General features: G+C 46.9%; 5 protein-coding genes across 18 annotated transcripts; 2 read left to right on the plus strand and 3 right to left on the minus strand.

Annotated features, from left to right (window-relative positions):
* Positions 1 to 14,440: 14,440 nt before the first annotated feature.
* On the minus strand, positions 14,441 to 44,873 carry SLF2 (SMC5-SMC6 complex localization factor 2). Of its 5 annotated transcripts, none has more exons than XM_055800456.1 (20): positions 44,609 to 44,873; positions 39,674 to 39,717; positions 38,517 to 39,220; positions 37,465 to 37,522; positions 35,089 to 36,236; positions 32,186 to 32,268; positions 31,158 to 31,271; positions 30,718 to 30,885; positions 28,837 to 28,939; positions 27,254 to 27,329; positions 26,189 to 26,330; positions 25,629 to 25,737; positions 24,425 to 24,601; positions 23,761 to 23,858; positions 22,986 to 23,073; positions 22,363 to 22,485; positions 21,484 to 21,561; positions 19,724 to 19,807; positions 18,432 to 18,500; positions 14,441 to 17,228 (listed from the first exon to the last, which is right to left on the minus strand). In XM_055800456.1, exons 1-20 carry the CDS (start codon positions 44,716 to 44,718, stop codon positions 17,193 to 17,195), a joined length of 3,612 nt encoding a protein of 1,203 aa, XP_055656431.1. In that variant the 5' UTR covers positions 44,719 to 44,873; the 3' UTR covers positions 14,441 to 17,192. The 5 variants fall into 5 exon arrangements, with proteins under 5 accessions (XP_055656431.1, XP_055656409.1, XP_055656420.1 ...); XM_055800434.1 differs by having other exon boundaries at positions 19,715 to 19,807; XM_055800445.1 differs by having other exon boundaries at positions 19,724 to 19,810.
* Positions 44,874 to 76,182: 31,309 nt separating this feature from the next.
* Positions 76,183 to 90,361, minus strand: C1H10orf95 (chromosome 1 C10orf95 homolog). Of its 3 annotated transcripts, none has more exons than XM_027788919.2 (2): positions 89,238 to 90,361; positions 76,183 to 77,793 (listed from the first exon to the last, which is right to left on the minus strand). In XM_027788919.2, exon 2 carries the CDS (start codon positions 77,728 to 77,730, stop codon positions 77,053 to 77,055), a length of 678 nt encoding a protein of 225 aa, XP_027644720.2. In that variant the 5' UTR covers positions 77,731 to 77,793; positions 89,238 to 90,361; the 3' UTR covers positions 76,183 to 77,052. The 3 variants fall into 3 exon arrangements, with proteins under 3 accessions (XP_027644720.2, XP_055656515.1, XP_055656520.1); XM_055800540.1 differs by lacking the exon at positions 89,238 to 90,361 and adding an exon at positions 86,335 to 86,465; XM_055800545.1 differs by lacking the exon at positions 89,238 to 90,361 and adding an exon at positions 82,565 to 82,634.
* A 39-nt stretch (positions 90,362 to 90,400) lies between these two features.
* On the plus strand, positions 90,401 to 104,088 carry MFSD13A (major facilitator superfamily domain containing 13A). Of its 4 annotated transcripts, XM_055800553.1 has the most exons (10): positions 90,411 to 90,481; positions 95,051 to 95,171; positions 96,300 to 96,568; positions 97,037 to 97,116; positions 97,900 to 98,349; positions 99,263 to 99,380; positions 100,361 to 100,457; positions 101,199 to 101,370; positions 101,906 to 102,099; positions 102,320 to 104,088. In XM_055800553.1, exons 3-10 carry the CDS (start codon positions 96,404 to 96,406, stop codon positions 102,571 to 102,573), a joined length of 1,530 nt encoding a protein of 509 aa, XP_055656528.1. In that variant the 5' UTR covers positions 90,411 to 90,481; positions 95,051 to 95,171; positions 96,300 to 96,403; the 3' UTR covers positions 102,574 to 104,088. The 4 variants fall into 4 exon arrangements, with proteins under 4 accessions (XP_055656532.1, XP_055656528.1, XP_055656546.1 ...); XM_055800557.1 differs by lacking the exon at positions 95,051 to 95,171 and having other exon boundaries at positions 90,401 to 90,481; XM_055800571.1 differs by lacking the exon at positions 97,900 to 98,349.
* A 662-nt stretch (positions 104,089 to 104,750) lies between these two features.
* ACTR1A (actin related protein 1A) lies at positions 104,751 to 122,018 on the minus strand. 2 transcript variants are annotated; one of them, XM_005238969.3, is made up of 11 exons: positions 121,870 to 122,018; positions 116,067 to 116,131; positions 115,115 to 115,190; positions 114,283 to 114,408; positions 113,366 to 113,490; positions 112,829 to 113,045; positions 109,632 to 109,724; positions 108,722 to 108,896; positions 107,810 to 107,871; positions 107,396 to 107,436; positions 104,751 to 107,007 (listed from the first exon to the last, which is right to left on the minus strand). In XM_005238969.3, exons 1-11 carry the CDS (start codon positions 121,915 to 121,917, stop codon positions 106,905 to 106,907), a joined length of 1,131 nt encoding a protein of 376 aa, XP_005239026.1. In that variant the 5' UTR covers positions 121,918 to 122,018; the 3' UTR covers positions 104,751 to 106,904. The 2 variants fall into 2 exon arrangements, with proteins under 2 accessions (XP_005239026.1, XP_027644668.1); XM_027788867.2 differs by lacking the exon at positions 115,115 to 115,190 and having other exon boundaries at positions 121,870 to 121,929.
* Positions 122,019 to 124,249: 2,231 nt separating this feature from the next.
* On the plus strand, positions 124,250 to 219,684 carry SUFU (SUFU negative regulator of hedgehog signaling). 4 transcript variants are annotated; one of them, XM_055810776.1, is made up of 13 exons: positions 124,437 to 124,562; positions 126,598 to 126,730; positions 131,594 to 131,728; positions 155,050 to 155,186; positions 178,449 to 178,591; positions 181,660 to 181,745; positions 183,798 to 183,870; positions 188,512 to 188,668; positions 190,179 to 190,290; positions 200,885 to 201,019; positions 202,774 to 202,912; positions 215,906 to 215,974; positions 219,192 to 219,684. In XM_055810776.1, the coding sequence occupies exons 2-13, from the start codon at positions 126,663 to 126,665 to the stop codon at positions 219,279 to 219,281; spliced, it is 1,344 nt and encodes a 447-aa protein (XP_055666751.1). In that variant the 5' UTR covers positions 124,437 to 124,562; positions 126,598 to 126,662; the 3' UTR covers positions 219,282 to 219,684. The 4 variants fall into 4 exon arrangements, with proteins under 4 accessions (XP_055666640.1, XP_055666689.1, XP_055666751.1 ...); XM_055810841.1 differs by having other exon boundaries at positions 124,446 to 124,562; positions 126,601 to 126,730; XM_055810665.1 differs by lacking the exon at positions 126,598 to 126,730 and having other exon boundaries at positions 124,250 to 124,562.
* Positions 219,685 to 237,893: the final 18,209 nt, after the last annotated feature.

Consider the following 237,893-nt stretch of genomic DNA (forward strand, 5'->3'; position numbering starts at 1 on the left):
CATCGCTCCAGCCATCCCACCAGGGACCGGGGCTCAGGCCGGGGGTCCCAGCCTGCGCCCACCGCGGAGGGAGGCAAAGCAGCCTGCACCCGTGGTGGGAGGCCAGCTAGCACAAGAAATGCCATCACTGTTATTAATAATTTCCCTGCCTCCGGGGGAATCTGCACTCCTCGTCCATTTTGGGCAGTCTCTTTGTCTTTGGAGACTGTTTTTCTTGGCACCTGAACAGCCCTTTCATGGCTCCCCCTCCCACTCTCGATTTTAAAGGCCAGGCACAAGCCACTGGCCCACCTGGGCACTGACGGGGAGGGCAGAGAGAGCCCCAAATCCCGGTCCTGCCCGGCTGCACAGCAGGTCCCTTCTACCTTGGATCGGCAGGGAGATGCGGCGCAAAGCCCTGTGCAGAGAAGCCCCCAGGACAAGCCGGTCCCCCTCTGCCTGGGGGCATCCGCCAGCCCCACAGCCATGCACCCCACGGAGATGAATCCCAAGATTCAGGGCTCAGATAAGTCACGTCCCGTGCCGCCCCCCCCCCCAGTTTCCCGAAAGGAAGGAGGGGGGAGGCAGGGATTGCACTGCACCACCTGCATTGGTTTAGCACCTCGTCCCAGCCAACTGAAACACCCGCTGCCCCCAGGTAATGCTCAACCTCCCCAAACACTAACCCCAGCTGCCCCCATCCCCCCGACCTGCTGGGGAGGGGAGGGGCTGTATCTAGCCCTCCTCCAGGAGCTGGTGCCCCAGCTGGCTGTAATGCCCACCACTGTCTTTCCTCACACCCTGGCCATGTCCCCCAGCCCCGCCTCACCCCACACCTGTCCCCCAAAAAGCCACCTGCACTGTCACTGGGTCCTGCATAGCCCCACCTCCGCTCCAGCTTGTCACCCCCAAATCGTCACCTACATCAGACCCCCCCGAATCCCCCTCAGTCCTGCCCCCAAGGCATCACCCCCAGCACTTCGACCCCAGCAGGTCAGACCCCTGCCCCTCCTTCGCTGGACCCTGCCTGCGCGCCCAGCACCCCAGGCCCTGCTGTGCACGCAGCACCCGCACCCAGCACCCCCAATCCTGCCTGCGGACTCAGCACCCGGATCCAGCACCACAGATCCTGCCTGCAGACGCAGCCCCAGCCAAGGGACTCAGCGCCCGCACCCAGCACCACAGTCTCGCCTGCGGACCCGCACTGAGACCCAGCACCCCAAACCCAGCACCCGCGGCTCCGGCCTGCGGACTCGGCATCCAGCCCCGCCTGGCAGCGCCCGGACCCAGCAACCGGATCCAGCTCTGGATCCTGCCTGTGGACACGGCGCCCAGCCCCGGCCCTGCCTGCGGACCCGGCCCGGCGGCTGTCCCCGCTCGCGTCCCCCGGGCACTTGCCTGGTGCGGTGCGGTGCGGCTCGGCGGCGCGGCACGGTCCGGTCCGGCGCAGCCCGGCTGTGCGCAGCCCCGCCGTGCCGTGCCGTGCCGTGCCGTGCCGAGCCGCGCCGCCCGCGCCGCCCCGCCCCCTGCCGGCCGCACAGCCGCACCGCACCGGCCCGGCCCGCAGCCGCCCGGCCGCCGGCGTGGGGCCCCGGGGTGGGGTTGGGGGGGTTGGGGGGGGTGGGTGGGGGTGGGGGGGGGGGGGTGGGGGTGGGGGGGCAGGGGCGGCGCGGGGGGGGAAGCGAGTGGGTCACCCCAGGCCAGCAAACGCCGGGGGGCAGGTGGCAGCGTTTCCCGCAGCAGAGCCACGACAGGCAGAGACACCCCCACCCCCCATTCCCCCCCAGGGACGGGCGGCACCGACACGTGGGGTGGGCTGGGGGGTTCGCGTTCACGCGTGAGCCTGCGCTTAAGCCCTTGGTTTGGGCTTGTAGCTGTGAGGAAGCTTTACCGAATGCAGATAAGCATTGTTCTGCGCTGCCAACACAGCACACGCCGTGTCATCACACTGCTACCACCAAGCCCCCTCGATCCCCAAGCCCGCCCCTCGCACCCCACTTCGCACACCTGAGCGAGGCACCGTACCCCATCCTGTCCCCCCTGCCAGCCCGTGCCTCCCCATGCACTCTGCATTTCCCCGTGGTGGCAGCTTGTTTGGGAACAGGGGCAGGTAATGGCTCCTCCAGGGCCCTGTGTGGAGCCTTTTTGTCCTGGGTGGCTTCTGTGGCTCCTCCCTACAGGCAGGAGCTGCCAGGTTCAGGCCTGTGTTTGCTTTGCTTTTGCAAGTTTTCAGCACCTGGCCAGCCCTGGCTCCTCACCAGGCGGTGGCAAGCCTCCCGAAAGCAAAACCCTGAGCGCTGGATGCAATCAGCAGGTTGGATCTAGGGTAATTGGAAATCAGCTGGAGTGAGAGGGGAAGAGATGCTGTACCTGCGCACGCCGAATTCCAGCTCCTGAAGCTGGCAGGGTGGCCTGGGGCTGCCAGCCCGTGGTTACAAAGCCACACTGCGCTCAGTCCCAGCACCAGCACCCGGGGTGCTGGCTCATCCCCTCCACTCCATCCTGACCCCCACGAGGGGTGAGGTCTCTGGGAAGCGGACAAGGGCCACCCTGACCGCACACCCCGCAGAGCCGGAGCCAGACCTGCGGCAGGGCTCGGTGCTGAGCAGGTCACACTGAAGTTGCTGGGCATTGTCTGGGGATGAGGGTCAGCCCCGGCTAAGCTTTCACCACCACTTGGACCTTTTAGGATCAGTAAGGGTGGCAGGGTGCTCCCATGGGGAGCCTGGCAAACATGCCGCTCTCAAGGCCTCTGACTGCCTGGGTCCTGTCTCCTAAAAACACCGTCTGTTGGAGGGGGAGCAGCAGAGGCTTGAATCCCCCCAGTCCTCATGCACTGAGGGGTCTCAGCTAAGGGGGGACCCATCTGGGTGCTCCTGTGGATGGGGTGGCTCCTGTCACCCTCGTGCACACTCACCAAGCACCCACCATTGCCTGGCACAAGATGTCAGGACCCATTCCCTGTCCCCATTCCCAAGCTCCCCAGGAGAGCAGAGCAGATACACTACCCACCTCCTGCCTTCACCTGCTGTATGCTCCAGAGGCTAATTACCATTTCCTCCTGTCCTTGGGCAAAATCCCAGCATCTCCTCCACGCCTCGCCGCACCTCGCCTCTCCACCCACCCTGCGGAAGCAGGATGCCCACGCACCGGGAGCCAGGCTCACCTGCAGCCCTGACCAGCCGGACCCAGAGCGCTGCGTGGGCAGCAGGACAGGCTGAAGCAGCAGGCACTGCCTGCGAGGCAGGGATGCTTTTGGCCAGCCTGTCTTACCCAGGGATGGGGGGTTTGGGTGCTGTGAGGTGGCTAGTCCGCCACATCCACTTTGAACCCCATCCCCTACCTCAGCAGCAGCCAGCACAGCTGGAAGCTGCGGGGCCAGTTATGGGGAGAACTGGTCCTCGAGCGCTGGGGAAGGGGTTTCCAGGGCTGAGACAGAGCTGCCCCAGGCTCCCTCCCTCTCCAGGGCACTGTGCACGTCCCATACTCCCTGCCTGCATGGGCACCACAGGCAGGCATCCTCCCACGTGGCTGCAAGCTGAAGCCAGCACAAATTGGAGCTGCATTAGCTCCTGGCCTCGCAGTGGGGTAATTAGTGAAGAGCAAGCAGAACCTGGCGCACTCGGCACTGCGTATTTACAGGCCCGAGCTTGCAAGGCTTTAATTAATTAACACAAGTCATCAGCAGCTGGAAACAGATCTATTTTCAGAGCCTTCGCCTGCTCTGCTGCCCCCGTGAGATTATCCGAAGGAATTTAGAGCCCCACAAGGTTGAAGGCCAGGGCCTTGCTCTTACTGGCATGGCCTTCCCAGGAGCCAGGGCAGGACGCAGACAGGAGCAGCCCCAGCCCCCTCCTGTGCCCGTGTCCCCCTGCCCCGCAGAGCTGTGCTGCTGCGAGGGGAGGTCTTGCTTGTGCCCCAACTTCAGCCCAGGGCCAGCAAGGCACTGGAAGGGAAATTTTCCGTCTGAGCAGCCCTGCAGCTCCTGTCCCAGCCCACGGGATGGCCAAGAGCAGGGGGCCCTTCAGGTTGTGCCACTGCACCTTGGGAAACTACCATGCAAGATTTTATCCCTAACACTCTCTTCCCCCTTGATCCAAACAGCCCTTAGGAAAAGGAGATGCTTTAGTGTGCTGATCACCAGCCCAGAATCTGGTTACTGTTTAATTTCTTCTTGTTGTCGCTTAAACACTGTGTCCCATGGAAAGAGGAGTGGGCAGAGCAGGTCTAGCCCATGTCACAGCCTTGTCCACGCCAGGGTCAGCTGCCCTTTGCCGGTGTTGGCAGCTGCCCATCACAGCAAAGACCCACCACTCCAGCACACAGCAAAGCCAGGTGGATGCCCACGCTGCCCACACTCAGCCAGCTTGTTTGGGTTCACCCATCTCTGCCAGGTAACCCTATGCACAGCAGCAGGTAGAAATGCCCGCAGCCAGCCCCTTTCACCCCTCCGATGCCCAAGGAGCAAGGGCAAAGCTGCAGCAGCCTCGTGTTTCACTTGGCACCGCACCCCTGTCCCAGCTGGCATCCCAGCTGATGTGAGGAATTATAACAGGGCCACAACGCCGTGAAATATTGATGGGATTAGCACGGATCAGCTCTCCAAGCACACATGCTGCACTCACCCCGAGGCTGGGAGCTGGTGACCTGCATGCACTCAGGTTGCAGCTCAGCGCCCAGGGCAGCAGCACTGCCAGGTACTCCCTGCCAGTCCCCCAGCCAAAGGCATCGCTCCAGCCACCGCCAGCCTGCAGCCTTCCTGCAGGGATGTGAGGGACCCAGCTGCAGCACAAGACATGCATAAAGTCGCTTAGTGCACGACACTGCTGTGCCTCAGGCTCTGTTGGGCATAAAGCGTTGTCTGATTTGGTTGTAGCTCAGCCACCCTGAGCCCCAAGGGACCCCCACCCTGCCTGCAGCCCTGAAACGTGCCAGCCCCCAGGCTCCATCGCCTCCAGTTCCCTTGCCCCCTCTCAAGTTCATCCTGCATGGCCAGGACCATAGGGGATGCCCTGTGCATGGGGGTGTCCCAGGTGACTGGCAGGAGACCCCTGCCCTCCCTGCTGCTGTGTGTTCCTGCTCCCACCGCTGGAAACCAGGTTTGACTGGGAAGAGGGTTTCATTATGGATCACAGCAGCATAAATACAAACAGCTTAGCAGGATCAAGTAACAGGCAGCATTAAATTGGAAATACGCTGACAGGGGTGCACACCATGCCAGAGGGTGTCACAAAGCCCTCAGTTCTGGGGTGGCAGCACTGACAGGGTGTTGGTGCCTATCAAACCCATGGGGCTGACCAGGGTCTGCAGCCTTCCCGGGGCAGGTCTGGCTCCTCCCTGGCAGTGCCTGCAGCCTGCCTTTCCCTCGCCTCAAGCCAGAAAAGCAATGAACCCCCAGTCTCTGGGATTTGGTTTGCCAGCCTCTGCTGTTTGAGGGGCAGCAGGCAGCCCACCATTTCAAGCTGCTCTCCGGACCGGTTTGAAAGCCAGCTGGGAGTTACAAAATCACGGCACTCCAGCAGCTGGGGATTTATGAAACCTGCAAAAGAGTCGCGAATCTCATGCTAAAGCCGTGCCAGCCCACACCATGCCAAGGGGGGTTATCATGTCAAAACCACCAGCGGAAAACCAGGTACCTTTCCCTTTCGACATGAGAAAGCAACAACGAGCAAACCAGCCTTTCCCTGGGCTGCGGGGCTGGCCAGGAGCAAACCAGCCTTTCCCTCCATCCCTCAGCTATGCTGTGACACGGCACTGCTGCTTTGCCTGTCTCCGTGGAAGAGAAGCCCAGTGGGGAGCACTCCGGCCCCACACCATGGGGTCAGTCTCACTCCTCCAGCATCTGCCACCTTAGCGGTCCCCTCTGCCCACCCCAGGACCAGCCTGCCCAGACTCCCGGCTGGCAGCGCTGCGTGAAGCAGAGGAGCAGAAAAGACCCACCGGTGATGCCTGGAGCCTGGCAGTGGCACTCAGGGCTTCCCAGCAGCTGAGTGCATGCTCACCAGGCTTGGCTTTGTTTCTTGAGAGCATCATGGACTCGTCAAGCCAAGTGTGATGCTCTGCAGATTAGCCCCAGGGAAAAAAAATATTCCAGCGGGCAGAGAGCATGAAAGGCTCGGGAGCCTCTTCCCTTCAAGTCATTGAGTAAACTTTGCAAACCACTGTTTCTTCGGGCTGAGAGCCAGCAGGGAAAATTACAATTGCAGAAGAATTTGTCTGAGAAAGTTATAACGAGCTGGAAAAAGGCAGGGGCAGGCCGTGAGGCAGCTGGACAGCCAGCCTATGCTGCAGCCGCTCCAGCCTCCGTTTCGGGCAGGGATGGGACTTTTCTCCCCAGCTCAGTACAGCAGCGGAGCTGCTGCCCTGACTTCCCACAAGATCAGATGTTGGATTTCTCCCCTGTAAGTGTTTGGCGGTGGAAATTGGGATGTTTTGCCCAAGGCCATTTGTTGATGAAGGCTGCCAGGTGCTGGCAGCCCCAGCCGCAGAGCCAAGTGTGGTGCCAGGGTGGATTTTCTCAGGGGAGAAGCAGCTGAGTCACAGCAGCCTCTGATCTGTTCCCACAAGCCCGGCTGCGAGAGACACGCGGGAGTTCACGGAGGACAGGCACTCGCACGGGGAGCCGGCGGGGTTTGGTTTGCTCGTCTGAAAACCTCTCAGAGCCAGTGGAACGCATCTCCCTGGCTTGGGATCTGTCGGCAGCGCACCTGTGGGGAAGGGCTGGCGAGACTGCAGGAGGGCGGGCTCCTGACCTGCCTTTCAACTGGGCAGGTCTGCTTCAGGATGCTCCTGCAGCACGGGGGGCAAATGCCGGCAGCCACTGGGAATCCCATGGGAAGGCAAGAGTGGCGTTTTGGGGCTTGACACCGAGTCTTGTCCTGGCTCTGGGGCAGAAGCAGGACCAAGGAGGCTGTAGGTGGGGAAGGGGCAGAGCCACAGCTCCAGCCCCAGGAGAAGTGGCTGGCTCAGCTGGACACCAGCAGCCCCTCTGCTCGTCATCCCAGCTGCTCCCAGCAAAAGCGGGCAGGGTCCAGCCTGGCCAGGGAGCACAGTGGTTTCTCTCTCTGTTCCTGTGGCTGGGGCACAGCCCTCTGTGTTTTCCCCTGCACGGCAGATTGGGTCCCGGCTGCACACTGCCGAGAGCAGCAACACGCGTCCCTAGGGCTGCACGGGGGCTGGCACAACACTGGTGGCTTTTAAGAGGTGCTGTTGTGGGGAGGTAACCCGCACCCCGAAGAACTAAAGCCAGGAGGGTGTCATGGCTCCCAGCATCCACCCTCTGGGCCAAGCTTCAGCCAGAATCCATGTTCTCATGGCTTCGCCTTTCGGCCATCTAAGCCCCCACGCTCAAGCGACCTCTCCCCAGCCCTGCCTGCTCCAGCCCAAAGCTCGGCTGACCCGTGGGCAGCCTGCTTCTCCTTCCCAGGCACCAAACCCCAGTGCTGCGATCGCTGCCATCAAAGAAGAAATAACCCGAGCAGCACAGTAAATAACACCCCCACCCCCCCAGGCAGAGCACTGGCAAGCAGAGCCGGGGGCATCCATCACTCACAGTTTTTCTTCAGCTCTGACACTTTGATAGGGGCGAGGGGGTGGGGGAAGGAGAGGAGCTTCCAAAATTTATGAGCTTGGATTTAAAAATACATCTCTTAGAAGCAGTGCAAAACCTGGAGATGGCGAAGGCAAGTGGCTTAAAAGCTGCCTTCGGGAATGAATGCAAAAGCTGTGCCTGCCTTGGAAAGAGGGATTTGGGAGACCTGCGTGGCTGATGTTGCAAACCATGTCCCTGTTGGGATCATTTTGCAAGTCACAGCTCTCCGTGCTGTGCATTACAAGTGAAATGAAAGGCAGGGGTAACAAATGACGGGTTAAAATCCCTCCAGCCCTATGGTAATGTCAACCTTAACGCAGATGGGATTTGGACTGTCACCTTGAATGTCCCAGAGTTTCTCCGCTACATCCCTGACCTCCTGCTGCTCCACACATAGCCAGCCTCGCAGCCCTGTTTGGAAATGGATCCCCTTATGTAAAGAAAAGAGCTTGTAGCTGTAAATTTAGCTGAAAACATCGCTACCAGAGGGAATCACATATCAAATAATAAAGCCAAACACATGTCAGTAAGAACAACCACGCTATCTGAGTCCTTGGTCTTTACAGATGGACTGTCCCCCAGCAGGGTGCTGCAGAATGAGCAGCTGAAAAATGTTACCCGGTCATTAAAAACATCTAAAAGTAATTTAGCCTGAGTGACAATGATGCTCAAAGCAAGTTATTTGTCTGCAGAGATAAAATGAGCTATTTCAAGCTTGCCTTTTGTTGTTGTATTCTTTTAAAGTTGGAAAGGACTGAAAAAAGCTGAGCTGACAGCCTTGCCAACAGAGCCCTGGCACTGCAGCAGCAGCACGGGGAGCATCACCGCGAGCTGCCCTGATGTCCCCTGCCATCACACTCCCACCTCCCCTGGAAGGATGCTCAGAATGGACCAGGAAGACAGTCCCCGGGGCCACCACCACCACATCTCTGCTGAGTTACAGTGCCATTTAGGATGATGGTTTTGCCATGGAAACATCTCCCTCCTAACAACAGATCCATCAGCACATGTCCCAGAAGCAGCCCGGCATTCATTATGTGGTAATTTTTGATTCTCTGTGACAGAGGCCAGAGTCTTATCCTTCCTTCCCATGCTTTTTGCTTTTTTTTTTTTTTTTAATCAGACTTCTGGGTTAACCCATCAAAAGCATGGCCTGAGCCCAAGGTTCCTCTAACATCTCCTCATAAGTAGATTTTTGATGGGCTCTTTAGATACACAGAGCATTTCAAATGGCCAATGTTAAATATTTCAGGTGAAACATAACTCTTCTAAGTGTAGCCAGCCTTGCTCTGAAGCTCCAAGTCAGTGAAATTTCTCTGCAGCCTTCAAGAAATAATCTGCTTTTTGCTGGTACCTTCTCCCTGCACTGTTCGACTGAGTTAATGTATTCCAGAACTTGGGTTTTTGTTGATTTTTTTTTTTTTTTATTCTTGCTTCCCCTACGCAATCAGATTTTGGGAAGCTGCAGTGAGATGCCTTACAAGCAGCTTTTGTCCTTAGGTGTTTTCTGAGCAGACTGCATCCATCACATCCTGGTGCTTTAGCACATCTCTGTACAAATGGTACATTTGAGAGTCAGCTGAATTCCTTTGATTCATGTTCCTACATATCCATATAGCTAATTTACCTTTATTAAGGGGGGGTGTGTGTGGAAGAAAGAAAGAGAGAAAAAAGAAGAGGGAGCTATTAAGGGCAGTGTCAAGGCCAGCCGGTGGCTGCCGGAGGGCTGGGTTAATGAGCTGCGGGCGCTGCGTCCGAGCATCCAGGCTGGCTGGAGCCAGGAGCTGCTGTCCCAGCAGGGCTGACTCAGTCCTTCCTCGGGCAGGGCAGAAACAGGCTGCACCATCCTGCACCCCTCTTCAGGGTAGTCCCTACGCTTTGGAGTCTGTGTTTAACCCCACTCACTCCAGCCTCCTCTGCTGGCGTTTTCCTGGGGGAGTCCTATGAGCGTTGGGCTTGGGCCAGCACCCCTTATCCAGCCCCAGCCACATCCCTGCACTTCGGGGAGAAGGTGAAACAGGAATGTGGATAAATCGATCTGCCCTCACAACTCAGGCGAAGGCCACCCTGTTTGCCTCCCACAGCCGGACAAGCATGCTGCCTCCCCCTCCGCCTCGCCAGCAATGTCACCCAGCTGCGCCCTTGCAAGGACACTTCCAAGGTGAGGGAGCCGAGATTTGCAAGACACCCATCACGATCATTTATTCTTGTCGTTTCTGACCCTCAGGGTAAGAACATCAGAGGACTGCAGGCACAAAACCACAAGCTTTGTAGGTCGTATCAGCATGTAAAGTACCATTAGGAACCACAGCACACAGCGTGAATAATACTCCTTTTATTCCACTGTATACCTCAACACCCTTTAAATAATTGCAAATGGTTATTTATGGATGGGGTTTGTATGAGACACCTGCTCAGGAACATGGGGCTAAACCAGAGCTGGAGCAGTAAGTTTGCTCTCTCCCCTACCTGCCAGCCAGAGCAACCACAGCACTATCTGATAGGCTTAGTGATAGCCCAAGGGAACCCGGGCAAAACAAGAGCAGGGAGATCACTGTAAATTTTCCTTGCACAGATTTACGCTTTATCCATCAAACAAGAACCACAAGACACATGTCCTTCCATGCCACCCTCCTCTCTGTGAAGATCAGCAGGGCAGGAAAAACTTTGAAGGATTCCAAGCCTGGGAAGGGACCTTCAAGAACAGATCACATCATTTCTGAAAGGCCGTGAACAGCCAGCCCCGATGGCTTTCCTTAAATCCTTTCAGCAAATAATGACCTCGATTGCCAAAACCGATCTGATAATGCAAAGGCAGCGAGAGATGAGAGATGCGCGGTGAGTCATCGCCTCCCAAGCATGTTGCTTTCCCTTTTGCCTTTGCAGTGACAGGAGCCGCGCTCCCAGCTGGAGCAGGGCGAGGTTGCCCCCAAGAGGCAAATCTGACACAGCAACCAGAGGGAAAATGCTGAATTCTGTTCTGCCAGTACCACAAAGGATTTTTTTTTTTTTATATCTCCTCATATGCTCTTATTTTTATTTCTCCCTAGCTGAAAGCATCTGTGGATGGGGTGGGAGAGGAAGGAGGTCAGCTTTGGCATGTGGTTGGTTGGGTGTTACTGTGTTTTGCTGGAGCTCCTGAACCACACAACTTGTTTTCCTAGTCTCACTTGCAGTGTCATTAGGAAGATCAAAAAAAGTCAGTGGGTTTTCTTCAGCCATATGAGACATCTGATCCCATACACCTTTCTAGGCTCCTTCAGAGCAAGGGCCAGAAGCACCTTCGGCAGCAACTTCTGTCTCGGGAGGAGGAGGAGAGACGCAATTGTGGATGCGACAGACAGTTTGGAAACCATAAGACAACGTGACATGAAATTCACATTTTTCATGAATTCACATAAATTCGCATAAAGCATACAGGCAAGCCCACCACAGTGGACCAAAATCCTGGCGTCTTGCAGAGGGTACACGGGCAGGACAGACGCCCGAGATATCTCCCCACCACACGCTCCACCCTCCAGGGATCAGCAGCCTGAAGCTTTCTCAGCCAGGGATGGCTGCCTTGATTTCATAGACCCTGATGGATTTTCTGCCGTGAAACACTCTTTGAACCTCTAAGGTTTTAGCATCCACAACCTCCTGAGGCAAGCAAATCCCCAGCTCCTGTCTCCTTTTGTTTGCTTTGAGCGTTCCTGCTAATAAAAGAACTACAAAATCCGAAGCGAAATTACTGAGTGCCAAGAATAACTTCTATTTACCCGTTTTTAGGCCATCTGATTGGCGAGCTCTCCACCCTGCTTTCCAACGTTACAACTATTTCTGAGCAGGAGAGATGTGGCCGACTTAGGGCCAATGCAATTTGTTCCTGTCCTATACACACACATGCAGATTCCCTCCCAAAAGGCTAAACCTGTGATACAGCCTAGAATTTAATGTTCCTGGAGCTGCTTTTTAAGAGCACACAGTTTAAATACCCCACCTGAGATGTACCCAGGGTACTCACTGCTCCTGCGCTGGGCTCCTCGTGGGTCTCCCTGCCCCACTCAGCCAGAGAACATCCCCGCGTCCCCAGCATCGAGCCCCTGCTGCAGCATCCCAGCTTACCGTCAGCTCCAAACTGGACGCGTCATCTCCAAAATGACTGTTGCGCTGGCTCCTGCCAGACTCTTAATTACGAGGAAGGCTGACACAGTTTCTCAGCAAACGGTGTTTGCATACTGCGGGGAAAAACAGAATGAGGGCAAGAGAAAAAATGGGCTAATAAGAGAAAAATCAACTGGAGGGAAAACCACGTTGTGCTGTGCAAACCTTATCATAACAATGCTGGAGCCCGAAATACTAAAAAAAAAAAAATAGGTTAGTACACAGGGGAGGCAGGCAGCAGAGCTGATATGCAGTACAGCATCTCGGCATCCTCACCTGCCAGGCCTCTCCCACAGCTCGGGTTAGGGTGAAGGGGACAGTTCAGTTTCCAGCATGCAGATCAATACTTCCGAGAGGCTGAACGATGTGTCTGAAGAGCTCACAACTGCCCTGCATGATTTATGCTGCCTTTATAAAAGCCTGCAGCGTGAATAAAGCATGAGCCTTAATGCCTAGCCATCCCCTCCCCACTACCGAACCTGGCAGCTTTAAGCTATTGTTTCAGCCACAGCCTGGTGGCCAGCCCGGAAAAGTGACCCCCGCTCCTGTCAGAGTCCCGACAGCCAGGACTTTCAACTCCAAGCAGGTTTTCGACAGAAGAGAGCCCGAGACCCAGAGGCAAAGCCATGGAGCCTGCAAGCCAAGCCCCCACTCACATTGCCCAGGTGAAGGACTCACCCGGCAGCACAAAAGCAGCAAAAATCTGTTTACCCTTTCTGCTTTTCTCCGTGAGAAGGAAGGAGCAGCTCTTGCCCAGCTTCAGGCAGCTGCAGCAGTGAATGCAAACCCAAAGGGAAGCACCAGGAGAAGGATGTGTGAAAGCGGCCCTGTATCCTGTGGCCAGGAGCCCTCCCCGACACACCATACGGGCCAAACCTGCCTTGAAAAGCTTTAGGTCTCCCCCCAGGCTGACGGCAAAGACGCCTTGATGACAATGAAGGGAACAATTCCAGTCTTTCATCTAGTTTCCATACCGTCCCTTATGACCTCCCTATAGGGAAGTGGGAGGCAGCTGGGAAGCCGAAGAAGATGAAACAGCAGCAACAGTTCACCAAGCAGAGACAAGGGAAGCATTCAAAAAAGTACAACATACCCAAATGCCACTTAAAAGTCACCTGAAAATCCATCTTAACCAGCAGTCTGCAAATATGGGGACCAGCTTTTGGCATTCAGACCAAAATACCAAGATAGGAAGTTGTGAATGTTTTTCTTCCCTCCTCAGCCAGCCCTACTTTTGATACTTACCAGCTAAAATATTCTTTCAGTTTCATTACTGCAAAGGCAAGGAAGCACTGGCTGAAAAAAGCAGCAGACAAAACCAAACGCACCTCCGCAAGGAGAAGCCCTTCGAGGAATTTACTTTCTCTAGGATTCTCCCCATGGCAGCCCACACCATGCCCCAGCACTGGAAGCCCCTTTCAAGGTTGGGTAAGAAGAGGCCCCACCTGTAAAGCTGGCAAAACATGCACAAGGCAAAACATCAAAGTATTTCACAGCCCGGGGGCACGAAGATGGGAAAATGGCAATCTGAATGTCATTAAGAGCATTCTGATAACTTCAACTCCAAGGAATGAGCTAAATCCACTAATGATTGCCTGACCTCTCCCAGCAGCTCCTTCGGAGCTCTCAGGGAGGATCCCACAGCAGCTGCCTACACTTCTGCAAACTCATCAGGCCTCTTCTCTGCCCCACATCAGCCAGACCCGAGAGCCTTTTTTTTTTTTTCAGGATGCAGAAAAAAGCACCAATACACTAGTGCCAAGGGCTGCCCTCTGGCACAGTGGGCTGTTTCCCCACTGGGCAACCATGGGCAAGAAGTTTCTCAAAGCTCATAAGCCCAAGGCACGAGCCTCCAGTAGAACCAGGAGGGTCACCCCCAGCAGCACCCTTCCTGACTTGTCCCTTCCAGTGGAACACAAAGCCACACAAATTCTAGAAGCCAATGGAAGGAAAAACAAAAAAAAAAAAGCAAAAACCCCAGCTAGGGATATTATGTTATACATAGAGTTTTCCTGGGAAAGAAGAAACTCAAACATACAGGACCAGCACTAATACTGTAGCTTCAAGTATTCCTGCTAGTGACTGGGTCAGCAGAAGAATCTTGTTTATTACCCAAGTACCCTTGGCTGAATCCCCAGGAGAGCGCCGTCTCTCTCACAGCCCACGTGCCCCGTGTCCACCCTGGGCTATGCCACCTCCGAGCCCCGAGCTGGCTGCTGGGCCGTGCTAAGCGCTGGCACTTTTGATGGAGGCAGACCTGGCTTGCCTGTGGTCATGAAATTTAACACTGCAGTAGCCATCCCTCATCGAAACAAGGTCTTCGTACACACTGTAAAAATCCTATCTCTTAAAATCCGATCACACAGCAATCTCACCAGCTGCTCCACCAATGATAACAGCACACTTCAGGTATTTGTTCCAGTCATCTGCCTTTCCCAAAGACATCCTCAACTCAACTATCAGCTTTGGGGACTTCAGAGAGTTCCTGCAGCCGCTGCATCAGTGAAGCGTACGTGTCCTGCCGACCTTCAGCCAGACCTACCTGCAAGTCATTAATCACTTCTGAAATTCCCATCCATTACCAAGTTCCACAACAGGAACAGTGAGAATATGAGAGACTGAATAGTTTCACTGGCAGATTTCAAGAAGCTGCTTTTTTTTTTTTTTTAAGCCATACAGAGGCCTGTCAGAAAATAAATAATTTAAAAAAAGGGCAAAGAGCCAATGTATATTTTATAGTCAGCCTTTAATATTTTGTCTGTGATTACTGCAATAAAGTGCACCTAATTTCACATGAAATGAGATAACGTGGCTCTTAATATAGCCAACATAATATCAAAAGATAAACCTCAGTGCAAAATGCTTATCTGAAGACAACTAAAGCAGTTAAGACATTTACTGTGCAAACAGCCTTTTCCAATGCGTGTAACTTCTGGCTGGGGGCCAGTAAATGAGTCTGCAAAACACAACAGCAGGTTTGCTATTTCTTTTCCAGGAGTCCTGAAGCAGTGCTCAGCTCAGCAGTCCCGTGTAAAGACTGCAGCAATGCTTTGGGATCATCTCTGTAAGGATACCGATGAGCTCCAACTCAATCCATGTCTAGACTTAAGCAACTGGGGAATTATTACTCAAGTTATAAAATAGATGGAAGAAGAGTCCACACAAAGCAGGAAGGGAACAGAGGGAAAACGCCAGAATGTATACACAGGCATTAAGCATGAAACACAGGACTGGCTGAGCTAAGAATGATTTCAAGACTTCCTCCATTTATAGTAAGCTAATCAGCTGTGAACCTAAGAATTACAACATGTGCTGTAAGACCAAAATAGGACCTGCAGCCATTTTTTCGTGAAACAGAGCTGAGGCATGCCCATTTTGTCCAGGGACATTTAATTAGAAAAGCATATCTGGTTTTATTTTTTCATTATTCTATTAAATAAAAGTTAATATCAAAGTGGTTATTCCATCTGGAAAAAAACCTCAGCAGTTTCAGTGTGCTTTTAACTGCAGTACAAAAGCTGTTCATCTAACCCCCTCCCCTTCTTGAAAATATACAGGACAGCAACTTCAACTTTACAAGGCAAGAAAATATATACACATTACATTACAGTAAAGTCCTGCTATTTTTTTAAACTTTATACAACATTAGTGAGAAAAAATATAAACATTCATAAAATTACATACAATTCATTCAACAGAGTAAGTAACCGCTACCAGAGGGAAGGTTGACATACTATCAAAGACAGACAGAGCCAAGGATGGCATTGCCATACCTGTATAACACTAATTTTTTTTAGGGTAAAGCAGTGCTTTTGCCGAACAAAGATACACTTTGAGGTAGATTCTTCCAAATTTTAAATAACACATTGAGATTTTAAAAAAGGGATTCTCTCTCCCTCCCACTCCCGAACAATGCCACAAGCATAACTTTTGTTTGAACAAGGATAAGCTGTTTATTCTGTGAAGGGCACAGAGATGCTGCAGTTTTAAGCTAACTCTCTAACACTTGAAATGAAAGACAAAACATTTAGTATGAATTGGCAAATACCTTCCTTATAAAATGTGTCCATTTCATAGCAGTTCCTTTATATGCAATAAAGGTACTTAAACGTGAAGGTTCTGGTTTTGGGTTTTTTTCAGCTTTATTTTACATTCTCATTTTGGAAAGCTGTAAGGAATTTATACAAAGGAAGACAGAGTAATCTACAAAAATTAAAAGGACACAGTATTATAAAACGCACATGTTGATATTATTAAAAATCTTGCTTGTTATGGGAACCCCAGTTGGTGCTTCTAGTCGATACCTTAATTTTCTCTTAATATATAGACAAATCCTACAGACAAACCACAGTGTAAGATTTAAATGATGGCATTTGCACAGAAAGCACAAAAGGAGATCACATCTTCCTTTGATTATTTCACAAACAGCTCTTGGAGGTTTGTGCATATATTGTACAAGCAGTAAGACTTCACACAAAGGAATTCAGACCTCATATGGCTTTCACAGTTTTTATATAGGTGGCCCAAATGCTAATCTTCTCAAATCTTCACTGAACTGAGATTTTAACATTAGTATTTTCTCCATTTAGAGAAAATGCTGAAGCTAGATAACAAATATAGATAAGTTTGCCTCTTCAGGAGCAGTACAACAATACTACTGGTATAACAAGAGCTCATTTATAACTTGGGTCTTACAGAAACACTTCCTAGTCACCTTCACTGCATAAATAAATTGGTGCCTTAAGATGAGGAATAAGTTAAAATGAATGCATCACTAATAAATTCCATTTTTTAATTTGATAAAACCACAGAGCAAAAAGGGATCCACTTAACCTGTTAGGCCACAATTGCTCTTAACCTTTTTTCCCACTGTCAAGTAAACATGACAGCCATCACTTGTTCCCATGCAACTGCTGTATTTTGTATTTTTTAGAGATATTGGATTATCATACCAATTCTGCTTTGCAGATTACCATGTGCAGGCAATTCTGTTATTCAGCCCAGTTCTGAACCACTTCCTCACCTGCTTGCAATGTGGGAGGTCTAACACTATTTCTGAACTCACATTCCATGTCACGGGGCAGTTCTTTCCCAGACATCCTAAAACAATGCTTGCAGGTGTGTGCTGGCAACAGAACAAATACTTTAGGTTTGCAAATATGTCTTGTGATTAACAATGGAAACGAGAAAACTTCCCTCAGCTTTCAATATGATAAAATATTTCTAGCCAATTCAGACAGGGCTATAGAAATGGTTGGTTTGGTTTTTTTTCCAGTTTACCCACTTCAGTTTTTCAGAAGTAGTGTATTTGTAACAAAAGCAATGTTAAATAAAGTAGATTCTTGTGTTTCTAGTAATTGCCTGAATCAAGCTCAAGTTCTAACTCAGCTGACTGATTTCTTCCGTTCCGACCAAGGTGAAGCTCCATTCATTCTTTTTCAGAATTTTTGCTGTTACTTTCCCTGAACTAGGCAAGATTTTATGAATCTGGCTCCCAGAAGTCATGCAGTTTTCCCTAAAGAATAAAAACAAAACAGTAAACAAGTCAGAAAACCCATGACAGAAGAGCAGGCAAATACTTAGCTTTAGATTGCCACAATGTGTTGCAAGATGCAAGATGCTAGAATTTTATATGGAAACACTTGCCAGTTGCTCTACACATGAATCAACCCCAAATATCTCTGAAAAAACAACTCTGAAAGAGCTGCATCATTACCAGCTTTCATCAGCTGCTGAGTGGCTTCTGCAGCCACGTGTTACTAATCCCACCCCCCCCACCCCCCCCCTGAAACATCACACACACTACAAACTGTGTCTTTTTTGCATGTTGCTGGGAGCAATTAATAGTCTTCATAGGCAAATGACTGATTATGCAGTTTTTAACTGAAATCAATAGTAAGCATATATGTATAATTTAAGTTTTATGCAAGTCATGTTCTACATCACTGGAAAGCTCAGCTTTTCCAAGACAGGTAGCTTTATATTCCAAGACATGACTCAAACAGTTGGTCTAATCACATTACAAAAGAAACCCTACAACCTTAGACTGGAAGAAACAGCTCTGAACTCTGGATATTATCCACCTATTCACCTATTCCACCAGCAGAAATTATCCATCTATTCCACCATGGCCAGCTAGTTATCACAAAGGCAAGTATTAATGAGAGACTAACCCCGACATTATTTACTACTGCATACTTTTACAGAACATGAAAGGCTTTTCTTAATCGTTGCATGAAATTCGACACATTCAAAGGGGGAGCAGTTATCAAGAGCCATTAAACATATGTTGATAAAGCCTTGGACTTAAACAGTCTAAAAGTCACACACTACCAGACCACAGCAGGAAGCCCATCACTGTGTTCCTGCCCCAGTATCCTTTTCGAAGCATCTGCTAATAACTATAACCAGAGACAGGCCTTGTGACTTGATGCAGTACTAGCATTTTAGTGTAAATTTAGTGTAAATTTAGTAAAATGCGAGCCATTTACAAAAGCAGCACTTTTAAGGATAAATATGAAATCGTGGTTTTATTTAATCCAGCAAAGCAAAAATTTTCATTAAAATTTATTCTAATACATCTAAGTGTATTCCACAGCCGTGCTGTTTATGAAGAAAAAAAATATTTTTAAAAGAATATGCTATTTTCAAATGCTAAAAAAATGAGTTAAATGCACACTGCAATATGAAAAGAGGAAAAAAGGTTTCATTACAGTACCTGAGTAGGCCAAGTGGTTTGTATCATATCTTGCCATTTGCCATATATCCTAGCAACTAAGTCTTTTACCTGCAAATTCAGATTGATTAGTTTAGCCATTTATGTTAAAAAGCCAAAAATCATACCCCCTATCTCCCCAAGCCCATACACCCCCTGATAACCCAACACCCAAGGTTTACTGGGACAGAACAATTTTACAAACTGTCACAAAGTATCACCACCTCAACTCCAACCAGCTCGCTGTAATTTGGGACTCTGAATTCAAAGTCATGTACTCCACACAAACAAATTAGAGGCACATGACTCCCCATGTTAAGTGCCTGGAATCAGCACACAAGCCTCTGGCCTTCAAACACCCACCTCATCCTTCGGGTGAGTTAGGTTTGTTAGACAAGTCTGATTGTACCTAGAAAAGGTTCCTGCAACTGCAATCAGAAAAGCCAAATATGCAGCACTGTCTGCTTCTGAAATGAATTTCTTATACATCAAACTGCTTTCATAACCAATCATAAGCAGGTGTTTAATCCAAGCCATTCAGAACTGAGATTTGCTTCACGTGCTGTGTTAAACCCCAGCATAGTGGCGTCCTCTGGAAGTCACTGTACTGTAACACAAATGAAGCGACGGGGAAAAACATACAATTTTCCCCACTCAGTGCATGGGCAATAGAAACAAAAGTGAAAGTGACTCAAGATACAAAAATCCAAGGCAAGAGTAACTGACTTGTTAAAAGGATCCATGGTCTACTAATCTGGCTGATCCAAAAAGAAAAGTCTTCTGGAGAAGTAAGGATGCACATGACCGTAACTTTGATTTAAAGCTGAAGCAGCAAGGCTTTTCAAAGTTGAGGTTGGTCACTTTACCACTGGTCTAATTTGGCTTGCTACAACAGCATGCAAAGCATGAAAATCACAAAATTAGGACTATGGTTAGTAAGCCCCACACCGCAACGCAAATGAAACGCAATTATCCAAGCTTGATGCTATATCACATATACTGTTGGCTTAAATCGACATTTTTAACCAACTCATTAATTTGAAAATAAAACAGACACACATGCAAGATCACATTTTACAGTTGTTAAAGAGTCCTGTTGTTTGCAAACAGAGTATTTTCAGTGCATTAAAATGAGCATATATTTATGTACATGCAAAGACATAGTGCAGTGAAACAAAACAAAAAAACAAACCCATGAGGAACTCTTAGTTCCAGGGCTGGGATGAGGAACAACACACATCAAAAACACTAAACACCACCCCAAAACAAACAAAACCTCAACTTACATGTCTTACCTTAGTTCGATAAAACAGCCTTGCATCTTCCCTAATATCACATTTTATGTGCTTATCTAAGGCACCACAAAGCTTCAGTAAGTGCTGCTAAATAAAGACAAAAGCGTACACCTATTTAAATCGTCGATGTCAAAACTAAAAGCTTCCTTCAAACATTATTTCAACTTTAAAATTATATGCTTCAGTTTGAATTTTTCTCAGAAACATACAGTAAGGAAGGGGGAAATGAAAGAAAACAAGATCACAAGATCCCCTATCAGTTGCTGGTACGCAGCTGGTAAACCAGGTCTAAAAGCTTTAAAAAATAGTTTTAAAGTATAGCAGAGCTATACATCACAAATTTCAAAGTTCCTTGTGGCTAATTTGTAAATCCTTTCGGTCCATGAAGTAGCAAGTGCAGTGCCGTTCAGTTCTTTCATCAGCAAAAAAAAGTTTGAAGTTACAATAGCTAAAAATAATCTTTTCAGTAATGATGTCTCAGGTAATTTTCTTTCGTAGGAATTGGCTGAGTGGGTAAAACATATCCAAGATTAGGCACTGATTTTTTATTTCTCTCTAAATTTCTGATTGCTTTTGCAACTTCACAATCTCTTGATAATGACTCCCAAGATCTTTCATATTCTGTCAATTTCTTCATAAAATTCCTGTTTTCAATCCCTCACTGAACAGCTGCAAAGAGGCTCCACTCTTCAGAACAGGTGAGGCATGCTGAAATTCTACTTACAAACATTTGCTGGTGTCTCAAGACCATGACAATTTAACCCATTTAACTGGAAGAGGATCAAAAGTGGAATAGTTCAAAGTCTAGCCTGCATAATATTCAGCCACACCCCTCTTGCCACTTGATGGCTAACAGGTCAGTGAATAATAGACTCTTTCTTCATTAAGAAACACAGGGACATTAAAAAACGTACATAGAAAAGATCAAGTTCTCCACCAATATTCAGGAAGGCAGTTGTAAAAATCAAATCTCAAAAGATCATCACAATGGAGTTATTTTCTTTGCTATTCTGTTTCATAGTATGCTCTATGATTGTCTTTTTGCATTGAGTAGGAAACCGAGACACTTATGCCACAAAATGTAACCAAGCATTACTGTTTTAACTCTCTCAGACAGTTCACATGACAGATTTCTTAAAAGCCAAGAGTGGAATCCACAGGGTAGAAGGTGTATATAAACACCTTGCAGCAAGCAACTCACAGCAAATGACCACAGATACCTGCGTGGGATTACTGAAAAGCTAAGCTAAGCAGAAGGTACTACTTAACAGATGTTCACATCACATGGCACAGAGGACAGAAGAAAGGCCATCCAAGCTTTCATTTGCTGCACAGCTGCGCTCCAGCACAGAAAACTGTGATGTGTTTGAACATACTTTACTGGATATTTTCAAAGTAGTTTTCTTCTAGACTGAAAAATTTCAACTCCAGAAGTTCACAGGTTCATTGGATTTCTTAGAATTTCTGTGTTGAGTTAATCTGCAGTTACTTTCTGAGAAAGATTAACAAAATAAATGCTTGTTGATCCATAGCCTCATGTTTTGAGGTCGTTTCATTTGCAGAAATGCAGGAGGTTTCTTTCTCTGCAGGAAATACAGAGAAAGCTCTTCTGCATTTACTCCACCGCAGAACAAAGTTTCCCCCAGTGCTACTATCCACTGGTGACCTTCTATCACATGATAGCTCTTACCAAAATAGACCAAGTGCGCATGATAAATAGTCTTTTAAAACCCAAAGATCTACCCACTGAAGTTACTTACCCTTTGATTAGAATTTACAACATCAAAGAAACTAGCTTCACTGACTAGATGAAGGAGGATGTAGATTAGGTAGTATGCCTGGAGAGAAATCAAAAGAACTTTAGTAGTCAAAGCACAATCATAACACTTCATACACAGATACAATACTATCTTTGCTTTCTAGAATGATACCTCCAATAGCCAGATCACTGGACAAGGATGTCTACCCATCTGCCTAAACAACTAATTTGAAACAGTACATTCATATATTAGAGACATTTTGAAACTTTTAAGTTACTCAAGTAACCTACGAAGCCTTATGTATTTTAATTACTGAAAATTAAATTTGGTAGTTTGCTTTATTTTCCTATCATCTACATCCAGATCAAAGTACTTGCTAGGAGGCTCCATGACAGACTCAAATAACCACCAAACCAATATTCAATTTTTAGATGGATGGAAATACTAAATCTTTCTAATACTTTTCTATGAGAAAAGATTCATAAAAGATTCATAAATGTCTTTCTGAAGCCTGCAGGTGAAGGTCTGGCTCAGCATCAGTTTCCATTGATTACATCAGAAGTGAGGGAGGATGGTCCTCTGATTACAGAAGACAGGAACTCAAGACATCCACGTGACTTGACCATTCAGAAAATCTATTTCCCTGTTCGTAAAACAGCCTAATACAGCTTCCTCTGTCACATGCTGCTTCTTTCCTTCCTCCATGACTACAATTAAAATTAAACATGAGTAATATTTTAATTATACAGATGCACAGCGAAATATGTACAGTTCCATGTACAGAACCCTCCCCAGTTAACAGAAATTAAAAGAAATATTCTCAAAATGTTAGGAGATGCATAAAAATACAAATGCAAAAGAGCACTATGAGCTATATACCTCCTGTTCTAGTTCCGTATGAAGGTGGTCTTCACTGGCATTCTGCTGCTCCAGTCCTTCTCTCATCTTCTTTAGTAAATTAGAAGGTTTCATGTACACCAGAAACTGATGCAGAAGAGACATCTATAGATACAAACATTAATAAATTGGTCTGGTTTACTGGCAACTGAAAATTGGAAGCTGAGTGCCATTACAATATTATTTGCCCACTAAGACAAGAATATAAAAAGGGATTTTTAATTGAACTGCAAGTTTTCATGCTTTGGGTAATTTTTGACTATTCACAAACTGAAGTCTTTGTACATTGCCTCAGGAAAAGATCAGCCCTATGAAAACAGAGTGACTCTACGTGAACACAAAAGGAAGATTGAAAAAAGAAGCGTAGACCTCTTTCCAGTGTCAAAAATGAATGGTTAGACACAAAAACAATACTGTACTTACAAGCTGCAGAACGTGCAGGTTACACATGTGCAAATATACTTCAAACACTAATCTAAACCAAAACCTACCAACTGGTCATTTTGCAAGGTTCTCAAAAATAGGCTTACAGTATTAAAACAAACAATAATACTTAAGTTTTCTAAACTTTCAAATTATACACACACAACACATACGTGCAGTACCTGCTTGTCACTGTCATCAGGTATTTCTATGTGCTTTTTATGAAGAAGCTTTGAAATGATCACTAGGCTAAGACGTCTTCTTACTTCCCTGAAAAACAATTAAAAAAATTTCTTTCCCAGAGAATTTCTTAAATCCAGTTTCTATAAAGTATATGAGGTATTCATGGCTTCCCTAGACATAAACTTGCCTGCAACTATTAAACTGGATTTTCTGAATGTAGGTGGTATTAAACTAGTAAAGAGGCTAGTAAAATGTAAGTACCCTTATTTCATTGCAGCTTTTCTTCTGTACAAGTATACACTGCTACAGGCTTGCCTCCCACCCTGAAATTGAGGACCCAATACACTCTCCTCACTCAAATACATAACAATTTAGCCATTTCAAAGACACAGAACTTGCAACAGACTGACACTTTAAAAAGCAGCCATGAATCGCCCAAAGAAAATTTAGGGTTTGGTCATTCAGACAAGAATTCAGAGTACATGATGGGTGTCAGAAACTGAAGTCATTAAGTCTTTACTATAGGGTACCAGGAAGTCCGCAGCCCAGAAAGCCACACATAAAATGTAAAACAATCCTTTTACGCAGCACAGGTGATCAAGTAGCTATATATACACACACCAAGATCTGCATATACATCTGTAACATATAAGAACCCACACACACCCTTTTTTTTTTTTTTAAGGCATGTAATATATATTGCATTTATCAGACCCGAGCTTATACAAATAAATCAGCTGTTAATGATGCTACATATTTCTGATGTTGTATTACCGTCCACACACTATCCAGCTAGGCACCAGCTGAACTAGCCATAGGAGATTATGGTGATGACTGGAGAGTTCACTCACTGCCAGGCACAGCTCAGGCATCTTTAAAAGAACAACAATTGTGATGCTGAAGAACAGATATGGTGGGCATTTGTTTTATTTGCAAAGAAGTACACATCTACTCTCTAGAAACATACACAGCATAAATGTTAAAAGAAACTGATCTAATAAGAAACGATGTGCATAAAGATATTTCTGCATTCCACCAGTAGTTAAGTCTGCTAAATACCATTTTACAGTAGAATAGTTGAGATCAGATTGCTTTTAATGACATTTTATCAGTTTAGTGCAATCATTTCTTCATATTTTCAGAGCGCCATATTAAACATACAGCTATTTTAGTAAATATAAGGTTAAGTTCAATACCACAGTCCCCTTGCAGAAGAGGACAGGAAAGCATAATGTCACTCAACAAAACCCTCTCAGTATACCCAACCCACCTCCTAAATCTCACACAAATCCAAAAGCTCTCAATTTGTTCATATTAGATTTTCAACCAGTATTTTTCTGATACATCAAGAAAAAATTAAAACTTCAAAACAGAACTTTCTTGAAAAGTCAGTTGCAGTTTCATGAACCTAGTACATGGAAATTAATTAGGAAGTTACCTTTGTATCCCAGTCTTTTATACTTATCAGAAGCTTTATGAAAAGGCACTGAAAATCTATCAAAGGAATTCGCTTTAACTGTTTCTCCAAGCTTATTTTAAATAGCAAGAGAAGCAGCAGCAATATTTCTTGATCAGTATATCCACCTTGAATTACTGTTGTACAGAAACCTAGAAACTTCAAAAGAAATAAAAAGCATTAAAACCTGAAATTCGTTTAGCTTGAAGTGTGATGAGAACTTGTTTTCCACCCTCACATCAAAATGTACCTCAAATGATATATAGTTCTTGCAACACTTGTAATGTTTCCCCACCTCCCAGTAGCTGTGCTTTTTTTTTTCTTTTTTTTTTTTTTAATATATATGTATAAATGAGAACATAAATGAATCAAAGGATGTGTATTCTGCCCCTAGTGGAGATGCTCTGAATGCTTACTTGTGAACTAAGTGATTTTATAGTTTAAAATCTCTGAAGAAACGATGCTAGGATGATTCAAGTACTTCTAGAAGGAACTGGGAAATCAGTTATAGTCAGTATTTTTCCCATACAGCCTTTATTCACAGAGAACTAGCCTGTGAAGTGTGATCAGCACCCATTCACCCTATGGTCTCACGGGACACAGTGCATGCATCTTAACAGCTCACTTCACAGAACAGTCACAGCTGCACCTGCCCTCCTTGAGCTCCCACCTCATTCACCCAGTGCGGCACAGGGACCGACTGCACATCGAGAGCTGCACTAACACACTGAGGCAGAAAAAAAACCAACCACCCAACATCAACTGCCCTTCCCCTTCCCACTGCTAGTCACAGCTAGAAAAGGGAGGCAGCAGAACTGCGCAGCTGTGAGTGAAGCCAATGGAAGTCAGGAAACTAAAGTTTGCGACAAGCCTGCAATAACCTTTGCTGAATGTGAAGCTGAAACCCCCAGGATAGCACCTACTCACAAAACATGCCCAGGACTACATTCAGACAGCAGGGTTTTTGCAAAAAAAACAAAAAAACAAACCCCCCCCCCCCCAACAAACAAAAAACCAGCCAACAAAAAAACCCAAAACACAAACAAAAAAACCATCAACCCCCCCAATACAATCAAAGCCAAGCAAAAAAACCCCAAACCTCCATAACCAAACCCCCAACAAACCAAACCAAAGCATGCACCCCCCCAGATAAAAACCTCTCCCACACTAACTGGAGTTTTCTCACCTTAATGACATTAATTAAATTGTTTTCTGGTAGACTGGAGAAGGCTGGACCAGCAGAGGTTAGGTCTCCTCTTGGCTGTTGTTTACCCACTGTTTCTTGCATCTGACTTCTAATAGAAGAGACACTAATCTAAGCAATAAATCATCAATTTAAAAGCCCATAAAAGCTTATTTGCACCAAACTGAAGGAAAAAAAAACCCCTGCATGTTTCACAGTGCCTTCAAATCAAAACAGTCCTCAGCTGCAGAGCACACATATCTATCTCAACTTGTAAGCAAAATTACTTCTAATTCTGCCCAGCTGTTTAGGCAAGAATTCTTGTAAACCTGCATTAGGAAGGTGCAGGACAAAGGACAATGCTCTGGTTTGCTGAATCCCTACCTGGCAGGCATTGTTTGAAGTTCTGGCTTGCTTACTCAATTATACTGAGCTGAGAATTTAAAGAGTATGGCTTGATGGAAGGCAGGGAAAATAAAGAAGAACCTTCTGATTCTATATTCTGAACACAGGGCTTGCTTTCACAGGATCTAAGCAATAAATATCAAAATAAAAACACTTACAAAATATCACGCTCGTTAAAGTTGGGCTGAAGATGCTGCAATGGAAAGAGAGATCGAAACGCAACACCCATATTGACAAAAACTGTTGACACATCAGCTAACGAAGGAATCCATGGTTTAGACTGTTCATCACTGATGGAAGCTACAAGTAAAAGACATGGAATGGATTAGTTTTAAATTTAGTTTTTAGCATTAGTTCCTTTTAAGGGTAATAAATAAGCTCTGCACTCTGCGTCAGTTCTACCACCTTGAACTGTTCATTCAGAACCAAGCCTAATGCCAGCAAAGCACAAAATAAAGGAGGCTACATTCCCTCTCATAACAGCTCACAGTCTGGTTTCAAACGAGATTCAAAATATGGCATACAATTTGGATAGACTTGAGCAAGTACTTCAAGAGAACTACATTACTTTAATGATGCTAACTGGCAGGCTTAAATGAATTACTGACTTCGGATGGATCTGAATCAAGTGATGACATGGAGAATGAAGGAACTCATACTGGAGAAGTACTGGAGAGTATAGATGAAGGAAGGCAAAATACATAAGGCATGAGCAGGACTGTGGATTGAAGCAGATCCTTGGAAGTGTTTTTGTGCAGGTCTATGAGTCTTTTTGCTTTTGCCATTTATCTGGAAAGCAAACCATGCAGTGCTACACACTGGGTATGATGAGGTGAAAAACATCTTGTAGTCCTTAAGCTATGAAATTAATGTCTGTGTCTTCCAAAGTGAAAGATGCAAAGGACAGTAAACTTTTGAGCAGACTGGGCTCCTCTTCAGGTCAATTCTGTTTGTGAAATAACATAAGTGAATTTAAAAGGCTCTGTACAGATGCACTGCTTTGCAAATACATGCCAGGACCATATCCTGTGGTAGAGCTTGCACACACTCAGTGAAGACCAAGTCCTATTATTTGTGCATTACGTAACTGAAGAGCCTAAATTCATGCCAGAATAACAGAACAGAGCCAAAGCCTTTTACTTCTTCCCCAATACCCTTCTATACCTAACAGAAGGGAAATGCCTTCATTCAAGTGGTCAGTTTTCCATCCTTCAAATACTTACCATTTTTTAGTGTTATCTCCATCAGTCTGTCTAAAATCTGGGTGGAAACACAATAGTCAGGATGAACAGACATCATCTGTGGAGAGACAAGAAACTACATGTCAAAACACCAAGTTGCATGATGGCATCAATTTTCTTTTAATTAAAAAAAAGAAACCAACTCTGGTAAAATAAAGTAAGAAACAGTAACAGAAAAGAAACCAACTGCAAAGCCTCTAAAGCAAGATACACCAAGGAGAACAGAGTATTGTGAATATTGATCATTTCAAGCAGTGCACAGATACTATGAATACTTTAAAATCAATTATTTGCAATATCATAATGCTGTAACCCCATGTTGAGCCTGTTGGTTCATAAGAGGGTACCAAGGGTTAACAGAATGGAAATATCATATATCCCTTTGGAACTCGTTTGCATCTGTGACCAAATTAAACTCCTTGATGAGGAGCGGGTGCAAAAGAGTTAACGGCAACCTTTTCTGGTGATGGGCAAGTTGAACATATGCAATACTAAACCAAAACAATGAATTCTTAGTTTTTCACAGAACATGACTATGAAGCGCAATTCAGGTTTCTTCTAGCACTTCGCTAACCCAGCAAAAATCTCCTTTTCTCCCTCAAGTGCTGGAGAGTTTCCTGCTCTGTAAGTGAGCTGAACTGGCTCACACTTCCCTCCTTACTAGAGGAACACCAGGGCTCACAGAGCGGTTGGTGGGAGGCAATGCTTTACTGCCTGGAGGCAAGAACACGGAGGAGCAAAATATTTCCCTTTTGGCAAAAGCAGAAAGCCAGTCCACAGGCCCAGGCTGCAATTTCACAGGCGGACCAGCTTTCTTTTTTCTTTCAGGCATAGTTAGAATGAGGCAAATAGTAATGGAGTGGAGACTGGAGAGGGGCATTTTTTTGTAAGAGAACAATGTAAACTTCCTGGGGATTTATTTAATTCCTGGGGATAATATAAAATTTTGAAATTAAAAAAACCCAACTTTTAAACAAAGAGTCTGAGGGCAAACCAAAGCAATCTAGAAAGCAGGCAGCCACCATATTGTCTTTGAGAATGACTCCAGACTTTTCTTGAGCCACAATGTGTATCGACCTTTTCAAAATTAACATTATGTGATACATATGTAATACAGCTACCTCTAACGATTTAGAAGGCAATATATGCAGAAATGGTATTTTTGCACTTTTGCATACTGCAGTGTGTACTTTTTTTTTAAAAGGGTGGAAGGAAATAAAATAAACATTTGCTTGTGATTTGGCTCACACTTACAACCTGCAGTCTCTTCTCACCTAGCATGTACCACGCCTTTTTCAAATGCAGTAACATGTATCAAGATGGACAGGGACTGGCAGCTTTGCAGTCAAAGTGTGGATAAAAAGCTATCCCTAGTGTCTCACTCCCAGTGACAATCAAAGTATTTCAGACTGGAGAACAGAAAGAATTTTTTTTTCTTTATTTAGAAGTTGTTAATCTAATGCAACGGATTCACAAAGTTATTCTGTATATTCCTGCCACAACTGCCTTCCAGGAAGAGTATTATACTTGGATGGCGTATAACTGCATGAATAGTATAGTCTTACCTGGAAAAGCCACTTTAGAATTGGTATGGGACACAAGATACAACTGTAAGCAGAACTTAGAAAACCACTAATAGCTAAAGAAAGCTGCTGTGTTACACCAGAACTGTAAGACAAAGATGGGGTGGGGAAAGAGGAGAAAAATTAATTAGTGGTTGAACCAGCACCTTCACAAAAGCCTAAGAACTTCCCCATTCCTCAAACCATCATCAACAGCAACCAAAGATCTGAACATCCAAAAGAGATGTTATTGTTATGCTTTTACATGTATGAAATACTACAGAAATTAACCCTTTTTTATTTACAACAACTATCTTTTTCTCCAGACCGCCATACTACATAATTTGGAAACATCCATATTATTAGAGAAAACCAGCTTCAAACAAACACTGATTTACACCACTATGCCTGTCTACACAGATAGGATGTTATGCTCAGTGAGATCAGTGAATAAGATTTTTAACTGTCCAATAAATTTACCAACACTTTTAGAAAAACAGAGAAAAATTTTGAAATTTTTGAAATAACCTTTTAAACAAAGAATCCGGGGGCAAACTAAAGCAATTAAAATGAAACAATTTAATCTCATTGTGCAAATTTGTGGGGTGCAAAACGTAGCTGTTGGAAGAACAGAAAATATGTCATTTTTATTACCGATTTATTTTAGCTTTAGTCTTCTTTAGAAAATCAGGTATGTTATAAACAGCTGAATTACTGTTACCTGGTTTCCCACATACCCCTTTAGTCTCCTCTATTCCCAGTATCTGCTAAAACAGGTAGCTCTGCTGAGAGATGTGTCCTAACTTCTCCATATACCCTCTGTCTGAGTAAGGAGCTAGGAAGACATCCACAAGCTAACTGGGCAGCCAGTACATGCCAGCTGTGCCAACTGGGCAGAATGCATAAGCAATTAAATCGTAATTGCCTTATGCAAGAGATAATTAATTTAATTCTCATTCCTCCAGTCACTGATTTACAAGATACTTTTGAAGCTTATAACCTTGTGATCTTCATAACATGTTAACAGAGTGGCCTGAAACCAAAGGACATATCACAAACACCACTTCCTCAAGAGATAAGGAGCCATCCTCCTCACCTTCACACACACAATAGCACATACACATGTATACAAAATCCTTTAAGATTAAATGAATTCTCTCAGTTTCATTGATGCAAGTTTGCAGTAAAATGCCAACTGAAATAACCAAAATTTTTCAGGATTTTCACTTGTGGTATTAGGCAAGAATTTGCCCAGTTATTTGTAGTCTGACGGCCTCATAAATATGCAATACAAATCCCTATGAGTTACAGAACAGTTGTTTATATACACACAGACACACTGTTAGCTCAGTGACTGAATCTAACAGATGTCAGAAATCCGGACTTTCCACAATCCTCATTAGGTGGAGCCCTAAGTCCCAGGCCAATTCAGGACTGAAACACGCAACAGTCTTTCAGCAGACATAATGCAACATTAGTAGGTCACAAATCATTCACCACAAGGTCCTCTTTCTGTCTTGGAATAGTTAAGCTTTTGTTTCTTCTTTCTCCTAACATTTCACTTCTGCATTTAGCTTCCACAAAGTGGTCAGATTACCAATAACAGGCCAACATAGTAGAAATATGGAAGAGGCCAGAACACCTTTTTTTTCCCCCTTATGTCTCATTTAAGATGTTTTTCAAGAATTACAGAGGAGGAAAGAAGGAAGATTCAATTAAGAATTCATCGTTCTCTAAAGCTAACCTGGCATGAAGAATTCCAGTCTTGCCTACTTAGTAAGACAGAGATCATCTGTATGCAAAGATACTATTTGATCTTAAAAACTGCTAACATTGTAGAAAATCATACAAGTAAACACAACAGAGCAAAGAGGATATTCTTACTTAAGAAGGAGCCTTTCTATAGGATTTTGAGGGATGAAGTGAAAATTCCTCAAGTCAAGGTTATGCTGATTGAAGATTTTCCCAGAGGTTGAAAAATCAAATATATCTTCTCCAGGGGGGTAGTCAGGTATGGCATGAGCTACTACTGAAAATCTCTTTATAATCGCCCTGTAAAATTCAAAATTGCTTTTGTTAATTTAACACTGAGAGGCTATTTGTTGGTTGAGACAGTTATTTTCAGATGATGAACACATCAGCCTGAAGTGAAAGCTGAATTGTTAGAATACAGTAATATTGGAGAAAATCCACTCAACCCCAAAAGACAATAAAAATGGTTCACAGTAAGCATATTAACAACAATGGATGGAAAGAGAGAGATTAGGAAAAAAGACTAAAAAAAGTTAAGAACGAGATTTAATTGGGTTTGGAGTTGGAAGGACCTGTGTTCTTCTGAGAGATCTTCATCTCCACTGGCATCCTCATGTTCTCCATCCAAAGAATCAGCTTCCTTTCCTTGCATGTCTTCCTGTAACCATCTTTCTAGTTCATCTACCCTGAAATAACAGTAGTGGCAGAACATATCATCACCATTTAGTATTTACAACAGAAGACAACAAAATTTCAGCGTGGAATATGACGCCAGGAGTCAGTAGCCAATTAGCAAGGCAAAAGCATGAGAGATGTTGTGCTGGTGCAAAAAACCAAACATCTTGCAATTCCAAGAAACAAAGTGGATTCCATGAATTTCCAACAGCACAATCAATCACTCGTTCGTCAGCAACAAACACACTCCACCAACTTCTGACATATTTTTTTGTAATTGCACAAAACTTTCAATCTTATGTTTGATTTTTTAAAAACTTTGTTTTAGATTTCATACTAGTATTTTATTTGTTAAATGGTAGTAGTTATAAGAGTTGTTCACTACTCCATAGTCAGTCAGCCCATAGTTACTAGGGTCAAATGCTTTAAAACACTTAAATGACACAAACATACCCACCGCCACCACTTGTCACTTTCTGCCCAAAAGATCCCTCGCAAGAACACTCATTAGTTCTGTTCACTGAACTGTGTGTAAGTACTCAGATACCAACAGGCTACACAAACTTTGGAAACCAAAACTGAGCTACAAATGCCTTTGAAGAAACTAGCACAGTCAGCCCACATAATGGTACTGTTTCATGCTGGACCAGCAGCTGCTAGCTGGCTCAGTGACCTATAACGAAGGCATGAGTGAATTTAGTCTGGCTTTTGAGGGGCAGACAGATGTATCACAAATCGCCCATTACCACTTGGAAGGAGTTTGTCATTCAGCTTTTACAGTTAAGCTGCACTTGTAGGTCCTGTCAGATGTATGTTGGTGGCATGAGCAGGCAAAGCACAGCTTGCTGCTACCCAAACTCCATCAGTAAACTTAAGCTTCTGCAACTCCATCCCAAATCTTTCAAAGCAGCTTTTAGAAACAAACCTTTTTGATTCTTCTTTCTCCTTCAAGAGATGTTCCAAGCTGTTCACATATGACACCTGGCTAACAACAGAAGGCTTGGAAAGCTGTAAATGAAATAGTATGAAATTTTAAAAAATACCACAAGCTATCAATTTGTTCAGTATTAGACAATGAATATAATCAAAATACAAACTTCAAATTTTAATGATGTTTTACCCAAAGTTAAAAACTCAAAGGAGATCCTGAAAAACAGGGCAATTAACAGTTTAGGTTTCTCAGTCCTTTGACAATTTTGTATAACGGTCAACAATCTCTTGGTGATTAATTTAGAAATAACTGCTTCACGATGGATCTGAACAGCAAAGCAAGTCTCTGCTTCTCTCCCTGGGGCTGACCTCCAGCTAACCTTCACAAAGAGCATTAGCATTAGAATTATTCTACCTCACAGCTTTTTATTACCATCCAAGGGATTCTCGTGCATGAGACAAGAAATTCCAAGAATGATTTAGTACTTCTTTGTTACTTTCAGGAGTCCCTAGAGGGCAAAGCACCACTATTTGCTAAATCACCTCCAAAATCATCAGACAAAACAAAGCTTCCAAAAAAAATCCTAATATAAACCCAAATTAAGAAGCTAATAAATAGAATTAAAACCCAAACAACTCACAAAGAAAGTCTTATCTGCTAGAAAATTAGTTTATTTTTCAGTAGCCAGCATTTTATTCAGCTACAAGCAGACAACACAGGTTTGAAATCATTTATGGCCATGATTCAGTTCTTTAGACAAGCAGTGCCCTTCTGACACGCCTTCTTAAACTGCAAACCTCTTACAAGTGACAAAGCTTCCTCCTATGACCTCCTTTGTTTTAAGAGAACACAATTCAGTAAGAGCATACCCTCTCACTGGGCATTTTCTATCACCCAAAGGTAAGAGAAGTTAGTTTAAGAATTTAGTATTCACCTGCTAATAAAACACCCAGTTAATACAGCATTAGTTTTTGGTAATCAGATGTAGCTTTCAAATGTAACAATCAGCACATCTTTGTCTGGGAAATCCTGTGGGAAAGCTGAAGACCTCTTACCTTAATTTGTATCTGTTTTATATCTCTAAAATGACTGTTGAACAACTGAGGAATCAAGACTTTATAGCAATGTGCACGTACACGTATGTACTTTCTTACAAGACAGGAGAAGAATGCTAGCATATGCAAAACACAGTCATGGAAATTTTGGTTCAGTTCTTAACTGTTTTATTTGGCCATTGATTATGCAGAAACAAGACAGGCCAAATGTTCTGGTCACACACATGTTCCACAAACATTTGATCTAGGCTGCATCTGTTTGCCAGTTTTAACCATTAATTACATAGACATGTTGGTTAAGATTGTGGAACACGTATGTAACCACAGAAGTCTGATCTATAACGTGTCTGCATAATGAATCATAAGGACAGATAAAATAATTATGGCTGTTCAACATCTGCCTACGGAGACAGTAACTCAGTCAACAAATGAACCGTTTCAGGGATTTTTAAATAGAGGAGAGGAGGATGAGAGTATTTATATGGGTATTCTCCTATTTGTTTTCTGCTGTAGAAAACAGCAGTGGGCTGACCCCAGCCAACAGCTAAGCACCACACAGCTTGTTCATTCCCCACCCAGTGGTGGGGGGGAGTGAATAAGAAGAGCAAAAGCAAGAAACCTCATGGGTCAAGATAAAGAGAGTGTAATAAGCTAAGAAAGAGGCAGTAAGGGGGAAAAGAAAAAAAGCGATGCAAAGGCAATCACTCAGAACCTCCCACAAGTAGAAGGATGCCCAGACAGACGCCAAGTAATGGCTACATGCCAGACTCACTCCCCCTGCTTGGTCATGACACTATGTTGCATGGAATATACACCCCTTTGGTTATCTACAGCTGTTCAAGCTCTGTTCCCCCAGCTTTTGTTCACTCTGGCCTACTCGCTGCAGGGGCAGAACAGGAAGAGAAAGCCTTGACACTGTGCAAGTACTGCTCCCAATGGCCAGCAGACTACTCTCTTATCGACACTGCTATTGTCCAAAACACACACCACCATACAGCTGTTATGAAGAAACCAAACCCCAACCCAGCCAGACTCAGCACAACAATCTTTTTATTCAAATGCAGGCATTTCCAACCTTTGTCAGGAATGCCACATTAGTCCTTACTGCAGGACTTTCCTAAATAAACACTATATCACAATAAAACTTCAAAATTACTATACTTATTTGACAAGCTCTCGTTGAACAAATAGGCTAACTTAAAAACACACATCAATTCATCACAATATTCTGTAAACTGGGATTTAAACACTTCATCTATCCTTCGTGAACAGAAGCAATTCAGTTTTTTGAAATCCTTTCTAAAATACTTTCAATTTCCATGAAATTCAGCATCAAAGAAAACATCACAGATCGAGAACTTGTACAGATTTCGGACAATCACAGACTGTGACAAGGATATATGACTGGTCTAACATACAGATGTCTCAACATCTAGGTTAATTTCCTCTAGTTACCCTCAACTCAAAAATATTACCTGATCAGGAAAATGAAAACATTAGACCCCACACATCTTTTAAATGTAACCTCCTGCCTTTTTCTTTAGGGGAGGGCAGAGGAGGGCAAAACCGGAATTCCTAAAAGCCACTGAAGAGCCTGTGGCTAATGCAAGCCAGCTGCACAAACCATCTTTCAAACACTCCAAGGACAAGCACAGTAAGCAGCACACCCTTTCTCTGACTACCTTGCACTGTACAGCATAGGACTCTTCAGATGAGTATCCAGTTTTGCATGCAAGTAACTCTTCAGTTTTCATGCATTATAAATAATTTTTTAAATCATATAAAAAATACAACATAACAAAGCTGATGCAATACTTTTTTTGGGTTTTTTTAGCCACTTACATGAAGATTCAGTAATGGATTCACGGTGTCCTGAGAAGAGCTGTCAACACAAAATTCTTCCGTTCCTGTCTGTGGCTTGGGACTTGAAGAGAGAATTTGTTGCAGTGACACGAATGCTACTTCTTCATCATCATCTACATCAGCTAGACTGCATTCCAAACTGTCATCTTCACTATCAAAGCTGATTATTGATCTTGCATTCAGCTTGGACTTGTTTGTACAGGTGCTTCGAGCCTTTACCTCTCCTGACAGTCGTGAGGACATATGGCCGCTGTCCATACACCCTTCTTTAAAAGGCAACAAATGCGGAACACTTTCACCAGTCTCTTCTGAGAGTACAAGCTTCCTAGAGCCTTCCACTAAACAAGAATCAGAAGCATCTTCTGAAGTCGTGTATTTTGTTTTCAAAAAACTTTTTCTGGACTGAATATTGTAAGCTTTATTACATGCATGTCTTTCTGGTATTTTCCCATCTTGCTCTTTCTTAGCATCCAATACCTGAGAGAAGCTAGCATTCTGGAGATGAGATTTCACACCTTTTGTTTGTGTTAAGTGGTGGAGAGAAGGCAACACAGTACTTATTTCCTGAGAAAAAGGAAGGGACTTTTCCAAGAAACAGTATGAGTTAGCCACCTGCAATTGATTCTCTTTGGTATCCACAACAGAAGTCTCGTTATTTTTACCAGGAGTGCGTACAGAATATGAAGATGACAAGCCTACAGCGGAGCAATTATTTTTCTCATTTTCATCACTTGAATTGAGGTATTCCTCTGGAAAAGTAGAGTCACGTCTAGGTAGAGCAGCAGCCTCCTTTATTTGCAGAACATCACCACAAGTAGACTTTAAAATACTTTTTACAAAGTCAGACTTCTTATTTTTGCATTTTGCAGATGATCTACTAAAAGTAGGGTCATTCAAACCTGATACTTTAGATTGATTTGAGCTGTGTGTATCCATACTTATGGTAGCATGTCTTTTTTTCCCAGGAAAGTCTATTTGTTTGGATTGCCCAAAACACATCTTAGATCTAAGGCAGTGTGAAGGAATAGATTGCCTCTTCTGCCTACCAGCGGCCATCTCAGATGATGTTCTCAGTGCATTTGAAGACCCCTGATGTTTTGAAACCTGCTTTGGCTGAGAGGTGTCATCTATGAAGTGTTTAAGAAAAAAGCACACCACTGTTGTCATGTTTAAAGAAACCCTAACTTTTATATTTAAGTCAACTATGACAGAAATTTTTATCAGAAACTACAATACTTCCATTCTGCTTGAACAAAGTGAACCACAACTAAGATTTAGCTGATACTGCGCTGTTATCGTTGTAACTAACTTAGAAATTAAATCCTTTGCTTTAAAGCAGCTCAGTAGCCACCATAAAACACTTTTCCTATACACTAGAATTAACCAGTCTTTGGAAACAGACAATAGCCCAGTTGAGGTATGGGACTGGAAGAAAATTTCTGTAATTACCAATTATGGTTATAAATAATGAAAGCATGAAAAGTATTTTGAAAATACTGCAGTAATTTTAAGAGTGGTCATAAAAAAAAACATCTGGAATAGAAAGAAATCCATTTTCAGTCTATGGTTCTACGGTACCAGTCTGCCCTCCTCACCATGTTTTTCTGCTTCCTGCCTTCAGCTGGCATCAGCACCTGGACACTTCATGGCAAACTACTTCATGGAGCTGATGTTGCTGAGAACTTCCCAACTCAATTTTCAGCCAGATCAGCTCCAAAAAGCACTGGCCAAGTCCCACTGCTAGCACAAGCGGAAAGTGAAGCACAGTGGCAGAGAGTCTGACAGGTTTACACAGCCAGGGACCCACAACATGGGAATACTCTCCTTGGTTTGGGTCATCCCTCTTTTTTTTTTTTTTTTTTTTAATCATCCCACTGACCTAGCTCAAGCTTCTAGTCGTGTTATATTCAGTTCTACCTACTGCAGAACAAAATTATGTGGTTAAAAAGGACAAAAACCCAAAGAATGGCAGCTAAACTTTAGCATTCAGTTCAACAAGAAAGTTCTTTTTGGATTAAGCTGAAAGGCAAAATTTCTTAACCACCACAGTGAATGTGGATGTTCCAAAATGCAAGGGAAACCATAAAAATAATCAGGGATTAAGAACTTAAGACAAAGAAACATAATGACATCTAATTAAGTTACAATCTGTAACAATTTTCATTAAAATCCCAAATTACTTTTAAACCTCTTCAAGCTTGCCATATATTAGAAATAACCTTCACTATACAGCAGTAATATTTTTTTGAGAGAAAACAGGAAAACATAACTTTAAGAAAAAAAGCCACTGAAAAGAGACAATAAGTGATGAAACTGATTGTTTAATTAATTCCATATTATAAGTACTGCTTCTACCTGAGGCAGTCTCCCTTGGACAAGAATGTGGTACTTTTCTTAAAGGACGTTCATTTCCCTAAAAATAAAGACGGAGAAAATAAAAAAGTTAATCACATACTTTTTAAAACCAGGTTGTTGATATCTTGAGCAAAGTGCTGAATCCAGACCTAGTTACATACACACACAGAAATATGGTAATATACTTAAATTTCAAGACAAACTTAACACACAGCTGCAAAGATCTCAACAAAAAGACTCTCCGCAATCTGAATTTTACATCTTTTCTTCAGATTAGCTTCCTGTTGTAAATCTCTCCACTTTTAGGGCCATTAGCCACTTGTGCCCCTGGGCTATATGGCAACATAGTCCAGCTGACTTTCCTCAAACAAGTCATTAGGAATTTAAAGTAACAAAATGACAGAAGATACAGACAAGCAAATAGAGGAACAGGTGCTAAGGAGAAAAGGAAACACAAGCTAAACAATCTTTTTTGTTCCATTCATTGCACATTATGGAGGCAAACATAATGATCATCGTTGCAAGTAACCAGCAACCTTTTAAATGGTTTTCTTGGTTGTACAAAAGTGAATGTAATTCAACCTGTAATGAAATACTACATACTTACTAGGACCACTCCCACCTCTATCTAAATACTGTGGCTTAAATGCGTAAATCTGAACTTCTACTAACTGCAACTTCTAACCAGCAGAAATTTGCCAGGTTGTTCCCTACACCACATTGTAAGAAAACACAAGGTCATAAGACATTTAAGATAAAAATATTCTTTTCTACACAATTTAAAGCTCCATCGCATTTCCACGCTTGCATCTATCTCAGAATATCTCCCCTGCTTTTAAACCAGGATTTCTCATTTATTGTAAAATAGTTAAGAACCAGATTACCCAAGCATGATCTAAAATTTACAAAGGAATAGCAAAAGAGGATACATTTTTGTTACACCTGAAAAAGCCAGCACCAAGAATTTCATCCTACATTGAAACAGAAAAAAAACCAAAACACATGTGCAACAGGTCATTGATTTCCACCTTTAATGACCCTTTTAAACACACCTGATGTGATACACTTGTTCCTGAGAATGGCTTTACAGGGTGTGGCTTAGATTGTTTCATTATATGTTTCTTCCGCTTCCTTTCTCTGTGGAGAGTTTCCAGTGACAACCTACATTCAGAGTCAGTTGGAGTGCAGGACAATTTCATGGGAAGACCTGGGTTTTGGCAGGGAGATACGTTGTTCACGGTGCCATTATTTCTAGCACAGGCTTTTAGAGTATCAGCTTCTGAAACCCATTTGTCAGAGTCTGAACTACTGTCTTCTAGATCCATACAGTCAGTTTTCTGTTCCCAACTATTTCCACAAGACAATGGTACTCTTGTTACACCCAGACACTTCTTATTTCTTCCTTCTTCAGACTTGATAGTTTTATCCTTTTTGGCTAAGAAACAGTTGTGAGACCCTGCAGTAATAAGGAGTCTTTGAATCACAACTTTTGGGTATAATGAATCCAGTGCTTTGCATGCTCTGTCATTCTCTAAAATGTTTACGCTGTCCTTTTCCTCCTTTACTCTCCGAAAGGCATCTATCACAGAACCTGTGTTTGGTGTTTGGTCTGGCATCTTTTTTCTTCTGACCTTCTTTGAAGAAGATATTTTCTTTTCAAAACGTTCAGTGCATAAAACTGACAGTCCAATTCCTGCATCTTTTACATTTCCTCTGTCTGGTGAACACAGCACAATACTGTCTTTATGGCCAAGGTCTAAGAGAGAAAAATAAAGACCAATTATTCACAACCACAATACTGGACACATGGACACACCCTTAATAGACTGTATTACTTGATATCTTCTCTCTCTCACACACACACTCCAAAATTAATTTACTTAATCATTTAGTTTTGCTAGTGCCATGGCATTTATTTCATATAAAAGAATTGTACAATCTATGCTACAGCTTCAGTGGTTATAAAAATATAGCTTAAGCATGAGACAGTAATTTTAAATATTAATTACATCACTATTTAAATAAATTAATTTTAATATAAAGTTATTTCAGTTAGATTCTTATAAAAAAAATTAAATGTGTGCATTTTGACATATTTAGTAAGCTATACTCATTATGCTGCTGCTCCAATTTGGAAAGAGATTGGACTATACTTCTGCACACTTATATAATTAAAATTAATTTAAATATCTTCATTTAAAATATTTACCTTGGTTTAAAACTGGTTTGAAGAACTCTGCAGTGGTCTGCTTTCTGAAGGGAAAACATAACTTTATCTTTTCAAATGAACAATACCTAAATGCCCATACAGTAAATATTCATAAAATGCTGTAATTTATTTCTACATATTTTGTTTTAACGTCAGCAGCTCTTATTTCTGATCGCTCACCGATAGATCAAAGAAAGCACTATCATCCTCATTGCCTTCCAGCTTTCACTCTGCTTGGCTAGTGAAGCCAACCAACCTGTCAAGTTTCTTCACTCAAACTGTTTCCCTTATCATCCTAGTAAAGTCTTAACCATCCTTCTAGCTTAAACTATGCTTTTTTAAATGGGACTGACCTCACCTGTATTCAGTATCCTAGATGAGACCTTAACAGTACCTTACGTGATACTGTCAATAACCTCCCCATCTCCACTATCAACACTTGGAGCTGGTAACTCCTACTGTAAATTTTTTTCCCCCCAAAGTGTTACAGTGGTAAGCAGCTAGCCTTATCATTATCAATACCACAGTGACCAAACTCTCTTCAATGGATTATTAATTGCAGTCAGGTCTAACCACAAAGTTCCACCTGCAAGTTGTAAGGTTCAACTAATCCTGTAACTTTCTTGTTGTTCTCCAGAACTCTTTGTGTACTTCTGCTGCTTTTTTTCACACATTTGGTGCCAGGATGGGATGGTGTCATGGTTTAATCCCAGCCAGCAACTATATACCACACACCCACTCACTCACTCCCCTGCTCCCCTCCAGTGGGATGGGGATGCAAATCGGGGGTGGGGGTAAAACTTGAGGGCTCAGATAAGAACAATGTAATAATTTAATAATAACAACAACAATAATAATAATGCAAAGGAGAGGGAAGAGGAGAGAATAAAATCCAAAGGGAAGGAAAAAAAAAACCAAACCAGTACATAATACAATTGCTTACCACCCGCTGACCAATGCCAGGGCAGTCCCTGAGCAGCGATCGGCAGGCCCTGGCCAACTCTCCCCAGTTTATATACTCAGCATGATGTCCTATGATATGGAATATCTCTTTGGTTAGTTTGGGTCAGCTGTCCTGGCTACGTCCCCTCCCAGTTTCTTATGCCACTCCAGTTTTTTCACTGGCAGGAGCTGAGAGATTGAAAAGTCCTTAACTTAGTATAAACATTACTTAGCAACAACTAAAAACATCAGTGTGTTATCAACATTATTCCCCTACTAAATCCAAAATACAGCACTGCATCAGCTACTAAGAAAAAAATTAACTCTATCCCAGCCAAAACTAGGACAGATGCAAATCCTGATCTGCACTATTACCAGACTTCTCAGTAGGAACTTGTACCAGCACTGCCCCTTAACAAAACAGACATCAGTGGCTTCCCTCCGTGCACACACTATGGGCATCTTCTGGCTTCCAACAGAAACAGCAGTCTACAACCATCTTATTTTAACACATACAAAGCTAATTAACAGCTTTAAATAAGAGGTATCTTCTCTGGCAATAATAATTGGGACATAAAAATACCAAGGCATTTCTCTGAGAAAATGCCACTTCTAAAAATGGGCAGATTGTCCGAGTAATATACAACTTGGACATTAAAATACACCAAGAACTATGAACTTGTTATCTTCACCTTCTCCCACATGGCAAGTATGTGGCTTCGAGGCTGTATTTATGCCTGTTTTGGAAGTGCCTCTTCAAGTTCCAACAAGATATTGGAGTGAGAAAGCAGTAATACAGATTTGTTTACAACCTTCTTCTGTCTTCTGTAATCTTTCTGTGCCTTCCAGTGCAAAGCTGTATCATTACTGTCTGCGTAACGGCGATTACAAAGGCAAAACTTACTTATCCCAGTTTCTAAGCCAACATATTCAAGCATCCATACAAGACTGTACTTTCACAGACTCAATAACTATTTCTGAAGTTCAGACCAGAAGAACCCACTGTTCACTTGCTCAAACTAAACTTGGATTTAATTTTGAATGTTTCCATTAGCTTGTTACTTTCACTTTCACATTTTCTGACATGGCTTCTGCATTTTTAGCATCTACACATATAAAAAGCTGTTTATAATGCAGTGACATTTCTTTAATCCGGTTACCGACAAGTAATAATGTATGAGAATACTGTAACTCAGTGAAAAGCCAACTGCGTAAAACTGTCTTTCGGGCTAACAAACAGGGCAGAAAAATTACTTGTCAAGGACTACTTGCCTCCAACCTGTCCCAGCTTAGTTTGACATAGGCCAAAATACATCCATTCTTCCCACACGCAGAAGCAACAGGGTCCCCAAATTTCAGTTCAACAGAAGAATCAAAAGGCTAAATTGTAAGTTTATCTGTTGATGGTTTAGTCTTTCTGCCCTAGACTACCTCTCACTCTTGACACCCTGACCTCACCTTCTCACAGCAAGGCGCTCTCTGCCTTGCATTCCTTCATGCTTGCTTGTGACTGCTCTCCCAGCTGCAAAATCATCCCATACCCACAGCTTTCTGCACCGCCTATCTTTTCAAAACCCTTCTATTTTCCTCACTAAGCAACTGTACTTCTTCCTTCCAGGTTGAAGTCCCATCTGCAAACCAACCACTGTTGGCAGTCCAAATCTCATCTTCAGCTACCTCTCAGATTCCCATCTGCACTTGAATCTTGAAGGCAAACCAAAACCAAAGTCTTCTGCTCATGTTCTTCTTTCTTTCCACAGCCTTTCCACAGATTTCAAATGGCTGCTTATCTCCCTCCCACACCCACTATCTCATTGTTTTATCTTGTTGCTGTTTTATTCTAAATGCGAGAGCTTTGTAATGAAATTATTGTTTGTTCCATAATTACACAAAGCCTTGCACATAACTGAAAGAACGGAGGCACTGCTGCTAAAAAAGAAAAAAAAAAGCCCTTTTTTTTTTCCTCCCTGGAATAAAAGTTTAACTTCAATGGAGAGTGATTTGTCTTACACTATTTATTTTGAAGTGCTTAGCCATTAACATTTTCTACTTCACAGTTGTAATTCTGCTTTTTGGAAGTGCAAGGGATAGGAACTGTCCAACTAAAACAAAAGAATAATTTCTCAAGTGCTGTATCGTATCTCGGACAAGTAAGTGTACTAGAATTTTCAAACAAAAACAAGGGGGGGGGGGGGGGAAAGAAAGCATACCATACAGTACAAGGAGGAACATGAGAAAGTAGTGGGCCTTTCAACCTGCTTATCATACATATTAAAGTACAAAACTCCCATGTGATTGTCCTATGTGAACAGGATCACAACTGTTCACAAATGAATCAAAGGAGAATTTCCACTATTGTTTTAGTAAGAGGTCAAATAATCATCCCTAAAAGAATGAAGAACTGATGAAGCAACAATAATTACTGGTTTTCACTCTTTTTACACAAAATGTATCTTTGTTGACAAAATATACATTCAGCAAAACATATTTATCACCACTAAAAATTATTCCACCATTTTTTGTGAAATCTCATCTTAACTCAGACACCAGGAAGACCGCTCAAAAATCAAAAAAGGCTAAACCCAGAAATACATAATCTCACTTGACAAAAGAAAAATAGCTACACATCCAGGAGATGCACCTAACAGATCTTCCAGTTCTTTCAAAATTAAGGGCACAACCTGCAACGGAAGAAGGGAGGAAATTCTTTACTTGTTTGAGAAAGAGAAACCCCTGAGTACTTTTTAAAAGTGACTAGTGTTTAGTCATACCAGTTGTTATCTCTGACTGGATAAAAACTATACTTTTAAAAATCTATGATGGAAACACTTGTAATAGCTCAAAGAAAGCAAAGCCACGCAACCTAGGAGTAAACTACAAAACGTTACTGCATCTTTGACAAAATGAAGCATCTTGAAAAGCACTGTAAAAATTCAAAACAAACAACCAAACCCAGAACAGAAAGTCACACCTAAAACCTCACTAGGTCTTTTAGATGTCTGCAGCAAAACCAAAACACAAAATAGTTTCACTTTGGGCAAGAAGCAACACAGAAGAGGAACTGAAATTCCACCTTCTTCCTTTCTTTCAAATATCAGTGCTATCAAAAAAGAAGATCCCCTGAAACGAACAAAGTAAGGTGCTGATAATGGCATAAGAAAATTACGACTTGCTTCATACTGCAAGAAACAAAACTTACTTAACTCAGCAGCCCCTACAAAACCTCATTGAGTCTCTGGCAGAATTCAGATTTCTAGTTACTAGACAGGTTCACCATATCTAAACTCTGTCACCTACTGCCACTGCCTCATTGGAGGCTTTGCTCTCCAGCACCGTTAGGAGCACAGTTCACAGCTGGAACAGGCCTGAAAGCTGAACCAGTGACAACTGAAGTTCTCTCTTTAGAGCTGAGCTGCTGAAGCCCGCCTAACTCTACAGGTAGACTTGCTAACAATCAGCGAGACATAAGATGGGAGGACATGTGGGTACACATGGGAAAACTCATGAATCTGAATGTTCTGCTGAGGGTGCCAGTCAGTACTTAGCTAGACACTTTCTTCAGTTCTTTATATGCCATCAGATTGCCTGGCTATCGCGCCCCTTTCGCCTGAGCCAGCCAACTACCATCAGCGTAGGAAAGCAACGGCCAGCGCCTCAGGGCTGGGACCCCCAGGGGCGCCAGTGCAGGTGCAGCTGGCACCCCGCCGTGCTCCCTGATGCTCTCACACCCCCATCTGCCCGCCGTGCCCAGGGCCGAGAGGCCAGAGCTGGGAACAGCACCGTGAGGCCCCCGCAGCCACCGGCCACCCGCAGAGCGGCCCCCCGACCCGGGCGCGGCGCGGGGCAAGCCACGGCGGGAGCGCCCCTCTGCCCCGGGAGACACAGTGCATGCCGGGAGGCGAGGGGCGCCCCGCCGGCCAGCGACGGGACCTGGCAGCGGCCGCAGCCACCTCCCCCGCCCACGTCCGCCCCTCAGCCGCTCCCCGCCGGTACCTGAAGCCCCGGGCTGCTTCTGTAGCTGCGGCCGCCGGCGTAAAATGGCGTCGGGACCTAGTGACGGGCGGGCTCGGCAACGGCACGCCCACGCCGAGCGGCCGGGTCATGACGTGAGTTGCTCGGTTGACCCTGGGCGGCGGCGGAGAACGGAGAGACCGACCGCTGCCGGCACCATAGGACAGGCCGCTGGCCGGAGCGACCCCCGTCCCAGGGGCAGTGGGCAGGAGGCGGTGGAGATAGATTTTATTCTGCTCGGTCACTGATTGGCTGAGCGCCTGAAGGAGTAGCGCTTCCCGTTGGTTCACTGCGGCCAGGGGCGGGACGGGGAGACGGAGCGCGGTTGCGATTGGCTGCGGAGCGAAGAGGCTGCCGGGGCGTCCTCCCGCGCCGGAGGAGGAAGGGCTGTTTGGCGCCTCGCTCCCGCGCCACCCACCCCATTCCCGCTGGCTGAATGGCGCGCGCGGAGCGGGCCCCACCCCGGCTCGAGCGCGAGGCGCCGCCCAGTTCCGGCCCCTGGCAGCCGCGGGGTGCCCAGCGCGCGCGGCTGGCAGCCTCCCCGCGGGGCGGCAGGTCCTGCGAGGGAAGGGCCGGGGGCAGCCGCGGAGCTGCAGCCCACGGGCATTGTGCTGCGTCTGTGAGAAGGTCCGGGCTGCACATCCACCCCCGTGGGTGCTTGACAGAGTTGTGGCTGTTGGGGAAGCTAAAAAGCTGGGAAGGGAGTAACTTTTTATGAATTCACCCACGTTGCCACCAAAACGGCATGCAGGTCTGTGCCCTCCCAGCCACAGCCTGCTGTATGAGCTTTGCTCTATACCTTACTCTACACCCCACCTCACCCTTAAAAATGCATCCTTTGTGTGACTGCCCTATGTGCTCCACACTTTAAATATTTATATATTTAAAAACCTGGACTAGACAACCTGAAGAACCAGATTTGCAAGCTTAAGAGAACCTCAGTATCTGTAATGTTTGTGAAAATTTACATAATTAGCCTCCAGCAGTACCAAATCATCTCCACAGTTGTTGCTGTAACAGTTAAAGGCAGGCACAGGGCAGCTGAAGCTAGTTCTTGCCCTCAGTCTGCAAAAATAAGATAACCTCCAGGGCACTGTTGGGTTATCGGGACAGTTTGTGCTGAAATCTGTTTGGCTGGGTTTTGGTGGGGATTTTGTTTGAGGTTTTGTTCCGCACTTTGCCCAAGAGTGGAATAACCAAGGCCATTCTTTTCCTAATGTTTTTCTTCAATCCAGAAACAGCAGGAGATGGTTCAGTCTAATCAAAGGGAGTGACCCATGTGATGGTCTCTTTCAGTACCCTACCAGTAAGCTGGTTCAGGGAAAGTCCGCAGAACAGAAGTAACAGTAATGCAAAACTGAAAGCACAAGTCAAAATAAGAAACTGATTTTTGAGCATCTGAAGTGTCCCAGCATGCCACATACTCTACTCCATCCACACCCTTTCAGCCTGCCCCATCCCTCAGTCTGTTTTTTAAAAGCCTTCATCCACGTAATTTATGTCTTAAACCCAACCTCAAAAAACACCAAAACATTGGCTGCTACCACATCACGTACCTTTGCCTCCTTCGTGCTTTAACCCATCCTACACACATTCTGTCTTCATCTCCAAGCTCTCTGCCTCCAGGACCATCTATAACTATCGAGTTTGTAAGAAACCTACCAGGAAGGCATCCCACTGTTTGACAACACACTTCAAGACCCACCATACACAACAGTAAATCAATCCACATTTATGCTTCCTGTAACATCCTTGAGCAGCAAATGAAGAGCAGTTGGACTTGCTGTCATATAGATTTTCTTGAAAAGACAATAGTGTATTTGAATTGCTGCCTAATAAATCATTAAAGCAAAGTTTCATACCCAGTGTTAGCCAGGATTTCCAGAAATATTTTATGTCACATTGAAGAGGCAGATGAAATGAAAGAAATATAAACATTTGCTTTACCTTTCAGGTTAATACTTTAATCCTGCAAAACTGCAGTAGACCTCGAGGCATTTTTACAGTTACATTATCTGCAGACATAAACAGTTACAAAATACAAGGCTGTCAGGTACAGAATGCATTAGTAAGTTTGCAGAAAATGCAGACACCAAGCAGCTTCAAGAGAAAGTCCAGGTCCAGCGTTGGTGATGGCAAGGTGAAGCTGTTTATCATAAGGAGCAGACAGCAAGGATACAAGTAATGACTTGGCTTATAATAACCTGCTTATGGCAACTAAGTAATGACTTGGCTTATAATAACCTGCTTATGGCAACTAAGTAATGACTTGGCTTATAATAACCTGCTTATGGCAACTAAGTAATGACTTGGCTTATAATAACCTGCTTATGGCAAGTGTCTGAAACACAGTCACTGCAGAAGGTATGGAACTGCAGCACTGAGCACGGCAGGGCAAGTAAAGAAAAGGTGCAACAGCTGTAATGGTATCAGCTTGTTTGTTTAGCTGGGGTTTTTTCGCCCAAGCAGGAGAGCTGTGTATACACACATTCTGTTTAAAATAATACATGCCCTACAGCAGGCCCTAATTTCAAATAAATAGGCAACAGCAGTCATTAGGCACAGAAGTATAGCTTTCAGTAAGTAATTATAATAAACTAGTTTTTAAACTTATTTTAGAGTAACTCTTATCACCATAGATATTAATTATTACCAAGAGGGAAACTTACTTTCCCTAACAATTTGGGAGTACTTCACTGCTTACAATTCCCTTGCTACAAATTAAGCGAAAGTTAGAAGACACTTCAGAGAAGTTGGAAAATCATTTGCCTCCTGCCCAATCCCGTGCTATTGACTTTCATTTCTGTTAATCCTTCCCATCATGCAGTCTGAGCACCCACAACTAACCAGAAACTTTGAAAAAGTGCAAATGATAGTTTTACAAGTAGACCTGGAAGTATAGTTGGAGTATTGTGCAAGTCATTCTTTGCTATTTATTTCATCTGTTCCTTAAGTGCCTTCCGGAATGACTCATACTTTTATTTTCAAGCAAAAGCAGGAAGTATCCCAAAGAGGCAAGGCTGTAAGTATCCACAGGGAAACGAGTTGCCCGCAGCGCAGCTACATCATGATGAAGAACTATGATTTGGCCACAGCCCACCAACATCTGAACCTTAGTCACACCCATGTGATCTTTATTAAAATATTTTAATGTAGATGTTCTAAATACAGTTAAATGTCCTGAATCTGAAAGGGCAAATATGCTTTTGTCAAAGAAACAGAGGTGGCAAAATCAAAGCACTATTTCTGGTATGTGAAGAAATTGCCTTTAGGTTTTGAAAGCATAGCTGGACTTTAGGATTGTCCAATTTTCATTTGAATACATTAGTACTTTCAGACTTTCTTCTAGAAAACCACCCATCACCACGTAATTACCATACTTTAACACTAGAAGCTATTTCTGAAGTCTTCAAATGGTAGCTGAAATCGTACTGTAAAAAAAACCACATCAGATTCCTGAACAGTTTTTGTTTGCTTTCAATTTCAGGAGCCACAGAGATAGTTAACACCTCAGATTTACCTGTAGAAAAGGAGAACGGTTGTTCCTTCCCCCAGTAGATCCCTCACCCAATGGATTCTGTGGAGACATCTGCTCCCCTGGCAGAAGAAACCTTTTTAGCCACACATTCCAGCTTCCATCCCTCCTAAAAACTGCTGCCACCACCACCTGTGTTAGGCTCTTCCGCATTGGCCACTCTGGTGGCTCCTTTGCCACACGCATGGCCGATGCACAGCGAGCCAGCAGATCACTTGTTGGAGAAGTATGTTTAGGTATACGGGCCATCAGACATTCACAGCCATGAGGCCACCCTCAGCAGTCAGAACAGACTATAATTTCTGTTCACCCATAACTCAAACTTCCTCTTCAAACAAGCTGTGAAAAGAATAGTTTTCCAGGGGGTGATTTGCAGCCCTGATCTGAACGAAGGGGGAAGCTCTGTGTTGCCAGGTCTAGTAGCGTATGACGTGCAGGGCATTGCACATGGATGGCCATTTTAAGCCACGAACCTGCATCCATTCTATAACATGACTGTTTCAAAGCTCCATATGAAATACTTACCCTAACCACAATCTTTGAAATGCTGGGGACCTCATTAACGTGTGTGTTCATTTCCACCTTGTTTTAATATGCCTGACCTCACCAAAGGGACAAAGTGTAAGTCATTAAAAATCATTGACCTTGTGCTACCTCAAGGGAATCAGAGTGAAAAAGAGGAGACAGTTACCTGAGGTGGCAAAGGACCATGAAACTCTCCTAGAACATTAAGTACAAGAACAGAACAAGCAGTGAGGCTGCAAAGGGAAGATTTCTCTAAGGAACCACAGGGAAGTGACAGGTAAGGGCAAAGACAGGTATTGTCATAAGTCCTCTTCCCTTGGAGTTGTAAATTGCCTTCTCCCTGACCCGGGATCAAATTTGTGGAGAAACAGGTCAACCAATATTTATTACAGTATGTTTTATTAAACTGTTATAGTAGACTTCTTAATAACAGGCAACTATCCAGGCAGATGCACATGCAATCCTGTAATCTTTGTCAGCATATAGCCACCACCCCCTTCTTAGATGTGGCCTGAATTATATGACCTGTTGTTGATTGTGTGTGTGCTGGTGGCCTGGTGTAGTATGACCTGGGATCCAGTAAAACCTCTTGGCTCTGGAGCTGACCTGATCCAGGGATACTTCTCACACTGCCTCTCAGCATGTATTTTTCCTCTCTTCAGCCTCCTGTTTCCTGGTAACTATTTCTCCATCAGTACACATCTAGATGTACCTACAGAGTCTGTTCAAACTCAGGCAGGGGTTTTGAGACTCACGTGCTCCAGGTGCACTGTAGGCTGTGTCCTGCCAGGGACAGCACAGGCAGCTCTCTCCCACCAACCACTATGAACACAGTTGGTCACGGTTTGCAGCACAAATTCCCAAATCCGTCTCCAAACTTGGATCTTCCAGAACACTGCTTACCCACAAAGCTCAGGCTGCCACCACTCCAGACATGCATTTCCTTTATTTCAGTAGCAGGAATCACTACATTGTCTGTTGGCAATACAATGATGCGCTTTGTGGGGAGCTCAACTCTCCTGCACCTCAAACGCAAAGATTCTCATCCATCATTGTCCATTATAGACATTTAAGTAATTCCATATACATTATATGATGTATTTTTCTGCTTGCAGTTATCTTCTACCACACCTTTTCCCCCCATCATTTTCATTCTGCAGGCATTAATCTTGCTTTCAAGCTATATATCTAATGCTTAGCTACTAGCAGTTCATGCCACATATTCCAGTGCTACATTCAGACACTATCATGTACTACTACAGGTGGTTTTGGACAGTGTTATGTCTGACAGCTGCAGATACTTGCACATTAATCTGTTACTCAGGTGCTTATTAGTCATGCTTTCACATTTCCCCTTATTTCAACTAAACAGCTATAATTATGAGGTTTCCTATCCTTCACAGCATTGCTTTGGTTTACCCATACAATAGCAGAGGGAGGCACTGGAAGCAAAGACAAGCTCTGTCTCAGCATCCAATTATATATCACTTTATGTGGCACATATGAGGAAAGATAGGAAGTAATAGAAAACAGGTGACAGACTTGAAGGCATATATGGCAAGGAATGACTAAAGACGGGAAACATTTAGAAAATTCTCATTGTTTTTCCTGGGAGAACGCAGAGAAAAGTTGTGAAGCTGGTGGAAGAGGTAAAACTCACACTCATGTAGAAGTGTTCTAATACAGGCAGCCATTACTCTTTGCACTGCAAATGTAAAGGGGACTGTTGAGTGCTATGCAGTTGGTTTTTATTTTGTTTGGTTGGGTTTTGTTTGGTTTTTGGTTTTTCTTTAAGTAGAAAAACTCTTATTCATGAAAACAGAATGTTTTCTTTAGGCTTAGGCTGACTTCCTTGACTGACGCGTATACCTGAGCATATAGCTAGAAGCATAGTTGCAGCTCACATGAACATGTCTGAGCTACGTACCTCCAGACCCAGCTTCCTGGCTGTGCCTGCCTCAGCTGCTCTTTGTTCCCTTCACCACCAATTTGCTGTGTGGTTTCAGCACAACCGCAAATTATAGTACAGTTCAGATACAGACATTCTCTGGCATTTTCAGTTTCCTTTTCTTCCATCCTTCTGGAGAACCTCGCCTCACTAATTCCCAGATGTTATCAAATCAGATGCTCAGCAAGATCCCTACTAAGCGTTCCAGGAAAAAATGTATACCTCCTTTACCAAGCAAACACTGATATCCTGACATGCAACTCACAGAGCAGAAGACTGCACTTTCATTTAGGTGAACCTCTGGAGAGAATATTTATGGTACCAGTTTCAACTACAGTAATAGTTTCATCAATGCAGAGCTTTTGTATCTCAAGATTGTGAGCTATTTCCTCTTCTTTCAGAGCCTACTTCACCCAAGGAACTGGCTTTTGGGCAAGGCCTCAAGGACAAGAGTCCGAGCACTGTTAGCCTGATGGAGACGTGTTAGAACTTGTAGGGCATAAGCCCTGGGAACAAAGGAACGAGTTAACAGCAGACTCTTGAGCCATAGCGGTTGAGATGACAACCAGACGGACAAAGAGGGATATACAGCAGGACAAAGAGGGACTTACAGCAAAATAAGGGAACGATAGTGCTGATGAGGAACTTTGTTAATCACTAAAGTGAAGTAAGAAAAAAACCCCTAATCTTAGAATAGAGATTGTTGCTAAGAAAAGATAGACTAATCGGTACCTATTGTTTAAATGATGATCCTTAGAAGATAACCAATCTTAAGCATGTAGTTCACTTAAGATTTAACCAATCAGTGTGTAACATGTAAAGGTAGAAACTTCTATAAAGGTAAAAGAATCACTAATAAATCGACATCTTGCTTGCATCAAGCTACATCCCGTCTCTTCATTCGCCGCAAATGGCATCTCTAGCCAGGACCTCAACTAGCACACTAGTTCTGTTTTTTGACTGGACAAAAAGCTGGCGGCATTGACACATCAGTGCAAAGGGACACATTGTGCAGAAAGTATCATCTGCCACGGCTCTGCATACCTTCATTCTACTACATTAATATACATTTACTAGTCACTACATAGTTTGCTTACACCTTTAACACACAGTAATAGTTTTCCTGACATGCGTACCCATTCCCACAATCATTTTCATGGAAAACTTCAATCTAGGTCAGTTAAGTTCCACCTGTTCTACTTCTCCTATACCCTACCATTTAATTATCCCAGCCTTTCAAAGTTGTGAGTGCCAAGACTCTCCAACTTCATAGGCAAGGCCTGTATAACCACATACACAAAATTCCTTTGTCATGACCACTAGAAAGAGCCTGGTTTACAGCTTAAGTAAATTAAAAATGGAAATAGCCTTCACCCATGGCTTCTTCAGCAGACATCTATTATATTAATATTTACCAAAGCCAATTCCTGTCCTTGCTGATCCCTTTCTATGGAGGCTGTCTCCTGGAGAAGAGCAGTGCTATATTCTTGGCAAACATCCTATTAATCACTGGTATTGTTTCTGCAAAGATTAATCAGTCTTGACACAAAGGTCAAACAAAACAAAAATAAGCATGAGGCAACCCACTCCTAGCAGTCAGCGAAAAGGGTTTGCCTTTGGCAATGTAGCAAAGTTTCTCTGGCTTTTTCTCCACAACTTGAACACATTGCTTTCAGCATAACATGCTACAGAAATTTTAGTTGGTAACTTCAGTTAGCTAACCAAGTTGCCAGACCTCTCTCCTCTTTCACTTACACATTATGCTGTGACCAAACTCTTAGAAAAAATATCTCTTTTGCAAAGATTGAAGGAATCCCTGCATCAGCTTCCCATATCTTTCTTTGCCAATTAAGAGATCTAATGAAATTGGGGGCTGCTCAACCTTCAAAATAATTAATTGGGAAATGCCTGCTGGGACAGGAGAATAAGAGTCACAGCCTCTATCAGAAGTAAGCAGAGACAGGACATTTGACGTCCAGCCAAATGAGCAAGCACTGTTAGATTTCAAAACCAAGCCAGTAAAACCCCTTACACTGCCTTACTACTATTATTAAGTTCCACACCTGTGAGTGAACAGGTGGAGGCTGATATATAAAAAGTGGCCAGTACTAGCAAATCTTTTTTAAAGGACTTTTTCTTTAGTAACCAGCTAAGTCTGTAGGACCAGCCATTTCACCTAGAAGCTGGAAACCACAGTTGTCACTTTAGTGAGGAAAAAGCCTAGTGGATGACATCATCATGGCTTGGTGAGAGGAACAGGTATTGAGTAAAGAAGAAAAGAGTTAGAAGAAAAGAGTTAGAAAAATAGGTCAAGCCAAAAAATTAACCAGATGGGCTGTTGAGATCTGTGCTGGTAACAAGGAAGTGTTGTGGGGTTGTTTTATTTCTGTTGCTGGTATCACAAATATGCCTGGAATACCAGCTGGCTTTCAAAAAACAAACATAATTACTCTAGTAGAATGATTCATTAAGGAAACTTAGCAAACTGTTGGCAAAGCCAACATCAATTTAGCACTACAGCTTGCATTTGTGTTAATCCAAAGTCCCTCCGTTTTATGACAAATGCCAGGGTGGCAGAAAGCTTTGTGGGCAACCTGTGAAGGGACTGCTTCCTCCTACACCAGTTCTAACAGTCATGTCACCTACAAAACGCTACAGATCACAATACACCACCACCATCTACCTGTTCCAGGAAGGCTGGTGTTCACATAGAAATGCAAAGACTTGTAGGACCAATACTAGTGTGGATTATGAAGGAAGGCACCAGCAAAACCTAGGGCTAGAAGGAGTAAGGGCTAGAAGAACAGCTTGCATTGACAACCAAGAACGTTATCAACAGTGATCAGACCAAAATATTGACAGATGAGATTGTTACATCATGAAGCCTGTGCTCTGATAAGGCCACAGCAGAAACAACTCACCAGGAGACCTGTGCTCAGATAACAGGAGGATGGTGACAAGGTTGTGTCACCTTGTATACACTATTGCTTTCTGCTGTCCTAACAGGAAGGCAAACTGGCCAGAAGGATACTCAAAATAAGACAAAGACAATGGGCAGCCACCTTGTCTAAGACTTACAGAGAAAGAAGAAAGATCCTTAGGGAAAAAAATTAACTGGAATAACATTCTGACTTGAGGGAATAAAAGATCTTCCAAAAATTGGTTCAAACCAGTTCAAACTATATTTAGCATGATCAAGAGGAACCCAAAAGACAGAGCAAAGATTTGACACCTAACATCTCATCCTTAGTGTTACACAAGTGATCCTTGGGAGCTTTGACAAGTCTTGGAACCCATGGGTGTAAAAATGTGAGTGAAATATATGATGAGTGAGCAAAATAAGTGGGTTTTTTTTAAAACTAAACTTCTCCTTTCCTAAAGATTTACATTAAATCTCATTACATAAATTTTTCAGGATTTTTTTACAGGCATAGGACAGTGAGTGCAGCATACACCTCATCTTCCTGGAGTCTTGTACATTTTTCTACACCCTCCCAGTCTAGCACTCCAGCGAGCTCCCTCACACTGGCCCATATCAGATAGCTGAGATGAGTCATAAGCTTTTTCTTGTTTCTAAAGCCAAATCACTGCTAGAAATGCACAAAACTGGGCAGCATACCGGGTTATCTAGAACAATTTCCACCTAAGAAATACCAGATATTGGTATAGCACACCACTAATTGCTATCCTCTGAATTCCCTCGAGTGATTCACAGCTTTCCTAAAGAACAAAGTGCAAACCTGTGTACAGCACTCCCATGGCAGCCCCACATAGAACAAAAATATCTATCCCCTTATCTGCAGGATAATCCTGCTCATACAGGAGGAGGGATTTTTTTTTTCCTCCCCCCTCACATATAGTTGCAATTTGCTATAACCTGCAGATAACTTCTGGCAGAGCTGTGGCTGAACAGTCTTTCTCCAGGTGAGAGTCTTGCAGCTTATTACTTTAACCCACTGCAATCCTTTGCACCATCCCTTATTGCTTTCCTGAGACTGCTTCTCAAGATAACTTTTTAACTCCAGTTCTGTTCTCCAGTGCTCACCATCTCTCCCAAATTCACAACAGTTTAGCAAACATACTCCACAAAGTAAGTATACCTTTTTTGCCATTATATGGACTCTGAATGAAAACATGGAATGCCCTTGGACACCAGACAGGATCCTGTAAAACTTTAGCCAATAAATCCTTCTCTTCTAGAAACAAGCCCTTAGTAACTCACCTAAGTACAAGTGAGCACAATATAGATACAGATGGGCAGGAACCAGTGCAATTAAGCAAAAACCGCTCATGTCAGTTTTGCAGTCTGCATGAGAAGACATACAGGTACCTAAACATACATGGTACCTGCTCACATAGGCAGATATACCTCGCCAAATTCTGTTCTGCAGGGCTATGTTCTTAGGGATTTCTAAGCTTGGTAGTTTGAAAGTGGTTTCAGTGTATTTATGGTAGTTGGAGTCATACTTTATAGCAATTATGTGTAAATACACTCCTAGTGACCAAGTCACAGAGTAATCGGGCAGCTAAATGCAATGCAGCATTCAAAGAAGTCTGTCTGCTTTTTGCAAGTGTTAGATACCTGCAGGCACAGCAAAAACTAAAGCCAAACAGTGGAAGAGTATATGCATACTTAAGTCTCAGGTGACACCTATCAGAGACAGGATTTGGAAGAAATATGGAGGCAGCTGCCTCCATACAAACACTTAGCAAACAGAATATATGCCCAGAACTGCTTCTAGCACTTTCTGCTAGAAATGCTGTGTTCAGTAGGCAGCAAAATAAAAAATACCCCAAAACTCTGATACAAGCCAAGTATGCCTGGAGTAGCTGAAGTAACGAAGCCTCACTTCCTTTATCATTGTAATTGTTGTCCCTAGTTCCTTCCAAACTCTTATGTTTCACCCTCCCGTTGGGCAGGATGCAGCATGTGCTTGAGTCAAGTGTGTGCTGATGAGCAACTGCAGACGTGTGGTTGCAACTGAACATACACATATCCACCAGGGAATTAGAGATCACTGTGACAGGAGGGCTTAGACTGACAAGGCATACCAACTTTAAGGTTTAAAAGAACATTACTGTATTATCATTCATTGACAACACTCCCCATGCCAGTAATTCTCATGCTAGTGAACATCACTACATGTTAGTTCTTAAATGCAGAATCATAGAATGGGTTGGAAGGGACCCTTGAAGATCACCTAGTCCAAGCCCCAGTGATGATCCACATGATTAGCATATATTCAGATCAGTCAGTCCTTTATCCCAAGTTAGCTGCAAGCATGCAGTACCGTGGAGCTGACACTGCAGTCAGTACTGGCAGCTAGGACCTGTGATGGGCTGTCATAGGTGTTTCCAGGCCCCAGAGCTCTTCAACGAGGACAGTCAAAACTGAAGCAGGCACCCTCCTTCTCGCCCAGGGCAAACTGGAGATCTTACCCATCCAAACCTGTTGAATTTCTAGCTAGTGGCCAGCCCTTGGTCTCTGCCTCGGGACAGAGTGGCACAAGGCTCCCAGAAAAGGGAGGTTACTCTGGCACATGCTCTTGTCACACCCCTACGGGGGTTTATTCCCCTCTCCCATTTGCTAAGCAGCTTCTTCCTTTCTTAAGGCAAAAGCAATCTTTTCCCAGCTCTCAAGGTTCCATTTTGTCAATAATCAATGATGAATAAGTTGCTCGTGGTTCTCTCTGCTTTCAACCCATGACTGTATTTTCAAAGCCTTTGCTGTTATCTCACGCTTAAAGCAGGAATCATAACAAATAGCACCTAGTCCCAAGCTCTGCTTCACACAGGCAGTTCTCATAGCAAGCTAACTAGCCTAACAAGCCAACACCAGGGCCTTGCACCACCTTCTGTCTGGGTTGAAAACAAAGCAATATTGAAGTTTTAGTGTGTTTCTCTTATGACTGCAGCAGCAGTTGGGCAGCTGGCTGCAGTTCTGCCTCCTGGTGCTCCAGGACTTCAGGAGAATTGCCAATGGTCTTGCAAGAAGTCATTTCTCCACAAGGACCTTTAGGTATGTTATCTCAGGAAATTAAAAACAAAAATCAATTTTTCTTGGAACAATTCTTCACCTGCTTCTCTTTACTATTCAATTCCTACATTTAGTATCCCCAGCTTGGCTAGAGAGAGATAATTGGTGTGGTGTCATATATTCACATACACACACATCACAACCCCTTCATGTTTTCATCACTCTGGGCACTACTGAAACAGGCTGCCTCTACTACAGCATCCTACTTCCAACCAAACCTGGTTCTGTCTAGTTTCAGAGTTACACTTGAGACCCACCCTGGGACACCCATAGGTCTTTTTCTCGGTAGCTTATCTGCCACTTGATGAACTGTTGACTCTCATCTACACAAACAGTCTGTACTGATCCACAGGTCAAACCCTGAGCTAAGACAAACCGGTGCAGTTTCAAAATAAACCTTGGGAAGTATGAGTGACCTAAACCCCACGATGTCATTTTAATCCTTAGAAGCTCCATTTCTAAGTATTTTCAACAGGCTAGCTGAGTTTGATTATCTGAATATCATCTCTGCTAATTAAATGGTTTGGAGCTCAGCCTTTAACTTTATATTTTGTGAAAGCCCCAGTTTATAGTTAACTTTATTAATACTTTCATTATCTTCTTTACATAGAAGTCAGAGGCTCTTTACAACCTTTTTCATATAATAGTCTTGAAATTGAGGATTTTTAAAATATAAAAGCATGATGCAGCATAAACTCACCTAGAAAACATTTCCTATGTTAGTACTATGAGATGGTAGAGTTGAGCATGAAACATTTACAGCTTCATTAAATGGGCCACAAAAATGGAAGAAAAGGTTATAACCTAGCAGGTATTCTTATACTTCCCTCAGCTGGGCCAAAAGAATTCCCTTTAATTCCTTCTTAGGCAAGAGTTTAACTTGTAAAGATAAGACTCTAATCAACTCAATCAGTTTCATCCATGTTCCCTATCAGACAGGGCTGTACAAGACAGGTCACTGCTCTCTGCTCCAGGCTGCCACTGCCTCAGCTCTCCCACCCTAACACTGTGCGCACACCTTCACCCACTTCCCTCAGAGTAGCTTTTCCTGGCTTATTAAACTGAGTTTTTGCTAGCCCAGATTGTTTTGACTGAAATGAGTACGGGTACAGAAACAAAGATCTTTCTGCATTTTCCCACCAATAGCTCCAGCTCATATGTGCTTTAATGTAACTGAGTTTCCGTAAGTTAATTCACCTTTGCCTCCGTTGGGTGCATCCTGGCAGAAATATTTATCTCAAAGTGTTTGTGTATGTTCCCTCTTCCTATCAGCAAAGCCCTTCAAAAGGAACAGGGTACACATTTGCAGCGCGCGCTTGCTCTTCCCTTATTTCTGCCCTCCAGCCAGCAGCTACGGCCCTTTAAAAGCAAAGAAGGAAAACCATTTTCTTGTAGGCAAGGAAGGCATTTTTCACTCTCATACACTCAAGAAAACTTAAATGCTTCATTATTATTGATAACTGTTTTGCGGTTCTTACATCGCAGTGCAGACAAGGCTGATTGTGTTAGGCACTGGCCAAACAGAGCAACCTTCTGCTTTTCTTTTGAGGACTGGAAAAGCATCCCTCAGCAAAGGGCTTTGGTGCAATAGCATCCCACCTGGAACACTTCTAGCCTCCTCCTCGCTGTGCTGGGCTCAGCACCACACCACCAGACATCCATACAGCCCTGTGGCAAGCAGACTGCAAATGGAAAATAACTCAGAGGCAACAAGAAGCAAGTTTATATATTTCACCAGAACCAGTTCTCTGCCCTGCTGCATACACATGGGTGTGAGAGGGAGGGTATGAACCAGCATGTGATTTTCTTTTCCCCCAGCAGGAACCAAACCCCAGCCTTCTGCCAAACAAAGACAAAGTGAAGATATTTAATTACCATACCCCACATTCTGAAACAAAAAGAAAGCAGGTACTATTCTAGAGAGCATTTTAATTTACTGCTGATATCTATAACAGGAACAAAAGTTTAGGATCAGAAACCAGACAGAATGAAATGAGAAATAACAGGAAAAAAGCGCCAGTGGTTAACTAGTACAACAAATTATCAGGGGAAATGTTGGTTTTCTCATTTCCTGATGTCTTCAGATCTGTCTTTTTTGCAAAAGTATGTACTTTAGCATGAATCAGTGGGCTAATGTCAAGAGAAACAAAGAAATTGCATGGCCTGTGAAAGATGGGAGGTCAGTCTATGGGGTCTAATAGTCTCTGCCTGTTCTGCAGAGCCGAACTCCAAAATAAGAAATAAAGAGTTTCTTTTGCATTCACGTGCACACACGTCCTGTGCCTGCAGAGCACCCGCTGGCAGCTGGTATTTAGTCCCACGTGGGGTGTTCCACTGCTGACTGCCACATCCACACACAGCAGCCTGCTGCATGTTCAAAGCCACATGTCGGCCCATTTCACATCCAGCTCCCAACCCCTGTTTTTCTTATTCCAGGACATAAGGCAAGTTCAGGTACTCTACCCTCCTGCTCCACACAAGCAATCATCCCAGACAAAACAGGTCCTGGGTGTCCTACATACCCCATTATCCCTTTTACTACAAAACTTTTTTGTAGTTTCCTTTTAGCTTGACAGTTAGATTAGACAAAGAACCCACAAGCACTTAGCACTTTTTGGGTCCCACTTCAACCACCACACAAAACCAAGAATGTTTTCTTTGGCAGAAAAACACTAACTCTACCTCTTATTTCTTACTGATATTAGTAAAAAACTCTTAAAAAGCAAATCCTGACCAGCAATACCCACCCCCACCCCCATTATTATCCCATCACTCCGCTGGTGGGGTGAGGTAGCCAACAGGCAGCAGGTACAGGCAACTTGGGAAAGGTCTGAACAGCCTTTTGACAAATGTGGTTTTTTCCAAACTCCAGCATGCCTAACATTTGCCTACAGCCCTACACAGCCAGTACCTTGGGTACTCCATTCCAGCGGTTAAGCCTCAGTCATATGCTGCTAATTACTGTTAACAGCCTCTTTTGGATCACAGTGACCTTTCAAGTTGTCTTAGCAAAATATTCTCATTACAAACATTATTAGAACTCCATCCACTTCAAATATTGCTCCATCTACTTCAAATATTGCACACAAATTTGGGCAATTTATTGATCTATCTGTGTTTGATTTAAATAGATTTATCAGAGTTTTCACCTAGCAAAATTAAATGCCTTCTGCCTGAAAGGGTAATCATGTCTCAGTACCGCTCCCATTAAGTTACATCAGTCCATCTCCCAGGTAACTTAGCTTTGAGGGATGTGCACAGATTCCCTCCTGCCCACCAACACCAGTATTGCCAAGTCAATACAATCACCATGTCACAGGAAAGCAGCAAAGTACCTCTATAAAGCCACATCACTATTCATCTACCAGGCAGTAAGAAAACACCAGTCTTAAACACTTGCTCCCACCTGACACAGCTACACTCTCCCAGCACAGTCAACTCAACGATGACACCTGCAGTGACACACCAACACTTGTTTGCACAGGGTTCAGGGTGCTTGCCCTTATACTTCCCCCATTGCTCTACTTTTCATGAAGGCTCTGTAACAAGCAAAAAGGATGGGTTTATTCTCATCAGAAGAGTGGTGCAAGTCGAACACTGCTAAGAGAAAGCTATTAAGCTCAGAAAAGCCTTTGCAAACACAACACCCAAGATTTATTTTCAGGCGACAGGAAAATTATGCTAACCCTAAGGGTTCAATGCACAAGTGGATTCCAAAGCAACTGGCCTGTTTTTCCATTACAGATCACTGAAGTGTAGATCAGAGATGCAAGTCCTTAACCTGGACAGAAACTGAAAGCTTCAGTTTTCAAAGAGCCAGTAAGTATGATTATCCAGTCTGATATAAGAGCAAGCAAACCTGATTTAGCATTCCTTGTGCACTCAATGAGCCTGTGCTGACGGTACAATGAAATTGAAAATATTCATTTTCTGCTGTTCATGCCATATGATAATAGTACCCTGGCCAGGACACTCAAAAGGAAACAAGAAACAAACCCTTTAACAGCCCTGGCTTAAAGGAGGGAAGACTGAGATGCTTTCAGTACTTATTACACAGTGAGGGCAAAAGCAGGTATTAAGGGGAGCATTTTCATCCTCTGCTTTCATCAGTGCAGAGCTGAAAAATGACCCAGAGACAGTGTCCACCCAGCTAAAAGCAACCTTCTCACATACCTTGAGGTGCATTAATGAAAACACCAGGATTTCCATGGTCTGCTCCTGGCTCAGGACAGCCGTTGATGGGAGCACAGGGCTCCACTGAAGATGGGATGAGGCTGTATGGTCTCAAACTTGCCAACATGGGCTTTCATGCGGGATCTGGAGATGACTTCTCACAGGGTGCTCAAGCTGCAGCCAATCTTTCATGTTGCATAGAAGACACCCAGGATGCCAGCACAGGTCCACCTACAAGAGTATGGGCACACTGAAAGGTTTAGAGCAAAATGCAGAAGAATTGCACCAAGGTGGAAGCTCCCAGAAGGTCTCAGTATAGCAAATAACCATGCAAGAGCTTGTATATGGGGTGAAGGGGGCCACAGCTGACCCAAAGCAGCAGGGACCTCCTGCAGGGGAACAGAAAGGCCAGAAATGGGTTAAAAAAGTGGACATAAGTCATGTAAACATTGCTCCAAAATTACTTAAGGTAGATGACTCTGAGTAAGTGCACCTTAATTTCCCACCTTTCCAGTGCTGCCAGGTTCTCTAGAAATCCATGTTAGGAAGAAACCCAGTGGATCACCCAGACCTGAGGCAGGATCAGCCATGCTTTCACCATCCCCGGCCACTGCTTCTTTACAATAATCAACCCAAGGAGCCCACTGCTTCTGCCAAGGACACAGCTTTCTGGGGAAGCAGGGGCTTCCAAGGGCTAAGAGAACTGGGCAAGCTCAGCACACACCCCTTAGCATCAAGCCCACACGCAACTTGCTTCCTTTCACCTTGTAAGTTTGCCTAGGCAGCAGCAGAGCTTGGGAGAAATCCAATTAAAATGAAGAAAAATCACCACCTCGGCCACGTAGTGGGTAATTGCCATTTCCTCAGAGTTATTCACTCCTCTCTCTGGTCACAGAGTCTGGTAGAAAGTTCATCCGTGTTCCCAGACCAGGCTGTGGACAGCTCTGGGTGCAATAGTGTGAGCGTGCAGCCCTCTAGTGCCCACTTCCAGCCACGTTACTAACACCAGTGGCCACGTCCCTGCAGAGCCACCACAGCTTTCTGCCTCTCTGCCATAAGGAGAGCCTGTCGCTCCTCAGGCCGCTCTTGATGGGCAGCAGGTCAGTGGCTTTGCACCCTGAGGCCCACGGCACGTTTTGGTTTGGGGTTTTTAATTCTAACTTTTTGGTTTTCAGCTTGCACCCATCACGTGCAGGGTCTGCCCAGGAGCTCTCGTCTTCTGCACCTTCAGCTGTTCCAGCTCCATCCAGCCACAAATCTTCTCCTAGCATGCAGGGCTGAATGCCCTTCAACACAAATGCAGGTGTAACATCTTCATCAACCCACAATTTTTTCCAATTCCTCTAACTCAGTCATCAGTGCTGAACATTTCCCCTTCACTTGGTGCATCAGCTCTGGCTTGGGATGTAAAGAAGCCCAGGCTTTCTCAGGGTCTCTGCTCCAGCTTTCCTACTGCTGCGCTTCAGCACCCTGCACGTAATCCAGCTGATCCTGCCCTCTCTGGCAGATATAATCACACTAGCCCCAAAGGGGCCCAAAACTGGATTAGCAGCCAGGGTGGCATCAGTGCTGCACTCCGCGGCTATTACCACCCCTGCTTAGAGTCCCAGCTGGGGTTTAGGGGTCTTTTCCCCTTCCATCCCCACTTACCTCCACTTTCCGCTCCTAGCAACTTTCCAAAGACCCCAGAGCACCACTCTGGGAGACACCCATCATCCCCCAGAGCCACACCAGAAATCCAGCAGCAAGTTGTTAAGCTTGCCTGTCATGACCTTTATTTGCTGAGCACAGGTGCCTGCAGTTTGCCCTCCCCATCTCCCACTAATGATGCCCAGACCCCTCCCCAAATGCTCTCCAGGTGCTCAATGAATCCAGTGTCACTTTCCCCTTCTGCTGCAGCCCTGGGGGCACAGCACACAGGTCTCAGCACTGGGCAGCTTGGTTTAAAGCCACATCCATGGGGAGAGTGGTTGCTCCAGCTGTTGCAGCTGGAAGGTAACGCAGCTCTTTGCAGATGCAGCAACCTTTCCTCATCTGTCATTTATTGCAGATGGAAGTAACCTTTTGTCATGTGTGATGCTGAGGGTTCAATTTAGCTGCCTGAGCATCTGCTTAGCATCAGAGGGTACCTGAGGCAGCTCAGGGGGCTGGCAGAGACATCAGAGAACCCCGGCAGACCCATGTCCTTCTGGAGGCCAGGTGGAGCACTCCAGGCCATCTCCAAGGGCTCTGCGCCCCTGTGCTCAGGCAGCTATAGCAGCCTGGTCCTGGCTATAGCAAACCTATATCCAGACCGATCCTTTTGTACTCCCATGCCTACAGAAAAGCATTTGTTTCCAAGTGTCACCTCTTCCCTGCTAGCCAGGACATCTGCCTGGCAAATTGCACGTTGGGCCCCCTCCCGGGGCTGGCCTGTGGCGAGTAAAGTGCTACTACTGCCAGCTACGATGTGTTTAGCCATATTTATTGAGCTGGGGAAGAAACAAGGTGCCCAGTCCCAAGACACAGACCCCTCCATGCAGAGCCAGCCCCCGCACCCATTCCCAGGGCATTGGGGCAGCTGAACTGGGTCTGCTTCCTAGTCAGGTGCTTTCCTGGCAGCTTTCGCTTGCCTGGAAATCTTAAAAAGGCCCAAGTTTGGTGTTTTGTCCTTCCCCACACAGATGATTCACTGCACTTTCCTCTGTAAACAGTGGGTGGATCCCAGCTGGATTTCCGGGAACAACACAGCACCGATTCCTGGCTTGGGGAGCCACACCTCCGCACCTCCTTCTCCACATCCTCACAACCTGTCCTGCTGCAAAGCATGAGTGCAGGAGCAAACCTGTGGTCCATGCACACCTGCACAACGCTTATGGGATGTAGAGAGAAAAGAAAGCTCCAGCATGCCCCAGGCGAGGCCACTGGATGCAGGCAAGCTGCTGTGCATCGTGCACCCCTCGCTGCCCACTCAGTCCCTGCAGGCTCCCTTCCCCACCCCGGCAGGAGACCAGCCCGCCTGGGGAGCCCAGCATCACAGCAGACTCATCATATCTGCCTCATGCTGTCCATGAAATGCTTGATGCTAGCTAAAAGCTAGCCATCTCCTGCCTCCTCCTGTGCCCTAGTTACAAGATGAGGGCACTGTCTGCAAAGAGAAGTGCTGGCTAAGCCCAAAATCTTTATTTTCCTTCCAAGGGACTAATTGCAAGGCTAGCTGAAAGGAATTACTTAGAGATGAGCTGACATTTCCCTTGGCGTTCCATATTGCGCATCTGTGGGCATGGAGCAGTGCAGGATCTGGCATGATGCCCGCCCTACACCAGGCAAAAACTTCCCATTACATGTAACATGGTCCGTAACCCAAAATCCCTCTGCAAAGCTCCATCCCCTCTCAGATGAGACCTGGGTCAGGCAGGAGCATCCTTGTCAGGAGAGCTAGGAGGGTCTGGGGCCACCCACCCGATATCCCAGCATGGGTGCAGTCAGTGGGGAGGTCCCCCTCAGCACCATGCCCAGCCCCAGCCCCAGGCGATGCCCCAGGCAGTGGCAGCCCCAGGCCACGCGCCGGGATGGCGCACAGAGCTCCAGCACTGTGCAGTGGGTCCCAGATCTGGACATGGGCACTGATCTCACCCTGAGATGCCTGAGCCCAACCCTGGGCTGGCACCCACCCCGGGACCCATCCTGCTCAGCCACGCACAGCGCCTGACCCTGACAAAGCTCTTTTCAAGCAGGAATATGGTTTTGCCCATCCAGGGGGGATTTAAACCTTGGGGAAAAGTCAGCTCTGGGTGCAGCGTGCAGGGAGAAGCTGCCCCAGACACTTCTGAGGGGACATAAATGCTGAGCCCTTAGGCATCCTTTTGTGGCACTTGCATTCCTGGGGAAGCTGTTTCCACCCTGTGACCTTCGAGGTGGCTCTTCTACCCCTGCCAGCCCTCCACCAGTAGGAAACTCCAGCCCTGCCACCTTTCCTCCAAGCCCTCCACCACCCCTGCTGAAAACATCAGCTTCTGGGGGTGCTGGGGCAGCATTTGGAGCACTCTCAGCCCTGTACCTTCCTCTTAATCCATTCCTCTGCTAGCCTAAATCCCCAGAGCAGCATTCACTGGGCTGGGGCCACCACCTGCAGACTGTCACCCCAAATCCTGCCCTGTTTGCTAATGCAAAGCTTGGAGGAGCATCACCTGCCTGCCTTGGGGGATGCTGAGAGGCAGCACCCCACTTCGCCATTTCTGGTAAAAGGCTCGGTTTTCCTGCAGCCCTGCTCGCCTTTGCTCTCACTTCTGCTTCACCAGCACAGCTTTCCCTGCTGGGAAGCCTTCCGATGGAAACCCGCCGGAGCTGGCGGCAGATGCTGCCCGGCCACTGGCCGAGTGTGGCTGGGCCAGGGGGGCTCCGTTCTGGGGGGAAAGGATGCGGCTGTTCCTGTAAGCCTCCCGTGATGCCCCGTGCAGAAGTAGCAGGAGGGGGCTCGACTGGAACTTACCCAGATAAAAATGCCTTCAGAGGAGTGACTCAGCCCTGCGGTTTTCCTCCCTTCCCCACCAGAGATTTGGCTCCCAAAGAGCTTCAGGGCTGCTGGCAGGCATCGGCTGTGCCGGCAGCAGGACAAGGTGTCACCCCTGCATCCCTGCACCCCCTGCTCTTCAGCCCTGCTCCATCTCCTGGGCTCCTTCAGCCCCAACCATCCGTTTTGCTTCCTCTACAAAGCTACATGGGGATGGGGAGGGCTGCTGGCATCCATGGACCGGGGCTGGAGGGGAAACAGGAACCTTGAGGGGAAAAACAACCCGAGAAACTCCCTTCCCACCCCAGCCACGCTTCCTCTGGGGCCATCAGTGCAGAGGGGACTGGTTGTGCTGCTGGAGCACAATGAGTGGGGAGCTGTGTGGGGTACATGCTGCCTTCAGCATCTCTTTGGGGGCAGAAGGAGTTGCTCCAGAGGAGTAAATGCCATCTCTGGTGGTTGTGCCAGCCAAACTTCTATGCATATCCCCCCTTCATTTCCATTTCTCCCCTGTCCTGGTAATTTATGAAATCTCACCCAATTTCTATCCACGTGGCCAGAGGGCAGAAAGTCTCAAAGGATGTGAAAACCTGTCATGGGATAAAAATAGCCAGGCAGGTGGAGGGGGAGCCCGAGCTCAGAGAGACACAGCCTGAGTGAAACCCTGGCTGCATACAGAAAGCTCTGCAGGGGAGAGAACAAGTCCCCACAGCAGGAAAATACCTACTGCTGGCCATGCCTTTGCAACGGGAGGTTCACTGATGGCTGTAACCAGGGCTGAGCTCCTCCACAGCCGCGCAAACACCCGGAGCAGGGCCTGGTGGGCAGCAGTTCTTGGCACAGGCATCCTCGGGGCTGTGGAGTCTTGAGTGCATCTGCAAACGCTGCAGAAACAGCCCATCCTGCAGGACCCCTCAGTGTGATAGGGGCTGCGGGCAGGTGCCTCTGGGCTCTCTGTGCATGAGTGTGGATGGCATCCCGAATGGAGGGGACAAGAGCAGGCTGAGCACCAACCGAACTGCCTGTCCTGCTTCCCTGGCTCTGAGCTCCCTCCCCGCAACCGAGTTTCAAGGGATCTGGCTCCACAGATGAGCCCAGGCTGCTCGGCTCTTTCAGTGAGGGCATCTCTGGCCTCATGCGGTCACGGTTTCACAGAAGGAAAAGCACCTGCTGAGCCCAAACAGCCCCAAACACCACATCTTTCATCCCAAGGGCAAAGCTGAAAGATGTGTCTTCCCCTGTGTATTGCATTTCTCAGTGGAGGAACAGGGGCTCACAGGCAGTTTGCTGGCTTAGAGGAGAGAGAAAAGGACAGAAGCACAAGAGCCAGGCACTGAATCACACAGAGCCTGATGTTTAGAGGGCTGGGTCTGGAGATGGGCTGAGCCTCAGCTAAGGCTCAAGTTGTGATTAGCTCTCTGTTAGACACCTGTGAGTCTACACTGGAGAGTAGCTTTGCCTGGAGAGGGGCAGCTGGTGCTGGCTGGGCACAAGCCTGGATCTGGGCTCTCCTCCGGGCTTCTCTAGAGTCTGCTAAAGAGCTGAGCAACCACTGCCACGTTGCAGCCACCCCAGCCAGAGCCTCCCTGCTGTGCACAGCCTGGGGCTGCATCCCAGAGCAGCCTCCCAGGAAGGGATCCATCTCAGCCAGTGCTGGAGCTGGGGAAGCTCTTGTCCCGCGCCAGCCCCAGAGGCTGTGGCTGGCCGCTGGGACAGTCCCACAGGCTGCAGCCATGTCACTGGTGGCCTTTCAAGGTGTCATCCCCGGGGAACTTGACAGCTGCATCAGCTTTTGTCCAAAACCCCACAGTACTGCAGGGCTCAGGCACTCGGAAAACACGTCAGCTCTTCCCTTAAGGCCAGAGCAGTAACACTGTGAGGTGTTTAATTGCTGGTTAATTTCTGAGCCCTAAAATGCACCTTGGTCCTGCCGGCTAGCTTTTCCTGCAGTCACAGGAGCTCAAAGGTGTTTGGGTTTAACTGGATTTCTTTGGTTGGGCAGGAAAACCCAGCTGCCATCTCTTCCTCTGCCCCCTCCCCAGAGCTGGAAGGTCGATTTTCTTCCCCCAGGGTGAAACCCCAGCCCTGTGGTGGGCTGTCCCCCCACGGGACCCCCCCAGGGGAAACCCCCGTGCCTGCCCAGCGAGGCTGCAGGAAGCTCCAGCTTCCCCCGATAAACACTGAGCTGCCGCGCTTCCGCAGGGAGCTGAGCCAGGCTGCTCCCGGCTCACACCCGCTGCCCTCAGCTGAGGGGAAACAGGGGGAATCTGGAGAAATGGCAACTGGGGAAGGTGTCGAGTCTCGGCTGCTCTAGTCACAGGGAAGAGATGGGTCCCATGCGCTGCAAGGTGAGCCCCAGGATCTGCTTCTGCTCACCCACCTCTGCCCAGGAGACCCACAAAAACTGGGATCTGGGTGGTCACCCCAACTCCGAGCACACTCCTCCTCCTCTTCCTCCCCCTCTTCTTCTTCCCACAGCCTGCACAGTAGGAGCTGGTAAAGCTGCATACCCTCTTCCTCCCAGCCATGCAGGGTCAGAGCTGCCCTGCTGCCTTGCTTGCAGCCCATCCCCCTGGTGTCAGGCCTGCAGTGGCCCCCTTGTTTGCCCCTCTTGTGTCTCTCTTGTGCCTGCTTCTCCTGTTCCTCAGCAGTTTTCCAAGTCAGGAGCACACCGGCCGGACCCCTCTCGGCGGGCAGAGGCGTGCAGAGCCCTGCCAGCCTAGCTGTGCAGCGTGCCAAAGGGGGTGGCACAAAGCAGTGGCTAGGGCCAGCTGTGGTACTAGGAAGAGTGAAAACCCTTTTGGAGGCAAGCCTCATCCCAGGGAAGGCATCAGGAGCAGCAGTTGGAGGGATGTCTGAGGTCATTAAAGTGCACTCAAACCCAGCAAGGAGGAGTAACGAGGGGTTTGGCCAGACCTTATCCCTGATGGGGACATCAGTGACACAGCCCCGATGCTGCAGCACTGCTCTGGGGCAGGCTGAGCAGCCAGCTGGGCAGCTGCTAGTGAGGAAAGAGCCAGGAGAACCCCAGCAACTGGGGCGATGGCTCTGGGGAGGGAGTGGTGGGTGATCATAAGCAGTGTCATGCCCAGGTGGGATCTGCTGCGGGTGGGAGGGCGGCCCAGCCTTGAGAAATAGGAGATATTTCAGCTCACTGATTCACATGCCAAAGTTCCCGTCTGGTCCTGCCGCGATGGAGATGTGGGGCAGAGAGCAGCAGCCACGCAGAGCTGGAGCATGCAGCCAAGCACACGTGTGGCCACCCAAAAATACACCCCGAAGCCCCGAACTGGTGATGCCAGCTGGTTTAGGGGCTTGTGTGGATAAATCTGCAGGTCCAGCTTGGCCACCTCCACAGAGCAGCCTTCCAGGTGCTTCCTGCCCCAGAAGCACACAGCAGCCCCCAAGAGACAAAACCACGCTGTAAATGTTACCTAAACCTGCGGGGCAGCTCTCGAGCCCAGGCAAGGGTGGTGCAGGCAGACAGACATGCCAAGGCATCTCACCATCCCACTATCTATTTATTTGCCAATTTATTTATTGATTTGTTCGCTGTGGTGCAGGAAGAGCAGCAGCACTTGCCCTGCTACCAGCTCAGTGACACAGCCTGCACCGGGGCCCCAGACTCTCATTTCTAAACCACCAGCGGAGGGGAACCCCAGGGGACCTGACATCATTTCTGAGCAAAAACAATGGTCAGGCATTCAGTGGCACTGGGGGAAAAGGATGGGAACAGAGTGCTGGTGAATGGGACCTTAAGGGATGTGCTTACCCCACCAGAGCCGGTGGTACCTGCAGGGGCTAACTGCCCAGCCATAATGTCCCAGAGGGCATCATCTGTCGATGTCCCAGGGGAGGACAACCAGCCCCCTGTGGTGCCGATGGGCACGCTGCTGAGTGAGCGCTGGCCGGCAATGCTGCCAGGCCCACAGGCAGCACCTGCTGCTGGCGAGGCTCTGCAGGCTGAGGACAGACAGAACTCACCACGGGTGTCAGCCGCGTGGAGGTGGCCCCAACCCTGGTGCTGGCACCACTTGCAGAGGCACCGCGTTAAAGGAGGAGGTGGATGGGCTTTGGCAGGGTGAGTTCAGGATGCATCTGAGTCCTGGGGGGGGTGTCTCTCCCAAAGAGGGAGACTGAGCCAGTCGGCCGGTCACCCTCCAGCCTGTGCCAGGGAGGGAGCGCTCAGGCACACCCTCTGCTCGGCTGGGGAGGAAAATGCCCCCAACCCAGAAGGGTCACAGGGTGCTGGCAGCCCAGCACGGGACATGCTGCAGTTTCCTGGGAAAGCAGCCCCCTCTCCAGCATCCACCCCTTCCTGGGCTGCTGAGGCTGCTGGGGGCCTCAGCTCTGGCACGGGATACAGGGATGCCGGTCGCTCCCTCCCACAGCTTCCCCTTTTCTCAGAAAGCCTGGAAACCAAAGGTGAAAGAAGTGGGTGGAAACTCTGCACACTGCCGTCCAGGAAGAGAAGTGAGTAAGTCGGCTGCAATATTTAACAGTGCCTGCGGCCCCAGGACTCGCAGACTCGCCTCAACGGGAGCCGGAGCTGCTGGGTGAGTGCCGGGGTCACGCTGCCGCTGCGGGAGGGTCTGTGCCGGAGCAGGGGGTCGGTGTGGCTGCGTGTGGGGTGATCCCTTTGCTGCTGCTCTCCCCGAGGAGCCACAGCCCGGGCGCTGCGGAGGGTGGCTCTCAGCGGGGACACGCTGACGTCTCATGGCGATGGCAATGCACTCACTCCTGGCTGCGGGAAGTGGGAAAGGAGATGCCAGACCCCACGCGTGGGGCATGAGCACCTTCACTTCTATCCCTGGCTTTTTTGGCAATTTGCAAAATTGGACTCATTTTGCTAGTATTTTAAAGGGTGGGAGGCACCTAACTGTTCCTGCAGACTTCCTGGGAAGACAAAGTGAAACCCCCTGGATTAACACCCTGGCCACCATGCCAGCGTGGTGCGGGTGGCTGCGCAGCACCCACACGACTCTGCTGCTTGGCCCCAGACATGTCCTGGCTAATCCGTAACTCCTGGGCTAATTAGCTAATAACACCTAAAGGAGGGCATTGCTGCTTTTTTTGACATGTAAAGCAATAAATGGGTAACTGCCGAGCAGCGGCGGTACCTGGTGGTCCTGGCCAGGCAGCCACATCCCCTCCTGCAGCAGCTGCTTGTGCTTTGCCTCCCCCAGGAGTGAAGGATGGGGCTGCACTGCTGTGGTGCTGCTGTCTGGGTGGTGGGGTTGGCCGTACATTAGCATCTCCAAAACGACTTGCCTTGCCGTGGGGAAGTGTGCTCCTGCAGCCATCTCTGCTGTCCTCCCAGGGACAGGCCAGGCTGCTCAGCACGGGTATTTTGTTTTTGCTGATAGTATTTCCCCTACGCATTGCAGAGAAAGGAAATGGAGTTTGCAGGGAAGGCAAAGTGTGCCTCACACAGCCTCATGGAGAGGTGGGTGCTGGATACGCAGGGCTAGGGGGATGCCTCCCTGGGGTGGCTCTCACAGCAGCTCGAGGAGCCCATGGGTGCCTCCATGGGTCCCCTCCAGGGCCTGGCTGCCCCCAGCTCCCAGCTGGCTGCTTGCTGCTGTGAGGCCTTGGAGCCTCTTGCCCCAGGAGCAGAGGCTGTGAGGGGCTGCAGGTTAACTCACTGCAACACAGAAAACCCCACAGCAGCAGCAGCAGCAGCAGCAGCAGTGTCCTACTAGGCACCCACATGCCTGGGGTATTTCTCAACTCACCAGCATTTTCGGGCTGAGATCAGGAGCCTTGAGGAGCTTTCAACTTTTTGGCTTCTGTGCTGGAGCCCATCTTTTCCCTGGTACCCACTCCTGGGCACATCTGTCAGCTTCAACAAGCTGTCACCTGGCTGCTGGGATCAACACCAGGTTCCACATCCTGAGCTCTCCCAGAGGCAGGACAAGCCCAGGACAGCCAGCATCAGAAGAGGTTGTACCAGAACCAGCATGGGGATCCCGTATGTCCCAAGCCAGGCAGAGAGGAGGATTTAAGTAGTGCAGGGTGCCATGGGATCCTGCTCCAGAGTCAGGGAAGGCAAAAGGCAGTGGGGTTACAAACACCCCACCTGCACAGCAGGCAGCTGGGCTGATGCAATCCTCCCTGGGGCTGAGCTCAGGGCTGTATCCTGACAGGTCCTCGGGAAAACACAGGATCAAGCCAGGGCAGGGCACCTCCACACCAACAAAATACCCAGCACCCAGATGGCTCCCACATCTCCATTCCTCCCTGCCCTCCCTGGCATTACCCAGCACCCTGCTCCAGTGAAGACCAGGGGCCAGGGATACCCCCAAAGACACAGGGCCAAATCCAGCCCTAGCCCAGCCTGGTGCAGGAACGTGGGGCAAAGCTGGAGATGGGAATGCCAAGGAGCAAAGACAGAGCCCAGAGGTGGAGATGTGCCCAGCACACACAGCGCATAGGAACCTGCACGAGCATCCTGAAAACATCATGGAAACACCCACTCTCACAAGAAGGGATGGGTCTAGACGCAGGAGGTTGGGTAGAGCCATCCCTTTGCCCACTGTGCAGGAGCAGGAGCCCAGCACCGCTGGAGGGGGGTCACAGCCTCCTGCACCCCATGGCTGCCTGCAGTGCCATGCCCCAGGGAGAGCCCACGTCACTCCCTGCTCTCAGGGCCCCTGGATCCCAGGGGTGCTGTGGATGCCATGTCATGGGGACGTTGCTTGCAGGAACAGCCAGGAGTGAAAGAAGAGTTGGAGCTTGTCCAAGTTTGCATTTTGAGCCCTCCTTTCCCAGCCTGGCCCCCGTGGGCTTCCCATCACACCCAGGTCAAATTGCCCCCCATGCATGGGCGATGGGGCTGCCCCAGTCCCAGCCCCCATAAGACCCATGCCAGGCAACTGCTGAGCTGTCTCATGCAGCCCCCACACTCATGTCACTTCCCTGGGGCCACGGAGTGAGGGAAGGGGATGACCCCGGAGCACCATCAGGGAGGGTTTGTCAGGGTTGACCCCCATCCTGCTCACCTGCCTATTTGCTTGAAACCCTTCCCCTTTCTTTGCAAACCACGGAGGAAGATGGGGAGGAAGGCTTTTCCCTCACCTCCACCTTTCAGTTCCTGAAAGCATCGGTTGCTCAGTGGCCAAGGGCTGAAGGTGGGTAGCTGGCACTTTGAACAGCAGTGATCCTTCAAGTCTTTTGGGGTAAATGCCTTGGAGAAGAGTTGTACAGCTTAAAGAATGAAGCACAAAGGATTTCCATGTGTTTAAATAGCTGTAGCATCTCTGGCAGGCTGCCTTCCTGCCCTGCTCCCTGCCACAGGAGCCTGCCTGCAGAGTGGGGGGAGGAGGAGGAGGGGGAGATCACCCCACTTTTCTGAGCTCACGGGGCTCAGAGCCATTGAAACCTCTCTGCCACTCGCTAATGGTCTGAAAAACAGCATGGTGCACAGCCAGGTCCCTGAGCCACTTCTTTGACCCCGACCACCTGCTGCAGGGTGGGATGACCCTGGTGTAAGGCTCTGCTTTACCCCGTCTCCCTCTGCTTCTGCTCCTCCAGGTAGCCCCTGCAGCACCGCTGCATGTGCTACCCAGGCTGTGCTGGCGCTGGGACCTGCAGCCTGGGACCCTATGGCTTTTGCAACAAGACTTGGCTCCTTCGGGGCATTCATCAGGATGGTGAGTTCACACTGCCCTAGCTGAACTTGGATTCCCCACAGATGGATTAAAATAGAGCTCCAGGCCAGCTGTTGAGCAATCATGGAGTTAGCTCCCCGCCGACAGTTGCTCGGTGCTTCCCCCATTGAAATCTTTGCCCATGCTCCAAAGTGGTGTGTGTCATTTCCCGTCTCTTCTGCTGATCCTTCAGACCCAAGGGCTCCCCTCCTGCACTGCCAGCATACGGGCAAAGGGCTAAGCCATCCTGAGCCACTGTCACCACAACTGTGGTGACACCTGTGTGTTACACCTCTGTCAGACTATTGCCAAGCCAAGAAAAAGCCTCTCCCTGCCTTTCAGCTACCTGCTCAGTTCATGGGTTTGAACTCCTGCTGAGGACTGAGGCTGCCCAAATCTGCTGGCAGCAATCTCCACAGCGGCTCACAGGGGTCCCCATGTGTCCCCCCGAGTCTGCCCCTCTACGCACATGAGCTTTGCAGCCCAAACCAGAGCGCAGGGGCAGTGGGCAGCAAAGGGCACATGTAGTTGTGGGATGCATCAGCATGCGCCACCTTGGCCCATACCAAGACCAGTCCCTCCCTGGATCTGCTCTCTGAGCTGCCTGCAAAAGGCCTTGCACTGCTTCATTTTAAGCTGCAGGATTACCCTCTGTCCCTTCCCAGTCCCAAATGGGCAAGGTCCCCTGCACCTCATGGTCCACCTGCAGTACCACCTGCTGCACAAACCATTTCCATCCATCAACTGTTGCCTCCCAGTTCAAGGGGTTCCCACGAGCACTGGTTTCAGTATGAATGGAAGAGAGGGCCAGTGCCCAGGAGTGCCCCACCACCCCAGCATGACTGCACCCCTTTCTCAGATCCACATGCAGAGGAAGAGCAGTTTAGAGTGAGGGATGTGTTACCACTTGCACACAGAGCGAATATGTAGGTGGGATTCCCAACACACCTCTGAATACCAGCCCCAACTGGAAGAAATGGTATTTCCCTTACAGCTCCAGCAGGTTTGCAGAGCTCAGGGCTGACCTGAAGCTTTGCAGTGGCTCTGAACAACAGGGTGATACGTGGAAGCAGTGGAAAAAAATAGCAGCTGACTTGAGCAGTTTCCAAGGAAAGCTGTGGCTGCGTGTGCTGCTTCTGGGATGAGAGCAAGAGGTGCCAGAGTCCTCTCCTTGCAGGAGCTCCCAGTTGCAAAAAATCTGTGTCAGCTCAGTGCCTGCACTGTGTCAGTGACATGATGAGCTCTGTGCTATTTTTCCCCCCTTGCAGATGGAGCTGGAGCTGGCTGGGGCCAGGGGAAGCTGACTCGCACTGGCTGCTTGGCTCTGAGAACTGAATTCCATAGGCGTTAAAGCCTCCAAAAATGCCCTATGGATTCAGTTCTGCAGCTGGGCAGCAAATGAGCCTCAAATCTTCAGGAAGAGAGTGCAACTGTTAGCTGTTCCTGCAAGAACTGTAAAAATCTTTGCTCCTGCACAGGCACCAGAGTAGGAATGGAGGTGAGTTACAGCCACCATGGGAAACCCTGTGTTCAGAGCCCTGCTTGAGGCAATCGTTGATTGTGGCAGGCTTTCCCTCAAGGGAACAAAAAAGCCCACTACAAAATGTTTTCTTCGGTCTGAAAGTGAAATGGCACTTGAGAAAATAAATATGTTTCTGCCTCCTGATGTACTGCATGCGATTGTAAGCCTCCGCTAAAAATACTTTGTCAGAACAACAGCCTGGGTGTGCCCAGCAATCTCCTATTCAGAGTCTGGGCAGCAAAACCAAACAAAACTTTGGAAAAGATAAACAGGACAGGATGAGTAAAGTTAAGGGTTATGCCCGCTCTCTCCCCGCAGATGTCCCCAGCAGAGACAGGAATTTGGAGAAAGTTTTTGTGGATGCAACAGGCTGTCCTTCCACCCATCTATTGTTTACCTCTAGGAGACCTTGGCTGCCTACCCTGAGTTTTGGGAACATTTTCCACTATAACATGGTACAAAGCTGCCACCAGGAATTTATGGGCTGGAGGAGTGGCATTTAGGATAAATTATTATGTAAGTCCTAATAATTTATGTAGCGTCCAATCATCACCGTAGGGCAAACCCCATGCTTCCCCTCACCTTGCCTAGAAGAGCTGGTTTGCACCTGCTCCAGGATCTCACCTAAAGCAGCCCCTTCCCATGGCAGGTGGCACCCAGCTCTGACAGCCCAGCTGCGCCCTGCGCCAGCTGTAGGGGATGGGGAAGAAACTCCTTCCAGCGCCCCATCAGAGCACTGCACTGTCCGCATAAGGGTCCAGTGCATGAACCTCAGGTTCACTGCGTAAGCCACTGCCTATAGGAGCAGCTGCTGCTGCTGGGAGGACAGGGAGTGCAAATGCCAGTGCTGCAGCAAGGCTGCCACAGGCCAGGACAGCAAACTTCTAACTGCACATTCTACCTGGGCAGGATGCCCTGCTTAGATAAGGAAGAACAATAATAATGATAAAAAAAGATGGGAATCCCTGCATTTTTCCTGTACTGGGTAACCAAAGGCATATCTCATTAGCCACTGGTTGTTAATGAAGGCCTTTTCTGCTCCATACAGTACATCCCACAACCACAACTTGCAACACAGCCAAGGAGCATCAGCTTGTTCTGAGGCTTCTGCAGCAGTTTTTCTGGTTCAGTCCTCCCGCAGCTTTATTTGGCAACAGAGTTAACCCATTTCCAAGAAGCTGATTGTGGAAGGGGAAATCCAGATAGTTGCTGAGACACTCCGGCAATTGCTTAAACAAACAAAAATTATTGCATTAATTAAAAAAACAAATCCACTTGCTTTGACTTTATAGCAATCCAGAACCACCAAGAGCCTCCAAGTTCACCTTCACAGGCCCTCTCCATTGCTAGGCAGGTTGGGAACACAGAGTTCCCTCCTGCATTAGGCGGCCTTTCTCCCATGTGGCATAGCAGGGGGGGCTATGGGGGAACAGAGCAGGTCCCCTCTTTCTCTTGGATGCTCAAAGTCCTTGTTCACCTGCAAAAAGGAAGCCATCAGGCAACAAACTGGAACAAGACAAGGTACTGCCAAGCAGAATAACCCACCACAGCTGGGCAAGAACCATGTCAGAAGTCATACCTAACTTTGCAAAAAGGTGACAGATCAGATTTCAGCAGGAGACACTGCTGTCAGGTAACTAAAAAATAGGAATACAAGCATTTGCATGTGTTTTTTTTGTTTATTTATAATAATTTAAAAGAAAGAAGTTTGCAAGCAGGTCAGACCCAGCCCCTCACAACCCTCCAGGTTTCCAGCACAACTCTGAAGTCCACCCTTCCAAAAGGCCAAGCTGTGGCAGTACTGTGCTTCACACACTTCCAGTAACTTTGCCAGAGAGCCAGCACCTCCAACCAGAGCTGAGTCAGACCCAGAACAGGGCTTCAAGCAGCAATTTCAACAAGGACATGTGGCCAGAAGGACTGAACACCAGGTTACCCAGCATAGGAGGATGGGGACACCAGGATCTTCTGACAGCACACAGGGAAGTCCTGTGTACAGGCATCACACAGTGATCAAGCACAACGATATGGTCATAAACAACAGTGACAAGATATGCAGCCAATTGCTCTTCACAGTGCTCAAGAACCCCTCTCTCCTCTGGGACCTGTACTGCCCCCAGCCTGGAGGAAATCCCATTTTAGTCTCCTTAACTGAGTGCCAGGAAGGGAGCCAGCTTCCAGGACCTTCCCTTGGACTGGGTAGGTAGAGGCCCATCTTCTCTAATCAAGGGTGGCTGCCTGGAAATCCCCGCACCAGACCATGACCACTCAACCAAACCAGTGGAAATCAAATGTTCATTTCAAAACCAGAACCAAAGAGCTGATCCGACAGACAGACAAGTGCCATGTGGTTTCTTCACAGGATGTGCATTGTGCATCAAATAGGGTAAAGCTGCTGTAAACTTGTGGAGGATGGTGATCAGTTAGAAGCTAACAGGAATGGTGGCATCGCTTGCTTATGCTGCTTTCCAGCTGCACCAAGAGCAGCTGCCAACAGGCTCCCACAAGGGCTCTGGACCATCTGTCCAGTGGGTAACTAACTATATCAATATCTCAGTTTCTTCTTCTTCTTCTTACAGTTCTGGTCCTCACTGCTATTATCATCTGCCTCGCTGGCACTGGGGGTCAGAGCTGGCTGGATGACTTTTTCCACTACATATTCCTGCTCTCCTACCTTGGGGTCTCCCTTAACCAAGAACTCCCCTTTCCGGTAGGTTATGGAGACGCTGGTCCGTGGGTAGGTGCCATAAACCCTCCGGAGATCATCCTTTACAAATTTTGGGAGGTCTTTCCTTGGTCCAAACACCTTTCTGAGCTTCCCCCACTGTAGCTCCCCTCTCATCATGAAGCCTTCTGGCCATATGTCTCGATATTGATCTGACCTCTGGTAGGCAACATAGGGATTATAGTTGGCATAGGGATTGTAGAAAGGAATGGGGACCATGGGAGGTGAGTGCCAGGTGTAGTACGGACGGAAGTAGGGATTAGAGGCACTGTAGAGATGATGATACTCCACCTGACCTCCCACATAGTCAGGGTAGCTGTTCTGGTCCACCACAAAGGTGATGGGTCGGCTGTAGAAGTTGTGCATGTGGATGGGAGGGAATATCACGGAGCTGGTCACATCGTCAGCTCTTCCAGTCTGCAGCAGTGGGTAGGTGCAGGCAGAAGGTGGGATCATGGCTGGGTAATACTCCCGTGGCACAAAGCCAGACTGGTACATGGTACAGGAGCTGGGGTTTCACATAAAGGACGTTTCTCCAGAGTGGTTGATGAGTCTCAAAAGCTATGAGGGCAAGAGGGAAAGATAGAAGATTTACATGGGTTATACACATTCCAGAGCCAGGTTGAATAAGGAAATAGGCCTAGCACTGTAAGCTAACTACCAACAAATTAACAGAACATGTTCCTGCCCCAGGAACAGGCCACAAACACAGCTACATTGCCAGTAACTGCCTTTTAGCTGCTCAGCAGGACTCCTCATTTAACCCACCCAGACCTCAGAGTTAGGATGGAAACAATATGGCATAAAAACACCACTGAGGACAGAAGAGGTGGCCTCATATCCTCATGACACATCTTTGTACTGCTGAGAGGCAGCAAGACAGATTGCAGAAAGCCAGAGACCCTTGAGCAGGCATAAAAACGGGGAAGGCAAGCACAAGTGAAAAAAGCCCAGAAATAAAGCAAGCAGGCAAAGAAAGAGGACATAGCCCAGCTCTGCTGCAATTATTTCAGTGCCATTCTGTCCAGACAAGGAGATAAAAACAATCTTCAACTGTCCTTGACTCTCCCCATGCTCCTAAAGCCCTGCTTCTACTCTGAGAAGCAAGCAAGACTTGTGCCTACTGTTCTAGAGCAAGATCCAGGCACATCTACATTTCCTCTGATGAGTTCTTGTGTAAAGGAATCTCATTTTGGTCTCAGTAGTTACCATTCATATTTAAGCATGCATTTACCTTGAGCAACTTTGACCTACAGCTGAATTTGTTGCTAGCCTGCCCTCACCAGATGATCCAAGCATACTCTAGGGCATTAAGCTATGTCCTACCATGACTCATTATCCTCTCCTCAAGGGCAGGAAAGGAAGCCGTACATAGCATGAGTTTTTTTTAAAAAGAGTTTACTACCAGAGACAGGAAAAGATCATGCACAGAAAAGTAAAGGCAGCAAGTTTTTTGCATTTGGTTCCCGCCCCCAGCTTCAGATCCCGTAGGCTCTTTTTGCTCCAGCCTTAAATACAGAGCTGCCTCTCACACAAGTGTTGATCAAGAAGATTAAATTCTTCCCTCAGTTCAGTGCTTTCCTCCAGCTTAACAGGAAATTTGGCAGTCTCCAAAAAAACTTGCCTGTCACAAGCAATGCTGGGTACTACACAATGAAGGTTTTTATTTTTTTCAGCCAGCACAAGTTGTTCCTGTCCCTTGAGGTTTGTAATCTGCACTAGGTCAAGCCTGCTTTTGCCATGGGTGCAGAGCTAGAAGTCTACCCCCTGCACAGGTGAACAGCACTAGATTCAGACAAGACCAGGCAGTACCCTTAACCAAGATTTGCAGCATAGGAGCCAAACCGCATCATAACCATCACCTCCACAAACAGGAGGAAAAAGAAAGGGTGAAGGGGGGGGAAAAGTTCACAACCTACTTCACTTAAGGCCATTACAAAAAAGGCTTGAACAGCTTCAAGCAAAATAAAGCAAGCAAGCTTGAATAGGTTTGGCCGAGGTCCCCCCAGCTCCCTAGCAGGTGGGGAGGAGGAGAGCAGGCACTGTGCCATTTCCTGCATTTAGCCCAGGTTCCAACGTACAGCATAGCTCTCAGGCACTCACCAGGCAAGGTCAGGGCTGAGTGCCTCTCTGTGCCCAAGAGCTCCTGAACATTTCTTCCCAAGTTTGCCTGACCACTAAAGAGATTTAGAGCTGAGCCCCCTGCAGCAAGGGGCACCACTGCATCCTGTTTAAGCATAATTCATTAGACCTTTATTGAAAGGACACAAAAAGCTAGTTCCCAAACACCCTGCCTGCCTAACTTGCTCAGAACCACCACAAAAATCCAGAGGGGTATTATATATCAATGGCAGCATGAGGTGGATAAATTGAATAGACAGACTAGTTTTTAAGAAGAGGCTAAGTGCCTGTTTTAATCCACTTCAACCCCACATCCCTATTGAGATCCACAGGATCATTTCCATGGATCCTTTGTGTTTCAGAGTAAGTGGTCTCCACAGAGAACATGCAGCTGTTGCATCCATTGAGTGGAACAAAGCAAACCCAGCTTTTACCTCTGCTGCTGCATCAGTGTGCTGCTTCATGCCAGTTTAGGACAGCTCTGGAGAAGCTGTTATCTAGTTGATGACCTGCCCTCACGCAAAAGCTACAGATGGCCAGCCCATCTACCATTTGCTGTAGCACCTTGTGCTTCAGCTGGCAGCATCAGTGCTCCCAACTCTTCCCTGTAGTCACAGAAGGGGCAATAGGCTGTCTCAATCACTCAGGTTTTAGCACTGAGGCAGCCTGAGCAGAGCTATTAATTGCTTTGATTTTGCACTGGAGAAAGATAAGGGGAACAAGCTGGTGGCTCAGCCAGGCACGATGGCCCAGAAGAGGAAGCAAACTGAAGAGATAGCAGGGAGGAGGGATGAGGGACAGAGGGATGGGACGAGATGCGGATTAAGCAGGGCCGGGCCAGGCCAACACTGTCACACACAACGACAGAAGTGAAGACATTCCCCTGGAAACAGATCACCCAGGAGGAGAGTGTTGACAGCTGACACAGCGTAGACAATACTTCAGAGACCGGGAGGAAGCTGGCAGTCCGGCAGGGTGAGCCTTGGCTTGGTGGCTGGGCTCCAACTGGCTTTGCCTTTCCCAGGCTCTGCTGCACAGCTGCCTGGTGCTGCCCTGTCCCCACCAGCTCCCCAGCACAGAGCTCTCCCCCTGTGCCTGAGCACCAGAGCTCTCAGGATTGCCCTGACACTGGCTTACCTTCTCAAGCACAAGGGGCTGAATCCCAGTTCCTGGCTTGCAGGGCACTATGCCGCTCTGAATCATTAGGTGTGTTGCAACAAGGTTTTGCTATGCAGGAGGCACAAGGCTTCTGCCCTGCCCCTCCAGAGCTGCAGCCTTGTGTGTGCTCCCAGGGACTGACAACATGGTTCACACCAGAATTACACCAGTGCTTGTTGTTCATATCGACCTTCAGGCTGCTTCGGCTTCCAGAGGCAGGCGTTGGGAGACCACAGCTGGACCAAAGCCTTGCTGGACTCTGTAGAGCCAAGCTAGAGTGTGACAAATGCAAGTCTACAGCAGGAAAGGGTTTTGACAGCATCGGTACCAGCTTGCCTGATCCTTGCCTTATCAAGCTTACTGGGAAGTGAGAACAGGCAGTGCTTCAGGGAAAACTGGGTTTGCCAGGAGGGTGATCTTCTGTTAGGCCATCTGATGGCTGGAAAGCATCAAAAGCCAGATGCTTAAGAAAACCAACCCCCAGCCATCAACATTACCTAGTGATACCCCTTGAGGAAAGGGTCCAACCCTATCTCTTCTCCCTTTCCTCTTCATCAGCGCCTACTTCTTGTCTCTCCAGTGCCAGCAGCCAGAGGCTGCCCTGGCTTTGGAGGTAAACATCCAACAGCCTCCATCTCTCTCTCCACGAGCAGCTGTCAGACTAGAAGCAGAGAGGGGATCCTGGCTGACCTGTCTCTTCAGGCTACCACCCACTTTCTTCCCTTGCTCCAGTTTCAAGCTCTACTATGTCACGTGGGAAAAATCACCTCATCTGTTGCTTGGCACCTGGATGTCCTGAACAGAAAAGGGCAAAACAGTCCTTAAAGCTTGAGCTGAGCTCTCCTAAATGCCTCCCCGGTCCTGAGATCCACTGACAGTCATCAATATACACCAGCTTGTTGGTGGCACAGACTGAAAGAGTGGGTGTGTGGGCACCATTGCTGTGCCTGAGAGCCAAGCCACCCTAGCCAGGGCACTGGTTGCTCCCAGCTGGCAACTACAGCTCCAAGCAGCCAACCCAGTAAGAAAGGCCACAGCAAGAAACAAGCCAGCCTCTCCCTTCAAGCCTTTCCAGCAGTTTTGACCTTGCTGAAAAAGGGTTAAAAAAAAAAAAAAGAAAAAAGCTCCGAAGAAGGTCACAGCCAGCTGAAATGAGACAGTCATCTCTGCTTGGTGAGAACATGATACCTCAGACTCTTCCGAGGCTTGCCAGAGCCTACTCCAGCAATTCCCTCGCCTACTGCCCAGCCATCTGGCAGGGCTTCTCTCCTCACACATCTTGGTGCAGGTCAAGGAGACTGACACCACAGCTCCAAAAATACTTGATACAGCACCAGCTGACCCAGACAGAGTTGCTATGGAGCAATCAAGCAATGTTTGCAACACAAAACCAGAGAGTACACTTGACAGCTCAAGTATAAAAGAGATCCTGTTTCACTGCTATTATGCAGTTACTACAGGTGATGAATCCACCACTAGTTAATACAGAAATGCCCAAGGCTGGTAGGGCTTTTCTAGCATCTAAAGCAGCAGAAATCACCTTGCCAGCATTACAGAATAACATGGTTTTGCTGCACATGTCTCAGATACGTGGAGCTTTACTGTCACACAGGCTAGCTTAGCATTTGGGGAGCTTTCTGTTCAACTACTCATGGAGCACAAAAAACACTGTGAGCTGCAGAAAACAGAGCAAAGTGTGAATATTCAAGTCTATGCCAGACTGCACATACTCTACGAGAGATTTTAAAACAAGCCTGACTGTAGCATGGGCACAGACCAACATACAAGATGTACCACAGTATCCAACATGCAGAAGTCGTGCAAGTATTTCTGATATGTCTGGACAGGTAGCCAGACATACCTATCTCTGTTTCACAAAGACCAACAGTTCCAGCATACTGAAAGCCAACACAACTGCAGAGACATTGAACCCACAGGAGAGAACATGGTTGAGACTTTGAGTAAAATAGATGGCCAAGACTATTCTGGCCTCATGCCATTGCCCTATGATCAGCTCCCAAACAAAGAGAATGGGGAGATCCTGTTAAGTTACCTTTTCCTCTCCACTGTTCCAGCACCCAAACTCTCAGACTCTTCTTTCTGGCTTTCTTCCTGCCCTGTTCTTCTCCCCACCCCACAAAAACCACAGGTCTGTTGCCATTGCTCTGTAGCAACTCCCAGACAGACGGGGATGAATACTGCAAAAGCAGTATTTTCCCCTAAACAAGGGGATGAAGAAGTCATGAGTTATTTCCAGTTAGCCTCCCCATTTTGAACAGATACTGCAAAACTGTTGCCATCTGACAAGGCCTTGGCAAGGTCCTCCCTTGGAAAAAACCGAAACTTCAAGGACTGTTCTGGAAGAGAGAGGTTAAAACGGAACATACTCATCAAGCTAAGGTTTGTCTTTCACAGTTCTGTTGTCAGAGTCCCACATGCTTATGCTTCTTGGGGAGGTGGGAGAGCTGTACAACACAATAGCTTTGATCCTCTGCCACCAGTACTGATCCTTAGGACAGTGGCACTTGGCTGACTTCCTTAAGGGGATGCTTTCTCTCAGCCAGATGAGCCTGGCAACAACACAGGAATTCAAGGAAAGTGCAATAGCTCATTACAATCTGGATCCTTTCAGGCCTTAATTTTTATCTAGGGGAGCAGATTCTTAATCATGGAAGCACTTTTGGATTTTTCACCCACCTCTACACCCCCAAGATAATACAGCACCATGAATTTTTGCTGTACTCTCCAAGAAGAGAGCAAACCCACACTGTCCTAGCAAAGCACTCCAAGGAGTGTTAAATACTTCCACAAGAGGTTACTACATTATGCCTAGTACAAGGTGCCACAAGGCAGTAGCCAAATCTCAGCAAGACAGACCAGGACTGCAGAGAATGGGTCCAGCCTCCCATTTGCTGGGCAAAGCCCACTACAACCTCAGGGGAAGCCTGACTTCTTGGAAGAGACAAGCTCTCATGGCATCTAAAAAAAAAAAAAAAAAAGGAGAAAGTGCTGTGTGGTGGGCTGAGGTGAAATGGGGCCATTTCTGCCCCACTGCTGCTCACCCACTGCACCCCTGTGACTCCTCCAGCAGCACAGAGCACAGTGTGATTGAGGGCAGCACCCTACCAGCTCCCACAGCAGGCCAGCTCAGGAGGAGCATTTCTGCTTCAGTCTTGAGCCCCGAGTGTCACCATGGTCACCGATTTCTGTATGCAATTAGTTTTCTGTAAAGCCACAGTGCATGGAGCGCCATTACCTGCTTCCTACAGGCAGAGCTGGCACTGCATACTGGGAGCTGGACAGCTATTACATACCAGTGTCTCCTTACACTGATCCTCTATTAGGTCCCTCTAGACTGAAAGTTTGGTGAGGCAGAGTATGCAGCCTCTGCTTCTCAGAAAGGGGCGAGGCTATTTGCCATGCTCCCTTGTGCTGTCTAGCAGTATAAAGGAAGATAACCCATACTGAAAGCTCCTTGAAAATAGCCATGAGAAAGAAAAGATCTTTGCAGAGAAGAGTACTTTGAATGAAAGCTTAATGGCTCTCCATAGAGCGGTAAAGCTACAAGGTGGAAAGGGTTTGAGAGAGAGATTAGTAGGAACAGGAAAACTCCACCAACCCAGATAGTTTTGTATGTTTTTAGTAAAAGGTAAATACAAAAGCAATTTTGATGGAATCAAAGAAAGCAGCAGCACAGGGCAGCAGACAGATGGAGATGGCTGTGGGCCACCCTACTTGCCCCTGGGGTGCAGAGCTGGACAGAAGCAGCAGCTAAGTGGTGACACCCTCACTTTGGCAGCAGGACAAGTTTCTAGACTGGGCCAGTTCCTTCACCCACTAATCTCTGAAGCTGTCTAACAAAAAATTTAGCTCTGTGAGCAGAGTTGAGGAGCCTGGAGCAGCCCTGAGTGGCAGGGCACCTGTATGTAGGCTTTGCAGAATGCAAAAAATGCTGGTCTAGAAGGCTCTTCAGCCAGGAAGAAGATTGTTTGTATCACTCAATGTGCCAGAGGAGCAACTGGCACTGGAGGAAGGCCAGCAAGCAGCCTCCTCTCCTTCCCACACCACTCATCCAGTCTGAGGAGCTCCCCCAGTTCTTCCTCCCACACCACAGAAGGGACCTTTCCATCAGCAGCTACTTCACTATCCAAATTCTTACAGCTGCTTAAGCCAAGTGAAAAGATACCATGAGCACAGCTGATATCAGAGTTCCTTTTGGGATGGCCAGCCTAGAGGACCTCAGACACACCAACTCCCTCCCCATGGGAAGAACAAGCTGCCACCTTGATGAGAGAACATTCATACAAAACGTACCACACTTGATGCTCCCCTCCAAGAGGTGGGCTCAGAATTACTCCTGGGTCTTGCACCATGAACAACCCCTTCGGCTCAGCCAAGAGGAAGGATTTAGTTTAAGCCAGAAGACTCCAGTCCTCATCCTTCTCCCTCTGAACTCTGCTGTTACTAGTGCATCATGAAGAAAAGAGCTCCAGCTGGCACTGGTAACTGCAGAAGTAGCAGTTAATGCTTATTACAGTCAGTCACCCCTTATATAGGCCCTCTGAAGAGGGAGTATATCTGTTTCAGCTATTCAAAGCAGCATTCCCAGAAAGCGCTGAAATCTAGCATGGGTCTGGCATTTATTTCTGAAGTCTGTGCAAAGCCCAGACTCTGTATGAGGTCAAAACACCAGGAAAAGCCCTAGCCATTGCAAAGCAAGTCTTTACTTGACTCTGATGATCTAAAAACCACCCCCTTGCATAATTGTTCAAATAGTGGTCAAAATACAACTCAGTGCTGACAGAGAGGTTTGGAGCAGCCACTCCTATTCTCACTGCAGCTGCTGGATAACACTGCAAGTCTAAAACAGCTGCATTGCCAAGAATAAAACATGGTGAGTATTACCGCAGGGACACTGCATCAGCAGGAAAGTCTTTGGAAGCCACCCCTGCCTCTTGCCAAGGTAATTCTGACACTGTCACCCCTTCAGCCTCTCCCTGTCTGCTGCACCACAGTCTAGATTTTGGACACGCTCCAAGCTTTCTCCTTCCTCGATATGCCCCCCTTTCAGCATGGCCTAACTTCTGCTGTATTAAAGCTCCCACCATCAGTGTTTTCTTCCTAGCAACCGCTGTAGGCACCCTTCACATCAGAACCTCACCAGAGGTTCAAATCTGTGCCCCACGTCTCAGGATCCCAGTCAGCCCTTTTTCCTCATACAAACAGCCACCACCTTTTTCCTCACACAAACCCTTTTCCAGACATAGCTCTACACCCAGGCGCTACTTTTTTCAATAATCAAGCATATTTTAATCTGCACTTCATAGCATTTAGAGTCCCAAGGATCCCCCTCCGTGTTTAAACACAGCCTGCACAACCAGACCCACTCCTACTCTCACTTAACAGTTCATCTGATATCCATCACCACTATCCACACACACTCTTTAAAGAAATCTCAGTATCAGTTAGCTCAAGCTTCCAAATAGGAGATCCCAGACCAGCCCCCAGCTGTCACTTCCCCCACCCAGCTGTTCCCCTTCAGATTGCAGTCTTGAGACAACTGACTCAGACTAACTTATCAATCAATCACACCAATAGGTCAACTGAATGATCAATAACCTCATTAACACACCACTAGTATCTCATCGTTATTTGTATCATTTTGTGCACGACTATGAAGCTACTAATCAAGTCTTATGAACCACACAAAACTGCTACTGAGTTACAGGTGTGTCACCTTTCCCTCCCATACCACTTAATACTAGGGTGCAAGCTCATCCCTCTTTGCTCTGCCCTCCCACACCAAGTCTTTCCAACACAGACCTGATGGAGAGTCCAGCAGGTTGTCTACAGAGCATCTTTCCAGCATCCCAGTGGATCCGGGTCCTCAGGCTTCACTACCATCAGTGGATGTCTGCACTCCTGCAGTCAGCTGCTCCCACTTTCATTCTTTTGTCTCATTTCCTATCTTACTCTTTCATTTCAAGATGCACTTTTTTTTTGCCATGCTCATGCCTCCCTTCCTCCAGTCTCCTCCCAAATAGACAACCCAACCCTAATTACTTCTTCCCTATTGGTCTCAGTTTTGCTACATCCATAACCAAGTCTGGTGTTTCTGATACCATTACCTAGGCAATCTCCGCCTTACCTGTTACTACTGCTATGGTGTGGATAGCCTTGCAAGGTTCTACCCTGCAAGAGCTGCTTCAGACACCCTATAGTTATCTGTTTCCTCCTGGTTATGCATTGCTTACTTCACACACTCCAAGACAAAACATTCTACCTTAGCCTTGATTCCTCTGCCCAGCTCTAGTTACATACAGGCACTTTCTTATCTTGCACAAGTTTGCACATGGCAGAACAACACGTTTTGCACACTGTTTTTGTGCTTTCACAGCATCCCACTCTCTTCAACTGCTTGAATAGAAGTCTTTGCCCTTGAAGTGCTCTTGGGAGAGTCTCCTGGTGTTCTGCAAAGGCCTTAGCTGGTTACATAGCCTGGTTCTCCAGAGAGACTTCATGCCTACAGTGGGTTTGCTCTGTTGACACACACTAGCATCCAACGCCACAGCAAACATTTGCATTTTAACTACTTACGTTTAAAATACACTTGTGTCCCATTCCGGTGCATCCTGCAACAAGGATGCATGTTTAGAAGTGAGGAAGGCATAACTTCTTATGCACTTCCCATGGGATAAACACCCCAAACACTGTGACAGGGTGGGAAAGAGATTATCCCAACTTTGGGGTTATATTATATATCATTCCTTTAGCGTAAAAGGAATGTTTTCTGATATAACAGCAATACACATTATTTCTAGCTTAAGTTCAACCATCTGAGCTAGAATTACCCATGGAAATACCGCTCTTGTTGCATCCCTCACGGCAAACAGCTGCAGCATCTGCTGATCTATAACTCTGTAATAAGTTAAAAAAAATAGAACTACCTTCTGTTATGGTCTTTAGACAATACAGAACATAGCTCACAAATAACGCTATTGATTTTTCTTTTTAAATGGGACTCAAAAGGCAATCTTGTATTTCCAAGAACACAATCACTCAGAGAAGCCTTTCTATGCCATTTTTTTCTGAACTAAAAGTTTAAAACCTATCATCACACAACAATAACAATTTACATTAGTATCTCTCACAAACAGGTGATTCTAGGAAAAAGTTACAGGCTAGAGCTGACATGAATCAGCATGCTATACGTGGACTCACATCTATTACATAAGACAGCAGATATGCCAGGGTGAAGAAGACACCACCTCCAGAGGGATTTAAGTACTGGTGTTTTCAAAAAGCCAAGCAGAGTGCAAAATACCTCAGTTGTACATTGCTACTACAAACATTTAAGCTAGCACTAGTATTGCTTTGCTACTGTAGCTAGTAAAACATTACAGCATAACCAGTCTTTAGGCATAAGTGCAGAAAACAGACATTTGTTTGGTGTGCATGTACTCACATCACAGGGAAAGCCAATGAAGATGATGCCTTCACTTAACTGAGGAGTAAGGAGGAACAGGATACACAACATGATCTTAAGAAGGTAACATGCTTTCTACAGTTTCTTTTCACTGATGTATCTTGGTGACATCAGCAGAGCTAGGAGATGCACTAAGATACCAAATTACACCTTGCAGAGGCTTTCCTGTAGTAGCCAGGGCTGCAGTTACCTGTCTGAACATGCCCTTGTAGTCAAGAAAAACAACAGGCAGCTCATTCTTTCAGCAATTACATTGCATGTTCAAACAGGGAACTTTAAGTCCAACTGCCTACAGACAAGAATACTAAAGCTAGTAAAAGGTCCATGTCTTAGCTAGTCAGATTGCCTTATAGAGAAAAAATAGAACTTGAACGTAAAGACTTAGGCATCACAAGGATGAAAGGCACAGGTAAAAGAACAGCTAAAGTCAGCATGTGAAGCCAGCCCAGAAAAACCTCAAAAACACTCACCAAAACTTCAGGCTGTTTCTCAAAGCAGCAAAATGCTGTTTTTAACACTTAAAGAAAACCTGTAAACTTTAAAATAGCCCACCACAGAGTACTTCAGAAACAAACCCTACTGCTTCTTTGTTTTAGTCCCATAAACTCCTTGCTCATACTCAGCTACCAACAGCAAAGCTAGTATTTGTAGCTTATTCAGTAGGTTGTACTTAAGAAGCCATACAAATGGCTCCCATCAGCATTACCTTATTGTAAACACCTGCACTGTTACGAGCCTTTACAGATACAAATCCCCACCCAGTTTTAAAAAGGGTGACAGGATCTGCAAGGTCAGTTCATCATTGCTCAGCACAGCTGCTGCAGCAGAGCACACTCCTTAGGGATGCTTAGTGCTTTGCTCTGCTGCAGGTAATTTCAATCGCTGATGTTAAATACCTACAAATCACTCTTTAATTATAAAACCTGTTCTATGGACTTATAAAAATGACCAATGTAGGAAGCCATTAGTAAGTCTAATACACAAAAACATGAGGAGGTAGTACTGATACCAAAAAATGAGAGACAAAACTCTCTAGTACCCAGTTAAGAGTGTTAGAATGCAGCCATTTTTTATTTTCAGTGCTGGATGCACAGGGGATAAGTTCTGTCCACTGTGCACATCAGCTTTGTTCACTGTTTATCTTTATGTGGCAAATCTATACATATTAATGACATTTCTGAGAAACTATTAGCATATGCATTACAGTTCCATGAACTACTTATCGTATCTACACTCTTACTATGCATGTGTGGCCTAACGGGTCGGAGGTCCTCTGGTGGTTATTTGGGACATCTTCATCTTCTTTATCCTCTTCTCCTTTTCATGACCTTCTTCTGGCTCTGGTTCAGCACTCTGGGCTCATGTCTTGGTTTCAGACAGGTTCTGTTCTACTTAGTAGCTAAACTATACAGTGCAGTATTCTACTAGTAGCTGAACTATGTAATACGGTGTTGTACAGCTAGGCCATGTCATGGATACATAGCTGCAACATTTACAGTTAAGCACACTGGTAAAATTCCTCCGGTATCAGTAGGGTGGAATGATCCTTTTCTGAACATAAGAACTGGCTTTTGCCTCAGTTTTCCCTGATGAAGTTAGTGAATACTTGGATGAGAACAACTGTCGTGGTAAGAGGTGGAAGGCGATAAATATGCTGAAAACAGGAGTTATTTCTTTGAAAGGTCCAAAGAGAGCGCTTAAAGGACAACAACAGTCTCTATTTTTGAACTATATGGGATGCAACGTAAACAAATCCTGGGAGAAAAGTGTAAGTAGCTGATGACTATGGCCTGGGAGACAAGCATGGCATTTGATGGATTAGGGGGAAGACTAACCTGCCCCCTGTGTTACCACATTCATCGTTTTGCTTCCTTAGTCATTTTGCAGCTTGGCACAACGCTCTTTTGAGGCTCCCTCAGAGCAGTTCGAGGTGTTTAAGGTGAAAAGGCGCCACAAGCCCAGCGCCCAGCTACCTCCCCCGGCGGGCACCTCGGGCTTCCCAGCGCCGCTCTCCTCCGGCCCCGCGATGCCGGTGAGCGGGCTGTCAGGCCCCACAGCAGTCTGTCCACTGCCGGGCACCTTCGCTGCCCGCCTTGGCGTGGGTGGTGAGGGTCCGGCCTGGCCCGGCCGACCGGCTGCCCCGGGCCCGCCAACGTTCCTATGGCGACGGGCGCCCCGCGAGCCGGGTAGATCATAGAGCAGCCAGCCCACTCCGACTAGAAGGGTCGCAGCGAGCCCGCCCCTGCCGCGCCACCTGGCAGGCGGGGCGGGGCTAATGCAAACGAGGCGGCGGAGGGCACCGGGGCGGTGTTCAGTGCCTTCCCCGCGAGGTGACCTCACGCGAGATGGCGGCCGGGAGGGGGCGGCTTCGCTTGCCAGGACGCAAGATGGCCGCGGGGCGGGGGCGGGAGGCCGCTAGGTGCGCGTGCGCAGACCTGCCGTTCGGCGGCGGAGCGGGGAGGGCAGCGCCGGTAACGGACGCAGGTAGGAGGCGCTGAGGGGACGGGTGCGGTGCCGTGCCGTGCCTCTGCCGCCCCGGTGCTGGCTAGGGTTTGTCTCCCTGCCTGCAGCAGGGCCGCCCGGGCGGGATGGGGGAGCCCCTCCCTCAGCGCAGCGGGGCCGTCCGGGTGGGGTGGGGATCCACCCCCGCGGCGTGGGCCGCCCGTGCGGGGTTCCCCCCCTCCGGCACTGGTAGAGCTCTGGCGTGTGCCTCCCCCCGGCACTCCGGACGGGCCCGCGCGGGCCCGGGGGGTGCCATTCGTCCCTCCCTCCCTGCTGTCCCTGCCCGTGAGCCGTGGCCTCTGCCATTCGTCCCTCCCTCCCTGCTGTCCCTGCCCGTGAGTCGTGGCCTCTGCTTCTCTCGCCCTCTCTGGAGCGGGTCGGGGTCTGGCGCCGGGACCCTGAGAGGGGGCCCTGGTACTGCCCCACCCTGCCTGGAGGTGTGGAGCGGAGCTGTGGTCGCCATGTCCCTGTCACACCTTCCTGTCACCTCACAGCACAACCCCAAGCAGGCTCTCCACCGCCACGGAGCCGGAGCGGGAGCCCGCCGCGCAAGGGTGGCAGTGCCCCTGCCTGGCTGCCCCTTCCTCTGCCGGGGCTGTTAGGCTTCCCCTTAACACGGAGGGACCCTGCGGACGGCGGTGGCACCTCTGCTTGGGCTTGTCCTCTCAGTGCCCGGGGAAGTGGCGTCCCCAGCTCTGGCCTCGCTTGGCAGGCATGGCCGGGCGCCCTGCGTGCCCTCCCGCACACGGGACGCCAGGTGCTCTGGCTGTGACCTGGCGCTGTGTTCTTCAAGCTGAAACGCCACAGAGCTCTCTGGTGGCCTTGGGAGCTGGGCTTCCTTCAGCCCTTCGGTTAGCAGTGTGTGGGCTTGTGGCTGAAGCAGGGGTGCTGGGGAAAGGTTTGTAGGTGAAACGTCTCCCTGGTGAGAAGATGGAGAGGTGTAGCGAAACTCCCAGTTGCTGTACTTTGGCAGAGTAGTAAGTGCTTCTCACCGGGTGCTTCCTATTAAGGCTTAAGAAGAACGGGTAGTATCTGTGTAGTAATCCCACCTTCTAGCTTCTGTGGTTCCACTCTTGCTGGTTGTTTTCAATAAGGGTTTCATATATACTTCCAAATCTATAATTTGAGGCCAGAATTACCTGGCAATGGTTCCCATACCAGGGCTGTGAAGTCCACTACAGGATTAGAGTTTATATTGACAGTAGCATCGTGGAGAACCAATTTTTTAATACAGCTAACATACATTCCTTACACTGTAAAACGATGAATTGTTTAGAAAAGGGGTGTCACGTGCTGTTAAGTTAAATGCCTTACCAAGTTCCAAGACTATGAGATCTACCTCATTACCTCTATTAACGAACCTTGTAATCTCATTAGGGAATGAGATCTGATTTAACAAGATTGCTCAGCTGGAACACAGCTCCACAGAAACTACCAGCTGGTTCAAGATATTAATTGCTGTATATGTGGCAGTTCTGTTTATGTGTGTGAACTCTGCAGGAGTGACGGAAGCACCTGATTGCCTGTAATAAGAAGGGTGTTACCAAACCTCTTATAATACTGGGACATCTGTGATGGTTGGATTGGTAAACAATACCGGGAAACGCCCTCATGGCCTCCTCGAAGTGGTATGTTTCCTTGCCTGATCCAGGTGGTATCGGGTTTTCAAAGGCTTCATTGCTTTACTGTTCAGATACCAGGCTCCTGGGAGTCTGCTGTTGGAGAGTTTGTTAATGTTTCACGTGGGACGGTGTGTGGTGTTCCCTCGAGACTCTCCGTTAGCAAGTGGATTATCTGAGGAAACATGGCATTAGGATTTCAGTAGTATGGTGGAAAAACTGAGTCTTGGAGAGATATTCACCTCTAAGAGAGCGCACAGGATCCAATTTTGGTCAGAGGAGCCTAAATTTTGTGGATTATGTGTCTAGGTAGGAGCTTTCCTGTGTTAGGAATAGGATTTTGAGACTTTGTTTTGTTTAAGGGGAGACTTTTCGCTTTGGTTCGGTGAAATAGCTCTGTGGGGGGATTCCACTTTTTACTGAACAGAGTCCTGCCAGAATCTTAAGTAGCTCCGTGGGGTCAGGACCCTCTGAGGTGTCTGTGCTTTGGAGGCCTCCTGGGATACCGTGTGTGGGGTGGGAAGGAGTGTGCAGAACCTGGTTTGTGCCCACAAAACAGACTTGTCACTGACAGGTAAGTGTGGCCAGAGAAGACATCCATGACTTTCTGCTGGCTGAGAATGTCACTTACAGGGTCTGGGAGAAATTGACGTGCCCAGCATCAAGTGCTGTGCTGTGCTGGGTCATGGGGCATCAGCTCTTTCATGGGTGCAGCTCCAGCCCAGCTTCCCTGTGAAGGAGGCTGGACTGCCAGCAGCCCAGTCCTGTCTGGCCATGACAAATGTGTAGAAATAGTCCCCTCTTGGGTGGTTGATCCAGCTGATGGATTTATTGTGTTGCAGATGCAGAGACACAGTGCTGGTATATCTGTCTGGCCCTCTGCTTTAGCTAGTAAGCCACTGAAAATCCATAACATGTAGCAGAGGCAGTGTAGTCACAACTGGAGCAAACTTAGATGTATCCCGAAGTATTACTTGGGATATTCCAGCTTGCATTACCCACATAGTGGAGAATGGACGGGAGAGTCATCCAGTTACTGCAGTCATGTCTGCAGATGACTGTTTCAGGTTCCTGGATGGCAGCTTCTGCATATAGGAATCATCTGGCCCTGCTTAAAAGACTGGCTCAGGCCAAGACTCACATATATGGCTCTGCTGCCAACTCAGTACAACTGACCTCAGCCTTGTTGTAAGGCCAGAGGGTTGCTGAATTGCCATGGGACACAATGACTGGTGAATCCAGCTGTGAGCTGGCTAGGAAGTTAGAGCAGATGTGCGAGCCCCAAACTGTGGTGTGTTTCCAGGCACTATACGCCAGCACTCTCAAACAAAAGCAGTGCTTTCCTGGTAGCCAGTATTCAAATGTCCTTCTCAAAAAGATACGATCTGCAAACGTCACTGTCAGAAGCCAGATGTCATATGCGGAGGTGGAAGTTTCTCAAATAAAGGCTAGTTGCTTTCTAATTTATGAGCTTGTTGCTTTATGACTGTGCGTTAGAAGTTCAGCATGAATGAATGATAGCTATTCCCTCCTGCAGCTCATTTTCCCATTACTACTTAAAGCCTAATGTTGACAAGTTCTGACATACTCCATGAGTAATTCTCCATCCCAAGGAAAAGGTTATGAAAATACCAGTGTGGCAAGCTTAAATAACGGCAGAGCTTTGGATGTAGAAGCAAAATCTACTTTTTATGGACAGCTATGATTTTTTTTTTCTTTTCATCTGCGCATTTGCAGATGGGGAGGGGAGAGAAAATACATATAAAATGACCTAACAATTATCCCAGCAAAGTGAAATCACTTAGAAACGTCAGCTGGCTGGAAGGGTTGCACATCTGTGAGGGAGTGACAAGGGAGAAGGAGGAAGTGGAACTGCACCTTCTTTAAACAGCGCTTCGGCATATAAATGATGAGGTGTCTCTGGAAACTTCAGCTGTGGTTTGTGCAACGTGTGCTGAGTGAAGCATCGTTTGGATGGGTACAGTGTAAAGTGCAGCGCTAAGGACCAAGCCCTGAGCAGGCTTTGCTTTCAAATAGGCTTTGGTTAGCAAAGTCAACTCCCAGGTTAAGAGTTGCCCTAGCAGGGCACCTCGCTTGTGTCCCCCTTCACGTGCCTTTCCTCTCTGCGTGAAGAGTCCCCGCTGTTTAGTCTTTCCTTAGCAGGCAGCTGCCCCAGTCCCTTGCTCAGGTTAGTTGCCCTTCTTTGGTCTACCTCATTTCTGTGTCTTGGGAAGTTTGTAGCGAGGTTAGGTGTGCACGCAGTGGTCAAGGTCTGGATACGCTGAGGTTTCATGTGGTGCAAAATGGTGCTGTCTGCTTGTTCTCCATCCCATGCACGAGGGTGCCCAGCACTCTGGTGGCTTCGTCTGACCTTGATCCAGTCCTCTGTAGAAGGCTCTTGGTGAGAGACAGAGGACTCATCCGTGGGTCAGTTGGCTTAGCTCTCCCTTCTTCCTAACCTTTATCTTTATACATCACAAATTCTTGATTCCTTTTCAATTCATGACCATACAACATGCAATTTCCCTTTGAGGCTTGTCTGTCTTCAATTACACCTATGGAAGTTCATTGTCTGGCTGAATTCCTCTCTGAGCAGTGTCTTCCTTTTATTTGGCTGTGGGGTTTGGCATGGTGCGGATGCAGAATGCTTAGCTCCACGAGGGCTCTGCAGTTGGATCCAGTTGAGGTCTAGTGCTTTGGCTGGGAGTGGAGCCGATGTGCAGTTTCAATCCAGTGATGTAATTGATTGGAACAAATGCTGTTCCAGCTCTTTTACAAGGAATTCCTTGGGCTAGGCAGAGCAGACAGTTATTTTTGTTTTTCTAATCTTGCCTAGAAGTGGTCAGACTCACGGCTTCTGGGAAATGCTGAATGGGACTGGTGTTTCATCAGGTTTCGTACCCAGTTGATTATTCTCCCCCTTGATCTTCAGCTTGGACTTGGTGTAGCTGATGTTGCAAGCCGGAGGAGGCTGGCTTGGTGCGTAGTTTCCCGTTTCTGCTGTGCTCATTCTTATCCTGCCTGGTGAAGTCCCCACGATGCATCTGAGTCGGGTGAGTGCGGAACCCTGGAGGACTGAAATGGGAGTGACTTCCCACCCTTTATCTTGCTTTTGAGTGTTAAGATAGCGACCTTGTTGTCACCCGTCATGCATATGCTGTGAACAAGCTTTCTTATGATGGCACGGGCTGGAGAAGCTGACTTACACTGACTTACACTGACTTAACATCTCACCAGATACTTGAGTGCCTCTGAAGAGGTGCCTTGTGTTTTGCCTTTGTAGCAACTTGTGTGTGAGAGGGGGCCCAGCCTGAAAGGCACTATAGAGTGCATCATGGAGGGATGGTGGTCCTGCCTCCTGGCTGTGATCTCCAGTCAGTGCTGTTGTGAGGAGTCCTCCCCTCACACATCAGCCCCTTGTGAACATACAGCAACTTGTTCTGCTAACAGGCTGATGTTTCTGCTTGTTTTCTTTCCATACGTATTGCTGTCCAGACCAAAGCATCTTTATTTCAGAGACTTGATCCTAAAATTCAAGCTGCACCAAGACGAGCTGAAGAGCTGCTGAGTTGCCCTTATCGCACGATGGCAGCATGTCTATTGCATGCCATCATGTTCTGGTCATGACTCTTTCATGCCACAAAGCAGCAACACTGCTTGCCATAAATAACTCCTGTCTGAGCCCCAGGTGTGCTCAGCTGTGACTGCCTGGGGAAAGCAGTATGCACGTGTGGGATTACATCACTGCTGTTGTCATTCTTATTTGCCTAAAAATTTACACTGCTACCTAAAAATGTCAGTGACTAGGTGTGTTTTCTGAAGGCTACTTTGTTTACAGCTGTCTAGCTGGATTCCTCTTGTGACCTTGCCTTTAAAGAGCTGTAAGGAGCTAATTCGCTGCTTGCTGGATAACAAAGACCATTACAGGGTAAAGGACAGGGCAACCTGCTCACCAGGGTCTCCTGTACCCTGGGAGCTGCAGCCTGGCCTCGGCTTAATGAAACACCTTTAGTGCAGCAGACAGCCTTTCTCTTAAATCCCCTCCAATCCACTTTTGAACAGCTCCTCAAAGCAATGCGAATTCTGATCTCTGCAGGCGAAGATTTACCAATTAATTTGATTCAACTTTAGTTCATTCAAGAAACTGAACCTGGTTTCATTTTGTTTTTTCTCTTCTGCAGGAGCAACAATGGATTGGCCCCAACAAAGATGTAGCAGGTGTTGGGAGAAGACATCCCATCTGACATGGAGGTGATCAAGAGAGCTGAACACCGACTGCACCAACATGGGGTTGCGGCTGTTGGCTTGTCTTTTTCATTGGCCCACTGCAGTGATCTACGGGTCCCTGTCGCTGTTTGTTTCCATTTTGCACAACGTGTTCCTCCTGTACTACGTGGACACCTTTGTCTCTGTTTACAAGATTGATAAACTGTCCTTTTGGATAGGAGAGGTTAGTCTTTTCCATAGGCCTTTGCCCTCTTGAGTAAGTAATTGTGAAACCAAGACTGCTCCTTGCCAGAAGTGTGAAGAGTGTTAGTTTTAACAGCAGCATTCCCCTTTGGAGAGGGAGCAAGGGGGGAGCCTTCTGAGTGTTAACTTGGGCTTTTCAGTTTTGCCTGCTTGTATAAAGATAGAACAAAGTAGGAGAGAAGCCCCAGAGACTTTGTTCTTAAGACTGCCTTTCCTCTGGGGGTGTTGGGGTGTTTCACAAGCAGGGAAAACCACTGGCCTTGTTGTGTTAATATGACAGTTGCTCCAGACAGAGGAGTCCTAGAACAGTGGTGGGACAGGGAAGGTGTGCTGGGGTGGTTCCTGCTGGTTCACCATGTCAGCTCAACACTGCTTGCTTCAGTAACAGAACCGTGTCCTTGTGGGACTTGTCCTGTGATTTGTTTCACTGTCCCGCTTTCTTTCCCAGACAGTGTTTCTGATCTGGAACAGCCTCAATGACCCTCTGTTTGGCTGGCTGAGTGACCGAGTGTTCCTTAGCGCACAGCAGTAAGTTAAATTCCACTTCCAGTAGAGGCTGGGAAGTTGTTTAGTCTCGGGGGGAGAGGTTCTGAAATTGGCAGCTTTAAAATGATAGTGTGAGAATGGTTTCTGGGGCACGGAACTATTAAATACCTCTCTTTGAAGTTCAGTGCTCTTTGCACGTTATTTCAGTACCTGGCTATGTAAAGGAAGTCACACATCTATCCGGTTGACATGACCCTAATCCTTAACATCATGAATGGTACAGAACCTAAAATATGGGTGTCTGAAATCTCAAGACCCTGCTGTATGAGCAAGCCTCTTCGTGGGGTGTTGGAGAGTGTCTGTACATCATTTGGGAGACACAGGGGGGGAAAAGACAATTTTTTCTATGTGGAATGCCTCAGACCAGTTGTTCCCAAACTCCTTGGGTCATGGATGACTGTTGGCCATTAGCATTTCTCATGTATTTATGTCAGGCTTTTAATGGAAATCACGGTGTGGCTTCCTGCAACTAGTGAAAACTTCAAGTACTCATTGAAATAATTTGTATTGTGCGAAGCACAGGCAGTGCAGCACTATCAGGAAGAGACTTGCTCTGGAGAGCAAAAAATCCCTTCATGTTTTTTGGCCTTCTTAAACACATAGTTACAGTGTAGTCACATATTAGCTGAGAAGATACCCGATGTGGGTGCTTGTTGCATGAGCAAAAGCTGCGTTTATGTGTACGCCACTTAAAAGACTTCCTTGAGAGGGAGAATACATGCAGGGTTTTGTCCAGGTGTCTGAAGTTTTTGTCTTCTGTTGCAGGCCAGGAGCAGAGATTTCCTCCCCCAAAGTAGTTCTGAAGAGGCTCAGAGTGCTAAGCCACAATGGCCCCCTCTTTGCCATCTCTTTCCTGGCTTTCTGGGTTGCCTGGGCTCATCCCGGTTTGCAGTTCCTTCTTTGCCTTTGCATGTACGACAGCTTTCTCACCATGGTTGACCTCCATCACAACGCCTTGCTCGCAGACCTGGCTGTTTCAGCAAAAGACAGGACTAGCCTCAACTTCTACTGCTCCCTCTTCAGTGCCATAGGCTCCCTCTCTGTCTTCATGTCCTACGCAGTGTGGAACAAAGAGGACTTCTTTTCCTTTCGCATATTTTGCATCGTGCTGGCCCTCTGCTCCATCACTGGTTTTACCCTGTCCACACAGCTGCTCCGCCAGCGGTTTGAGGCTGATGGGAAAGTGAAATGGGATGAGGAATCAACCCTAAAAGAGTAAGTGTCACCAATTCTGCACCAGGGCCAAACGCCTGGCATAGATCTGTAGAGTTCTGTTATGCACCGCGGCAAACTAAATGTGTGGGAAGATCCAGGACGAGGCAGACTTTTGCTAATCATCTGTGGTTCTTGTCTGTTGATACACTTTTCAGAATCACCTCTGTCACACTGGCTTCTAAGGCCCTCTGAGAATAGGACAAAACTGTATTGTGACACCCCTGGCCCAAACTGGAGGCAGAGCCTTGACCTGCTGTGTGGCCATCCAGTGTTTGGAACATGAAATGAGTTAATATCTAGAGCACCCAGTGAGGTCTGTGAGTGGCAAAATGTCAGAAACAGCTTATGAAAGCATTCCTGCTTGAGCATGAGACCACCTTGCTGCCCATTTCCTATGGAGCTGGACAAACGAATGTCTCTTACCCTTTTGCTGGCTTTAGCTACCTGATAGTGGTTGGGCTGTTGGTAGGCCACGATGCAGCTGGTTTTCCCCGTTCAGCTCTCTTGCTTTTCCTTGGGCTGCCTCACTTGTCTCTTGTTATGAGCTGCCAGCATTGTGCTGTAGTAACACAGCAGATCCTCATGAGATCTGCCAGGTGAGCTAACCACGGGATCTGAAAGGGGAGCGTATGCGTAGTGAAATGGCTAATAAGAGGAGAATGCTTTTATGGACAGAAATCCAAATTTTGGATTCAGAAGACAGACGTTCTTTGGAAGACCTGTTGCCTGTTCTTCTTGCTAGCAATAAGCAAATGTTGTAGATTCTGCTGGTTTGACTTGGCCCAGGGAGGGGGAAGGTTGGGATGGGAGCTGAGGGGAGACAGCTCTACATCTATACAGGGAGAGCTGGGGGCTCTCTGCTGCTTGGTGTGAGGGATTTACGGTTGCTTTTTTTCCCCTCCTCTCTGTTTAGGCTGTGCATTGAGAAACTCTCTGTCCCCCAGGAGAAGAGGATCACCCTAGCAGAGTATCTCCAGCAGCTCTCCCGTCACCGCAACTTCCTCTGGTTTGTCTGCATGAACCTCATCCAGGTAGGCACAGCAGTGATGTGATTCAGGGGGTGAGCACTGGCTCTGGCTGTTCTGGCGATTCAGCAGTATGTGAGTTCCCCAGGAAGGGCAGAGGTGCGTCCAGCACCCATTTCCTTCTTGGAGCCTCCTGCACATGCTGGCTGATTCAGCAGCTGGTAGCCACTCTCCCTGCTTGTGACTCAAGGATACTTCCTAAGCTGTGGGGTGCTCCTTCCTCTGTCTGCAGCGTAGGCTGGATTACGGGGGCTGGCTGAGCCCTGTGCAGCCCATCTGGGGTGCAGAAGCGCAAGGCCTGACCTCATGGTGGGAGCGAGTTCAGGAGTGCAGTTTGCTGGCGTGGCTGTCAGCACAGGCTCCTCCGTTCTGCTTTCCTGAGGCTCACATCACTGTTCTCACTGTCCAGCTGGATCCACCTCCCAGCTAGCTTTTGCCATTTCTGTTCTTCATCCTTTTCAGTGATTACTACCAAATGCCGGCAACCTGCCCAGCATTGTGCGCTGCAGTCACAACTCTCATCTCTCTGGGGATCCCTCAGTTCCCCTCAGGCAGGCTTTTGATGCTCATCTGCATCTTTGCGTTCAGGGCTTTTTGTTTGCCTTATCCGTGTCCTCAGACAGCTGCCTTCTCCCTCCTGCTGTGCCACTGCCTCCTCCAAGGCTTTGTGGTCACTGCTGTCACCTCCTTGCCCTGCCTGCGCCAGCAGCACGGTGTGCTGAGCAGGTGCCTGGGCAGCTGGGAAGCAGTACTGACTCCAGGCACGCAGTGGGCATAGCTGGTGGTGTTGCAGCTTTGCAGTCTCAGCCTACAGTGTTGTGATCTCCGCAGCCAAGCTCTTGCTCTGCTGAAGTACCCCAGGCCCACCCTGCATGGTCCCCTGGCACAGGGCTCTTAGGATAACAGAGCCCAGAGGGCTGTTAGCTTTTTCTGTTCTCTCTTACTGCTGTTCTGCTGACCAGCTCATCTGCATGCTGCCTTCACAGGTTTTTCACTGCCACTTTAACAGCAACTTCTTCCCTCTGTTCCTGGAGCACCTGCTGTCAGACCAGATATCTGTCTCGACTGGATCCTTCCTGCTTGGTGAGTGTCAGGTGGGACTGGAGGGAGCAGCTGGGTTAGGACCTGGCCTGAGTCTTGATTCACTTTTCCCAGACTCTGTCTGGTGAGAGGTGTGCTCACATGTTGGTCTCTGGGCTGTAAGATTCATACATGCACACGCCCCACATGCTTCCCTGGGACCTCCAAGTCATCCTTCCTGGGCGCAGCAGTAACCTGGAGCCTTTTCTAGTGAAGGCAAGACCAGTGTGCTGGACTCTGGCCTAGACTCCATGGAGGTATTGCTCTGAGCATTAGTGGCTGCCAGATAGTGTCCCCAGGATGCAGCAGAGACTGCAGCCCTGAATTTAATCCCTTTCCCTCTGTGACCATTTCTGGGCTGCCACAGATTTGTGGGCAGTGGTCCTAGAATTACCCTGGGAGGGTTCTATGTGGCCAGGTCTGGTCACACTGTCCTGTCCCTCTTATTTCTCCTCCAGGGCTGAGTTGCAGTCCTTGCGTGACAATGGCAAAGTCTTTTGTTCCTTCCTGCCCACGAGGCTGACAGAAGGTGGCCTCCCTCTGTAGGAAGAGTGTGTGCTGTGCCACAAAGCCACTGAGTAAATCTGCTGCAGCCTTCTGTATGTGCACGGGGGCTATTCTGTACTGTGTCCCCAACAGCCCTGCTGGCAATAGCCAGCCTTGTTTTCTCTCTCAGTATTGGTCCTGGGTGCATGGTGGATACTGAAAGTCCCTCAAGCTGTTTGTGCCTCTGTTGCTTCTCAGGCGTTTCCTACATTGCCCCTCATCTCAACAACCTCTACTTCCTGTCCCTCTGCCGCCGCTGTGGGGTTTATGCTGTGGTGCGAGGACTCTTCTTCCTGAAGCTGGCTCTCAGTGTTGTCATGCTCCTGGCAGGACCTGATCAGGTGTATCTGCTCTGCATCTTCATTGCCAGGTAGGCAGGCAGGCAGGCAGCACTTGCTTCCCCTGCCACCTGGGAAGGGAAATGACTTGTCTCTGTTTTACGAAGGAGTGGCAGGCAGGGAACAGTAGCTAGGGTCACACAGAAGCCATGTGGCTTCCAGCTCTCATAGCATCCAAGCATGGGATGGATCGCTGCCAAATCGGCTGGCTGTGCTCAGGAGGACAGAGACCCAAGGGCTGGCAGCAGCCTGCAGCAGCCTTTCCCAGCTGCTGAGCCAAGCTCGTCTCCTCAGCAGCCTGCCTGAGGTGATAGCCCCCAGTGTGTGCTGCAGCTGCCCGTTAGCCACTGGGCCAGCATGTCCTGTACTCAGGCCTGTCTGTGTGGCAGGTCAAGGCATTGCTTGTGTACCACAAAGCTTATTGCTAGCAGTGTTCCCCTCCTGTAACCAGGGCTTCTGAAATTCTTATTTTAAATGTGAGGGAACCGTTCTCGATGTTCTCTGATCTCCCACCTACTCCTGTCATTTCTTGATGTCCCTCTTTGTACTTTGCCTGTTGTTCTGCAGCAACCGGGTGTTCACGGAGGGGACCTGTAAGTTGCTCAACCTGGTAGTCACTGACTTGGTGGATGAGGATCTAGTCCTGAACCGTAGGAAGCAGGCAGCCTCAGCGCTGCTCTTTGGGATGGTGGCTCTGGTCACCAAGCCGGGCCAGACCTTTGCCCCTCTGATTGGCACCTGGCTGCTCTGTGCGTACACAGGTAAGGATGCTCCTGGGGAAAGCAGTGGGGCAGGAGAGGGCAGACTTGTGAGTTCAGTGTCCTCCACCACGTCCTGTGCCCTGGGTGGGTGCAGAGGGCTCTTGCAGTTGCTAAGCTGTGCCTGGTCTCTGCATCTCCAAGGCCAGTCACTCAGAGAGAATGGATGAGGGAGGGTTCATCCCCACTGTCCCCAGTCTCACAAACTCTTCTCTGACACCAGGCTATGACATCTTCCAGCGCAACCCCTTGAGCAACGTGGTGAGTGCCCAGCCGAAGCTAGAGTCTGCCGCAGCCTTGGAGCCAACTCTTCGACAGGGCTGCTTTTACCTCCTCGTCTTCGTACCCATCACATGTGCGCTGCTGCAGCTCCTCAGCTGGTCTCAGTTCAGCTTGCACGGGAAGCGTCTCCAGAGGGTGAAGGCTCAGCGCCAAAGCCTGATGCAAGGCCAAGCACCAGAGGTCAAAACGATCTAGGGGGGTGCCTGAGTCCCCGGGGTGTTGCTGGTTCCAGGCTGGTGCAGGACTGCAGGCTAAGCACCAGGGATGGCGGGCTGAGAAAGCCCGATGTTTACAGATCAACTGTGAAATGCTGTAATGCCAATGTTTACTCATTCCAGGAGGTGGTTGCTGGGGAAGGCAGAGAAGTTCAGCATGTGAGGGTCTGGGGATAGATTGCTTGGCCACAGGAGCAAGAACGTTTTATCCTGGCCTGTCGCAGGGAGCAGAGGGCTCCTCACCCCAGCAGGGAGGTGCTGGGTTGCAGTGTGTGGTAGAGACATGTCGGCCTCTGCCTGGGCAGGAGGAGACCGCACAGGGAGTTCCTCCTAGCTGGAGCCCTGCAGCTTTGGGGAGTGGAGTCGGGGGGGGCTCCTGAGGGACCAAGTGACCGAGGCAGCGATTGCAGGACAGCAGGAGCAGGGGTGAGGACCCTGAAGGCCTTTCCCAGTAGCTGGCACAACCCCTCCCACATACAGTGCTGTGGTTCTTGGACCAAATCTGCTTTTAGGCATTTCTTGTTCCCAGGGTCTTCTGGCCATGCTGGTTTTATGCTGAGGCTCCCTCCTTCGTGGCCTTACAGAGGGACTGGGTAGTTGCTGGGCTGGGAAAAGGCAATGGCCTTGAACTGGGCTCAGAGCCTTGAGCTGGAACATCTCATCTGCACCCTGTCACCCGTGTTTAAGCCTCCTCTCCCCTACACAGCCCCTTCCAGTCAGCACTGTCACGCTGCTGTGCTGGCTGGGGCTACGGGGCTGAGGTCAGGGAACCAATCCTGAACCAAGCTGATGGAAGTGCCTCCCTGCCCAGGGCCGTGGCAGGTGACCAAGTGAGGCAGCCTGGTGCCTTCCCCTCTTGCAAGGGGAGAGCACAGCCTGGAGGAGGCACCAGGTTTTGCTTTTGTGCCTTCCGTTCCTCTTCTGAGCCTGTCTGAAAGGGTGGGTAGTCACAGCGTTGAGATTTTTACCTTTGTGGGGAAAGGCAGGCACCTCAGCTCCTCTGCTTGAAAGGGTGCCCGAGTTTGATCACCTCATCTGGCTGCTGAGCCATGGACCGAAGGAAGAGAGCGGGTGGTTTGATCTCTGCGGTTTTGGCTGGGAGCTGTCAGGGCAGATAGTCACCAAAGGTATCCCTGAGGTGAGGGAGTGCCTTCCCCCTTCCTGCAGCGCATTTGGGGTCAGGCAGGAGAGATGTGCCAAAGCAGAGCTCTGCCCCTGTGCGTGCCCACAGGAGGGGGCGTGCAGGCAGCCTCTGAGAGCTGTTGCATGTTTAGGGATGTGCTGTTCTTTGTTAGTGCCAGGTTCCCTCTGGGGTCTCGGCCCACAAACCTGCCATCTTGCCTCAGGACGCGGCTGCCTTCTGTCTTGAACCAAGACATTCCTGCCGTGAGGCTTCTGTAGCTCTTCATGGTTCAATCATAAGTTATTTGTGTGACTTCTAACAAAGTTTGAGAATGATTCTTCATTTCATAAATTAAAGATGATCTTTTCTATATTGCTGGGTGATTTTTTTTCAATATATTTTTTTTGCTAGCTGGTGGATCTTAACTGGCTAGGTTCACGTGGTCCTGGAGGGGCGCAACTGTGGCTGTAGAGGGGAAAAGGGGACTGCTCCCCTCCACCAAAACTGTGCTGGGGCTTGGCCCTGTTTCTGTAGGGGCAGAGGGGATGAGCAGGCTGGTGTGCCACCGGCCTTTTTGGGGAGACAAAGCCAGTTCCCCTACTGCTTTGGAAGGCCCTGGGGGCTGGCCTGTCTCGTTCCTTCCCCAGCTGCTGCTGGGGGCAGTCACAGGCCTGTGCCGCCTTCCTGTGCCTCCCTGCCCACCTTGGCAGCAAAGCTTGCTGTGTTAGTTCTCCGTCAGCGCCTGGGCGGGCACCAGCTTGTCTCATGATGACAGTGGCGTTGCTCCCATCACCCTTGCTCAGCCAGGGCTGCCCTCCACCTGTCTGCAGCGACAAAGGGAGGTAACAGTTGCTGAGAGTAGCTTTGGACACCACCGGTGCAGACCACGGCTGCAGCCCAGGAATGCAATCCTAGACCACAGATGGTGTCTCCTTGCAGACTGGCCAGCAACGATTCTGCGCAGGCAAGAGAAGAACACAAGTTATCTCCTTAAAATTGCAAATATGGGAAGATGAGGCCAGGAGACTTGAGGGTTGTATATGAATGACTTTATTTAAGTATGCTGGGCACCACCAGGCAACATGGTTTGGACAGTGTGCAAGGGAACAGTCAGGCAGATCAAACAAATGCTAGATTGGTGACGGCACCTTTCTGTCCGGTCACTGCAGGTTACAAAATGGAGCACTGCTGCTTCTGCAAGGCCAGCAGAGGGGCTGCGGGGGGAGGGAGGAGCACTGGCACTGCCTGGGGCATGTGGTAACTGAACTGAGGGGTTTTGCTGCTTCCCCTCTGCATACTGCAGCACACCAGCAAGAATGCAACCGATTTTCCAGCAGAAGGCTGAGCATTGTTGGCTCTTCTCTACCTGACAGGTTCTTGCTTCAAAAACAGTCTGCTCTGAGTGGGGTAGGTGAAGAACCACGTGGCCTCAGCTGGGAAGAAACCGCTACCACACCTGCCAACAGCCTCTCCAAGCCCAGTGGTGAGCCCTGAGATCATGGTTCCCACAGGTACAACACGCTGCTTACATTCATCTCAGCTGGGGCAATGCAGCAGCCCTCCAGCTCTCACCCCACCTCTGCGCTTGAGAGTGACCCCGCGGTGATGCATGGCAACGAACAGGGGGAGGGGAACGGAGGAACTGCCACCGAGCAACTCCAGCTCCACTGCTACTGCCAGGTACGGCAGAAAATTAACAAGGGGAAAAAAACCCAAGAGAGCACCAAATAATGCGTAAGAAAAACTTCAAGGGGAAACGGTGGCATGCCCCAACACAAGCAGGTCTGTAGGCCTGCCCGTGGCTGTAAAAGCAGTAGAGCTTTTACGAGGCAAGAGCTTTACACCATGGCAAAGGAGCCGCCAGGGGAGCGGAAAGGCATATGCTGTACAGTAGAACACAGCCATTGCAACAGCTTCCTGCTCGCAAACCTGCTGCTCACACCAACGTCCTGGTAGTTTATCGTCCTCTCATTTAGCATATTCATCGAGAACAGCCATACTCCCTAAAGAGCAGTTACTGGGTGGTGTCGCAGGGCTGGCTGGCTATTCGGCTAAGCATGTGTGCTGTATGCAGTGTCAACATCAAACAATAGACAGCTGGCATTCAAAGAAGACCCAAAGCGTAATTCCCAGGTGCTGTGGTCAGTATTTGAGATATCTTCAGACATTTCAATAAATAAAACAATTCTTACATTACAATGCACCTTTCCAATTATTATTTTGCCCCAGAATGGATAAAGTACACAAGAGTTATGCCTGGCTGCAAACACATGCTCCCTTTGCCCTGACGTGGCAGGAAGGAGGGAAACAGCCTGGACTCTTTACAGAGAAAGAACATGAGAACTCAGCACTGTAAATCTTGGCAGGTTGAAGGGGAACACACAAGTGCCTTCACCCCCATTCCAGGGCACTTGCTTCCAGAGGAGAAAAGGTATTTAAAACAAGGTACGAGAGAGTAACCGTCTAGTACAACGACAGCTGATTAGATTTGCTTTGTTCTACTCCATGCAATACAAACTAAGTCCTATCACCAACTTCTCCAGCTGTGGTGCAGACCCACACATCAGGCTAAGAAGTTACGCACACATACGCACACTCACACACCAAAACCAGTGGGGGCAAATGGGCTTAACTGTTGAGAATGTGCTTTCTCTTAATAAAAAATGTATTAAAAACAACTTCCAAAACCTACTGATGGTGAAGACACTGCTGAGGAAGAAAGTAGCTATGGGGCCTCAGCTATGTTTCCAGATGATCCAGGCATCGCAGCTGGGCTGACGAAAGCCTGCACGAGCAGTCTGCAGTGGTTGGTTCCCTTCTGGCTTGCTAGGCAGTTTCTATAAGCTGTTCCCTTTGTTTTTGCTTGCTTGTTTGTTTTACAGTGACAAACGTGATTGCGATACAGAAATTAAGGGACTGAAATGAAAAAGGAATGAGCCATTTTGGAGAAATTCAGATTGGTATGTTCTCCTTTCCATTAAAAAAAAACCACAACAAAAATAAAATAAAAAAATAAGAAGTTAGTAGTACTAATACAACCCTCCTGCTGCTGTTGTCTTTGCTCAGTGACATCGGGGCATGCTGGCGCACACACACACACACACAGGCAGCTCTCAGACACTCGGACTCAGAAAAGCGAGTTTAGAACTGAAGTGAGTCTTCAAGGAGACTGAGGACAGGTCCCAGGGCTAGAAGGTCTTTCGGTGGATGGCACGAGCTCCGTCTTCTTCATATTCCTTTTTCGAAACCCACATTTTCTTAAAGGTGTCCAGTGAGGCCAGGATAGAGCCACTGGGGAGAGACAGGCACGTTATGGGTTAAAGGAAAATCCGGGGGCACTCTCATTATATCCCTGCAGGGGAGAGCTGTTTCTGTTGCTAGACACTTCCCCAGGTCAGAAAGGTGCTGAGGCTCCCAGTTATCCACAACAGAAACACTCTAGACAGTCACTTCCTCTCCTCTTAGCCTGGAAGGTGCTGGCATTACAGAGCCTGGCGCCAGCCGCCCCCTCCCAAACGACCCTCTGATTCCTGCTCCAGTAACATGCTGAGCATCAAGCAGCTGAACAGCGAAACCCTCCTGATGCGCTGGACCAGAAGGGACAACAGTGTGAGGGCTAACAGGCTGTGACTCCCCGGCCCTCATCCCACAGCGAGACGTGTCAGTGTGCAGTACGTACCCAATCCATGTGGAATACAATCTCTCCTGAGGAGCCGATATCTGGGAGAAAGACAGAATCAGTCAGTACCTTCCCAAGCTCCACTCTGCTCCTCCTGGCACGCTGCTCCCATTTCACTACAGCTAACAGCAGCAAACACGGGTGTGATCTCTCCTACCAAAAAGGCACCCAACAGCCTCTGCCAAAACAGCCGCTGTGGTCCAGGGTCCTGGACAGGGGTCAAGTGTCAGAGGAGGCACCTTCTCAGTGATGAAACCAAACAGGTTTTCATCACAACAGCAAATACTGCTGGGCTGTCTCAGGTAAGTAATTTCTGGTTTGAAGCAAATGGCAGCTGCACTCTCAGCATGGTTCTTTAAAGGCCACAGAACAACACACGTAGTACATGATAAACACAGAAGAGATTGCTCCTACCCTTATTTTGACGTCCTTCGGAGCTAGTTTCTTCACTTCACTCAACAGCCTGTCACCAAAGCCTACACAAGACAGAAAATGTGTAGTGTGAGCCCTCAGCAAAATCCCAAGTTCCATCTACTAACTATGTGGACATGTCCCATGCAATCCTATTCAAATATCCCACTCCAGATCTCACAGAGAGACCAGTTTGGACAGACACAGAACACAGTCAGCGAGGCAACGGGATTTTGTCTCACTTGGAGACCTCAGACACTGGCACAACAGGCTCTATCCCTCCAGCAGCAACTTGAGACGAGCAAACAAGATTTCCAGCTAGGACCACTTCCTTCCCTGGGCATTCCTCCTGTGCCCAGCCCATTTGTACAGGGGAGCTGGGTTTGAACAGGAAGACAAGGATCTATCTGGAGATGTCCACCTGTGGGTAACAGGGTGACAGGTTCTGGCAGAGGATGTCTTTAAGCTGATGGGGACCAACAGAGCCCTGAGGGGATGGGTAGAAAGCTTTTTGCATATACATAGCTGATGCTTCATGCAGTACCACAGCTGCTGGACTCGCATCACCTAAGGTCTCTGGTGTGCAAGAGCCTTTTAGTACCACCCTGAACTACAGCAGCAGGAATGAATGCAGCGATTCAGTCCTGACACAGAGAGAGTGATAGGAAGAAAACATCAAAGCCCTTCAAGCCCAGAAAGTGATGTACAAGGGCCCAGGCGTCTTGCATATCTAGAAGGGTATGACCAGGACACAGAAAATGAGACAGTAACCTGCCCTGAGAGAGCAGAGTTCCCACAGCCCTCACCCCACAGGACAAGTTTGAGCGCGATCTAGGTTATCTTTCCGGTTTCCACACAAGAAGGAAACAAGACACCATGTATGTCACAGCCCACCAAAAGAGGAGAGGCATGAACCTTTGAAAAGCGTGGAGCCTCCAGACAGCACGATGTTGGAGAACAGCGTTCGCCTCAGGTCCATGTCTGATTTTTGAATGGCAAAAACAAGCACCTCGTGGAGTCCTTCACATTCCTCCCCTATCAGGTCTGGCCGGAACAGCAGCTCCGGGGCTCGAAAACGGGCAGGGCCAATCTGCAAGGGAAGAAGTTAGTACAGAGGGGAAGGGAGCTAAGTGTGGCTCTGTTCACTGCCTGCAGTTTGGGCCTTTCTTAGGTGAAACTTTCAGAGTAACAAAGTTTCCTGGACATTCACGCTGCATCACTAGCTCCCAAGTGAATGCCAGTCTGGCATACTGCTGCTGGAAAAGGCTCTATTTCCCTTTGCAGATTAAAGAGATTGAAGCTTGCTCAGCCCCATACAGCAGGCAGAAAAGGGAGCAGCAGATCCATCCCTGGCGCTGGAACCAAGACCTGTATTTCCCTTCCTTCAACCATTCCATAAGGGGCTCAGTCTTTGAGGAGCAGTCCAAACTCACTCTTCAAAGCAATTGTTTCGGCCCCTCTAGGCAGGACAAAAGCCACATACAAAACCACTGCTGAATTTAGTGAGCTGATAACTACCCACACTCGTACCTGATCTCCATAAAGATTTGCTAGATCAGAGCCTGCACTCAAACAGCTCGGAGCCCCCATGGTCATGCTGCATCCTTACCCAGGATTCTAGTAGTAGTTGTGAGGTTCCTAACAATCTTTTCTTCCCCTAAAAATTCTAGTGCCCAGTCAACAGCCTGGAATGAGTTCTGCTCTTTTAAAGTTATTCCCTCTCACCTACCACCACATTACATTTCCCGTCTTTAGACGGAAAGCTATTCTGGAAAGAAACCCTGTGCTTCACTTCAGGCATCCTCTGAGGGTGGTCCTTACAAACCTCAATAGTGCTTCCATCTGGCAGGTAGTACTGAGCCTTCTCGGTCTCCAGAGTCTCATCCTTCTGGGGGTTTATTGACAGGTAGCAGGCACGCTGCAGAGGAAACAGTCAGGGAGAAGAAGATGAAAAGGGTAAACATTAAATTGCCTCCAATAAAATACTTTTCTTACCAACAATCAAAATCCATGTATCCCTTTGGGGAGACCAATTTCAACAGTACTTTTTGCTGGAGAAAAAACCTTTTGGGTTTGCATCAGGTAAAATACCTATTCATGCTACAGCTCCGTGTGATGATTAGAGACATCACGGATGCTTACACCCCCTCTAGCTGCTGCTCACCTCTTGCTTCCAGCTCTTTCTCACTGCTTAGAAGTTACCTCCCTCTAGCACACATGGGGTAACTATCCTGCGAGCACTTCCCAACTACCTAGGGCAAAGTAAAACAAGCACCTGAAACACCTTTTGTGACATTAACCCTGTATACAGGTGGGTTCAGGTAACTCACAATGGATTAGGAGTGCAAAGAAAGTCCACCATTGCATTTCAACAGGGTAAACAACAGCTAATAGCTAACAGCAAAAATTTCTTAATACGATTAAGCTGCTCATTTCCTATTGCCCACCTACATTTAAACTTACAGGCAACAAAATACTCTGACTCTTCAAACTGCTCCAGCACCCCATATTTTTGATTCCACAGTAAGCTTTGTTATTCCAAATGGTCATAATTTGAGGATTAAAAAAAAGTTATCTAAACAGAATCACAGAAACATTCAGGTTTGAAGGGGCCTCTTGAGATCCTCTAGTCCAACCCCCTGCTCAGGCAGGGTCAGCTAGAGCAGGCTGCCCAACACCATGCCCAGCCATGTCTGGAGTATCTCCACAGATGGAGAATCTACAAACCTCTCTGGGCAACCTGAGGGTATTTGACCATCCTCACAGTAAACCAAAACACAGAGAACAATGATTCCACTGAAGTAGGTATTAAGGGTTCCCCTTTTAAGGCAATTTCTCCTCTAGACTTTTCAACATCTCCAAATTTCTTCCCCAGTTTTTTTCCTCTTAAAAAAAACCAAAGCCCAACTCAATTCAGACAGACTCCAATAGATCATAAGCAGCTTTTGCGACTGAGAAACTCCCACGTACAGGATCTCAGCTTTGTGCTTGCCACAGTGCCTTCAGGCTGCTAATCCAAACTTTTCCAGAGGCAAGAAAGCTGCAAACGTTAAGAAGCCACACTCAACCCCTCAGATTTGCAAATCAAGTGACAAATGGCACCAACATCACAGAAACCTCACTGCTATTCCAAGCACATATATCCTAGAAATCTGCAACACTTTCTGCAGCTAAAATTAATCTTAAAGCAAAAGGTATAGGTCGGAGAGCAAACATCAGGTTCTTTCCTCCCTTCTTCAGCAATCTCACTGGTGAGGACAGTCAGTATGCAAAGTAGGACTTGGCTCACTTTCCCCTGCTCTTTGTTCCCTAAGTGTATAGTCCAGAGAAGAGACTGTACTGGTGCAAGGTGTTGTGTTTAATAGTCAGCACAACATCTTTTAATAGTTTCACCACCCAAAATGCAAAGGGAGCCTTGGCCATTTATGAGGCATACAAGACTCTTTTCCGTTCTGTAAGGCCACTGCAATTGCACTGCAACTGACGCTTGGTACAGAACAGGCTGCTTCTGAAACAGAGTTCTCCAGCAAGCCTCCGATCGCTAGATCTTCTGGTCTACAGGTGCTGCAGTATTTTTACAAATCAGCTTTTTCTGTCATTCAGCAATCAGTACTTGTAGAACAGAGTAGCTAAAACCTACAGTCCTGTGAAGTCTCCTGCTCTGGGTAACAGGTAGAAGCCATTCAGCTGTACCGCGACATGAAGTACAAGCCCTGCTCCCTCAGCCCAGCCATGCTGACCTACAGCCATGCAGAGCAAGCGCATGATTTCCACTATGGTTCTTTGCCGGTAGGTCACAGGCTCAAGAATAGCTTAACACTCTGAAGCCCTAGCACGGGCTGCTGACTCAGCCCAGTGCTACCTGTGGCAACCACAGCTTGTGATGGGGCCCGCAGCATGGCAGCAACTGCCAGGCATCAGCCACAGCAACCACAGCCAGCACTGCCCTGAGAACTGACACCATGTACTGAAGGTACAGATGTGCAGGCAACCGCAAGTGTCACACAGCCTTGCTGAAATCAAGATCGCAACTCATCCATGTGTGCATCATGCTGTGAGCAGTCACCAGCTCCGAGCTACCCTCCGTCCCACCTCTGTCCTCCTCCCTTGGCCCACAACAGAAGCCAAGGTAACTGCTTTGCGAGTGACCTTAATCACACCTTTCCCAACTGGTGCATACCTCTAAGGTCATTAAACACTGCAGACTCTACGAAGAGGGGAACCTTTTGTAAACGTGAATGCTGTGAGTGAATTCTTTCACAAGGGTAAGGGGGAGCAACTTGCAATATCCCACTTGTGTTCCCTACCTGCCACAGACTTCAGAGACCCTTACCCTGATGGGTAAACAAACACTAGTGAAAGGTATGAGACTCTTGAGAAACTGCAGCACAGATAAACAAAACAGATTCTGAACCATCAGCCTGTCTTCATCTCCACGTTAACAGCCTCTCAATAGGGATTAGACGCAACCCTGACTATATGTCTCCCAGAATACAGGATGACTGAGGTTGCAAGGGACCCCTGGAGGTCATCTTGTCCACCCCCTTATTCAAGCAATGTCACCTACAGCAGGTTGCTCAGGACCATGTCCAGATGGCTTTTAAGTATCACCAAAGATGGAGACTCCACAACTCTCTGGACAACTTGTGCCAGTGCTTGGTTGCCCTCACAGCAGAAAAGTTATGTTCAGACAGAACCTCTGTTTGTGCATCTTATCCTGTCACTGGAAATGAGCCTTGCTCTGTTTTCTTTGCACCCTCCCTTCAGAAATTTCTACACATTGATGAAATCCTTCCCAAACTTCTTCTCGCAGCTCAACAGTCCCAGCTCTCTCAGCCTTTCCTCCTATGAGACATGCTCCAGTCCTTTCATTATCTTAATGGCCCCAACATCCCTTGGGTAGATAAAGGAATGAGGTGTGGAGCTAGGTGGGCCAGCACTTCCTACTAGATTTCAAAAGCCACAACCTCCCTTGGGCAGAAATCCCTTCTTGGACAAACACAGAAACAGACAATAAATCACCTCCTTGATGGTCTTGACAATCTCAAACTCAGAGGTTGTGTGGAAGTCATAGCCTTCCTTTCGGAGATAGAGGCGCAGGAAGCGTGAAACATCACGGCCAGCAACGTCAATCCGCATGATGGAGTGAGGCATGGCAAAGCCTTCATAGATGGGAACCGCATGGGTAACACCATCCCCGGAGTCCAGCACCACTCCTGTAGTCCTCCCAGTTGCGTAGCTAGCAAAGGGGCAAACAATCAAGTCAGAACAGGCAATTCAAAGTGACCACAAGCATGCAGCACATCCAGCGTCAACTCAGGGAGCAGAGATTTCACATGAACAGGGGCTAAAAAAACCCAAAAAACCCTAGCTCTCATCATAGTTCAGCAAATTCCCATAAACTCTTTATTACAAAAATTAAAATTGAGTTTCAGTTCTTGCTTGAAAAGGGGGTAAGTCTGACACCAGTGTGGTCTTCCACAGGGTTTTTTTGGTTTGTGAAAAATGGTTTTCACGGCAGCATTTCACAAGCACAGATCAAAGATGAATGGCACTTACAGGCTAAGCACAGCTTGCATGGAGATGAATAGTGCTGGCACATTGAAGGTCTCAAAAAACACCTCAGCAGCACGCTCTCTGTTCTTGCGTGGGTTTAGGGGTGCTTCTGTCAGCAGCACAGGATGCTGGTAAAGAAAAGAAGAAGCTGTGCTGCAATAACCAGGAGGCAGCTAGACATGCGTTCGTGAAATTTTCTGTTTATTTTTTCAGTTTAGGAACCACTGGTGCAAGAGGACAAGTAGGAGGGAGTAATTTCAGCTACTGAGCTGTATTAGACTGTGAATAACCTGTATTAAGTTGGAAAACCAGGAAGGTTCTGGTCTAGTTATGAAGTGTTAGGAAATCTACTATGTGAGCAACCCTACCCCATGAAGGATGAACAAGATGACTCTCTACCAAAAGTCAGCCAGATTAGCCAAAATACACAGACCCTAAGAAAGGGTGAAGGCCTACAGTTTTGGCATGAGCGGGCAGAAATATTCCTGCTCCACTTATATAACTTATTGCTCTCAGTCATTTAATAATTTTTGGTCAGCTCTTTCCAGACCATGGAATTGTGGTTTTCTCCTTCCTCAGTTCAAATCATGGGACTGCTGAGTGGATATGCCTGTTGCCCAAGCAGAACAGGAAAAGTTAGCAGCACTTGGCCTAGAGCAGAATCATTAAGACAGTGTGAATAACAAATGCTGAAAGTCAGATTTTTAATCAGGCCAGAACATCAGATCTGGGGAAGAATTCTGCTTAGACACTTCTTGTGCAGTTATCTCCTGGGATGTGAAAGATCCTAATTTAACAACAGACAGATTTAGAAGGAAAAGCAAAGGAAAAGTCCCAAATCTTTCCTGGAGTTCCCAGGCCCCCGGTGTTAATACACACACTGAATGACACCTGTGCCATTCCGTAATGCAGTATCTCACCTCCTCCGAGAATGTCTGAAGCTGGTCTTTTGAATACACATACTGCCAAATGCGCTCCATGTCATTCCAGTCCTTCACTATGCCATGCTCCATTGGGTATCGGATCGTGAGGAGACCTCTGTGCTCCTGAGCAAATAGAAAGGGCAACAAAGCATACCTGTCAGAGACTCAATCAATCACATTTCCGAATACTATGATTTAATGTCAAACTCACTTACTTTGGATTCCACTAAAAGACAACTTATCTCTAACATATAGGGCAAACCCCGAACATTAATCACAAACATCTATTCACAAGATGAAACAAGGCCTTTTTATACCAAGTAGGAAAGTCTGGCGTTTGCAGAGCACATTCCATCCTAATGCTTTTCAAGCCAACATACAGACACCTATCAAAATGGTACTTTGTTCTACCAGCTCAGTCATGATATAAAGCATAACGGGGTGGTATTGGGCAATGTAGTTCAGAGGGCTCACAAGAAATGTGAGACCATAGGACGCATGCTGACAAAAGCAGGACTGTGGAAAGCCAGGTTCTTGCCCACACCAGGGAGATAAAAGGCAACCAAGCAGGGTCCGTTTCTAAAGTTCCCAGTCAAAGAGATGGGGATGTAACCATACAGACCTAGAAGTAGCCTAGAAAAAAAAAGAAGATATAGGAGGACTTGGGGAAAATGGTCTGCAGTAAGTTAGGAGTGACAATCCATTCTGCTCTTCAGATCTGTATGCAGATACCAAGGAGCCACAGCCCTTTTAAGCACAAGCGCTACAACCCCTCCTTACAGCAGCATGCAGAGATATATGGAGAAACGCAGTATATAGGTTTTCTTACCTCTGCCTTTGGACCTATGAAAATGTCCCCTTCTAAAGCACCAGCCATAACACGAACATGCTTTGGTCTCCCCACACTAGAACAGAGGCAAGAGTATAAATGCTTCTAGAGGAGAGCACTCAGCCACACAGAAGGATTAATTACTTTGTGTTCCCCTCTGTCCTAACCAGTACTTTCTAAAGCAATAGGGGAGCCTGGGGGCACTACCAGGTGCAGACAGATCCAGATTTGGTCCAAGATAATCTCAGAATCAGCAGTGAAGGGAACAGATCGTAGACAGAATTGGCAGGATATAAGCCAGCTGAGTCTGGCCATACTTTCCCTGATGATTCAGGACTTCTTTGTTCCAACAGTGCCTGGGGTGGATGTGGCTAGACTGAGCAATGGTCTGAGCAGATAGATCCACATAGTGTTGCCTGACCTCAGATTAGACACTTGCAGTCCCATGCCCACCTCACCATACAGAGCACATTGCTCAGAACACAAATATACTCATTAAAAACCCAACCCACTGAAAATAAAAGCCAGTGACCGTGCAGAGTTCCTGATCCAGCAGTCCCCTTTCCAGTAAAACTCTCAGAAAACTTCCAAGGAAGTTTAGCAGGAATCAAGACATCAGGCCACATTTCAAAGAAATATAGAGGTCTTCACACCTCTCCTCCCAGCTTTGTCTTTTTCCTGGTCCTTTTCCTCATGCCTCACGACTAAAGCATCTTACAGCTTTGGCTGGGTGTTAAGCGTGACAAAGTGATGTCATCTTTTATGATGCGTCCCCCCAGAAAATCTCATAGTACTTAATAGCAGAGATCTCCTCTCCCTGATGCTTCTGTGCAGCAGGCAAAAAAAGAATAACTCATTTCTTCAATTACAAAACTGAACGATTCTTCCCATTTATGTATCAAAGAACTGGTACACAGTACTAAGGACTTACCAAGACCAGCAGAATACTTACTAGTTTGGAAAGCAGTATTTCGGTATTTGATCGCCTGCAAAACCCGCTTTAATCACACCCGAGCCCTGTGGAAGCAACAGATAAATAAATGAGCTTATCATTCATTCAGTCATCTTTGCAAGTTTTAAAGGAGTAGCAAAGTACATCGGCAGTGCCGAATCCTCTCCTTTTTACTAGGAATAAAGCTCCCCATGGACCGATGCTCCAGGCAGGGTTGGGGATGGGAAGGTGCCAGCAGGCCAGCTTGGTCACTAGAGGGGAGTAACTGGCACCCTCCCTGGCAGCAACACATTACACATGGCACAAGCACAGAGGGGCACCCGGAGGGTCCTTGTGCTGCTCTGGGTACACACCCAAGTGCCACTCTATACAGGCAGTTATCTTTATACCCTGTGCTATTGCTAGGGGTGCAGGAGGCTAAATCTAAGCTCTGCAGTTTTCTATCAATCTCAAATACCCTCTGGGTTGAAGAAAGCACTCCAGAAAGCCAAGCAAGAGCATGTGAACCCTGCCAGCTTCAGGGGCCACTGCTAAAAGAGGGAGGATGAAAGCTGTAGGCCTCTCAGAAGAAGATTTGGAAAGGATGGAGCAAGGTGGGTAAAGTCAGAGAAAGGAGTAGGCAAGGACTGTGTGAAACAGGTTGGAGCAGACACTAGGGAAAAGAACGTCAGGTGATGGATAAACTAATGCTAAGGAGGCATGTCACAGAAATGTGGTCAGAAAAGACACTGGAAACAAACCCAGACTGGTGTCTGGAAAGAACAAAGGTGCCAGTCAGACTGCAGGGGGAAAGGCTGGAGGCAGGAAGAGCGGCTGACAGGATAGGGCTTGTTTAGAAGGGACAAGGAAGAAGAGATTAGGTATGGCAGTCAGAGAGGCACAAATCCAAAAAGCCTTCTGCAACATTCTAAACAGCACAAGCAGCAAACACAGAGTGGGTAGAACCAGCCACAGGGAGGCCCTGGCAGGGAGTCAGTGCTGGGCATCTGGCCCCGCAGCTCCTGTTCCTGTCGGTATCATCCAGAAGTATCCTGGGAACCCCATCATCAACTCGGATCCATGCTGACTCCTTCCCCTCCTCCATTTCATCTCCCTGCATAAGGGAATGACATCTTGAAACAATGAGCAGCTTGCAGAAACACCCAAGTTTTGCTAAGGAGCAGATTTTCATAGAAGCTCCCCAGATAAGCTGTTTCACTGGTAATCCTAGACTATCATGGGAGCAAGCTCTTCTGCAGAAAGAGGTGCAGTTCTGCTTTACTCCATACTGGGAGCAAAGCATGTGAGTTTGCAACGAAACCTGTGACCTGTGAAGCGCCTGTTCACACTCAAGAGCTCTGCAGCAGGACTGCTGTTTCTGAGGCCAAAAAGACATTTTGGCTGCCCAGAGCATTTTAAAATGAGCAGTGACACAACTCCTCCACCACTTTTCCCTCCCTGCCACCTCTGCGTAGGTCAGCATCACCACTTTCACTCAGAGGCTGAGGCCAAATGAGTTGCTCGAGACTCTGCCAGACAGACAAGCTCTGGCTACAGTGGTTTCTGGTACTGCCGTCCCAGCTGCCTGCCCCGTTCCAGTGCCGGAGGTTACCAGCCAGAGCAGGCTCAGCAGAAAAGAATGTGGGGTGGCTCCAGCCTCTCCAGTTCAGAGTCTAGTGCCTTATTCCCAAACTACTTTCATCAGCAGTTTCAGCTAAGGTGCTGGGCTTTGCACAGAGCGTGTGTGATCTGCCATGAGGGCTGGGGCACTCCTGCCTTAAAACTGCCAGTCAGATTTGCCAGGATGCATCTGTAAGACATGATTATCAGGAACACCCTGCAAACCAGACCTAGTTAGTTATAAAATGTATAGAAAGTAGATTACTTGAATCCTTGTCTCCTGACAAAACACCTGCAGCCGGGCTGGCTCAAGGAGTACACCAGAGCTGGCACTGGGGCAGGACTACTCCCTCTGGGCAAGAGGGACTCGGCTCCAGTTGCATCCCAAGGTCTGCACTAACAGGTACCAGTGTGACAAAGTGGCCTGTGAAGTGTTAAAAAGACCTCCCTTTAGACAGACTCTCTTCTGGCTATTCACTTCAAAGCCAAGGAAGGAATAAAACTAAACTATTGTTGATTTTCCTTATTATAGCTTATAAACAACTCTGTACCTGTGAAATAATACCATCTTTGTAGCAAAGGAGCTGAATCAAACACAGTAACATAAAACTACATCAGAATATTGTGCTTATTTAATATTTTATTCAAGATAATGACTGATCTTGCCTCTAGCACAGTCTGCTGCTGGCAAGTGGTTTCAGGAGAACAATGATGTTCTTATTTTAACACAGAGATCGAAACTGTCTTATGCCAGGCCAAAAATTACCCAGTGTATCCTAGTGAGACTCCCAGCAAGTTATGCATTTTAAGATTTACATACTGAAGTTCAAAGTTAACCGAACGTGTCGGTAGTTCAGAACTCCTAGCTGAAGTCAAAGACAAATGACTGTTTTGAATGTGCTGGTAGGATGGGACTTCAACACAGTTGTGCTTCCAAGTGCCTGGGAATAAAGCAAGCACAGCTGTTTGCTATCTCCGCAGTACAAAGACCTGACAGCACTTTCTGACCTATTCAATTATTCTTAAAAACATTTTACTTCTTTGAAGTTATGTGTGCACTGAGTAAATCTATTTATTACAGACCAGTATGAGATTCCTATACAATGAGGGGAAAAGGTTTAAATTTTGAAATAACTCTGGGTGATTCAGAAGATTTAGAGTAAAGACCTGTTTTTTCATCTTTGTTTCAAATAAGGAACAAACCATGCATCCTCACTTCTGCTAACAAGCTCTTATTAAAAAAAATTTAGATGTTAACGTCCTTCCACCAGTAAATATCCTGGCTGGGCTTTCACGATGTTTTATTTGGTTTGTTTCTTTAATCTGAGCAAAAGAATAAAAGAAGAAAGAAAAACCATGTCAAATGTCAAGGTCAAGGAAGATTGTCATGGAAAATTCTTGTGAGTACCTTGAAGTAACCGAACATGCCTCTTCTGCTAGCTCTGCAGCTAGTCGGTTATTGAATCATTCATCTTGATGCATTTAGGACTCAAATTTAAATGGAAATCACCAACAGTCCATCTGCCATGTAGTACTTTTTATGGGGAGTGCACATTTTGTATTGTTGTAAAACTATTTTATTAGATATACATTTTATAAGACCAAGAACAAACCAAAGACAGAACAGTCCTTACTGACAGCTCAGCTGTTTAAAATGCCATCACTTAAGACTACAAAGCCAAATTTTCTCCTATTTTATGTAAACAGCGACAATTCAATGGATTAGGCCACAGCTGAACCATTCTGTCTATTTACATGTACATTGTGTTCATCAGGGCTTCCAGAGCATTTATTTCAGGGAGAGCTTTCTGGAGTGCAAGATGGGAACACAACTCTTGAAAATTACTTATTAGACAATGAAGAGTATTAAGGGTGTGCTGAGGTACAGCTCCAACCTCTCACCATGTATTACAACATTCCCCTTACAGAAAACATGCAGCTGAGCATACGGTTTGGTAAGAGGAAAAAAACCCTCCTTGTTGAGTTTTTAGCAATATATTTTAATGCCCTTTTGGAAGGCTCCAAGAATCCAGAGCAGGGCAGGGAGGTACTGGGACTGGGCACAGGGGCGGTATGTCTGGCTTGTTCACTAGATCAGTATCTCATTTCCCCTCCCCACCATCCCATACATAAGCACACATGAGAGTAAGACAGGATAGCATACAGCCTTGAAAAGGTGTCTGCAGCACTCTGAGGAAATGCAGGAATGAGGCAGCAGGAACAGCAGTACCTGCTCTGTGCAGCTCCACTTCCCATCCTGCATGAACTCAGAAGAGTACCAAAAATGCAGTGTCACCGACAAGGCTCTTCGGCTGCCAGCATTAAAGGCAGATGTCACAACAACTGCTTCATTCTGCTTCTTGTTCAGGCAGGGGATGGGGTGGGGGGGGCTAATTTATCAGAGAGGCAAGAAGAAGAATTAGCTTTTATGAAGGCCAGCTGATAAAACGAGAAAAGAGACAGTCAGTTGCTGGCACAGGAGCCCTTCCTCAGGTCTGAAGCAGCGATGGTAATCATTATGCTAAATAATGACAGGATATGCTGAAATTAGATATAGGCTGCTATTACATGACTACAACACAACAAAGTCATCCTCAGAGTGCCTGGAAATAACTTTAATGGTTAGCTGATCATGTGATGCCACAACAGGGGCAGTGCTACTCCAGTCATTTGTAAGAACAATCAACGTAACTTATTCTTTAACGTCTCAAATAAAGAAGATAACATGTTTTTCTCCACATAGTCAATTCAAATATCCGTTAGATATTTTCCTTCAGTGTCTAACTTAAGTCTCTCTGCTGTGATTCCAGGGGAAGAAACAAAACCAAAACTGTATCAGAGAGCTCAGGCTGCAAAGAATAAACTGGGATCAATAACAAAGAAGAGGTCAGAAGAATAATTGGCTTGGTCTCAGAAGACTGACCATCATTCAGCTTATGGGAGAAGAAAAAAAAAAAAGTAATACATTGAAAAGTGCTAGGCTAGCACGTCCGTATGTCACATGGCAAAAAGATTCAGCAGAAATTAAGATTATGGAGAAAGAAGGCAGTGCAACACTGACCCTTCGAAACAACAAATTCTGAATTGCTGGCAATGTAAGTCAGAAGGGAGGAGCATGAATCTGTGACTCAACACTGAAGGAGGTTCCCTCCAAGATATACTCCCCACCCCTTGCTGGATGGTCCTCTCTCTCGGGAGGCCAGCATGGACAGACCTAATCAGAACTGGATCCAGAAGTACCTCACCAAGGCATGCAATCGCTCTCACTCATCTCAGACTGAGGCATTACCCACGCAGGTTGAAGGTCTGCTTGGAGCCAATGAGAAGCATTATCAGCTATGAGCTGCCATCTGCAACACCACACCCCACTGTCAAATTACGCTGATGCAACCCACGTTGGGAGCATTCCCTTCAGGAGCTCGGCCTCCTGCAGGCTTCGGCACCGGAGTCCATGCCTTGGGTGCCGGCACTCCCTCGCTGTGACTGCTGGGCTGGATGCGCCGGGTACAGGTGGCTGGTACTGGGGGTGACTGTCCCCCTTTCACTGGGCCCGTGACCGGGGGTGTTGGCCTCAGGGAACCATCTCCAGCATGGTCCAGCTGAGAAGCGCAGACCCCCTCGGAGCATGCCGGGAGCCTGGCCAAAGCCTGCCCCAGAGCATGCTGGGAGTCTGGCCAAAGCCAGGCCCAGCAGCCCCCATTGTCCCCCAGGCACAAAGAGGGACAAGGCGGGGCCGCGAGGCGGGGGCGCAGCCCCACCTGACGGACAGATCTAGCCGCCAATCAGCACAGGTACACCCCGCGAGACCGGGGCGGGAGGCGCCCCTCTCCGGCAGGTAACGGCGGGTTGCCCCCACTGACTGACAGCCGCCCCAGCCAATGGGGTCGCCCCGCCCCTCCCAGCCAACAGGCATCTCGGCGGTGGCGGGGGCCGCTCCCCACCAGCGAGGGGCAGCAGCCCTCCGGCGGATGACAGGCAGACACCGCAGCCAATCGCGGCGCGCCGATCCGCGGCAGCCCCGCCCCAGCGGCTGCCCGCGAGGACGCAGCGTACGGCGCTGTACGAGGGCCCGAGGCGGCGGCCCGGCCGGCGAGGGGGGGGGGGCGGCGGGCGGGGCGCGGCCGTCCCCGATGACAAAGGGATTGCGGCCCGCGAACCCTTCCCGCCCTCCCAGCTCCAGGGACGCGCGGCCGCCCGCACTCACGTTGTCTATCACGACGGGCTGGTTCGCTATCACGTCGTAGGACTCCATGGCGAGGACCCGCCGCAGCCACCCGTCAGGGAGCAACAGCCCAGCCCTCGGCGGCGCATGCGCAGAACGGCGGCGCGCAGCGGCATGGGTGATGTATTCCTCTGCCTGCAGTGCCTGCTGGGAAGTGTAGTGCGGGCCCCGCGCGGCGCTTGCCGGGAAGGCGCGCCGGGAGCGGGGCATGCCGGGAGGCGTAGTGCGGAAAAGGCCCGGCTGCGGGAGCACCTCCGGCCTGTAAACGGCCTCTTCAGCGTGAAACCCCGGTGCCGTGGTGGGTGTTGTGTTCCAGAGCCTGTGCGCTTCCACCAAAACCCGCTAGATTTCGATTTGCTGGTTTCCTGTTTAATAGACTTCCACCCCCCACCCCCAATTCTTCTGATAGGGAAAGAGAAGAGATGATCACAACACCTTCTTCAGAGGGAATCTATCACTAATGAAAGTGTTGTACTGTCCCATCGTTTCATGGGATCATCTCTACAGAGCACCAGTCATGCCGCATCTGTTCTGTCTGAGTATTGCCTTGTTTTTCTGCGTTTTTTGAGGTGTGGCAAAGAGAAAAGAAGTTTCTGTACAAAGAACACGCACATAGTAGGCATTCTAACATAAAACAGCACACTCTGTGTTGTTTTCTGTTTGCTACATGTTCTAAAAGCGCTTTGGATGATCGATGACTGAAAAAGATGTTAAAATGATATGGTTGCTTGAAACTGAGCAACAGTACTGGGTCTTGAAATTAGTTAAAATGAACGTCAGTGCCAGTAAGCATACACAAAGACTGATTCAGAGCTCACCTGTCTTGTCTTACATCTTTCATGCAGACACTGGGACTTCTCTTCTGCAGTTTCTACCTTTAGCCCAAGCAGGTAGTCTCATCTCAGGTATTTATCTTTAATGTTTTTCACCATTCACCTAGTGTAAAAAAGGGGGGTTTTGTATAACAGGATGGATGGGTTTCAATTATTTCAAGACCTGTATTGTATCATCTCAGTAAATGTCAGGAGAGACTCATTATGTGTGTATTCAGCCAATACAACATTTCATATGTGACTGTTATATTTACCTTCTCAGTGGACTGTAACTGATTTCTTGGGCAGATGTCACAAAAAGTATGTCACAATAATGGCAGGAGTGAAATATTGTTCGTTGTGGGAAGCAATGATTCATGAGAATACTGACTGCTCACCTCCTTTCTCAGTAGAGAGTCATTTGTCTGCTTGTCAGCTTCTTGACTATATGCGATCTAAAAGGTACATTGTGAATATTGGTTTTAGAATAAACTCTCAGCTATTTAAATGAGAAATGCAACAAGCAGGAGTACTTACCCTGTCCTTTCAGCACTTTATAGATTTTTTCCACTCTGCTGATTAAAAAGCAGGACACTGCTCTAGCAAAAACCTGTAGTACTGTTGAGCACATGCTGGCCCACACATGCATACAAAGCTTCACATGACCACAGATGTAGTTGCAACTCAGAAATGATCCAGATCTTCAGTGTGCTTAGTACACAAGCTAAGATCCTTGACCAGACAGCCCTTGAACTTCCACCTACTTGCATGGCTTCACAGCTGCCTCTGAGGTACCCACAGATATGGGAAGGTGCATAAAGGCACAGCAAAGACTGGAGAAGGTACAAAGATAGCAGGAGCAAGAGCTGTAAGAGCCGTAGTCAAGGGTTGTAAGACTATTAGCTGGCCATGTCTTGGAGCACAGCTATGGTCCCACAGAACCACGGGGTTACGAACCGAGGTGAGTGCCCAGCCTCACGCCCAGCTGGCCCGGGCCCTGCTGCGCAGACAGCCCAAGTCAGACAGAAGCAGCTCCCGATCCGCTGCAATTCACAGTCCCACTTCTTCAGGTAACGGTGCATGGGCTGGAGCGCCGAGGCAGGGGGCGTCTGCGGCCGGGGAGCTGCCCCGGGCCGGGCCCTGCCCCGCTGTAAGCCCCCTGGCCGAGCCGGGGCCAGGGCAGGCGCCCACCAGGCCTCGGCCCCTGGCCTCCCGCCAGCCGGGCCCCCTGCCCGCCTGCTGCCCCTCACCCTGCCCCACGGCGACCCGTCTTCTTCCCTCAGGCCCACCCAGGTGCCGGTACCCTCCTGCCCCCCCAGGCCCCCCCTCACGCCCGCGGGACCCCCTGCACCCCGCGCTCCCCTCCGCTCCTCGCTGGGACCCGCCCTCGCCCTTCGCCCCGCTTAACGCGGGGCCCCGCCGCTGCCGCTAGAGGGCGCGCTCGCGGCGTGGCGTGGAGGGGGGGAAGAGGCGCGGCCGGCCTCCTCGCCGCGCGTCGCCATTGGTGGAACTTCCGTGTCACTCAGCGTCGCCAAGGCAGCGGGGCCCGCCCCCTCCTCCCGCAACGCAGCGCCGCGCCGCTTGGGCCGGGCCGGGCCGGGCGCGCGTCGGGCCGGGAGCGGAGCGGGCCGTGCAGCGCTGGGACCAGCCGCCTCCGCCGCGCCGTCCCCGGGACATGGAGGGCGTGCGGCCTGGCGGGGCTCCCCCCGCTGGCGGGCCGGGTTCAGGCTCGGGGTCCGGCTCTGGCTCCGGCTCTTTCCCGTCGCTCTTCCCGCCGGGGCTGCACGGTATCTACGGCGAGTGCCGCCGCCTCTACCCCGACCAGCCCAACCCGCTCCAGGTCACCGCCATCCTCAAGTACTGGTGAGGCGGTCGGGGCTGCGGCCTGGAGAGGGGCGGGGGCCCTGTGAGGGGCTGGGGGGGGGGAGCAGTGGGGCCGAGGGCCCTGTGAGGGGCTGAGGGGGGAGCAGTGGGGCCGAGGGCCCTGTGAGGGGCTGAGGGGGGAGCAGTGGGGCCGAGGGCCCTGTGAGGGGCTGGGGGGGGCGGAGCAGTGGGGCCGAGGGCCCTGTGAGGGGCTGGGGGGGGGGGAGCAGTGGGGCCGAGGGCCCTGTGAGGGGCTGGGGGGGGGGAGCAGTGGGGCCGAGGGCCCTGTGAGGGGCTGGGGGGGGGGGAGCAGTGGGGCCGAGGGCCCTGTGAGGGGCTGGGGGGGGGAGCAGTGGGGCCGAGGGCCCTGTGAGGGGCTGGGAGCAGTGGGGCCGAGGGCCCTGTGAGGGGCTGGGGCGGGAGCATTGAGGCTGGGCGGAAGCACTAGGATCAGGGCCTTGTGTGGGGCACTGGGGAGCAGGGGCCTTGTGTGGGGCCGAGAGGGCTTTGGGGGAGCAGTAGAGCGAGGGAGGCCTAGTGGTATTGGGAGGGGCTTGTGGGGGGGACAGTGGGGCTTGTGGAGGGTTGCAGCGAGGCGAGAGGAACTGGGGGTTGCATGCTGAGTTTGTGATGAGATGCAGGAGGTTTGGGGATGTGTGGTGGGTCAGGGAGAGGAGGCACTGGGAATTCAATTGAGTGTCTGGGAGGTGTATTTGGGGGGGTTCCTGGGAAGGATATGCTGCCAATAGGAGGAAGGGTCTAGGGAGGGATGCAGGAGGATGTGTTGGAGTTTCTGGGATGATTTGGAGCTTTCCTGAGTGAGGGATGACTGATGCAGGCCTTGGCTGGGGCAGGCCATGGGAAAAAGGAGTGTGTGTTACTCCGTGGAGGGTTCCCACAGAAGGTAGGGGGCTGGAGCTTCTCCTCCTGGACAGGAGGCACGAGCCCTGTCTTCTGGCCTGGAGCTTGGGGTTCGAGTATCACCAGTACCGACCAGAGTGAACCTGCGTTCTAGCCTCCATCCTTAACGATGCGTGTTGTGTGTATACCCATAAAACCCATGGGGCAGAGCCAGCTTCTTTTGCCCTTGCGTAGCCATTTGTTATCACAGACTGCAAATCTGCTGCTTTACCATCTCTGCTGACACAGTGTCTGACACCAGTAACAGCAGTTGTTTATGTGGGAGAGTGGCATGAAGGAAGTACTGGGATGTTTAGCAATCGAGATAAATGTCTATCATCTAGCCCTGTGCAAAGTTGAGTTCCTTTTGCTTTTCACTGCCGCTTTGCTGCTCAGACCCATCTTCTGGGCCTAAGGAACATGATCAGGTCATGCCTGAGTGTTTACTGTACCTGTTATTGACCAGTCCCTACTCCAGCATTTGGAAGAAGTTTAACAAACGCTCAATTTCTTTACAGAGTTCATTTTAACCTGTATGTCTCTATCTGATTGAGTCCCGAGCAATAGCAAAATAACATCCTTCCTGTGTTCTGCTCTGACAATCAAACTGTTGCTGTTGTCTTCCAAAGAAGTGTTGTTTTTTTACATGTTTGTAGCAAGAAATATGCCTGCTAACCCTTATTACTTAAAGTTGTTTTATACTTAAACTGATAGAGTGAGCTGAGCTAAGATGTTGCAAATCTGAGACCTCAAAATACAAATAACTTCTTAATCATCTGTGTGGGTCAGTATTGCAGTACTTTGGCGGTGGTCTGATCAGTCTGGTTTTACACCTGTTTCTAATTTTAGAATTTCCAGTCACCTTGATTTGGGAGTTAGCACATCTTTTCCATCAGCAACTTAAAACAGTACACACTAGGATGATGTGTGTGGGATGGAGGGAAATTTAGGTCTATAATGAAGAATGGCAGAGACCTTTGTTCGGGAAGAAATCTTGCTGCTTCTTCGCTTAAGAGCTGATGATGACTTGACTGCAATTGAGCTCAATCACTAGAAAAACTACTATTGGCAGTGATGGCTGGTTGCAAGTAAGAAGTAATGTGAAGGTGTGTTTATCCTGACATTTTCCACTTAGCAGTTCTTCTGACTGTCAGCTCAGCCAGCAGCGAGAGCTGAGAGCTTCACTCGTAGAAATTGGAGATGAGCTTCTTACTGCTGTCCTGTGCAGGAAATTCTTGTGCAAGGTGGACCCTACGTGGACACTACAGGTACTTTCTCTCCCTTTGTTAAGTGAAACTTGGAGCTTGGTTTTGTCAAGTCTGGTAGAATGAATTCTGCCACCGCTCACTCTCTGCTAGTCTGTCCTCCTCTGCCTGAGCTGCCAGCTAGTAGTTGGTTCAGATTAGAAGAGGAAATCGCTGAACAAAGTTCCCTGCCTTAGGAGAAATATTGTAACACTAATCAGCTTTTGATTATATGTATCAGTTTCTCTATGGTTGACAGCAATTTTTTTTTGGTCCGGAAGCTGAAGTTGTATTCTTTGGCTTGCACGACAGAGCAGATCCTTAATTTGTGATGTTGGAGAATCTGCAGAACCAGATACCTGTTAAATGAGGGGGTTTAGCTATGTGGATTATTTAATAGAACTAGTCTTTTTTTAAAATGCTATTTGCATATATTGGGAGGGAGTTTGTGATAGCAATCGGAACTTCTTGGAAGAGTTCCTGGCTGTATTTATAAAGGCCATGTGCTGAGAAGGAGTTCTTGCTGTTGGTATCCAGTATCTGCTTTTATTTTTAAAACATGGTTGAATATCTCTAAGTAAAATATCTTGATGTGTAGAATTGCTGGTGAAAAAACAAATTTGTCCTTTCCTTGGTGACAGGCTTTGAAATAGGCAGTATTCAGGCTGGACTGTTGGTTTTTCATCACCTGTCTTGAATTTGGGCCATGTACTCAAAAACCAGTGCACTGACCTGTGGTCTGCAGCTGCTTGGGAATCACAGACTACTACTGAAGGGCTGTCAAAAGGTAGCAGTGAAAAGCAGTCCTGTTGTCAGCTGCTGGGAAGTGAGTACAAACAGTCCAGTAAGGACTTTTCAGGGTGAATGGATTGGGAATTTTCCAATTTTTTTCCCCCACTGTGCAGCTGTTTCCTCTCTGCCCTCTTTGGGTTTCTCCTTCCTTAGAAACTTCAGAGTACTCTTAACATCAGTGAAAAGAAGGATCTTGGTGGAGATGCAAATACCCGGTTTCCCCCGAGGCTGCCCTTCTTGCTCCTGAATGAGCTCCATGAATAGAGAATGTAACAAATTTGTACTGTACCTCTGGCTTTGAAGTTGGGCTCTTCCTAATAAAATCCTCCAACGCTTCCAGCTCTTTGTGTGAATGCATGTACTGATATGTAGATTGCGATACAAGGTCGAACCCTGCAACTGTAGCTGTGGGCGGGAGGATGTACCTCAGCAGGCATTAGCGGTGCTCCACCAGCAGCGAAACCTGCCACCGAAACTGGATAAAACATCTGTGCTGACTAGCCTTTGCTGAGCATTATTGTCATGGGTATGTTATTAGCTGTGCTCCAGGTAGCTGGTTTAAAGCTAGTGCTGGATGCTCCTGCAATTGCAGCGATTTTGAGATAGGTATGTGGCTTGGATGTGTATTTTTCAAAATTTAATTAGTCACTGCTGCAGGCTTTTTGTCTGACTCTCTTCGAAGCCTACCAAATTTCTCAGGGAGTAAAGACTGTCTGAGTTGTCATGCAGCGTGTAAACCAGTGGGTTTAAACTCTGGCTGGGTCTGCTCTGAGCAGGACAGAGCTTGGCTCCCCAGAGCTGGCTGGTGCCACATTGCAGCTGCCTTCTGGGTAGCACAGTGCCCTGGGTCCCTGGGGAGGCTTGGCCTTTGGAGGGATGTGTGGGGTTGCTGGCAGGAGTGAGGGAGAGGTATCTGGCTCACGTGGTGCGGTCTAGGCAGGACTTGCTCACTGCATGCATCAAGCCTGATGAATATGTTTGAGTAGCCCTGGAGAACAGCATACTCACAGAGTCAGTCCCTGTCCTGAACAAGGGCAATATAAGGGTTTGTCTTGTGTGTTGTCAGTGTCAAAGTGCCTGTGTCAGCAGTGTGAATTGTTTGACATCTAAGGTGTTACTAAACCCAGTCTGGAAGCAGGTTTTGTGTGAGATGCTTGTTGCTTAGCAGGTAGAGGTGTTTTCCCTTCGTTGCAAATCCTACACATCTGCTCTGACCACTTGCTTATCTCCCACACTGGTTTGCTGGTCCACGTATTGACCTCCCTTGCTCCGGAGTTTTCCCAGACAGGTAATAATTGTGTGGCTGCTGCTGTTCACTGCTGCTGATCAGGGGTGAGGGAATTGCTTCCACCTGGCTGCTTCCATCACTGATTTGGGAGTTACTGCCATGGGAATCCTGAGCACTGGCTGGGATGTTGGTGCCACACTCTGAACACAGCCACCTGAATGGGTTTCTGTTGCTGAGATCTCAGCCTTCAGTGTGACCTGGTGCCAGTGCGAGGGAACAGGTGGAGATGGGGTATGTCAGAGGGGGAACTTTTTTTTTCCTGAGTGCTTCAAGCTATTGCTAGACTTTGAGAAGGGGTTTTCCCAGGCTGCCACTGAGGACCAGACTGTTCCATGCCAGGGCCTAACATGTGTTCCCTGTGCTTGCTCGCCAGTTTGCCTTTTATGCCATAAAGATGCTGCTTGTCATACAAGAAGGCTGCATAATTCTGACCAGCCCTCTCCAGTGGACCTCTGTGCTGTTACTGGGGGTGGGATGCTTGCTGCCTCTGTCCTGCCCTGGTATCCTGGACTACATCCTTGACTGTTCCGCTGGGAAGCTGGAGCTACCTAGAGCCACTGTGGTGGTCTTACGTGACTTAAGAGGAGGGAAGCTGTCTTAGGGAAAGTCACTGAGATAACCCAGCTCTGCGGTGGTTTTTTTTTTTTTCTTCCCTGCAGCAGTAGGAGAGAAACAGCACAGTACAGTTGTGGAGAGAGTCCACAGAGCTTTTAATACAACAAGCTGATACGTTACTTTGTACAGACTTGATATGGTTGGGCAGCAGGAGGTGAGCAGAGGATTTCAAATAGTGTATCACTGTCACTAGAAATCTGCATCAGTGCATGTAGGTGCTTTCTGGAGACAAAAGGAGACCTGTTCTCATGGCCCTTCTTGGCACCATCTCCCCTGCAGGTGATAAACTCAGGTAGTCCCCATGTGCATTAACTCTCCTCAGAGCTCACCCTGTGGAAAGGACTATTTTACAAGTGTCGACTTGACTGGGTTCTGGCTGGCCTCTTGCCAGGCCGATGAGCTGCCAGCTAGGGCTGGATCCATCTGTCCAGCCATGGTGACTGCTTCTCTGGAGAGTCTCTTGTGGAGGAGGTGTTCAGGTGCTGTAGCTCTGTAGTGAGGCCGGTGCAGAATTGCAAAGTGACTTTTCAGCACCTCTGTTCTGCAATGCTACCTACCCCAGCTCTGAAAAACCCTGTCGTCTTAAGGGTCTCTCCTAAACGAACTTCAAGAAAATGTGATCTAGGGGTAATTGTGCTAGCTCAGGGTTAAACCTCTTATGCACAGATTGCCTGTTTTCTGAAGCCGGTGGGTGTAACTCTGACTTTACTACCAGCAGCCTGGTTACACTCATACCTTAGAATCAAAATGCTTGTGAGCATTTTTTGCTCTGTACTGCTAGATGGGACTCTGAGAAGGGTGCTGGCCTTCAGTGGGATAATTGCAATTAAGCTCTGGTGTTTGATCATCCCAGAACTTCCTTGGTAACACAAAGTATGGATCTCCACATCTGAAGCACAAACACTTCCAGGAGGCATGGAGCAGTGGTATTGGAGGGTGCCACAAGAGTCTGATGAGCAGGCTAGATGCTGAGAAAGTATTTCTTGCCAAGCCTGCCAGTGTTTGATGTAAGAGCAGTGGTACTTTAACCAAGGAACAAAACTGAGGTGCTCAAATGCTTTTTGTGCAGCAGTTGTGGCAAGTGTAATGATGATACACAAACCCTCCGGGCTAGTCAGACTCCGACTCTAACATCTTCCTCTGGGCAACCTGCAGATGTTAGAGTCAGGGTCTGAACAGACAATGCAGATGTAGGGAATTGGTGTGTAATAAGTGGTGTGAGTGAACAGGGTTATCTTAGTTTGGATTTTCTTGTTTGGAGCAGTTGAGAGTATTTTACTTGAAAAAGTCAGTTGGCGGCAGGAAGCAGTTAAACTGCTCACTCAAGTTAAGCTATTCTGTAAATGCTTGTGGTAGGTGTTCTATGATTGACAGGGCTAACAGTGAGCAATGACCTGCCTTTGTGTGGGCAGACAGGATGGCGAGCAGCAGAAGTGTGCTGTGCTCTGATGGCACACCAGCTTCGTTTCCTTGTGCCTTGTAATGGGAAGGGTGGCTGCACGTTTTTGTGATTGCTGCTTAACATAGGCTGGCTGTGCTGCATTGGCTTACAAGTAATATTCCTTTAAGGAACTTGTTCTAATGTTGAAGCAGAGGGTGCAATGATGCTTTTTACTCATTCTAGATTAATGTAGGTAGTGTATTTTACAAGTTCTGGTACTAATTTTTCTGAATCAATGTTTTTCTCCTCCACTGTTTTAACTGTCATGTCTATGTTCAGAAGTATAGATTACTCTCCTTAAAACTTAGTCATCTCAAATTCTGCTTTGAGGAACAGCATTGGTGTTTTATTTTGATTGAGGTATGTGACTCTGGACTGAATTAAGAGCTTACAGTGCAGATATAGCTATTGCTCTTTTACTGGTACAATTTTCCAATTTTCTTTGTGTTTTGTGGAAGGTTTAATGTGCTTTTCCAGAGGTTTTTATGCTTTAACGTTAAAAACATGATAGTATGTTGCACACATGCGTTTTGCCTTACAGTGCTTGAAGCTTTCTGGACTTAACCCAACCTTTCTCATAATTTTTTTAAAATTTGTTTTTTTAGAAGTAACTTGAACATGGTAATCTAATTTTTGTCACTAGCTATGTTTTAAAACAGGTCTTTGTACAGGCCCTTGTAACACCTGTGGAGACATCCCATTTGTCTTGAATAAACTAACTTGGCTAATAATTTTTCTGTTTGTGATGCAGGTTGGGAGGACCCGACCCTCTAGACTATGTTAGCATGTACAGAAACCTGGGAAACCCAGCGCTTAATGTTCCTGAGCACTGGCACTACGTCAGCTTTGGGTTAAGCGACTTGTATGGAGACAACAGAGTACATGAGTAAGTGTCATTTAAGTTCTGTTGCTGTGTTGTGTTTTGTGTTGCATTTTGGGGGAGCATGGGTAAAACCCTGTCCTGCTGTTCATATTATTTGAACAGCTGGTTTTCTGCTGAGAATACCATAGCTCTGGTCTCACAAGGGGTGATGTATGCCTGTTCTTGGATGTGGAAGAATTACTATGTTCCCCTCTGCAAGCTTTGAATGCAATATATTTCCGTGTCAGTGTTGAGTGGTTTTCTCCTTTTTTTTAGTTTCTTTTAACTGGTTAGGATTATTTTTTTTAACTGAATATCTTGTGTTTTTCACTCTTGGTAGTCTGTTATGGTCATACACTTAAATCCTGACCCCTCCCTGTGCATGTTAAATGCCTTCCTCTGGAAAACTGCTATAAGGGCATTTTTCCTATTGCTGGCACAGCAGTGTAACTGTCAGCAGACTACCACCCCGGTGACTGCTGTATAAAGTGCCAGTTTGTGTAACAGAAGGATAAAATTCTAATTATTTTACTGTCTTTTCTCCAGTAATTAAATTATTATCTTAGCTTCTTGGTATAGATGGTCTTTAGCAGGCATTTTGTATTAGATTAGGTAAGCAGCATCAGCATCTAACATGTCTAGCACATGTGCTAACAACAAATTCCAGTCATTATTTGCTGGGGCAGAGGAAAGGTAAGGCAAGTGGAAGAAATGAAGTTGAAGGCTTCCTTTCCTCGCTTCCACAAGAGACCCTACCATGGATATGCTGGTCTTTGCGGTGGTGCCTTTGTTCTCAGATCATGGTGTTTAATCTCTGCCACTGAAAATCGGAGGTTGCCAAGATTAAGTGATGTGTGTTTGCCCACCTTGTTTTGATGGGATTAATTTTGGAGGGAGTAAGTTCTGTGCTGACTTCCTTTCTGTGGTGACTTGCCAGTATGAGGTTTTCCCATGGTGAGAGTCTTCTATTTGCTCACACTCTCTCCTGATGGTTTCCAGTGAGAGCAGGGAGTAGACGTGAGGTTCTCAGCTGAAGACATGAAGGGTGATGTGTTTTTATGAATGAAGAAGCAAATTATGCAAGGAGACAGCCTCCTTGGCCCTGGCACATGCTCTGCCTTCTCACTCCTAAAAACCTGTCTGCTAGACCAAAAACTTGTTGTTCTCCACCCCTAAGCTTTCCACTACAGGAGTGAAAGTATCGCACAGGTGGAATGTCACAACTTGAAATAACTTTCTGGTTTGAGACCTCCTAACTCTTCATGTTGTCATATGATTTGGTCTGGAAATTTGGATTGAGATAATGGAATATGCCTTTTGCTGGTTGCAGGGCACAGGAATTAAACCCCCATCTCTAGCTCTAGGCTGCAGGCAATTTCCAAGGCCTATTGAGTGAAGCAGGACCAAAGCCTGCACCATGCTCTGGGAGGTCTGAAGTCCCTGAGTGCCCTGTGTGTGTATGTGAGCAGGGAAGGAGGCCTAGAGAGCCGGTGTGTCTTGGCTGGCCCTGGCACCGTGCTGCTGGAGGCTGCTGCGGCTGGACACTGCAAGCAAATAGTGAGCCCTTGCTGCTGTGCTGCTTTGGGGATGTTTGCTGGAACCTCCTGAGCACAGGCCTGCTCAGAACCATCAAAATGACCTCCATGCCCTCGGTATACATGTGTGTTTTCCTTCTCTCTGTATGGCTGGAACAGTGTTCCTAGCTCCATGGTGGGGTGCCTCTTTGTCAGTCACCCTGAGATGTTCAGCTGTCTGCAGTCCGTCACCTTTATTTTGGCCTCATTCTTGGAGCTACAAAACTTAATGCTACACGTGCTGTCGAGAAGGCTGGCTCTGTCTTTGTGGCAAAAAGTCTTAATATACAATTACACATGTGGTAAAGCTGTCAAAACCTTAAACATTGAGCCCAAAGTTATCACCTGGCAGGTGAGCACTGGACACAGGCAGAAAGAAGATTTCAAAGGTGCTGAGCACTCACCAGTAATTCTTGCTCCCAACAGCAGTTGCTGTTTGCTAACTACTCTTGAAACATGACTGCCTTGTGAATGACACATCACTAGACCAGCACTGGCTGCATGCTGCAGGAATGTAATGGTTTTCCTGTGTGCTCAGGAGCCCCTTGTTTTCTGGGAGGGAATTTAATAAAGCTTTTGTTTAAGAAAATGGGTATTGGTCTCTTTGCTTGAAGGACTTTGGGATTCTGCTGTCCCAGGTAAAGCATGTTGTGGGATGGCTGGCAGGAGCACGGGGTGATAGGGGAATTATTTAAATCTTTGGAAGATTTCCTTTAAAGCTGGTGTGGCACTGAAATCTGCTAAACTGCCCTGGCTTCTGGAGATTAGGAGTGAGTTTGTGAAGTTTTTGGTTTCCCAACTCTTTCTGCAATGAGTGCAGAGCTGGATCTGCTTATGACAGTCAGCAAGGTTCCTACAGTAGGAATGTGCTTCCATAACCTTGCTGTCCTTCATCCTTTAGAAGGGGAAGGATAGTACACTGCCAAAGGTCTTTTTAATCTCCCAGCTTGACTTCGGGTAATGTATAACTTATTTCTTGTGGACCTCTTCTAGTAATACAGTACAATCTAGACCGGTTGTAATGCAGTATTAAAAGAAAAACATTTTTTGATATATTTTTTTGAGTGAAATAATGCTGAACTGGAGGCCCCTGTATTTTTATTTATAATAGAATAGCAAACAGATGTAGCAAGTAATGTGAAAATGTTGACTTTAATTTATATTTTTTAATAAGAACCTGAAAAGTCTGAAGTGGAGCTCTCCCTGTGCCTCCTTGTTGACAGATTTATTTTCGGTTAAAGCAGCACTATTTCCTGCTCTGCTTAAATATCAGCTATACTCTGCTTACAGAACTGGTCTGGCTTTAAGAGTCCACAGAATAAGATGGAAGAAATCTAAGAATTTCAAGCAGGGAAACCTTTTTCACTTAAAACCACTCAGTGTTTCATGGTATAATGGCAACCATGACACCAGCTGTGCTGGGCTGATCGCTCTTAAAAAATCCTAAATCATGACGTCATGACAGCGTTAGGGAACCGCAGGCCTTTCAGTGGGATTTCATGCCAAGCTGCTTGCATGGAAATAAGTCTTTGCAGTCGAGCATGTTGCACAACTTAAGTAGCAGCAGAAACTTTTCCGAGACATTTTTACAAGTTATGCTCCATTTTTAATTTTATCTACTTTAAAATCAAAACCAATGTGTAACTTCTTGAATCTATTCAGCAGGGTTAGAGTAGAGCCTTTTTTTGGACTGTTCTGGCTTTCTGAAGAGATTCTGCACTGCAGTGACGAGTGGATGTGTAGCATACTGGCAGGGAGCATCTGGCTGGTGCAGTTGCGGGAGAGGAAACAGGTCCTGCACCCTTCTTCAGCCTTTGCTGGCAGCTACTTCCCCACAGCAATGTCGGCAGCAAGGAACATGTCCCTGTGCATCTGCACAAGGTGTAGTGCCTTAGCTGGCAACTGCAGATTCGTGCTCTGCTGCCAGACCATCAGCAGGGCCAAGGCACAGGCACCTGATCCTTCCCGCAGTGTCCAGACATGCTGGTGACTTCTACCTGCGTGGGGAACGGATGCCTGAGGAAGGCAGCATCAGCAAGTGTAGCTGGGCTTGGGCTCCATCAGCGGCAATGCCAGCTTCAGCTACTGCAGTACCACGGCGTGCTCCAGCCTTGGACTCTGCTGGCACAGGGAGCTGCAGGGCTGTCCAGGGAGCTGTAGGAAGCAATGTGTGTTTTCACCAGACTGATTTCCGTCTCCAGTTCACTGTAAGGCCAAGGCTGAATCTCCAGTTAACTGTTCCTGTAGAGTTTTCACCCTTTTTGTTAACAGTTTAAAAAGTGCATGGAAAATGAGGACCATGATGTGATAGAATTTCTGAAACCCTTGAATGGTCTTATTTGTATTAAAATCACAAGGCTGTAATTCAGAGACACAATAGAAAGCAAAGCTTAAATTATGGGTAGGTTAAAAGATAAGATTTTTATTTGTGGCCTTCCCACATCCTGAAAAGAAACAAGCTAACTGTGTTTTGATATTTAGCTTTTTATGTAAATTCCAATAATTGGGTTTCCTGATCTACACAAACTTCATATTGACAAGGGTGGTGGGTTTTGTGGTGTGTTGGGTTTTTTGTTTTTTTTTCCCTTCCTCTGGCAGCTAGCCAGGAGGCAAAGCCAGCACGCCATTTGCATAAAACCGAAGAGATTACAGCTGCCTTCATCTCTAATACAGATGCAGGGTACCACCCGTGGAGACAACAGGTTCCAACTTGCTGCGGTCCTTTTGATTTGTGCTACTTACCATTTGGATCAGGAGGGAGCAGTGCATGCCGGGATAACGTGTTGTCTCTGTGGGTGGTGCCTCCCTATTAAAGGTGAGGGTAAGCGTGAGGCTTTCAAGATCTCCAGTCCAGCTTGTGTTCTGCTTGCTTGTATAGATCCTCTGAATGACCTTAACTTGTAAAAGGGCAAGGATGCTTGTTAGAGCTGGGAGGAAGAAAAAGGAGCGCAAAACTAGATCAGGTAACAAACACAGGGCTTGCAGAGGGGTGGATGTTTTCTGGAAGGCTTTTTCCAAGTATGAAAGGAGTTTGAAAAGAGTATTTAGAAAATAGGCTCAAAGTTGGAACCAGTGTTCTCTTTCTTTTGAGTGCGTGCTGGCTTCTCCTTTGAGCCTGCATGAATGTAGGATGGAGTGGTGCTGACAGCTGTCACTTCAGTGGCCTCTTAGTTTTGTAGCCTTTCATAAATCTGAAAGTTCACTGCCCTCGGCTTGCCAGCCTTTAGCCTTAAATTTTGGTATTTAATGGGTCCCTAAGTGCTTTATAAACCACATGCTTAAAGCACCGCTGAAATATTACACCCAACTCCAAGGTGACGTTGAATGCTTTTAAAATGGTGGAGACTGACTCTGCCCCTCTTTGTTTTCATGAAAATGCAATAAAATAAGGGGCCTTTGGGAAGATAGTAAATTAGAGAGGGGTGATGGTTGTTGTGGATGCATATTTCAGGTAAGATTTTGTAGAGTTCAGCATGTCTGCCTTGGAGAGATGAAAGATCAAATCAATTCAGTTTGGGAGTTTAGCCTGGAATTCAAGGAAAATTATTTAAAACCCAAGGTTTTCTTCCACCTTTCATGGTATCCAGTTTCTTTCAAGTGTGCTGTTGAGGCATACTTCAGACACAGAGGAACCTGGGAATTTTCTTAAATGCAAACCCTGCCTTCCTCATCCTAATTTTGCTTCACTAGGCTATTAGCTCTGAAGTTAAAGGACACCTGCTGTGTCAGGGCTGGCTGTGTGGTAGCTACTTCAGACATGGAAGAGGGAAGTGAGGCTGAAATTTGGGGACATATCTTCAAACTGAGGATCAGGAAATAGTGGATCTGTTCCTGGGTCAGACTTCTGTGAGGTGTGACTTTGATGGGTTGGTTGTAGGGAGCAGCCATGAGAACAGTGAAATTCTGGGGATTTACGGTCACCCTGAGGAGCTTGTTCCAGGTATCCATAACTTCCTTCGTGTTGCCATGTTTCATCTGTGGGAACTGAACTTTAGCCAGTGCATTGAAGAAATGTTGCTGGTGGCAAAACATCTGCCCCAGCTAAAGGGAGTGACACGGAAGAGGACATCGGTAAGCATCGGTTTGGGAAGGAGGTACAAGAGCTAGACCTTGGAGGAGGGAGAGTCCAAGATGGACACCATACTCTGAACTTCTTTTTCTTCCTAGGTCTCTTGTTTGTCTATCAAAGATTGACCTCAAATGCAATGCTTATTCCTCCAGTTGGTGTTTTTTCTGAGGGAGAGGGGAGAAGCATATTCGTGGCAGAGTGGGAAGGGAGAGGCCACAGAAGTAGGGAGTTATGTGACAAAAGGTATGTCCTTTTAATCATAGCTTATTTGAGTATCCATCAGAGTTGAAATAAGTAGTTTAGCTGCAGGGGGGCAATAAGATCTGGTTTTTAATGGATTTGTCTTGTGGTTGGATTTTTTTTTTCATGTCTCTAAAGATAGGAATTAAGCTGAGCTTTCCCCAAAACGAGGGTACTTTTAACGAGTCTCACCAGTGTGGATTCTCTGATGTCTAGAAATAAGTTGTGCTTTTAGTGAAACTTGCTTACTGGGGAGTGCCTGTAGATCCTTCTCTTCTGTCTGGCTGTTTGTTTCTGCCTGCTTTGTAGAAATGTGGCGTTTTGGGATGTCATGGTTTAATTTCAGCTGGTACCACACAGCTGCTTGCTCACTCCCCCTCAACACCCAGAGGGATGGGGAGGAGAATTGGGAAGGAATGTAAAACTTGAGGGTTGAGATAAGAACAATTTAATAATTTAAATAAAATAAACCTAATAATAGTTAGAATAAAAAGGAGAAGAGGAGATGAACAAAATCCAAAGGGAAGAGAGAAAAGAAAACAAGTGATGTACAACACAATTGCTTGCCACCCGCTGACCAATGCTCAGCCAGTCCCTGAGCAGTGATCAGCAAGCCCTAGCAAACCTCCCCCTCTGGGTTTATATACTGAGCGTTCTGAGCACGATGTGTATGGAATACCTCTATGGCTAGTTCAGGTCAGCTGTCCTAGCTGTATCCCCTCCCAATTTCTTGTGCCCCTCCAGCCTTCTTGCTGGCAGGGCCTGAGAAACTAAAAAGTCCTTGACTTGGTATAAACATTACCTAGCAACAACTAAAAACGTCAGTGTGTTATCAACATCCTTCTCACACCAAATCTAAAACACAACCCTGCACTAGCTACTAAGAAGAAAATTAACCTTATCCCAGCTGAAACCAGGACAGGGGACAACTTTCTTTGAAGTACTTGATTGAATTTGACCAATGAGTTCAGAAATTGTGGGGACGTTTTAAAAAAGCACATGCACAAGTGTGATCTGATCATGTAAGGTTTGATTCTCTTATTTCCCAGGTGAAAAACCAGTTAAATCAAGTGTCATGCCTATTTACATGCTCTGTTGATGGTGTCCCTCCAACGACTCATGCAGTGCACCAGAACTAAGACTTGTGTTTCTCTGCTGGGGGCAGACCTCCCTTGAAGCTATGGTCACCATGGGGAAATCTTTTTTCCCCCTCCTCCCAGGCAGAGTGCACTTGGCTTCCAAATGTCATTTGTTGGAGGTAGTTAGCATCGTTAACAATGTGAAAGATGTAGGCCACCTACAGAGAGAAGTCCACTTCGTGCTGTGGTCTGTCTTTGTTTGAATGCGGAGGTTGTGGGACAAGAGCATGCTTGAACTGTGCTAGATTTGGAAATTTTTTTAAGCATTGAAGGAAATTTTTCAATGTTAAAGCACGGTAGTTGAATTTACAAGAAGGACTGTTTTCAATAAGAAAAAAAGGGAAAAGATTGGAAGTGGGTTTATAACTGAGTGTTACCGAAGACAAGCCCTGCTTCTTGTTTAGTAGTGCATCTGCACTTGCATCCCGGTAAGATGAGCCTCTTGCTGCCATGCAGGGGAAGGGGCATAGTGTTCAAACTGGATGATTTTTTTTTGTCAGCAGGACTCATGACCTTGGCTTATGGGAGGAGAGCTGGCCTGAGACAGGGCTTCCTTACTGTCATCTCCCAGCTGGGTTAGTGCTGAATGATGTGGGAGAGCTTGGAGGCTCTGCTCTCCCAGCGAGTTCAGCCTGCTGGGAAGAGGAGTGACTGGGGATCAAAGCTGGGTCTTCTAGTGAAAGATTGTTTTACGTGATAAAGGTCTGTTTAGGGATGTTCTAAAAAGCAAAAATTAAAAGATAATTTTTTTTTTCCAGTGGGACATGAAGGTAAAAGCATTTTTTGTGCTGTGTGGCCATTCTGGCTGTGAGATCAAAGGAGGCTTGTCTTTTTTTTTTTTATCCCTTTGCTGCCTGGAATAATGATAGTAACAAAATGAATGTTTGAAGAGATGCATCTGAATGCTGTTATTCATACCTAATCCCCTTTTTTTTGTTAACACAGATTCAGCATTGGGCGCAAGCCTTCCTGACTAGTACTAGTGTCACCGAAATCTGGGAATACAACTCCTTAACAGTCTTCATACCTGAATAACCAGAACCAGAAAAAAATAATGCCTTAAAGGTATTCACGCAGGGATCTTGCCCTGAGCCCCAAACAGTCCATGGTCGAGACTCTCCCTGAGAAATTCCTTGGTGCTGGCTGGAGACTGGTTGATCATGGAGTCAATGAGGCTCAGAGGCAAGGTCCCAGCTGGGTCACCAGAAACAGTCACTGAAATCTGGGAATAAAGCTCTGTAATGCCAGTGTAGTATTAAGAAGCAGGTGTTATTTATTGTGGTGCTGGCTGCGTGGGGGATCGCTCCACCTAATGTGGATAGCATGCTTCTCTCAGGTAGCTCTTTTTATGCAGTACATGTATACATATTAAAAAAATGTCCCAGAAAATACATACATATTAATGAGATTACCCAATACTAATTATAATATTCTCCCTCCCACTCACACATGCCCAGTTGTCCAGAGCCGGGGTCTTCAGTGGTCTTGAGAGTCTGCAAACTCATGCACTCCTCTATTCAGCTGACTAGAGTTCTCCTTTGTAGTCCCCATATATGGTCTTAAACTAGGTCATCTCAGTCTCTTACTCTTTTTTTTGGCCTGGAATTGCTGGCCTTGGGCCAGTTTTCCTTCATCCTCCAGGGGTACCTCTTTGTTAGAACCTGAATTTATTGCTTACAAGCATACAAAGATTAGTTTCAAACAATCAAGGTACCTTAACACTAACTGTTCAATCCTAGGTTGCATGACTACTTCTAAGTTCTTAAGATTAAACCTTAACTCTTCTGTAACCTTCCCCCTCTTTGAGATTTATTAATTTTCTTATAAGTCTCATTTATTTAAGTCGTATTTTTCAGAGTGATTTTTTTCTGCAAGTTTCACCTAAATTGCCTAATTCTGATCTACAAAATGTGGACCCTGATCAGAGTATATACCTATTGGTACCTTGAACCTTGGTATTATTTCTGTGAGTGATACCTTAATTACTCCTCTTTGTTAGTGTGACAGGGGAAAACTTCCGGTCATCCCGAGAAGGTATCAATCAATACCAAGGTACACCTATACCCTTTTTGTCCTGGTAGTTCAGGAAAATCAACTTGTCAGTAGCCTCCAGGTGAATTTCTCGCTTAGTGGTCCCTGGAGGTGGTCTTTTCCTGTTCACAGGATTCTTTTTAAACAAATGGGACACTTTGCTATTACAAACTTTACTATTCCAGTCATTCCTACACAATAAATTTTGAAGACTAGAGATCATGGCCTCGCTACCCCAATGTGTTTCTTCATGTCTCTTTTCTACAATCCCGGTCATTAGTTGTGACGGAACAATAACTTGTTTTTTGGGGATTATTAACTAGCCCTCTAGCCCTCTCTGTTTATGGTTGCTTTTAACAGCGATGCCAATTGTTGATCTGCCTCACTATTATTTGGCTTCAAAATTGGCAGCTGTACCTGTTTTACTGGCACTGATGCAAGGATGCTTTGTTCAGCCACCTCCTCCGCAGTTTTATCAGCCAATTGATTACCCACGTTTCCTGCAGTTTGTCTAAATTGATGTGCTTTGCAATGCATTATTAAGAATTTCTTCCATGTATTTAATAGGTGATCCTTGGGCCAACAACAGTCCTCTTTCCTTCCAGATAGCCCCATGTGCATGGACTATCCCAAATGCATATTTGGTGATGTATTGATGGGTAGAGCCTCAGCCTTTACCACCTGTGCAGTGGGAACCACTGCCTATCTGGCCATCCATCTTCCGTCTCATACAAAGCTACTACTATCGGTAAACAATTCCAAATCAGGATCAGTTAATGGTTCATCCCTCACATCCTGTCTGCTTTAAATCATGATATAGGGATTCAGAATTCTTTGCTTCTGAATTTAAAAACATTGGTGGGTTAACTGTTGTGATGGTTTTAAGTTCCACATCATCCTGCTCCAACAAGGTAACTTGATATTTGAGCATGCAGCTTGGAGACAACACTAGAGTAGGCTGTGTTTCTACAATTGGCAACCACAAATTACCGAATTTATTTGAAAAGTTGAGCTATTGATATTTTTCTCTTGTAAGCTGGAAACTCCATGGCAATTACCTAACTGTCATCTCAATTTTGAATGAAGTCCCAGTAGGCAGTGACACCAGGCTAACAAAGGAGGACTGCAAATCTTTGGTGGTCTCCCATTCAGATGATATTCCCTTCCTTGGACAAAGGGGCAGCCAGGGCTCCTGAGTGCTACTCTGCCTCCAGGGATGGTAAACAAGGAATGGATAGTCTGGTAGAAGGCATTTTTTGATCACTTGACAAAGCTGGGTAGGTGGAATACCACCTGACAAAGGGCTGAGGTTTAAAGGAAGATTTTGCAAGGGCTCTTAAAAACAAGAAGAAAAAGAAAAAAAAAAAAGGCCAGAAAACTTTTTTTGCAGGATGTAAACAGGGCGGGCAGAGGCGAAGGGGGATTCTGCCATTCTTGGGGAGCTCTGATTTAAGCCTAGAGGATAGAGACAAGGGAAGAGTGCACAGATGGCTCATTGTTTTGTTTAGCTTAGCATTCTTGCACTGCCGAAGTGAAGGACAATTGTTTTAAAATCTCTTTTGCAAAGAGTGCTGTTTGCTTTTCAGCTGTCCCTTGTCCCTGAGATGCAAACTGTAAACCAGAGGGGCTAGTCTTTTAACACCCAATTGTTTTGGAGGGTCAGTGCTCTGTCCAAGGGGCCCGGGACAGTTGCTGGGCTGGGAAGCATCACTCCTGTAAGGGAATGGGGGAAAGAGTGTGCAGCTGGGGAGAAGGCAAGAACAAAAAGGTGCACATGGAGGGGCTGATGCATAGCAGTGTCTGACTTGGGGAACTTTACTAAAGCTATGAAATGTGGCATAAAAGTGGTACATACCTTACCTGCTATGATATCTGATGTACAGTATAGTTTTCTCACAGCATTTCTTATTAATTATTTTTTTTTGGTAACAAATCATTAGTATAGAGAAATACTGCCATTTCTATACTGTTATTCTTTCTACCACTCCAGTTGCACTGGCATAACTCCTTCCCCTCCTCCCCTGTGAATTGTTGTGGCCTTTCTGGAGCAGGGGCCTTTTTTGGCATGGTTGACAAAAATAAACCATAAAGGCAGCTGTTGTTACGAATAAGGCTCAACAGGGGAATTTTACCAGTAGAACTACAGCAATATAATTATACTGGTAGGCTAGTTACAGTAAATTTCCTCATGAAGACAAGCCTTAAGTTGACATTTCCTAGCTAAGTTGAATCCATATGTATAACTTTATTACGCAAAAATAATATGTCTCTGGGCCTTGAATTCTTTTTTACCCAGAAGAGTAACATTAAGCAGAAAAGCAAAGAATTTAGTGTTCAGAGGTAGATGGGGATTTCTGTAGCAGAGTGGCTGTGATGAGCTGTATGCTGAACTCTGTGTTTTACTGGGTAGATTATTCCTCCTAAAGTGATCAGGAATGAGAGGAGCGTGTTTGTGCTTACTGTACTAAAAAGTAAGCAGTACTGAAATATGCTGTAAGTTGACAGGTCTCTCCCAACTTCTGTTTGTAAGAGAAGCTGAGCCATTTTGCAGTTTCCATAACTGAAGTGGTTGGTGGAGAGACAAAACTATTTTGCCACCATTAAAATCTTTAGGGGCAAGCCTGGACCCACTGAAATAAAGGAGGGGAATGATGCTGTCTTTCTTCCTTTGTTTGATTTAAAGAGGCCAAGATTTATTTTATCCTTTCGGATTTTGTCTTAAATGGATGGAGGCAGTGTAACATTGACAAGCCAGGTGTTTATTTCTATAGATCAAAAATATCAGCCTATGATTCCTACCTCTGAAAGTTTCCAATGCTTCAAAGGAATGATAGTCCTGTAGGAGAAGCTTAGCACTTAAAGGCAGATTTAAAATAAATATATGTAGTAGACTTTTCATCGCAGCTGTCTCATGTTTCCCTTTTGGGAGTCTTTCACCAGCAGTTTGGTGCTTTTTTCTTTTCCCTGGAATTACAGCTTGAACTCCAAGGGCTTTTCCCTGCCTGTTTAATTGCTTAAGATCTCTTAAGGTGCTCATCTGTAAGTTTTTGAGTGTACCCTTTGCAATGAAATGAGACTATGTAACAGCTTAGCAAGTAAGGAAGTGTTGTCTTTATTTCCACATCTAAGGAAGTGAAAGATCAGGGATTGAATCCCAGATCCAGCAAACATATTTGACTGCCTAAACCCTGCTTGAAATCCATTGAAGGTCAGGCTTCTAAAAGCTCCAAAAATACCTTATATGCCTCAAGCTCATTTATTGTACAGCTGAGAACTTAATTGTATGAGCATCCTAAAAATGTGCTTGAGGGTGTGCTTTACTTTAGTTGTTTCTTGCATGATTTTTTTGTAACATATGTTCTTTAGCCAGCAGGGAAGTAATGGAAGACACGTTTATGTTCTATGTAACATAATGGAGCCCTGATCCTTGCCTGAAACTTCAGGCAATGCTGAAAAAACTAACTGTAGCTGTCACTTAGCTTCTAGCTCTGGGTTTTTCTCTTTTTCTTTCCACCCTCTCATACTGCTTTTGAAAGCTGCTTTTGTTATGCGAATAGGTTCCTCCCAGCAGCTGCAGAACTTTCCACAGTCAGAGCTAGGCAGGAGCCAGCAGACACTGCAAGAAAAGTCGATGCCCTTTTCCCAGCACAGCAATACTGTCCTTCCTAGCCATGCTTTCTTGAACTGGCCCTTTGGTTATGTTCTTTTGCCTGATGAGGTTGCAGCTGAGCCCTTGGGTGAAGTTTTGGAGCTGTATTACCATTCCCTGCAGGCTATGCAAAGATCAGTGTATCAGAGCCAAGGATTCAGTCCCAATATGAAATGGGATCTGTGTGCAGATGAAAGGTGGTCTTCCCTAGTGCACTGTATAGCGCAGTGACAGTGTGCTTTGTTTGCGGAATCACCTCCAGCTCTGGTCAAATGAGAGCACTGATCTGCTGGACCTTGTAGAAGTGAAGGATGAGTAGCTCTAAAGTGCAGCATGAATAGACAGCTTCAGTAAAATGTTAAAGTACAGATCTTGGCAAGTTCTCTTTTTCACTATTCCCTGCCCCTTGTTCTGTGAATGCAACAGTAAATCCTTATTGTACACCTGGCTGTTCTTTCCAGAGCCTTTCAGTGGGCATTAAGATGATGCAACTCTGCTGCAACTTCCCGAGCAATTGCAGTGAGACTGTCTGCACTTTCCCTGTGGTGCCAAGAAGCGCAGCCCTGCTTGCAGTGCTCACTGTGCTTGCAGCGTGCTGCAGGTGGTCATTGAGAACCTGTCCTCAGAGACCCATCAGCTGGGTTGGGATGGGTTCTGCTGGCTGTGAGGTGGGAGGCCTGGGTGGCTCTGTGGAGAAACGTGTGAGCCCTCAAGCTGAAAATCATGGCCAGTTCTCTAGTCACTTGATTTCATGTAGGTTTTTTAATACGTGTTTTGGGAATCATGAAGATGGAATGGTTTGTTCTTGTCGGTTTAGTTATGACTAATGAGAGATCAAACCATCACCTACTGGTATTGCTACATCCATACACCATAAAACAGAGAAAATAAAAAGTAAACTGCCCTTGCGTGGACAGTTTTTGCTGGAGTAGAGAGTGACACATCCCATGCAACCTTCTGTTTCATGTTTTGTTGTTTTAGTCATTTCCCATGTTCAGTTATTTGTCCATGCTGTGCAGAATGTGGAGTTAATTTCCCAGCTTTTGTGACATCGATAGATGGAGTATATAAGCATTTCCTATATGATGAGTGTGCCACATTACTCTTTGAAGCAGGGAAATATCATTATTTTACATCTAAGAAGTAAATTCCTAAGTAACTTCTTGAGGAGGATGGGAAGTTTGTAACAGACGAGATTCAAACTTAGGTCACCCTGATGCTGTTTTAGGACTTCAGAAGTGTTGTGCAGTTTCTTGACTCAGTGTTAATGATGAAGCAGATAGATCCCTTTGGCATCAACAGGGCCGTTACAGCCTTTTGCCCTTATTCTACGTGTATTATCCATACATGTATGACTGTATCTTGGTGCTCTCCAGAATGAGACAGCAATGCTTCCAAGCCTCTAACGCTCAAAGTAATTAACCTCCAGCAGCTAAATGGGATCCTATCCTTCTTCCAGATGCTACTACTTTCATGGCATGGACAACTGAACCTCCAAGAAGCAACTCCTAAACTGCCTTAACTTGCAGCCCAGCACATTAAAATGACCTGAAAACTGATGGTGGTTTACTTTAGCATGCTAGGCTGGAGAGAGCATAGCTCAGGAGCTGTTTCCCATGGGGCTGGGCAGGAGCGGAGTATAGTAACTACTTCTGTCTAAATGAGTTTAACTCATGTTTGTGAATTACCAGCTGTGGGTCCTGCCAACTTGGGTTTGGACACAGAGTACCTGTAGTATAAGTTCATACCTGCGTTCTTGGCTGTGATGCTTCATAGGATCACTTGGGCTGAAAGGGACCTCTGAAAGTTTCTGGTTGATGCCTACTCAGAGGGCCAACTTCCACAGCCTCGCTGGATCCTGTTCCAGGGCTTGATGACTGTCATGTGAAAAAGATTTCCAGATACCCATAACTAGAATCTACTTTTGTCATTTTGCTGTGCATCTCTGAGAAATGCCTGGCTCTGTCCTCCCTTTGCTCTACCAATAGGTAGTTGAGTAATAAGATCCCCCCCTCCTTTTAGCCTTCTTTTGGTAAGGCTGAACAAACGCAGTGCCCAGCCTTTCCTTGTGTGTTGTAGGTGACTGTGGTGTGGACACATTTTAGTCGTGCTGAGGTGCCAAGTGCTTCTCACATGCCTGACTGATTTAGGTGTGTAAAAAGTGGCCAGTCTGTCAGGTCTACAAAATGCACAAAACAATTCCCATGCTGTTTGTGTCTAAAGCTGCTGGAAACCCTTGCTGTGTTATCAGTAGTTCAAGTGACTCTCTGTCATGAGACAGTTGTGTCTGCAGAGTTAGGAGTACGGTTGACTTGATTCTGTAGTCTGAAGTTTTAGAGGAAAAATCATTTATCCGTTGAATCAACATCCATTATTTACAGAAACAACTTTTAAAAAACAAAACCTAAACTATGAATCTCCAGACTTCAGGGGCAAGATTGTCACCAGCTGAGTTCTGAAGAAGCTGAATAGTAAAATGTGTGCAATTCAGGTTGTGTATGTGTGAGCGAAACTTAAATTGGAGTCTCCTCTTCCCCTTCTGCCCCATAACAGCAGTTCACTCGCTGAATGGTAGCTTAATGAAGCACAGTTGCATTTTCATACTGGCCAGCACAAATAGATTCACAATTTTTACTCAGGTCTATCTCAAGTTTTGGAAAGCTGAGAAACCCACCTCCAAATAACTGTAGAGCGAGTGCCTCTGCAGCTGTTTGGATTTAGATATTGGAAAAATTCTCTAACAACAATTTAAGTTGCTGTTCTTAGAAAGATTTTGCATTTGGTTGATGGCTTACCCATTTGATGTAATGTACTGCAAGAGCAAGCTCTAAGCGACAGCTTTGGTCATAGCCATAGACTGATTTCTCGAGCACCACGTGTGTGTCACTTGCTTTCTGACCTTAATTTTATATGAACAGAGATCTTTGAGCATGTGTTCTTTTTGCATTTGTAATTGCACTGCTTAGGCGTGAAACTTATTCTTGAACCAAGTTAGAAATGAGTCCATTAAGACTCTGCTTGCAGGTTGGGGGTGGTGAGAGCTCCTGGAATTTCCTGTCTGAAGAGATAACCATCTGATGTCCAGATAACCACCCCCTGCTTCTCTCTGATATTTTTATGGGGTTTTCTTTAAAATTGTTGCTTTTTTCAATGCCAGGAGACAACCCAGGAGAATATGTGAGTGAGCAGGTGGATTTTGGCTGAAATAATTTTCCTGGACACTTTTTAAGCCTTTCATGTAGGGAGGTTGCTGTGCCTATTTTCTTCTGAAATTGCTTCACAGGAGTGTCCCAGCATGCTGTCAGGACTCTTGTATGAGACTTTTATGTTGTTTGACAGCTGTACTAAAAAAAAATAATATTCCTGTTAGGCAAAATGCTGGAAGCACTAGGTAGCGTCACTTCTTCCCGACCCACCCCCTCACCCCTCCCTTCCCTCTTTCTATTGTGTGTCCCGTGTCCCCATCCCCCCCCAAGCTCTGGAATCTGAGTGTCACTTGCTTATGGTGGGAGAACATTGTGTAATGCACCCAGAGCTTGAATTCAGAAAACTGACTCTGCATAATCTTATTTGGGGCACATCAGCTCTTGCCAGATGTCCTTCCCAGGAGATGGAGATAACTAAGATGTTAATGGCTGTTAAGAGGCTGCTGAGGTCTTCTCCTTGGGTTTTAGACAGGAGACCACTGTTTGTGTTGCTTGTTTGTAAGGTGAAGTGAGCAGTGAAAAGGTAATTATATATGACTTGATTTGCTCAATCATTGGTACTTAATGACCTGATGCTTTTTGCAGGTCTCTGTGTTGCTAATAGAAAAATCTTCTGGGATGGTTACTAGCTATGCAGACTTAAAACACTAGTGAGCGTTGGGCCTTCAAATACTTTGGTCTGATCAAGCAGAATGATGGGCACTGCCCATCAGCTTGGATTAACCACCTTCTCAAATTTATAAAATGGCCTGATAGGCTGATCTGGGGTACCAAAAGCTATGGGCTGGCAGTTACTGTGAGTTTTTTGGGTGTGAGAATGGACATGGGGGATAGAATTAAAACTGCTTTCTGATGGAAATTAACAGCAGCTCCTCCTGATGCCAGGCTTAGAAATATAGTGATACTGTATTTCTGCAGTCTTCAAAATGGTATCAGAGCAGCTCACCAGCAGCAGAGCAGGAAGCTTTGTCTTTGTAGATGTGGGGAAATGCAATTAGGGAGTTGAAGCAAAAGGCATCTTAAGTGGCGTCACAAAAGTAGTGGTTGATGGTCCCAGCTTCAGCCTTCAGCTCCAGTCAGTCCAGACTACTGTGAGCCTGCCCTGGCTTCCCAGAAGAGACCTGTTTTACCTCCCTGGAGCTACTGGGAGTGGAGCTGTGACTTCTGAAAGTGCAGTCCTAACTATCCCAAATACCCTGAAAGAGCTTTCTTCTTGTTCCCTGGCTGAAATAATCGTGGTGTAGGGCCAGCATTTCCCTGTGTAAATTCCCATTTTCAGGGATTGGTTCACCTAATATATTTATATACACATACTCTTAAACTCTCAAAAAATAAACACCTCATACACTCTGCTCCTTGTCCAGAGCTGTGTAGCTTTCAAAAACAGAATTTCAGAAATACAGCCATTTTGCACTGCAGTGAAGCAAACTTTCTCATTCCTTGCAAAAGTGAGAATGAAAATGCTTTGGCAAATAGCTTTGATTTAAACTGAAAAGCCTCTGGTTTTCAGAGCTACTTTTAAAGCAAAAGGCTAGTTTGGCTTTTGATCCTCTTAAGCTGGGTTATTTGATGTGAAAAACGCCCTGGGTACTTTGCTGTGGAGGGGAGCAGCTTTTCAGTTCTCTGTGTGTGGCTTCAGGAGAGGGCCTGGCAGAGCATGGGGTGGCAGGGGGCTTGGGGGGCCCAGCCACATGGCTCTGTAAATAAAGGGGCCTCTATTTCTTTGGATTCTTTTGCTGGAACTAAATATCGTGATCAGTGAAACTCTTACCTCATTAAAGGAACAAGCCAGGGTCCTTCAGGGTATGCTTAGTGCTGCAATGTGGTCTGTTCTGCTGAGCTGATTTGCTGAACAGATAAAGGGAGCTTTAACCCAAAGAATGGCATGTAATATATGACCTTGGCTTTCAGAAGGTTTATTTTTGTTCATGCGACAAAATAAGGTTTTAATATTAAATATAGGGTTGGATTTGACTTGGCAGACACCAGAGCCTTCCATTACTGCTGTAGTCATAATATAAAACTATCTGATGTGTGCCATGTGGGCATGCAGCAAGCCAGGAATTTCTTCATCAGTGTTTGTTTTTGTGAAAACTTGAATGACTGCTTTGCCATGGGATTGGCTATGAAGGTGATGTGCCTTTGTGTTGGAGGGGGCAAAGCAGTGGTGGGTGTAATACAATCTATGCTGTCTCCTTATACTTAGTATCTTTAGTTTTGGGGCAAAATATGGATGTATTTTGTTTCCTTCTTAGCATTTATTGGGTGTTTAAAAGAAACTTTCACTCAAAACTGCAGGGTCCAGCAGAACCAAAGCATAAACCAACTTATGTGAAATACACAGATCTGTTAGCACAGAAACTTAGTGCTGTGTTGCAGCTTTCAGTTTATGTACCTGGGGCCATGCACAGATACAAAATACTAATTCTGAGGTTTCCTTTCTGCACATGCTTCATTTCAGATCACTGTCTTACTGTAAAGCTGAGGCATTTTTGGACTGCTGTATTGTAGTTGTTTTGCTGAAGAAATGACCTGCAAAGCACTTAAGTGTTGAGATGCTGAACTGAGCTCCAGGGCCTTTCTTCTAAATAGGCTGTATCTGAATTAATCACCTTCAGATTTAAAAAAAAAACAAACAGCAAAGCAAACAACCAAAGCACAACCAAAAAACCCTACCCCAAAACCACCCCCCAGTCCCCACCTCACTTGCGCAACAAAAAAACCCAACCCCCAATAGTGCCAGAATCTTGCTTCTGTAGAACTAAAAGTGTGTAAGAAAAATGTGTTACCTCTGCAGTTGACACAGGAGTTGAGGTCAGAATAACCTGTTGAGGAGGCTTTGCTGCCCGCTTGAAAGGGAACAAGTTAGTACAGGTGCAGGAAGCAGTGAACTTGGGGGAGTTGGTAGAAGAGGGCATGAGCAAACCTGGCTTCTGTGTGCTTTAGCAGGACTTCTTCCATCTATGGGCTATCCTCACCCCTCCACCCAATTTTCTGTGGAAATGGTGCTATTTCAGTCTGTCTCTTCTGGAACTACCTTTTTTTTTTTTTTTTTAGCTTGTTGGTTGACTGTGGCTGGCTGAAGGTGATTGACTTTTCTGGAAGTTTGTTGAAAATTGGGAACTTGTGGAAAGGAGCATGAGTTTGAACATCTACAAGCCTGTGATTCTTGTTTTGTCCAGTTCCTCAGCAGCCTCCTAAGATAACCCCTAAGCAGTGGGGACGTACCCTGCAGGAGGAGGCTGACATGGGAATCCAGCGTTTCCACAGGGAAGTAGTGAAACATCTTGGTATAAATTAACTTGTTTATGCCAAATCTCACTTATTAGCTCCCTGATCATGTGTAGGTTTCTTGATTATGATAGGTGCATCTTTTGTGTTGTTGGTAAGGCCTTTAACAAAAATGGACACAGTTAATAGGGGGAATGAGCAGCAGTTTACAGCCCAGATATAAGGAAGGGCTTTCTTTATCCTTGTGGGGGCTGAAAAGCCATTTTCTTGGTCTTCCATTCGTATGGTATGTGTGTCTGGAGGTCTTGGGCTTCTTACTGGGCAAAGTTATTTCCCACGTGTTTATTGGCCGTGGCTGTTAATCTCCTCTCCACAAGTGGACTAATGCATTCTTAATGCACTTATCCTCACAAATTTTGGAATTGGGGCCAGTGTAAGCACTCACTCCCTAGTTCTGTAAGAGAAGCCAGGCTGTACAACGTGGCTACTGGATTATTCTCTGTGATTTTTGTTAGACCAAGGGTCAGAGGCATGTGGCAAGGTTATGGGTTTATTTAGTTCCTGAAGCTCATGTCTGCCTCCATTGTCATGTACATCCTCCAGACTTTGGCCAGGAGCTCTGGTCCTGGATTATGGTCCGTTGCTCACTGAGCGAAATTTTGTGGTAGCTGTTGAAACTATATTCAACTTACTTTCAAATACAAGACTTTTTTTGAAGAATAAAAGCAAAAGCTTTAGCAAAAATGTTAACTGAAAATTACTATCCTAATCACATTCTGATTATTAACATTTCTTCCTATAAAAGACTTGTCTGACTTAAACATAAAGGATTTCTTAAATAATCTCAAGCATTAAAAGCCACGTGTCACAGTTTCTCCAAAAACAAATTACCAACCTAAAATTAAATAGATCAAAGACACTATAGACCTGGGAGAAGCTGCACAATACAGGTGAATTGAATGTATTTAAATTTTCATTGTAACAACTCAGTCTATTTCAGCAACCTGTGACTCTCAAAACTACTCAAAACCATTTTAAGTCTAATCTTTAAATACTAGTGTCTTATAAGGAAATAGTTTTTTCTAAGATTTAACTGTTAAGAATTTGAGAATTATAAGCATTGTGTGCTGCTGCATTTTTTGAGTGGTTTTTTTTTTTTTTAGAAAATACATATTTGGATTCTTCGGAGATTTTTTTTAAATCTTAGAAGGGAAGTAACTTACTGCTTGTTTCTTTATCTTTTATTCTATTGATTTTCTAGTAGTTCTTATCTGTTTTAGAGTTTCTTTCATTAACATACAAAAAAACTCATGTAAGTAATATTACCTGTCAGTTTTACTGCTTTGCAACTACTGATATGTTGCTGACCAGCAGTGTTCTCCTAAATGCTCATCTTGCTTTAAATTTTGTTGATACTCACCTGAACACTTCTGTTACTCAGTAACTTGCATAGGGATCAATATAAAGTATGTGCGGTCGTCTTTTAAGCAGTTATTTCTGGGAAGCAGAGATATCTGTGGAGTTGAAAAAAACCCAAAACACTAAACTCTAGCTCAATGCATATTAGAAGTAAAGCTGTGTTGTTTCAGAGCGGCCTTGAAAGGAGGAAATTCAATAGGGAGCCATCTTACTTTCCAAAAAATTTGACTGAAAGATCAGCTTGAAGGCTTTTTGTTACCTTTGATCTTTCCTAAAATTGACCCATTCATAACGTCTTTCAGTTTCTGGTGTATGCTTTTCTCTGGCATCAGCCCTTGAAAACTCCCCACTTTGAAGTGTTTTTGTTTCTCCCTTAAGAAATATTTCTGTTTTTCCTTTGCCAACTGGTATGTGAAACTACTAAAACACTACAGGGGTGCTGAACGTACAAAGTACAACTTTGCATTTGTGAGGCTATCACCATCCTCTATCAGTCTCTTTGGTAGACCTGCATGCTGATTGCAGAATACAGGTTTTACTGCACATCCAGATTCTACTCCCTGGCTGCCTGGTTATTCAGTAAGCTCTTGTTTTGTTTAAGAGCCAAATGTCATTATTTGACTTGTTGCTTAAAGGTACACTTGTTACCTGAAGGAGGTTTTATGTCCACCAGTTGACCATTCTGAAATGTGTTGTCTGCTCTATTCATGGAGAATTTGCTTCTGTAGTATATAATTCTCATCAGTGTTTGTTGAAGGTAATATGGAGAGAAACAGAAGCGGACATGCTTTGTATATTTTCACACTAATGAAATAAAGCCTTTATTTGCTGTATTGTTTACTCCTGTTTATTGCCAATGTCTGACTGACTTTCAATACCTACTCTCTTGTTCTCAATCACAGATTTTAAATATTATTTTCCTCCCCTTCTTAGCATTTATTGGGTGTTTAAAAGAAACTTTCACTCCAAACTGCAGGGCTCAGCAAAACCAAGGTGTAAACCAACCAATGTGAAATATGCAGATCTGTTAGCACAGAAAACTTAATGCTGTGTTGCAACTTTCAGTTTATGTACCTGGGGCCGTGCACAGCTACAAAATACTAATTCTGAGGTTTCCTTCCTGCACATGCTCTATGTCAGATCATTGTCTTACTGTAAAGCCGAGGCATTTTTTGACTGCTGTATTATAATTGCCATTGTTCTCTCTTTGGGCTGTCCCATAGTGTAGTTCTGTCCTTGGGTACATTTCTTAACTACTTTCATTACATAATTTGAAAGTCTACAGCAAGCAAACTTTCCTTGAAGAATCCTCAAATAAAGTTACATTGCATGATGAAGGAGTTGCATCAATGCTTAAGTCTGATCAGTTTTAACACGTGCCATAAGGCAGGGTCACTGTAAAGCATTTCTGCTTCAAATTCCTTACTAACAGGACAATCCTTCCAACACTTGGAGCTGGTCACCGTGCTGCTGGTGAGCTGTGTTTTTCAAATGGAAAGTGCTCTAATTACTTTCCTGACTGCTCTGTTTGACTGTTTTTAGTAGTAGTACATTAACGCTTTGTACATTGTATCCTTCGTATGTGCTAGCAAGGTACCAGCATCCAAGACGTTTGCAAAGTTTCTCCAGAGAATTTGCCAATAGCTGCAGGTGTTGGACATTTGAACTTACAGAACAATATTAGTTTATGGAAGCTTCTGTAAAGTGTCTTTATGCTTACTGTAAATCCTTCCTTTTTTCCTTTGCCTTTGTGGAACAGGCACAGCAAATGAGTAAGGGATGTGATGACGGTGGTGAAAAGGACACAGGTGTCCCCAGCTTCTTTCAAATTTGCAAGTTTACATATTTGTCTAGGAGGTTTCTCATTTTCCACAGGCAAATGTGGCATTTTTAGCTGTTGGGGACTTGGAACAGGAAATTTCCTGTATGTATAAAGATAAGAAGAAAGGATTCTCAAGGACTAGTTTTGTTGAAGGCAAGAGTAGTATGTAGTATCCCTTATTTACTCCTTTTTCTTACAGCCTTGATACTTCAATTATGACTTTATTCTCCTGGGTAGACCCTATCTGACCAAACCAAATAAACTGGCACTTATCTCTGTCGAATGAGGAAACTGCCAAACTACTGCTTCTTTAACAGTAGTTGTCATATTCAATGCTATTCCACTGTCGTCCTCTTAGATATGCAAGGAGAATAAGTGCAGGCATATGTTGAAGCAAAGTAAGGATTAGTGCATTGTGTGAGAGGTTATTAACTTTCTTCCTGTATCTTCTTGTTTCCCTCTCCCCTGCTGACTATCTGCAAAGCAGAAATTCTGTGCTGTACATCAAAATATTCAGCTGTTTCAACCCAGAAACCTACTACCCAGTACTTTAGTTGCATCCCACTTCTCAATGTGTAGAAATTTGAATTCACAAGGGTGGAATAACATTTTCTGTTACGCACTTTCTTTGGTATTCCCATTTAGCTATCAGTGCAAAACTTACAATGACGTTTTAAAAATAAATTCAGGTTGCTGAAAATCCCACTGGTCCCAGGAAAGAAGTCATGGTTCCAAGGCTGCATTATTCTGACTGAAAACACTGCTATGATAATTATCTTTGAAGTTGTATTACATCAGCTAACCTAACAATGTTATGCCATTCGAGCTACAGTAGACCTAAATAAGATAATTTCTAAACTTCTCTTTTCTATGAGGAGAACATTCGTCCTTTTTCCATGGTCCTAATCTTGAAGCCTCCTCTGGTTACACGTATGTCATGACTTTTTATTTTTCGTTTCCTCCAGGTTTACAGGAACAGATGGACCAAGTGGCTTTGGCTTTGAGCTGACATTTCGACTAAAGAGAGAAACGGGGGAGTCGGCACCACCTACCTGGCCAGCAGAGTTAATGCAAGGTTTAGCCAGATACGTCTTCCAGTCAGGTACTGCAGGGTTCAATACACTGCCTTGCTTTTTGCTGCTCTCACTGTGAAGGGCCACATCTGTTATACTGCGAGACACTTGTCTCATCAGTGCTCAGTCAAATCTTGGGAATTATCTTTGTGTGGGAACCCAAAAGAGTGTGTTCCTTCTATCAGCCCAGCTTGCTAGGGACAAAACCCAACTGCTTGTCAGGTAACTCCGAATCCCTAGTATTGAAAAGCTGAAGATACAGAACAGTTGTTAACCCATTGGAAGCCTGCCCCATGGTTCTTTATTGCTTTCCTGTGGTGTTTGTTTTGCCTCCTCTCAGTAAGAAAACCTCATTTGCTTATCCTGAAATGGCAGAGGAGCACCATCAGTAGAAAGGCTGTAACTTCAAAAAAAAGTTGCAGTCCCTTCACAAGCAAATCTCTTCCTATGGTCTCTGCAGTTGAGCTGCAGCAATGTATGTAAACAAGAAGTTGCTGAGATGAGAAAATGTAAGTCATAAGGGATTCCAAGAGTGGGAAGGCTAAGGAATTAACAGTTCGGAATCATTAATGCGGATGGGGACTTACCAGAAAACTGGGAACTAGGGTGCCTACACAATGTCCTCTTGCATTGCCCTGTCCAGGTTTTGTTTATAGCAGTAGATTGAATATTACTTTGTAGTGTGAGCATGTGAAGACTGGTGGAATGGTTGAGTGCATAACATACTTGAAAAGCACTCCCCAGCATCACAAGATGTGAATTACAATATTTGAAGAACTTTTTTTAACCTACTTTGAGGTCCTTTACAGGCAAAGTACCTTCTAAATCAATGATTATCAAATTTGTAACATTTGGTACTTGCTCCTACTAGTTAATAAATTGCTCAGAAACTTCTGATTCTATTGCTGGTTTTCAGTCAGCTGGCTGACTCTCAAAGGAGAGAGGTCTGGGTGAAAATAGGAATTGCTCTGCTAACCTCTCTGACAAATCTCTGAGACAGTGGCAACTCTTGTGGGGTATTTTTTGTAAATACTGACAGAGACCAATGCCAGCACAGATTATTGCTTGTCTTTATACTGGGAGTATCTCTTGTTGCAGTTTAAAATGACACAGGCATTTTCTGGGTAACCTTTGCTGTGTAGCTGTCTTCCCCAGTTGTCATCTAAATTTGGGCTCACCTTTCTATCTTGATTTTTGCCACCCTTAAGCGTCTAATCCACATGACTCATAATTTTTGCCATAGTCTGAGGTTCCTGTCCTGCCTAAATTATATTGTACAGTAGCTTTTTGATATTGACCATGCAGTGATTAATTCATACTTGCATTTTCTATGTATTGACTGCAGGGTCTAAGGAAAACATCTGAGTCTAAAGTCTCCCTCTTAGATATAAAATAGCATACAACATGTTATATGTTAACTTTTATATAAAACTCCTCTTGGAGCCTTTTAAATTTTCTAGCCCAGTGTAGGTTCTCATAACAGTGTCTTTAACAGAGTATTTCGGTGCCTTCTGTTTGCACGTCAAGCAGCCTCTATAGCGATTGCTTTTTTATCTAGCCCTTTTCATGGGTGAGAGGAGGTCTGCAGAGTGAAATGGGATTTGGTAGGGTACTTTAGGACAAACCTCTCAGTGACTAAGATGGCACTCAGAGCAGAGACTTTCCTTGTTTGGTTCCTGCACTAATGTAGTCTCATCTTTCTGACCTCGAAGCCAATGAACTGTTTTTACACTGGAAAGAGTGGTTGTGCCCATGCATATCAGTCTGGCACGAACTTCTAAGGGCCTCCAGTATTATCTTCTGCTTATCCGTGCTGGTTTTGACTTTCTATCCACCATGACTCTTTAAAGGCACTACTCAAAATACATGTTAATGGATTCTAGCCTCTGGGTGTTTGACTCTCAATTTACGTTAATAAATAAACCAGTATATGAGTCATAAATTGACTTCTTTCTTTGAATATGAAATTAAATATGAGCCAATGTTATGCTCATCATGCAATATGCAGACCACATGCTGGGTTACCTTAGGAAGAGCATGAGCAGCAGATTGAGGGAAGTTACTACTTCTTTGGCATGGCGCTGGGAAGGCCTCACTTATATTACTGTCTTGGGCCTCCTGGTTTAAGAGATGCTGAAAAACAGGAGAGAAGAGTCCAAGGTGGTTGGGGTCCTAGAACATGTGGGCTATGAGGAGAGCTGGGGGGAGCAGGGCTGGTTTAGCCTATGAAGAGAAGGTGCAGTGTGATCTAACAGGAGCCTACAGCTGTTGGAAGGGTAGTTAGAAGATTGTGGGGTCAAGCCCTAGATAATACACCAAGGAGCTACAGATCTGAATTGTAGTCCGGGAGGTTCTGGAAGGGCTTCAGGGAAAATTTACTCATAAGGTGGACAGCAAGGGACAGGGAACAGTTTATAAGAGAGGTGGGTCTCTGTTCCTGAAAAAGTTCAGGAATTAGCTCAACAAAGCTTACAACGGCCCTGATCTAGCATTGGTGATGGCTTCATTTCAAATAGGAGGCTGGACTCCAGAGGCCCCTTAAAATATGGATTTTTTAATTTTTTCCATACAGCTTCATGCCCTTCAGCAAACAGCTGTGTGCTGTCACCAAGTATTACCAACCAATCCTTGCCCTGTATAAAGAGAAACTGTATGCTGTTGGCAGCAGGTGATAAAGCTCTAGTTTTATTTGGTACAAACTTGTTTATCTCTTGTCTCTTTTGAATAAAAACTTTCTCGGGCTAAAATCTTCTGGCTAATCATAGACATTAGATTAATCCTGACAGGATAATGTATTTAAAAGTAAGACTTGTAATGGGGCGCACACTGTCATGTTTCTTCTTGATCTCAGGGCAATACCAGTTGACCATAGCTAAATGAGGTAATGTTCTAATTTAGTGTAAGCTTGCTCACTTCATTGCTCTGCAGAGTTCCCAGTCCTTCTGCTACATGTCCTGTTTTGCTTTGCTTTACTCCTGTGAGCTGCCCTCTTAGGCAGGCAGTCTCCAGAGCAATTCCCATGTTCTCCCTTACATCACACCTGTGTAATCAGGCACTGATTTTTCTGCCTGACAGGATTTCCCGCAGTCTAACCTGCTCACTCTGCAAAGCCAGATGAGCTGCTGCTGTTGTGTTTTTCCCTTGGTCTTTTACAGGGCTTCTCTGGTCAGATGTTAAAACTTTAAAACTGTGAAGTGTTTGAAGATGTGATTCTTCTGAAGCCCGTTGGGCATTAGGCAGGATGTGGCACGACAGCACTGTTTTACATGATGAAAGGTTTTTGCTCAGGTTCTTTCTGACTGTGCCTCTTGCAGCATTTATCAAATCCAACAACGATAACCATTGTTTGACTGGGATGTGTGTACCTTAATGTTGTCCTCTTCAGTTGTTTAAAAAAAATCTGTGAAGTCTCTTTAATACTCCAAAATAGCCTTAAAAACATTTGATGAACCAGAACAACTTAAGTAATGCTTATGAATCCACTCTGAACAAGAAGCAAGAAAAAGCATTAAACTGGCAGGAACTTTTTGGATAGGCTCCAAGCATTTTCACATGTCAAAAGACTGTTTACTTTGAAAGCTATGCTAGGAGCTAAATTCTTATCTCTTGAATAACAAGCCAACTTTTTGGTTATCATAGATGTGCTTTGCTGGGTCTGGTTGAAGTTGGGGGAGAGTAAGGTGTAGTTATAATCCTGCTGAGCCTGAGCATTTTCAGATGGTGATGACTGAGTTGAAGACTCATCTAGCAACTACTGCTGTCCTAAATATTATTACTGTGTACTGCAGTTGCAAAGCATGTCTCGTTGCAAGTGATGTATTTTTGTAACAAACACTTCTAGACAAATGAACGTTGCGTTCCTTTAGTTTCCATCTCTCCTGCCTTGTGGCTGTGCTTTAGAAAAGCAGTCTTCTGCATTGAATTTCAGACCTTTGAGCCTTGGCTTCTCTGTTCACTGTAGCAAACACTTGATGCTTTGTGCTTTTGATTAAATGGCAGTACTTCCCCTCCTTCAACAAAACCAAGCTTGCAAGTCTCAAAAAATTTTATTTGTGGCTTTATCTGGTCTTAATTTTATCACTGTTTGACCATGACCACAAATTCCAACTCTGTTATTTTTAGTTTTAAAAAAAACCCAAACCTGCAAACCTTGAAAAAGAAACTTGGCACAAGTCAGTGACCTTAGCCTGTCATGGTTCGTGAGTGTACTGGGAATATTTCATGGTAGAGCAAATTTATACTTCAATTCAAATGAAAAGGAAGAAATGCTCCTCACTTGCTCTTCCTACAGAAAGCTGATGCCGAGCTTATTACAATTGTTAACTCTTTAGGTACAACACTTGATCAGTATAGCGAGGCTATGGTTTGTGTTTTCCTGAAATTAAAATCTGGGCTTTTTTTCTCTCTCTACGGTAAAGTTAGATTGTTTTCAAGGACCTACCTGATACGCACTGTGAGGACAGTATATGGTGTAGCATGGAAACAAATGTGTTGTGTGAGTTCTTGTTGCTTTCATGTTTCTTGGCCCGAAAAAAAACAGCTACAGCCATAAGGTACAGGTTTGGAGAAACTCAGGAAAAACTAGTCAAGCATAGAGCCTAAAGAGGATGGTATAGCATGTCATGGTTATATTCTCTGCAATGCATGAATTGTGGTAGGAAACTATCAAGTGAAACTAGCTTCACAAGTATTAAGACAACATCCATGAATTTGAGGTTCGTAGGTTGGCTGAGCTTGGTAACATTTACCCCAGAACACATCAGCCTGAGCAGTCTGAACCCACACTGTTGCAGAGGGCACAGCTACCATTACAGAAGGTTGGAAAATAGCAAATGCTGTTCATCACCTCCACCCCAAAAACCCCAACAAAATCAAAACAAACCCCAGAAATGAAAAAACTTGAGGTTTCTAATTGGTCAGTCGGAATTCAGGTCTTAAGAAACTGCTAGGAAAAACAGACCATCTGGAAGGCACACAGGGAATAATGGATGTTCCAGCAGGGATTTATCAAGAATAAATCTGAACAGACTAATTGTGGTGAAGTAACAGACACCATGGAAGCAGTGAATGTTAGTTACCTTGATACTAGTGAGACTTTTGACATTGTCCCAGCAAGTATGTGAGTGAGCTGAGGAAATGCAATCTTGATAAAAACTAGAGAAAGAGAGGTGCAATACTTGTTGGATATTTAGACTCTGAGTAATTGTCAATGTCTAGTCATCAACCACAAAAGATGTGTAGAGCTTGTATGCCTCTAAAATCTGTCCTAGAGCTCATGCAATTTGGTATTGACTGGGATGATGAAATGCAAAGTATCCTGATGAAATCTGCAGACACAGCAAAGCATTATGGCACAGAGGGCTGGAATTCAGAACAACCTTTGCAAATAACAGAAGTTGCCTGAGATGTGCAGTAAGGTCAGGTTGGTGCAACAGGTACGAGGTCTTGTGCTTGCACAGGAATAATCCAATGTGCAATTACCAGTTGGGGAAATGCAGCACTTCTGAAAGCGGAATAAAATTATTCAGAGTTAGTCACCAATGAGCTAAACCAACACGCTCTTCATGCTCAGAGATAAAGTGAAATTATTCTGATATATAAATAGAAGTGTTCTGTATATTGCATATGATAGGATCCTACACTGCTGGCAACACCTTGAAGAGAAAGGGAGAGCGTTGTATCTCATTTTGAGCAAAAGACTTCCAAGTCAGATGCATCCCAGTTGGAGAGTCTGGAGGAGAGTAGTAAGGATGACCCAAAGGTCCATAATGTGACCTGTGGAGGAGGGAAAAGAAGATGGAAGGAAGATGTGAGAAATATGAAAAAGGTTGCTGTAGGTAATAAAGTAATACATTTTTTGTGTGCCTACTGGGGATATGAGAGGCCTGTCTATTACAGTTTCTGTAAGGTAGGTTTAGAGTTTGTTGTTTCAAATGATGTGTGGTGAAGTACTGAAATAGTTGCAGATTCCCCATTGCTGCATACTTTTGAGAATAGGTCAAACTATTCTTTATGGATATTTGTGAGGAAGAGTTGATCCTTCCCTTAGGTAAGGGCGGCATAGGAGCCTTCGTAGTCTCCTTTGCATTATAAATATGTCTTGACTGACTAGGTGTCCTCTTCAGGTCTTCTAAACATAATTTTCTGTGGTTCCATAAATACGTAGTTTATCATTTTTCATAGTCTCCTGATTATGAATGCACTAAAAGATATTTAAATGTGAATTTGAAGTCTCAGCTAATTTAAAAGTTGAGTTTTAATATTTAACCGTTGTCTAATCAGTAGTAGGAAGCTGTTTTTGTCTTGGGGACTGCAAAACAATGTGTACAAGTGAAGGAAGTAAGCAGGCAAGACGCAGATGATTACTTCAGGAGAAACTTACTTATATGAATTATTCCTTAGAAAATTTATTATACTTTTGAAAAGTGTATTGGACAGAACTAATTCCAGCAGGTACATGATGAGTTAGTTATACATGTTGATAACGTGTCAAAATGATGACCAAATTAGCTATAGCTGATTTGTTGTGTTGGGGTGTTTTTCTCCCTACAAACACCTCTCTTGGCACGTCTGCCCCATCTGCACTGTCATGGTGAAGGATTCCCTTTTCAGAGGATAAGATATGAAATATCTTCTTTTGTCCTTTAGTTATTTCTGTGAAACCTGCAGGAACTTAGTATTAGTGAACTTCCGTCCTCTGTCATGATTCAAGTCCATGGGCCAATTTCCCAAAGTTACTGGAAGGGAGGATGGTTCTGACTGATGTGTGCAAGTGTCCAAGGCAGCAGAGCTACACAAGCCTTCAGCAGCCAGGCTGAAAAGCAAGCCCAAAGGTATGTCTAGCCTGCCTTAGTTATTTCTGACCTGTCATGCGTTTTCTCAGGTAGAAATTACTGGCCTAACAGCTTGTCTGTAGTTTGAGGAAGCATGTACACTATTCCTGCCTATGTGCACGTTTGCCCAGTGCATCAGTTTGGGGCCATTATGCCAACTCTGCATGCTGCAGTTTCCCCCTTTTTTAAACAGAAGTGATTACAGGAGTTGTAAGGACTGCAAGTATAGATGCACTCTTCTTATTCAGCAGTTTTGATCTGATTCAAGTTAGTCTGAGCCACAGAGGCACTTTGCATTTGACAGGCAGTATAACTTTTACACTGAAAATAAATGGGACTCAGTGGGATTAAGTGGTTTGACTGGGGTTACAGACCTGTAGCCATTAAGCCAGCAGATACCTTGACACCTGCTGCCCTGACATAACCACTATGCCTCATCTTCGGATCTTCTGAAGTCCAGAAAGCTTCAGTGTTGTAGCCTCAGTGACTCTTTCCTTGCCAACATGTTCTCAAACATTCTTGACACAGGCCAATTTCTGTGGGTAAAAAGGAAAAAAAACCTAAACCAAAAAAAGAAAAACAAAAACCCAAACCAAACTCCTTGCTTCCCTGAATACAAATGAGGCTTGTGTAGCTTGTTTGTAAAACAGTGTTTATTTTTTCCCAGTAGGATGACTAAAGCCAAATAAAATCTCCCAGTAATTCATATATGTATTTCCCTAACTGTGCCTTTTTTTTTTCTTTTTTTTTCAACCCCAGTCTGATTTATTGTTCTTTTCTGGTTGCTATGGCTCTGTAAAATACATATATTTTTTCTATCATCTGTTTGTAATATTGACCAGTTTCCAGTGTAGAGCTGGCCCTGGCTCCTCTGTAGTATTCCAGGATTTTAGATTAAAAATAGGGGGGATTAACTGTGTTTTTTAGCTCCACAAAGAAATATAAATCAACATTGACTTCATTTCAACAGAACCTGTTATGTAGTGAACTCTGCTGTGCAAACACTGAAACTGTAGCATAGTAAATTGCTGTAGGTGAACAGGACTCAACCAAGCACGGAGGCTGCATGCCTTTATTCTGCAAAGGGGTATGGAAACATTAAGTCACTGGTTCCAATTTAACCCCAGTTTGTCAGGGCCAAAAGCTCTCATCATCTGATAGTTATTCAGTGGTCCATGAGAAATTGGTTGGGTTTTAGCCTAATTCCTTTTAGACATTTCCCATAAAACAAGATGTTCTGTGAGCAGCAGCACAGATCAGGCCTGGTCCTTTACGTCTTTGTGTGCTAGCCCCTCTATGTCCCACACCACCACATCTCCCCATACTGCTGCCTATGAGCTCACCTCCCCAATATTTCCCATCCCCCCCTCCCCATCTCCCAAGCCAGCCTTGTGACATCTAGCTTCCAGCTGAGATGTGCGTGCTATGGCTGGTACCAAAAGACATGCTGGCTGATAAAACAAACCATTTGCTTGTGTGCAGAGTGGTTGGCTGACGTGCTGGGCACAACAGGCAGCTCTTGAGCTCGTGCTTCAGTCTCCAACCTGTTGCTGGCTTCCCCTGGAGCTGGCTGGGGGCTCTGAAGTTGTTGGGAAGGGAATTACCAAATGCAACTCTTGTAAATTGTCCTGATAGGCATTGCAGCAAAGTGCTGGTTGCAGATGGACCTGGCACTTTTTACTCTCCCCTGTAGATCGCAAATAAAGCTTATGCAGCACTACTAGTAATCCGGAGAGAAGCATCTGTCTGCAAAGCTGTCGATCAGACAGGCAACACTGAAGAGACCTCATGGAAAATGTTTTTGTCTGCAGAAAGGATGACTCTAAGAGGAGGCATTTTATAGGCACATAAATGCATCTTCTCTTGAAATACTGTCCCAGGGTTATGCAGAGAAAATACTGAAGCTGGGACCAGATTTACAGTCTTGATGCTGTTGCTGCTGGGGATGCTCAAGGGTTGGAATTTGCTTGCTGGCACTGTTTCATCACCCTGCCCTGCCCAAAGCTGGATGCCTGTTGTGTGTCCTGCCAGATGAGGCTCATCCTGCTATAGCAGTTCTGTTCACTTTGTCTGCGTGTGCCTCATGTATGAGGCAGTGCCAGTTGCAGGAAACTCAGCACAAGAGACGACAGCTTGCCTTATGCCACCTCAGCCTGTGCGTGCAGTTAAAACCCACACTGACCTGATCATGCATCTGAGCTCTTGGAGGAGAGACATTAGCATTGCAATGTGGCTTTATGTGTTTTTTTTTCTTTGAGTGTGCTTGAAGGATGGGGCAGCTAGACACCTATCCACTTTCCTGACATAACAACTTTCAGGCAAGCCTCAAGAAGCCTTCTTGCTGTTTAGTCTTTGGCATCAAACTTTTCTCTCTAATCTGTTTTGTTTTTTTCTGTGACTGTTCTGGGTTTGGCCCAGCAGAACTCATTGAAAGATGTTATTATAGCTCTTCTTTTCCCCCTCTCAAAGAAAGTGTAAACTTCCAGTGCCTGCTTTTAATGTTAAGGTGGTCTTGCTAACCCCTAGCAGGGGTCTGTCTTTAGGGAATAAGCATAGCAATACTGACAGTCTGCAACATCCCGGCTTTTTGGTGGAGGGAGCCTTTCACTAGGAAAGGAGGGGGGAGGACAGGTCTTGGCACTGGTGACACTGAGACTTGTGCATAGGTCAGTGTGCAGAAGTGCTTCTGGGTTCCCTAGATGAAATTAATGTACTTCCTCCCTGCACACTTGCAAAGCTTGATAATATTTGTCTGTATGACTGTAATTTTTGGGACCTTCAGAGTCCAATGGTTTTAGTTGCACTTGTGAGGCAGGAAAGCACACCCAGCTCCATTTTGCTTCTGCATGTCAAGGCACAGGCTTGCCAGTTGTTAGAGAGGAACTTTGCAGTGACCCTGGCCATAGCTGAGGCTTCCTAGGCTGTGAAGTAGTATGCACCTTGTGGCCTGTCCTACCTTGCTCAGAGTGGCTTCAAGTATGGGCAGTAAACCAGCTGAGGGCATAGAGCAGAAATACAGCTGTGGATGCTACTGAGTGTTGTTATGTCACCACATGGGTGGTGCACCCCTATTGCCCTCCTTCCTTGCAGCATAAATGGAGTTGCGTGACCTTAGATTTTGGCTGATTAAATTCACTTCACTTCTCCTTCTGTCTAGAACAGGCAGGATGTTGCCCCTTTGCAATACTGGAGGCACCCCAGTGCCAGGCTCAGTCCTGCTCTTTGCCTTGGAGTATTGTCACTTCCTCAGCTGCTGATTGGACAAGCTGGCAGTTATTTAGCTCTTACTGGTTTTGGTGGGTAGCATTTCCCTGGCCTTTGTTTGGGACTTGCTAGGACATTGTGCCACACCAGAGAATCTCTTCTTCACAACATTCATTTTGCTGCAATGATAGAAAATCCCCTGCAACCCTCTAGCCAGGTTTAAAAAGCACTGGATGTGTTTTCAGGAACTTGAGAGGAGGGGACCAGCATCACTGCTGTGTGACATTGCCTTTGTTTTCTCAGCACTGGTGGTGTGAACCTGGACTGGACATGAGGCTCCTCCAAGCTTCCTCCTAGTCTGCAGTTCAGCAGTAGGAAAGCATGACTGGGAACCCAGGACAAGGACACCTGTATTCTCATTGGACTTGGAGGATGAAGAGTCTATGGCTTACATTGTCAGCGAACTAGCTATATAGCAAAACCTAAAACCTTTTCTTCTCTTCCTCCCTAACCTCACAGAGTTTGGGCTTTTTGTCTCTTCTGCAGTTTGCCTGGACTCCTGGGTCAGGCTGGGTACTTCCTGTGCCTTGCTGTGGAAGCCACTATTGTCTCTCTGACTTCTAGGCTCTCAGCTGAGAATAGGTCTCTGACCTTCTCCAGCCCTGAAGCGTAGGTTGATGCTAAGGCATGGAAAGACTTTGTGCCAGGAGCAGAGGCACAGAAAGTCTTTGTTCATTATAAGAGACTTTGTTGAAATAGAAGGAAAGCTGTCTTCCCCAGACTACTTTACAGATTGCATAGTATTTCTAGGCAGTAAGTGGGGGATCTCAGCACTGCCTGAAAGAGAAGGTTTGTTTTTAGCTGCTACTGCAATTTAGATAAAGTAGGTTTAGGCCCAGTTTGAGTTGGCTAGATTTCAACTGGTGCTGTCCCTTTTAATTCTGTCAACTCATGTCCTGTTCCTGCCTGGGAACTGAACTTGGCTCGTTGCTTTTCAGCTGTTCAGTACAGTTCATTCAGTTGGTTTATTTTAAAAAAGTAAAAGAAGAAAAAAATAATTAAAAAAAAAAGGGGGGGGTGTGTGGAAGATCCATCTTCTGTCTGTGCTTTGATGCCCTGAGGCTGTTCCCAAATGTCAGGGATGGACAGAACAGCAACACTTGTAAATCTGATAGGCAATTGCTTTTATAAACGCACAAGTTGTTTTAGCCCTCGTACTGCATGTGGGCTGCCACTGGGAGAGGAAGGAAAGAAACAGGCATGGAGACCCAGAGGAAACTGATGCATCTCTGTGCAAGGCTGCTGCAACAGTCAAAGTGGTAGGACAGCCAGCCAGCTCCATACCCTGGGATGCTTGGATGCTGGCCCCTAGCAGGTATTTGTCCTGAGTGGCCACTATTCAAGATCAGAACTGATCTTGCTAATGTTTTCTGCCCAAAGCGGAGGGGAGCTAACGCTCTGCAGGAATCCTCTCCATCCTACCCAGAGCCTCCCTGCTTCAGGAGCGTGAGGAGGAGCCAGCAGGCTGGGGACCAGCAGGCCTTGTTAAGAGCAGCATTTGACTCCTGGGATAGGATGCGGGGGACAAGCTGCATATGGTCAGCCCAGCCTCGGACAAAGACTCTGTCCCCTGTACTGAAGGAAGAATGCAAGACAAAGCAAACCGCTCAGGGAAGGCAGAAAACTCCCCCTCCTGCTGGTGTGAGGTCCTTTGGCATGTTATATGCGAGGTCTTTGTCCCACCGAGCCTTTCCTGGGAAACGGAAGCAGCCGCTTTAATAGTTAAAAGCTTCAGCACAGAACAGAGTTGCCTCCTCCTATCGAGGAGCTGAAAGCCACAACACAGAGGGATTGTTCTGCACTTGCAGGAGCATCCTCTCTCACTGCCTGTGTGCAATTGTTTAGGATGCATAGAGAAGAGTTGGAAGGTTACACGTAGTGAGTAGCCTTGTGAAAAGGACTGTTTTTTCCCTTGACAGCTGCCAAGTGTATTTTAGATGAAACTGCAGGAGTGGACTGAGCTGGAAGTTGGGTTCACTGTTACATATCTACCTTCTTACACTTTCTATTGAAGATCTGTGCAGCTAGTGGTGCTCAAACTGTGCTTTCTGACTAACCCATTCTGCCTGCAAGAGTGGCAGTAAGTGGAGCTCATTACAGACCATCTTCTGACAGCCTCAGATGCAAAGATCCTTTGCAGCAGCCTGCTCAGCCAGGAGGCAGCAAATGGGCACAGCAGGGGAAGTGTTTTGTTCTTGGTGGGGAAGAGAAACTGGGAGAGTATATTGAAAGGCTGCAGGCAGCCCAGAGCCTATGGAAAGTGGAATCCTGCTTTTTGGTTTAAAATCAGGGGCTTAAAGGAATCATCTCAGAACACTTCGGATGGTGTTTCAAATGGTGCTCCATAAACAGGCTGGCCATTTTGCATTTGAACCATAAATGTAGCTGTTGGACTGTTTGTGTGTTTCTCTTGCACGTAGAGCTTAATGCCTAACTAGTATTTTACACAAATATGTGTGAATACGAAGTTCCTGTTTCCTGCCCTTCGGCCTCCTGCTTTGCCAAAGTAAAACAAAAGTTTGGCCTGTGCAAACTTTAAATTCCTGAAAAATTAAAGGAAAATAATCAACCACTGAGAAAAATGTGACAGTGCTCCCTCAAAGACCCCTGACCTTCCTGTCCTTTATAAGCCCCAAAACTAATGCCTAGGTAACTAGAACACTTTTCTGAAGAGATTATGGAGTGATAACTCCATAGGTATTTTCTCTCAGGCCGTGTGCCCATTCTTGAATAGTTTTTGCTCAAAGGGACACTTTAGTGCAGTCTAGCAGTCTGTCAGATGTCTATGCTGTGAAGGCTATTAAAAGAAGTTGTACGTGTCATCTTTGGGTCCTTCAGAGGAGGATATTGTCTTCACTTCCCTTTCAGGCTTCTTGAAAGCTCTTCAACAGAAGCGTCTCATAGATAGGTATCTAGGGGAAGATCACAAGTGGCTGTACCGTCTTATGGTGCTCCTGTGTCCATCTAAGCATCCGTCTGACTCTGGCTTGCACGTGTGCAAGTATGTAGGAGGTCCAACAACAAGAAAAAAGTTTTTCTCTCCTGCTGCCGTTCTTTTCCATCACTTAGGACATCGCAAGGTTGCTAAATGCTGTGGGCACAGGTCTTTTTTCTAGTTGCATCCAGCTGGGAAACATTCAGGTAAATGTAAAACATTCTGGTTTTCACGTGCCATAACACAGGATAGGGTTTTTAAATGGAAGGCAAGTATCTCTTCAGATTGGTCACGTGGGACCACATAATCTGTAAATAAACTGTCATTAAATACCTATTTTGAGCTGAGTCCTTATCTGACAGGAGATCCTGCTGTATAGCATCCTTTCTCAGTCTTGGGCCTCCACCCCATCCTGAGGCTATTTGGTTTCTGAAACTATTGAAGACATACCATCCTTTGAAAGGGGAGCTGTAAAACATGTCTTGTTCAGGTGAAGGATGCAGAAACTTGGTGGCAGTGCAGCTGGACAGAGGTGGAAGGGGCTCTTGCCTTTCCTGGAACTCAGGGTTTGGCAAGTGCATCACTCCTGCTGCCTTGTGGTTGCTGGGCTGGGGGATGAAGAGGGCAAGGGCAACATTGTCTTACTTGCCCATTGGAGGAGGCAAAAGCAGCCCAGCCCTGCAGCACCCAAGGGTGATGGGTCTGAGTGTAGAGGAGCAAGAGCTTGGAGCAGGAGAGTTTTGTGGGGCTGTGGAGGAGCAACTCGCATCTGTGTTTATTTTCTTTCTCCATCATATTCAGCAATGCCAGGTAAGTCCTTTCATGCTGCTGTGCCTTCCTCCAGCCTTCCCTCCCTGTGGAAGGGAGCCATGCAGATACATTTGTAGATATGTGAGAACTGTGTTGTTGCAAGAGCAAGGCGGGAGATGCATCCTGCCCCGGGCAGCTCTGGATGCCGAGGGGATGCCAAACACAATAGATGGGCCAGCTCCTGACTCTGCCTGCTGACTCTGAGGGCTGGAGAAGGCTGTAAGGAGCAGATGTGGAGGAGCTGAATGAAGTGGGAAGGAGAGGAAGCGTGGGAGGAGGTGGCTGGAGGAGCAGGCTGTATGGAGTCAGGGAGAGGACAGGGGGCCCACTGCTCGCAGAGGGTGGGAGCGTGCCCTGGGCACGCGAGTCACTCGCTGGGAGCCTGCGTGAGAAATTCTCGGAGGCTGCAGTCATGGAAATTATATACGTGTGTAGAGATGGGCAGAGAGAAGGAGCAAGCCAGACGTGTGGATGTGTAATGGATGGAAAGAAATGTCCTGGAAAACAGAAGAGGTAGAGGAGCCTGAGAACCAAACTGATTATTGTATGATTGCATTTTAGCATTTGTTTTTTGTCCAAAATATTACACTCTGCAATGTCACATAAGGCATCCGGGTGCCTGGGATCTACTTTGTGATAAGAAAAGCAGCATTTGCAATTCCCATCAGTGGAAGCTGCAGTACAGTGAGACACATTTTCCACAGTCCCGCTGCCAGTAAGGGTGAGTGACAGCTCTGAGCAGGGCACGGAGGAGTGAGGAATCGAGTTGGCTTGTTGCTGATGCACCGTGGGAAGGCATGGGAGGCCTTTCATCAGGCTTTCAGTCTAGGGGACTTCAATGATCAAATAAGTTTATATATGCTTGCATAAGTTAATGGGGATCTTTTGTGAGGCTCATTAATTTTCCAGACTTAACACCCTGGAGCTGTGCAATAATCAACTTTGTATTTTCAACCTGCTGATTGATTTTTTAAAAAAAAATCTGCATCGTGCTACTGCTTTCGCAACTGTCTTTATACCTCAGAGGTCAAACAGTCCTTACAGTACTGATAAACTGTGTTTTCTACATAGTTGTTTGTTTTTTCAGAAAGAACCTTTTGCCTAGGCCCCTAGTTTCTAAAAACCCAATTTGAATCCCTGCAGTGGAGCTATTGTTTAATTGTACTCCAGGGATTTAATTCATCCTGAGGCATCTTGTCTGTGTTGCATGTCTGCAGCAGGCAGCAGCACCCTGTGAATTTGCACCTTGTTCGAATGCCCAGACTGGGGCAGTTCCTGTTTCCCAGATGGGAGACTGAGGAGCAGCAAAACTGAACTGAAAAAGAAAAACAGGGAGGAAAGACTTTTTTCTAATGGTAGTGCAAATCTGTCATGGCTTGGATTTTACTGACTTTATATTCTTAAAGCACGTTCAGCTTGACTTGAAAATGAAATTATAAACTAACTGCCAGCGGGCCCCACAGATTATATCACCATTGGTTTTCCCCTTTACCAATCCATGTGTGCAGTTCTTTGTAGATTAGGAAACTAAGCAGACAGACTGAATTTAGCATTAATTTGATTATCCTGAGATTATCTTAAATTTAATGTGGCTGGCAAATGAGCCTGAGCAAAGTATTTTTCTTTACACTCTGTTTTTTAGAATTCACGTCTATATAATGAGTTGCAATAACAGTATTACTTTGAGACTTTTAGACGTGATTTTCATATTTTGCTTTTGCATCAATTTATTATAGCTATGTATTTGTATGCATGCTTATATCTGTTACTGAGCTAGTTAGAAATATATTAAGTAGCTCCGGTGAAAAATATAGCTAATATTCAGAGTTGGACTCTGCATCTGCCCTAGTTTCTCTCAATTCTAGCCGTTCAGTCTGCAAAAGGGTACTGAAAACCAGCATCAAAGCTTATTTGTGACAGATTGCCAGATTACCTTTTTTTAACAAAGCCAGACTGAATATTAAAAGTGTTGGACAAAATACATTTATATAATAAATTATACAGACCATGCATGGTGTAATAGCAATGCAGTAAATTACATTGTTTCTGTAAGTATCGGATAAGCTGCATTCAATTTAAATGTCTGGCTGCATCACTGTCATGCTGGTCAGGAACTCACTGGGGGCCTTTTTAACATTCCTGCTCCCATAAGTCATGGAGTCAAAATCCTTCTTTGCTTTGCCCTCAAATACAGAATCTCTGAGTTATGTGGGCTGACATCTGTGACTCGCTGCCTGCAGTTTACCTGAGGTCTCACAGTCTAACACAAAATGCAGGTTTGTACCCCTTAGAGCAGTGAGTTTTCAAGCACCTGAGTGATGAGGTTAATGTAGGTCTGGCTTGTGTGAGGGATGTGGTCATCTTGTTTGCATGCCAGCATCCCCAGTGCCACACACTTTTGCAAATTTGTTGAACTTATTTTTTTAGACCAAGCTAGCAGAGACGTGCCAAGTGTGCTAGAAGAAACGTGCCAAGCATGCTAGCATAGCTAGGCAACAGTACTGGCTCAAGAGGGTGATCCAGGTAGCCACTGCTTTCTCTGGGGGACAAGCAGGATTGTTTCTTTCAGCATCAACTTGCACATATCCCAAAATAAAGCGACCTTGTAATGATGTTCTGGCTTTCTGCAGAAACAAGAGAGGAGCACAGAAACTTGGTTTTGAAGGATATGAGTGCAGCAGAGTAGCTGTTTTCCCAAACCCAAGCACGCTTAGTAGTTAATGCACTTAGTAGGAGAAGCCCACTCTGTGCAGTATCAGCTCATAACCTGTAACCCACTGTCCAGATGGATTTATCTGGCTGGCTAGTCAGAACAGTTTAACCTCTCTGTTGCAGATTTTAGCTGGTATTCCGAGGGCTCTTAGAAGAGATACAGAGGAATGGTCAGCTACAAATCTATTCCTCCAATTTGAAAATCTAGATAAAGAATTGCATGGTGTGACCACGTCAGAAGGGAGGAGTTTCTGGCCTTTGGATGGACCAGGTTGATGTAGTCTGAACTGCCCCAGAGCCAGACTCAGTCTGGGGACTGACTGTATGCCAGGCCATGTATGGACAAGAGATAGATTTCAAGTTCCCTTGCTGTCTCCTTGCTGATGGAATAGCATCAGCAACTTGTTTTCCTCCATACAGTCCCCTATGCATGTGTCAGAGAAGATATTTGACTCCCAGATGCCTGAAGAGCTATTTCCCATCTGCTCTGGGTGCAGGATAGCAAGCTCACTGGAGATGTAACCTGACCCAGATTCAGCCTGGAGCCACCTTTTGGATGGAGCTCTCTTAGCTTCTAGTAGGTGTCTCTGTTTGCTTGTCCTTTTCAAGTTACTCGCAGTGGCTAGCCAGGGGAGTAAGGGCTCTTAGCAGGATCCCATACATATGAAACTGGCAAGTTTAAAAAAGAAATTGAAAATACACTGGGAAGTATGTGTGTTTCTCTGTAGAGCTGGGCAACACCTCTTGAGCCTAGGTTGCATGCATTACACTGTTTATAAAACGTCTTGAGGGCAAGAATATGACTTGGTTTTATTTCTGTAGGCATTAGCAGTATTTAGTTAAATTAAATAGGGGGGGGGGGAGGAAATGCATTCCAAGAAAATACATGAGCAATGTCACACAAAGAAAATTTACTAGTCTATAGTGGAATGGTTCCCTCCCAGTCATTTCCCCAGTTCTCATTATAGAACAGTTGGATAGTAAAGTTAGGAGAGATTGCACAGCTGAGTTGCAACTGCGTGAAGGAACCTAACCTGCTTTATGTGGGCTGTGAAAGAAAATGGATAATAACATTTTAAAGACTTCAAAATATGGGGAGTTTAACAGAGTGGTCTGGTCTAACTGTCTTATAGATGCTGCTTTTGCATAATAGAATGGTACGTAAGCTGGTCTGTGGGAAATTTAGAGACTTCTCTTTTTTGTAGAGCTAGAGAGAGGCTTCAGATTTGCTATTATAAATTATGAAATAGAACTGTAAGTCTGAAATACAATGTTCTAATGTTTTCCTCCTTCTTTTGAAATCAGTACCTCCCTATGAAGCAGTTTTATTTCATAGAATCAGCATTCCCTAACAGAAAGGAAAAAAAGAGGTTTTGCTAAAACACAAACTTGCAGAAAAAGAACCAGTTTCAAACCTGTGAGGAGGGGTCCCCTTGCTGTGTTAGGTTTAAGTCCTGTTAGTGTCCCAAGCAGGAAGGGTGCAAGTGTCCAACAGGTTACTCCAAGCAGGCCTGTGTATTTACAACACATCCAGTGCACCCATGGTAGCTACTGAAGGATATGTATTTATCCTTAGGCAGGTCGGGTAGCTTAGCTCTTCCTTCCATGGAGGGAACATGTAACCACCCAAGGTTTACTAAAAGGCAGAAGTATTCAACAGCATTGTCAATCAGCTTGTATGCAGTAAATCAGAGTCTTACTTTACTCCTGCAGGTTTGCTGATTTATCCATACACTAAAAGAATTTGGATTTAATTTTTTAACATACTTTATTTCAGTTCCTTTGCTGTCTGATTCCTCCTGTTGATGGCTAGATCATTTCTGTACCTTGCCATCTGTCCTGTGGGTTTGGCAGTTCCCTGGTGAGGTCCTGGTAACTTTTTCTGATGACTGTCATTTTTGCTGTGCTCACCTAAGGAAACAAAGCTTATGCAATCATGCTGTTCTCGTGCCTAGAAGACTGACTGTGCTACCCTTATGGTGTTTGAACCTGTTGGCCAGTGTCAAACAGACTTAACAGAGTGGTGGGGCTCTTGGAGAGACATGGTTTTTGAAGGATTGTAAAAATGACCAGGTGAGTAAAAATGCTGAGTGTGCCCCTTGTGGCGGTGAAAAGTCACGTTGATGTGTCACATTGACCTTAGACACAAGTGAACCTAGGTGGGGTCCTCCTGTGCATGCCATAGCTGCAGTAAAAGCTTTAGTGAGAGCTCCTTCCTCCTTAAGCAATGAGGAGTCCATTCACAATGTGCACACTCACAAGGAAGAGAGCACCCATAGAAGTCTTCTCCAAACTTACTCCTGAGCATGGAAACCTGAGCTGGTTTGACACTTGGTAGTTGTTATGAATACGTCAAACTCCTCCTATTATATAACATTATTTCCATGGACATTTCACATCTCTTGTTGACTTTGCTATGGAGTAGGGTAAAAAGTTCAAAGGGGCAGAAGTGTTTGCAGCAGCAGATCACACGTGAGTCCTGGTATTTGCTGCTCCCAAACTGATTGCTGCCGTCTTATTATGGTAGAGAAGGTGCTTGTCCAGTAGAAGCCCATGATTTTTCACAGCTACTGCTGAAAACCATCTCACCTTTTCCTGGATGCAAATGCATTTTGTCTTCTTAAGAAATACAGTGCAAAAGGACTTCTGTAACATCTGTTGTGTTTCAAAACCAGTAAGAAAACTTTGCAACAATGTGCTAATAGGCCCATCATTACAGCTGGTCAAAAGGGTTGTCAGCAGAGCTTGTTAGGAGTGAAAAGTGTTAGATCAATAGTTGCTGTTAGTGGGCTTGGTTAGAGGCAGAGGCTGTTCCCAAATCTGTGAGGGCCCAGGACAGCATCAGTGTTGTGATGTGATCTTTGCAGAACCAGCTTTGTTGCTGACGCTGTAAACTTAGTGGTTTACTAAACAGATAATTTGCGAAGGAATGTTCTGTGCTTATCTGAAAGAGGAGTCATGTTTTGGCCTAAACTGAGAAATTGTTTTGGGATTCTTGTAACAGTGAGTCCTGTCAGACTGGGCCAGTGCTCCATGGACGTAAACATCTTCCTGTAATCTTTTATTTTTACATAAAATATTTCTTCTACATGTTTGTTTATTCCTATTTTCATGTCTGTATTTTCAAGTATTTAATATATAAGTTTTATTTCATCTATTTCATATACAGCTTCCAGTTTTGAGCTTAAGTCTCTCATTTGATTTCTGCAGTAGGCATCACAATGTGTACTGAGAGGTATGGCTATAAATTTGTGAATTGTTGACACCCCCATATTGGCATCATTATCACTGAAGGTCCTAGTCCCATCCTTGGTTCCTAGCAGTGCAAAACAGAGATCTCAGGACTTAGTGTGAAGATGACAGGCTGCTTCTCCAGTTAGTCCACATGGTATGGAAGATACAGAGGTGTATTTTGGGGAAGAAAGAGCTGTCTTTAGGCATATCTGACTGAAGTGTGTTGCTCCTTGGAAGGTGTTTGTGCTCCTTGTGTACCTGAGGTGAGTGCATGTGCCCTGTGCCTGCTCATCTCTTGGTTTTATGGAAATACATCTGTACATGTAGGAAATAGTAGCACATCGTACATGTTTGTGGATGAAAGGCAGGTTGTACAAAGTGTGTTATTGACAGCACTGCATATGGTAGAAAGGTGCAGAAATCACAGGAGACTTCTCACATCCATCTGTGCTGTGATGATTTTGAGGATTTATCTGGATGTTTTATGTTCTAATTCAAGATTTGTAAAAGCCACAAATCTATAAATTTACTTTAGAGGAACCAGTTATGAAAACTTTAGGATTTTCTGGCTAAAGCATTGTTTAAAACTTAAATGCTTAGAAAGATTTTGATTTTCTTGTTTTGTAAATATAAGTGTGAAAGGTGGGAAGAGAGGGTGGTGGTTCCTGTTTCCAGCATGAGGCAAGAGAAAGTGGTTTAGTCCTTTGTTTCTGTAATTTCTCAGCTTCTGTGGCTACAAGTCTGGCAATTCAAGCTGTCCCCAGTGCTGCAATGGTCTTTCTACAAGAGCTGATCTTACATTCCACATAGACTATAATGCAGCAAGCAAAAAGCTGAGTTCCAGGCGGTAATTCAGAATTTCTTGCACTCTTACAGGTTTTAATTCAGCTTCATTTTATTTCAGGAAAAAATGTTGTGATTTGAGTGTGAATTTTTGTGGTGTTCGTGCACGTGCAAAGGAGAGGGAGATTTTCTAAGTGTTCAGTGTTCACATGGACAAAAACAGGTGGGTTTCCAGCAGAGACATTTGCATTTGAAAACCTGCTCTGAAACTGGCTGGGCTTTCCCAGGAGAAGCAGCACCAGCAGTAAAACGCAGGGATCGATCAGCATAGAATTGTGTGAGCATTTGATGGGCAAAATGTTGTGGTATAAAGACAGGGCCCAAGAATAAGCTCTTTGTGGCTTTGTTTAATTCCTGAAAACTGTGACTGAAAGGCTTTTATCATTTAAAGAAACAATTGATCAGCCACATTTTGCCTAACCTGGAAAATACCACAAGTTCCTTCACAACATTCTAAGTGCTGTTTATTTAATCCAGTTTTAATACTTAAAAAAAAAAAAGTTTTTTATTTCTTTCTGCTTCTCTTTCCCCAACTCTAAACGTAAAGGAATATCTGAACCACTCCTTTTAGTTGCAGAACTGAAAGCGTGTAATTTAGTGTACGTAACGATAAACTCTTTCAAGCAATTTGCATTTGCTGTCTTTCTTTCCTAATTTTAACTAAGGAAAACATTCCCTTACTTATCACAACACTTCTGTTACATGCCTCCTTTTTTGGACCAAGTTCCTTATGGTATTCGGAGTTTATTTTAATTCTTAATCAAATGAGCTGTCCAAAAAATCCATCTGAAAGAAACATATACAATGAATATTCAAACACACGCCAATGGGGACACCTGGTGGAGAAACGACGAGTTGCCCAGGACGCCCTGCATTAATCCCATAGACGGGTGAGCATGAGTTAGCTCCTCAGTGAGGTGACTGAGAGTATTTTTAACCAACTGCGAGATTAAGCAACTGGAAGATAACTCTCATTAGTTTACCTGCCTGCCACTGATGGCTCCCCTGAAGCATCCTGCAGTTGCTGCTGGACAAGAGTACGTGCACGTGGTTGTGCTGGTGCTGATGCACAGTGAGTGGCGTGCAAGGACCTGATTCCTCAGTGTCTGTTTTTTAATGTGACTGGGGACAAAGCTGCAATTACTGGCAAGTGTGGTTTCTCTCTTGCTGCTGCAGAAGCTGCCTGTTCAATAATTCTCAGATAAGCCCTATAGATAGTCATTTAAGAGGTGTCCTATGACATGGATTTGGAAGGTGATGTGGTAAGGTTAGGTGAAGATATATCCAGGACCACATATGGTCATAGCTGCGGGGCACAGGAGAGCAGTCCTCTGAATTTGAGCCTGCCCTGTGTCACATGAGATGCTCCAGTCTCAACCGGTAGCAACTCAAGTAACCACTAATATTTTCTGGTCTGGAGTGGAAGGTCCTAGTCGCCCTCCGGTGGACAAGGCCTTCCTTCCCACCCTCCTGAAACTGTGACCTTGGGAGAGACCATGGTGAATACAGCAGCCCAGGCTGCCTTCATCAGGGAGAAGGGGTACTGTGCTTGCCACTGACTTTGGAAGCAGGCCAGCAGTACTTGGTTCATCCCTGGGACCCTACACCTATGTCAGAAGGCAGAATAGGGATTCTGGGCTGGTTATTTATATGTGCTATAAAAGCTCTACCTGGACTGGGACAAGCACAAGACCAGAGGACAAGGCAGTCAGCTAGGCAGTGTTATTGCACGCATGCTGTAGGAGCTGTGTGCAAATGAAGCATGCGTTAATTGGTGTAAAAATGGTCATGGTTGTTTTACTTTTAGCTCACTCAGAAAGCAAGCATTAGCCTCTCCTGTGATGGGGCAGCAACAAACAGATGAGTTCCGGTGTGCTTTCTGGCACGCACCAGCTGTGGAACATGGGATTATCCGTGGGGTTTGTCTTTCTAAGTAAGAGAGGAGGAAAAGAAACGAATACTTACAGTTGTGAAGAAGGAAGGGTAATTTCTGGCTCTTTGTTTTGATGCAGTCTATTCTGACATGGAGTGATATTTATAGCCTACTGGTTTTCTCATTGTTTGGGAAAGAAGAAACATAATAATTATAATTCTGCACCAGAGCCACCAGGTAACTGGGAGAGAAAGTGACTTTGACTTAGACCATGACAAGTTGGACAGCGGACTGGATTTTTATTAGATATACTAGACTATTATTTGTGTTTAATTCACATTTCAGAATCTTTTTCTCTGTGGCAAATCAGAGCTGCATTAGGTATGAATTGCTGTCCCATAGGCATCCAGTATGGCCTGCTGGCTCTCTGTGCCTTCTCACAAAACAAGACTAGTAGTAAATGAGACACAAGCTAATTTTATTTGTTGTTATTCCTGTGTTGGAATTAATATCAAAGCAGGACATAATTTTTTGCCACAGGACTCCAGTGTGGGCAATTTTTAAGTCAGAATTGAGATGGCTCAATGAGATTCCTTTCCTGCTTCAGGGGCTTCCGCTGCCTTGGAGACTCAGCAGAGCTGGCTGGAGGCAGTCACTGTGAATAGCCTCAAGTGACTGTTTTGGTCCAGACCAGAGGTCCCTGCCTGACAGCGGTCAGGAGCAGATGGTAACAGAAAATTCTAGCAGACTTTATGGACTAAATATTTCTTGCTTCTCTTCCTTGCAGAAAACACCTTCTGCAGCGGTGACCATGTATCGTGGCACAGCCCTTTGGACAACAGTGAATCTAGAATCCAGCATATGTTACTGACAGAAGACCCTCAGATGCAGCCAGTGCAGACTCCTTTTGGGGTTGTTACTTTTCTACAGGTATGACCCAGCAATGGTGGCTCTGACTGTCACTTCCTGGGCACGGAATGTGGCTAACATTACATTTCATTTAGCTTTGCTAAGTCAGGTACTTATTATCCTGTCTTCCGCCTTTCTTCCTTATTTCATTGCCATGGATCTCATCTTTGAGTTGTTACTCTGGAGGTATTCAGTAAGCATTTTACGAGGATTGAGCAGTGACGCCCTCAGTTCTCAAGATAGAGGTCTATCTGATGGGGAGAAGGTTTACACCCCAAAACAGACCTGGAGTTGAATATTACATTACTGCTCTGAAATTTCAAATATGAACATAGGGGAAGCAGCTGAGAGAAACACTTTTGAAAGGTAATGTAAAGCTAAATTCAAATTAATTCTGTGGCAGTATTGGTAAGTAATCCACTGGTTTGAGTTCCAGGAAAAAAAGAGTTTGGAGCAGGACTCGGAGTTGCTTTAGCATTATTTAATTGCAGAAATGTAGCTTGCAGCATTGACTCAGAGATTCTTTAGAGGCTAAGTGAGTTTTCCTGCACTGACCTACTGGTTAAGAAAGGTTGAGGTTTGGTTTGCAAAAGAAATATTTTTTAAAATCCCTTGCAATTTAACCCTACTGTTCAGTGAAGGGAGCTTCCTTAGCCAAACAGCTTTGCTTGCTTTCCCAAAGCCGCCCTCCTCAGTAATGTCTCTTAGACATGGGCTGCTTTGGATATATTTAAATTTCATGTGGAGTTAATAACCTTAGTGGAAGAGCTGGCATAGTTTATGCCAACTGCTGATTTCTCCCTGCTCCGTGGAAAAGCTTCCATCCTGTGGGAAAATGCAAGTGTCTGTATTTTACAATTTAAGCTTCAAGTTGCTTCCATTTGTCCTTGGCTGTAGTTGCAACATTAAGAGGAAGCTCCATTACCACAGACCTGTATAAGGCAACAGCTGTGCAAGAGCAAAGGCTTTCCTGAATTTTCTGAGGTGCCTAAAAGTCTGGTTCTACCAATAAAAAAAGAGATGGGTGTGGGATTAATCAGTGAAAGGTGAGTTGTAGGACCTGGAAGGGGAGACAGAGAGCCAAGCTAAGCTAGGTGATTCCTGGCTGACTCCCCAGTTAGTGCTGCATTAGTCCATGTCTCTTCTGTGCCAAGCTGATCTGGTTTAAAAGACAGTCAACTTTTTACATGCTGAGGCTTTTGGCCTCTAATCTTTCACAACACAGACGACTGACTTGTTTTTCCCCTTTGTTTGATGCTTGTTGTTATGGATTTATTTTGACCCTTGAGGATAAATGATTGCAAAAAGAAAAGCATGAACACAAAATATGATTTCCTGTTTAGAGTCTTGCTGTTTGTTTGTAATTAGTGAGTGAAGGCCCAGGGAGGGGTGTCCTGAAGCGAGGGTAATTCTGGCTGTTCATGGAGGAAGCCTGGGACATGGGTGGGGATGAAGTGCATCTCCAAGGGCTGGGTCCTGAGAAAATGAGCTCTGCAAGGGGCAGGGGAGGCAGGGTGTGCAGAGCTGGGTATGCGCTGATGTTGGTTATTTTCCATGCAGATCTCTATCAGTGCAGGTATGTGCTTGCGGCAAAGGCACATGCTGCACTTCTGCTTGCTGCTCTTCAGCACTTAGTTTTCAGGTTTCCTCTTTTCTGATAAAACATCAGTTGGACAGATGTCCTGGTTTTGGCTGGGATACAGTTAATTTTCTTCCTAGTAGCTGGTACAGTGCTGTGTCTTGGATTTAGTGTGAGAATATTGTTGATAACACACTGATGTTTTAGTTCTTAAGTAGTGCTTACTTTTAAGTCAAGGACTTTTCTTTGCCAGTGAGCAGGTGCACAAGAAGTTGGGAGGGGACACAGCCAGGACAGCTGACCCAAACTAGCCAAAGGGATATTCCATACCATAGAACATCACGCTCAGTACATCTGCTGGGGGGAGTTGGCAAGGAGGGGCTGATCACTGGGCATTGGTCAGCAGGTGGTGAGCAATTACATTGTGAATCACTTGTTTTTTCTTGGGCTTTATTACTTTCTCTCTCTGTCGTTTTCATCATTATTGTTATTATTATCTTTTACTTCCATTATTTAACTGTTCTTATCTCAACCCATGGGTTTTACCTTTTTCTCGTCATCCAGCAGGGAGTGGGGAGTGAGCGAGTGGCTGCATAGTACTTTGTTGCTGGCTGGGGTTAAACCACAACAGATTTTGACCAAAAATTCAGTGTCATTGTAAAAGGTTTATTTAGAGTATCGAGGAAGAAAATAGAAGGCCATGGCTAAAATAATTTTTCATGCCAAAGAGTGAATCATTGTGCTCCAAGGCACAAACCAGTGGTTGATGGATCAGAAAGAAACTGCCTTCCTCTATCAGCTGGAGGGGTGTTTCACCCCTTCATTAGAAGGAGCTGATCTCAGCTGCTGTGAGACAGACATCTGGTATTGCTCAGTGGGGCAGCTCCTATCCTGAAAAGCAAACACCTCCTGCCTTATACAGGAAGGCAAAAGTCTGCAGTTGCCTGCAGTGATGAGTGGATTATGCCATGCATAAGCAGCTTTACTTTATGGTGCCAGGTGAGATGTAACCAGTCAGCAAACTGAGTTGGTCAAGGATTTATGAGCACCAAAGCACTCCCTTGTGGCAGCGAGTCCCTTGCCTGACTGAAATTGCGGGTGCAATATTGCATTTGCTCCTAGCAGTTGGCTAACAGAGCAATCTTTTACATGTGCTTAGACCCTAACTTGTCCTGTCTTGTGCGGACTAGATTGAAAGTGAGAACAAACTAGTGGATTGTCAGTAAACCCTCATTTGTCACCATGCCCTCCTCATAGTTAGTTCACACATGCTGTGCAAGATTAAATGTTACATGACTAGGGAACTTCATGTGGTAAGTGTAGAGAGAAAGCATAAGGAATTGCAGAATCTCTGTTGTCTCATACTCAATTTGTCCCCATTCATCTAGTTAGTTTAAAGAAATTATGCTTTGTATCTGTACTGTTTGATCCAGCACTGCATGGTACATTTTCTGTACAGTTCTTGCACGGTTCTCATCCAGTTTAGTTTCTCTGTTTTCATTTATTTCAGATTGTTGGGGTTTGCACTGAGGAACTACATGCAGCTCAGCAGTGGAATGGGCAAGGGATCTTGGAACTGCTTCGAACTGTCCCAGTGTAAGTGCTCATATAGCCCATATAGGGGAGCATTCCCATAGAGAACAATTCAATTGTTTATTTTTATTAACAGTCTTTGACTTGTTGATGGAATTTATTTAATCCTATGCTGTAGCAAGAGATGGGAATTCATTACAAATCTGTTCTCATGCACAGACATTTAGATGGCAAATTAATGCATGTGGAAGTCCACATGTTCAGAGTGAAAGAGCATGAGATCTAGACAGCTTGATTTCCTTCCTCTTATGCCTGTAGTCTTTTCTCATTGGTTCTTCTGAGAGAGCTGGGATAACTGTTACCGGTGTCCTCTCTCTGTAGTTGAAAAGAAAGGAAGGGAGAGGCTCTGACAGTACCTAGCAAAGCTTGGGTGCTCTCTGAAAATGATAACATCACTATCAGACTGGCCCTGCTCTTGGTGGGCCAGTTTGCAACAGGAGTGTTCATGCAAGTGAAGTTCTTTGTTCTTGCTCCCATGGCAAAACAAAGATGTCATTGGGTGAAGGAGGAGATGGGGTTTAAACGTTAAATGGTATATTGATGCTTTATTTGCCATCAAGCTGCAGCTAAACTTTTTTCTCTTATGTTTAGTGCAAGTTATTGCAGTGTGATTGTAGCTCAGAAGATTATTATTTTTTTAAAACAAAATGGTTCTGAGTATGTGTTCCCTGGGCACAGTAGTACACTCTCTAGTGTCACAGTGGCCTTTAATTGATTGATTATTTGGAAGAACCTTTGCTGCTGGACTTCCTAAACTTGAACTTTTCCCTTTTAGGCACAAGTGCAGATAATTCATGTGAATGCCCTAGAGTGAGTGAATTTGTCCAGCTGCAAGCTTTGTTTCTGGGACCCCAGTAAACACTGCCTGCAGCTCCCTTGGCTACTCTTAAGTCAATACAGATACAACACCCAATCCTTAGTCTGTTCTTGGGTTTTGGCTTTTGTGCTGTGGTACAAGCACCTTTCCAAGGATAAAATGAAACCCAAACGTACCTGATTTGAAGGCAAAGCTGCAAACTACTAAGCCGGTGATATGGAGTCAGAGTCAAAGTCGTTTGCATCCCAGTGAGAAACTGAAGCAGGTCACACCTCTGCCGTTAATAATTAACAGCTTCCAAAGTGATGTGAAAAAAGAGTGGCTAGCGATGCATCTGAAAAACTGTAAAATATTAACTTTTATTGCTCCCAATACACAGGCTTTAGGAGACTGTAACCCAGACAAGGCCAGAGGGAGGAGGCTTTTGACTGCAATAACAAAGTATCTTGTGGAAAAATAAGAACATTTTAATGGCAATTCCAAAATACTTCAATTTTTACTTCAAATGAAAAGCAGCATCTAAGGCTGACTTTTGCAGTCTGCCTGCAGTGTGACCCAAAGTCAAGTCTCCAAGTAGTTCATCTTCACAGTAATCTGTTTTCTGTCACCTTTGTTGGGAAACATCTTGACCATTCTGACTTCTATTGCTAATGAAAACAAAGATTTCCTTGAACTATCTGAGTATTTGGCTATTAAGGACCAACTGGACAAAACATCTGTTGTGAGAATATTTATCAGGGCAATAAGCTTTTTATGGTACTGAACATGACTTCAGATTTCAGCAGAAAGTGCAGTCCCATTGGGACCCTGCGCATCTTTAGATGTGTAATAAAGGTATAAGTCTTGACCCCATACCTTGCCCATCTTTCTTAGGCCTAGGCTACACTGGACTGCTCAGTCCCAGCTCAGTTACCTTTAAGATTAAAACCCAGTTCAGTCTTGTATGAAGTGGGTCCGCACAGGGGATGATAGTCTGTGTCCATCCTGACTGCTTTGCAAGACCTGCTGGTGCCAGACACTAGGCAGGTAACAGCTGGGTCATGGAGGGGCTTTCATTATGTATTTGGGAAATGAAAAGGAGAAATGCATGCTATGGGATGTGCACACAACACAGAGGGCCTTCTAGGCTTGTTTTAAACTCTTGTGCTTTCTTCCAGTAAAAGCCCACTCTGAGGATTCTGTTGGGGGGAGCACTAGCTAAAGTGCTTGTTTGGTTCATTACCTTTCTTTCTTTGTAGAGCTGGAGGCCCCTGGTTGATAACAGATATGCGAAGAGGAGAGACAATATTCGAGATTGACCCACATCTGCAAGTATGCCTTCAGTTTATAAAATGTCACGTCTTTTATAGTAGCCAGAGAGAATCAGTTTAATGGTATAAACCAGTTCTATTTTCTGTGAAGTTGCTGAGATCTCCTCAACATTTGCCGTAATCCTGGAAAACTCTTAGAGATTCCCTTTGCCCTCTCAGAAGTTGTTCAAGAATGCACGTGTCCGTCCCCAGGTGGATGGCAGCTATAGGAAGTTAGAGAAGGGAGACCAGGAAAACAGAATCTCACATGTGAGACAAATTGACAAGATTTGAAATGCATATTTTAGAAAGGAGGAAAATAGAAGATAAAAGAACATAGAACAGTACAAGATTTAGAGATCAGGAAATTCCTCCTTTGTTTTATATGCAAACATAAGGAGATATAACTTGCAGAAAACTCAAAACCAATTAACTAGTATCTTTTTCACAGCAAATGTGACAGTGTAGCTCACTCCTGTAGGATGTCACTTGAGGCCAAGTAGTGAGTGTGGTCTGAGAAATAATAGGAAGTCAAAAGTATCTCATGCAATTATTAATAATCCATGCAGGAAGATATATTAAATCTTCTTGTTCAGAGTTCAGGTTAAATTCTGAAGTTTAAAGATCACAATAGGACTTTTATGGGGAGGGGTTACTGTCCCCTGGGCTACTGCTGATCTGTGCGTTTGGGAGACAGTTCTCCATCCCTTCAGCAGAGTTATGGTACTAGAGTACGTGGTTGCCAGGCAAATCCAGTGTGGTGCTGACCTAGTTGCAGTGAATCACTGAGTATTTGCCTTTAACAGAGAAGTTATGGCTTAGCCTGGTAGGGCACGTGCATGTGTGCACGTTTTGTACAAGCTATTGCATTTGCTTATGGTCTGTGTGTCTGCATCTGATTACCCTCAGTTGCCTTACAGCATCTTTTATTTTGAAAGCTTAAGAACAAACCCAAATTCTACTTTTACTGTTTTTTAAGGATGTGTTCATCTGAAATAACTGCAGTCTGAGAGAGAGACACACACACACACAAAATGTTCCACAAATGTCCCACAATGTGGGAACTAATACAACGGCAAGTCCTATGAAGTTTTTAGGCTCTTCAAAATTTTGCCCTCTCCCCTCCTGGAGGTGTTTCTGTTCAGCACACTGGTGATTCCTAATGACAACAGAGTTTTCAATTTACTGTAAATGAAAAGTAGCTCAGCTTACTGGAATCTGAGTCAGCCAAGGCAAGTTAAGGCAAATAAAAGAGTACCTCTGCCTCACCAGTGTGTCCTGCCACAGAAAGCTGCTGTGTCTGTGGTCTTTCCAGACTTTCTCACATTGAAGACATTTCTGTTTCTGTTCTCTCCTGCCCTTGCAGCAGTGCGTATGCGCAGGGGGGGTCTGTGTGTGTGTACCTCCTTCCTGCTCTGCTGCCGCAGCCCCTGGGGATTCACAGGGCAAAACCTGCTGCGGTGCTGAGTCCCGCAAAGAGCCTTTGCCGAGTGCAGCGAGCTAGGCTGTGCTGGGCTGGGCTCAGCCATCTCATGCGCCTCCTGCTCTGCTTAGTGGCAAAAGGATCAAGTGTCATTCGCTTGGCATTTTCTTGGTGGTGGTTCAGGGTGTGTGAGAGCTGTGAGGCAGCAGTGGAAGATAGGTGGGGGGAGCAGGCAGAGAAAATGGATGACTTTCCTGGGAGCAGGCAAGCACGTTGCCTGTCTGGGAAGCGGGCAGAGCTTGTTTTGAGCTGCATTGTCTCTTGTGGGAATTGGTTGAGGCCTAAGCCCAGCCCTGGCAGCAGCAGCTGTACTTTCTGTTCGGAGTTGCTGAGAATGTCTCCCAACTAAGATGTCATCCCAGGATGTCGGCAATTAACACTGTGGCAATGCTGGCTGTTTTCTGTTCAGCCAGGCTTCCCTGTAGGCCATTCAGATTTCCCTGGCAGCACTGTCAAACAATCCCTGTTGGTCCCCAGCTCTATGCTGATTCTCAGTGCTTTGCTTCTGTTTTAGCAGATATCTCAAAAGAGAATAAAGCTGATTTGAATTTCCTGAGTTGTGGTTGCTGCTCTGTGGGTCACGCTGCAGTGCTCTGGCGTGTTTAGAAAGGGATCAATGACTTATAAGAGCCTCAGAGCATCCCTCCCACATGCTGTGAGGAAAATGGGACAGAAACATCCTTTCTTTGAGGAAGGAAAAAACTGAACCTCCTTTGCCCTGGGCTCCTCCAACCTCCTGCTCAGGCTGCCCTTTCAAGGGAGGAAGAACAACAGCCCCTCAGCCCAGGCACATCTTTGCTGGCTAAAGATGGGGTGAAGCTGTGCATTGTCCCAGCAGAAAGTCTGCACTGGTTAGATTTTTGTTGGGTTTTTGCCCCCCCTTCAGCATCAATACTTGCAAATGTTATAAAACAGGCATGTAAATTAGGCTGCCTTAGGCCAGCTCGTTTCCATCAGCCCCCCTTGATCTCCAAGGGAGTCAACAGAGCAGCACTTCTTCCCCTGAGGAAGTGCTTTGCAAACCAGCTGAGATGCAGATGATGAGTCCCTCTCCCCCTCCCCAAGGCTCTGTGCACTGTCCAGAGGCCCTGACTGTGCCTGTGAGCAGGGGCCCTGGCTGCACGGATGGAGAAGCACATCCCGCCAGACCCTCTGCCCTCTGGACTCTTCTCCCAGCTCAAGGGCAAGTTTGGTGGCTCTCCCATGCCAGTGAAAAATAACTCTGCTGACGAGCTATGCCTCCCCATGCCAGCTTATTTGGGTCCTCACAGAGCGCCACGGAGGGCTCCCAAAGGAGACACGTGCTAAATCTCTCTTAGAGCATTGTTTGCATATGTAGGATCGGATGTATTTTTATTTCTTTTTCCACAACTCCTATTTCTGGGTGAAACAACTAATTTTATGTTTAGGATATAACAAAAGAAAATCCCAGCAGATTTATTATTGCTCAGATTTTCCCATTACGTTTTCATAGAAGCCAGTTTCCCCTGATGACAAAGATCCCAACGAGGAGCAGCCTTTCAGGGAGAGAGGCAGAAGGAAGGCAGTCTCTTGAATGCTTAAATCCAAGTCAGGACTGCTCTGGTCCTGCCCCCAGCCACAAGCTCTCTGCTGTTGGGACAAACAGCCAGTTTAGGGAGGTGATCCAGCTGAAAAAAAAATAAAAGGAGTTGGCTCGAGGGAAGGGGTAGGAGCACATGGAAGAGGGTGGAACTACAACCACTGCAAATTACATCAACTTAAAACTGCTGTGCAACCACACCCTGAGTGCTTGTGCTTATCTTTGAGCTGCCCAAATCCTCTCTTGAATGGTCACAAGAATGGGCAATACTCTTTCTAGGGCACAGCATGCACAGCTGGGCAAGGAGAGGAATGTATGTGGGGTTTAGCTTAGAAAATGCTGCTTAGGGAACGGATTTTGCACAGCACTGGATGCTCCCACTGTCTCTTGACTCCAGTGGCAAGGTCAAACTGGAGGGTAGTAATAATGAGCAGAGAGAGATGCTCCTGTTGTGCGTAACACAGCTCTGCTCTTCCCTCAAATCTTCAAAGTTTCTTTTCCTGCAAGCGGTGGGACTTACCACCTATTTTGACGTGACCCAGATGTATGCATGAGATGGAGATCTTGCTGGTGCCACTGAGCGGTACCAGAAGTGACACCCCTTCAGAAGAGGGGAAAACGAACCTGGTTGCTTTGGTGCCAGGGAAGAGGTGCCAGCAGGAAGAGCAGCCCTTCCTCGGTGTACTTAGTCCTGAGTCTGTTCAGCTCAACATCACCCCCTTGTGGGACATAGGTGAAAATTCAGACTACTGCCAGTTCCCCGGGCGGGTAGGTGTCCTGTGGGAGTTTCGGCTGTAGCAGGGCAGTCTTGTTGGTGACACATGCACGTGTCCTTGAGAAAATGCATGGTGTCTGAGAGCATCCAGCTACTTGTGGTTGATGTGTAACACCTTCTGAGACCCAAACGGTGGTTACATGCTTGGAAAGTCCAACTTGCAAGGGATGGAGTTTGTGTATTTTGCTGATAAAGCTATGCAAAATCTTTGACATTGTGAACAGGCTTGTGTCTCCTTGCATGTTTGTCCTTCACTGAACACCCCAGCACACTGAAAAGCAGCGGCTGGCTGGCCAGTTTGCAAATTATGAACTCTGGTGAATGAGTCTCTCTGTGAGCTGTTTTCGTTGTGGGACTCCTTGGTAAGCTTGCAAAGAGAACTTAAGTTTAGTTATTGAGAGATTTTTTTATCATCGACGTAGAATAGGTAGACTGCCAAGCTGTGCTTCTTGCAAGAGTGTATAATGTAGTGTCATAAATACTTAGAATTGATGTAAATTGGAGCTAACGCTGAAAGAACCCTTCATACCCTAGACCATTGATTTCCACCTTTCTCGTTCCCTGCTTTGTGCCTGACAGGGCCATGTAGTGAAGCAGCAGGGAAGGGGCAGGCGTTTGGACTGACCTGCTGTGGAAAGGGTTGGTTCCAGTTTGTACCAGCTCCCTGATTTGGCTCAGTGTGCAGTCACTCTTAGCTGATACATCGAAGCCCAGGGGCCAGAGAGCGGAAACTGGCTGCGAGGGGAGGATATGCAGGAACTGCCAAAGGTTGGGTTGAGCCGTGGGTTCCAGCTCAGGTTCAAGCTACGCCCAAAAAAGTCTTGGGGTTTTGGATCTTTTCAAGCAGGAAAGAGTCGATAAAGGGATTGAGACAGATGGCTCAAACCTGAGTGGAGTGAGTGCCAAATGTGCCTGGGATGATCTCAGCCGACCCCCAGAGGATGATGAAGACAGCAGGAGCATTTGCATTGGGACCCAGCCACGGCGGCTCTCTGGAAAAGGTATGAGGTCTTGGGCCGAGTCACTGTTGTGGCCTTTTGGCTTGTTTTCTGATGGGTCTGGGCAGCAGGCTGAGTCATGCAGCATCCTGGGGTTCATAACAAACGCCACATTTACTGGAAGGCTCAGTATGTCTCAGGGGAGTGAAATGAATTTTGGTGTGGCCTCCTTGAGGAAAGCAGAAGAGAAGAAAAGAGATCTTCCTTCTTGTTTTGTCTAAACGCTTCTTCCAGTTTTTAGGCTATTTCTAATCTAAATCTGCAAAGTTAAACGGAGCACTGGGTGAAAGTAGGACTGTGAACACCTGCAAGGTGAAGCAACTGCATTTTCCCAGGCTGTGTTTCCTTACTAACATTGTCACTTCTTGGGTGGCAAGTTGGACTGACACTGCATGTTGCTGTAGCTGAATTCAAGTGATTCTTGCAGGTACGGAACTTTGGAAAAAAGAAATTAAATATGGTGGAGTTCTACTTTGCAGTGAGATGCCATCTCACGGTACAGATGTCACAGCCATTACATATGCTTGAAATTATGTGTGTTACCTTTCAAATGGGTGAAGCAATGTAAAATTTGAGGGCTTGAGATTTTCTGGACTTCACGATGGTTACCACAGGAACGGTGTCTTTCTTGGTTTTGTGTCCATGGTAAAAAAATACTTAAATGCATATACAGTTCCTTCTGGCATCTGTGCAAATGTTTTGCAACTGCGTTGTATCTAAAAAGGCTATTTTCCCTAAGCTCTGCAAATGAAAAGAGCAAGACAGGTGTACACGGTGATATTTGCATATCCTTCAAAAGATTTTGAAATCATTTGGATATATTTTTCTCTACCTGATTCCCACATTTCTCAAAAAACGATGAGGAAACTTGTAAGAAAGGTAGGAAAGCATCCTATTAAAGTATTTGGCTGTTAGACTTTAGAGAAAAATGAAAAAATTAAAAGACTGCATCTGAACTGCATAATTTGCAGTTTATTTTCAAATGTGAGCTTGAGGCTAGAGTTTGCCCTGCATAAAATCCCTTTCTTTTGTGCATCTTGTTGTAAATTAATCAACAGATTTGCAAAAACTTGGGAACCTCCTTGCACTCATTCCGTAAAGGAACAAATTCCTGTTATGCCTAATGGGAAAAGTGATTTCCAGCGGAAAGGCTGGAAGTGTCAGGAGGTTCTGTGAGAGCTGCAGAAAGAGCAAACACCTCATTTATGAAAGGACACAAAACTACTCAGAATTTCCTCATTGGGAGGGCTTGGTACCAAATGTTCCAGCTCTCCTTGTCTGACATAACATCACAACCCAAACCAAGACAATTCAAGCTAACTTTATAAAATAACTCTATAAAGATGCAGGAAGAGCTGTTAAGAAGTCACCTTTAGCATCTCTTCATTGATTTCTGAAGGGTTTACATGAAACGCACCACAAAAACAGAAAGAAAAAAAAAAGTTTGACATCTTCTTGTGTCTGTGATGTTTCTGGGGACTCTAAATCATGTTTAAAAAAATTCTCTTTGCAGATACAGAGCAAATCAGGGAGACTTTGCGGAGAGGGCTTGAGATTAACAGCAAACCTGTTCTACCTCCAATAAATGCACAAAGACAGAACGGGTTGAACCATGACCGAGCACCGTAAGTTTCACCCTGCACACTCAGACGGTGGACAGAGGGAGGCTGCAGAGCTCAGCATGGAAAGCAAAGTTAAAGCTTGGTGGGAAAAAACTTGGCATGGGGAAAGGAAGGCTAGCAGCAAATACTTGCAAGGCACAAGGAGAGAGGGAGAAGAGTTGTTCAGGTTGGGTTGATGGGCTAATACTCAGGAGGGCAGATTTTTAGAAGGGTTTTGGACTAACCTTGCTAACACAGAGTGGCTCTGACTGTGTTCTGTAGAACCCACTGTTCATGGTGTACAGTTCTTTAAATCAGACTGGTCTGAGCCCAGTAAAATGTACTGCAGTGAACAGTGCTATGGTACCCAAAGAGCTAGGTGGCATAGAGGCGTTTGCCAATATTTTTTCCCTGAGCATTTTGTTTTCAAGCTCATAATTACAAACCTTTTGGTTAAAATGTTGATTATTTTTTTTTAATTATTTTTTAAAGTTACTTTTTCAGTGAATCTGTAGGAAATTACCTGTAGTTTCAAGCCATCTGTATTATCTGCACTTCTATCTTTTCGGGTTTCTCCCCATCCCTTCTTAGGCTTATTTCAGTTGCTAGTTATATGTCTTCCCATCATTTTAATGTTTTCATCTAAATGATAATATGCATCTTTGCTGCACACTTTCCTCTTCGTGTTTTCTTTGGTTTCCTTGTCTCCAATGAACGTTTTTGCTTTCTTGTTCCCAGAGTAAAGACAATAATGACATCAGTTCTTTCCTGTAGCGCCAGACAGGGACAGCATCCTGCTCTGTTTTAATTCCTGTTTCTTTCTTGTTTCAAGCATTTCATGAGAAAAATATTCCTCATATTTGGTTAGCACCCTCATGTCCTTTCTTGTTCCGTTTAGTGTGTGACTTCTGATGAACCTTATACATGAACATTTCTGAGTTGCCTAATCCTTAGGGGAAAGTATTATCTCAATTGCTGATGCTGTATACTTATAAGTAAGATGAAGTATTGGTGCATATCTTAAGTGGCTTTATTATTGCTTTAGGAATAATCTTGCTTTTGCTATATAGTAATTATAAACAGACAGATTCTGACCTGACTCAGATTTTGAGTAGTACTTCCCTGTCTGAAGGTTGGTCCCATTAGCCCCACTAAAAAAATAAAACTATACCATCTGATCTGCACAAATCATATCCAGCTGTGGAAGGCTCAAAAGGATTGAGCGGGATTTTTCACAGATATTGGGCTCCTGCATGAATCTGCATGCCCAGTAAAAGCTCTAAGTTCACAGTGTTTAGGGATGACCAGAAACATTTGGGGTGTGCATCAGTTCAGGGAGGCAGCTGATGGGTAAGCCTTAATGCTGGGAGGCAGTTGTTGCTTAGATAAGAAAGCTTTATGTTATTCAGGGTAAGATAAACAGAGATACACTCAAGACAGAGCGGTGAAAGGTTAGCAGAGGTCTAAGATGAAGCACACAAATATTTACCTGGGTTTTTAACTGTTCTGAGACAGAGAGGCAGGCAGGTCAAATTCAGAGCATCATATCCATAACAGTGCTCTTTGTTGCAAATCTCTTACCTGTAGCAGCTGCCCACCCGCCCACGCTTCATGAAGCCTGAGCAGTAGAAATTCCCAGTATTTGCCTCCTGGAAGATCAACACGTTTCTCTGAGGTCCATGGTTACCACTGTGGCAACTGATAGCTAGCCTGTGTCTCCATAATAGCAGTTCAGTTAAGGAGAGCAAGCTGTGTATCCTTGCCAGCATTACTTTGGTGATAATTAGTATCAGAGGGACAGAGGAGATCCCCTCAACTTAAAACAGCAGTGTGTCGTAATACTTTCTTCATCCATCTTACTGACTACTTTGAGAGGAGTTTGGAAAAGGTCTTTTTCTACTTGTGCAGTGGCATCTGTTCTCCAGTTCATGTAGCAGATACAGCGGGACTTGTTCAATGCATTGATCATACTGAGAGGGGTGGTTCGTGCTGGAAAGCAGTGTTTACTCGCAGCCTCTAACTAACTGGTACTTAAATCAAACCTGATGATTACCCTTACTGAGGTTAAAACTTATCAGTCAACATATTTTCCAGCCCAGTGTGGTATAGACGAAGCAGAAGAGGAAGATCTTCCTAGGTCTCAGCCTTTCTTAATACCCTGTCTCAGCATGTCTTAGGCATTTCAGCAAAGTTGCTCAATGTGCTATTAAGTACGTGAGCATGATCTGGAGACTCTTGTCTGCAGCTGCTGTGGAGGGATGTAACTTAGGCGTTCAGCTTTTGCGTGTAGTAATATATCTACATCCATATTCCCTACTGTAATTGCAGTGGCAAAGGCTGAGACATAAAAGGCACAAAACCTAGTACAGATACAGTCACTTCATCAGATTACAAGCAGCTGAGATGGACAGCTCTGCATATGGATACAGTTCTTCTGGTGCAACCCTTGCTTGGGCCTGGTAGGGTTGGGACTCAGTTCTGTCCTTCACTGTAAATCTTGTGTAATTGAAGGCAGGTCATTTAGTTATTGAGCTTCAGTTCTGAATCTGTAAAATGGGACTAATAACAATGTCATCTTCTTGAGGCACTACAAGGATAAATACATTAATGATTACGAGGTGCTGGCTGATGGGAAGCAGGCTTGTGTGTAATCATATCCTGCACTGTACACACCAGACCATAAAACATCAAACCTGTGGTTTGTTGCAAGGGTCCTGTGAATAACTGGTGCATTCTTAGGAACTTGACAGAAACACTCTGTTGGGGCATGGCAGATTGTTCCAAAACTACTTTCCATAGGGAGCACTGCAGAACCCCAGGCTGTCAAATTTGCACCCAGCTGACATTAGGATGTTGAAGTCTGACACAGGCTCTAATGGCTTTGTGCAGGAGAGGAATGTGCTGTTTATTTACCATTGATTTGCAGCCACTGACTGCTTTCCTAGTAGCTTTCTTCCCTTTCTTTTGTCCTAACCCTACCACCCACACACAATAATCTATCAGGGTTTAAAGCAGACAACCTGTTCTGCATTCAGAATCACAAGATAGTATCAGAAACACTCAAACTTTTGAATATTTATTTGTATGAAATGTGGAGAATCTAGATTCCATACAGATTTCCCTGTCTTTGTGTAGTTACAGTTTTCAGCACTTACACAAAAGCCTCACATTGTTTGGTTGCAGATAGGGCTTGATTCAGTGTTGTGGCTCCAGCAAAGCACATACTTACATGTTAAGCATGCATATTACCAGTTGTTCACTGTCCCAGAGTCCTAAAAAAAAATTCCTTTGAGAAAAAGCTGGTTTCTGTCAAAACCCTGTGGGCAGCTGTAGTACTTTGACTCATTAGTGTTATTACTGTAGACTGTGTAGCCCTTTTTCTCCTAAGAATATGAATAAAAGCACTCTTAATGCTTAAAACTGCAGTGGACATCTGTTTCTCAAAATGACTGTTAGCTCAGTTCATAAGCAGCCATTAAATCAGTTCATATGCATTAAACAAAAGAACATGTAAATTAATCTTTGGAAACATGACTAATCATTTTGACCATAGGTAATATAATACTCTCAATTACTGCTTGGAAAAATGAGGCGTGTATGAATACAAATGTACTTTACAGTGGCACGTTATTTATTTCTTAGAACCCATCAGCTTAGTAGGGGCTGCTCAGACAGACCGAAGGGCAAGGCTCCCAGTCTCCTGAACTGTGCAGATTCACTCTTGTTGTATGTGATGAGCTGTTACCCACAGGCAACATTTAGATGTCAGACTAAACACTGCTGCTAAGACCCCAGTGGGCTGGAAGCTCCAGATGTCAAAGTTCAGTGACGCTTGTGGATCTTGCTACATTCGCTATTTAATTTCTTAATCTAATAAGTTCTGGGGCCAAGTCTTTGGCTGTCCTTGGGAATTAGCTCAGTGCTCTCCTGTGAGGTGGATGAGTAGTATCTCCACTTTACAGATGAGGACAGAGGGGTTAATTTGCCACAGTTGCAGCAAGCGCCAGGGTTGGGATAGGGGAGTTCTTGACCTTTTGCACCCCTCAAGGGTCCCTTTGATCACGCAGCATTGCTGAAAGTTATGTTTTTCTGCCCCTTGGCTGATTCAGACCATTCTACTGCTCCTGTGAGCTGAGATACGGAGTAGAAACCCAGAGCTAGCACACTGCATTACTGCACCCGTTGAGACTAAAATTATTGGTAATTGCTACATTTCATTGTGCCAGGATTCAAGTAATGCCCACACACATCCCCAGTGTCTTAAGTTGAGGCTTGAGTGGTAGAAAAGGTCTCCCAAGGCTGTGTTACTTTGACATGGCTTTTCCAGCATGTCTGTGCTGTTTATTGCTCTCTCCCTTTTCAAGAAGGGTAAAGTGGTGTGGTTCAACATGCCTGATTCCCGTATTTCTGACTAGGATCTCCCCAGTAACTGTGCATGTGCTGGTGCCATCGTGCATGGTCGTTTGCCCAGGGACCCACAACAGATGCCCCAGAGACTTCAAATCCTATCTGCATTCAATTTCCAGGCAGACAGGTTGAGTCTAGGGAAACCTGAACATATGGTAGCTCTGTGCCCATGTGCTAATTCCATCCAGCCCTGAACAGTTTCCAGCTGTGCGGGGAAATGAAGGCAGGTTCCTGGCAAATGGAGCAGGGAACAACCCTCCGGCAGGTGGGGCTGGCAGGACTGGCCTGACTGTGACCTTGTGCTGCACTGCACCCTGAACATCTCAGGTTGTTGCCCTTCCCTTGTGGGAAGAGGGAGGAGTTGTGTCACCAAGTCCTCCTAGGATAACCCCGGGCTGTCACACGGTGTGCCTCGTTTGGAGCGCATGACTAACAGTGGCACCACTTCCAGGACTGGAGTCCACTGCCCATGTAGTTCCTCTGACTTGGTAAATAGGGCAAGCTGATTTCTGCTTTCAGTGAGTAGCTTTGGGTTAATGCACATTAACAAGCTCCATCTGAGCAGCATTTCTGAGGAAGTTCTGACGGTAATAGCAAGATGTAGGATTTGCTTTGAGGCGAGTCCGCACTTTGCTTCTCCCAGTTCCGCTGGGTTTTGATTGCTGCTTTACTTGGGCGGAGGGGAGCTGTTGTCTGTAGCTGGTTTCCTGTCTTCAATTCTTGGAGGCAAACTTTTACATAAAGGGGAGCATTTCAGCATTCTCTGAAACTGTCTAGTTCTGGCTCGACTTTCTGTTTCTGCAACCACTAAGCAGTAAGTTTCCAATCCAGTCCTGCTTATTTAGGCATGCTCTCTCATCGAGACGCCATTCAGTGGTGTCTTGCTTGAGTAAGGAATGCTGGTTGGGGGGAGGCAGTATACTTCAGGGAGCGCCTCTCAGCATGAGGCTGAGTGCTGGGTGACGAGCCTGTGAACTAGAAAAGTAAATGTCTGGAAAACCAGTGTCAGTAGAAGTGCAGAGCGGTCACCATGCTAATAATTTGCACTTCTGCATAGCTTTCCCCATCTAAGAATCCAAAAGTGCTTTGCAAACATTGACTTAATCCTTGCAACACCCCTACATGGAAAAATGTCTCAGTTTTACAGACGGGGAACCTGAAATATAAGCGAGTTGTTTGACTTTGCTCATGTGTCTGCAGGGTGCCAGTAGCACAGCCTAAGTCTCTCAATCCCAGTTCAGCAGCAGGTCTGGAACAGTCTGGCCCCTGCAAGCACTGACAGTAGTTATTATGCAGCTTTCCAAGAGGTATGTGAGTGGCAAGAAGATTTTTGCTTCTGGCATTGTCCTTGGAGCCCTTCTGTGCTGGGAAATGGGCACAGAACATCTTCACCATCCAGTTTAACCAGGTTGATGAGCACTCAGGCTAGCCTTGTCGCAGTGTGACCACAGCAGGAACTGTGTAACTGTGTCCTCCTCATTTCTGCACTTGCCTCTGTCTGTCTGTGACGTGTGCCATAACTCTGTGTGCCAAGACGCTTAGGGCTCTTTCCCACAACTGCTGGTTTGCCCTTCAGGGGAAACTGTGGGAAAGACGCTGGAAGATTGCCGGCATTTAAGTGATCTTTGACCATATCTTCATTAGGGAGTTGGGGAGGTTTGGAATAGCCACAGTTGGGAAGGGAAGAAAGGAGGAGGGGAAAAAAGTGCTCTGACCTTTCTCTCCCGGCTCTGTCAGCTTTTACTAATTGTTTGCATTTGCAAACTCACGGTGCTGGGTTTGGTACTGAGGAAGCAAGGAGCAGTGACTGTAACTCAGGTTAATGATGCAGTGGGCACCCAGTCCTACAAAGAGCCCCTGCCTTGGCCAGCTTCCAACAGTGTCTCCTTTGTGATTTTGGTACCTGGGAGAGTAACTTGGAAATACAGCAAAATTATGCTCCATGTCAGCAACAAAGCTTGGAAGGGAACAGAGACCTCCTTCCGTGACAGATCCATGCGATCTCAAGCACTCTGATCATAAAGCACAACGCAAATGCAAGAATAAATAAACCTTTCTTAATCTGATCAACCTGGATATTCTTGAATCCTGTAAAATAACTGCCAGCGCTTGCTTGAGAAGAGATTGCTATGAACATGACTTATAAGGAGGCTACATCCAAACTTTGTGCAACCCATTGATTGCATTGGCCATTTTCCAGGTTCCCCATGGGCTGCTGCTAATTGGCATAAAATTAAGCAGGTTGCAGCTACCCTCATCTTTAATACAGAGGGGGCCCCCAGGAGGCTACAGGTTCCAGCGCGCAGCTGCTCACCTTGAGAAGGAGCATAGCACGCTGGGATGTGTAGTCTCCTTGGGCCCTTTCTCCCTATTGACAGAAGTCTGGGGAAGCTGCAGGCCACATTGGATACCTTTGCAATAGTTTGACCATCCCTCTCTCTCCAAAATTTAAAAAAAAAAAAAAAAATCAAATACAGCTTTGGTTAAGTCCATGGACTGTTAATCAGCATTAATAAGATTTAACAATATTTAAAAAAAAAACCAAAAAAAAACCCCAACAAACAGAATTTCCTCTTTCTCTTCTCCACCCAGAAGCAGACTACTGGTAGAAACCAAAGCTGGAAAAAATAGTTGAAAGTCAGCTAAAGTCACCTTGGTAACTGCAGCAATACACTTGCCCAGAACAGGAGACATCAAACCCAACTACAAACAGCTTTAAAGAAACAAAAAGAATGTAATCATCTAAAGAATTAATCTGACAACTGCCCACGTTTACACCTCCCACAAGCTCCCAATCAGAGGGAAATGCGCTTTAATCTCCTCCAACTCCCCTCCAGTTTCACAAAACACGAGATGTGCAGTCCTTAAACTGGGGCATTTCCGGCATGCTGCTTCCATTTAAATCTACTGCCTTTCCTAATGCAGCAGCCCTGGATTTTGCAGACTTGTTTTTTCTGGACACTGAGAAATATGAAATTTTTTGTGTGGGTTGGATGAAGTATTAAATATGGAATAGACAAAGTTTGCAACATTTTACATGATAGCTAGATCTTAGTCATAACAAGTAAAACTCCACTGGCTTATGCTGCTGATTTATTTGGTGATGGGGTGGAAGAAGCAAAGGCTTATGGGTAACTGACAGTTGTAAAACCAGGGATGGTAAGTGTTAGAAAGCAAGCATTTTCTACATTTTCTTCTGAGGCTGAAAACTACAAGCTGTGGATCACAATGTGTGTTATGACATGAACTTTTTATTAATAACAACCTAGAAGTCCTGCTGACCCTTCATCGGGGCCATCACTCTTGAGAAGGGTCAGCTCCTGGATTTCCATTCCCAAAGAGAGAATTTTAATGGGTCTTGCCGAGTCCGTGTGTCATGCTTCCAGCTTGAGACCTGCTATGATTCTGTGTTCTAGAGTCTGAAAGTGATGGCACTGTGGCCTCTTGATGTGTTACATGCAGTCCACAACACACAACTCTTGTTCAGAAAAGTATAGCTTAGATTGAAGTTTATTTGATTTCTGCTGTTGGAGTGTTGCCCTTAAGTTTAAATAGCTGAAATTGTGTGAGCTCCGCAAAAGTAAAACAAGAAACACTGAGACTGTGACTATTTTGGAAAAGTTTTGTGGAAAGGATTAATACTTCCATGTCATTCAAAGTATTAACTACCATTTTGCTTCACTCCTTCACCTTTTTGACAGAAGGGCTGGTTACTTATTAACGTGAAGACATAATTATTGACAGCCTTAAAGTCATGACAGTTCCGTTTGATAGTTACACATTAGTCAACATCTTCTCTTGAGCGTGTAATGACAAACAGCATTTGCTGTTTTTAATAAGACTTAGAAAGCTTTGCCCCTTGTCTCCAGAATATTGTCGTCATTCCTATTATTGCATTAACAACCGGAGGCTGTTTCCCCTCTGGACTTCAACTCCATTGTGCTAGCAGCTCTACTGGCTAGCGTGGTGGAAATCTAAAAACCCACCTTCAGCTCGGGGCGGGGGGAGGGGATTTGGAGCCCAGGGGTGTAGGGAACTGTCCTGTGGCTGTCTGTCCTTCCAAAGCATGATCCTACAGCAGCAGTTGCCTGGGAGGCTGTGTTATGGGACATGCCCAGCACACTTTAGGCAGTCCAGGTGAGAAGGGTAGTCTCTTGTCTGTAGCAGTAATGTTGCTGTAAAACTCCTGATCTGCCTCAGGGTGCATAAACTCTGGAACTGCATTTAAGAGTGCAAGCTTATGGCCTGTTTGAAAATCATGCGTTGCTAATGGCTGACCCTTTTGGTAGGGATTGATAAATGAATGATTGGAAGCTGTAGACCACAGGCTGACTTTCCCACAGCTCACTGTGTATATAAGATCTGATAAGGAAGTTGAGGCAAAGCTTAGCTTAAGGTCAACTGATCATTAATCAACTGTAACTGCACTTCTCAGGTAATCAGCCTGCAAAATGCTGGCCCACTCCACTCTTTGAAGACCCCACCTATAAAGTGCTGTAAAATGTTTGCTGAAGTAGATTAAGCATACCTTTAAATGCCACCTATAGACTACAAAGCATGTTGTGTCTTTGTTTCAGGGTTAACCTGCTAGACTGACACTCTGCTGACTGTCAGGCCATCAGCCCACCCCGAGCACAAGCTGTATCCTGACCTGCTGTGTCCTTGCTGGGTCCATTATTGCTTTTGTGCACTGCTAAGGCAGAACATGGGATGCATTTTACAGTTTTTGCCTTGCAGAGAGCTGAGCTGCTCAGATTTTTTTTCCTGCATGTCTCTGACATGGCCGTGCAGAGTATTTGGAGAAAGGCACTGTGAGACACCAGAGTTTATCTTGTATCCTTATTTTAGAGTGGGCAGCTCAGCAGCCTGGCTGAAAGGCTCACCTGGGACTCGGTGACCTGGCAGAAGCAATGCCACACTGAACTGTATTACTCTGTGTATGGTGGATGGGAGTAATTTTGGGAGAGCACCCAAATGTAAGATCACATAGATGTGTGATCTAAGTCAGCTCACAAGGGTCAAGCTGTTTCTTTACAATCATTTCCAGATGTACATTAGAGGTGGTTCCACTTGGGTGGAGGAAGGATCCAGGCTTGTTTTAACAGTGTTCCCAAATGGAGGCACAGGCCAATAACCTTGTTTGGCTTTTGGTCTGTCTGGCACAATGGAACATTGCAATGTGGCATCTTTCAGTTCCCTCCTGCTTTCCCTGTTCCCCTCCTCTGGTGATTCTGCACTATAGAAACTCTTATCAAAGTCTTACCTCTGTTAAGTTCACATGGAACACCAGGTGACAAAAATATAAATCGTGTATCAGACGCATCACATCAGTTCATGTCATCTGCAAAAATCATAAACCACCCACCACCACCACCCTGCTTTATTCTTTGTTCTGGACTATCAGTTAAGGGATCATGCTGATGCTCTTTGAACATATAAAGTGTTTATGGTCAAGTATTTTGAGATATACCATTTGATTGTCTAGAGGATTCTGTCTGGTGAAGTTCCTAATCCTGTAACAACATAACCTTTAGTTGTAGCTTTCTGCTGGTCTTGCAGAATTGAATTAATAAGAAAGCAAAACTGCACTGTCCTAAAGCAGCCCCACTTAAAAAGGAAAACAGTTTGGGGATGCCCTACTCATCACATGTAGAGTCTATCTTTTGGCTGTTGCACTTGATGCTGGTGGAAGCAGAGGATTCTCAAAACCTTTAAGTTGAACCATGCAAAGAAATCATGTGAAGGCAATTGTAGAGATGCTTCAGACCTCAAAGATATTCAGGCAAGGGCACAGGGGACTGGACAACTCTTCCCTGCAGACCACTGCCTAAAGAATCCTAAGGTAAAGCAAAAGCGGGAGGGGGGGCTCACTTGGTAATTCTTCCAAGCCATTTTATAGTGCTTTGGGGTTTTTGAGAGTGTTGTTTTGCTCCAGTTCTTTACAGAATTTGTATTTCTTGTATGCAGGGAAGGGATGCACCATGTGTGTGCACAAATTCAGATCCTAGGTCGATAAATCAAGGTGAAGAGCTGCATGCTGGGACTGGTAGTCTGAGGGAGACTGTGTCTGTAGGGGTGATGAAAACTCAGATGAGTCTTCATAACAGTTTGCTCCCATGTCCTTCAATATTTGCACAATCACTCTGAAATGCAGCAGAAATCGCACACAGCACTGGGATCCTGAATACATGTATTTTGCCTCTTTTCTTAGAAGCCGTAAGGACAGTTTAGAAAGCGAGAGCTCAGCAGCTATCATTCCTCATGAGCTAATCCGCACGAGGCAGCTGGAGAGTGTACACCTGAAATTTAACCAGGAGTCCGGAGCACTCATTCCCCTCTGTCTAAGGTAAGTGAAGCTGTCCTCCCCTCAGCTTGCGTTTAACGTGCCACTTTTGCCTTGTGGCATTGTTTCACCGTACAGACATGCATGCAATGGGTCTTTAAAGGCCAGAGCTGAGATATTTTGCCAAAACACATTAGAAACAGATGATTCTTTGCATGTGTGTTCATCATGGTAAGATTGTTTCCCATTCTTTTTATGTCCTCCAGTGTATTTTGAGTGCTGAAACAGGACAGGGTTAGTATAGGGATTTTTTTTATTAGCCTAATACTGGCAACTCTGTGATAACAAAGGGATGTCTTAATGTACTTTGTCATAGAAATCCCTTAAGTTGTTAATTCTGTCTTATGGACTCAGACACAAGTAGTTGTGCAAAGTCTGTTTGCAGTCACTTTATGCATGCAAGTACATTTTTTAGACAAATTACATCCCCTGTATGACTGAAGGGGCAAAACATTGCTTGTATTCTCAACACATTGTCTTTTGAAGGTTCAGGCTGTGCATACCACTGTAAGTTACGTTTCTAGGTTTCTACAATTTCAGTCAGCACTGTTTCTAAAAATACCTGTGGCAAATGTTGTAGTCCTTAACATAAAAATGAACTACAGGGTAGAGACAAATGATTGTAGGTGATTGAGTTACTTTAGCTTAATGAGTTACGTCTGTAGTATCAGAGTTAGCAGCAACGGGTGCATACTTGCCTGTGCCTGTTGAGAAACCAATGGAATAATTAACATGAACACATTTTATTTTATATCACAAACATGTGAACAGTCTGTCCTGATCAGTTACCACAGCTCAGCTGACCAGCAGTAACTCGTCAAGCAACTGTGACTCTGTTAAGCGCTGTGTATCTTACCTGAAGTTTTCCTCCTTGTATGTTGGAGGCCATGGATGCATGTCACACATGCTCAGAGCCTAAATACCAGAGCCATGATTTTCCCTATGTAAATCACTGAGCGAAGAAAAAGGGAAATGATACCATAGATGCTCATGTACCCATATTTTTAGCATTTGTTTAAGTAACACAGGTTACATTTGTCAAGCTCCAGGGCAGTGGATTACTAGGTATTGTCACGGTAGGTAAGTTTGGCCCCACCAATGAGCCTGCTTAGAAATGCATCTTCACATTCTCTTGTAGGCTTTTGAAAATTTTCACGTTTTTTAATACTGTGCTGCTGCTTCTGAAGCCATATGGTCACTCGTGACCATGAAGGATGAGGAGCAGAGTCACAGCTGTGGAGGAGCCACTGGAATCCAGCACTCCATGGTCAGAATAAAGATCTGCCAACATGTGATCGCCTCAAAGTGGGAGAGGGATGTAGTTTAGTAGTGGGCTTGGCAGTGTTAGGTTAACTGTTGGACTCAGTGATGTTACAGGTCCTTTCCAACCTAAAGGGTTCTGTGATGTGGAGTCTGGATTCTCTTCTGCAGTTTTCATCTTACTGAAAGCCTGGCAGTCCCCTGCCCATACATACATCGGCATCTCATCATGGGGATAGACATGCAGTGGGCTTTAGATACATTCTAGTTCTATAACAAGGCCCTGAGATTAAGGGGGGAGATAAGGAGGTACTCCCTGCCTCAGAAGGAGGCTTGTGACCTGTTTTGTGGAGCAAATTGTATACTCCTGAAAAATGAATCGTTCCTGCCTTCAAAATGGTTTCCCATGCTGATGGCAGAAGCTGTAGCGATATATCTTCATCATTCTGTTGAACGCTGCTCACACCCTCTCAATTCATGCATGTTTTATTCCCCAGGGGAAGGCTGTTACATGGACGGCACTTTACATATAAAAGTATTACAGGGGATACAGCAATCACGTTTGTATCAACGGGAGTAGAAGGAGCCTTTGCTACAGAAGAGCACCCTTATGCAGCACATGGACCTTGGTTACAAGTGAGAGAGCCTTCTTCCTTTTTCTCCCTCTTCTTCCTTTACTGTGTCCTAAAAATAATCCTGCTAAGGGCTTATGTGGTTTGAAAGTGTAACAAACCTGTGTTTTCTGCTGCAACATCTCTCATAGCTCTTGCGTAATATTTTCAGTAATTACGGACTCAAAAAGTAATGGTGAACTGTTACTATTTATATTAATGGAACTCAAATTGATAAACAGTGGCTGGAAAGTTCAAAAAATCATCTGTGAATACAGTAGTGTCCATTTCCTGGAGTCAGCAAACACTTTACAGGCTGTATTTACTCTTGATTTCTTCCAGAAGGGAATTTGGGGAGGCAGAGTGGAATGACCTAAACAAGAATGGAGCCAGGGCGGAAAAACTTAAAAGCTGTGGGGCTGTGATCCTACAGAGCCAAGATCTCAGTTTTACATCATCCCTAACAGGAGAGCAGCGCAGAGAGCACTGCTTCTCTCAGTGTTAGCTCTTTCCTATTGATTCTTTGACAAAAGCTGATGTCTGAAGCACCCACACATTTTCTGCACCCAGATTTTTTCTGTATCACAGATTTTCCTTGGAAACTCCCCATCTGCCTGGTGTTGAGAGTCAGCCCTGTGGAGCAGTGATGCACTATATGCATGCACTACATCTCTGCCTTCACTATTACAGGGGCACTCCTGCCTTCCCCTCTGTTTCGAAGGCAGGGGTTCATTTTAGCGTTGCAGTGTTGCAGTTAACCTTCCAGTGACTTTTTTCAAGGCATTCCACTGCCCCTGTTCATACGTCTGGAGGACATCATACCTTGAAATCTGTATGACTTGTAAAGGAGCTGATCTTGGCTAGAATCATCTCATGGAGGGATTTTCAAAGAGCTTGCATGCTTTGATTGTACTGACTGGAAAGCGCAACACTCCTGTAATGATTAACAGCAAAGGGTCAGGTTTAACGGTGGGTCATTTGCTGTTGGTTCCTATGCTTGCCAACACATGATACACAGGATCTTGTGACTGTATTAACTCCAAACATAATAGGTTTGTTTGCATTTACATCGCATCTCCAAATGTATTGATGTGTAGAGTAGTCAGGTAGCCTCTAAACAGTGAAGAATGGCAATAATTAGGTCGCCATTCAGACAAGTTAACCCTTAAGAATCTGGATGCTTCTATGCCTGTTACTTTGTTGCTGAATACGATAGAAGGTTTTTGGAGTAGGTGAGAGGGAAAGGTGAAGAATTGCTGGCCTCTGAGTGGTAAGGAGAAGCAAGTTCCCTTGCTTATCTCCTACACAGGTCAGCATATAGGACTGGCTCTGCTGCTGGCTCCTGCCCTGTCCTGTGACAAGAATGAAGGACAGACTGGGTGGGGGAGGAAGGGAGGCTAAAAGCAGCTTGGGACAACAGGAGGAGCACCCGGTTGTGTGAGATACACGTGGGCGTGTCTGAGGCTCTTGGCTTAGTGTGCAATGGGAGGCTTGATCCGTGCTCAGCAGTCCCTTGTGGTGTTGGGAGCAGAGGAGGGAGGTTCATGTGGCTTTGCTTTCCAGAACTAAAGCAGTTGTGGTGCATAAAATTTCCAAGGAGGCGAGCTGTGTTTGGTTTAGTCCCTTGCGGCCTGGGCTGGCTGAGTTGGCAAGCCCTGCAAAGCTTTCACAGCAAGGCCCAGAGAGGATTTGCCTCCTCCCTCGCTTGGGACCCCAGGCACAGCGATGAGCTCCAGGGAGAGTTGGTGGCTGAAAACAGATCACTGCAATGCAGGGGCTTGTTGCAAAGACAAGTAAATGGAGGGACCATGGAGAGGAAGAGAGATGGCAGGCATCTCCTCCTGTGGACTTTTTCCCTATCTTACAGGAGAAATAAGAGCCTGAAAAATCCTGGCCTCAACTCTGCAGCAGCCAGAGACTGACTTCTCTTGAGCCTGAGCTTTGGTGCAGTGAAAGCCCAAACCTGCAGACTAAACACAGTACCTCCTGTTTACATCTCGTGGGCTGGAGTGGAGCATGTCCAGGGTGGGACAGGCCAGAGAGCTGCTGCACAGTCTGTCAGCCCCCGCTGCCCAGGCTGAACAGTGAGCTGAGAGTCAGTGGGCACCAGTGAAGGGTTAGCAGCTGACAGGAGTTTGGCAGGTCCCAGTGCCGTTCCTACCAGGCAGGTGTCTGTATCACCACCGCAGCTGGTACTCGGCGGGAGCTGTTTTAGCAGTCTCAGCAGAAAAGGCAAGGAGTCATTAGACCACAGAGATTGTACGCCCCATTTCTATCAACAGTCTTTCCAGGTCACGTTCAAGGCATGTTAGTAGGGGAAGCCTGTCCTGCTGCTGCCCATGCTCTGGGGATGATTAGATTATTTCATTCTCCAGAGCTGTCAAATTGGCACCTTTCCCAAGTACTTGGATATATTTTTTTTATTTAAGTAACATTTAATTAGTTCTAAGAAGCTAAATTCTATTAAAGGTCTAAGCATGTCAGGCTGGTTTGTTTCTGAACTTCTTCCACAGTGTCATGTATTGTTGAATAGGGAAATTGCTTTGACTCAGAAATGTACAAACATATTCAAGAAGTCCTCCTTGTTAACACTAGACTCCTGTTTATATGCTAGTTACCGTGGCAAAGTCTCTGATGTGTAACACTTGCATTAACATTACACGTGATCAAAGGCTTCCACAGTTCTTTCTTCCACTCCCCTTCCCCCAGTGCTGTGACAGCAGAGCCCCCACACTGCCTGCTAGGCACCTCTCCTCTCCTTTCCAAGGAGCAGATGTTCCAGATGCACAAAGAAGGGCTGCGCAGGATGTGTCTGGCCACATGTTGGAGGGTTGAGGTTGCTGATCATGCAGACAGACTCTGACATTAACTGCCCCACAATTACATTCATATTCGTGGTGAAGTGTCCAAGGTTCTTGGTCCAACATCTGAGCTGTGCCAAGCGTGCAGTTCATCACAGATCAACCTTATTTGTCTCTAAAACCTACCCAAAGCAAGGTGAGGTTATGTGTGTGTTCTCCCTCCCTCCCTCCCTTACTGAGGTTCCAGCAGATGATTGAGATGCTCTGTTGAAATGTGTAACTGATCAAGCCCATCCCAATAAAGTTGCCTGAGCCTTTAATACATATTAATATTATCCTGGGGTAGTTTGTGTCAAAGCCTGTCAGCATGCATCATCCTTTGGGAATTACCATCATTAAGTCTCCAGTGATGGGAGTCAGGACATGCTTCTGCAAAGCTCCTCTGCTTTTATGTGGAGCTCTCTGCCCGTCTAGCACAAAGCAGACTGTTCTCCCCTCCTACCTTGCTCACCTGGGCTGCTTACTCTCCCCAGAGGGGAGAAGGAGGTTTGTTTAACATTACCTTTAGATAATTTCTGCTCCTGCTGCTTTAGGCAGTCATTGTTCTAGGGAAGAAGATGACACTCAAGTCTTTGATCATGTGCAACGTACATGTTATGCATCAGATATTGTTGCAGACTCTGACATATGAGCCAATACAGTGCAGTAAAAACAAACCTAGAGAGTCCTTGTTAACTGCAAATTCTAGCACACAATTTAAGAAGTATCTCTGCACTTTAGCCTTGCCCCTGTTACACACGTGTATTTATACTACATCTAATTGAAGCATCGTACATACTTTTTACAAAGCATGCCTGCCTCATTCAGTGCGCAGATGCAATGTGTTTGGGGGATGAATCAAGAGTGTGGAGTAAAGTAGACTCTTGCCTATAGGATTCCCACTTTGTCAAAATTAGGTGGTGTGTAATGAATGAGGCAGGTCATTGCAGAAAAATCACAATAGCCCTATAGCAAAGCCTGTTAAATATTGCCCTGGAGAACTGGATCCCGTTCCTGCCTCTACTACTCTGTTCTTTCTCAATGCTGTTTGAGAGTCTTGAGCTAAAATGTTCTCGCATGGCAACTGAGTTTGTGTTCTTCATGTTCTGGATGCCCAGCTCAAAGCCTGAGGTCTGATCTGTGTTCCCAGTGGCAGGAGGAGGCAGGGAGGAATTCCTCAGTGGTTACCCCTGTGCCCTGCAAGGTCTGAACAGGCTGGAAAACAGGGACCTGCAAGTCTCAAGATGGTCACCTGCGAGAAGTAGACATTCAGATTCAATTTTGTCTTCATTCATTTTCCCATGTCTGTTCAGGACAACCTTCTTCCAGTCATCCTGTGAAGATTAATTCAGTGCTTGCCAAGTATTCCAGCTCCACAGATGAACACCAGAAACAGTTTCAGGAAGAGATTAAAATTTGTTCTTGCAGGTCAGGAGAGAGAAGGGATCTCTCTGGGGTGGGAGGTCAGCCTGGGAGTCGAAAACCCATGTTCAGCTCCCTACTCTTGCTGATTTTCTCTGTGACTTTGTTAAGTCTCTTAGCTTCTTTTAGCCTCCCTCCCCCATCTGCTGCACAGAGAGGAGTGCTTCCCTGCCTCACAGAAGTGTGAGGCTGAGCACGTCAGAGGCTGTGAGAGTGGTAAGGACAGTAAGATTAGGTACTTCCAGTGTAATCCATGCTGGCAGTAGTTGGATGGAGCGTACTAAATAAAGGGGAAGAGAGTAGGAGGGAACAGGGAAACAACTTGAATGATAATGAAAAGAAATGATGACTAATGCTGCATTCAGTGAGCAGAACCGTCCTGAGGACTGAGCGGGGCAGAGGTCTTGTGGGAGAAAAACTGCAGGCGATCCTGTGATTACAGATTTGTTTCGTGAGGCAGACGTACACTGGGGCCAAATTAGCATGGCACAGACAATCTCTGTGCAGCCATTTCCAAAGCTTTATATGCCTGATGTCACTGATCTCTTAAGTGTAGAGGGTTTTTTCCAGGTAATTTACTCGGTTTCAGGACGAATCCTGTTAGGCAGATGGAGGCTATGGTTCATTTGCAGTTGGCACCCTCCGATTCTCAGCACAAGGTCCGTGTCTCTGCATGAGCTGAGGAGCTCACGGCAGTGGTGGGGTATTATCCTCTGGCACTAGCTGCTGCTGGAGGACACTGCTCACCTCCTGTGCCAGTAGATTTGCGATGTCCAGCAGAAAGCATGTGGATGCTGGAGCTGTGGAAATGAGGTTCTCCTCCAGTCTCCCTGCCTTTTGTGTTGCCTCCAGCTTTGGCCTCTGATCTGCCCTCCATCCTGTTCTTCTGTGTCTCCGTCTTCCCCTCATCCTGGCCCGTCTCTGCTTTCCTCTCCTCCCCTTCATTTAAGTTTGCAGATTCCTTCTCCTCCTCCTCCACACGGCCTGACTTCCAGCAGAAACGCTGAGTGCTGGAGAGTTTCCCTGCCTTTAGTCCTGATGTGCCTGGTGCCATAGCAATCCTTGCCACTCAGAAGAATGATCAGAGGGAAAACTGCTCCTTAGCTGCCTCTGCCCTGTGTTTGCCTCTGCCCTAAGGCAGAGCTGCCTTAGGCTGGGACATGCTCTATGAAGAACAGCTCTTCAGTACATCTTTCTGCCTTTCTCTGAAAGGCAGTGGGCAAACGGTGACTTTCAGAGGCTTCTGACTTGGCAAAGCATTTTCACAATCAGGAGAAAGACTTTCCCTTGACCTCCAGAGCACTTTTTTGCTAATCTCCATCACGTTCCTCATAAGGGTAGTTCTTGTGCTTTGCAACAAAATGATCGTACTCATTTGTTAGTACTGTCAAAAAATTATTTTTTTCAAAAAACCTCTCTGGGATAACCTGATTGTTTTTCCTCTAAAAACCTTTAAACAAAAAACCCCACCAAAACCAAGGCATCCAGCATGGAAAAATAAGTTGAGGCTTAGGACAGCAAGGTCACACTGCTCATAGAAAATGTTAAATGTGCCTGTAGGCAGGATAGGTACATGGAGGCTGTGGGAAGCATCCAGCGTTCATGAACTATCAACATGCACTATCTATGCTGGCAGTTGCAGCAGAGGCGGGGGACTACTGTGAGCAGGGTCATGGGAGATGATCCATTCTTTTGGTTTGGCAACCTAAGTGAAAAATCTGGGAAAGAAGATCAAACTGAGCGCAATCTTTAAATATTTTCAGTTTTTCTTGCTGAAACAAAAGCCTTTAAGAGACGAAAAGCTGAAAAAAAAATCTTTTGTGCTGAATGAAACCAGAAATAGGTTTTCTTCAATAAAAACAGAAAAGAAAAAAAAAATCTAGTTTTGTAGAACGGAGCTGGAGTTGTTAGAAGTTTTGCCTTCTCTAATGAATTTTGAGGGATAAAGCACTCATGTAGGGTATGAGAAACTCATATTTTATTTCTTTCTTTTTATTTGAACCCCTGTTTCTACTTCTTGGCTTTATGGGCACCACAACTATATTTTGGTTCTTCCTCAGCTCATCCAATTGGAGTTGTTCCACATCATATAAACACTGAATTAGTCACAGAGACAGAGAGCACAAGAGAATGACTCTGTTCCGGTAGAGTTAGGACATTCCCCTGGAAATGAGCACATCTGGTTCTTCTCTCTGCTATACCACATGTTAAATCATTTATGCACATTGGCATAATGGCAGCAGCAGAGGTTCAAAGCAACGTTTGAATGAGCTACTCTGATGCTTGAGATGTGTGCTTGTAAGTGGCAGCTATGGGTCCAGTCCTCTCTTGAACAGATAGGGATTGATTTTTGGGTCTCCCCAAACTTGAATAGATGTGTTACGCCTAGCACAGTGAGCTTAAGGACAACACCCACAAACTGGCTGAAGTCATGTACAACTACAACCTGCTCTTCTCCAAAGCGTTTTTATGCATCTACCTCAAGAAGACCTTTTTCAGAATCTTTTGGGTGGCTTCCCACAAATTCTTGGGCAGGTCTAGGAAATCTAAGCTAACACTTTTCCAGTAAGTTTATTGTCTTCCCCAAATGCTCCCCAAAACCTTGCTGCATTATCCCTTTGTGTTCTTCTTCCCCACTGCTGAATGAGACACTGGAAGAAACTTAAACTAGGGTAGAAATGTCCCATCAGGTCGTCACGATCCTCCCCGTATCAGCTCTCCTGCAGCATGTTCTCTAGTACTTTGTCCAGGCTAGTTTTTGCATGAGTCAAGTTCTTTCATCCTTCTTAAGCCGGCTGACTATCCTGCCACCTAATGCCCCTCCCTTGCTACTCAAACTACATTTTGGCTGCTTTGTGGAGGATTTTTTCCACCCACTTGGAGCATTCACTGAAATGCCTGTTCTTCCTCTGCTTTTTCACTCTGAAAGAATTAGTACTGCCTGTTGTCTTGGCTCCCTTGTCAGCCCTCTCACCAACTGAGCCAAACTTTACGTGTTCACTCCATGCAGACCTGTCTGCAAAGACAGCGGCTCTTCTCAGTCTTGGCTCTGAGAAGCCCAGGTCCCCAGTATCAGCCTTGTAGTTGGGAATGTCATGGAGGGATCCCACAAGGTCAAAATCTTTCAGTGTCATCATATACTTCCTCTTCTGGGATTGTAACACGGTGGTGTGAAGCAACAGGGTCCCTGAGGCATCCGTGAGTGGATGTTGTTCCTTTACAAGGAGGATTGTGAGTCTTCTGGAGGAGCAACAGTGGAATTTCCCATCAAAGGTGTTTGTTGCAATACTGATACCTCTGAGGCTGTAATGAGAGCTGCGGTGGACTGTGGTGGACTCAGGCGCTTCTCTGAAGGTGGCCTCTTCAGGCAGTGTCAGGGCTGGGTGTGACGTAGTAGGATGCAGCGACAGGGCCTCTGCCCTGAACCACTTGCAATCAAAGCAAAGCAGCGCAGAGAAGGCCAAGCCAAGGGGAGAGCAGAGACATGGGCTGGGGGACGCTTGTGGCACAAAGCATGATTCATCAGGGGGTTTTACTGGTAATGTTTAATTTCAGTGAGAAATGCTGACGCACTTTAACTTCACTTTGTGCTGTGCTGTCAACAGGAATTAAGCTGAAACATTTTCAGACCAAAGGGCTTCTTAAAGTTGCTGGATATTTGCAGATGTAACAGATGACATAAGATGGCTTAGGGTACAGCTGCTCCACCCATTCCAGGCATAGCACCTGGATGGATGAACCCCTTCTTAGAAGGGTTGGTATGGTTACACAGGGGTTTATTGCTATGTGTCCCCACCTTCTCTGGCTGAGCCATACAAGCCAGCTCTGTACTAAGTCCAGAACTAATAAACCATGGTTTCCTTTCTTTGACAAACCTGCTAGAAAAGCAAGTGGCAGTGTTTAATGCAAACAAAGCACTGGGGCAAAGTGTGGGATTGGTTTGTTTCTAGGTAGGCAAGAAAATTGGGTATTATCGGTAAAAGCACCCCTGCTTCATTGTCCCTTGGCCAATCGCATGTGTCTTGCCCTGGATAAAGCATGTTTCCTGAAGTTGGACAGAGCTGCAGCTCAATTCCTAGCTCAGCTTCTGGTGGTCTTCCTTGATCAAAGAGTTGCCAGCTGTGCCAGTCTTTCAACATCAGTGTGACCTCTGGCCCCAGCGAGCCTTTCCTGAGCTAAGAATTTCAACCTTCACGGTCTCGTATTGAACCCTATAGTAAGAGATGGGGTGTTAACTGTGGTGTGGTATCTATTTAATGTTTTACTAAGCACCAGTTGCTTTCACAGTCAGCCGAACTACTCTGGAGCCCCATGACCTTGTGTGCATTTTTAGATCTCGCCTGTTCTCATACACTTGCGGCCGCATACCTGTAACAAGTCACAATACAGGCTTCTCAACTATCTGCGGGTGTGAAAGCTTCAACACTGAAAGCTTCAACACAAGCTCCTTCAGTTGATCCGTAGGTGAGCCCTGTAGGCAAGGTTTCAGCAAGCTCAGGTGAGATTTGCCACGAGAGGGAGACATCATGCATGCAGCCCATGTGTTCCCTGAACGCGTCCACCTGAATAAAACAGCCTAGCCTGGTATTTTGTAACATGTCTGGACACATGCAGCTGTTAGTCAGGTGGTGAGAACCCAGACTTCGGACCCCGGTTGTGTGGTAGGTACTTGTGATAGAAAACAGGGCTTATCTTTTGGCTAGCCATCATCTTCCAGGCATCTGCAGCATGACTAACAGCCACAAAGCACACAGAAAATGGAATCTAGATCTGCTAGCAAAGGGATAGCACGTGTCTGGTCCTCTCTGGGTCAGGTCAGGATGATCCTGGTGCGAGCAGGACCATGCAGCACTGAAGGAGATGTTTCAGATACCCGCAGCTGGCTGGCAAGGCCGTTCCCTGTTCGTACTGCAAACAGCCATTACAAAGACAGCTACACCCTATAACTAGCTTCGGCAGGCTGGGCCAGCAAGAGTGTTTGTGCAGAGCTGTGAAAACACAGCACTGCGAGCACCCGGCTGCTGTGGCACCTTGGATGCCCGCTGATGCTCGGGAAAGCTCCTTTGCTTCCTCAGCACCGCCGAGAGATTTCATGGGAGAAAAGGCCTGTTCAGTGCACGTGGGATGGTTTCATTTGCCCTCCAGATTGCATTGGCTTTTCCCATGGCTGCAGCACAACAGCAGGACTCTGTTTTCCTTTGGGAAGGGAATAAGCTGCTTCATCATTGTGATCTTTGTGCAGTGTCCTGTTGATAAGATCAGTTAACAGCATCGGAGAAAAACTCTAGATTCAGGTCTGAAATATAAAGTGAACGGAGCCTATTTGTTTAATTTGAGCTTCTAACATTTAAATCCCAGAGGAAATTAAATTAGGTGCCTAAAGCAATGGCAGTCTGTCATGTTTATTTGCTGGGAATGTCACCTTTAATATCATGCACATATAATGTGTGTGTGTTAATGTAATGGGGTATCATACTGTGCAGGAGCAGGCACGCTACAAGAACTGGAAACCTGAAATATTGTGAGTGAGGGGAGCTGAGATGGGATTGGATTTATTCTCATCCTTCTCCGTAGGAGCAAAGACTCACTGACCAGCGTGCAGGTGGTTTTGCTGATTGCAGGTGGGGGTGGCAGCCTGATCTATGAGCACAGGGCTGTATGCTCTTGAGCCATTTTGATTAGGCAACTTTTAAGAGGGGAAATCTTGTCTACATGCAAATTCAAGGATGACAGTACTTCCTGCTTCTAAGCCCTCTTCAGCTGTTGGTGTGCTGTGGACACATGCCTTGCCTCTGTATCCTTGGGAGAGCTCAAGAGTGCTGGATTCCTGTGCTGAGGGACACGGCTGTTTGGTTACACCCGTGCTTCGGAGACTCTCTTCTTCTCCAGGAAGGAGAGCAGCTCTCCCCACCAGCATGGGGTGGTAGGGTTTGGGGTGGGTTTTTTCTGACTCGGGCTGTTAAGGATGGGCTCTGAGTGACACACTGTGTGAATGTCACTGCAGCAGTTTGTCATTGCAGCCTGTGATGCCTGCCCTCCAGCAAAGTTAACTATCTATGCAGGGCTTACAGAATGGCACTGCAATATTTTTTCAGTGCGCTGCATAGAGCAGACTGCCAGTGCTTTGATCCCACACAGTCCACAAGACAGCTGAGCTGTGGACCCCTGTCGTACTCCACTTGTCAGACCCTTTAGGGAGCCAGTTCAGCTCACTGCATCAGTGGAATTTGGTTTTTTTTTCAGCTGGATTACTAAAATTCACTGAGAGGGGGCAGTGAGCTGCAGATGGGCTTCAGCAATCTCAGAGGGTTGCACCCCAGGTTAATGCTAGCCACAGTGCTCCATGTAGGTTTGCTCCTACTCTGGGAGTCTGTGGTTTAGCCAGGACCTGACCTATCTCCCTTTTCTCTCTCTCCACCCTTTGCTGTTTACCCCTGCATACCCTGTCTTGTTTTCCTCCAGCCTCAGAGCAGCTGGCTGCCTCGCACACATGGTTCCCATTTCTCTCCTGCCTCTGGCACCTTGGGAGCACCCAGGGGTCTTCCTGCTGTGCTTGTCTTCTAGTTCCCCTGCCAAAGCTGTGGCTCCTCATTCCTGCTCCGTCACCCGTCCCAACCTCTGGCATTTTTGCTCATCCGCGAATGGCTGAATATTCATTTCCTCCTTGCCTGATTGCTGTGAATACCAATTCCTCCTCCTTTTTCCGGCTGTTCTGTAGATTTTGATGTCTGCCAAATTGTTTTCATTCCCTCACCCCATTGCAGGCTGCACCTCCGCAGAAAGCGATCTGCTCGGTGCAGAGCCCCAGCTCCCCACCCAGCTCTTCCTCCTGAGCTGAGCGATCGGGTTGCCCTCCTGCCTCCAACACGGACAAACGGCTTCCTCCTCCTGCAAACAGTCAACAAACGAGTGCCTCCAGTTCAACAGGCAGAATAGTTACAGGCTCCTGCAAGGAGACTGCAGTAGTTTGCGGTGGTACTGCGTGTTTCAGTGCAATGTTTCTCAGCTTGCCAGTCTGCAGATTGGTGCCAGGTTGCAGAGTCCTGTCCAAAGCAGCAAGCTTCTGGCTCCTAGCTGAAGCAGGTTTTTTTCAGGCTCCATCAGAAAGGCCTGATGGAGGTGCCTGCATCCATGCTGAGCAGCTCAGCCGTAAACCCTGGCCTGGAAGCCTGCTGCAGGTTGAAGCTAAGTGAAGACGGGAATGTGGTGGAAAGGGGAGACTGCAGTTCCCTGCTCCTCTGGGAAGTCTGTGTGCAGTGGCAGCAGTGTGGCAAGGTTGAAGAGGAGAGAACTGCAGGCACCTGGTAGCTCTTGGATCTGGATTTGGTGTTTTCGGATCTCTTTTCTTGCCAACCAAAGGAAGAAAGGGAGACGAGAGGCTTCCCTTTCTCTTTCTGTCCAATAGCCCTGCTCGTGTGTTACCAAAATGGAGCCCAGAGGCTTCCACTTGCCAAACAGCCCACGGCATCCCTGTGGTCATTCACTCCCCACTGGTGTTACTGGTACCAAGGAGCTGGTGGGGATGGAAGGTGGTTTCCTGCATGGAGGTGGGACAGTGGAGAGCAGTGGGGCTTAGCTCCATCAGCGGGCACTTAGCTCCATCAGTGTTTGGTGCTGGAGCGCTCCCTTCTCTGGGAGGGAGCACAGACCCTCACGGCTGGGGAGAACGGGGAAGGGTGAGAAAGGGGGCGTGGAAATGGTGGTTGTTTCAGAATGGAAAGCAATGCCAGAGACAGATGAAGTGATGGAGTGAAGGAAGGAAAGAAGGAGCAGGGGGTAAGAAACAAACCTGTAGGTTGAAATGGGAATAATCCACATGATACTGCTGCAACCTAACTCCCAGGAATGCTGCTCCAAGGCCCCCTCACTGTGTGGGGATGTTTGCCTGGTCCCACACTACCGTCTCTGCTCCCGTGCCAAGCCAGCTGGCCTGCCTAGAGCTCTGGCCTTTATGGCTGTTGTGAAGAGAGGCAGGATGTGTTTGCTTTTGGCTATCACGTGCTTTTTTAAAGAGGGTGGGAGTTCCTCCCCTTGAATTCCTGGGGCTAGTTTCCCCCCCAGTGTCTCTGGTATGTGTGACTTGGGGGGCTCCATGGAACCAGGGCCGTGGCCCTCAGCTGGGAATTTTGACCTGTTGGCAGCTGCTTTCCTTGGCCACTTCATGCTTTTTAACCTGACCTTGAGATGAGCCAGAATTTTTCCCAGCGCAAGTGTGCGAGATGGTCATGTGCAGTACAGTGTGGAGGTGCCTATTGCGGGCACCTCTGGGAGCATCTGCCATACCCAGCATGTGCTTCATCTGAACGATGTGCTGCGCTTGGGTCAGAGCCCTCCCCGTGCCCGGAGCACCGGCTCTGGACAGGTCTCAGGCTCTCCCTGCGCTGTTGTTTCCTGATTAAACTGTGAGTTTAACTTCAGTGGATCAGATGAAAGTGGCTGTCTCCCACTGTCTCTCCAACAGTTGTTATCTTGACCCCTTTTTCTCCTTCCCCACACTGTCTAAAGCCAAGCCTCTAATTTTAGACAGAGGAGGATAATTGAGGGTCAAAAAGATTGCTGTATAATTTTTTTTCAGTGGTTGGGATGGGAGGCAAGGTTGGGAGCTCCTTGCCCTCAAACCTTTGTATTGCAGGAAAGAAGGGCACAGGGGAAGGAGTGAGATGGTACAGTCTGCTTTCTGCAGAAGTCATTCTGTTTCTTGGCACTTAGCTAAAACTAGCAGTGTAAAGGCGTAAACTACTGTATTTCCTTTGCAGATCCTATTGACTGAAGAGTTTGTAGAGAGAATGCTGGAAGATTTAGAAGATCTGAATTCTCCAGAGGAAGTAAGGCTGCGTCATTCCCATATCTCCCATGTACTGTCCCATAGAGCTCAGCCCATCCTGCAGCTTGCCTTTGATCCTCCCCTCCACTCACAGGCTGAAGCCCTGCCCTGTAGTCTCAAGGCCTTGCTAAACTTTCACATCTGCTGTGAACTGAGGCACTGAGAGAAGGGATTGCAGTATAAACAGGGCAGGGATGGATATTAAGGGAAACTCTCTATTTCCTTTCCATCAGTGTCTTTCCCAACATGGTATCTGAGTGCCCTGGATCAAAGCAGTAGTGTCTGGGCCAGGTGGTGGGGTTTCTTCCATGCCATGCATAGTGTCCTCGGCAGCAGCTCCAGGCACACCACCTTCCCTGCTTTCAGAAAGGCTGAAAGGGGTGGCAACACATTTAGTGCTGAACAATCTATTGTAGAGGCCTCCTTTTTTTGGTTTGGGGGGCAGGCAGGGGCTTTTGCACATCTGCTACTTGGCCTTCACCTGCCGCCTCTGCGTGGTGTGCAAAGGACCATCACCAGCCTGGAAGTGTTATAGCAGCAGCCAAGGGAGCTTTATAAAGCTTTGCTGTACAGTACTAAACTTCCCCCTGCCATGTGATCTCTTCCTGGGGAACATTTAACACCCTGTCTCCCATGCATGCCATATAAATACTCTGCTTGACTTCAAAGAGCAGTGGCAGAAATGACATGTAATATTTTTAATCCCATTTTTTACAGCTCCCTGCAGACTCTAAAGAAACTTTCCTTGGCTTGTAGAGCAGCCCTCCCATCGCTCACCCTGCTCCCCTCCCCCCAGGAAAATCTCAGGGCTCTAATTGTTTAATCCAGAGTTGATTTAATGCCAGGGTGTTCTTCTCTGTGTGAGTGAGGGGAGCATGCTGCTGGCTGTGCAGTGACTTTCAGGCCAGCTTTTATCCAGTTAAACCTAATCCAAAGCTCATTTTTGCTAGCGACATGGAAGCCCAGGAGCACTTTGGTTTGAAGGCCCTTTAGTTAAGGCTTTGGATGCCTCATAGTCCTTCACTTTCCACTGAGAGGCAGAGGCAATGAGCATGGCAGCTCCTGGCACAGGGACTGGGCATTTGGTTCTGAGTTACTGTGACTTTTCTAAATTAAAGAGTGAAAAACAAACAAATGCAAAGGATGGCTTCTCCAAGAGGATTGCTTTGGAACCACTCCTGTTTATAAAAAGGAAAATACTTGAGATGAAATGTGATCTTTCAGCATCCAGATTCCTCCAAGGATTTGTAACTTGCAGGACCCTGGTTTGGGCCAACTGAAGGCGTTCCTCAGCAACCCTAACCACTGCTGCTGATATTCATGTGGTAGAATGAAGCACTGCAAGGACAGTTCGCTGCATAAAGAGCCACCTGTGTTAAATGAAATTCAGTGAAATGATCTGTCTGAATATCTTTAGCATGTTTTTCATATACCCTGGACACTGAACGCAGAAGAATCCCCTGGGCAGTGCAGGGCCACCAGATTATATGGTGCAAGCTATACCCGGGGTTTGAGTTTAAAAAAAAACAACCATAAGTAGGACTTGGGCTGTTTATGTTTCCTAGAGGAGAAAGAGTGGGAGTTTATGGTAGCTGCTATCCTGGAGGATCCTCCTGCCATGCCTGGGTCATGGGTCAGACCCTGAACCTCCAACCCGACATACTAGGGTCAGTGGGTGCCAGCTGCAGGTAACCCTCATACACAGCTGCAAACAGAGCAAGGTCAGGAGCAAATTCACATTAGAGCCATCCTTTCTGTGGAGCAGGCAGCTGGCGGGCATCTCCTTTACTGGGAACCTGCCGTTGGGTGTGCATTAGGGGCGCTTAGGGGAAGAAAAACAAGTAATTGGATAAAGATGGATGACGCACAGGTCACTGTCCGCTTCCACCAACTCTCTAATTCACATAGCCCCTAGGAAGCTTATGGCACTGCTGGCCTTGGTCTGAGGACTCTCTTGGGAGAGGACCACTGTATCTGTAACCATTCTGATTTAGCTGCTTCCAGGTCAGATTGTCACTGGTGGTATGGGATCCTGGTGAGATTCCTCCCTGGGAGTCCCATCCCTCCCACAGGGACTCGCAGTGTCACACGGTGCTACACTGTGGGTGCAGCAGAGTTTTAAAAGCAAAATGATCCTGCAGACTGCCTTACACAGCTGTCCCCTGTGTGTTTTGGAGCCTCAGGCTGGGCACTGGGATTGTGTGAAATGCTCATGCAGAACTGGTTGCCATTCAGCTGTGGATGGGGCAAATTTGTAGCCTAAGAGATTCCACCTCCCACCTCCCTCCCCAGAGCTTTTTTTTTGAGAGATCTGTATGAATGCATGGGCCCTGGTCAAATGCGGCTGTGAAAAGGGTTGGCGGTAAGGTTCCTTGAAGCTCTGTCCCTACATGGTTGCGTTTGGCATCAGAGATGTTGAGGTGACTTCCCAGCCTAAGGCAGCGTACCCTGGAGTGACATCAGGATGGGACCAGTACACTTGCCTTGTTTGGGAAACATTGGCCAGAGACAGTGCTGTGTAAACCAGACTGGGGCAAAAAAATCTCCATTCTGTGTGCTTCAATCAATGTTTGCAAAACAGCCGGGGCAGCCAAGTGCCTGTGTGAATGTGAGGCATTGTATGGGCGCTCTGCAAAGCCTTTGTACCAATGATGGGCAGGGCTGGAGCAGAAGCGCTGTTCAGGCACGCTGGCTTTCCCCAGCCAGGGCAGCACAGTTTGCCCTCCCACAGGTGATGGCCCTTTGCAAGCCTGTCACCCGGCAGGGCCATGCTAGCTCACGTACATCCTACCCCGCACAAGCAAGAGTTTGAAAGCTGCCGTAAGTTTCCCTTGAAAGCAAATGGGGGCTCTGGGGGCCGGAGTAGGTGAAAGGAAAGGGACGTGGTCAGGTAGGAGGGGAGATAGTTCAGCTGCAAACTTCCAGAGAGGTTGGGCAGAGGAAATGGTGATGGGGATAGAAACCCTCCAGAATCTGTCTGATGAAATAAACAGCACTTGAGCTGAAAGCTCAGAACTTTACTTTGGCAGCTGAGGCACAGGCCACATTATCTAATGTCCACTGCTGTCCAAAACATACTGATGGGGAAATGTTTTCTTGGTGGCCTCTTGTTTTAAAAAATAATAATAACATGGGGCTGCCTGCCTTTGTGATGATTTTGGGTTTTCTGTGCAGGTTGCAGAGATACACATTAACTGGTTCTTTTCACTGTCTTACAGTTTAAACTTCCAAAGGAGTACAGCTGGCCTGAAAAGAAACTGAAAGTTTCCATCTTGCCAGATGCCGTGTTCGACAACCCGTTGCATTAGAGCTGAATTACACCCTTCTAACGACTGGGAGAGCCAAGTTACTGTCCATTACCCAGTGACTCACAGGATAATTAATGCAGTAAAAACTCTGCCTGCAAATAAAAGTTTGCTGTACAACCACTGCAAACAGAAGAGGAGCTACTCAGCACCAGCCCAGACCGAACTGAGCCCTTTCCTTTATCCTTCCCAAGGCTGAGCTCTCTGGGAACAGCCTGCGTATGTGTGAGTGTGAGTGAGAAATATTTAACTATGAAAATTAGTAGTAAGAATCCTTTCTCTCTCCTAGCTACAGAACTCCCCTCTGCCTTAGCCCAGGGTGTAGACGCTCTGCACGCCTGTATTTACACATGCATTTCTGCCAGGTGCGAGCCTATAATCCATGGATTAAATGTTCTTTACGTGACTCTGGAGTCCTTTTGTTAGCCAAACTTTTACTGACTGCAGAACTGTTCTTCCATGTGCTATTTTTTTTTTCTTTTCAGAAACGGAATGGTATTTCCCCTGTTTAAAGGAGGCCAAAAGCTCACATGCTTGAAGCCGAACAGATTTAAAGATGAACTTTCTAGTTCAGTCAAGAAAAACAAACCCAGATCCTCCCTGCCCTCAAATTAGGCATGTTTTAAGTGTTGGTCTTGGTGCTATTAGCTATGGTATCGCTGCAAACAGAGGCAACTTTATTCTCGCGCATCCTGTCCTTGTGCCTGAACCCCAGGGAAGGTCGCAACCTCTGGTTTTGCACAGGCAGGAGGAAGAAAGCTACTGGGGCGGGGGAGATCTCCTGTTTACAGTGTGTTTATCTTTAAAGAGATACTGTCAAGTATTTTTTCCTTGCTATTGTACAGAATCTGAGAAGCTAGAAAGGACCATTTGTTCACAGGGACAACTTCAGCAGCTCTGCAGGATCCAGAGGGCTGCTTGAAAGCATATGAAATGGAGATCTCTGCTGCCCTAGTGTAGCAGAGAGGAGATTCAGCCTCAGTAAAGCCAACTATTCTCCCTGTTCCAGCAGGGCTGTGCCCTAGTGCAGCTCCATTTTCCCCTCTAGCCTCTCTGTGGTGGCTCTTGTTGCTTACATCCCTCCTTTCAGATAGATTTGAACTGTAGGGCATGAAAATCAGTTTGAAAAGACCCTCTCTCTAGATCCCTGTGGCTTCCTCCTTGGAGCAAAACGTGGTGTGCGGAGGAGACTGTCTCTGCAGGGTCAGGTTGTGTCTCTGCATCAAGATGCTGGCCCCCCTGGATATACTGCAGCAAAGCACCGCAGGCTTTACCCCCTGCTGCTGTTGCAGGTTGTTTCTGATGCATATTTCCCAGCCTTCCTCTGCCCATTGTCTTTTGGTGACAGCTCTTCACTCCTTGTCGGGGGAGGTGCAGCTTTCCTTCCACCCCTTTCTACCTACAAGATAACTTGGCGATTTATGTGCAGTTTGCTCTGTGATCGTAATACAAGTATAACAAAAGCTTTTAACACTTCACTCCCCTGATCAAACAGCAAAGTCCAAGGAGGCCTCACAGTACCCCAGGGTTGGTTTTTTGTTTGTTTTCTGATTTAATTTCTTCCTGGCTCAGTCAGCTTTGATGTTTTTTGCATATATTTGAGGCTGGTTAATGTTGGTCAAGAAGCAGAGCTAGGAGCCACAAAGCTTTCCTTGGACTTGCTACAGAATTCTTCTGTGGCCTCAGGCAAGTCACTCAATGTCTCTCTGTGCAGAGAGGGTGATTATTGACTAGAGGGCTGTAGGACCTACCGAAGCATGCCAGGGTTTGCAGGGGAGGGCGTGCTTTGTGTACAAAGTAGTATTTGTATTATTATAATTGTTGTTATATTATAATTTAAGGCAGGCCAAATGCAGGGTCCAACACTGCTCGGCAGAACCTTCCTTTCTGCAAAGCTACGAAAGCAATTTACATGTAAATGAGTTTGTCATTTTGTCTGAACTCAGAGGATCATCTTAAAATCCTGCTGCGAAAGAACAAACTTTCAGATATCTGCATGTGCCAGCCAGAGTGATTTCTGTGCTGTGGCAGACTGCATTCATCCGTGGGATCTCTTGGCCAGTTTTCATTGTCCTGGTTAGCACTAAGCATCCCTTCTGCACTGTAGATGTATATGCAGGGGACAGCGTGGGCGAGAAAGCAGCATGAAAATGTACCAGTCCAGCATCAAATACGACGTTCCCAAGTGTCGCACCGCAAGATCATGAACAAACAGACAATTGTGGCAATCGGGAAAAAGGCAAGGACAACAACTACAATTTTGTCCCAAAGCCATCCACCAACAGTAGCCCATGGACTGCTCTCGTATGAGCTTGCTGGGGGTGTCTGCAGCAGAGCTGGCCCATTGCCACGATGCTGGCTGCTCTTCCTTGTTTCCAGATGCTAACTCTCATTAAAAGGAGCTTAAAATCCGCATCTTAGTGGAGAAAAGGGACATTTGGAAGGTCAATTGTTGCTGTTCCTGCAGAGATCAGCACGGGGCAAAGAAGTCCATCAGACCCTCTCTGGGCTCCAACACACATCTGGAAAGCTTAGGACCTCCTGCTCTACGAACTCTTTGAGCCTTCGCAGCAGGGATGTGGCGCTGTATGCAGGGAAGGCACCTCCTCCAAGCTTGCTTGTGCTCCAGTTCTGCCTTTCTCATGTGTTTGTTTTCCTCACCATATTTACTCTCATCAGACGCTCTGGGTTGGGTTTTCATTGACTTCAGAGGGAGCACGCTGAATGCATTTGAAAATCCACCCAGTATCCTTGTGTGTGTGTGTATTTTTGTTCCATGTCATGTATTTATATATAGTTCTGTGTATTTGAGTTATGAACAGGTGGCATGCCAGAAATCTCTATTTCTTAGACACATTCTCATAGATCTTTGCTGGTAGCCAGATAACAATTGAGGGGAAGGTTTGAAGGGAAGGAAATTAAATCGTATTTAGTTAAGGGGAAAAATATTACACAAATTACTGTTAAAATAGAAATATCTGTCTTATTGTTAGACCAGCTATAAGAGAGAAACTGGTGAAAGTCAGCCCTTAAGCTCCGAGGTCATGTCGCTGCCTCTCAACAGTTATCTAAGAATAAGAAAGTTGAATGTTCCTCAGTATTGTGAAGAGCTGTGCACCCACAGGACCTTCCCTCCCCTGATTCACATCAAGTTTGCAACTGTGCCAAAGGCTTACTCATTGGCAAGTAAATGAGATCTCAAGTTTGGATGTTTTCATCTTCGGGCAAGAGGACATGCCTGTGTGTGAAGGAAATGGCAAAGAAACCTTTGCATTTTAGCGAGCAAGTAGTTTAAAAAAGGGAAATGCATCAGTGTTAATAAACGCCACAGTAATTTTTTAGCCCAGACCTGCTGAGATGGTACGTCCATCCAGTGGTGCTGATTTTTTCTGGATTGTGTAGGCCTGAAGCAGGATTGTATGAAACCAAAACCTGAGGCTTGTGTTGGCAAAAGATAGTAATCGGGATGGAAATGAATGCAGTTTAGAAGCAGCGAGTACAGATTTTCATCCTCCTGGAGAAATCTTGCAATGCAGGTTGATAGGATATTTCCAAAGATGAAGAGCCTTATGACAGACCCACAATGCCTCAAAAATCCAACATGTGACAGCAGTTCTGAAACAAGAGAAGACCCAGAAGCCAGGACTACTCTCCCTCTCAACTCATGATTAAAAACAGGAGAAGGATTGTATAGTTTCAGTATTAAAGTATGTGGGATATGATCTGAGCAGAGCAGTCTTGTAGCTGGTGTGACCTACAGTGATATTTTCAGTGGCTCATAGGTGGTGCCTGCTGTGTATAATGTCTTTGAGGATGGTGATATATTGGTTTTACTGCACATAGATTTGCCAGCAGTGATTTGAAATGATATTCCCAAGCTCTTCACTTCAAATATTCAGTTGCCCTTGGATAACTTCTGAAATTACATCATCAGGTCATCAAATGGTCTTTGAAGAAGTGGGGGTTGTGTTTTTCATCTGCAACCAGTAGAAATATTTAGGGGGTGTAGCTTTTAAAAAGAAAACCCAGTTGAAAGCAGTGCTTGGCTTGCAGGGGACAGATTGCTGGGGAGAGGTTGTGTGGTGGGGGAGCAGGTTAGCAGCCTCCCTCCTGCTCCCACAGCTCAGGCTGGTTCGGGGCAGCACAGTCCTTATGCATCTCAGGCACTACAAAGGGAGCTGACGTGGGTGCAGGGAAGCTAGAAACCAAAGTGAGACTCATCAGGGCCTCAGCACGGCGTGCAGTCCCTGCAGGCAAGTTCTCATTTCCATGCCAAGACCCGCTGAGGTCCTGCACGGGTGCAAGCAGCCGGCCATGCGCATCCCGGTGCATGTTCACGCGCTCTGGCCTGGACCTGTCGCTGATGGTAGAGACTGCAAATGGCTGCCTTAGCTGCGTCTGAGGTTGAGTCAAAGATGGGGAGTGGCAATGTGGCTGCTTCAGTCTCATTTGTTATTCTAATTACTGTGGGGTGGAGAGTGGAGCTTGTGCTCCGCTACCCCCTCGTGAGAACCTCCAGGCTGGTCACTGAGCGAGCTTTGTTGCTTTACCACCATCCGTTCCCTACATAAATGTCCCCCCAGCTTCTCACAAAAACCTTTCTCAGATGCTTCCCTGGAAAACATTTGGCTGCCTGCACGCTTCGCAGGACGCTGGGTTAGGTGGCAGGTTGGTGTGGGATCACGGCTGCGCGTCTGTTTAATCTGCCCTGATGCCTCCTCCCTCCTAGGCAGGCATCTGGGTCCATGACCCGCTTTGCTGGCTTGTATCTGGCGGGGCGCAAGGCAGCATCGCGTCGGGTGGGGAGAGGCGATCCTCACACCTTCAGGCTAGAGCAGGCCCTCAGGTCCGTGTCTGATTTTCCCCAAGGCCGGGGCTTCAGCCCCTGTGGCACCACGGCCAGGTGAGGAGGGGGTCCAGCACCAGGAGAGCCCTTCCACCTGCCGGGAACTTGGTCCTCTATGTGACTGCACTCTGTTTAGAGTATGTATTATGCCTTAATTCTCCCTGTGAGTGAAGCTGCAAGGGCAGATGAAATGTCGAGCGACTAGAAATCCCGTTCTGCGTGTCTGTCCCTATCGATAAACGCCAGCCTGCACAGCAGCCAAACTGTATCCAAAACAATCTTGGGATGCACGTTTGCCGGTGGGGTTCACCTCCCAAGATTTTAAAGGTGGATTTAGGTCTCTGGGACCGTGGCAGTTTTTAACGAGCTCTGTAGCAGCCTACTATTTTTATAACATTTGTTTCTGTTGTGCAGTGTCTGCTTGTTCTCTTTTCTTCTAAAAAAATAACACAACCTTGTGTTTGACACGAGTCCAAAATTTCAAATGGAGAATAAGCCTGAGGTTGCAGATGTGTTCTAAACGCAGCCCCATGTCGATCTGTCTCTCTCAGGCAGTGAACCTGTCGTGTATTGTGCGTCACCACCTCTTCATTCCTACTATGATTCTGTTTCCCTAAAATCACTGACAGACCATAAAATCATCCTAAGCGGCACATCAGTTCAGAAACATCATTTCTAGTCTGCCATGAAGGTAGCCCCTTCCCTTTTGCTGAAAGACCGCGGCATCGTTCATCGTTCGGCTCGTAGGGCCCCGTTAGCAGGAGAGAAACATCAGCCCAGAGCGTGCTGCACGTGGCAGATGTGGCTGCCCCAGTGCCTGGTTGGTTTTAAACTGTCCTGACGCCGTGCCTCCCCTCTTTAAAAAGAGGAAGAGAGAGAAAAAGAAAAAAAAAACCAGCCTTGAAAAGCCAGAGGAAGATTTCCTGCCGATTGTTGTGTTTTGCAAACACTGGTCTTTTTTCTCGCCTTCTCCCTCTGCTCCCGGCGAGGCTGGAGATGAAAATGGCTCCTTTGTTCCTTTCCCTGGGGCCCAACTGCAGCGAAAGTGCGGCTCCGGAAACCCTCCGCTGCACAAGCGGCGAGGGTGGGAGGGACCGAGCTGTCGCCGTGTGTGGTAGGTCCTACATAAACAAGACGTGTTGACAATGCTGCGGGCAGGATGGGCGCAGGAGGACCATGTGGTGCTGGCGACGAAGCTCCTGCGTTGTTCCTCCTGCAACAGCAAGCGGGCTGCAAAACCCGCGTGGGGCGGAGGAAGGGGAGGTGGGTGTGAGTGGCCCTGGTGTCCCAGCAGTGACTGATCGCAGGCTGGGGGGCTCCGGGCCCTTTTGTCTTGGCTTTTGGCTTTCCCTGAAGCGGCACTTTGCAGCCCGGTGGAAGCAGGCGGTGTCCTGCTGGGGGCTTGTACTGGTGCCCTGGCCCCCATGCCAGGGTGCTGCTTGCACCCACCTGGCCCTGGAGTCCCAGTGCTCCCAGGTTTGGCCGCGGTCATGCTCCAAACCCAGGGTTAGCCATTCAAAACCCTTCTCATCCAGCCCAGGTTGGGCACACCGGCTTTTCCCTTTTTTTTTTTTTTTTAAAGGGATGGAGGTTTTGCCACCCACTGGAGACACTACTTGTTTTGTATGCTGGATGGTTTCTGCAAATCCTAGAGCAAAGGCAAGCTTCCCAGAGCAGGGGACGTGTGGGGCGAGCAGAACCACAGCAAACCCTGACCACTGGGGCTGCCCTGGCAGCCCAGAGGTGAACCTTTCTGTAGTTCAGCTGTGTGTGTGTGTGTGTGCGTGTGTGTGTGTACATGTACAGTCTGCGTGTGCAGGGTCATGTCAAGCGAGGAGCCCGAGGATGCTACCGACAGGGCTGGAAGGAGCCCACATTTCTGCAGCCGCTGTATCAGTACCTTGTAGATGGCCTTTCTTCCCCTTCGCCTCCTCCTTTTTTTTTTTATAAAAGACAAAAAACAAATGGAAAGCTAAACTAGCAGAGGTTTTTAAATATTTTATATTAGTTTCTAATGTAAATTCTTACATTGTTATTGCAGTGCTGGGTGTGTTTCGCCTGCACGTGACTTTTTGTAATATTTTTGTGAATCACTAAACGTTTTTTTTTCCTTTCGTGTATTCTAAGTTCATTAAACGTATTTGCAGAACTGTCAGTGTCCTTCTCTGCAGGCAGCAGGACTGCCTGGCCCGCCTCCTGCTCAGCCCCGCTTCTCCTCATCAGCACCTTCTCCCCCAGCCCCGGGGAGCAGAATCTGTTGCCCAGACCTCCCGAGGATCTTCCTTTTCCCAGGAAGAAGTCATCAAAATGCCTGGGCCCTGCCAGGTGCGGGATCCTTCACGAGCATCTGCTGGTGAAACCCCTTGAGCTAAGGCAGCCCGAGTGCCCTGGCAGCCGGGGTTTTCCGTGCCGTTTGGACAAGCGGGGATGGGGAGAGCTTCTACGTGGGGCCGAGGACACGGCCGAGGGATGGCAACCTCATCTGCCAGCATGGGAAGGAGGGAGCCGGGGTGAGTGCTGGGTCAGGTCCATGCTCCCATCTTCTGCCAAGCGCCTCTTGGCTTCAGCGGGATTTGCGGGGGTGTGGACGTGCGCGTGGAGACTGAATATGTCGGAGAAGAGACACAGCAAACACTTATGAAAAAACATTACTGAGCTAATGTTGCAATGATTTCCCAGTAACGCAGAACGATTTTGCAGTAATCGTTTTACACTCCTCGGTAATAAATTCCTTTAAGGTCAGAGAGAAAGGGTGGAATATCTTGGGGGGGGAGGGGGTGGGGCAGGGAAGATACCTGTGTGCAGAGGGGGGTGACAGGGAAGGGAAAGGATGCGCGGGAAGCCAAAATCCAGCTTTGGGCAGATTTTGCGCTTGCTCTTTGAGGGTGTTATCTCAGCCCTCCCTGCACTGAAAGGGAAGCAATCAGCAGAAAGCATTCCCGTGAGCATTTGTTTTCTTTTGAAGCGGGGGGTGAAAACCATCCTTTCCCGGAGAACCTGGAGAACCTCTCCCGCAGCGTATCCAGGCCTGAATGGTCCCTGCCCCAGGGTAAAGCAGTGGGGTCTCCGAGCACTGGTGCAGAGCAACCCATGCTGGATGTGCTGAAGGGGACATGGCCATAGCTTGGCTGGGTGTCATCGTGTCACTTGAGGAAACCTTGACAGTCAACTGGGATCCCCAGCGAGGCTGTTTACCCGGGCAGGGGTTTGGGGGATGAGCGGCCACCCACAGCTGGACCCCTGGCCCAAGACCCCCCATGCCCCTTTGCCTTCCCAAGCCTTGAAGCATTTGCAAGCACAGGGCTGCCCCACCAGGACATCCCAGCAAGGATGGTGGAGCTGGGACCGGCCAGGGACCCTGCTGCTCACGGAGTGCTGGGAACCCTCCCTGCCAGCCACGCGGTTAATTTAAATCATGAATTAAATGATCCACTTCTGCCATCCCTGCAGTGGCCAGGCAGCACCCCCTTTGCATCCCTCTGTTCAGCCCCAAACCTGGAGGGAACCAGGTGTCCCTGGGGCTGTAGCACAGCGGGGTGCCCCTCTCCTGATGGCACCCTGCACCCCAAGCCCCACCACCAGCGTGCTGTGCCTGGCCTGGGCAGCCTCACCGCTCTGCCGCCACCCCAGCCAAAAGCACCTTCGGGCAGTGAATTTAATTAAGGTTTCTGAAAAGCCGTGTCTGGGAGCCCCTCCTGGATCTGCGGCTCTGAACTTCATTAGGAGCGGTTTGTTGCTAATAATGCCGGAAGCTTCTCTAATTAATAATGGAAGGGCTGCAAGCAGATGCCAAGCCAGGAGAGGGAAGGGATTTGTTTGTTTATTTCTCTCCTCGCTTGGTTTTGGAGGTTTTTTGGAGTGTGGAGGGAGGGCTGGGGCTCATTTCCCATCTGAAAAGTGAATGGCGGCACCTGGGAACATTGATGGGGAAAGGGTGTACCTGCAGGGCAGGAGGGGAAGGTGAGAGGGGTCCCCACAGGTGGGACAAGGAGGCAGCCCCCACAGCCAGGGGCTCCGGCTTCCACAGTGCTCCCTGCCCACCCAGGGCAGAGATGACATGGCTGCTGGTTGTGCTGGACTTGGGCACCCAGGGACGGTCCTGACCCCCAAACACCCTCCAATAGCATCACCTCTGCAGCATGTCCCTTCCCACAGCGTGTCCCCCAGCCCATGGCATGTTCCCCAGCCTATGGTGGGATGGTGTGTTCATGCAAGGGAGGGGTTCTCCATGCTTCAGCCCATCTGGACCACAAGGATGTGTCATGCAGCACCCAGAAACGTGGGCTCCTGGGGGACTGGCACACCAGGCCCCTTTAGATTTTTCTTTTCTCCTTCTTTTCCCCTCATTTCTCTACTGTTTGCTGTTTTGCCCAGCCAGTGTTGATGGCACAGCTGGCTGCAGCAGCACACCTCAGTGCAGGGAGAAGGCTTCCAGCACAGCCCAGTGCACAGGGCCTGACACATTAATGCCCCGTGCTCCTGAGGGCCCCATGGTCAAGCCGTAACTAGAGGGGGGCCCAAAGCAGCCAGGCTGGTCCAGGCCCTGCTGCCTCCCCTCCCCTGCACAGGACAAGCCCCCCCAGCCCCATGGCCAAGATCCAGGGATAGCGGGGAGCCAGCAAGCATCCTCACCCCACTGCAAACCACAGCCTCGCCGTCCACACAGGCATCCAGGCCCTGGCAGAGGTGGAAGAAGCGCTGCAGGGGAGCCCCCTGCATGCCCCAGCTCCCTGCCGAGGAGCCCACAGCACGCCCAGAAGCTCTGTCTTCTCCAAACAGCTTTCAGAGCACCTGTTCCCGCTGTCAGGCAGAGTTTGCATGGGAGAAAAAAATGGCCTTACCTTTCCCCGACACCTCATCGCTCGCGCTAATTGAAGCAGTGCAGGAGACAGGCTACGGCAGCATGGCTGGTGTGGGCTCTGTTCCCTTGGTCCCCGCACTGGTCACCTGCTGCAGGCATGCGCTGGCAGTGGCGGCGTTTCAGGCAGCAGCCGTTGCCCCAGCAGCTTTCCAAAAAACTGTACTTCGGGTTTGGTTTTGTTTTTCCAAGGGGAAAAGTATTTTTAATGCCCTTTTCCATCACTCACATTTCAGACCTTCCACACTCCAGCCACAAATAACCCACCGGAGGGCAGCGAGTCAGGCTGCTCCGTGCCGGTAGGGTACCTGCTCCAGAGGGGCTGGGGGGCAGGGAGCAAAGGGAAAAGCACTGTTAGATATTAAAAAAATCTCCAGGAGTGTCCAAAGCCAAGTCGAGTGGGGAGACCCAGATTCCCGCTGGACTGGGACCGTCCCCGTCTGCTCAATGCACAAATCCCTTCTCAGGCTGTGAAAAACACTGGGGCGAACGTGGGGCTGTGGCACCTTGTACTCCCTGCTTGCTTTTTGAGCAGGAAAATTATCCAAAGCGTCCAGCAGAAGAGGGAAAATAAAGGCAAAAAGGGCTCAGAAGCAGGGTGGCTGGCTGGGCTGCATCACGGGGAGCACCCCTGAGGGCACGGGGGGTGGGGGGTGGGGGGGGGTGGCAGCCTGCCTGCCCCGGTGCAGGCGCTGAACAATAACGCGAGGCGTCAGGAACACACTCGGCGGTGGGAATCCCAGTCCTTGCCTTAAAAGGAGATTTCAGGGGACGCTTTTATTGGAAAATTGTTTTCTGATTATTCAGCTTATTGAGAGTTTCATTTCATTATTCGCAACGTGATGCGAGGGGGGTTTCGGCTGCACATGAACAGTGACAGCCAAAGATGTTTCCGTGGGTTTCCAGGCCAGAAGAGCCCATTAAATCATCCCGTTAGACCTCCCGTGTTCACAGGCCAGAGAATTTCACCCAACTCCTCTCACGTTGAGCCCAGTAACTTGTGGTTTTGATTGAAGCGGGCAGTCCGGGACGACGTCCTGTCTCAGCTTGATGACTTCAAGAGAGGAAGAATCTGCCACCGACTTCCCTTGGCTGTTTGTCCTGGTGGCAAAAAAAAAACAGTCGTGAGAGCAGCACCCTGCTGCCGACTTATTTTGGATGCTGCTGCATCCCACTGGCTTCTAACCTCTTTGGGATGAAGGGGGATGCACCCCTCGCCCCTTGGCCGGTGCCTCCCCCGCAGGTGTGCCTTCTGAGCCACACAGATGAACGCAGATAACCAGGGGTATCCCTGCCGGCTGCCCTTAGTGAGCAGCTCAAGAGTTAATAAACTTTGAACAGATGTGACCAACATGTCAAGACACGAGAAGTACGTGGTATGGATGTTTATAAGTACATCGACAGAAGGCATTCATAAAAGGTTATAGAATGTGGTAATAAGCAACCCATCAACTTGTTTGGACTCTAACACTTGATTAACCATTTATTAAAAGATGCAGAATCATTCATAAGCTGTAAGTGGGACTGAACGTAAAGTATGACTCTTCTTTTGTTAATAGAAGCCTCAAGAATTTCCCCTCCCTCCGTGCCACATTTTGAGCGGTTAAAGGCTAACTCTGGCTGCTGGCTGTCCCGGCCCCTCGGTGGCACGCCAGGAGCCTGGCACAATGGAGGGGGCCCCCACCCCACATTTGGCAGCACCCTGGGGTTTTGCTCACGGGGAGCCCTGGGTTTATTTTGGCCAGGCTCTGGGTGATCTCCAGCAGTGCCTGAGCATCCCTCTGGAGACCCTGGGAGGGACCTGCCCGGTGGGCTCAAGGCCACCCCGGCAGCAGGGAGGGATGGGCAGAGAGGCGTTTGCTGCCCAGCAGTGCAGTGGGCAGCACGAGGTGGTGGGCAGCGAGGGAAGCCTGGCAGCCCCCTGGGGACAGGAGGGCCACCAGCAGCTGCACAGGTGGGAAGAGCTCAGGCACTTCTCCCAGGCTTGCCTGGCAGAGCCCAGCACTGGTCCTGCCACCCGCGGGTCCCCATCGGACCCCAGGGGTGGGCTGTGGGGGAACACTAGGCACCAAGTGCTGAGCTCAGGAGGGTGGATCAGGGACCAGGGATTTCAGAAGGGTTAAAACTGGCTGCTTTGAGGCCCTGGTGCCCTGGTGCCTGGGGGAAGAAGCAGAGCACAGGAAGAGCTGGGAACCCATTCCCTGCGTCCCCCTGCACAGGAGTCAATCCAAGCCCCAGGCTTCAGACCCACCAGGATGGGATTGGGAACACCTCTAGAAGTGAAGGCAGCTTCATCCTTCTGTCAACTGGACCCTCGTTTTTCGATTGCCATCACACTCCGCCTACCCCCAGACAGATGTGTTTTCCTTCCTGATGTCTTAACAAGACCTCAAGCCGTAATTGTTCCCATTACACAACCAGGAGTGACAGTTTACTAGCAATGCTTCCTTGACCCAATTTACACCAATACCCTCATGTTCTTCCCTTTGCTGTGGGCAAACAGACCTTTAGGCTTTTGGAGAGGGAGGAGAGCCCCGGGAGTGGTGGGTGCGCAGGTTGCAGCTCTGGAGTGAGCCCCTGCCTCAGTTTCCCCTGGCTGCACCGAGCCGGGGTTCAGCAGTGCTGCTGAGCTTGGGGGCTGTGGGTTTGGGGGTCACAGAGGGCACGGCAGCGGCGGATGCTTTGCCTTTCAAAGGAAAGCTCGGTAGCTGCCTGGCAGGGGGCTTTTTAGCATGCATGTGGCACTGGGTCATTTGGCTGCAGCCAGCTTTAATTGCTGGGAGCATGCGGAAGAGGAAGCAGGCAGCTGAGAAATTGCTCCAGAGTGAAGATTGCGAAGGTTACACCTTGGCCCCGGGCAGGGACCACAGGGGCCTTCTGGTGGGAGGGCAGCTGAACTGAACTGGGAGTGGGAATGGAGGTGGTGGGATCACACCCTGCTCCCATCCTCAGCCTCCTACCAACAGATCTAGGGCTGGCAGCTTTGCGTGCCCAAGTGTGTCGCCGGGCTGGCAGTGCGGGCTGCGCTGTCTTTCCCCCAGGGAGATGCCCAGCTACGGTGGGTGCGGGATGCTGTGCCAGAGCTGGATGCACAGGGGAAAGGGCTGGCGCAGAGGGAGAAGTGGGGTCATCAGTGGCCACAGGCTCGGGGCAAGGGGCTGCTGCTTTCTGCCCTGGCCTTGCGGGCAGTGAGGGGTGCGTGTGCGGGACCCTGCACCCGGGGGGACAGAGGAGCAGCGAAGCAAGAGGACAGAGGAACAGCAAAGCAATAGCCTTGGGGCAGGAGGGTTTGCCTGGCCACCCAAGAAGCTGTAAATCCTGGCCTTGAGGCTACAACACAGACCAGCTGGGAAATGCCTCAAAAAGTGACTTTTCTACCTGCAGCACAGCCTGGGCTTAGGGCAGCACCAGCCGGGGTGGGGCCATGGGAGCAGCTGGAGGGTTTGCTCCTGGCACCACCTTCCCCTGCCCCAACCGATGGTGGGAGGCCCACCACACTGGGGTCTGCTGGTGTTGGCTACCATCCCTTCCCAGTCCCGCTAAGACAAATGAGTTTCACCCTAGCCAGTTCATTTTTCAGGGTGCAGCAGCGAGGCTGCCCCAGAATGTTGCCAAAAGAATATGAGATGCCAGGTGAACCCCAGGGCTGGTGGCTCCCCCAGATGCTCACACCATCCATTCCCTGTTAAAGCCCGGCTCCAGCAACACCTCTCCCACTGGCAGCAGAGGGTAAAATTAGACCAAGCTTCATGGTTTTTTCCCCTTGGCTGCCCAGCAAACTTTTACAGCTTTTCTGCCGAGTCCCATCCCATCTCAGGGGAAGCAGCTGCCCCAGCGGGGGGAAGAGTGGAGGAGCCCGTCTGGCCACCAGTCTCCCTCGTGCTCAGAAAAAAAAGAAAAGAATTAAATTGTGCTGGGGTTTTTGTTTGGTTGGAGGTTTTTTGGTGTGTATATATATATATATATATATATATATATATATATGGAGGTTTTGTGGCTTTGACGCAGTTTCCTGAAAATCCTGCCTCATCCTGCCAGGGGCTGAGTGAATACACATCCCAGCCCTCAGCAGTGGGGGAAAGAAGGAGGAGAAGCCGGGGAGGGAGAGAAGAAAGCGTTTGCCAAACTGGCTTGACCAGAATGTGACACAAGAGCAGGAAATGAGTCACGCCGGCAGGGCAGCTGCTCCCAGGCATTTGCATAGAAAGAAACCCCACTAGGCAGGGAACCGCACCAGCCCCGTCCCGGCTCCCCGGGCTCCAGCCCTGCAGCTGCTGGACCCACTGCCACGCTCGCTGGCACCCACCTGCACCCCGAGGCCAGCCAAGGCAGCGAGCCCTGTAGCATCACCCCCGCTCCATGGCTAGCTGTGCGACTCTGGATTTGGCCACTCAAACTCAAGATTGGGTCATTCCACCCTGGGTTTGCCCTAGGCCAAAGCGGAGCTCCCCTCCATCGCCCCCCCCACCCCATGCAGTCCCCCTTGGCCAGCTCTCAATATCTGCTTTGCCCCATGCTTTAGGTTTGCGGAGGAAGGGAGAAGGCCCAGAATTTTTGCCTGAGGAGGCGCCCCAGTTGTGCATCCATTGCACAAGGGCAAAGCTGTCCCAAGGGGCCAACAAGGGCATCACCACCTGTGCATCCAGCACACCATCGCAGCCCTGTTCCCAGCTGCCAGTGTGGGATGTGGGTGTCACAGAATCAGAATGGTTGGGGTTGGAAGGGACCTCCAGAGATCACCTACTCCAGCCCCCTCCTGAAGCAAGTTCACCTACAGCAGGTCGCAGAGAGTCACGTCCAGGTGGGTTTTGAACATCTCCAGAGGAGACTCCACAGCCTGTCCCAGTGCTCTGTCACCCTCAAGGTACAGAAGTTCTTCCTCATATTCAGCTGGAACTTCCTGTGCTGCAGTTTGTGCCCGTTGCCCCTTGTCCTGTCACTGAGTACCACTGAGAAGAGCCTGGCCCCATCCTCTTGACACTTGTCCTTAAAGGTATTTGTAGGCATGGATAAGATCCCCTCAGTCTTCTCTTCTCCAGGCTACACAGGCCCAGCTCGCTCAGCCTGTCCTCATAATGGAGATGCTCACCCGGTCCTCCAGCCATCTTTGTAGCTTTCTGCTGGACCCTCTCCAGTAGTTCCCTGTCTCTCTTGAACTGGGGAGCCCAGAACTGGACAGTGACTGGATCCAGTGTTGCTGGATTCCACTGCTTGGGTGCTTGGGGCAGGGAACTTGCTTTGTGTGCTGTGGAGACCAGGCTGCACACCTGGCTCCCAGTCCCTTGTCGGTAATCGTAGAGGATGGGAGGTTTCCCCATGCACGCACATGTGCACCTTCCCCCAACAGGTACTGGGCTGCAAGGATGCCAGAGCAGGCAGGTGACAGTGTGGGATGGACAAGTGTGACACTGCAGTGGGGACGTGTGTGGGACGGCTGGACACAAGCAGTGCATGTTGGCAGTGTGCCCTGGGCTGGGTCAGGAGGCAACTGGCCGTGGGGACCTCTGTGTCGTGCCTCCTCCGTGGGGTGGTTTCCCTTCTCTCCCACCCCAGTCAAGACCAGGGGATGTCCACAAGCAGACAGATTTAGTGCTGCAAACCAGGCTACTGCCACCCTGTAGTATCCTTAAACCCAGTCCTAAAACATCAGCAAAGGCCTTCAATGCATTAGTCACATGAAGCAGGGTGGAGGGAGCTTTGGCCATCACGCTAAGCCACCTCACTGGGCTTACATGGAAGGGGGACAGAAGGGCAGTGATGGCTTCTCTCTGGCTGGTTAACTGAGTTATGAATGACCCAAGCAGCACATCGCTTTGTATTACTTTTGGAGGGCTCAAGGCTTCTGGGGAAGGTGCGGGGCTGGGTGCCACAGCACCCAGGAGTGTCTCAGGGACCAGGGACGGGGTAGTGGCAGGCAGGGAAGCTGTCACTTTAACAGCCAACCGCTCTGTAAATCTGTGCGAACACTCTCCCTCTCCCATCAGCTCAGTGGGATCCACAGCCCTAAACAGCAAACAGAGGTTCCGTGTGTCTGCGGGCTGGTTAAACATCACTCGAGTCTGCCTGGGAGAGCAGAGGCAGGTCCTTGGTGCCAGCTGCCAGGCACGGCCCCGCTTGTCCCCTGCCTGCAGCGATGAAGGCACCTCGGTTCTGTGGACCAGCCGACACGTCCCTGCTCCCCGGGGACACGTCCCTGCTCCCCGGGGACGAGGTCCCTCTGTGCTACCCAATGCCACTTCAATGCCAGACCCTGGTGACAAGTGTGCACACATCTGGGCTCTGCAGGGCGTGGGGCAATGCTCTGGTGGCCCTTCACGCATGGGAACATGCAGCCCAGTTGGTGCTAATGGGGGCCTCAGCAGAGATGCTGATACTTTGCCAGGGAGTCTGGTGGGGGTGGTGATCTCTCCAGGGCAGGGCTAGGGGCTTTTGAAGTGAGACTACTGGCAAAGGGTAACAACGGTCCGGCAGTGACTGGGAAAACCAGGGCTTCGGGGCTGTTGAGGTTTGTGTGCCAGGACTCCGCTAAAAACTGCCTCTGTGGCCCCTTGGTGCGAGCTGGGACACCCCCATGGGGCTGGATCCTGATGGAGGGGAGCCCATCGCGCAGGCAGGCTTACTGCAGCTTGCTCCTGCCGGTGTCCGTCAGACACCCAGCACTGGCAGGAGGGCATCTGGGAGCTGTGTGGGCAACAGGGTCCTGTCTACAGCCCCCCCAGGTAGCTCCTGCTGGCTGCAGAAGGGCTGTGATGCCCAGCCTGGCTTTGGCAGGGGCTTCCCTTGCCCAGGACGTTCCTCCAGGCTGGGCAGGGAGATGGCATCATCCAGACCAGGGTGTGATGACAGCAGGGCCAGTGCCTGTCCTGAGGCAGCAGGTTTCTCAGCAGAGAGCAGGACGCATCTTTCAGCTTGGCTCAGTCCCATCCCTCCACCTTCCACTTTTAAATCCTGCTAAACACCAGCCAGCTTCCCCAGGTCACCCACAGCGGAGGGCATGGGGGGCCCCCAGCAGCCCCTGCAGGAGGGCTGTGCCCTGCCCAGGGTGGGGACGGTGGCTGTCACGGGGGGGCTGCTCTATACTGCCTGTGTTTATAAAGAACTGAGAGTCACAAATAGTTTTGCACTGACTTTTTGAGGAGCGGTTTGCCTCCACACGGGCTCAGCCGGCCGACAGCAGCTCTGACGCATCCCGCACTGCCCTGCCCAGCCTCCGCCGGTCCAGGCTGCCGGACAGCCTGTAAAACCCTGGAGGAGATGTACAGCTTGTGGGCTTCGAGGCTGGGCAGAGAAACTACATGGCAAACCACTCCCTTTGCAGGAATTGGCGCTCAAGCCCCAGAAGCTGTGGACTGGGTGTGCGGGGATGGAGGGGGGTGGTCAGGGCGTGATACAGGGTGAGCCCCAGTCCCACGGTGGCCTGGCTGTGGGCTTTCCCATGCAGGCAGGGATCGCCCAGCCAAACCCAGAACTAGGTTTTATTATGGCAAAGAGGCTGTGGGGGCCTCACCCAGAAAGCAGAGGCAAGCAAGGTGTCCTGAGCCACCCTGGGCACCGCACACCGGCTGCAGCCGCATCACATTGTTTGTTATTATTTGCCCTGGGGCCACATTTCAGGCCCGGGTTGTGCTGAGCACAATTCAGGCAGTAGGTAGAAGTGTTCTCCAATGTCCCACCAAAGCATGAAGTGAGAGGGGAACTCTGGAGGCAGGGAAATGGGGTGGGGGATCCCAAATCCAAACCAACCTGAAGATAGCCGGTACCCATCACTGTCTCCTTACCCGCGTGTCTCTTGGCAGGACCCACTGTGCACACAGGGTTTCTGCAAAGGGAAGTCTGGAAGGACCTGGATCACCCTCACTCTGCATGTGCTGTAGGATGCTCATCCCTCTAAGAAGGCAGCCAGCTGCTTCCGGTGGCCCTGGCACTGGGACTACTGGGTGCTGTAATGGATGCTACTGGGTGGCATCTCTGGATGGCTCGGTCTGCGGCTTTGAGGCTGCAGTTGGGGAATTCCTGCTAAATCCCTGCTGGCTGCGAGCGGCCATCAGCGAGCCTCACCCAGAGGCAAGGCTGGGGTCAGCTTGTGAAGCCATGTCTGAGCCTTTGCCCCCTGACTGCGCGCCCTGAGCTTTTTTTGGTCTAAATGCTCAGCTTTGAAGCCATTTGCGACCCCCTCGCCGGTGGGAAATGGATTTACACCAGCAACGTGCTTTATTCCCAGTGGCCCGGCACATTTGGCAGGGATTGGATATACAGCATCCCGTGGAACAGCTGAGGACACATTTGGTGGCAGAGCCGCTGACAGAGACACCCCTGTGCCCTGTGCCCGGTGACAGGCACCGGGGCTGGCCGTGTCTGACAGATCCCGTGGGACAAACAGCTGCCCTGCACCAGGGGGACACAGCCCAGGCGGTCCCCTGCAAGGTAACAGCCCAGCCGGGGGGCGAGAGGGCAAAGGAGGCTCCAGAGGGCACTTCTGGTCCCCAGGGTCAGCTGTGGCCCAGATGTGAGCTGGTTCCAGGGCAGATGGGCCCCTTCTATGGAATGGCACCCTGAGCAGCCCTGCGGTGGGGATGTGCTGGCGGCCAGGCACAGCGGCACGGCAGGGACGGCACGGCAGGGACATCCCGGCTGGGGACAAGCCTGGGCTCCGCGGCGGCTGGGCTGCGGCAGCCGGGGCGGCCATGGCGCGGGCCGAGGGCTGAGCAGCGCCGCGCACCGCGTGGGCCCCACCGCCGGCCACTGCCCCCTTTAAGGCGGCGCCGTCGCGGGCGGGGAGGGGCGCGGGGGGCGGGGCCGGGGGCGGGGCCGGTCCCGCCGCAGCGCAGCGCAGCGCCAGGCAGCTCCGAGGCGGCAGCGGCAGCGCCCGGCGGGATCCACCGGCTCCGGCGCCTCCGCTCCGCTCCGCTCC

This window comes from Falco peregrinus, chromosome 1 (genome assembly GCF_023634155.1).
Source record: "Falco peregrinus isolate bFalPer1 chromosome 1, bFalPer1.pri, whole genome shotgun sequence".
NCBI lineage: Eukaryota > Metazoa > Chordata > Aves > Falconiformes > Falconidae > Falco > Falco peregrinus.

Coding starts and splice junctions, on each gene's coding strand:
- SUFU (XM_055810665.1), top strand. CDS start 124,375: ATGGAGGGCGTGCGGCCTGGCGGGGCTCCCCCCGCTGGCGGGCCGGGT. Junction 155,187..178,448: donor CAGATACGTCTTCCAGTCAG/GTACTGCAGGGT, acceptor TCTTCCTTGCAG/AAAACACCTTCTGCAGCGGT. Junction 202,913..215,905: donor CACATGGACCTTGGTTACAA/GTGAGAGAGCCT, acceptor TTTCCTTTGCAG/ATCCTATTGACTGAAGAGTT.
- SLF2 (XM_055800427.1), bottom strand. CDS start 44,718: ATGACCCGGCCGCTCGGCGTGGGCGTGCCGTTGCCGAGCCCGCCCGTC. Junction 36,237..37,464: donor TCCAAGGGAGACTGCCTCAG/GTAGAAGCAGTA, acceptor AACACTTCATAG/ATGACACCTCTCAGCCAAAG. Junction 27,330..28,836: donor TTCTAAAGTGGCTTTTCCAG/GTAAGACTATAC, acceptor GTCTCTCCACAG/ATGATGTCTGTTCATCCTGA.
- ACTR1A (XM_005238969.3), bottom strand. CDS start 121,917: ATGGAGTCCTACGACGTGATAGCGAACCAGCCCGTCGTGATAGACAAC. Junction 109,725..112,828: donor TTGTCAAGACCATCAAGGAG/GTGATTTATTGT, acceptor TTTCCTCTGCAG/CGTGCCTGCTACCTGTCAAT. Junction 108,897..109,631: donor CAGATGGAAGCACTATTGAG/GTTTGTAAGGAC, acceptor CTTCCCTTGCAG/ATTGGCCCTGCCCGTTTTCG.
- MFSD13A (XM_055800557.1), top strand. CDS start 96,404: ATGGGGTTGCGGCTGTTGGCTTGTCTTTTTCATTGGCCCACTGCAGTG. Junction 97,117..97,899: donor GTGTTCCTTAGCGCACAGCA/GTAAGTTAAATT, acceptor CTTCTGTTGCAG/GCCAGGAGCAGAGATTTCCT. Junction 102,100..102,319: donor GCTGCTCTGTGCGTACACAG/GTAAGGATGCTC, acceptor CTCTGACACCAG/GCTATGACATCTTCCAGCGC.
- C1H10orf95 (XM_027788919.2), bottom strand. CDS start 77,730: ATGTACCAGTCTGGCTTTGTGCCACGGGAGTATTACCCAGCCATGATC.